At 45.5% G+C, this 260,088-nt stretch overlaps 4 protein-coding genes, 3 long non-coding RNA genes and 2 other non-coding genes across 31 annotated transcripts; 3 read left to right on the plus strand and 6 right to left on the minus strand.

The window, feature by feature from the left end:
* Positions 1 to 2,749: 2,749 nt before the first annotated feature.
* Positions 2,750 to 102,976, minus strand: SFMBT1 (Scm like with four mbt domains 1). 20 transcript variants are annotated; one of them, XM_072941474.1, is made up of 28 exons: positions 102,725 to 102,904; positions 81,442 to 81,622; positions 80,866 to 80,961; positions 76,638 to 76,736; positions 73,354 to 73,397; positions 68,510 to 68,584; positions 61,523 to 61,670; positions 58,089 to 58,241; positions 52,218 to 52,372; positions 45,385 to 45,479; positions 34,578 to 34,818; positions 27,444 to 27,532; positions 24,368 to 24,614; positions 23,608 to 23,702; positions 23,001 to 23,102; positions 21,600 to 21,750; positions 19,591 to 19,673; positions 17,146 to 17,272; positions 15,987 to 16,100; positions 14,161 to 14,204; positions 12,030 to 12,099; positions 9,727 to 9,866; positions 8,899 to 9,008; positions 7,987 to 8,162; positions 5,618 to 5,796; positions 5,191 to 5,436; positions 4,228 to 4,356; positions 2,750 to 3,417 (listed from the first exon to the last, which is right to left on the minus strand). In XM_072941474.1, the coding sequence occupies exons 9-28, from the start codon at positions 52,243 to 52,245 to the stop codon at positions 3,277 to 3,279; spliced, it is 2,607 nt and encodes an 868-aa protein (XP_072797575.1). In that variant the 5' UTR covers positions 52,246 to 52,372; positions 58,089 to 58,241; positions 61,523 to 61,670; positions 68,510 to 68,584; positions 73,354 to 73,397; positions 76,638 to 76,736; positions 80,866 to 80,961; positions 81,442 to 81,622; positions 102,725 to 102,904; the 3' UTR covers positions 2,750 to 3,276. The 20 variants fall into 20 exon arrangements, with proteins under 20 accessions (XP_072797575.1, XP_072797590.1, XP_072797591.1 ...); XM_072941489.1 differs by lacking the exon at positions 80,866 to 80,961 and having other exon boundaries at positions 9,727 to 9,806; positions 102,725 to 102,905; XM_072941490.1 differs by lacking the exon at positions 80,866 to 80,961 and having other exon boundaries at positions 9,727 to 9,806; positions 12,030 to 12,094; positions 14,162 to 14,204.
* LOC116284054 (U6 spliceosomal RNA) lies at positions 50,190 to 50,293 on the plus strand. Its single transcript, XR_004193840.1, has one exon. It is a non-coding gene; the product is annotated as a U6 spliceosomal RNA (small nuclear RNA).
* A 186-nt stretch (positions 102,977 to 103,162) lies between the features above and the next one.
* Positions 103,163 to 117,059, plus strand: LOC140686769 (uncharacterized). 2 transcript variants are annotated; one of them, XR_012060665.1, is made up of 4 exons: positions 103,163 to 103,501; positions 104,071 to 106,414; positions 109,787 to 110,077; positions 116,618 to 117,059. It is a non-coding gene; the product is annotated as an uncharacterized lncRNA (long non-coding RNA). The 2 variants fall into 2 exon arrangements; XR_012060666.1 differs by having other exon boundaries at positions 109,905 to 110,077.
* A 6,116-nt stretch (positions 117,060 to 123,175) lies between these two features.
* Positions 123,176 to 177,375, minus strand: RFT1 (RFT1 glycolipid translocator homolog). 2 transcript variants are annotated; one of them, XM_072941493.1, is made up of 14 exons: positions 177,236 to 177,375; positions 170,006 to 170,173; positions 157,286 to 157,559; positions 153,644 to 153,729; positions 151,824 to 151,940; positions 149,838 to 149,939; positions 146,075 to 146,212; positions 139,722 to 139,800; positions 136,454 to 136,504; positions 135,625 to 135,755; positions 134,405 to 134,549; positions 129,667 to 129,772; positions 124,560 to 124,809; positions 123,176 to 124,225 (listed from the first exon to the last, which is right to left on the minus strand). In XM_072941493.1, the coding sequence occupies exons 3-14, from the start codon at positions 157,470 to 157,472 to the stop codon at positions 124,058 to 124,060; spliced, it is 1,560 nt and encodes a 519-aa protein (XP_072797594.1). In that variant the 5' UTR covers positions 157,473 to 157,559; positions 170,006 to 170,173; positions 177,236 to 177,375; the 3' UTR covers positions 123,176 to 124,057. The 2 variants fall into 2 exon arrangements, with proteins under 2 accessions (XP_072797594.1, XP_006196607.1); XM_006196545.4 differs by lacking the exons at positions 170,006 to 170,173; positions 177,236 to 177,375 and adding an exon at positions 150,518 to 150,707 and having other exon boundaries at positions 157,286 to 157,424.
* Positions 155,585 to 155,711, minus strand: LOC116284070 (small nucleolar RNA SNORA21). The gene has a single exon (XR_004193854.1). It is a non-coding gene; the product is annotated as a small nucleolar RNA SNORA21 (small nucleolar RNA).
* A 4,780-nt stretch (positions 177,376 to 182,155) lies between the features above and the next one.
* PRKCD (protein kinase C delta) lies at positions 182,156 to 210,828 on the plus strand. 2 transcript variants are annotated; one of them, XM_072941495.1, is made up of 19 exons: positions 182,255 to 182,391; positions 185,644 to 185,749; positions 198,217 to 198,350; positions 199,516 to 199,715; positions 200,944 to 201,004; positions 201,178 to 201,340; positions 201,470 to 201,501; positions 202,709 to 202,794; positions 203,043 to 203,172; positions 203,810 to 203,910; positions 204,553 to 204,649; positions 204,819 to 204,916; positions 205,081 to 205,254; positions 205,556 to 205,647; positions 206,179 to 206,241; positions 207,236 to 207,374; positions 207,530 to 207,718; positions 208,323 to 208,451; positions 210,321 to 210,828. In XM_072941495.1, exons 3-19 carry the CDS (start codon positions 198,236 to 198,238, stop codon positions 210,477 to 210,479), a joined length of 2,028 nt encoding a protein of 675 aa, XP_072797596.1. In that variant the 5' UTR covers positions 182,255 to 182,391; positions 185,644 to 185,749; positions 198,217 to 198,235; the 3' UTR covers positions 210,480 to 210,828. The 2 variants fall into 2 exon arrangements, with proteins under 2 accessions (XP_072797597.1, XP_072797596.1); XM_072941496.1 differs by lacking the exon at positions 185,644 to 185,749 and having other exon boundaries at positions 182,156 to 182,391.
* Positions 197,430 to 200,102, minus strand: LOC140686770 (uncharacterized). The gene is made up of 3 exons (XR_012060667.1): positions 199,879 to 200,102; positions 199,557 to 199,681; positions 197,430 to 197,697 (listed from the first exon to the last, which is right to left on the minus strand). It is a non-coding gene; the product is annotated as an uncharacterized lncRNA (long non-coding RNA).
* A 1,286-nt stretch (positions 210,829 to 212,114) lies between the features above and the next one.
* LOC140686771 (uncharacterized) lies at positions 212,115 to 214,083 on the minus strand. The gene is made up of 3 exons (XR_012060668.1): positions 213,994 to 214,083; positions 213,730 to 213,863; positions 212,115 to 212,445 (listed from the first exon to the last, which is right to left on the minus strand). It is a non-coding gene; the product is annotated as an uncharacterized lncRNA (long non-coding RNA).
* A 16,158-nt stretch (positions 214,084 to 230,241) lies between these two features.
* TKT (transketolase) lies at positions 230,242 to 252,541 on the minus strand. Its single transcript, XM_072941497.1, has 14 exons — positions 252,297 to 252,541; positions 243,611 to 243,728; positions 242,918 to 243,031; positions 242,082 to 242,179; positions 238,406 to 238,597; positions 237,413 to 237,531; positions 235,878 to 236,071; positions 235,027 to 235,191; positions 233,515 to 233,671; positions 233,257 to 233,387; positions 232,632 to 232,715; positions 232,429 to 232,522; positions 231,226 to 231,348; positions 230,242 to 230,539 (listed from the first exon to the last, which is right to left on the minus strand). Exons 1-14 carry the CDS (start codon positions 252,401 to 252,403, stop codon positions 230,364 to 230,366), a joined length of 1,872 nt encoding a protein of 623 aa, XP_072797598.1. The 5' UTR covers positions 252,404 to 252,541; the 3' UTR covers positions 230,242 to 230,363.
* Between the last annotated feature and the right edge of the window lie 7,547 nt (positions 252,542 to 260,088).

Here is a 260,088-nt window from a genome sequence, read left to right on the forward strand (position 1 = left end):
GTATCAGTGACCGAATCAGTGTAAGAGAACAAGTAAAATGTATTCAAGTCCTCAGGAAGCTTTGGTCCAATGTCCTCTCTCTCACAGTGAGAATTTTACTTCCAGGAGAAGCAGCATGTACAGGCCAAGTTTTGAACTGTTCTATGTCTGCCTCTATCATAATTCAATACATTTACCCAAGAAGCCCATCTCTTCCAGAGGTTGGTAACTACCCTTCCCTGACCTCATATCTATAATGTAGATGCTAGGAGCCACCTACATCACTAAACAAAGGCATTTAGGATAAAAGCCCCCATTAACACATTCCCTGCATTAGCCTCCTCAACTCTTCTTCAAACAAGAGGGATGAAAGTAGTTTATAAAGGAAAACAGCATAATTCCCACAAGCCCACAAAATAGTCAAAATGTCATGGCAAATCTTCACGTACAATAAAAGGTTTCCTTAACACATTAACACTAAGCAGTAGGCTTATACTGGTCAGGCAACTTTAAGGTCCAGGAGGATGATATAACCCAGTCACCTGTTTCCAAGCTTGTCAATCCAGAATCAAAAATGGATTATGGAAAACTTTGACCTTAGGGGCCAGCTGAAGGTGAAATTTAGACAAAAGCAGTCCCTTACAATGTACCTCTTATAAATTTAAGAGGCTGATATCTTTGAAAAACAATCTCATGTACCTATGTGCAACATACAATTTTACCCCAACATGGTGAGCTATTATCAGGCTTAAAATCTGTTTCAGAATCACAAGATTCAGCCTGTCACTGCTGTGCAGTCCAGCCCCAGAAACATGATGAGGTGAATGGAGTCTAAATTTTATACTTAAAAAAAAAAATGCCTTATGCCAAACTCTCAATTATCCTCTTTTATGTGACATCTGGGAGTAGGAGCTGGGGGTATGTACTTCTTTAATGTAGTTACCTAATAAACTATTAGCTTGGTATGAGAATGCAGGAAATATTATTAAGGGAAACCCTAATCATCTGTCCAATTTAGAGTCATTCTCTCTAGGAGAAAGCTGAGCTTGAATAATCATAGTCGGGCCTGATTCTACCTGATCAGAGACTACTACTTAGGGCTGTGTGTTTCACCTTTCAGGGGCTTTGCCCCCCTCACCTGTGAAAGGAGGTGTTCTAAATTCTATGGTTTCTGAAGAAGTCAAGAGAGAGACAATGTATCATATTCATTGTTGCATTTGATAAATTCCCTCTTAGAAAAAAAATCTCATTTTCTTAAATAAGAAAACAATGTTAACTAATTCCCGGTGTTTTTCGTTCCACTGATCTTTAAGGAACTATTTGCCTTAGTGCCTTCACTGCTAAGCTCTCAGGAAATATTACTATGCAAGATCTGCCCCTCTGTCTACTTAGTGCTAACTGTTTCCAAGTATCTTATATATGCTTCTCTCCCATGGGCATAGATTCAATCAAAAATTTAAAACCTGGCTCTCTGATGAGTTCAAACATATTAACTTTTACTTAAATGAAGCTTATTTCCAGGTATATCTGGTAGTAATCTAGGCAAAGAGTTGATGTGTTAATACATGGTTTGGTTGGAGGGCTTGAGTTAAGATGGTTCATAAATTGTCGAATGAAGAGAGGATTCAGGCTACAGAATGTCTGACAAGGTCTAGAAAAACAGGTGGGGTGGGGGAGGGAAAAAAGGAAAGAAATCACCATCAGTTTAAATTTGTAATATTACCTTATATTTGTATAGCTGTTTAGCATTTACCCAGTTTGTGATTTTAAAACATTTTCAAATCTTGAAGAGGAATGACTGGTTAAATGACTAGGATAATTAAAAACAACAACAACAACAAAAAAAAAAAACAAAAAAAACCACCACTCAGCAAAGCAAACCATTTAAAGGAACCCCCTATGTATGTATCTTTCCTCATTCCCCATGGCTGGAACAGTACAGCAAATGCTGTCGCTCTATAGTAGCTAGCAGTGCAATCATAAGTGAAAATTCATCTGCAGTTTAATGTCAACTTGAGCTGGGTTAAAAGAAACACCTAAAAGAAAAGCAAGTTAGTAAGTGGGAATTGACTGTAGATTACATTCGATCTAAAGGTTTGACCAAAGAAAAGTGTCCACATGACTAGGCAAAGACATTTATAGAATCCTAACCACCTTTTAATCTTCACCCAGCCACTGAGGACACACCGTCACAGAAACCTGATGCTCTACATCACCCCCAAAATACATTTTCTCTGTTGTGCTTCTAAACTATCTGCCTGGAGACACCACGAAAGAAGGGGAAATGGGCTTTCCTGTGGGTCCAGGGAACACCTGCTGATTTTTAACCAGCATGAGGACTCTCAGAATGAAAGTAGACAAACAACTGTAGAAAAAAGCAAACAAAAAGAAAAGCGACCGAAGTCTCTCTGAGAACTAATGGGAAGAGAGCATTTCAACTGAAATAGCAACCATCTTTGTGATACTACTTGCAACAGGTAGCCCAAGCTGAGGTCAAGATGGAAAACAATGACAGAGTTCTTAGATCAGATCAGTTAAGGAACTGGTATAAGTGTCACACAATGCTTCTAAGAAAGCAGTGTTTTTTCCCCCCCTCCAACTTCTGTCATAGTTTTAGTGTTCATGTAGTTTAAAAATGGTATCATACAAAAAACCTCATATATGGCTATAAGCTCAATTATCAACAGAGGTAGTAAAACAAAGGAACTAAGAATAGATTTTAAAATGGATCAAAGTGTGACTGTACATTCAAAACCCTAGAGCCACATAATCATCCCCAAAATGAACTGTTTTAATTTTAAAAAGTTTAAAAACACAATGACAATGAAGCACTGATGTGCCTTAGGCTCAGTCCCCAATCAGTGCTGACTTAAAGCTATGTCCTCTCTTTCCAAGAAAGAGAAAGCAGAGAACAAAGTTCAATCTACAATGGGAAGGAACAGAAAGAACAAAAAGAAAACCAGAAGGGTGTTTTCCAGCAGCCTAGATTATTCATTTTTCAGGCCACACCAGTGGAAATGTGTATTCTTCTTATATGAGTCTCTTCTTCACAATCTTTATTTTTTTTAAACTGCAATCTGCTGAACAAGAGATGCCCACATTTTCACTGGCAGGAGAGCACTTCTGTGCAGTTTTTGCTTCCTCAGTGTGGGTCCTCCTTCCCTGAAAGTGCAAAGAGAGCAAGCCGACACCTGCAGGGCCCAGAGCCCCAGGACTATTTCAGCTCCACTTGTAATGCAGAGCAAAGGATACGCTGCATTTGTGCTTCAAAGATACAGCCCACTTTGGTTGTCTTTCTCAGTTGGCAAATTGTTCATAAAAAGCAAACTTGATCCTCTCTATGTGATGGCAAAGTTTGATGGCAGGGCCCAATTTTAAGTCCATGCACTCTTGAACAGTGGGAAGGGTAAGGAGCAACAGGGCCTGCCCATCAATTTCCTGTTAAAACATAAAATACAAATTATCTATGGTGTACACATTAGTGGCAGCTTGATCATGACAGCACCTGTTCACCTTGCTTTGTCAAAATCAGTCCCTGTGCTTTACCTTTCATTACTTTTCCCCTTCAAATAAATATCACACATTTCCTTTTAAATGCCTCTCATAATCCACCATACTAATCTTCAGAATTAGTAACAGAAGTTCTATCAAGGATAAGAATCCATTTTGCTCAGCAGAAATTTAGTAAATGTCTTGTAACCAGCAACTAAACGTGCCAAAAGAAACATGTTTTTCGAGGAGTCTTTCTAAATCTGAAAGAAAATATTGCAGATAAACTTTGTTTTCCTACTCTGTAACATTCACAAAAGCCTGACAAGCTCTTCAAAGATGTTCAGTTTTGAATCTCCTCAATTATCAAAACAAAATTTATTTCAGTATTAAAGCCAGAGACTATTTCCATTAGAGCCTAACATATTACAGATATTAATTATTTTTTAAAATAAGCAAATCATTAATTTTGGGAAAGAGGGGGACAATTAAGCATGGCATGCTTGATTTTAAGCCATTTAATGCTGGATGGAAACAAACTCTTTGGGAAAATGAGCATGCAATGATAATCTGCTTCAATTATGAAGGAAGTCAGATAAATAACTTTTTATTATATTTCTACTCCTAAAAAGGGAGATAATTTTTTCCTTTTTGATAGAAATATTTCTCCTATGACTTGTAAATAAATTGCTATTACATCCATAGGACAATGGATGCTAAAAAGACACATTACTAAAAAGTAAAGGTCTCTGTGATTACCTGGTCTAGGAATATTCTTGCTAACGGAGCACAGTCGGTGGATCTGATGAACCGCACAACATCTGCCACGCTCCACTTCAGGGGGTTACTGTCCAGGTGAAGCCTTTCAGCAACTTCAATCCTTATTTCCTTTATTCCCCACAACAAAAGCAAATCAAATGGTGGAAGAGCTATTCCATTCTAAGAAAATCTCTACATGAAGTCATAACCCTTTAAGGCAGGATTTAAAGTGGTTTAGGACATGACTTCTCCCAGTAAAGATGGCAAAGGCCCGTACACATTAGGTACTCAGGAAATGTTTGTCTTTTATAATAAATATCAGTGGACAAGAATTTATCTCAAAGTCTCAGCACAAATAATTTAAACACTTTAACAGAGAAACATTCTTTTTAAATCTCCCATTTGTTCCTTGGTGTAGTTCAGCACACTATCTGGTAGAGTGCAGAAGTGAATGGGATGGTATTTCCAATGAGAGAAGACAACTAAATTATCAGGAGAAATCATTTACTGCAATCCAATTTTAAAACACTAACTTAACTGCCATTCTTGTAATGTGTATATATAATACACATATATGAATATACTAAACATATTGGTTTAACCAGAACCAAAAGGATAAATAATTTATTTCTACAAAACCATATATATTATGAAAAATACAAAAAAAGGCAGTTTTTCCTAAACTAAATGACAGGCTATCAATAAACTACCAACGAAACTTTTTTTTCCTTAAACCAAGAAGCCATTCTGAGGGAGACCTTCCTCCTGGTAAGTAGCTGATCTCCAAATCATCCTTGAAACACAAATAAATCACTGAATTTGGAATCTTTTAAAAAGAGACCCAGGAAATTCAACTGAAGCCTGTGCTGAAATAAATGTAATGCCAACATCATTAACAATTAGATTCTAGAGGGCAATGATGTCAAGAGAGGAAAAAAGACACTGTTGTTTTAAAATGTCTACCTTTGGTGAAGGAGGTTTATTCTCATCATCAGAAAATGAAAAAGTGCGAAGCTCTCTTTTTCTTCTTTGTTTGTCTGGAGGCAGCGATGTGGAGATCTCACTTTGGGTAGGAGAGGAGGAGCATGACTTTTTTTCTGACATTTCTGACTCCTCCTGTAGCTCGTCCTGCTGCTCAGATGTACTGCCCTCACTTAGGGAATCATCATCTCCTTCATCTGGGTCATCCTCATCTTCACCCCCACTTCCCTACAGGACAAGGAGAGAAGTCTCATTGAAATTCAGGGCAAATCAGTTCCTGGACCACAAACCCATCTTCTATTGGCCAGAAATCCGAATCAGAAAGACCTGCAGGTATTATTTCTGTCTGTACTGTAAGGCAAGGATCTCCTGGCTTCTAGACATTACAGGTACACCACAGATCTCATACCTGGGGGGAGCCCGCTGGGGTATTATCAACAGACGCAGAGGAGCGTTTCTTCTTATGAACAAAAACATTTTTCCGCCTCTTTCTCCTCTTACTGGCTTTTTTCAGGGCACATGCTAAGTTACTATGCCCACCAGGTGGCCTCCCAATTCTTTTATTTTTCTTCTTTCCATAGTAGTGTGCTAAATGTGAATGACAAGGAAAAATGAAGCAGCTTCATTATTTTTATGCATCTCAAGCCACAAGAGATTCCACTACCATAGTGGAAAACGGGTACACTGTACCTAATTAGGGTTTAGATTCCATACAGTGGAAGAATCTTAACTGTATAGATTCTAAATGTACAGTCTGATTAGTAATGACAAATGCTAAACCTGAATAATCGTCCCCTATCAAGATACAGAGCATCCCTATCAAACTAGAAAGTCCCCAGGGTCACTTCCTAGTCAGGCCTCCTTACCTCCCAGGGTCACTTCCTAGTCAAGCCCCCTTACCAGAAGTGACCATTACTCTAATTTCCATCATTATAGATTAGTTTTACCTTATCTAAGGAAACATTCAGTAAACACTTTTTTCAACAAAGCTTCTTTCCCTCAGCATCATGTTTCTGAGTTTCATCTATGCTGTTGTGTTCTAAGCATGAACATCTAAGCAGTTCATTTCTCTATACAGATGAAGCGCATACCATTGTATGAATATACCAGTTTATCCGTTCTGTTGACGAGCACCTGGGCTGTTTCCAGGTTTCAGCTACTATTAAAGTTGCAATGAACATTCTTTCACAAGGCTTTTAGTAGGAATGTCTTCGTTTTCCTTGAGTAAATACTTAGGAACAGAATTGCTGGATCATATGATAGACATATGATTAACTTTTTAAAAAATTGCTAAGTTTTCCAAAAGGGTTATATAATTTTACATTCCTGTCAGTAATGTACAAGAGATCTAGCTGCTCTGTACATCTTTGCCAAGTGCGGGACTGTCAGTCTTTTTCACTTTAGCCAATTCAGTGGATGTGTAGAGATTTCTCACCATAGTTTAAATCTGCATTTTTCCGGACGACTGATGCTATTGAGCACACTTTCATGTGCTTATTGGCCATTTGCACATCTTTTCTGGGGGAAATGTCTATTCAAGTCTTTTATTCACTTTTTAAAATGGTTTTCCTCTTGTTTCTTTAATTTTTTATTGAAGTGCAGCTGATTTACAATGTTAGTTTCAGGTGCACAGCAAAATGATTTGGTTATACTTATATATTTTCAGATTCTTTCCCATATGTTATTATAAGAAATTGAATATAGTTCCCTGAGCTATACAGTAGATCCTTGTTATTTATCTATTTTATATACAGTAATGTGTATCTGTTAATCCCCAATCCCTATCTTACCCCTCTCCCCACCCTTTCTCCCTTGTAACCAGTTTGCTGTCTATGTCTGTGAGTCTGTTTTTGGTTTCCAAATAGAATTTGCATCATTTTTTTAAGATTCTACATATAAGTGATATCATATGATATTTATCTTTCTCTATCTGACTTACTGTACTTAGTATGATCATCTCTAGGTCCATCCATGTTGCTGCAAATGGCATTATTTCATTCTTTTGTACAGCTGAGTAATATTCCATTGTGTGTGTGTGTGTGTGTGTGTGTGTGTGGGTGTGTGTGCGCGCCAGTCATCTGTTGATGGACATTTGGCTTATTTGGCTTGTTTCCATGTCTTGGCTATTATAAATAGTGCTGCTGTTAACTGGTTGCTACTTGTCAGGAAGACTCCTTGGCCACCTGTATGAACAATATCCCACCTCCTGGCCTTCCTCACTCTCCTACTTTACTCACCTGGCTTCATTTTTCTCCACAGTATTTATCTCTATTTGTTCACTTGTTTATTATCTGTCTCCCACAACAAAATGTAAACTCAAAGAGGATAGGATTTTTTTTTTCTTTACTGTTGTATTTCAGTGCTATAACAATGGTGGCACATGGTGGACACATAATAAATACTTGAAGATTGTATAAATAAATTATATAACCTATGAGGTACAATAACTAATTTGTATATATGTTATATATAAAAGCTGGCAAACTACGGCCCATATGTCAAATGTGGCCCATGGCCTGTTTTGGTATGGCACTCAAGCTAAAAATGGTTTTTACATTTTTTAAAGTGTTCTTTTAAAAAATCAAAATAAAACAAAACAAAAAAGAATATGCAAAAGAGATTATTTGACCTGTTGCCTAAAATATAATTAATTATCCGGCCCTTTACAGGAAAAGTTTGTGTACCTCTGCTATATCTGAATATCTGCAAAATAAAAACTTTCCAGGATAGAAGGTATGATCGATCAGCTAGTTAACAAATTTGTAAAACTTGACTCACTATATTTGGTCTTTGTAAGTACAGAGCAGTTCTCAGAACATTTATCCAGAACCATCCGTGGACCAAAGAGATTAGGACAGCACTCCAGTTTGATACAGGTTTGCCGGCAGAATTCAGTCACCCGATCTGCTGTTTTTACTATCTCAACAGTAGCTCGATAACTCTTTCCTTTGTATCTGCCATTGGAAGACATCAGATACAAGTTTATTGGGCTAGTGATTACACAGAGAAAAATCAAGTATATTAACAGTCCCGAAAAATATTTTTACTTCTTGGAATAGTCTATGCCCCTTACAGTTTGAAGACTATAAAAAAAATTAAGAATTTATATTGTACTTGAGTCAAATTTATAATCTAGTAAGTTATGACAACTGAAAGCTGAGTTTTTTATATTAGCAAAATAAGGTTCCAGCTTTCTGTTCCTAAGTTTAAGGTTTTCAAGTAATAAATTCTACACTAACTACTAAAAGAAAAGTGACTTTCATTAAATCTGTCTTTCCCCTAGAGCAGTGATCAGCAGAGTGTGGTCCATGGACCAGTATAACCTGTCACCCGTCTATGACAAGATCAGGTCAGAAAACAAAAGTAAATGTTTATAATCTTTCACAAGAACTTGCATAAGTGATTTTATGGCTCTTAAATCTGATAACAAAAAACTTGTTCCTGTATTTTCTTTCAAATTCTTTATTTCTTATAACCCATTTTTACCGTATTTTATAACAGTATTAGCCACCAACAGGATGGCAATATAAAAAACAAAAACAAAAACAAAAACAAATCCGGTCCTTTACCACAAATAGTTGAAGCAGCACTGTCCAAGGGAACATAAATATCCTAATATTATCCATAAAAGAACCAATTCTGTTACCTGTTAAGGACAAATAAGAATAAAGAGCAGAGGGGCCCACTCACTTGGCCTTTAGGACTTCCCCACATCCATGCCACACAGAGTCTCTGTCCAGCTGCAGCTCCCGAAGGACACGACTGGGTTTATAGGCTGCGTTGATGAGTAAAGTGAGGACCTGTGCTCCATTATCAAAGCAGAAATATGGGTTGGGAAGGGGAAAAGCAGACCATTAGAACCTTGCCATCCCCTAGAATGTCACCTAGGTGGTTAATGCTAGTCATATTAATTAACAAATATTAATAAATAATAATACTGAAGCTATGACAGCTGACCAAAGCTGCAAGTAAGACAGTAATGAGACCCTCTTAAATATTCTAAACATTATGGTCAAGAGAAATAGGCACCACAAATTAAAAATTACTCTAGCATATGCTTCCAAATCCTTTCCCCTTCAAGGTACACACAGAAGCTCCGGCCTACCTAAGGCTTCTGAAAGGTTCAATAACCTCACATCTGTTACCCAGTGCGGCACCCGGTTGGGCAGCCCTGCAAGTTCAGCAGAAGCGTACACAGCTCTAGCGTGGTCCTGGGTTAATGCCACATAGCCTCTCAGGCTTAAGACTACTCTCACGTTCACTGCTGCACGGTCCTCATGAGGTCTCTGAAGGAACACCTTTCTACACTGACAGAGGGGAACCTGCTAGGTGAAGAACTGCCCTCTACAGAGCAGAAATAATTACGTGCCCAGTTCATTGTCCAATACATGAGGAAAGTGAGTCACATTTGATAACACCTAGAGCCGTCACATCCACGGCATATAGATCCTTATATGAATGAATCCACGAGACTGCTGTGAAATTCGCAAGTTCTTCTACTCTAGACAGGAACCTTACCTCTCTGAGGACCAGGACACAGTTTCCGGGTCCCACACATTGAGGCAGCTCCGCAATTCTTCCTTTGTTAAGATATGGCCCTGAGAAGCAACGGTGGTTGAAGTATATCTTTGGACAGCAATATTTTCCATTAATCATAACTAAGAAATGAAGAGAAACAAATACTCAGAACAGAATCATCTTCTACTCCATGTTTCCAAAGTTGGATTAGTGGGAGGAAAAACACACATATTCACCATTATATAAAGCTATGAACTACCTATTTTGAAGCTTAACATGTTGTCTGAACATGAAATACCTAATACTCACAACAAGTCTATTACAGAGCTATCTCTTTGCTGAAATCAAACAACATTCTTAATTACTGCAGATTAACTCTTGGTTAATGCAACATTGTTCCAGAGCCCCAGGCTTCTATCACTACAGGAAGTGGAGGATTTACTTCAAGAATTCATGATGATTCCTGAAGACCAACTATTCAACAATCTATTCTGGAGTATCTCTAGGGAGTAACGGTGAATATTGTCCAGAACAACAATTTGTCCTGTTAAAACTACCGAACTAGTGTGTTGGCAGCCTTTGATGATGTGGGAACCCTCTCACCTCTGGGGTTCCTCAGAGGGCTTAAAGTATGTTGTGACCACATCTTTAAATTCTTCAGCGATTGTGGGGTTTAACTGTGAACACTATACTCCAACAGAATGTTTTTTAAATCCTCCCATATAAGTAGCTGGCAATTCAGCTACTAAGTGTAAAGAACTAAAACATCTGTTTTAGTTTCAGAAACTAAAACATCTTCGTTTTCATTTTCCTACAAGCAAAGAGAAGCTCTTCTGATGGATACTGCCCTGTTAATCCAAAGGAAAGATGTGTTCACTGCCCACTGCTGTTAGGATCCCGCAGCACACACTGTTAACTCTCTAATTAAGAACTCAGTCTTAGCACAGCAGTCAGCATGTCAGCACCCACTTGTCCATTTTGAACTCTGAATCCAGATCCCCTTCTGGGGAGGCTCCCTGATACTGGAAATGTTGGCAGTTTACAGTTCTCAGTTTTAAATCTATCCCAGAATTACCCTTAGTCCAGAACTGCCCCTCTGTAGGAGACAGCCACTGTGCCCAAGGTCCCTTTGTGAGATGGGAAAGGAGCAGCAGCCCACTTCCAAGAACTAACACGTGAGGGAGTACAGGGGTGCGGCCACCACACCGCCACAGGACAACGGCTCTACACCAGTGCTAAGGCTCCCTGTGGGACTGGACAGGACTTCTGTTACAGCTGCATCATGGCTCATCTCCCTCTGCCCAATCCTGTGTCCTTTGCTCTTCCCAGGAGTGTTCCCCAAAGCTCCCCACCTCAATGAAACTCCTGCATGCATACATCAGAATCTCAGGTTCTATTTCCAAGGTAACCTGACCTATGACAAAACCCAAACCAAAAAGAATTTGGCTATGGTCACAAAAGATATTAATGTCTTAATTCTGTAGTTTCAGTAGGTATTAGAATGGTAATACATCAAAAATAGGGAGTCTTACAGCCCTGATCCTCTATATATGACATAAACAAAAGGCAGTGGGTATAGAAGAGATAAAATGATAGGTTTTGAACTTGAGAAAAATTTGAGTTCCCTTTTTGACTCTTCTACTCATAAGCTGTGTGACCTCTCCAAGCTTTGGTTTCTTTTCTTTTCTAGGCATTTACTAAATACCACCCCAATGCCTAATCCATGCTAAAATACATAACAGCCAAGATGCTAAGCATTATAAAACCAGCAAATGGTAGTCAAAAGCAGTTCCAATGAGAGACTCCTGGACAAAAGTCTCAGGCCTCCAGCAAGGATCCTTGTCTTATTTATCAGGCATTGTCTCTGGGACAATCTTTTTTTCCAGTGTTTTATTTTTTTCTTTAATTGTGAAATATATTTACAAAGTGTGTACAGCATACTAAGGTTTTAAAGAAGAATAAATGCCTACTTCTCAACCACCAAGCTTAAAAAAAGAGCATGACCTGGAAAGCCCCTTTACTTAAACACAGGGATGATAACATTGGCCTCCAGAGCCTTTAACACTGAAAAGTGATCAGTAAATAATAGCTAAATTATTATAAATGGACACAAAAAACAGCCTAAAGGTAATTATTAAGCTAAACACATCTTGGACAGTTATAATTCTTTAAAATCACAATTAAGAGACCCCTCTATAAAGCTATAGCCCATAAATCAAATATATTGTTTTATCTATTTTTAGAGATAGTCCATTAAAAGAAACTAAACGTCCTCTTTTCCATAAGATTACAAACAGTTATACCTGAGTCTGTGGAGTTCAGCTCCTGATTCTTCAGACCCTCATGGACAGTCCTTGAGGATGGTATTCTGGGCCAAGAAAATACAACAAAATAATCAGATAATCCTTAAAGTCGGTAAAATGTGAGGATTAGTTTCCTTCAAGTCTAAGAAGAAAGCAAATGTGGCAGATTGCAAAATCTATAACAAAAGGTGCTTCCTTGAATCACATTTAAAAAAAAAAAAACCAGCAACTGTCTTTAAAACTGTGTGCATATTATACAGGGACAAGTCTATAGACAGTGCTGTGGCAATGCATGTTCAAGTTAACTTTCATCCATGTGAGCAACAAATTATAGAATTCCTTGTGGGATTCTTAAACCACAAGTAAAATACAGATGGTCCCTGATTTACAGTAGTTCGACTTAATATTTCAACTTTATGATGGTGCAAGAGCAATATTCATTCTGTAGAAACCATACTTTGAATATTTTTTGTTTTTAAATTTTTATTGAAGTATAGTCTATTAGAATATGTCAATTTCTGGTGTACAGCACAATGTCCCAGTCATGCATATACATACATACATTCATGAAACTTGGATTTTAATCTTTCCCCTGGCTAGCGCTGTAGAGTACAATCCTCTCTCATGACGCTGGGCAGCAACCCAGTCAGCCAAAGACCGCACGTGTAAACAGCCAATACACTTACAACCATTCTGCTTTTCATTTTCAATACAGTGGTCAGTAAATTACATGAGTAGTCTTAGTACTATATGATTTTGTCTGACTACAGGCTAATGTAAGCGTTCCAACCATGTTTAAAGTAGGCTAAGCTATGATGTTTGGTAGGTTAGGTGTGTTAAACACATTCTCAACTTAAGATACTTTCAACTTAAGATGGATTTATCAGGACATAATCTCATCATAAGTTGAGGAAGATTTGTATTCATTTTTTTAAGATGAAGAACAGAAACTTCTCAGGCCTGCTTCCTTCTTCCAACAGTTTCAAAAGTAAATACAAATTAAGTTATAAAAATACAGAATTATTCCGTATGCAGCAATCACTGAAAATGGCTAATTCATCTTTAAAATACTTCCTGACTAAAACGTTGGATTAGTCTCAACAACTAAGTCAAGGAAAAACCCAAAGCCAGTTTTTTTTCACTATCTTCTCACTTCTCTACCTGGGACAGAATTGCGTAGCCTTTCTCTCCGCATCAGTTATCATATTTATTATTCACATAGTCACAAAAGCAGCTATAAATTCTACAGAATTTGCTGCAGACTGAACTGAGTCCCCTTAAACACATATGCTGCAGCCCTATACCCTGCCCTCCTCCTTGGCTGTGTCTGGAGATGGGGCTTTCAGGCAGTAAATAAGGGTAGGGCTCTAATCCAACAGAATGGTGGCCTTACAAGAAGAACAAGGAAGATCTCCTTCCTCCTCGCCACGCCACGTGAGGACACAGCAAGAAGACACCCATCGGCAAGGCAGGAAGAGAGCTCTGCCCAGGAACCAAATTGGGCTGATGCCTTGATCTTAGACTTCCAGACTCCAGAACTGTGAGAAATGTTTTTGTTGTTTAAACTACCAGCCTCTGGTATTTTGTTCTGGCAACCCGAGCTAAGATAGAATTGAAAACCCAGTTTTTAAAAACACACATGTACACACAGAACCATTGTATTTTTATGGCACCACTAATTCTTTGCTTCTCCAAAGCGTGGATGAAGGAAAGGGCTCCCTGATGGGACAGAGGCACTCCTCTGGGTGTGGCTTTTCTTGCAGAGTTGTTGTCTTCATCTTGTTTTTTCACTGTGACAAATCATATCCTGATTCACACTCTTTGCTCTTTCTTAACAAATACCAGCATAGAGACTGTCCTCTCTTACTCAAATATCTTCAGGGTCCAAAAGCCAAAGAAAACTCAATTTGGGGAATATCCTGAGAATGCACTTTACCCTTCTGTATATAACACTACCTTAGAAAATGCAATACTGTAAGGAGAAGTATGTAAACTACTAAAAGCTGAATTAAAGGATTTTGCTTCCATCTGAGAAAACAGATGAGGAGATACACTCTCTGAAATAGTTACTTCTTTTTCTAAAATCTAACTTTCAAATGTCAATTATTCAAACATACTATTATATTACTTACTGTTTTTCTGGTTGAACCACTGCAATTTTCCTCTGTTTGTTCACTGTAAAAAGAAAACAAAAATATAAACAACAAAATAAACAAAGGAAAAGTTTCTTACACATTAAGCTAACATTAGCATATAGTTGACCCTTGAATAACATGGGTTTGAACTGCATAGCTCTGCTTATACGTGGATTTTTTCTGCAGTAAATGCTGTAGTACTATGCAGTCTGCAGTTGGTTGAATCCACAGATGCAGAAACGCAGACAGAGACAGAGGGCCGGCTATGGCACTTGTGCATCTGCAGATTTTGGTATCTGTGCTGGGTCCTGGAACCAATCCCCCACATATATGGAGGGACGACTACACACAATTTACTGGTCTTTAGTATATTCAGAGTTGGGCAATTATCACCACAATCAATTTGAGAATATTTTCATCATCTCAAAAAGAAACCTGGTACCTGAAGCAATCACCTTCCACCTTCTTCCCACACCCGAGCCCTAGGCAACTACTCATCTACTTTTCCCCTCTCTAGGTGTGCCTGTTCCTATAAATGAAATCACACCACACAGGCTCTTTTGTGACCTGCTTCTTTCACTTAGCATATTGTTCTCAGTTTATCCATGTTGCAGTGTGTATTAATACCTCATTCCTTTAGATTTCTGAGGACTACTCCATTGTATAGACACCACATTTTGTCTATCCATGCATGAGTTAATGGACATTTGGACTGCTTCCACTATGAACGTTTGTGTACAGGTTTTTATGTGAACATACGTTTTCACTTCTCATAAGCCTGTAACTCTATGTTTAACACTTTGAGGAACTGCCAGATTGCTTTCCAAAGCAGCTGAACCATTTTATATCCCCACCAGAAAATGTTCATAAGAGTTGACTGACCCAGGGAGGCTTGAAAATATTATTTTGGGTTTTTGTATAAAGATATATCAATACTTATTTATAGTACTGGCTAGTTAAATATACACAGAACCAGGTTTTAAATACAGTTGACCCTTGAACAACACAGAGGTTAGGGGTGCTAACCCCTGTGCAGGAGAAAATTCATGAATAACTTCACAGTCCACCCTCTGCATGTGCGGTTCTCCATCTGTGAATTCAGCCAACTCAGGATTGTGTAGTACTGTCATACATATTTATTGAAAAAAATCCATGTTTAAGCAGACTCACACAGCTCAAACCCATACTGTCCAAGGGTCAACTGTACTTTAAAAGAGCAAATTTTATAGTATATAAATGATACCTCAATAAAGCTATTTTTAAAAGGGTGTGGTGGGGTGGTGGGATGTCACTTTAAGATTAGGTTACAAAACATGCTGACTTGCGTCTTGCTCTTACTCTCTGGCTTGCTGGCTCTGATTGAATACAACTGCCAGGCTGTGGGTTCCTCCTATGAAATGGCCCACACAGCAAGAAACTGAGGGGAGCCTCCAGCCAACAGCCAGCAAAGAACTGAGGCCCTTAGTCAAACAGCCCAAGAGGAAATGAATTCTTGCCAACAACCATCTGAATAAACGCAGGAATATACTTTCCCCCAGCTGGGCCTTAAGATGACTGGGATGACGACGGCCCTGGCGGACACCTGAATGCAGCCTCACTGGAAATTCAGACCCAGTGGACATAGCTAAGTTGTGTTCAGATTCCTGATCCACAGAAACTATAAGATAATAAATGTTTTGTTATAATAAATAATTTCCTATGTGGGAACAAATAACTAGATCATTTTATTTTTCTCTGAAATGTCGAGATTCATCCTATTTGGTACAGCCACACAACAGATTAATTTAGCAATCAATCCTTTGACCCAGAAATAGGCAGCTACCTCGTGCTCGGCGAGGAGTGCTGAGGGGATGGCCATTGGTTTCACACCAGCCCAAAGGAAATATATCCATGGATTCCACACTCACAATAAATTCAGGTATGGGTTTCTTAGAACCTGTTTAGTTTTAAAAAAAAAATTTAAGACCATTAAATAGCTTTCTTCATAAGCTACTTCCTAGACAATGTTCTATGGTTACAATAATACAGACACAAGTCTCTTAAGCTAGTTTCCTTTACACAGAAGTCATACTTCTTAATGTGTGACAAACACTAAGAAAAAAAAGACAACTGTCAACCATGCATATTTGTATAAAGACTAAAACGGGGAGTGAATATACAGGGTGACCCTTAGTGAGGGAATAGCAAACAAGCAATTGGAACTACCAGTAGTATCATTCAAATGGTTGACAAAATATGACAGTCAACTCCATGAAATAACTGGAAAATAAAAGGCAAAAGTGACAGTTTTACCCAACAAAAACATTAGTTCTGGTACTCAGGAACAACCTAGAAGGTAGATGGGTAAGCTCAATTCAGAGAGCAATGTAGACAAGTTGCTCAGCAGGTGCTGCATAAACATCTACATCCAACACTGTCCTTGATGTCGACGTTAAAGGCCAAGTCTACACACCACAAACAACAGTAGGTACCAAGTCTGACTATTTGGCAGCAGAATGAAAAAGAAACCCAGGCCAAATACAGTTAACTGTAGTCTGAGTACTCACATGGTGCTTTCTGTCCACAAATCCGTTCCACCACTGAATATTACTTTTAGTATAATGTATCTTTTTGATTTTACATACTTTTTGGTACTATTGGTACCAAAATATAATCTCTCAAATAAGCTAGGTATTAACGCTCACACTTGTATATTTTGGTCACATCAAAATATATGCTATTTGACATATACTTTCCCTTTCAAGAAAATAGGGGATCCTATAGTGAAAGCTATGTATTAACATTCATTTCCTAGAACTTGAAAGTCAAAGACAGAAAGATAAATCTTTAGCTTAGAGTCTTATATGACAAACTGGAAGTCTCAGAACAGGACCCCTATTTAGCTAACCAATTAATTTTATTAACAAGCCATATTACAGGGGTAAGCAGGAAAGCAAAGAACAGTTGTCAGAGGAAGGCTTTGCAGGGGTGTCAGCACTTACCCTCCAGCTGGAGCCATAGGTAGGCACCTCTCACTGCAGTAATGGTGGCAACGCACACTTCTTCAGGGAGAAGGGGGTTCACTGCCTCAAGCTTCATGTTCTCCTTAAATTCATGTTCAGAAATTGACTAGAAAATAAGTCAATCAAATCTAAATACATATTCAGTATTAACTCATGTGCTCAAATGAGAGAACTTTTCCAAGTAACATTTAACCCTAGAGTAACTCCTCCCTCCATTCCATACCCCAGGACAGTTGTCTCTTCCCTGTCCTACAGGAGATGGGATTTATCCTCCAAGGAGGAGGAAATACCCGGGCAGGAGGACACAGGAACTGCTGAGGGCATGCGTGCTGCTGAGAACAGGGGTTAGCATATGGAATGTTAAGAGGCCCAGTCCCTACCTCTGCCCTCCATGAAGGGCCTGGAAGAGACTTCATGTGGTGATATGACAGCACAAGGAGGAATACATAAATGTACAGATTAAGGCCTACCCAACAAATGGCCAGCCAGATCTTGCCCCACAGGGAAGTTCAAAGTTAACAAGTCCCACCCAAGTGCTCAAAGCCTTTTCTTGTAATCCCCTATTTCTTAAATATAAACAAACAAATTCCACCAAGGAACTACCAGACATCTAAAGATATGAAAACTAGAGATCAAAACAGACACAACAAGGAACTTAGGGAAAACAGATTATGTGAGGAGAAAAATCCTCAAAGGCAGGAGTAATTAACATGCTCTGAAAGGTGAAAAAACTATCGCATCCTTAAAACAAGAACAGTATGTTATTTAAAATATTCAGAGAACAGAAATAGTTTTAAAAAATTAAAAACATGATATCAAGAATTCAAAATTCAAAATAAGGGTTGTAAGATAAAGTTTAGGAAATCTTCCAGTAAGCAAACCAAAAAACCCTGAGAAACAAAAACAAAAGGGAAAAGAAAGAAAATTAGAAGTCTGATCTAGAGGGCCAACAAAATGAGAAATTCTAGAAAGAGAAAAGAGAAAGGAAAAGGAAGAAAACGAAAGATGAGATTCAAGAGACCCTCCCAGCATAGCGAGGCACGAGTGTCCAGAGAGAATGTGCTCGCCATGCACCCGCCCATGGGCCGTGCCACGGCTGGACACTGAAATGTAGTGACAAGAGAGACTCTAGGACCTTCCGGGGAGAGAGAAAAAAGGGCAGCTCATGTACGAAAGATCAAGAGTAAGAATGGCTTTCAACTGCTTGACAGCAATACTGGAAGGTAGAAAACAACTGATGTTTTCAAAATTCTAAAATGAAATAACTTCCAGCCTAAAACTCCACAATGAGTGAAACTATCAATCAAGTTGGTAGAATGAAGATATTTTCAAACACAAAAAGTCCACAAAAATTTACATTCCTTGTATCCCATTTCAGGAAGCTACTGAGAGACAGGCTCCATCAAAACAAGGGAGTAAACCAAAACAGAGGCCATGGAATATACAAAATTGGGATCCCCAAATCCTTAGGGAAAAATAATTCCTTGGGTGACACAGAAGGGAAGTTTCCAGAATTAAAACTACACAGCAAGCCAAGAGAGTATCCCATCTGGAAAGAAGGAATGGAGGTTGCTAAGAGGGCTGTCTCTAAATAAATATATTAGAAATCACAGATTTCCTAAAGTGCAAATAGTTTTTGAGTCTACTGGCAGCTGTAGGAAGAGCTAGCAATAGAAACAAAGAAAATCAAGCTATCAAAAACAAGGCAATTATTAACTTGAGGACAAACTAAAAAAGAAAACAATCATACAATACTGCAATGCTCACCTGTCAATAATATCTAAATGCACATAATATAAATACTCATATTCAGATTTAACCAAAAATTGTAGTATCATTCTAAAAGGAAAAGGAGATAGGTAAGATGGTGGAGAAAGGTAAGGTAAAATAGCTAGATTGCTCATTTACCGTAATACAGAATCAAGAGATAAGTCTAAAGTTAATGACTCAAAAGATAGCGTATTATTTTGAAAATGAGGAACTATAAGTATCAGAATAACAGTGTGGAGAATGGGACCTGAACACTTCTGGGAAGGGAAGCCATGGAAAGGGACAGAGCAGAAAACTGTTGTTTTTATTTTCTAAGCTTTTTGCTGCTGTTTGGCTTTGGTAAACCATAAGTAAGTTTAATAATTTTTCTCTCCTTAATATTTCAATTTTTTTCAGATTAATGAGCCATCAAAAATAATCATAAACCAAAATTTAAAATTCACATGATTTCAGCTAATAAGATGAAATAAACTGATAAAAAATTTTTAAACTAATTAACTTCCACAGTAAATGAAATTTTCCTGGTATCGTTTTATTACAATCAACAAGAGGCTTATTTGGGTTGCACGAGAGAACTGATTTCAGAGTAAAAATTATGAAAGCACAGCAGCCTGGAAGCCCCAAGCAGTGGTCTTGAGAGGACAGGACTCTCACCGGAGGGAAGCACCTCTGGGGAGCAGCTTCAGCACCACACTGTTTGAGGTAGTCGGCCCAATCAAAGTCCTGGCCCGGGTAGCCTGGGTAGGGACGAAAGAGCAATGATTCACACCACACGTGCTCATCTGGCTTTACCACCCTGCCAGGTATCCACCCACAACTTCTAATTTCACTAATTTGAGGACTTGGTCATTTTATAGGAGGGAAAAAACACCCTACAAATCTAAAGCGTTGTTAACTTTATAAAATAGAGCAACTCTAGATAAATTTTAAAACTTTAAAACTTCAAATCAAGCATTTATTTGAGCAATATTGTATATAATTAGTTGCTGATAATTTACAAAAAGAATTTAAGACAGTTATGAGTGGATTTGACTGTACTAATAAATCCAATTTTATTATCATTCTATTTTGACTTAGGCTCTAAAGGAAAAGAGACAGCAAATAATCTACAGCACTATTTAATCAATGAAGACTTCTTTCATAAAACTATTTTCTTAAGCATATGTTAACTACTACTGATACAATACTCCCAGCACAGTCTTCATGTTCTGCAGAATCTCAATGCTCTTATAATCTGAATCACGAATTCATTTCAGATAAAAAGTAGAGCTCAACTCCCCACTTACGTCTACAAAGTTCTTGATAGAAGCCCCACTAATCTGGTATCTTGACAGCACCGTCTGTGTGCCAGGAGCTGAACCGAGTCCAGCTGCCCCACTGTGTCTGAGCTCGTCCCTGCTCCCCAGAGCTCAATATTCCACAGGCGCACACTCAAGACCATTCTATCCCACAGACAAACAGCCTCTGTAATCACCTTGTCTTCCCACCTCAGACTGGCACCATGTTCTCTCTGCTTCCACCTCAATTCCTGATAGTAAATTATCTGCCATTTTCAATTATATAACCCACTATTTTCCTTCTGTTTTACCAAGATGGTTGAGTTGTCTATAACAATGCTGAAAGCTCCAATATCTTAAATAAAATTGTCGTTTCACATAAAGGCAGCAGGCAGGAAAAGGAACTTGGGATGTCCAGAGCATTCCTGCAAAGCAAGATCTTGCTCCTACAGATGTGTCCCCCACCACCATCAGCATCAGGTAGGCACTCCCACTTTGTTCATTGATGAAGAAGAACCTGGGGACTCTGTTACTGTTTTCCCCATTTGCTCATTAAAGGAACTGCCATTCTCACTTTTATTTCCCCAGTGACAGGCCCAATGCCTGGCTTGAAGCAAACATTCCACAAATGTTGGATGAATGAAGGCTGAATGGAAGACAAAGGTTCTGAGTCTGTGATTCTTGTTAACAGAAGAATACTTCCAGTTCCGTGTTCCAGCAGTCATCATTTAGAAACTGAAGCTATGCTTTACCAAAAGCCTACCAATAAAATGTACACATGCTGACAATCAAATAATCTGATTTGCTGACATAAAAATCAGATAAACACCTTATACTTACAGATAGCCTATGTTAAAAAATATTTACAATTTCAGCTCAGTGAAGTCATAGTTAACAGCCTTGATTAAAGGATCAAAGAATACATTTTTTGAAGTTGCAAACACAAGGAAAACGAGCTGCTTATTTTCCTACTTACAGGCTGAGTTCTACTCTTGACCATAAACCTTCCTCTGAAGTCCAAAGAGTCTCCCTCCAAAAGGAGGCCCAGAAACCTAAAAATTATCAACAATCTACCTCTTAGCCCTGCCACCTTTCAACAGACACAGATAGAACGGACTGAAAAGAGGCTGCATGGAACCCTGGGTTGTTATGAAGACACTTATCAAGGCAGTAGGACAGAACACACTTTATTTACTAGTTTCTAAGCTAAATTTATAACTTTTAAACATGCAGATATATGGAATCTAGGCCTTCGTTTATGTCCTGGGCCCCTAATACATTAAGGACAGGTTGGGGTGTGAGGAGAGAGGGGGACAAAACATCCAGGTAACGCCATCTGATAACTCTCATTTTGAAGCAAACAAATCGGAACAAACGAATACACACCAGGAGGGGGACTGATGTGTAAACCGTTCTTCAGACCCCACTGCACCGGGAAGATACCAGGACTGTCAGCGTGGCACACGAAGGATCGCTGGGCACGATTCTCTGGTCGCAAATCATCCATTTCCACCAGAAAATACTTTTCATCAAAAACCTATATGTACAATTTAACACATAATACAGACAAATGGTTTTGAGTATACATACACACATACACACGTCATTTCTTCGGCATAGCTGAGCGTGTTATAAAAACTCATAGCCACGTTAATAGTAACACTGAGTGTGTTTGAGTAATTCTACTAAGCATTCAATGAATGTTCTCTCTGTGTCAGGCAATGTTTTAATTAAATACTTCTCACGTATTAATTCAGTTTTAATCTTCCTAATAATTTAATGAGGTACCATTATCAAGCCTATCTTGCAGATAAGGAAACAAGAGTTTAAAAAGCAGTTAAATAACTTGCCCCATGTTATACAGCCAGGAAGAAACAGAACCTAGATTCAAATCCAAGTAGTTGAGCTCCAAACGAAATTTAGTTTATGCTGAGTGAGGAGTCAACTATACCAATTTATTAGATTTTCAGATTCTAGCCTAGTTTCAAATGCCAAAGAGGTTTTTACGAACTTCTCTGGCTCCTTACCACCCACCCTTCAGACTCCAGAAAGGACTTTCTGGCCCTGCTACAGGTTCAGAATCCCTCCTTCATCTAAGAATAATCTTCTAAGGCATGAAAAATTTAAATCTCAACAGGTCAGAAGATTCAGCCTCCAAGTAACTATCCCTCTTATCACACGTTTGGTTCTACTTTCAGTAAATGGGCTTCTGCTCTAGTCCTAAAACAAAATTTTCTCCCTTATGCCTCAGTTCTAAGTAACTGAGTAACTGGGCTTTGACAACTTGCCCAGTTCTTGCGGTCATTCCTAACAAGAGCCTTACTTTGGTCAGTGATCCAAAAGATTAAAGTCTGGATCTGGAATCCACAGCTACAACAACCCTACTGGCCAATCCTGGGACACTTATCAAATGCTTCCCACACATCTGCTCACTGAGTGAGCCCTGCTCCTGGGTGCACACTGATGATGCTGCCTGCCTCCACAGTTTCCAGATACCATGGGCTACCTGTCCATTAAATCTCCTCTAGTTATGTACAGCGAGGCTGCCCCAAAGAATGTGTGCCCCAGGCTTTGGCTGACTGGGGTGACCAATCTCTGAAAAAGGAATGGGCCACAGAGAACTGGACACTGAAAATGTAAAATGTGCACAGAACTAATTCTACCGTCACAGCCTGGGAAAAACAATGGGCTGAATTAGTAGTAGAGCCTCAAGATCAAAACACTACAAATTTCCTACACCAGTCATCCTGACAAGAATTCTTACCAAGAAAGTTGCCTCCATTTTACCTTAACAACTGTAGCAGGAGAGATCCCAAAAGGAGACCAGGGGTCTACAGCTTCCAATTTCATATTTATAGAGAATGAATGAGTGCCAATCACTTGTTTGTCCTAAAATGCAAATACCAAGAGGGAATAAAAATATACTAACTGCACATTACTTTTATACTCATATACAGCTGAATACTACTCAATTAAAACAATGGAACTGTCCAGCTTCTAGTAAATAATCTAATCCTAAAATTTTCTTCCTGGACTGGAAAAAACTATTCAGGAAAAAAAACCACAGGAAGTGCTCCTACTCTCCATATTGGACACAAGGACCATCTGGAGGAAAAATAAGTTTATTTTATTACAAGTCAGGGCTATGTAGTTAAGAGTAGAAAAGCCTCAAAATGCTTTAAGGGCAATTCAGGAGAAAACCCAGATTACTTTTAGGGAGAGAAAAGAAAAGGATGATCTTCACTCCGGCCTTCAAACCTCTTCCCTCCCTCAGACATTCAGACATGACAGGCTCTCACTGACGCCAGGGGTTGTTTTACACTCTGCACCTCCCCACGGTGTTCTACCCTGCTATGAGAAGAAGAGCACCCATCCATCACGTTTTTGTTCTTACCTTAAACAAGTAAGATGGTAATGGCTCTTCCTCCTCCTCTTTCACTTTGGCCAAGACCTTCTGCCACTCGGCTTCATTTTTCAGATGTCTGATGGCTTTAGTTAAAACAAGACAGGATGCTTTAAATGATGCAAGAACTTACGCAATTTATAACTTTTCTGAAAGCATTCACATAAACAAAAAAGTCACTTTCCACTGGGAAAAGGAAAGAATTCAAGCCCACTTTTATCATCTTTACTCAAAGAACCTGCACTTTAACTTCAGTACTTTGTCTCCTCTGTTCAGAGTCAGGGTAGTAAGTTTGGTGAAAACACCTAGAGTAAGATCACAGGGATTGCTGTAGTCCACAGAACAATGTAACATCCAAATTGGGGCACATAGTGAATGTAAGTTGATTTAAACAATAACTCCTGATTTAATGTTAGTGGAATTTCTTTTAATCAACAATTTGGTTTGAACTCAAGGCCTGTCCTACTCCTCTACCTGAATGTTACATAGAGAATTTTTCTTTAATTTTGGTAAGGGGTCAGTATGAATTGGGGCTGAAGGTATATCAATATGCGTGGCAAATGACAGTTAAAGTAACAAAACTGAAAGAAAAATAGGCATTTAACTACTCCATATACATTTTTACCAATCTATTATGCAAACTAACAAAGGCTTTTGTAATATATAGAATAATGTATTTTTCAGTCTCATAGATATTAATGAAAACATAATACAACAATTATGTAATACTAAAAGAAAAACTGCTCTTCACCTAATGGGGGCTGAAGCTCATATCCCTGTTGATCAGCCCAACCAACATGATGAAGAAACGGATCCAAGTAATACAACCAATGTTCAAAATTATCAGAATTTTCAAGTCCTTCGTAACGCAGCTTCAGCCTTCCCCCAATGTTGTCTACTACAGTAACAATCCAAGTGCTTAAAGAGTCCTGGAAAGCTTGACGTTCCAGCCTGGAACCTGGAGCAATGAGATCTAAAGGATTCCTCCCATTACGGAGCTATAGGTTTAAAAATAAAAAAAAGTGAAATGATTAAATAAGAGAGGAAACATATTTTTAAAACTCAAGTTTTAAATGAACTCAAACTAGCCTTTATATTTTTACTCATCCAAAGCCAGTGACAGTGAATCGCCTAATATTATACAAGTCTTTATTATTTCTGGTGATACAAAAATATTTACCTTAAAGAAAATTTACCTATAATGCAATAAAACTATTCTAACAGATCTCTATGATTATGTGATACAGTTTCACCTAGAAAGAATTTTCAAAATATCATTACTACTTAGTCTCTGTAAAACCAAATATGATCATCATTAAAAAAATCAAACACAACAAAAGTCACAATCCTCAACAATCTTACCTCCAAGAAAGAACCATAATAAACACTTTGGCATATGCTCTTTGAGAACACATTTTCTACATACAAGTCAACATCCACCAGTGTCTGTTTCTCTCATATGTTTTGAAAAATGTATATACTGTTTTTCAACGTGTGTCTGTCACTTAATACTTTATAGCTATCTGTCTATTATAGCAGATATAAATTCTTTTAATCTGTTTTATTGATATTCTATATTATAAATGGGCAGTAATTTATCTACTTATTACTCATGGCATTTCAGTTATTTCATTTCACAACGTTCTTATGAACACAGTAAGCATTTGATTACACTTATGGAAATGGTAAGTTTAATTCTCTCTCTAGATACATATTAAAAGCTACAAAAAAGAATAAAAATAAAAGCTGATTCCAATATCATCACTTAAATATTTAATATTCAAACTTATATTTTTTTCCTAGTAAAAACTACTCTATGACACTTACATGTTCATATCTATGCAAAAGAAGACATGAACAAATGAAGGAACACATTCACAGCTAAAGATTAGGATGGCAGAATCAAGGTCAATGTAGAGCAGAATATTTATTAATTCATTTTGATCATGATTTCATTCATTTCAAGTTACTGAGTGTTTAGCCAGGCCCTGATTAAACATAATGAAGTCAGAGTACAGGCATACCTCCAAGATACTGTAGTTTAGATTCCAGACTACCACAATAGAGTAAATATCTCAATAAAGTGAGTAATACTAGTTTCTTGGTTTCCCAGTGCATCTAAAAGTAAAGTTTACACTATATTGCAGTCTTTTAAGTGTGCAATATAGCATTATGTCTAAAAAAAAAAATGCAAACACCTTAATTTAAATATACAAAACAAAAAACAATTACAATAGTGGCATCAAAGATCACTGATTACAGATCACCATACAAATATAATGATAATGAAAAAGATTGAAATATAGCACAAATTACCAAAATTTACCACAAAGTGTAACAGAATATAACAGAAACACAAAGTGAGCAAATGCTCTTGGAAAAATAGCACCTACAGACTTGCTTATCGGGTTGCCACAAACCTTCAATTTGTAAAACAATGCAGTATTTGCAAAGTGCAATAATGCAAAGTGCAATAGAGGTATGCCTGTATAAAACGTAAAGATCACCTCGAAACAATGTTCACCAATCAAATTTTAAAGGGGAATAAACCATAGAATTAAACTGAAGAGCTAAAATGATAAACCATTTAGGAGAAAATACAGGGGCAAATCTTCAGGACTTGGATTAAGCAAAGCCTTCTTAAATAAAACCCAAAAAGTACAAGCAACAAAAGAAAAAAACACAGATAAATTGGATTACATCAAAATAAAAAACTTTTGTTCTGCAAACGGTATCATCAAGAAAGTAAAAAGACCATCTACAGAATTAGAGAAAATATGTGAAAATCATATATCTGATCTTGGATATGAACTCCTGCCACCGAGCCCTGAGGAAGGGTAGGGTGCAGCCTCTCTGTTGTAGCTAGTGTATGCCGGGCCCTGGCCCCCCGACGCTGGTTCACAGAGCTTTTTTTTATCCCTTGAATCATGAGCATTCAGTCTTCCCTATGGGTATGTCCTGTTCTGTAACACACGTGTACATATATGTGTCTGTCAATAAAGCTGACGCCCCATTCTAGACTTGTAACCAGAATTTTATAAGGAACTCTTACAACTCAGTAATAAAAAGACAAACCCAATCTTAAAATGGGCAAACATTTCTGCAAAAAAGATATACAAATGGAGAAGAAGCACACAGAAAGATGCTCAGCATCATTAGTCATTAGGGAAATACAAATCAAAGTGAGAGACTACTTCACACCCACCAGGATGCTATAACCAAAAAGAGAAAAAAAGCATTGGCAAAGATGTAAAGAAATTGGAACCTTCATAAACTGCATTTCACACATGCTACAAAAAATGTAGCTGGTATGACAGAAAGTAACAAAATAACTTAGAAATGTCATAATCAATAATCAACTTCACAAAACAAGAAATCTATATTCCCCAACAAGCTCAAAAGCTCTACTAATTTAAAAGAGCTTCTGAAAGCAGGTAGGTGGTGGTCCAGTATCTTCTGAGCAAAAGAAAAGGGGATCTCAAGTCACTTGGTGAGGGAGTTAAATATGCTCATCCTGAAGCTGAGTCAACATCTTGCTCAGTTCCAAGTGAGAGCTCAAAAAGGTTCACTGCATGAAAGAATCTGGAAAATTAAGTTTTTATGTGTTCGCAACTAATTCAAAAACATTTTGGCACTGAACAAGCCACCAGTTTGCAACCTCTGAGAGTAAGTTTAAACCTCCCAATACCCATGCCTATGTCTGTAGTGATAATGTTTATTTGCCTTGGAGTGGTAAACAATGAGAAATTTTAAGATTCCTCGGACAGGATATATCACTGAAGATTAGAAGGGTTTTCCACACTGATTGCAGAAGCAATAATACTCACGCCCTCTAGCAGCGGAACAGGAGGACTACATGCTCCCATCAGGGTCTGCTGCAGAAACGCATCCCAATCAGACACTTTATCTCTGATGCCTACAAGAAGAAATAAATGAGCTATTACTCATATTGTCAGTCACAAAATACAGAGAAACTAAATGAAACAGAATACAGAGAAACTAAACAAGTGAAAATGGTTTAGACATGCATTTGTCATTTTAATATTTAAATAAGAGTCCAACATATTGCTTCTTTGAAAGCTTAAAAAAACAAAAAAAAGAAATCCTTCTCCAGTTAGGGCTATTTCCTGGTTAGTTTAATAAGAATTGTATCCAAAACAAAGAGACTAATTCCAACTCCCTGTGAGTATAATTTTATCCAAAAGGTACCTACTTATTTTTCATTACAATTTCCAGCATTCAGAAAAGTAGAGAAAACAGTTTAATAAATCCTCACGTACACTAGCATCAACAACTGTCACTTCATAATCAATCCTTCCATCTAGATCAGGAGTTGTTAGTAAACTACAATCTGCTGTCTATGTTTGTAAACAAAGTTTTATTGGAACACAGCCATGGTCATTTGTTTACATACTGCTTTCACATTACAAAGGTAGAGTTGAGCAGCTGTGACAGAGACCACAGGGCCTGGGAAGCCTGAAATACTTTAATGCCTGGTCTTTTACAGCTATTTTTACCAACCTTGATCTATATCCTCACATATTTCACCCCCACTCAATCCAATAACTCAACTGGATTATTTAGAAACCAATTCCTGATACTGTGTTAATTTCATCTAATATAATCTCAGTATGTATTTCTAAAAGAAAATAACTTTTAACATAACCAGATTAACATCAACCTTAAAAAATTAACAATAATTCCTTAATATCAAATATCTAGTCCATGTTCAACTTTTCTAAATTTCTCAAAAATGATTTTTTCAATTTGTTTGGTCAAATCATGATTCAAATGAGATCTCTATATTGCAAATGGTTAAAATAGCAACTAAATCTCTTTTAATATGTACATTCTTTCTCCTCCACACGCTCCCTCTTTTTATCACAATATTTAAGAGGCTTAGCCTTCTGTCCCATATAGAACTTTTCAGTCTGGTTTTACTGCTCACTCCTTGTGGTAACCAGCTGCTCTACTGTCCTCTACATTTTTTATAACTCAGAATTTAGATCAAGAGGCTTGATCGAGTTCAGACTCAACTCTTTGGTGGGAGGGAGAAACCACAAGATTACTTCATAAGTAGAGTTGTATCTTTTCATTAAGAGGCACTTCAGTCCTGTTATCTCTTCTTCTGTGATGTTAGCAGCTTTTAATGGTCACTACATAGATACAATGATTAATTGCAGGCTAAAAACTGTGATAGTCTATCCCCCTTCTTCATTTACTAACTGAAATAGTTCCACAAAGAAAATTTTCTCTTCTTCAACTATTTGATCACAAAAAGAAGACAGGATATATGCTTGATTCTCTTTATTCTTTCTCTGTATTTACCAGCCTTCAAAATTATCAGTCAGTTCCCTAGCATCCTCCAAAGGTGATCAATGAGGGTTTTGCTTAGAAGTTTCACGATGAAGTTATAGATTAAATCACATATATGTTCCCGGCCACTGCAGCTATTGTCCTGTTGATGCTCAAATTGTCTTATCTTTGAGAGGGAGGGTATACCTCAGTGGTAGAGTGTGTGCTTAGCATGTACAAGGTCCTAGATTCAATCCTCAGTACCTCCATTAAAATAATAATAATTATAATAATAATAAATAAATAAACCTAATTGCCACTCCCTCTTTAAAAAACTTTTAAAAATACTGCATTCTATTAAAAAAAAAGTGTCTTATCTTTAAGAAGGAGACTCATCAGATTGGCTCCAGAGTCCTTTACATAACCCTAGCAAACAGTCATTGCTCTCTTTTTCACTTTTGGTATAAAAAGATATACCATCTTGTACATGTCCTGACCCAGTCCAGGAATCCACTCCTAGACTCCTCCAAGGAGTCCTAGTTGGTTTCAGTGAAAATGGTATTTAGAGATCATAATTGGGGTGCTGAGGGTGCTTAATGCTATTGAATTAGTGTTTTTAAGCCATTTCAGTGTCTAGAAACAATAAAATTTTAAAATTTTTATTTTATTTATTATTTTTTGTGGGGGGAGGCAGTTAGGTTTACTTACTTATTTTTAGAGGAGGTACTGGGGATTGAACCTGGGACTTTGTATATGCTAAGCACAGGCTCTAGCACTTGAGCTACACCATCCCTCTCTAAATTGTATCTTAAGATACTTTCAATACAATTTCAGGAAGAGAATGTTTTCACTTAACTTCATCTAAGTTTTGTTTCCTTTCTCTCATGCTGAAAATCCTAGTTCTCAATTATATACTGTATTATTAATATGCTCTATTCCATAATATACAAATAATAATTCCAAAATAACATCAACTCTACTATCAACAATATGATTACTAAAAACAGCTTGAGTTGTTGTTTTGGCATTTTTTTGGTTCCTTCCGGCGTATCTCTACTAGGGATGTATTTTTAAATAACTGCATTTGAAAGTCACTGAAATAGTTCTTCTCTGTGTAGTTACTTTACAAGCTCCATATACAGTTAGGCCTATCTGTTTTTTGTGTTTTAGAAAGTGCTTTTTTAAATTTAAATTTTATTTTTTAAGTTATATAAAATATGAGGTTCAAAATTAAAATCCACAAAATAAGGTACATTCAGGAAATCTGCCTTTTATCCTTGTCCCCTTCATTTTGTTCCCTTCTTTCCCCACAGGTTAACTTTTTTAAATGGTTTATTCCTTTATTTTTAAAAAATGAAGTTCACAAACACACACACACATTCATACGTTCTCCTCCTCCCTCATTCTATGCACATTTTCTTTATTCATACTGTTAAGACGTGTGGAGAACATTCCTTGGCTGTCTGTAGATGGATTGTCTTCTTTTTTTTAATCAGCAATGGCAACTTTTATCATTATAAAGTACCCTTCTTTGTCTCTTATAATGGTTTCTGATGTGAGTTCTACCTTTGTCAGATATCAAGACTGAGGCTCCTACTTTCTCTTCTATTTGCATTTGTCTATGTATCTTAGTCCTTCCTTTTATGTTTACTCTTTCAGAATCTCTCCATTTAGGTATGTCTACTGTACAAAGCAGAGAAGTGGGTTTTACTCTGTGAGACAACCTGGACTGTTTTTATACTTTTAATAGAAGAGTAAGCCCATTAACTTCTTTACATTATCAGAATGTCAGGCCTCAATTCTGTAATACTGTTAAATATTATATAAATTATTCGTGTGTGTGTACAGTCTTTCACTATATGATCTATTTTATTTTAATATATAATTTTTCTTTTTAAAAATCAATCTTCTGTCATTTACAAAGGTTTTATTCTTCTGGTTACCTTTACAGTAATATCTTTATATAACAATTTTAGTCTCTTCTACTTTTGGATTATTTTCTATTTCTTTTCTTTAATAAACAATACTAAAGTTAGCTATAACCTCTCCTCTTCTTCAGCACCTCATTTCAGGTAATAGCCTTTTATCCCAGTTAACACTTAAAAGGCAATTAGTTAAATTACTATGCAATAAACCTGTTCAAACAAAAGAAGGAGCAATGAGTAAGCTTATACCACTATTCACATGTTCTCCTTACTGTTGTCCCATATTTTTTATAGGCATACAGTGTTTATGTTGTCAGAGCAGGTAGCCATTACATACTATACTGTCTTCCTTAATAACCACCATTTAGTTCTAAGTTCTACAATGTATATAGATTTAGTGTTTCACTAACAGTTCTTATGCTAATACTTCTTTACTCCTTTGGTTTCCTGAAGCTCATTTTCTAGTGAATTTCTTATGAAGGGCTCATGGGAACAACACTCCCTCAATCCTGACATCTTCTTAACAATTTATATGTGTCCTTTACACCTGAAGTTTAGTTTGGCAAGACATAAAATCATGGCTTCATATTTTCTTCCACTGAATTTCTTACATGTGTTACCCTATTGTCTTCTGGCATAAAGCAGTGTTGTCAATTAGTCTGATGACAATCTTGTTTTCTTTCCTTTTCAAGAAACTTAGTATTTTTGCCTACATAACCAAGGGATTTTTTTTTTGCTTTAGAGTCCAACACACACCTTGATGCAGCTGTCCTCCTCTGATTTCCCCTGGTACATAATGAGCCCTTTCAATATGCATTTTAAGTACTATTTTATTTCAGTAGTTTTTTTGAATTTTAGTTTACAATATTTTATTGTTTTATTGCTTTCATTTTCATCTTCAGGGATTTTTATTTTATGAATCTTGAACCATTTTTGCCAACCTATGTTATTTTTTCCAAGTCCTTTTTATTTCTTTATTTCTTTCTGTATTTAAATTTTTTCCCCTTTTCACCTTTTTCTCTTCAGATATTATTCATGACTGATTCTTTCCTGTTTTCATTTTAAGTTAGTCTTTATTTCTAGTTTTTTTTTTAATATTTAGTTCTTGCCTACCTTCCACTTTTATTTCTTTTCAAATTTTCCTTTTCTCCAATTATCTCATTTTTAAATTTTTATATTTTACTTATGACTTTCTCACTGCTCTATCATTGTTACTACTTTATTTTACTTTGTTTTCAAATGTTTTTGTCTGACATATTGTTCACCTTTTTTGTGGTTATGTTTCCCTGGAAGGATTTTATTCTACACTTTTTTCCTCTTTTTTTGTTATAATAACTTAACCTACATTGTATAAGACTCAGCTGAAATCATTTTCAACATGTTTAAATGAGGTGAATTCTCCTACACTCTTAAAGTGAGATGAGAGGCCAGGCAGCATCCTGTCTCTAGAGCTTCCTCTTACATTGCTTCTTCACAAAATGTTGCCAGCTAGCTAGCTAGAAACCTACCGATGCCCCAGGACCCTAACTCCCAGATCTGCATTTCTAAATACGATTCTTCACCAAAAAACCCCCCAAGATTTCCTGGAGGAATGGCTGATTTCAGGGTTGAGGCAGGGAAAAGTTTCCTGAACCAGAAACTACTGAAGAATAACGGGAAGAGAACAAGGGACACATTTGCCAGCGTGAAGGGGTGCCCACTGGCCAAGTCTAGGACAGTATGAGCATCAAAATAAATAATGATACACTGGAATTTGACACAACATTGTAAAATGATTATAAATCAATAAAAAATGTTAAAGAAAAATAAATAAATAAATAGATACATAAATAAATAAATAATAGTAAAGGATTATAAATAATCTATATATTGAATAAAGTAAGACATGCGTCTACACTGACATACATACCTAAATACATACATGCATATGTAAATGTATGTGTGTAAATGGGGGAAAGGGAATGCTCTTTCTATAGTACAAAGCCAATTATGAAATGTAGAAGGAATTATAAAATACTATTTGGTAATCATTAGAGTAATAATTGTTTCAGATATAAATTATCAATGGATGCTAAAAAGAGTAGGTGAAGTTTGAAGAGCAATAATCTTAAAGTATCTTCCCACAAGATACTTAATTAAAAACCATAAAAGCAATTTTACAGTAGAAAAACTTGGCATATACCAACTTCAGTGATGAAAGTTAATATAACCAGCTAGTTACGGGACAAACCAACAGCATCTGTCTCCTGGTATGCTGCACTAGAAGGACACAGTATCACTCCATATTTTTCCTACCAAAAGTGCACAATCTGAATCTAAGGAAATAGACCAACCCAAATTGTGAGAGATTCTATAAAATAACTGGTCTATACTCTTCAAAAACATCAACACCAAGACAAAGAAAGGCTAAGAAAACCAAAAAGACGTGACAGTCAGATGCAATACATCATCCTGGACCAGGAAAAGAAATGGGAAATAATGAACAGTATTGGGCCCAGGACATAATGAATATTATTGGGAAAACTGGCCTTTTCAAAAATGTCAGTCATTAAAGACAAAGAAAGCCTGCAGAACTATCACAGATTAAAGGAATCTTATGAGACACAACAAATGACTGCAACACATGACCTGGGATTTTCTTTTACTGTAGCAACATTTTACTATAAAAACATTATTGATAAAACTGAACAAGGTCTATAGATTAGATAACAGTATTGTATCAAGTTAATTTCCTGATTTTGTTATTTTATTGTATTCATGAAGGTCCTTGGTTTTAGAAGTATATTTAAGTATTTAAGAGTAAAAGGGAATCATACCTACAACTGACTCTCAGTGCTTCATTAAAAAAGCATGTGTGTGGTGCGTGTGTGTAAGAGAGAGAAAAGGGAGTGAGGGAGAAGGATAAGGTAAATGTGGTAAATGTCAGTGTTTGGGGAAACTTGGCAATAAATCCCCAAGAATTTTCTATACTATTTTTGCAAATCTAAAATATTTCTGTAAATCTGAAATTATATCAAAATAAGAAGTTGAAAGGAAAATATGTAAGGTCCTGAGTTTTCTTAAATCTGCAGCCTCTATTCCCTTTCTCTGCATTTGTATCACTCTTCTTTCTTTTGTCCTATTGTCTCTGTCTTGCTTAATTTGGATTCTATTCCCAGTACTGCTCTTTCCCAAAAGGGAGCTTCAGCTGGTTTATTTTAATAGTTCATAGGTCCCAGATCACTTGTGAGTGATAGGAAGGAAGGATAATAAAACCAGAAAGAGACTCAATCTGGCCCAGTGTACTTAAAAGACAACCAGACCTGCAAGTCTCCAACTCAGAGAACCTCACAGTCCTATGGGGTAATTAGCAACTGATGCTCCCTATGATTGTCATAAAAGCCTGAGGCTTACATAGCGCAGAAAATAACTTTTTTTGAGTTTTTTGTTTTTTTGTTTTGCTTTGGGGGGAAGTAATTAGGCTTATTTATTTATTTAGGTGGAGGTAGTGGGGACTGAACCCAGGACCTTGTGCATGCTAGGCATGTGCTCCACCCCTGAGCTATACCCTCCCCCACGAAAATAATTTTTTAAAATAGGGAAACGTACATAATTCCTTATAAATATTTTCATTCAAAATGCTAACCCAAAGAAGTTAGGGAGACCTCTGTGCTTGGGAGACTAAAAACCTTAAGATTGTGGACAGTCCAAATTTTCCTACAGCAGTACCATATCACGTCTTCATGGGAAGTATCTCATTACCTTCTGGGGCTTCGAGGGTCTTCTTGTTCTGCTTACACCACCCAATGGGGTAGAGGTCAGCCTTCCTGATATCACACCAAAAGTCTGCTCTCCGGTCCTCCCCGTAGCCATCATAGCGGAGGAGGAGCAACTGCTCACAGGTGGTAATGATGGTGGCAACCCAGTAGGTTTCAGGATCTGTTTTCACAGCTACCTCCAGTTTCATCCCAGGAGCAAATCCATTTTGCAAACGTGTGTCCACCTGAACAGGAAAATGTTATTAACCACCATAAAAGCATCTCAAATGAGCATTTTTTTGATCAACATTCTTTAAGACTTACAATTCTGAAACACTAAATGCAAAAAAATCTTCTCAAGAGAAACTTGAGAAATTTCAATTTTAACTCATAGGAGTGATCCAAACAAAACAGGGGACAAACAGCAATAATGCTCTGTTCCATCTGACTCTGAAGGAGTTTTAACAGAAATCAATATTTTCACCAAAGCAGTCGATTATGATTATAGAAAATGTTTTCTATTAAGTATATAAATCACTGAATGTTTACCATTCTAACAACCTTCAACACATTAAGTTTTCAACAGTGACTTTTGGCTCATTAAAAAGAAAATTTATGAAGCTAGAAAAGGTAAAGGACAAAAATAAGTTATACTGGTAATAAATTAGTATAATATTTATTATTATACAAGGGAGCCATACTTCCCAGTTTCCCTCAAACAGCTTGTGTTTACACCTGTTATCCTTGAATAATATTAACACCTCTTATCTCTCTCAAAAGTGTCTTAATATACATGATAAATCATATGGTCACAAAAGTATGAGTCTTCAATTCTGAAACTACTGATGTGTATACTAAAACTAAATAAATGTATTATGGATAATGAGAGCCAAGTTTCTCACTATGGGAGGAAGAAGCAAAAATAAGAAAAGATGTGAATGAACCTTGTGGTGTTGCACTGAATAAGAGGTATGGATGCTGAAGTGACCATGATGACTTTGATACCTGCATAATCTCAAATATCCTCCCCACAAAATTCCTAGTAGTTGCAAAGCAGAAAACAATAACATTACAGTGAAGAAACCTGGCAGACACCACCTTAGCTAGCTGATCAAAGTTAACATCAACAGTCCTAAAACACCAATATCATATACCCTTGACATTAAATAAGAAAAGAACATCATTTCTATAACATTCTTGCCAAATACATAAACTCAAGCTAATCATGAGAAAAACCAAACCCAAAATGACAAACTTTATACAAATTAACTGGTATGTGACATGCACTTCAAAGTGTCAAGGCCGTGAAAAAGAACGAGAAACTGTCATGCATTGAGGAGACTATGGAGAAATGACAACTAAATGCACGTGGCCATCACAACCACTGGAAAGTGAGGGAACTTGGAAAGGAGAGGACAGAGAAGGACAGTCCCACATTCTGTGTAAAACCTCCTCACCATTCTAATCACTTACCTGCTCCTGAGAGGTAATCACTAACCTGAGTTACACCACTACAGTTTAATCTTGCCTCTGTTTTATCATTATGTTAGAATTATGCAGTATGATTGTTTTTCAGCATGAGGCTTTCTTGCCCAACACTGTTTTTGAGATTCATTCATGTTACTGAATGTAACAGTATTTTATCTCTTTTCACTCTTGTATATATTCCTGTATATTTCACTCCATTATACAAAATGCTATAATTTATCCATTCTAATGCTCCTAGTTGTAGGTACTTTGGGTAGTTCAGCTTTGGAAGACTACTAATAATACTGTCATGATTATATGAGTATTTTTGTGTCACCTGATGCATTGATTCCTGTAATAGAAATATACAGCCAAACTGTTTTCCAATGTGCTGCACCAGTTTACTCTTCCAGTAGTGTATGAGAAATCCTGTTGCTTCAACATCCTAACCAACATTACTGATTTTCAGCCTTTTTCTTTTTAACCATTTTGAAACATGTATTATCTCACTGTGATTTTAATTTGCACTTTCTGATTATTAATGGAGTTGAGAACCTTTTTATTTATTAGCCATTTAGATTTCTCCTTTTGGGAAATGCCTATGTTTATTGTCAATTTTTTATTGAGTCTATATTTTGGATTTCAGTTCATCAATTACTTGTAGTACAAATATCACTTTCTTGACAGTGATCAACAGAAGGCCTTAATTTTAATAGTCTGATTCACCGATATTTTTCCTTTAAAAAGTTAATGCTTTTTCTGTATTTTTAAAGAAATTTTCCCTACCCTAGAGGTCATAAGATATAATACTATATAATTTTCTAGAAGCCTTTCATACTGAGAACTAAAATCCATCTTGAGTTAATCTCTGTGTGTGTTATTAGGTAGGGGTCAGGTTTTACTTGTTTCAAGACCCAGCACCTTTCCTCACTACTGTAAATTGTTACCTTGTTAAATCAAGAGTCCCACAAAAGTGGATCTGTTTCTGATTTGCCCTTCCTTAGAGAAGCACAACACTGTCTTAAGTTTGGCATCTAGTATAGCAAGTCTGTTCCTTTTTTTTTTTTTTTAAGTCTTCTCATTCTGTCTTATTTGTTAGCTGTGTCTGGCTATCCTTGCTCTTTTTTCCACATAAACATTTAGAATCAGTTTGTCAATTTCTACCTAAAATTTTTTAGGCGTTTGACTTGGGTTGCAGAAAATCTACAAATCCATTTGGGGAGAACTGACATTTTTATAATAGTGAGTCTTTCATTACATGAAAAAGGTATATGCCTTTATTTTAACTTGTATCAATAAAGGTTTGAAGTTTCTTTGCAAATATTTGTTATATTTATTCCTAGTCATTTGATGTTTTTTCTGTTATTGTAAATCACATCTTTCAATTTCAATTTTTGTTTGTTGCTAGTATACAGAAGTATAGTGAGTTTTTTATATTGACCCTGTATCTAAAAATCTTGCTTAAATTACTTATTAATTCTAATAATATATCTGTAAATTATTTTATTCATCAAATAATGACTTTTCCTCCTTCCTTCTTAATTCTTATACATTTTCATTGTTTTCCTTACCTTATTGTGTTGGCTAGAGCCTCCAAAAAATATCAAACAGATCATGTCAAGCAGCATTTTTGTCTTGTTTCATATTAAAAAGATGTACCATTACCATTAATAAAGTCTGTTGTAGATTTTTTTATTGATATACTCCATCAAAATAAGGAAATTCCCATTCATAGTTTGCTAAGAGTTTTATCATAAGTGGATGTGGAATTTTATCAATAGTTTTCTTTATATATTGAGATGACAATGTGATTTTTCTCCTTTATTCTACTACTATGGTGAATTAGGCTGGTTGATTTTCAAATGTTAAACCACCTTGCATTCCTAGAAAAATCAACTTCTTATTGATGTATTATCCTTTTTAAATATAGCTACTTTCAGTTTGACATTATTCTGTATGAAACTACTTATGCATCAGTTGCCATGATTGACACTTCCCTGTAATCTCCCTTTTCTGAAATATTATCAGGTTTGTATCAAGGTTGTAGTGATCTCTAAACAAATGGATACCCAACAATCAATATCGGATAGAACGACCAGACAGAAAGGAAACAGACGTGCACAAGACTATAAACCAATTAGACCTAACAGATATAGAGAACACGCCATTCAACAAGAGAATACACATTCCTCTCAAGCGCACAAAGAACACTCCCCAGGATAGACCATAATGTTATGGCAAAAAACAAAAATCATACAAAATATCTTTTCTGATTACAATGGAATAAAACTGGAACTCAGTAACAGAAGGAAAACTAGGAAAGTCACAAATATGTAGACATTAAACACACTCAAACAGCCAACAGATTAAAAAAGAAATCACAAAGGAAATTAGAAAACACTGTGAGACAAATGATAACAAAAACCCATCAATATTTATGAGAGGCAGTAAAAGCAGCTAAGAGGGAGATTTATAGCTGTATACGACTACATTAAAAAAAAGGAAAAATCTCAAGTCAACAACCTAACTACTTCATAAGGAACTAGAAAAAGAGTAAATTAAACCCAAAGCTAGCAGAAGGAAGGAAATAATAAAGATTAAAAGTGTTGATACATGAAATAGAGAACAGAAAAGCAATATAGAACTTCTTTCTGGTTTTCGATTTGACACTTGAAGATTTTAGATGTTGGAACTCCTGTCCTAACAGGAAAAAACCTGAACTACATATCAACAACTCTTCTTAGATCTAGCAGAGAATTGAGGTCACAAGGCAAAACTGCTGTCCTCAAAATTGGAGACAGACAGACAGACAAATACAGAAAACTACACCATACCAGACCAAGTAGAAGACCAAAAGCAGAAACCCCCGCAGGACTAGGACCAAGGTAGGAAAACTCAAACTGTAATTAATGAATTGCTGGAGGCTCAGTATGGACAAGACTGAGAGGTGAAAACTCCATGGAAGCCTATTCTTAGGGGGCCCACACAATTTTGTGAGTTTTCCTCTGGGAGTCCTATCAGGTTTTCATAGTAAAGATCAGAGAAAAATCTCCTTGTACTTCTGGCAGAAAGAAGAGGAAGCAGCATTCTGAAATACACCCAAAGCATTCTTTTCTTCTTAACAAGACTAATCCACAAGAGAAACTATTTTACAAGACCCTAACCAACTATACTTTTACCAGAGCCTAACTGTTCTAGGGTAAAGGGAACTCCTAACTTCAGCCCCCACCTAGCCTCTGAAACAGGGGAAAGGCTATGTACAACTCAGGCTCACTAAAACACTAAGACCAAATCCTAGGACTAGAGAATGCTTTCCCTCCCCCTTATACCTTTACCACCACATCAAGAGGGTTCCTGTACAACAGAGGAGACAAAATAAAGGACACCAAAGTAAACTTCAGCCTCTGACACCTACAACAGTAACATGAGTCCAACTCCTAACCAGATGAACACAAAACTTACACTAAAGACCTATTTATTTCAATTCCTTTTACTCAGTATATTATGCCCAGCTTTCAACAAAAACCTACAGGGCTACTAAAAGACAAAAACACAGTTTAAAGAGATAGAGCAGACATTAGAACCAGACTCAGATATGGCAGAGATACGTTAAAGACTCTAAATGAAAAGAGTGGACAGATGGATAAGGCAAGAAGAGAGATGGAAACTCTGAGGAAAAATAACAATGAAACGCTGGACACTAAAAACACTGTAACAAAAATGAAGAATGCCTTGATGGTATACTGCGAGGAACTATATTCTGTACCTTGTAATAACTTATAATGAAATAGAATATGAATATATATATATGTATATATGAACTGAGTCACTATGCTGTATACCAGAAACTAACACAACATTGTAAATCAAATATACTTCAATTTTTTAAAAATGCCTCAGTGGGTTCAACAACAAGACTAGGCTCATCAAGCAAAGAATCAGTAAGCTAGAAAAAATGTCAACAGAAACTTTCAAAACTGAAAAGCAAACAGAAAAAAGAATGAAACAGAAAAGAATACCAAAGAACTGTGGGACAGTTATAAAAAGTGTGACATACAAGTAATGCAAATACTGAAAGAAGAAAGAAAGAAATAGAAGAAGTATTTGAAGCAATAATGACTGATAATTTCCCCAAATTAATGACAGATACCAAACCACACACCCAAGAAGCCCAGAGAATACCAAGTAGTATAAATATAAAAAATCTATACCAAGGCATATGATATTTAAACTGTCGAAAGACAAAGACTAAGGAAAAATTCTTGAAAGAAGACGGGAAAGAACACCTTACCAATAGGGAAGCAAGGATAAAAATTACATCAGACTTCTCTTTGGAAACCATACAAGCAAGGAAATAGTGGAATGAAATACTTAAATTACTTAAAGAAAAAAGACACCGCCTAGAATTCTGCATTCAGTAAAGTTAAGAAAGACCTTTCTCAAATAAAAATTGAGAAACTGTCACCAGTAGACCTGTCTTATAAGAAATTTAAAAATAAATTCTTCAGACAGGAGGATATAGGTCAGAAACTAGATCTACATAAAGGAAGAGCATTAGAATAAATATATAAAAGAATAAATGAAGACAAAATAAAATCTTAAATTTTTCTTATTCTTAATTGACCTAACAGATAACTGTTTGTTCAAAACAATAATGATAGCAACAAACTGTTTGGTGATTATAGCTTATGCATAAGTGAAATGAAAGCTAATGTTATAAAGGCCAGGAGGGAGTAACTGGGAATACTCCGCTGTAAGGCACTAGCACGATCATGAAGTGGAATATATTACTTGAAAGAGCACTTGGATTAGTTGTAAAATAATACTGCAAAGACAAGGGCAGCCACTAAAAAAAAGTCTTTACAAGTACAAAGATGTGCTAAATGGAAGAGGAAAGCCAGATATAAAAAGACAAATATTGTATGCTTCCACTTAAGTGCAACAGGCAAATTCATGGAGACAGAAAACATAACAGAGGTTACTAGGGGCAAGAGGAGGAAAGTAGGAGGAGAAACCCTGAATACGGGGTTTCTATTTGAGACGATGCAAAAGTTCTGGAAATGCAGAATGCTAGTAATACAACACTGAGGAAGCACTTAATTTTTAAAAAATCTTTAAAATTGAGGAGTTTTAATACACATCTTTAATTAATTGCAGTCCGCTTACAAATAATACCATACCACTTCATGTGCTGCATAGACATTATAACCATACACTCCCAAATCCTCCCTGCCATCCTTTGTGCTACTATAGTTACACATGCTATAAACATAATATATTGCTACCATTTTTGTTTCAAACTGGTAACTTTTAGAGACATAAAAAAAAAACGGAAAAAATAAACTTTATATCTAGTGTGTATGTATGCCATTTCCATTGTTCTTTATTTCTTTCTGTAGACCCAAGCTTCTGTCTTACATCAAATTCCTTCTGCCTTAAGAACTTCCTTTAATATTTTTTTAAGTAATAAAATCTTTCAATTTTTGTTTTCCTGAAAAGGTCTATATTTCTCCTTCACTTTTGGGAGAAACCTCTGCTGAGTATAGAATTCTGGGTTGATAGGTTTATTTTTTTCAACACTTTACTTTAAAGACCTTACTCTACTGTCTTCTAGTTTGCAGTTTTGAAAAGAATTTCACTATAATTCTTATATTTGTTCCTCTATATGTAACGTGCCTCTCTTTTTCTCCCTCTTGCTTCCTTCAAGATTTTCTGTTTCCCGTCGGATTTCAGTAAACTGAATATGATGCACCTGGAGGCATTCTGTTTGCTGTTTATTATTCATCCTGCTTCGCACTGCCTGAGCTTCTCTGGTCTGTGGTATAGTATATTTCCTTAGGAAAACTGTCTGCCACTATCTCTTCCTCATTTTCTCTCTTTTCTCCTTCTGAGATTCCAGTAACACTCAAATTAGACTTTTTTTTTATATTGTCCACAGCTGTTGGGTATTCTAGTCTAGTTTTTCCCCCCACTCTTTTTTTTCCTCTCTGTATTTCAGTGTGGGCAATTTCTACTGACTTGCCTTCAAGTATACTGATTCCTCCCTCATTTGTGTCAAGTCAACTGTCAACTGATAAGCCTGTCAAAGGCATTCAGCATCTCTGTTACCATGTTTCTCATTTCTTTATTTCTATTAGACTCTTTCTAATAGTTTCCATCTCTGCTGAAATTCCTTTTCTGTTCATGTGTGTTGTCCACCTATTCTGCTGAAACCTTTAACATATTAAATTAATCACAGTTATTTAAAACTCTCTCTGATAGTTTCACCATCTGAGTCATATGAGTGATTCTGTTGACTGCTTTGTCTCTTGACAGTTTGCTTCTTTGTGTCTCTCTTGCTTCTTTGTGTGTCCCACAATTTCTGGTTGAAAGCTAGACAACCTGTGTGGAACAATCAAGACGGAGGCAAATAGTATTTATGACTGGAAATTAGCATATTTCTTCTCAGGTCTTAAGTTCAAGAGAAAAGGTTAAAACAATCTAGTTAGGAGTGGAGCTGGGTTTGGATTTTGTTTTTGCTATGGTTATTCACAAAATACCAGAGTCTTCAAATTCCACTAGGATTTTCTAGTGGAATTCTAGTATTTAAAGTGTAGGCTCATACACCATAGGGTATTTTCTCTCAGTGTTTGATGCTCCACCCTCAGATTTAGATCTTCTCTTTGTGACTATACCTCTTTTGTGACTACACTTTTCTTAATGACGGTCTCTCCACTCTCCCCCACAAATAGACCTCTGTTACCCACAATTTTCTAATTCATTAGTGGGAGACAAGCATTCTGAGATTTAGCCTCAGTCTTAGCAAGACTCTGTGTCCCTTGGTCTTGAGGGTGGAAACTTCTCAGTGATCCTACCCTTCCCCCAACTGTAGGGGACCTCTGATGTTACAGCATGTATTCCTGCTCATCTGCCAGGGATGGTGGGATTTCTTCTGTTCTGTCCCCAGGCTGCAATGGGTCCTCATCTGTACCCTGAGGTTAATAGGGTTTACATCCCTTTCCCTATCAGCTTGAAGCTTTTGTTCTAGAAGCCCCAGGTAAAGCTTTATGCCTTTCCCATAGTGGGTACAGTTCTCTCCACTAGACATGCACTTTGAAGAAGGCTTTTTCACTATCTTAGACTCTTCTTTGCAAATGTGGTTTATATCTAATTCTTTCTTCAGCCTTGTCTTCCCTCCTTCCTTTATGCCAAATTTGGTCCTGTAAAACTTGCCAGTGGCTTGGACATCCATTTCCATTGTTCTGGAGATCTGAGTTCTACCAGTTTTGTCCATGCTCTGCTAGCCAGTCATCCCTTCTCAGTATCTTCCTATACCCATGCTTTATTTTTACTACGTTTGGCAGCCCTTCACCATATGCTGATTCAGGTTTATGGTTAGGCCAAATCCTAACCCAGAGCAAAGCCCTAACTCTCCTTAATTGTATGAAGGCTGAAAGAGGTAAAAAAGCTGTAGGAGAAAAGTCTGAAGCTAGCAGAAGCTGGTTCACGAGGTTGAAGGTAAGAGGCCATTTCTATAACATAAACGTACAAGGTGAAAGAGCAAGTGCTGGCCTAGAAGCCGCAGCAAGTTGTCTAGAAGAGCTGGCTAGGACACTTAATGGAGGTGCTACACTAAATAACAGATTGTCAGTGTAGATCAAACAGCCTTGTCTTGGAAGAAGATGTCATTTAGGACTTTCATAGTGAGAGAGGAGAAGTCAATGCTTGGCTTCAAAGCTTCAAAGGACAGGCTGACTCTCTTGTTAGGGGTTAATGCAACTAGTGACCTTAAGCTGAAGCAATGCTCATTTACTATTATGAAAATCCTAGGGCCCTTAAGAATTATACTAAATCTACCCTGCCTGTGCTCTATAAATGGAACGACAAAGCCTGGATAACAGCACATCTGTTTACAACATGGTTTACTGAGTATTTTAAGCCTGCTGTTGAGACCTACTGCTCAGAAAAAAAGACTCCTTTCAAAATAGTACTGCTCATTGACTATGCACCTGGTCACCTGAGAACTCTGACAGAATTGGGCAACAAGGTTAATGCTGTTTTCATGCCAGCTAACACAACACCCATCCTGCAGCCCACTGATCAAGGAGTCACTTCAACTTTCAAGTCTGATTACTCAAGAAATACATTCCATAAAGCTATAGCTGCCATAGATAGTGATTCCTCTGATGGATCTGAAAATTGAAAACCTCTTGGAATGGATTCACCATTCTAGATGCCTTTAAGAACATTTGTGATTCGTGGGAAGAGGTCAAAGAAGAAGAACAACAACTTTGAAGAAGTTGATTCCAACCCTCATGGGTGACTTTGAGGAGCTGAAGACTTCAGTGGAGGAAGTAACTGCCAAATGAGGTGGAACAGCAAGAGAACTAGAGTTAGAAGTGGAGCCTGAAGATGTGCCTGAATTGCTGCAACCTCAAGATAAAACTTTAGTGCGTGAAGAATTGCTTCCTATGGATGAGCAAAGAAAGTGGTTTCTTGAGATGGAAACTATTCCTGGTGAAGATGCTGTGAAGATTGCTGAAATGACAACGAAAGATTTAGAATATTACATAAACTTAGTTGATAAAGAGCATCAAGGTTGAGAGGACTGACTCCAACTTTGAAAGCAGTTCTCCTGTGGATAAAATGCTGTTAAACAGCATTGCATGCTACAGAGAAATCATTCATAAAAGGAAGAGTCAATCCATGTGGCAAATTTCACTGCTGTCACATTTTAAGAAACTGCTACAGTCACCTCACCCTTTAGCAACCACCACCTGATCAGTCGGCAGCCATCGACATCCAGGTAACATCCTTCACCAGCAAAAACATTACAATTTGCTGAAGGCTCAGATAATGGCTAGCATTTTTAAGCAATAAAATATTTTTAAATTAAGGTATGTATATTGTTTTTTTAAGACATAATGCTGCTGCACACTTAAAAGACTACAGTTTAGTTTAAACATATTTTTATATGTACTGGGAAGCCAAAAAAATTCATGTGACTCATGCTTTATTGAGATATTTGCCTTATTGTGGTGGTCTGGAACCAAATCCACAATGTCTTCAAGGCATGCCTGTACAAGAATATAAACCATTTTCTTCAAATTATGACTGGCCAAAAATAAAGGAATATTCATGACTGGCCAAAAAGACAAGTTCACTTTGAGTGGCAGAAAATACACAAAACCAAAAAGGGTTTTACAATAAGTCATTTTCTTAGTAAGAATGGCAAAAGGAAGAAAAAAGAAAAAGCACTCAAGTTCTTTTAAGTACTCGACCTTAAAATAACTCTAAACTAACGATGGTACAGTGAGTCAAAGAAAAGAGATATAGTCAGTAAAGCAAATAAAATTACTGCTCACGTGTTTAAAAGACCCGTAGGGAACTGCTGTGGACCCTGTCTCCTCTAGATAATCTTCCCAGCTTAATTCCACTTCTTCCACACTGGATCCAGCATCTGGAATTAAAAACAATACAAAACAAAAACAGATAAGATCTAATTAAAGAAAACTCAAGGTGTAACAGCATCAACTTAGTAAATTCAATGTACAATTTACTTCACAAGTTATTGATTTTACACACAAAATAATTGTCCTGTTTAAATGATACATTCCCTTTGTGCACTGATTATCAGTCAACCTCAACACTGCAGAAGTGTGACATGCTGTCTCCTGCTGGGATCCGCCTGGGATTCACCCTAATGGATCACATAAAGCTAGTGAGAGTATAACTATTACATCACTTTGGATTATAATTTAGTATATAATGCCAAATATTTGAGATACTTAATAGGCGTTTCAAACTTAAATTTTCAATCTGATTCTTCCTTAGTACTCTCCAACTGAGTAAAAGATACTTTGATACTTTGGTTCAATCCAAAAAATGTGGAGTTACCCTTTTTCTCTTCCCTTTCTTTCACATCTTACATCCAATCCATCAGAAAATTCTAGACCTATTACCTTTATCTAATGACTTCCCACCACTTCTCTGCTGTCTCTCGAGTCCAAGGCCTAACCACAGTATCACCTTACACATCTTGTTATCACACTTACAATAAAACCTAAAATCTCTGGGAGACTGCAAAGGCCCTATGTGATCTGACCCCAGCTGCGCACCCTGCTGCTGCACCCTCAACAGCCTCGTTTGCTCACTGCACTTGAGGGGCACTGAGGGACACTGCCCACTCTAACCACGTTCTTTCCTCAAAGCCTCTGCATTTGTTATTTCCTCAGCTTAAAGACTCATTATCTCTACACTGGAATTTGACATAACATTGTAAAATGACTATAACTCAATTAAAAAAATAAAAGACTCATTACCCAGTGTCATTCACAGCTTCACTTTTCAAGGCCCTACTCAAACACCTCTCCAGAAAGGCTACTAGAAAGGCCTCCATAAGTATGCATCTAAAGTAGAAACTCCCAGCGTCTGCTTTCATTATCTTCATAGCATTCACTCCTACCTGACAGTATACCACATGTCTTTTTATCTTCCCCATTAGATAATCTACTGGAATCCAACAATCCCAATTCACATAAGCTCCCTAAGAGCGGGGTTTTGTTCACTGATGTATTCCCACTGCCCAAAACAATGCCTGGCGCTAGCAAGTCTGCAATAAACAGTTGCTGAATGAGTATACCCTTGGGGAACCCATGCTTCACACAAACACAAGGAGGCAAATACAAGGATGCTCATCACAGCACTGTTTCTAACAGCAACAGACAGAAGCAATCAGTAGGAGAAAAGATAAAGTATGGCAACCCTACTGTGGAGTACTACTATATAGCAGCTGAAATGAATGAACTATATTGACTCAGATAAATCTCAAAAAAAAAAAAATCACATCGAGTGAAAATGGTAGGTGCAGAATGAAAAGCACAAGATACAATTTAGGCTTCAAGATGAAACTTTACAGTATAATATTTATAAATACATGCATATCAATAACAGTATAAAAACAAGGATGGGAAGAATATACATCAACCTTAACAATGCTACCTTTGCGGACAGAGAGAAGAGAAATTAGAAGGAAAGTACAAAAGAGGCTTAAACTGTATTATGTTTTATTTCTTTTCAAAAATGAAACAACACATGAAAACATGTTTAACCTCATTAGGGAAATGCAAATCGAAACCACAATGAGATACCACCTCACACTCATTAGGATGGCTATAATCAAAAAAAGCAGAAAAATACATTATCATTAGAAATACAACAAGCCAACAAAGACTACTGGGAGCATCCCTGAGGTGTGAGCCAGCAGGAAGTCAATTATCCCTTCACTAAAACATAACAGGGCTGGACAGTCATGGTCCTTAGCAAGAACCCTATTCCATCAAACAGCATACTAATTTAAAAATAAAAAAACAATGACAATAAAAACAGTAAGTTAAAGGACTAAAATCTCTCATACATCAAAAATTACCTAAACCTGAGAACAAGACTAATTATGAGAGAAAAATGAGCATGAAATGATAATTTATTTAAAAAAATACAAACAGCCCTTAAACATATGAAAAGATGTACAGATTTATTCATTTTAGAAGAATGCAAATGAAAACTACACTGAGATATCAGATTGGGAAAAATCCCAAAGTTTGGCAACATACTCCATGGTGAGGCTGTAATTAAGCAGGTAAAGCATAAGGATACAACCCTAGTGAAAGAACTTGGTAATATCTAGAAAAATTACATAAGCATTTACCTTTTGATTCAGCAATCCCACTTCTAGCAATCTACCCCAAAGGTATGCTGGCAAAAATACAAAAAGACACATGTACAGAACTATTCACTGTAGCACTATTTGTAATACCAAGACTGGAAACAATCCAGAGGTACTTCAGTAAGGAACTGGCTACCACACAGCTGTAAAAAGGAATGAGATTTCCACATACTGATGTGGAATAGTCTCCAGTATATATTAAGTGAAACAGCAAAATACAGAGCAGTTTCCATTATAGCTTCTGTTTTTCGTATAAGGTGAGAAAGAGATCAATATGAACATATTTTTACACTTTAAAAAATGAATAGAAGCATAAAAAGTAATAAAACTAGTTATATATATGGAGAAGAATAAAAAGGATGAATACTATCAGGCTGAAAGTAGGAATGTTGTTATGTCACTTTGACTTTGTACTATGGATATACTTTACACAATTTAAATCAAATATTTAAATCAAATAAATTCTAAAAATTGAAAATGAACTTAAACAAATATCCTTAACAGTTGGTGGCAAAACCACAAAGAAAAGCTGTCATATTTAAAACACAAAATTGTGACTGCAAACCCCAGTGGGATATATTTAAAGGCAAAAATCATAAAGAAACCTTAAACTGCACACTATTATTCTATTGATATTTGTAATGTTAGTATCATTATTGTGAAAAAACTATAGGAATTTTATAGGATAAAAGCAAGTAAGTAATGATATTAACATAATTACAAAACAACACGTTTCCAAAAGAAAAGAGACACAAGTATAATTATCAAAGAAATAAAAACCCTGTAATTTTAAATTAAAATTGTAAAGGTTAGATGAAACCATCCGATCTTCTTTGCTCTTCAAAAGATGTGTTACTTTCCAGCTATGGTTATGGATAAGGCATAGAAGAAATGGCAATCTGCTATCAACGGGCACCCCACAACCTGGGTTGTAGTCTCTAAATATCATATGAACTTTTGGGGGTTAAAAAAAAGAGCTCCTCAGAGAAATGGCAGCTTGCAAGTTTGGGGGCAGGAAACATGCAGGAGGAACCTCGAAATCTCATTACACCGGAAGGCAAGGACTAGAGCTATCAAAGATACATGGCATCACATCAAAAGAACACAGGAACCAATCTAAAAGAACTCTCACTGCTCTAGACTGGGGCATTTGATCATCAAATAAACAATGACAGCAATGGATTCAAACTCATATACTTATATTACAGATATACATCTATATAAATAATATATGAGTTAATAATACCATTTAAAACAAAGGAAAACAAATCAACTTCCTAAATGGCAGAGTACTTCAGTGAACCTACTCTTCCAGAAAAGCAGCCAAAATACTAGCTTAACAATGAAAACTGACCATTTCAAAGTTCTGAAATTAACTGAAGGCACAGAACAAACTGAAAAGCATCCACCCAAGACAAGTTATTAAACCTCTGTTAGAAAAGTGAGATTGTGGCACTTTAAGTTGGAGCTATCCCCATCTTTCATTCCTTCCCAGCATAAAATAGAAACTTTGGAACTGGTAATACATAACCAGAACAACAACAACAAAACCCTCCATGGATAAGCTCTACAGGAGAATGGGGAGGACAGAGAAAAGAACTACTAAAATTAAAGAGCAACAGAAAACACCCAATCTAAACAACAAAGAGAAAATACTAAAAAAAAAAAAATGAAAAGAGCTTCACAAAGCTGTTGGAACAATAACAAAAGATCTAACAAAACTGTCAACCAAAAAAACTCCCTAATGAAGAGAAAGAGAACAGGGTATTAAAAAGTACTAGAAGTAATAACGGTTGAAAATGTTCCAAACTTGTCAAAAGACATAACCTTATATAGTTTAAGAAGCTAAGAAAACTGCAAAGGTAAACCCAAAAGGGAACCCAAAAGGAAATCTGTGCAAAGTTACACCAGTGTCAAACTTCTGAAAACTAAAAAAATCTTGAAAGCAGGAAGAGAAACAATACCTCTCTTAAGGGGAGTAGCAGGAGACAGGATTTTCACCAGAAACAGAGACCAGAAGGCACAATATTTTTCAAGAGATGAAAGAAAAGAACTTTCAACTCAGAATTCTATATTTAGCAAAAACATCCCTCCATAATGAGTGGTGAAATAAAGATATTCTCAGATGAAGGGAAACTAATAAATTTTACTACCAACAGATCTACTCTAAAAAAAAATGGCTAGCGGAAATTCTATAAACAAAAATGAAATGACAGAAGAGGGAATCGTGGAAAATCAGGAGGGGAGAAAGAACAAAGGAAAGAGTAAAAATACTGGAAACTATGACACATTTTCCTTCTCCTCTTAAATTTTCTAAGTTATACTTGACAGTTGAAACAAAAATTTTAACAATGTTTGATGTTCTCAAAGCATGCAGAGGAATATTCAAGACAATTGTATTATAAATAAGAGAAAGTAAAGAGATATAAAAGTAGGTAAAGTTTTGTGCTCACTTCGGCAGCACATATACTAAAATTGGAACACTATACAGATTAGCACGGCCCCTGTGTAAGGATGACGTGCAAATTCGTGAAGCATTCCATATTTTTGTACACCAGAAATTAACACAACATTGTACACTGACTATATTTCAATAAAAATTTTTTTTAAATTAGGTAAAGTTTCTACACTACACTCTAATAAAATGACACCAGCAGACTGTGACAAGCTAGGTATATATAATGTAATACCTAGAGCAACTACTAAAAAGCTATACCAAGAGATACATTCAAGAACACTACAGACAAATCAAAATGGAATTCTAAAAAAAATTTTCAAGTAACCCATAGGAAGGCAGGAAAAGAGAGAAACAAAAAACAGAGAAAACAAATGAACAAAAATGGCAGACTTGAGCCCAAACATATCATTAATTACATTAAGTGTTAAGGGTCTAAATGCACCAATTACAAGATGGGAAAGAAAAAAATTTTAACGACTATATGCTGCTATAAGAAACTTAATTCAAATACAGTGATTTAGACAGGTTGAAAGCAGAAGGATGAAAAAGATGTACCACATAAACATAAATAAAAAGAAAGTAGGAATAGGTAAATCTACATAGCAAGAAAGTAGAGATGGTTGCCAGAGACTGGATTAGTAAGAAATGACTGCTAATGGTTTCTTTTGAGGAGTGATGAAAATATTCTGGAATTAGATAGTAGTGTTGGTCACACAACTTTGTGAATAGACTAAAAACCACTGAACTGGTACTCTAAAAGGGTGAATTTTATAGTATGTGAATTATATCTCAAAAAAAGTACTTCAAAAAGCTGTTTTGGAAGAAACTTCAATAGTTTAAAAACTCATTACTAATTAAAAAGCCAACAATATAATTAATGAAGGAGCCAAAGATATGAAGACATTGTACTGAAGAGGATATAGGGATGGCAAGTAAACACCCCTTCAACATCACTAGCCATTAGGGAGAAACAAAGTAAGACCAGGATAAGCTGTCATTACACATCTATCAGCATGACTTAAATAAAATAGTGACAATACCAGAGGGCTGTGAGAGTGTGAAGAAATTGTATCTCATACATTGCTGGTAAGATTGTAAAATGGAACAGCCACTCTGGAAAGTAGTTCGGCAGTTTCTTTACTAAACATATGATCCAGTAATTGTGTTCCTGGGCATTTATCCCAGAAAAATGAAATCTTACATATAGGATTTTTCATAGAACCTTTATTTATAAAAGCCAAAAACTGGAAGCAACCAAAATGTACTGCAGTAGATGAGTGGTTAACCAAAACACAGTATATCCACAGAATACTGCCATGCACTAAAAGGGAACAGACTACTGATACAGGCAAGAATTTGGATGGATCTCGGGCCATTATTTTAAGTGAAAAAAAAGTCCACCTCAAAAAGTCACATACTGTGTGGTTCTATTTATGTAACATTCTGGAAATGACAAAATTATAGAGATGAAGAACATTTTAACGGTTACCTGGGTTTGGGGAACACTGGGGAAGAGGAGTAAGTTTAACTATGAAGGAGCAGTACAAAGGAGCTCTGTGTGGTGATGGAACAGTTCTGTGTCTTGACTGAGGTGGTGGGTACAGGAATCTACACATGTAATAACACGACAGAGAACTACACACACTATACTTAAGTCAACTTCCTGGCTTTTATATTGTACTATACTTAGGTAAGATGTAACTTATGGTAGAAACTCGGTGAAGGGTACATAAGGACTGTCAGTATCTTTGCAAGCTCTAATGGATCAATAATTATTTCAAAATAAATTAACATTTGTAATTTTTTTTAAACAAAGCCTGTTCATAAAAGTTATTTACTTTTTCAGCAAACATTTTGAGAACCTAGTGCCAGGTTCTCTACCAGGTTCAAAGAAAGACAACTCTTGTTTTCAAAGAGTTCCCTGTTTAGTGGCAGAAAAGACAAGCCAGACAACATAACACAGGTAAGTAATGTAATTCTGCATCTGAATGGATTTTGCTCAGCAAAGCCTATACCTGCATCAATCTGCTGCTCCCCGTTCATTTCCACAGCACATGGGCTATCTCCTCCCCACACAAAGGACAGGCCTTATGGTTCCGATACAATCTGAAGATTACTTGCAGGTCTCAAGCATCTGTTCAATGGGCATCCAAGGGTCCAAATGAAAGCGCTGAAAAATCAAAAAAAAAAACACATAAAACAGGCTGCAGCCCAATGTTTATATATTGGGTTATATAGTGGGTTAAGAGGGTAGATGAAACAAAAACATACTGGCAGAATAGATGGAATTAAGAGAAAAAAATTTGACACCTTTTCTAATTTTAAACACTCAGTGTGTGGTGGGGGGCAGGTGTGGAGAGAGGGAGAGAGAGAGAGACCAAGAGAGACAGAGGCAGAAAGAAAGGGCTATCAAGATCTTGATAAGTTATCCAAAAATCACAACAAATAAAGATATATGAACCACTACCCTTTCAACTTAGATTCTAATACTGACTACCACAATTCCTATCCACAAAAACTCCAATTTCTAATGAATTCTGGTTGGGGGAGAAGTTAGTTTTCAATGATCTGTCTTACCCAGTGAAAAAGATTCAGGATACAGCATACTACTTTATCTAGTTTTCCATTCCATTTACCAAGAATATTATGCAGAACCAAAAAGTATCAACTACATTTGTCTAAAATTACACTTATAAAGAGAGCCCAAACCCTTCATAATAAGCTCTGAAACCAATTATTCTTTTTTTAAACAGCTTTATTGGGATATAATTCATGTGTCAAAATTTCCCATCTTAAGTGTACAATTCAGTAATTTTTAGTAAATTAAGAGAGTTGTATAACCACCACTATAATCCCATTTTAGAAGATTCCCATCACCCTGGGAAGAAACTTCATTCCTACTTCCCCATTCCATCCCTAGCCTCAGGCAACCACTAATCTGCTTTCCTTCTCTAAAGATTTTGCCTCTTCTGGATATTTCATATAAATGGAATCATACAATATGTGGTCTTTTGCATCTGATTTCTTTCACTTAGCATGTTTTGAAGTTTATCCATGCTCCAGCATGGATGAATCTATTTATTTTTGCTTTACATACATGTGAAACAATCTAAGGCCTATACATATGCCTCCTAGATGAGAATGAGTAAATGAAAGGGGGGAAGGAACTGCTGCAGGAAGGGTGACATGAACTAACTGCAAGGGGGACAGTGCAGAAAACTGTCAAGGTGGGACAGGAACTCAACAGCCACAGCTGCAAGGGTGATACCTACAGGAGCAAACACCACTGAACATCTCAAAAAGATTCTAAGCGTGTATTAGACCTCTAGTAAGAGTCTCATAAAAATCTTTTAAATAGTAAGAAAATTAGTTTAAATTTTAATATACCCTTTGAAAAGGTATAAGCTACCTAAAGTACAACAGAGTGAGCTGGGTAACAGGAAAATCCAGGTTCTAGTTCCAGCTCTACTGCTAACTAACTGCAATCTTATATAAACCCTATTATGTCCATTTTTAAAATCCGTAAAATGAGTGTAAGATCATTTTCAGCTTTTAAAATTACATTTCATAATGAGCATAGGGAATATTTTAATAACTTAAATTATGGATATCCCATCTGAGGTAACTGCCAGTTATTCCAAATCTTTTCATGTAACACAAGCACTGAAACTCACATTTGCACAGATAGTAACAATTGAATAGAAACTTGGTAATGAGATTTAAAGCCTCTAAGTATGCTCTCTTCTCTCAGTTTACTTTTCTACAAGCCCAAGACATTCAAACTGACCATTCCATCTACTAACTCACTCACCCCTCCTTGTTTACCAAATAAATACCATTACCATCCACTATTCTAGAAGATAAAAGTAAAGCAATCAAGAGAGACATGGTTCCCGCACTCATGATGCTTATTTTTTTTAACTTCTCAAATATTTTACTTAAAATGCATACTGTGTATTTAGGCCACTTCCCACTAGCGTGGGAAACCTTTGTTGAAAAGATATTTACAAATATACTATGAATATATAGTTCCTACACAAAACTATACACTTTACCAAAATTTGAATTCCTGATATGCAGCACACTCACGATCGTCAAGACAAACATGGAGGAAAGTGATGGGTAACAGTGATCCATGAATAACATAAATTAACCTGAACAAAATTTATGTCATGCATCATCAAAGAAAGATACACCTGATCTTGTATCAGTTTCAAACATTCTTGGCTCAGTAATATTCAAGAAAATATACACATTTAATTGTTTCAGGTTGATTCCTAATGCTCAAACTATTTATACCAAAATTTACAGAAAATAAGATAATCTCTGCATCAACACCTCAAAATAAATGACTTGCCTAACATCCACTTCTCAACTGCATTAACTCCTATAAAAGTGCAACTTTGTATCTTCAGTTATCACTAAGAGCAACCTAAATCAAATTGGCTTAAAAATAAATTTAGTCTTTCACAAAAGAAGCAGTGCAGAGACAGCTAGCTGGCTCAGTGGCTCAACAGCATCACCCAGGTCCCAGACTCTTCCCATCTTTCTGCTCTGCCACACGCAAATCATAATTCACTGTTGAAAGACAGAGCCAGGAATCACATCTAGATAAAGAAATGTTCAGGAAGATTCCACTTCACCCTGCAGGACTCCTTGAATCTCTGAAGAAAACTTTTCCAGTAGTAACCCATTAGTTATTCCTTTATCTCTCTAGAATTGAGTCCTCCAATGACCACTCCAAACCAATTGCTGGCGATGAGAAAGGGATTATCGTTAGTGGCTGAACCTAATCAGGATTTGTCCCCTCTTCTGTGAAAAGGAATGATACCCAAACTTGGCCAGCCAACAGAAAACGACTAGCATGGTCACTATACAATGCCAGCTACAAACCCCTACGAACGTGCTCTTAATCCATTCAGGAAGGAGGGAAGCACAGTGTTTAAAAACACCATCGTATCTGGGTTTCTATTTCCGTGTATAAGTGTTTTAATTCTTGCTTGTTTCAAGTGTAATTCCATTTCCATTTGCTTTTAAGGCAAATAAATTGAGTTAAAATTTAAAAAAAAAACCGTATCAAATGAAAATGCAGTTAATTCCAAGGTTACATAGTTTGTGTGCTCACCACACTTACACTTATGTAGGCATCAAAATAAAAAACAGTAGATTAAAAAATTAGATTAAAATGGGACTATTTACAGGGAAGGGTGTAGCTCAGTGGTAGAGTGCCTGCTTAGCATGCATGAGGACCTGAGTTCAAGCCCCAGTACCTCTTCCAGACATACATAAATAAATAAACCTCATTACTTCCCCCTCATAAAACAAACAAAAAAAATTTTAAAAGGGAAATAAGAGTCAAATTATGAGGCATTATTTTAAAAGGGTTACTTTGGACTAGCAATGAGAAATTTTTAAATAAAATAGCCATTGAAATTGTTAGAGAAATATTCTCCTTCCCAATCAAAATCCTAACAGAGGATTTCATTCACTTAGATGAGCTAATTTTAAAACAAAGAGAAAAATGTACAATCCAGCTCCATTTTTGTAAAAGATGACAGATGATGAAGCTAGTTTCTTCTATCAAAATATTAAAATGGTGTGGTATTAGTGCAAGAAAAGACAAACACATTAATAAAATAGAATGAAGTTAATAGATCCATATATATGAGAGTATAGTTTGTGATAAAATGGCATCCCATATCATACGTGGAAGGATGAACACATAAATAATGTTAAAGAATTGGCTATCCATTCTGGGAAGAAAAAAATTAGATCCTTACTTCATGCTGCAAAATAAATAAATTCCAGATGAATTAAAAGAGCAAAACATGAAAAACAGGACTCCAAATAAATTAAAAGAAAACATAAGAGAATATGGTTATAACTTTTGTATAGTAGAGACTTTCTTAAAAAAGCTATAAATGGATGCATTTGACTACTTAAATATTTAGAACTCTAGAAAAAGACACCATTAACAACTTTCAAAGCCAAGTTATAGACTAGAAGAAAACATTTCCATCATAGATAATATACAAATAGCCATAATCACAGAAAGCACTTATAAATCAATAAAGAAAAAGACCAAATCTAGTAGGAGAAAGTCAGATATGAACAAAAATTTTACAGAAGAAATGCAAATAACTTACAAACATATGAAAATGTTTAACATCAACAGCCAAAATTAAGTTATTGGCAAAAAAATCAGTAACATCCAATATGGGTAAAGATATGGAGATATGAATGTTGTCATCACCAGTTGAAGACCACAAATAGACACAGACCTTTCAGAGAGAAATTTTAACTTGCATTGTCTACAACCAGAACAGGAACAGGAGAAATGCTGAGAAGAGGAGAAGAGACACTGGATGTGGGGTATGAGAGAAAGCAGCATCTGGGCTGACTCTTTAAGTTTTTGATCTAAGCAATAGAAAGGATGTAATCGTTACTTAGGGGAAAAGGGAGATCTGAAGGAGAGGTAGTCTGAGGAAGAAAAATCAGGGTTCTCAGTGCGAAACGGCAATATGATTGCTTTCTTCATTATTAAAGGATTGCTCTTTCTGTTTTCAGGGAAGTTTTTTTTCAATCAACAAAAGTATAATTATTACTATGTACAGTGTTTCCAATTTATAAGCTATTTTCATATGCTATCCTTCATCTGACCAAAATAACAACTCTTTATGACACCTAGAAGAGGTTCAATCCTTACTTCACACCTTGGGAACTTTCTTAGCAGCTTCAGTCCCACTCTTACACTTCACCTGTCTTACTAGGTTCACTAATCCTCCATGAACGCATTTCCTCATACCAGTTTAGTAATTTACGCTCTCTTATTGTCTTATTTTAAAACCCCAATTTCAACACCCACAAATCTTCCATTAAAAGTACTTAAATGTCTATTTTTCTAAACCTTTTTAAATATGCATCTTTCAAAAATTTCAGACATAAATAATTTTTAAAACTGAATCAATCATACTATGAGGTTGGAAATTTCATGTCAACCAATTTATAAATCCCTGGTTCACAGCTGTTAAGTAAGGCCACTTCACAGTCCTGTTTCCTCAGCAACTGAGGAAATGCTAAACCAAGGTTTTGAAATTATTTTTCACTGTATCAAAATATGGCAGAGGCATTTATTTATCCTTATATTATCCTGTAAGCTGGAGAAATAGCAGGTCTTCTAGAGTTCAAATATTATCACGTTTTTCATTGATTTACAGGCTTTACTTACAGGAGCCAGTAACATAAGCACATGTTGAAACAGTCAATATGTCTTTATTCTGATTAAATAAAGAGGTAACTGATTCACCAACACAAACACTGTCAAATTTACCAATTTCATTAATTTTATAAAAGGATTACAGGAACAGACAATACGTTTGGTTATGAAAAGCCTTGAAACTATAATTTCATGGTTGCTATTTCTCAGCCTTCTCATGTCAAATGACAGACCAGAAACTTCATTCTAACTCAACAAATGTTTGTTAACCATTTATTCAAAAAAAAAAAAAAAAGGAAAGAAGTAATGTCTGAATACCTACTATGTGTGTGCCTGGCACTTTTTTGTGTTCTACGGTAAATAAAACTGCCCAACGATACATGGTAAGCATAATATAAGTGTTAACCGTTTTTAAATTATATTTTATTTAACCCTAACCACCTACTTACCCCACAGATGATAACCCCATTCTACAGATGAGGAAACTGAGGTTCAGAGAAATTAAATATAGCTAGAAAAACACCAGGGGCAGTGTTTAAACCCTAGTCTTGATTCCTGAGTCTGAACTCCTTTAGTTTTCCTGGTTTTTCTTGGGGCTGAGGATGACTGTAAGGATGACTGTGAGGTGTCTGTCTCCTGTACCACAATGTGATGGCCATAAATAACTTACACTCTTTCTTGGTTCTTTGGTTACTCATTTATTTAACTTCAAGGTTCTACACTGTTGTATTAGAATTTTGAGTAACCAGGAGTCTGGATGGTATCTTGATAGGTGCTGCCATTAATGAACTTCTTCCAAAACATTATTCTAGTAGGCTCTTACCTAGGTTAAGTCGTATGAAAGAATAAAAGTCTAATTAAAACAAAAACTCTAAATTAATGAACACATGTAAAAAGAAATATCATGTTCTTAATCTTTAAATCAATGATAAACTTATTTAAATGAATGATAAACTGAGACTTCTGCTTAAAGTGTTAAGATTAAAGTTTTTTCTCAAACAGGTTTAAATTCCCACTTTACACCTTTATACACTTAGAAACTACTTTTTTCACAGCAATGCACAAAGTTATGCCCAGTCCAGATTCGACTCTCTCCGATTCTGTAATGGTCACTACTTATACAGCCTAATATGCTTTTCCTTCTTCCTCGCCACCAAACCCACATTTGTTCAGGGTGGAAAAGTCCCCTGTTCCACATAATACATCACGCTTAGGCAGTCTCATTCCTCTCTGTCAGACAACTATTTTGTTCTGAGCCTTCCTCATGGCTATGTGACCCAGTCCTGGCTAAAAAAAAAAAAAAAAAAAGAGAAAGTTTACTAGGAAGCTTCTGGGAAATATATTTTCATTCCTAATTAAGAGAAGCAAGATAATTTCAAAAGCTGTAGTCTTTAATATCTCCCAGTGTTCACCTTGCCACAGCTCTGGTCAGCAAACATATCCCATTACAATGATTACAGACTATGTATTCTACTTTTTAGGGTCCCTGCAATGCTATATATAAACATACACTAGAAAGTAAACTCCATAAGAATATGCATTGTTCCATTCAACTAACACTTACTGAATGTCTAGTATGTACCAGGTTCTGTGCTGGGCATCAGAGCAGAGTATGAATGAATCAGACAAAAATCTCTGCTCCTAAGACATAGTTGGTACTCAATCAATACTTACATTAATTATGAACTGCAATGAATAACATTAATGAATTACAAAATCAAATGATTAATCACTGAACTAAAACTCTGATAGAATAAATTATTTTTAAACTGTAAAAGAATAAATTTAACTTAAACTAATATTCAGATAATTTCATATATTATACCTCTACAGCAAGCAGTTTTTGTTATATAGCTAATAAATTATATATTTTGATCCCAAAGAATATTTAAGTAAAAAGACCTGGCAGGCAATCATAATTTTAAGCAAACTGGAGAATTTCCAATTTCTCAAGAAAAAGATATATGTGTGTAAACTGAAAGAGAAAGTGTTCCTTCAGTATAAATTTTGCTATACCTCTAAGGAATAAGTTTAAAGAGTACACTAAACACAGAGAAGTACTCAATGAAGATTTAAGTCAAAATTCAAAATCTGATTTCTGGCCCCCCAAAAGCAAAAAATTAACAAAAACTACTGTGAGAGATAAAAAGGGAAAATGGAGCTGGGAACAAAATAATGAATATTTTAAATTATTTATGGATTCTGATATCCTTATTCCCCTATTCTCCCTCCAATTACCAGGATCAAGAAGAATGGGTCATATAACTATAATCTAGGCATCTGGTAAAGGTGGCCTAAAACTCCCAGACACTTGATCAAATTTACATTGAGACCCAGCTTAAATTCCACAGGCTACCCACTCACTAGCTCAGTTTCCTCACCTGTTAAAATAGAGAATATACATACGGCAAAGGGCTGTTGTGAAGATTAAATGATAATTTACATTTCCAACAGGTACCTAATAAATCCCATCCATCAGAGTATTAGAAATATGTTTACACCCTCATGTTTCCATACAACCACATCTTCCCAGTTAAGGAAGTTAGGGGTTGTAAATTTTAGAGGCTAATGAACCTACACTACAACTTTCAAAAGTACAGTAAGTTTAACAAAATATTTTAAGAGGTTAATTTAGGCCTCTAAAAGAAAGAAAATCAAGATGTATGAAAGATCAATGCCATATCAAAAGTAATTGGGCAGTCCTGGTGAGGAAGCATGTGGCCTCAGGAGCCAGACTGCTACGGCTTGAGTCCCAGGTACACAGCTGCTTGCTGTGTGGCCTTGGGCAAGTTACAGAAGCAATTTATGCCTCAGGATCCTCATCTGTAAAATGCAGTTGTTAACAAGAGTACCCAGCCCGTAAAGCTACTTTGGTTATTCAATCAATTAATGCATGTAAAGTTTATAGCACAGTAAGCCCCCAAAGAACATTAGTTATTACTGCTTTAACAAGCCTCTTACTAGAATGAAGATACGTTTTGTTTCTAAGATAACTCCCAGTCCATAAGTAGTTGAAATACCCTCTTCATTTTTCTTATCAAATATCGTAACTCCTCCTAGCAAAGTTATATGTAGTATATATTTTAAAAATTATATTCCTTTATTAATTCTTTGATGGAATGGAATGACACTTAATTCAGAGAACAGTCAAAAGGCTAAAAAAGAATTAGTGATCAACAGGCAACACCAAAAACCTTAGAATCAGCAGGTAAGCACACAAACAAAACCTTTGTCCCAAGAGAGTAACAGGCTTTGACCTTACCCCAGAGGCCTCAAGAAGAGAACCAAGAGCAAGCTGTAATGACTGATGTCTGCAGACTTTTTGGAGGCTGTCTTCTGTCCAATCGGTCAACAAACTTCAACTTTCAATTTTTGCCCTCAAAGCTTTGGACAGAGGGCGTGATTAAAAGGCAGGGTGCTTTGGGAGTTTTGTTGCTTTGCTTGTTATATTAAGCTCACAGGTATTTTTAAAAGCTTTATGTCAGATTTGCAGTGTCCTGGACTATAATCATATGTGCTGTGCAATTAATTCACTGGAATTTTTAAAAAGAATTTAAGGCCCTAAAAAAAGATTATCAGTTGTAAATGCCAAGGAACTCTGGATAGGCTACAACTCCTCAAAATCACTATATGCACCTACATAGCATGATCAGAAAAAAAAACAGTCTCTCAAGAATGCCTCCCAACTCCAGGGCAGTGCTGCTGCCCCCTGGGGCATCCCCAGGAAACAGCGTGATGGCGACAGTCTACTGCAAAGCACTGGGCGGTTATGTCGCGGTCTATAAACCAAAGAAGCATGCTGCACATTTAATAAGAATGATACAAGGAACAAGTATAAGTTATTTAGAAAAAGCATAAATTATTTAGAAAACAAAATAACTTTTCAGTAGCTTTTAAAATAAGTGCTTCCAGAAAGGAGCAAATCTCTGGTTACTATGGGAGATATGCTGCAAACACGTGAAATCTATAAAATAATTCAGTGCAAAATATTAATTAGACATAAGAAAAACAGCCGAAATTATGCTAATTAATTAGGAATCCAACAATTAAACTCATTTGCAAGATGTAAAACCAACACCCTAACTGGCAGAACAGTCTACTTACCTGTTGTTCGGGAGTTCAGCAGGAGGCCTGGCAGCCTTTTGTTTGGTCAGTACTAGAAATCAGTTGCACCTTGTTATTTGCTTTTGTAGACTTCATTACCCACAAATATTAATCTATGCAGTGAACATCCTCTAAAAACTAGAAGTGCCTGTGTTAAATATACAGAAATTCTTGGTTAAGTATCTAAATATTTTAAACATAAATAATGACTCCTCTCCTTTTCTGTTCTTTCCCTAAAAATGTTATTTTTCCTACCATTCAACTATTGGTTGCCAGTTTTCTAAGATTAGCACTTACAAATTCCACTTTCTAGTGTGTAGTACAAAATTATCTACATAATATTAAATCCTTAAAAACACTGATTATGCTACACTAATTTCCATATTTTAAAAGAAAAAATAGTTTTTATAAAATATAAAACTTCTTTCAGTTTGAAACAGAAACAAGTACCTGAAGTCATCAAAACAAACTGACAAGAAATCAAAACTTTGCTATTTGCAAATTAACAAAAGGTAGGTTTGAGGCAAATAATTGGTTATTAGTATCTCTTTTTGAGGGAAAAAATTTCCAGCACCATCTCCGAAAACTGTTCTTACTTACATTCCAAAGGCCAGTTGTTTTTCAGAATGGGGGGTGGGTAGGTGGTAGACAAGGTTATTATTTTAACTGTATTTAAACTGTTCAGAAAATAAATGAGCTAGTTAGTCAAAACGCAGCCACTTAACTCCAGAAAAACATCATCACAAAGATAACAACTCAAAGAACCTACCCTATGTATCATTAACATGTTTTCCTCAGTATTTTCTTACAGGATATGAGCTTACAAATACAGTATTATTCTCTATTAAAGTATAAAAGAGAACTCAATTCAGTTGTTTCTCACATTGGATTCCTCCAAAACAACAATCTGAAGATTATCCCAGGCTTAGCGATATCAAGTTGGAATTTCATGTCCACTAGTCAGATGACAGACAGGACACTCAATCAGTCCTTGCTGACTTGGAAACCAAAATCTAATGCTTGAAGAGGCTTACTGTTATATCTAACTACCAAAAAGTCATTAGCTTACTTCAAATTCCTCTTAAAGCGATCTTTTAAGGGGGAAAAGAAATCAGTAAGTCATTCAAATACCAGAGTACTACTCTGGCCTGAATCTTTAACTAAATGTCAAACAAATTCAGATTGGCAGTTAGACTTCAAAGAGTCACTTTCATGAAAAAGTCTTGTCAAGAAAAGGAAGGAGGGAAAGTTTTCCCTATTTTAACAAATACTATGATGGTGGGTATGAAATTCCTACTTGGTATGTCTATGATGAGAACTAAACATCATGGAATTCTGGCCTTGAGAATTTAGACATCAGCACACCTTGCAAAACAAGTGAATAAAACTAATAAATAAAAATTATTACTATGGGGTTGCCCAGTCAACCTTGCAATTTTGGAGGGATATTGATGGAGTGGGGTAAAATAAGAAAAGAATAAAATAGTTTTCCCACTCTACTCAAATGATGAAGTTCAACATACAAATCTTTTTCCCTTTATCCCTTGGTTTTCTCCCCAAATAATTAAATACCTTATGCTCACATGACTACCTCATTTTCAAACATCTCCTTAGTGCCATCAAGAACTATACCCAGCACTACACTTTTATAATACATTAAGTCAACATCCTGGGTGATCTTTTTAAAATTTTTCTTTGTTTCACTAAATGAGATGGGTGAATCCAAAAATTAGAAAAAACTTTAATAGGTCACATCTAGTCCAACAGTCCTCATCGTTTTGTAGCTATACACCATTCTCATGCCCCAACATTTCCACAAATAACTCACCATTAACCTATGGTCCTTCTCTAGCAAGTTCTTCCCCACCCATCTCTGAGGAGGAAGTTGTCCATTCTGTGTTCCAATACCATCAATGATACAGTATAGAAAATCCCCATGAATATCCATTCCCGTGACAATCCATTCTACTTCTGAGCAGCTCCACAACACAGTCTGTCCTGGAACTGCCCCCAAGTCCCAATGGTTTGTACTCATAGGTGTGTCCACTCAGAATGAGTTTGTGCCTTTGTTCACGAGAGCCCTTCACATAGCTGTCTTGGGAGGCTGACTTCTGTCCAATCATTCATTAAACACAAAACACTTCAAACTTACTGTGACATAAGATTAGTATTTAAAACAGATACACTGATAGCCAAAAAAATCCTATTTGGGAAGAATTCTGAAAACAGAGTTAATAACTAAGATACAATGAAAAAAATAGTAAAAGTTCAACAGGATTTATGTCAACTTTGTTACTTTTCTTATTTATACTCAGGATCAAGGAAAGAACAGAAAATCTTTTCATAACCATAAAGCGGCATAAGAGACAGCAGCAGCATCAAAAATCAAGGTTATAAAGAAAGCAAGCAATTACTATATACTCATTACAAAATGCTATCCTGGAAAAAGATAAGGTCAAGATTGCAATTTGCTCTTATAAAGCAATAATTTAGTATACACACAATCTTTACCTACAAAGAAGCCAAGGAGGACAGTTTTATACAGAGCTTCCAACAGAAGAGTTTGTTCATAAGCCATTAATGCAGACAGAAAACAAAAAGAACCCTCAACTTGCTAATCAGTTGAAACTCTTTGTCTGCCAAGTCAACTGGGAAATGGTACATTACGAAAAATACCTACCCCAAATGACTTGTTAATAAGTCACTGCATTTGTAACCAGAGAGATCATACACAACTATACCACTGAAGCAAAACAGATGATAAGGAGTTCTTTTAATAAAAGTAATCCAGCTAACAAATGAAGGAATGGCAGAATCTCTAATACAATCATTTAATGGATCTAAGTGTTGACCATCAATAAACAGCTCACATCAATCGGAAAACAAAAGATAACCTGAAAGGTTATATGCCTCCTGATGGAAAAACACACCACCAACTATGAAACAGTCTTAACAACAACAACAAAAAAGTAATCAAACCTGAATTGGGTTGAGCTTCTGGATCCAACAGAGAAGTCAAAGGAACATGGTAAACAGAATCATGGTGACCCTGACCTTTACCTCACACCATGCATAAAAACTTAAAACAAACCATAAAGCTAAATGTAGGAGCTAAAATTATAAAACATCTAGGAAAAACAGGAGAAAATATTTTTGATCTAGTTGGCAAAAATTTTTTAGATGTGACTCCCCAAAAAGCACAAACAATAAAAGAAAAATCAATAAATTGGGACTGAATCAAAGTTTACAATTTCTTGTTGTTCAAAGATTCCATTAAGAAAAAGAAAAGCCACAAACTGGGAAAAATATTTGCAAAATGTACATCTAATAAAGGATTTGTATATAAAAACTTAAAATCCAATAAACAATCCAATTTTTTAAAATAGGCGAAAGATGTGACGAGATTCTTCAACAAAGATACATGAATGGCAAGTAAGCACATGAAAAGATACTCAATCTCTGTAGTCATTAAGGAAATGTAAATTAAAACCTCAATGAAATATCATTACATACCAAAGAAGATGGTTAAAGTGAAAGACTAACAATACAACAAGTGAAGAAGGATGTGGAGAACCTGCAGATCTCACACAGTACTGGTCTGAATATAAAAGAATGTAAAATGGTACAACCAGCTTGAAAACAGCGTGGTGGTTTCTATAAAACGTTAGATCCAGCAATTCCACTCCTGAATATCCACAAAAGAGAAATGAAAACATACTCATACAAAGACTTTACACAAGCATGCACTGCTATAAGCTGGAAAGAACCCAGAAGTCCATCAGTTAGTGAATAGATAAACAAAATATGGTATATCTATAAAGTGGAATATGTCTCAGCAAAATAAAAAGGAACTACTGATACAAGCGATAGTAAGGATGACTCTCAGAAACATCTCACTGAATGAATATGCCAGACACAAAAGACTACATACTGAATGACCCTATTTACATGAAATGTATAGAAAAGGAGAAACTGCAGAGAAAAAGGCAGATCAGTGGTTGCATGGGGCCAGCACAGAGGCAGGGATTATCAGTAAATGGTCATAAGGTCACTTCTTTGGGTGATGGAAGTGATCTAAAACTAAATTGTGGTGATGGTTGTACAATTAATTGTATAAACTTACTAAAATGTATCAAGGTGCTCACTTAAAGTATAAAATATGTCCGAATAAAACTTAATTTTTTAAAAGAAGAGAAAATTAAGAGACCAACTGCCAATGCCTTTGGCATCCTGCAAACAATATTTAAAAAATTATTTATTGTGGTAAAATATGCATAACATAAAATTTACCATTTTAATCACTTTTAAGTGTATAGTTCTGCAGCATTAAGTACATTCACATTGTTGTGCAACACATTAAAAAAAACCCAGCATATTGATACAATGGGAATTGAGCTCTACATGGACTTTGATGTCATGAGACTGTGAAAAAAAAGTAGGTCAATAATAGTATTGTGTTTATATATTAACAACAAAAAGTCCTTCACTTTTAGACGTACATACAGAAATACTTATCAATGAACTGACTTGATATCTGGAATTAGTTTTGAAATAATATTGGGAGTGCATGACAACCGAATGTAATGCACAATCCTTCACTAGGTAATGGATAGAAGAAAAAAAAAAACTATGAAGGACAGTATTAGGACACTTAGAAAAATGTTAACATGGACAAAAGAGATAACAGTATTATATCAATGTTAAATTCCCCACGTATGATGAATGTATTACGGGTTATGTAGGAAAATCTTATTCTTAAGAGATCCAAGCTGAAGTATTAGAAGTGTCATGATGTCTGCAATGAATTCTTAAATGTTTCCTAAAAAAAAAAAAAGCCTCTATACACGTCACACCAGTCAGAACGGCTATCATTTAAAAAGTTTACAAATAATACACACTGGAGAGGGTGTTTTCTACGTCTGTGAATCTGTTTCTATTTTGCAAATGAGTTCATTTGTGTCGCATTTTAGATTCCACATATAAGTGATATCATATGATGTCTGACTTTCTCTGACTTATTTCACTTAGCATAATGCCCTCCAAGTCCACCCATGTTGCTATAAATGGTAAAATCTCACTTACATAGCTTAGTATTCAACTGTATATATAGGCAGCTTCTTTATCCAATCATCTGTTGATGGACACTAAAGTTGCCTCCATACCTTGGCAATTATAAATAATACTGCTATGAACACTGGGGTGCATACATCTTTTCAAGTTAGTGTTTTTTTTTCAGCTATATACTCAGGAGTGGAATTGCTGGGTCATATGGTAGTTTTATTTTCAGTTTTTAAAAAACCTCCGTAATGTTTTCCACAGTGGCTGGACCAATTTACACTCCCCAACAGTGTACAAGGGTTCCCTTTTCTCTATATTCTCACTAACATTTGTTATTTGTATTCTTTTCGATGATGGCCATTCTGATGGGTGTGAGGTAATAACTGCCAAGGACAGAATTCTTTACAAGTGATCCTCTACCTCCTTTCTTTCCTAAATTAATAGTATCAGCATGGAGTGAGGGGTTTAATACTACACGAATGAGTTAATATAAATAGTAAGGTTCCAGAAAGCTTAATTTTTCTTAAATCATCAAGGTCATCCTGAGCAGAAAAATCTCTCATTTTCAAACATCCAATACAAAGTGGATGGCAGCTCACACTATGCTCTCACCAGCAAGCAGTTCTTCATTTCTAATATAGGAACAACACTGCTCTAGGTAAGGAAAGAAACAAGCACAGAAAAGATCATTTACTATTTTAAAATTTGTTTTCTATGGAGCAGTCACTTACTCTTTAAAAGGTTCAAATATTATCTGCACTATGTATTGTGTTATTTCTGAACTACAACAGAAAGAGAATTATTTCAAAGTAACTCAACATTCAGGAGTTAGGAGGTATTGTCCTCAGTTTAATTTGCACAGACTCATTTAAGCTAAAGTGAACTGTACTGAATAACTGGATGCCTGTCTTGAGCCCTCTAAATCCCACAGTACAAGACCAGTGACTGCCACCCAGAACCAACAGGCTCGAGAGCTCACAAACTTATCACCTAGTCAGCACCAGCTTGCTAAACCTGGAGCACAAATTTTCAAAACAGCCTCCTCTTTTTTCCAACAAGGTATAGGGTATTAATGAAGTACCAAAGCAACGGGAAAATACAATGGTTTAATCAAGATTTTTATTTATACATAGATTTCTGATGGCTGACTGTTCTTTGTTTTTTTGGTCTTAGCCCAAAATATTTTACAAAATTATGGCATTCAAATTTTCATTTCAGAAACAGAGCTATTCTTTTTATATCTCAATTTCAAAAGGAAAAAACCTCTTAGAGGTTCTGCATAACAGCCAATACCACAAATCAAATCCCAAACTTCACATGGAGAACTTAAAATAGTGATACCAACCAGATACTTAATAATATTTAGGAATTAACTGATTTTTACATGTGATAAATATATTATGGTTTAAAAAGTTATCATTTTAAAGATAAATACTGAATTTCTTATGAAGGGATATAACACCCAAGTAAGTTTTGCTGTAAAACAATACAGGAGGCAAAATTGTGTATGTATCAGAGAGAAAAGTACACCTGAAACAAGCTAGCTACATGTTGATAACTGTAGAAACCAAGTAATGGGTCTTTCTGTGTAATACTATCATAATAAAAAGTAAATCATAAAATAAAATTATAGTGATAAATCGCCTTCTTAAGAGGCTATAACGAAGAAGCAGAAGCAGCTGCACTGACTGTTTCAAACACAAATAAAAGTTGTGCACAGTAACATCCTGATATTCATGGATACTACCACTGTGAAAAAGCTTGCTGTATTTTCGGCAGTGTAAGGTGATTCCCATAACTAATATCCCAAATTACATGACATCACCTCCAAACACAATACATATCCACAATATATTTTGCATTTTAGAGATCTTTCTGGAAAATCAGTGATATTTAACAAGTATGTATTGACTAAAAGATCATTGTTACCTGGATATTATCAGCTTCTGATAATAGCCCATTCTTTTCTTCAACAACCAATTCTTTAAACAGTGACTGTTGAAGCTAGAGCAGTAAGGGGGAAAAAACAGTCTAACATTGAAAAATCATCTTATGAAGTTACAGATATAACATGGAATTTTAACTCAAAAAGAAGCAATATCAACCACTGTTAGCTCACATTTGGTTACTGAAACTTAAATTCATGGTCTCTCCTGTTTCATGTGCTCATAGCATGAGATACTTTCCTTCATAGCACTCTCAGGGGCATTTCTTTTTCTTTTTCTTTTTAAATAGAAAGAATTGCTTTTAATCACTTCAGTAGTTTTAGTCTGAATTTCATTTAATTATGGTAGATAATCAGATGGCAGATTTCTGAGATTTTGAGACACAACTTCTTTATCATTCATGTACAAAAGAGAAATGCTGGTCTTGTCTTGAGCTCCTTTCAGCAGCACCATCAGTCACCTATGTCACCTTGGGCAGCCAGCTAGATCCCAGCCAACATATCTACTGCTAAGCTGAAGCAGTGCATCCCTGGTACCAAAATGGGTCAAAAGAGAGGGACAAAAATTTGAAGCTTCCTTCTTGACTACAGTGTACTCACAGCACAAAGGTGTTCATCTTTTGTGGAGGAATGGGACAAGTTAAGTCAGATGCGCAATAATTTTTAACAAAATGCAAAGTTGGTAAGAGTGGTAACTTTTTTTCAATGTAAATTCAGTCTGTGTTTTTGAAAACTCAGGCTTTTTTTGGTTTTAAATTCTTGGGAGTTGAGTTGAATTAGTCACTTTTCTATTAGAAAAAATTTACTGAACACTACATAAACATGGGAAATGTAAACACATGCTAACTATGGTCCCTATACATTGAGAGCATGTAATGCCAGCTGGTAAAACCTAATAGCAACCTAACAGAGCAAATCATAACTACCAAATGCTCTGGACAGACCACACACCATGGGAGTAAAGTGGAGGAACGCCTGGGTTTGAGAGAGGTCCAGAATGAGGAAGTAACTGTGAAAAACAGAGAAGATGGAGATAATTCCAGGCAGAAGGTGAAGAGCAAAAGCAAAGAGATGGAAAAGTGCGATGTGTGTCTAAGACACAGCAACTAGACAAATTTGGTTTGGGTTGAGGGCTTCAACACAAGTGACAAGACAAGACTGGAAAAAGGTTGAGGCTAACCTGGAGGCCTTATTTATCAAAGGTCTACATTTCAACCTGAAGGAAATATGGGAACACTCAGAATTTCTGAATAGGGTTAAGTGCCATGAAAGTAAACAGCAGTGTACATACAGAGATGGGCAATGATGCTCAGGATGGAGTGGGGAGGAACAGCCTGGAAGCAAGTTCAGGGGATGTTTGCTTTAGTCATTCTAAAAGGAACACCAGAAACACAAGAAGATGAGTGACAGGAAAGGAATACTTCATTTATAAAAGATGTCTACAGTTTACAAAAGAGTTTCGCTTAAATGATCTGATTTTACCCTCAGAACAATTTGTAACGTAGAGTATCTGTCACATTTCATAAGCAAGGAACTGCTGCTCAGGGCATTCCCTTGTATGACTGTCAGTCCATGTCTCCTTTCAGGAGCTAAACTGTTAGCTCCTCAAGAGCATGCAGGGACCACTGATTCCTGTTTGCCCTGGAATCGCAGGTGCCTTGCAAAGAGGCCTGCTCAGTGCCTGATCCCAGGAGATATTCATTAAATATGTGATTGATGAGCAATGAAATAACTGAAGAGCACATTTCCTCTTCCACTCTTGTGCCAATGATACTGAAATGTTTTTTGTTTTGCTTTGTTTAATGATTGTTCTGACAATAGAAAACCTTAGACAATCATAATACCTCTTTTTGGCAGTCCCTCAACAAGAAGACCTCTTTTTACCCCTAAGTAGGAGAAAGGAAAAATGCACAAAAGCGAGTATCAAGTTCTCTAACACCTTCACAGTAGTATCAGAAAGTCACATTAAATGATACATTACTAAGGACACAAAAAAGTTGACATTTAGTAGAAATTTTTGAAAAAGTTTCAAAAATGTTCTATTTTCTTCCAGAATGGAATGGATACTAAAATTAATAGCCATGCACATGAGCACTTACAGGGCCAAAACTGAGAAATCTTGGCCTAGAACATTTGGTGCCAGTAAGTGAGAAAATGCTCCAAAGAATGATGGAGACATGATGACAATATATCAAAAGGACAAAAGCCAGCTAGACAGGGCTCCCACTGGCCAAATCTTGAACATTTTAAACATGAATAAAATTAATAAAAGTAACAAGACTATAGCTCATTGAATAAAATTGGAAACCATGAGTCCATATTGATATAAATTAATGAATCAATAAACTGAAAGTCTGATGAAGAATGGGATAGTTACATAGTTTCAAAGTACTCATCCACAAAATACTAATTAATTACAAATGGAAAAAGAGTAACTTAACAGTGGGGAAGCCTAGCAGACATCACCATAAGCAGCAGATCATCAGAAACAGGACAAACTGATCTATGCCACCAGACACGGTAGAATGAGAAACAGCATCATTTCTGTGATGTTCCTGAATTTGATCTTGAGAAAACATCAGATAAATCCAAACTGAGGAACATTCTACAAAACAGCAGGACTATAATCTCCAAACACATCAAGACCATGAAAATGAGAAGAAAGGCAGAAGAAGACTTGGCAACTATTTGCAAAGCATGATTCTCAACTGGATCCTCTTGCTCTTACCAAAAAATGGGCAGTGGGAAGGTGGGAGACATTACCGAAGCAACTGGTCATACCTGAATGGGGTCTGAGGCATATATGATGGTCATAATGTGCCAGTGTTTATTTCCTGATTTTGATGATTATATTCTACTTATGTTAAAAAAAAAAAAAGTCCTTACCACAGAACAAGGGTAACCACACTAGGGTATTCTGGAGTGATGGAGCATCAGATGGACAACTTACTGCCAAGGGTTCTAGGGTTCTGGGGGGAAAAAAGGCTTTCTCTATTGTACTTATAATTGTTCTCTGGTTTTGGCTTTTTTTCAAATTTTAAAAAATATTTTTAAATGATTAGTTCTCTCTCCAAAATTAAAGTAATGAATATAATCTTAATACTTACCAAATGTATTCCTTCTAGCAAGAGTATTGTCTTTGCAGGAAAAGTACTAAATGAGCCTTGCATTTGATCACTAGGAAAGTAGTGTGTAATAGTATTGCATAACAAAAAACAAAAGCAAAAAACAAGCTTTCCATGTTGTAACCTTGACTTCAAACTCGAGTTCATCACATACAATTCCATGGCTTTGGAAGATTTTTCACTCTTTGGGTCTCAATATCCTAATCTATAAAGTGGGAATACCACCTTTACAGAGTGGCTCTGAGGATGAAATAAGATGGTGCTTTTGAGAATGGCTTCTAAATTATACTCAAAACCAACTCTCTTCCACTTCCAAGCAATCTACTTACAGCCTGCATCCACTTAATATGTTTACATCTTAGTAAGCCTAAGAAGTAAGCTTCCTAACCTAAATGTCCATCGACAGATGATTGGATAAAGAAGTTGTGGTATATTTATACAATGGAATAATACTCAGCCACAAAAAAGAATAAAATAATACCATTTGCAGCAACATGAATGGACCTGGAGATTATCATTCTAAGTGAAGTTAGCCAGAAAGAAAAAGAAAAATAGCATGATATCACTCGTACGTGATACAGAAAGAAAGAAAGAAAGAAAGAAAGAAAGAAAGAAAGAAAGAAAGAAAGAAAGAAAGAAAGAAAGAAAGAAAGAAAGAAAGAAAAGAAAGAAAGAAAAGAAAGAAAAAGAAAAGAAAGAAAGAAAAAGAAGAGAAAAAAAGAGGACAATAACAAACGCATCTGCAAAAGAAACAGACTCACAGACATAGTAAACAATCATGGCTACCAGGGAAAGGGGATGGGAAGGGATAAATTTGGGAGTTTGAGATTTGCAAATGTTAACCACTATATGTAAAAACAGATAAAAAACAAATTTCTTCTGTATAACATAGAGAACTATATTCAATATCTTGTAATAACCTTTAATGAAAAAGAACATGAAAACGAATATATGTATATATATTCATGACTGGGACATTATGCTATATACCAGAAATTGACATAACATTGTAACTGACTATACTTCAATTAAAAAAGATTACATGAATGCATTTAAAAAATAAAAAAAGAAAGCTTCCTAATATCAAGCAACTTTTCAAGCTAAAGGGATATTAAGGTTCATTTACTCCAATACCCTTGCTTTACAGATAAAGAAATGAGACCCTGGATTTAAGAGGCAAGGCAATGGTGAACCACCCCTATCACAGAGAAACCAGCACTGGTTGGGAGCTCCAAGCACTAGGACAGGCTCTCATCTCATCTTCATAGAACTTGGAAGCAGACATCATAATAATTTTACACATGAGAAAACCAAGGCTCAAGTAAGATTAAGAAACTTACTCAGAATTCACATTTCTGACTCCAAAATTCATGAATTTCCCACTAAATGCTATCCCTATTATTTCCAAACATGATTAAGAAAGACACCACATGCATGTTTAAAGGTTCTTCTGTACCTTATGCACTCAAGAAGTTACTCCCTTACTCCCACAGTTCCCCGTTTGTTACGTTATCACTGTAAAACAGATATTATTTAACCCCTAAGTCTTTGTCCATCAACATCCTCAGCAATTTACAATAATCTCATCCACTCTTCTATCATAGACTTCTTCACTAAAAATCAGCATGTGCCAAACTTCTTACAATGTCTTCCTACTTTAAGTAGTTTCTCTTACTCCTACTGTTTAGAGCAAGGTTCTTCACCTGGAGCCCTGGGGTCCATGAAGAGAATTCAGGGATGGGTGCATCTGAAAGAGAGAAAGTTTTTACATCCGTTTTCATAAACCTCAAATTGAAATTTAAGATTTCCGTCAAATATGAGTTTAGGCAACAAATCACAGCAATATTAACAGTGCCGTATCTTTGTCACGACAGAAAGAACATATTTTCTTATCACATTATAGTTGATACACACATATATGACTGATTTCTTTTTTAATCTTATGTATTTCATTTCTTTAAAACCAGTAATGGTTTTAAATGGTCTACAGACTTCAATGGCTTACCAAAGGGGTACATGGGGGAAAAAAGCTCAAGAACCCCTGGTTTTGAACAACAAAGCTGTTAATCTGCTAAGAATTTGAGAGAATACGGGGTGAGGGGGTTGGGGGGAAGTATGGCTTTTAAATACAGGAATCACTTATTCATGCAACAAATATTTACTTAGTTCTTGTACTGTGCTGTACTGTGAAGCAGCAACAAAGATACAACATTATCCCTTTGCCTCAAACTAGTGTGAAAGGAGACAAGCAAGTAACAAGGTTAGAATGTCTTAAGGACTAAAGGAGGACAAAAGAAACTTTTGAACTCAAACAAGGAAGAGATTCTGTCTTTTTGCTTTAAAGAAACAAGGCTCATCTGGGTAAAGGAAGAAGAATCAGGCAACTATTCTAGCTCTCAGTTGCTCTTACAGCCTTGGGGTGGGGGCACGTGGGGATGTGTGTGTGGAAGCCCCTCCCTAGCCCAGGGGAAAGCAAAGGGAGACAGATATCAAGAGGGAGCAGATTGGCAGTGACTGGACAGCGCTGCCCAGCCAGGGGAAAGTAGCTCATGGATCCAGATTTAACCCTCTGTAGAGCAGGTAAGCCCTTTCTAGTCCAGAGATAGCTTTGGGAGAAGAAATTAAGCAAGAAATTTTTATTTTCTTTACATAATGTAGATAGGAAAATACACAAGGGGGTAAAGTCAAGCCATGTTTCAAAGATAACATTCACTTGATTTGTACAAGCAAAATACAGTATGTCTGGCTAAATACACTTTACTTATAGCATAGTATTTGTTTTACAGTAGCTGACTTGAGAAAGTGGCAAATGTCTCTTTGTATATAGAACTTAACTTATAAAACAAGATGTCTAAATAAAATAATCTGCTCAAAGTTTCCCCCACTGAATTTTAATTCCACAATATTTGCTATACCATATCAACAAAATGACACCAGGTGAAAGATAAAAACGTCCTAGGGAAAGACCACTAACCTTACAAACATCATTTTATATCTTTATCTTTAGAACTGTCTTCCAATATTTACCATTACAATTGGAAGCCCACATGTCTACCATGTTTTCTTGATCATTCTCAAAACTGACCTCCATTCACTACTGAGCACCTCCTTCATTCCCAGCAATACACTAGGGATGGAAGATCATGATACAAAAAGTCAGCCTTGCCCTTAAGGATTTTACAGTTAGGGACAGAGCCACTGGAGGAATTTCTGAAATGCAAGGCATTAGAAAATTAGCTGCACAGAGAAGGGAGAGTTAACTGTAGGTCAAGATAGCTGCCAAACAAATAAACAAACAAACAAAAAACAAACAAACAAAAACCCTGCATGCAAAAGTAAAGGAACTTCTTGAAGGATGGACAGACCTTGGAGAGGTAGAGGAAAGAGTGGAAGATATTCCTAGCAGGGTAAGCAGCATGCAAAAAGGCAGCAAGGCAGGCATGAGGTTGGCATAAGCCAGTGGAGGGGTGGGGGTGGGGGGTTGCACATAAGGTGACAGGAGAGATCAGTCTGCTGGTGCACAGGAGAACAAGGACCACACAGAAGGGTGTACATAACACACAGAAGTTATATACTACACAAAAGGCACCAAATGGGAAAGACTTAGGAATACAACATTTTAAAGTTTATCTGTCAGCTGACACATACACAGTCAAAGGATAATTAGGACTAGAGGCAAACCAGCAAAAAGGAGCTGGACTAGCCCAGGGATGAAAGGCTGAGGGCTTGGCACAGAGAAGTAGTGGTCAGAATGGTGAGGAAAGACTAAACCTAAGAGACATTTCAAAGTAGGAAATAACAGAGAAAAATCAAAGATGATTCCAAATTCTATCACATGAAAGGCCAAACAGCAGTGATGAAGAACTGAGGTTTGGGGGTAGGGGACATGTCAAAGACTGGTATATCCATTGTGACTGAGATGGACCTCTGGGCCATCTGGTGAAGAGTCCCAAAGTAGGTGAAAATCAGGCTGCTCTCAGATGACAGTATTAGACAGGCTGGGCTGTAGATACAAGTCAACTGGCAAGTACAGGAAGCTACTTAACAAAAAAAACAAAACCAAGGAGAAGAAAAGGAGGCAACATTGAGGAGGAAAGGTTAATGCTTTTTGCTATCCACTGCTTAAGTCACTTTGTATATATTAAATCTAAAGGCAGGAAGTCAAGAAAATGTCCTCTCACAAAGAGTGCATCATCAACAAAGCCAAATATGAAAGGAAGTTCAATGGAGGATGAAGACAGAAAGGGGCACGGGACCTGCCAATGCAAAAACCACTGGCAATGCCTAGGAGAGCCAACCAGTCATGTGATAGAAGCAGAGGCTGTGATATGGGTGACTGAGAAGAGAACGAGGAGGTGTAATGAATGAAAAGTAAGCATACATTTAGATATAATATGAACAAGCAGCAAGTGAACAAAATTTAATGGCCACTTAAAAAGGGCAGCAATGTCGAGCGGTTCTCACAATCCTTCATTCACTGTAGTAATTAGGAAAACACTGACCAAGAAATTCAAAAGTCAAAGGTTACGAACCATACTTCTTATCATTTAGTGCTAGAATTAAAGGAAAATGACAGACACATTTTAGTCTTTGGAGGCTCAATTCCATGACCAACAAATAGAGTTCAGCTACAAATATGGCAAATTAACATATACTGATTGGAGTATATTCCACCTGCTTTACAGTTGAAAAGCCTTCAGTGTTAGAGACTAATAAAAAAAATACAAAGAGATTAAGCTATAAAAAATTACAGATATTTCATACTACCTTTCCCAAATCCTAAGCCATGTTTTTATAAATAAAACATCTGAAAGACCAATCACAATCATCCAGAAACTTGTTATAGGAATTGTAGTGCTATAGGATTACAGTGTCGGCAAAAATACTCACTGGTTCAATGGAAAATATTTTTCCATCTGCTTCCAGTGCTTGGCCTTAAATGGAGATAGTCCAACCCAATCATAAAACTTGCTAAGTTACAACTTACATGTTAGGTTGTACTCGAAATAATAAAAGCATTCATTCTTCAATCCTTCCTCTGAAGAATAAACTCTTCTACACTGGGGACCATAAGTAACAGATAAACCTAAAATGGGGAGAATATGTCATCTTGAATACAATTCTTGGTGGAATATATGGTTGAGTTCAAAGCTGACCAGAGGCAAGTGTTTTGCTAAAATCCTCTCTTTTAGAATTTAATAATACTGAACACAATGCAAGAACTATGCTTCCAGATAAAAGAATTCTGGACAACAGGTTCCTTTTGGATTCTTAAATTAATTCACAATGTAACAGTACTACACTTAACTAAGCCATTAAATCTGGATGCAAACTTCACCTTTTACAAAGCATGACCTGATACCATCTCCATATACCATTTATACCTTATATAAAAAAAAGTTTTTTCAGTTAAGGATATACGACTTTCAACAAAAGATGGAAGATAAAACATTGCATTTATAATCATTTCCCTCTGCCTTATATTACAAACATTCTTACAAATTACTATTGCAAAAAAAAAGTACATTTTGTTTTAGGATGTAATCATGACTTCTAAAAATCTTCTCCTTTGAAGAATTAATTACTTATACCTTGAAATAGCAGAAGAATCTAGAATTGATTTAAAAACAGTGTAACGTCTAAGAATTAAGAGTGATTTAAAATTGTATCAACTTTGTTACATTCTAGGAAATGATTATAACTAAGTATATATATATATATATATATATATATATGTGTGTGTTCACTCTTATTTTTTTCTTTTGCCAAAATGCTCTCATAGTTTTGTTACTATTAGATAATAATCAGTTAATTGAGAGCTTTAATTACTTCAAGAAGGACCATGGTTTATTAATGAAGGATCATTTTCCTCAAAAACAGTCTTGTGGTCACGGAGGAGAGGGCTGACATGTGAGTGCTTGTCATGCCAGGCACTCTGTGATGTGATATCATCCTTCCAAACAGTCCCATTTTAAAGGCCAGGAAACGATCAGAGAAGGCATTTAAGTTGCCCAAGGCTACAAAACTAATAAAGACAGCCAAACCCAAAACCCATGTTGTGTCTCCCCAATACTGAGCTCCATTCAAAAACAAAATCTTTACATATAAGGTTTTACCAAAATAGACTTCCTCATCTTCTATCATTTCCTGTTAGACATTTTACTGCATATTCTAAAGCCTCAATTCAGGAAAGAAAACAGACCACTTCTTAGAAAGTTTTTAGAATCACCACCCAATGAACCAGCTAACAATAAATAAAATCTCTGAGAGCTATTGCTGGTAACAGGTATTCCTTTGTAAAAAGCTCTGGGGAACAACAGCATATCTAGTCTACCTTACAATTGTACAGTTATTTTACAATATTCTTTACTCTCATCACAAAATCAGGTGTCCTAGGTTTTCTCAGGACTGGATCCTTGAAAACAGACAGGCCACGTCAATGAGTGCTGATGGAGTGAGTGAATAATGACAGCTAGCCTAAACTTCAATATAGCAGAGAGAAATTATGAAGCTGGAGGACCCTCAAAATGAGAGCATAAAGCAACCTCATCTCTACAAAGGTCATTCAGAAAGCCAAAACCATCTTTGAGTCATATAAAAAGTAACAGATGTCCAAATACTCATTTCCTACAGTTGGATTTTTAAATATCTGCATATCTGATTAGTGTATAATGGCATCTCACTGTATTTTAATTTCCATTACCCTAATTAAAGCCAAAAGAATGACTATAAAGGGGTGGGGGGAAGAACAGCAAATGTTGGCAAGGATTGCTGGTGGGAATGTAAAATGGTGCAACCACTTTGGAAAGCAATTTGGCAGTTTCTCAAAAAGTAAAACATAGAGTTACCATATGACCCAGCAATTCCACTCTTAGGTATAGAAACCCAAGAGAAATAAAAATATTACACACAAAAACTTGTACATGAACATTCACAGCAGTATTATTTAAAACAGCCAAAATATGGAAACAACTAAAATGTTCATCAACTGACAAATGGATAAATAAAATGTGATATACCATACAGTAGAATATTATCTAGTGATAAAAAGAAATGAAACACTAACGCATGCTACAATATGGATGTACCTCAAAAACTTTATACTAAGTTAAGGAAGCCAATCACAAAAGATCATGTATTATGTATCATTTATGTAAAATACCCAGAATTGGAAAATCTAGAGACAGAAAGTAGATTCACGGTTGCCTTAGGATGAAGAGGCAGGGAAATAGGGATAAGGAATAATTGCTAATGGGCATAAAATTTCTTTTTGGAATAATGAAACTGTTCTAAAATTATAATGATGGTTGCGCAACTATGCAAATATACTAAAAATCACTAAATTGTATACTTTTGAGTGCGTGAACTTTGATATGTAAATCATATCTCAATAAAGCTATTTTTTTTTATTGATTCATAATCATTTTACAGTGTTGTGTCAAATTCCAGTGTTCAGCACAATTTTTCAGTCATTCATGGACATATACACACTCATTGTCACATTTTTTTCTCTGTGATTTATCATAACATTTTGTGTATATTTCCCTGTGCTATACAGTGTAATCTTGTTTATCTATTCTACAATTTTGAAATCCCAGTCTATCCCTTCCCACCCTCTACCCCCCCACCCGGGTAACCACAAGTCTGTATTCTCTGTCCATGAGTCTATTTCTGTCCTGTATTTATGCTTTGTTTTTGTTTGTTTGTTTTTGTTTTTTAGATTCCACATATGAGCGATCTCATATGGTATTTTTCTTTCTCTTTCTGGCTTACTTCACTTAGAATGACATTCTCTTCAATAAAGCTATTTTTAAAATGAGAGGGGGGAGTGTATAGCTCAGGGGCAGAGTGCATGCTTAGCATGCATGAAGTCCTGGGTTCAATCCCCAGTACCTCCATCGTAAATAAATAAAACCTAATTATCTCCTCCCCCCCAAATTTTTAAAATTTAAAAATAAAAGTATCTTTTAAAAAATAAAATAAGAGAATAAGTAAGGCCTACAATTGTTGTTTTTCAATTTTCTCCCTCAGATGGTGAGATATGTGGTGAGGGAAGACTTACTACATCAAAAATATTTGATGAAAATATAATCATTTTTCTTTTATTTAGACTGCTGTCTGTTTAGCACCCTACTTTCAGCAGTGAAAAAGAAAATACAGGGCTTTCTCTGATCCAGAACACAGTCATTAATAATTAAAGGACAAAGGAAGAACAACCATTAGAACTGTAAGTTCACACTCCTACCTCCAAAGTAGGAGCAATTTGCTCACTATCAGGCACCAAGGCCCACTCTGAGCTCCAGTAACCATACAGTCACAGCCTTGATCTTGATCATCGCAGTACCAACTGCAGGCCACAGACTTGGCAGTCTAGCTGAGGTCAGGATGAGCTTATATCCAATTTAAAGCAATGTCCAACCTTCCCAAAGTGGTTGTCGCATCTCAACCCCACCAGCAGTGAACAGAGCTCCCAGGGCTCCAAAAACACACTTCCCACAGTGAGATTTTTTAATTTTTGCAAACCTAGTGAGTGTGTGATGGTATCTGACTGTGTTCTAATTTGCATTTTCCCAGTTAAAATAAGGCTGAACATCTTTATGTCTACTGATCACTTGGATTTCCTCTTCTGGGAAGTGCCTGTTGAAGTTGTTTTTCTAGTGGGCTGTCTTTTTTACCAATTGATTTGAAAGAGCTCTTTCTTTATTCTGGCAACTATATGTGATTAAAATGTATGCTCCTACTCTGTGGCTCATTTTTTCACTCTTTTTATGGTATCTGTTGATAATAGTTTTAATTTTAATATAGTCACATTTATCAATCTTTTCATTGTAGTTAATGCTTTTTGCACATAGTTTTTTTTAAAAAAACACCTGAGGTCCCACCCTGAGGTCACAAAGATCTCTTATCGCCTAATTTTTTTTTTAATTACGTCTTTTACATTCAGTTCTTTAATCCATCTGATGTGAGGGAAAGATTCAATTTCATTTTTTTCCCCACATGGAAAACTGATTATGGGGAACCAGATCTGACTCTAGTACCTAGATTCAATCATTGAGCAAAACAGGAAATTAACAAGATCCTCTTTTTGCTGAGGACCTACTATGCCAGACAGGAATATTTTATATATCTTACACAAATATGCAATAATTCTGCACAAGTACATTATTACTATTCCCATTTTACAAATGAAGAAACTGAAGTTAAGAAATACGTACAAGGCATTCAAACACAAAGATGGAATCCACATCTGTGTACTCTAATGCCTGTGTTCCTTCTACCATACCACACTGTTTTAGGTAAGAATTTAAACTCTGCATAAAAGAGAAAACATTTTCATTTTGAGGATGCTATAGCCACTTTACTCTCCAGGTCCACTAATACAATGATGCTTACTTTAACAGTTTCCTCATTCATGGAATACATATTTATGGAGTGCCTGTTACCTGCCAGGCATTGTTCCATGCTCTAGGGATCAAATGATGAACAAAACAAAGTCCCTAACCTCTTGGGGGCTTACAGTCTAACCTGATCATAAGTAGCCGCCCATGCTCCTTCTACATGACTCAGTCTTACACATTTAATAAAGAAAACCATCTCAAATAGCAGAGTGACAGGATTGCAACATGCTGCACTATCAAGTTTAGGGGTGAACTTAAATAGCAACTTGGGGAAATTTTAGCATTTCATACTGACAGAATCCCACGAAATAAAGCATCCCCATGCCTCTTCCCTTCCTGCAGCTTATACCTTCACTTTTCAAAAAATATTAGTAATATTTCAAAAGTAATTACCTTAGCAAAGTGTGACTTCTTGTAAGCATCCATATACATCTTGTGCTATTTCTACACCCTTTTCCTTCTCTCTTTAAGAAGATGCATTTCAATGTACAATAAGTAGTAATAAACTTCTGCTTCATTTCTTTAATACAAATTGGATGTCTGTGCATATTCAGAAAATTGAAGAATACAAGAACTAGGAGAGAAATAAAGGTAATTATGTAGAACAATGTGAGGGGCCAAGACTTTTCTTTATTTTCCCACCACCTGTCCCCATTTGCTCCCATCCTTCAGGCAAAGGAAACTCCCTCCCACCCCTTCCACCACCCACTTAATAACATAACACCATCAGTTATTCCTTCTGTACAACATCTCTCCCCAACAGGGTTAGTCCCATCAGAGCATACAATATGCTCCAATGCTTCCATCTCAATAATAAAAAATAACCTCTCTTGACCCCTGCATGCCCTCCAAGAACTTGTCCATTTCTCTACTCTCCCTTCACAGTAAGAAGTCTCGTCTCATGCCATTTCCTCTCTTCCTACCCAACCTGGCTACCATCTATTCTAACACAGTGACATTGCTTTTGGCCAGGTCACCAACGACCTTCCAATCACCAAATACAAGGGTCTCTTCTCTGATCTTACCAGGTCCCCCATCTACACAGTAAAATCCTCCTTTTCAAAGTATTTTCTCCTCTCAGCTACTGTGACACTACTGTCCTGGTTTTCCTTCTTCCCCTCTGGCCAATCCATATCAGTCTCTTTTGCTGGCTCCTCCAGAATCACACAAACTCTAAATTTTGGAATTCCTCAGTGCTGAGTGTTGAGCTCTCTTTTCCCCATACACAATCAACATTCTCTTCAAAGATGATAGCATGAAAATCCATGGCTATAAATATGACTGATATTACAAGGACTTACTCCCTGAGCTCCAGACACACATGTCCAACTACTTATTTGGAATCTTCTTTTTAATGCCACACAGGCAGCCAAAACTGAACTCTATATTTGCTTCCAAATCCAACTCTCCTCAGGCTTCCCCATCTCAGTACTGCACAACCAACCAAGACAAAAACCTGGAAACCACACTGATGGCCCACTCACCTTTACTCTATCCATTAGCAAATCCTACTGAGGGTACTGTGACCATATATCTTGAAATCAATCACTTCTCTCCATCTTCACTGCTACCATCCTAATCCAAGCCACCTCGATTAATGCAGTAGCCTCCAAATTGCCTCCCCTTTCACACTTGGAAGTCTAGACTCTACACAGCAGATAGACATCTTTTTAAAAGGCAAAGCAGATCCTGTCACAATCCTACTTAAAGACTTTCAGTAGCTTCCTAAATAATAAAACTCCAAACTCCTTACCAGGAGTTTAATAAACTCCTAACTCCTTACAAAGCCCTGGAGGATGTGATCCCTACTTATCACTCCATCTTTCTTCCATTCATACTCCCTCTATTACCTAACTCATCACAGATTCTTTCCTACCTCAGGGCCTTTGCAAATACTATCCCCTTGCCCAAAGTGCTCTTCACACAGCTGCTTCCTACCCCTCACCTCTTAAGTCTAAAGTCACTAGCACAAAAAGATTTTTTTCTCATCACCCTATTGAGCATATCTTCATCTCACTCGCTAACATATCACTCAGTCACCAGTCAGGTACTTATCACAAATACTAGGTTCTATTTATTTCCTTAATAGTTTATTATCTCTCTACTTTCCCACTATACAAGCTTCCCTCTGTTTAGGTTGTATATGCAGGGCCAATAAATATTTGTAGAATGAATGGCAGAAAAGAAGTTGTAAATCAAGGATGGAGGAAGGAGGAGAAGGGAAGAAAAGAAAACATTTCTAATCTATACCCAGGTTTCCACCAGAGTTTTGTAATACAGATTTTTCCACATTGTAAGTGAAAGTAGAGGTTCGCCATTGGCTAAGTTGAGCCTAACAGTAATACTCAGTATAGAACTTAACCTATTCGTAAAGCACAGGCCTAGCAGCAATCTGTTTATTTTATACTCAGTGCATTTCTATCAAAAGATCAAATTCAGTTACTGCTTCTCTACAACTAGTCTCAGGAGTTACCAGGCACACTTTAATTTGCCAATGTAAATGAGGAGAAAAATTTGCTTGGGGGGAGGGTAACAGCTCAGTGATAGAGCACACGCTTAGCATGCACAAGGTCCTGGGTTCTATCCCCAGGTAATTTCATTAAAAAAAAAAAAGGAAAGAAAAAGGAAAAAAATTTTCTTAGAACATAATGCCAAAAAGAGGAAAAGATAATCATAAAATTTAAGTGCTTTATGCCTAAATTCATTAGAAAATGCCTCTAAAAAAGCAAAATGTTAAAAAGGAGTGATCAGTAAATGGAGTTATGTTATTATCTCTGTATACGTTTAAAATTTCTCATAATGAAAAGTTAAATAAATAAAAGTACATCCCTCTAAGAAGTCAAAAGCAAATAAGTATCTCTGGGTCACAGATATTTTCCTGGCTCAAGTGTACTCTGTTGCCATCTGGAGACTTAATTTAAATGAATTGATAACCATTGTTTTCATAAGACATCAGCTCCTTGGGAGTATCTGGGGGCCCTCCTACCTGCTTGGTGTGTCAGCCCTCCAGTCCAGAATCTTTTGGTGAGAATCTCCAATAATCACAGCTCAAAAACAGAGCAACTTTAGGGGAGAAATAAAATCGTTTAAAAGGGGAAAGTAGTGGAAGCACAAAGAAGTGGAAAATAAACGATTTTTGCTTAAATTCAAACATTTTTCTCCTAGAATTTTAATGACGTAATATTTCTCTCTAAAGTAGCACGTCAGATTCTGAAAGAGAATTACAGAAGACTAAATACAAATACGCCAGAAGCCAGCATCCCCACTGAAAGCAACCCTTCTCCCCAGGACTCCTTCTCTATGGCATTAGATAAAATGTTGCTGCCATCAGTGTTGGAGACGCCAATATGAAGGCTTCATTTATTAGGTGGCACACAGAAAAGAATCTAAGCTGCTCCGGTGGTTGTTAATTTTTTTAATTTTTTTTGCTACAGAAATACTTTAGTCTATGGGGGAAAAAATAGAAGTTTATTTTCAGTTTATTTGGACTGAAGAAAATAATCCTATCAAAAAAGTAAGGGACTGCAGCTAGGTACAATTTAACAAATTGATTATATCCTTACATGTGGATCCAAACCAGCACATGAAAGATCCATTTATTTATGTTTCCATGTAGCACAGGATTATCCTTTAAGAAAAATAATTAACATTACAGAAATTCAAAATAACCTGATGAATGAAATAAGCTGGTACTTGAATATAAATTATTTAACTCATCAAAAACATGCTAAATTACTCCCTGAAGATAACTTTTAACATTAAAAGCCCTTACAATTTCAGTTTTTAAGGAAAAAAGCAAGGATGTGAATTTCATAAATAAATAAATTACAGCAGAATTCTAAATCCATAAATGTAATCACTGCACAGGATTTCATTTTGCCTTTTTTGGGGGGATGAGGGGGGGGGTGGAGGAAGTATTTTTTGGTCTATCAATGACAGACCCCATATCCAAGAAAGAGACATTCAATCTAAATCCCTAGTCCAATTTTAATTGGGGCTTGGGGAAACAGAGAAAAGGGCAAGGCAAACAGAAGTCCCACTAATTCCTACCATTTCCACTATGATCTCCCTCCCTATCTTGAGAGATTAAAATGTTGCCATCCCTAATCAAAAATAAGCTTATCGATAATGGATTCATGTCACAAATACTGATGAGCACTGAACAAAAATACAGTTTGAAATCAAGTATATGTAGACTTTGGTGTCCTTGTTCATAACGGAGAGGAGGAGCAACAAGGTGCTGCTGGCAATGCGTCCTGGGGGAGAGGAGAGATAGGGATGATCTGAGTAGCAAAGGGAAGAGCATTTAGTCAGAGGTACCATAAATACAAGCCTGTCACATCTTAGACCCATAACGGACAGCGGGGCCCTGAGCAATGACTCTGTAATCAGATTAGGAGAGGCCAGTATGATCCTTTAGGTGACAGAGATCTAATCTGGGACACAACTGGGCCTAAACACAGATTTACTGAACTCACGGAAATGATCACTTAATCACAATAAGAGATCACAGCCACTATGAAGATATGTTTCCTGTCATGTTCCATTTCTAGAGGCTGAGTTCACGTTTGTGGTTCAACACATGGATATGACTAACCTACGCTGGGATTTGATTCTTAGCTTTCTAATGTTTCACTCATGATCTCAGATCTTACCCTGTGCTATTAATTTGGTTTGTCCTACATCTAAGTTTGTCTCTACACATGAGTTAAATAAGTACCACCTGTGCTAGATGGTTCGTGTTGGTGCTCAGCCCCACTCTCACCCTTCCAGACGCTCCCTGAATCACCAGGAGTGAAATGTGCATTCTCAGCCCCCAAGTCAGCCGTGCTCTAAGCCGCCTCTGGCAGCACCCCTGACAAGCATACTGGTTCCTGCCTGGCTATAGTGAACTCCAGCAGCATAGATGGAAAAAGAGGGCTTGTGGGCTCTGGGTAATACCATCTTCCCCCTTTGCTCCTCCAGCCCTTCCTTTTGTATCCAGTTCCTAGAATTATATTCCCTTTTGACTGGAGCACTTGGGAATGGTTTCCTGACTAGACACTGACTGATAGCCTACCAAATTCAGAATTTACATAATTCACAAACCATGGTGGGGAACTATGCAATAAAATATTCATTCATCCATTCAGTCAACAAGTTTTTACTGAGCACCTACTATATGCCAGACCCTGTTCTAGGTGCTGGAGATATACGAGTAAACAACACAGACAAAAATTCCTATCCTCAAAGAGATAAGATTCAAGTAGGAGAGAGAGATAATACAAAGTGTTAGATAATAAATGCCAAGGAGAAAAAAAATAAGCAATGGACAGGGTCATGAAATGTTGGAGGAAGGCTGACATTTTCTTTCTTTTCTTTTAATTGAGGTATGGTTGATTTACAACATTAAATAAGTTTCAGGTACATAACATATTATAAAATATTATAACATATAAACATAAACATATTATAAAATATTGACTATATTCCCTATGCTATACAATACATCCTTGTAACTAATTTATTTTATACATAGTTGTTTGAACCTTTTAATCTTGTCTGTCCCCACTTCCTTCTCCCTATTGGTAACCATTAGTCTGTTCTCTGTATCTGTGAGTCTGTTTCTTTTTTGTTATACTCACTAGTTTGTTTTATTTTGTAGATTCCACATAGAAGTGATATCATACAGTATTTGCCTCTCTTGTCTGACTTACTCCACTAAGCATGATACCAGGAGGGTTGAAATTTTAAGTACATGGGTCACTGAGGTAATGCGGGGGAAAAGACCCCAAGGAAGTGAGGGAGCTCGTCACGCACATACTACAGGAAGGCATTCCAGGCAGAGCAAACAACATGTGCAAAAATCCTCAGGAGGGAGCCCCCTTGGCTTGCTGGAGAGCAGATGGTAGGAGGAAGTCTGAGAGGTGGGGAGACCAGGCCATAGGTAGCCTTGCAGGACACAACAAAGGCTTGAGTGACAGCAGGAGATTCTGAGCATAAGAGTGATATTATCCAACTTACCTGTTAACAGGATCTCACTACATCAAGGGTAGACTGCAGGGGGCAAGGGCAGAAGGAGGGGAATCAGTTAGGAGGCTACTGCAATAATCTAGATGAGACTGGATGATAGCTAAGACCAAAGCAATGACAGTGAGGATGCTGAGCAAATCCTGAATATATCTTCAACTCCTAAATGATCCTTAAAAACTCAGGAACTGGTCCCTGAATCTTGCTGAAACTCACACCAATAGAAATTTCTATAGGACTCCTACCAGGTGAGCATACAATTAGCCAAAGAAAATGTTATAATTGCAAATCAACATTCTGCAATAGTCAATGTAAAAGTCAATGAAAAATAATCTATAACATAGTAAGGGTTATAAAAATTTTAATAAATCAAAATACCAAATGACTCACATATAAGCACTCAGCATAACAACCTCCCTCAGCAATTACTGAGCTAACAAGGAAGCTGAACAGATAATATAAAGTAAAAAGTTTGAGGCCCATTTAGGATATACCATAATTCTTGCCAAGCTGCATGCTTATGACTACAAGATAACAGTTTCCCCTCCATCCCCTACATCCTGACTGCTGCTCACTCCAGTTCTAGGTGGGTCCCAATGGGACTGCCTACAGTTCCAGATATAAGAGCCCACAGATCACTGTAGCTAGTTCTTTGCTTCTACTACTCTCAAAGAAGAGTTAGCAGGAGCCTTACCAAAGGTTTTGGATGAAGTACTGAAGATAAAGGCTTGGAAAGGGATTTGAAAAGGAAAAGTTCAGGGTTATTTTCTTATTTTACACTGGGTCTTTTCTGCATTAAAAAATTAATGTTTTTGTTTTAGAAAGTCTTACACTAACAATATGGTACATGAATAATTATTCAGAGATCATTCACTCTCTGACCTTTACTCCCATAAAAACCACTTCAAAAAATAATACCCTACAAAAATGTTAGCCCCTTCTCCCATCCCTGTCAAAACATCTTCCATAGGAGGCACTCTGTGCCTTTTTGATGGTACCTAAACACTAGCTGTTCTGTATCTCATCCTATCCCAGTACTATAAGCTTCTCAAGAGCAGAAAACTTACTCAAATTTGCATTCCCTAAACTCCTAGCACCACTGCTTTATAAAGTTTGCTAAATAAATTTCTCTGGTATCAGATCACGGTACCTCCAATTCACTAAAGAGGGAAAAAACCCACAGACAGCTTTATAACGCAGCAATAACATTCCTGCCTCTAGAGAGGGGTACTGTCATTTTCAGCAGAGAAGGAAATTCCACGCCCCCCATCTGCCTTGAGGTCAGTTTCTCTGACTAGCCCTTGTGTGCACACTGCTAATCAGGAGTGTTTTTTTCACTTGAGAGGTCATTAGAGCAGAACTCCTGTGTAAATTTACTAGGCATTATCCATAGGCAATTTGCTTGCTCCGTAGGCCTCTTCAAATCCTCTGAAGTTAAAATACGCCTTCAAATCACTGTTTCTTCCACCTGTTCTTTAAGCACTGAACGGTCCAACTTGCCAGGATGCCCTGCTGTTTCTAACACACCACACAATACAAGGAACTCGACTCACCCTAACTGCCTGAGATTTCTATACTTCTTTTTCTCAGATTACTTTCTGAAAGCACCTTATCAACCCATAAAACTTGCTTTTTGACATACCATGTGACACTGTTCCTTTGCCACAAGTCCAAGTCTACAAGTTGCATCCTTTTATCTGCCTTCATGGGTCACAACTACTCACTAGGGGAAAAAAAAAAACCTACTCACTAGAACACAACATAAATGGCAGAAAGAAGGCCACAGCAGAGTAAACACACTTGACTCAGGAAAGCCCAGTAGTGCACTCAGTGGCTGTGAGCCCCTGCAAGGAGTGCACAAGTGCTCCCCAAGCGGCAGCACCCCGGCTGCTGGCGCAGTGTGCGTGCTCTCTGAGCAACCACAACAGCCTGGGTTAGAAATATGTTACCATGAATTGTTATATATTTTCTGAGGAAAGTATTTTACAGGCAATGGCAATATGCAGAGGATATAATGACGTGCGTATGAATGTGTGCTCTTAGGAGTGTTCTGAAGTTCTTCCAATAAAGGGTAAGAACTAAGAACCTGGATTACTGAAATATATAACACTGTAGGATTCAACTACAGAATGCATCAAGATTCCAAATACAGTTTCTTCAGAAATTACTGCACTGGAACCAGAGCACTGTGTTTAAAATTCCTTATCAAGATTTTTATCCAATCTTTTAAAAACTTTAGCAGTATTAATTGCCAGTAAACAAAATACAAAAAAATTCCATAAAGTGATATAATTTGTTAGCCAATCTATGCTGCTGCGATTTTCTCAAAACCAAAACACAAACACAAACACAAATTACTGAAATTGATAACAAGCAGCAGGCCTCGAGCTTTAAAGGCATGGTTAACACCTCACAGTCTATCACGCTGGGTGGGAATTCTGCCCCCTCCCACTCCTGCCACATAGGAAGGGGAAGGAGTGGTGGGATGTGTGGAAGGCCCCTGCGTACCTTTACCTCCAACTCCTCTTATTCTACTGCAGCCAGTGACAGAGGATGGTCTACTTACAGAAATATATTAACTTATTAAAAATATTTTTTTAATTTAAGTATTAGAAAGCTTGTCTTAATCCAAGCAAGTTCAGTTATCACTAGCCCATGATACTGTTTATAGCATAAAAAATTGAAAATAACCCAAAATGTATACATATAGGGAACCAACTCAATAAATTATGGTGCATCCATATAACAGAGTACTAGGCAATCATTAAAAGAATGAGGCAGATCTCTGGGTACCGGGTATATCCAAGGTATATTTGTTTTTTAATTGAAGTACAGTCAGTTACAATGTGTCAATTTCTGGTGTACAGCACAATGTCCCAATCATACATATGCATATATATATATATTCATTTTCATATTCTTTTTATCCAAGACATTTTAAATGAAAAGAGCACTACCAATTGTTTTTTTTTAAGTGGGTGGGGAAATACATATCTTTATTCAAACAGAATTTTTCTGGAAGAAAACAAAAGAAACTAGGAATAACAGCAGCCTGCAGAAGGGACTGAGGGACTAGGAGTCTCAGTAAAGGAGTATACTCTTTTTCACTATTCAAAAAATATTTTACTAGGTACATGTATCCCTGTCTTAAAAAAATAAATTAAGAAGTACTTGAGTCTGTGATTATCATAAATATAAAGCAATGCATGAAAAAGTGTTGCCTATTAATAGCAATCTCATCTTTCTTACCTATCTCTAAATTCTTTGTGGAAGAAATTGAATTCAGTGAAACAGGGGTGGGTGGAGGGGTGAGATATGAAGAGGTCCATTCTACTCACAGTAACTTTCAATTTTCCGCCATAACAGTTAAAAAAAAAAAAGTGTATCTGCTCCTCAAAGCAAGATGGAAAAAATCTCTTAAATGTTTGGCTCCATTGTAACCAAAATTTGAATGATTCAACCATATTAATAAGTATGCAACTAAAAGTTCAATTACATTTTATATGTTAATATCATATACTAATCATATTATGAGTAAAAAAATTTACATAATTATCTTTTTGTTTCTAAACTAACAAAGAACTTTAGAATTACTGAAGAGCCCAAATTTCCTAAACTTCCTCCAGCCAAAAATCAGTTAGGTAAAAAACCAGAGAGTTTTTTCCCCCATAGCTTCAAAATTTCCAAAGTTTTTCCATTTCCAAGCAAACATGGGTTGGAGGGTGAGAGGGGTTAAGTCTAGGCCTAGTTCACCCTCTTCCACCTCTGTGGATGCCTACCCTGGTCTCAGGGACCCCAGGTCCTTACCCAGATACAACATCATCTTACTTCAACTGGGGTTAAAAATATTTTTAATACCAACTATTTTCGCAGCTTTTTTTTACAGCCGTTTTTAACTTGTGCCAAAAGAAGCTTTTATCAAAATTTCCAAATATAAAGATTTGGAAAAAACTCCAAATATTCTCCACTTAAGATCTGAAAGTTATTAAAAATTTTTCTGATTTGCTTTCTCTTTCTATATATATGTGCATATATGTATACTTTACGAGCAATTTGAAAGTGAAGATATCACAGCTCACCTCTAAACTCTTCAGCCTACTTCTCCCAAAAATAAGGGCATTCTCATATATAATCACAATGCTACTATCACACCTTAAAAAAAAATCAATTCCTTAATATCACCTATTATAAGGTACATAGTTTTTAAAAATTTTAAGCACGAAAGATTTCGTCAAGAACCTTACTGAAGGAATGTATTTTAATAAACTGATTAAATTTATTATTACTTGTATTTCACCATTTTTATTTTTAAAATATAATAATACTTTATAAAAATTAAGTTAAAAAATCAAATTTTAAAAATAAAATTTTAGGGGGAGTATAGCTCAGTGGTAGAGCACATGCATATCATGCACAAGGTCCTAGGTTCAAGTCCCAGTACCTCCATTTAAAAAAAAAAACTTAAAAAAAGGTAACTTTTAAAAATAGTAAAAGAATAATTATGGTAATCAAATGAGGCAAAAAGTATGAAAGTGGCACATGCAAGACTGACATCAGAGGAGCCGTGAGATAGTGGAGGACCCGCAGGACTGCGCATGAGAGGATATACAGAAGGGCAGGGTCTCAGCATGGCTGGAGGGAGGGTACCTGTGAGAGAGAGATGAGCGGGGCAAGTGATGGCACAAGCTCTTCAAGGATTCTGTGCACATTCCTGTAGAGCCGGACTTTACCCTGCTGGCAGCAGGATGTTTTGTGATAAAATCAAGTTTGTTTAGAAAGATCTATCTGGCCACAGTGCGTTGGATGGTTTGGAGGGGGAGGGCAGGGGGTGGAGGGGCTGGGCAACCATTTGGAGGCAACAGAACATACTTTTCACTGCAAATACTTAACATTTAAGTTACATTATGGGTTGAACAAACCTGCTATACTGGTAAGTGAACAAAACAAAAACAGTAAAACTAAGTTTACTTGACTGTTCATGTTGTAGAAGAGTACTTTTAAAGAAAGATAAGACTCAATAAAAACTTCTGTAAAAAAGGAACCCTTGGGCACTTTTGAAGGTTTCTGCATTTAATGGAGCTGGCTCTTTTTAATATCTAGTTTGACTTCCAAAAGTGGCTCTCCTTTTCCCTGGCAAGACTCATCATGGCACTAATTTTATATTTATCAGTCACAATTAAAATAAAACCCTAAAATCTGGGACAAGACAAGGATGCCCACTATCACCACTCCTATTCAACATAGTCCTGGAAGCCCTAGCCACAGTAGTCAGGCAAGAGAAAGAAATAAAAGGGATCCAAATTGGAAAAGAAGAGGTAAAAGTGTCATTATATGCTGACGACATGTTACTATATATAGAAAACCCTAAAAGGTCCACACAAAAGCTACTAGAGTTGATTGAAGAATTCAGCAAGGTAGCAGGTTACAAAATTAACGTTCAAAAATCAGTTGCATTTCTTTACACTAACGATAAATCAACAGAAAAAGAAAGTAAAGAAACAATCCCCTTTAAAATAGCACCCAAAGTAATAAAATATCTGGGAATAAATCTAACCAAGGAGGTGAAAGAATTATACACAGAAAACTATAAACCATTGATGAAGGAAATTAAAGAAGACTTTAAAAAATGGAAAGATATTCCATGCTCTTGGATTGGAAGAATCAATATTGTTAAAATGGTCACACTGCCCAAGGCAATCTACAGATTTAATGCAATCCCTATCCAATTACCCAGGACATATTTCACAGAACTAGAACAAATCATAATAAAATTTATATGGAACCATCAAAGACCTAGAATTGCTAAAGCATTACTGAAGAGAAAGAAAGAGGCTGGAGGAATAACTCTCCCAGACTTCAGACAATACTATAGAGTTACAGTCATCAAGACAGCATGGTATTGGTACCAAAACAGACATATGGACCAATGGAACAGAATAGAGAGCCCAGAAATGAACCCACAAACCTTTGGTCAACTCATCTTCGACAAAGGAGGCAAGAATATACAATGGAATAAAGACAGTCTCTTCAGCAAATGGTGTTGGGAAAACTGGACAGCAGCATGTAAAACAATGAAGCTAGAACACTCCTTTACACCATATACAAAAATCAACTCAAAATGGATTAAAGGCTTAAACATAAGACAAGATACAATAAACCTCCTAGAGGAAAACATAGGCAAAACATTATCTGACATACATTTCAAAAATTTTCTCCTAGAAGAAATAAAAGCAAGAATAAACAAATGGGACCTAATGAAACTTACAAGCTTCTGCAGAGCAAAGGAAACCAGAAATAAAACAAGAAGAAAACCTACGGAATGGGAGAAAATTTTTGCAAGTGAAACCGACAAAGGCTTGATCTCCAAAATACATAAGCAGCTCATACGACTCAATAAGAAAAAAATAAACAACCCAATCCAAAAATGGGCAGAAGACCTAAACAAGCAATTCTCCAAGGAAGACATACAAATGATCAAAAAGCACATGAAAAATTGTTCAATATCACTAATTATCAGAGAAATGCAAATCAAAACTACAATGAGGTATCACCTCACACCAGTCAGAATGGCCGTCATTCAAAAATCCACAAATGACAAATGCTGGAGAGGCTGTGGAGAAAGGGGAACCCTCCTACACTGCTGGTGGGAATGCAGTTTGGTGCAGCCACTATGGAAAACAGTGTGGAGATTCCTCAAAAGACTAGGAATAGACTTACCATATGACCCAGGAATCCCACTCCTGGGCTTGTATCCAGAAGGAAATCTACTTCAGGATGACACCTGCACCCCAATGTTCATAGCAGCACTATTTGCAATAGCCAAAACATGGAAACAGCCTAAATGTCCATCAACAGGTGACTGGATAAAGAAGATGTGGTATATTTATACAATGGAATACTACTCAGCTATAAAAACCAACAACATAATGCCATTTGCAGCAACATGGATGCTCCTGGAGAATGTCATTCTAAGTGAAGTAAGCCAGAAAGAGAAAGAAAAATACCATATGAGATCGCTCATATGTGGAATCTAAAAAACAAAAACAAAAACAAACAAACAAACAAAAACAAAGCATAAATACAGGACAGAAATAGACTCACAGACAGAGAATACAGACTTGTGGTTACCAGGGGGGTGGAGGGTGGGGAGGGATAGACTGGGATTTCAAAATTTTAGAATAGATAGACGAGATTACGCTGTATAGCACAGGGAAATATACACACAGAGAAATATAACTCACAGAGAAAAAAATGTGACAATGAGTGTGTATATGTCCATGAATGACTGAAAGATTGTGCTGAACACTGGAATTTGACACAACATTGTAAAATGATTATAAATCAGTAAAAAAGGTTTAAAAAAAAAACCAATGGGAGAGAGGTGGGGTGCAGAAAAGACCAAGTGGTTTTCAGAAATGCAGAGTTCGAGTGTCTTGGGACAGTACTGACAGCAACTCCAGGGAACTCCACTTATAGCCTAAGGACCAGATGCCAGCTCTGCCTCAGAGGAGGAAGATAGCAGCACCGGGAGGTCTAAGTGGCAGGAAAGGATGCCAGCCCTTCACTCCCCCTCCACCAGGATGCTACTTTCACTTATTTTATATATTGGGCTTCCCAGAAAGATTTTACTTAACAAAGGGCTCCACAGCTTTAAAAATGTTTGAAAACCAAGGAGTCAGAACTGTATATTTTATGGTCAGAGGCTGGTAATTGAAAAATAAGACTGTGTTCCAGAGGAAAGTTGCCGGGGACAAAATGGACATCATCACTGAGGAGGAACATAAAAAAAAAAAGTGCCCTAGGCAGATGGGCTGGCGAGAGAAGTAGCAGCTTTCGGGTAGACTGTGAGGGTCTGTTTGGGACTTGTGGATTTTGAGGGGCCAGTGAGGCAACCAAACTGGACAGGTCCAGACAGCAGAGGATATACGGATCTGAAGCTCAGCAGAAAAGTTTAGGGGGACACAAGAGCTAAATGAAGTCTAAATGTGGGTGAATCCACCAGGAAAGGATTCAACAAGAAAGGTACAAACAACAGAGGGTCGGAAACGGTCCCAGAAGGCAAAAAGAAAAGGGTCTGCATCAAGACAGGACCATGTGGAGCCAGACCCACACACAGCCACTTCAGGAGGAGACCTTGAATTTGGGGTAGTCTGTCCACAGCAGAGAGGGCACAGGCTGGACTGGTGGAGGCAGTGCTCTACAGAGCAGAGGCTGTAGAAGGGCAAAGGGACCAGAGTAAAGTGTACTGGCCAAAAAGCAAATGAAAGACTGAACAATGAATGGGTCCGGGCCTAAAGGGGGTGAAACTCTCTGAGTGGGAAAGGTCGCAATGAGGTCAGAAGATGAGACACAGAGAGTAGGGAAGCCTCTTAATAAGGCTGTGGAAAAAGAAAACCACACCAGAACCTCAGATTTCACTAGCAGAATGTTCTGGAAAGAGCTCCTCTCAAAGTTAATAGGAAGCCAAAATCAGGGTAAAGGTCAAGGGGTGAGTAGGGAGAAGAGGCAGCGTTTTCAGAATTCCATTGTGCCTTAAGGCCCTGGATCTGGCTGCCGGAGCCACAGAGCCCTCCTCAAGAACTCACTGCAGAGAAGGGAGGTCCACTCTAGAAGGCGAAGTCAGAAGAGCCCACTCAGCCCTCTCCAGTGGGGTCTAGCAACAGTCACTTAGAGTTTCTCTCACTTCACCCAGGAGCTCCTCTGTGTCCTTAAGGAAAACCAGTCGCAGATAATCCCTAAGAGCAGATTAAGTCTGTTTCCCAATTTGTGTAGTGTTACTCATATTAACAATAAAAAAACTTTAGTATATTTTAAATGCAAATACAATGCAAAATTGAGGACTAGAAAATCAACTTCCAAAGGGAAACAAAATTAAAATAATAAACATTAACTATATTAAAAAGGTCAAAGGGTTCAGATATCATAAATGACCATAACAGCAACCAAATACCCAAAGTTTTTCTAGCTTTAGCTACTAGACCACTTACCCCTGTACATTTTGCTCAATAATAAAAATGAAAACTAACCAAAAGGAAACCATACTCCTGAAAAGAACAGCTACCTTTTTTTTTTTCCGAAAAGAATATCTCTTCTAACAGTTTACTTAAAACCATCAATTCTTACATTAAAAATTAACAAACTGACTCTGGTATATAAACTGAAATTTTCAGAATGTTTAACTGGCAATTCAGGAATTTCAATGATACACAATGGGGACAGGATTGTGTAAAATAGGTGCTCCCTAGTGCCCAAGGGACAATATCTTGGCAAAGAAACTGATACTTTCAGTAAAGCCTTACTAACTCTAGGGAACAACTAACTACTCTGATTTTCTTAAGAACTGAGCAGTAATTTAAGGCATACACACACACACACACACACACACACACACACACACAAAATCTGGCTTCATGACACTCACTGTCATGAAGATAGTGAAAAGCACCCTTGCAAGAAGGCACGGGGGGAGGGGATGATAAAGAGATTTCTAAGGTGTCCTCTACCATTATGGGAACAAACAGTCCAGTATTCAGGAAACTCACCACATGTCTACTAACCAAAACAGGCAAAAATAATAGTAAAAAAAACAATAATGATTTTTTTAAGCCTTCCACCTCTTCAGCTATTCTGAAAGTGCTAACTGCTCAACCCATACTCCATAGTTCTGTCAAACCTGCTTTCTCTCTATGACTGGATATTTCCCAAATACAGAGTTAAAGTAATATAATAATAAAGCTAAAATACAAAGCACTAATTATGTGGCGATATTATTATGTAAGCTATTAAGCTGCTGTATATACTCATTAGTTTTCCATTAATACAGAAACAAAAGTGATATATGGCAAAACCTCAGCTAACCAGAACAGCTGGGAATGAGTCACTGTATAACCATGACTGAAGGCTTATTTACAACTTTCGAACAGAAACTTTTTTGGTTAATTATTCTGGGTAGAATGCTTTGACTCAGACCAATAACTGTTAACATCAGTGACTACACAATAAGGTGGTATCCTAAGACCCACACGGCTCTCTGTCCCAATCCAAATGGGATCCTAGACTGTAGGAACCTTTGTTTTTACACTTTCCCTGTCTTCTACCCTGCTGTGACATCCTGCTTCCATCTCTCTCTTTCGTTCCAATAACCACGTGTGTCAGAACTACCTCTGAGGAAAAGGTACCTCGTTGTCACAGCTCTGCTGGCACCTACAGACTTCTTCCAAAGGAGGTAAATGAGTCCTAGTGTACAGGGTTCCATGACCTATTTTACCTGCTGTGGAAATGCATTTCCTCAAAAAGAAATTCTGACACACATGCTGTAATATGGATGACCCTCGAGGACATCATGTCAAGTGAATAAACCACTCACAAGAGGACAAATACTGTACAATTCCACTTACATGAGGTAGCCAGAATGGTCAAATTCACAGAGGCGAAGTGGTCTGCCGGGGGCTATGGGGAAGCGGGAATGGGGAATTACTGTCAATAGTACAGAATTTCAGTCTGGGAAGACGAAAAAGTTCTGGAAATGGATAGTGGTGATAACTGCACAACACTGTGAATGTTCTTAACGTCACTGAATTGTCTACCTTAAAGTGGTAAATTTTACGTTACGTATATTTTACAACAGAAAAAATCAAAATTTTTCAAAATAATGAAAATTTACTTTCTCATTATTTACCATGTTCTAGAAGATATATTAAGTACATCTGTGTTATCATTATCACTCCAAGAAGGTTATTTTATAATGACATAAGTAAAAATAAGCCAAAGTGGTTTAAAACTACAATTCACAATTATCATATATTATCTTTAACATGGAAAAAAAACATGTTTTATAGGAACTGACTGATAAGAAAGAACCCTAGCAAAAATTCAGAGACAAGAAAGCACTCTAGTCTGGGTAGTAAATTAACTGAAATTAATGTAAAAAACTAGTGACAACTCACAGGTAGCCTTACCACTGAGCAAGTATTACATAGTAGCCACCTCAAATACTTAAAACCATTCTGGGTAAAAAAAACTATAATAATTTGGAATTCAAATCAAAGGACTTGTTGGTTAACACTTTTAACAGAATTTCAGCAGGGAAAACTCTTGAGGTATTTTAATGATTGCTAAAGTTCTCATTCCATCTCATGTTGTCATTCCAAATACAACTGTCCTGGACTTGAAGCTGCCAACAAACCAGCCTCCATCTCTCATCTAAGACCCCACTCTCCAAATGTCATCTCAGCCCATGATCAACTTTCCCAGACCAAGCAAGTACTCTCAACTGCCCTATCTACCCTAAATCAGTCTAGTGATTAACCTTTCTCTAGATTAAGCAACATCAGAAAGGAACTTGTATGCAGCACTTTACATCATGTTAGAAATGCCACTGAATAGCCTTTCCCCGCACAGTCCAGTGCTTGGCTCTCAAGTTTTGACTATCAAACCATAAAGTTCGGTAGGGACTCAATACTTTTAGCACAATATATAGACATTATTTTTTTTTTAGTTATGTCCTTGAGTGACGATCTAATGACAGCTGAATAAATTTATAAACATCCTCTTGAATAAAAGTGACTAGAAAATAATTACAAATCCTTAGGTACCTTTGAGCAAGAGGCAAAGGTTTAGAATCAAACTTGTTAAAACTTCAGCAGTGAAGTCATAATTTTTCTATTAATAACTTGTCTTTGTTCTTATCCTGTCTCCCACTTTTGAAAAGTTTAAAAATGAACTTGTAACAACCTGACCACATCCTATTTTAAACGTATTCCAATGGGGCCAGTACCACTTGAAATCCAGTCATAGCAAAGTCCCAATCCCTGAAGTCTAATGGTTCAAAATCTCCCAGGTAACCAAAATCCCCAGAGACTTTCATCCAACTTAACAACTATGTACAAGAAGAAACATTTTTTTCAATTACAAAATATTCCAGTTACAAAACAAATGTTATTTACTGAAAGAAAAATACCCTGCCATAATATTTACTGATTACATGTTCTTTTATTCTCATTTAAATTGTTCTGAAATATTAACAGCCAAATAATTCCAGAAAGAACAGCTTCAAAAAATTATAATCTAGAAAAACTTTAATATAAAAATATTTAGCATTCAAAATACCTGCCTTATGGTCTTCTGCTTTTTGGATTGTTTTCATTTATTTAATGTGCACATGACATGAAGTCACAATAAAAAGGCCAATGAGGTTTGGCAGTTCACACTGTCCACAGACTTCAGAGTTAAAAGACAGCAGCTTCTACACCATCATTCTATAACTACACCCAGTCTAATTACCACTGTGAAAGCAAAATTACTCTACAGAAGCAGCAAGATTACAGATAAGAAAAGCATTTTTAAAGAGAAATATCAGGGTTTATTTAAAAAAAAAACAGCAAAAGAGGGAATTTCCTTTCATATATATTTTGTTTCTCATTTGGCATCTCTTCAGTTGTACCTCTCAAAAATTTAACAAATTTTAAGTTAAAATTTGATAATACAAAAGCTAAGATATCTAAAAAGAGCCAGAAAGAAAGAAAGAAAGAAAGAAAGAAAGAAAGAAAGAAAGAAAGAAAGAAAGGAAGAAAAAGTGGAGGATCGATAATAACTAAGTGATCAATTACTTTCTTTGCTAATAATGCTATGAAACTTGAGGTAGAACGACCAAATTCAGCTTAGTTTTTGGCCAACTGACTGATTTAGTCACAGAAAAACAGAATTTTTCAGCAGAATCATTTCACAAAACCTTTGAACTTTGTGGACTATGCTCCATACATTCCTACCACAGGCCCTAGACAGTTCCCAACCCATCCCACACAGATGGCCTGGCAGTAAAAACACAGGTCTTTGTGAGAAGAAGAATTCGCTTATAACCTCTAACTCCTCGCCTTAAGCAACAGAAACAAGAAAAAGTACAAGAATATCTCAAAGGGCATTTGGGAAAGATAAACAAATTGCTGAAGTACTTACTTCAGTGGGAAATACAAAAAACCCAATTTCCTAGCGGTCTAACACAAAAAGACACCTTAAACATGTTGAAATCTAAAGAAAACAAAAAAAAACCACACTTAACATAATTTTTAGTTACCTTTTGTTTCTTTTCATCACTAGAGTTTTAATGATATGATAAACTACGAAGAATATCTTGCATATATAAATCATTTGCTGTCATTTAAAAGGTTGTTAAAGCCTTATGCCCACATTCTTTAATTCACTGAACTTCAAAAATAAACTTTTATTTAACTTTGTCAGCAAATTCTAGGCTTTAAAGAACTGATTCAACTGACACCTTAAACTCGACTTATTGGGAAAGTGCATGATTCATTCTTCAAACCTACTGACTGGAAATATACTTATATTCCAAAAAGGGGAAGTAACAGATTAGTATCAGGCCTATGTTCACAAGGACTCCCAAGAACGACAGATCCAAACCTGCAAAGTACTGCCTCAGCTAAAAAATGACCTTCTGACTAAGAAGTCTCTCAAGTCACAATGTTCAGTTTTTCTAGACAGTAAAAATCCTAAGAATTGTTATAAAAGCATTAAGATCAAGCCGAAAATGACTGTAACTCCAGGTTTTAACATCTGTTGTCCTTCAGCTTAATTATTAATATTGCCCCCTTTCACCCTCAAAAGGGTATTCTTGAGAAGCAAAACTCACAAGCAGTCCTGATGGAAGTCAGAACAGTGGTCACCTTAGTAGAGGGAAGGTGTTTCCTGAACAGGAGGAATGTAAAGAGAACCCTTTGAGAGGCTGAAAATGTTCTATTTCTATCTTGACCTGAGTGTAGCCATCAGGGCATATATGTATGTAAAAAGTCAGTGAACTCCATGTACTTAAGATCTTACTGTAAGTTAGGCCTCAATAAACAAATAAATACATATAGAAAATTTCAAAAACACTGCAATAAATTTGTAACTATCTCTCCAGATAATAAATTACTTAAAATCATCCTAGATGGAGCTCCCAAAATATTTTTTCCAAATGTATTTTAATAAAGATGCACATTGCAAGCACTTTTACATAGAACCTTTTAAAGTCCAGACCAAGATTTTTCTTAATCTTTCACTTTAAAAACTCATGGAATTTTAGAACTGAAAGCACGAAGAATGATGATCTATTCATCCTCTTACTTTGCAAACAAGGAAAACCAAATCTATAAAGGGGAAGAAACATACCCAAGATAAGACAGCTAGTCAATGACAACAGTAGTCATAGAACTGTTTCCTGATCTCGGGCCACTCCCGTTTCCACCAGGCCGTTACTTTTCTGACACTGTAAGCAAATATCAACTCTGAATCTACCTGTGGCCTAGAAAGATTCAACATGTCCCTCAAAACACCAGGCCCCAAAGTGTACCCAAGAAGACACTCATTTTCCTCCTCTCAAGACAGTTGACAAGTGAACAATTATATTTTCAGGCATTTTACCTGCGATGCAATAAAGTGTGACATCTTAAAAATGTGGTTCAAGAGGAGAAGGCATATGCAGGGATTGACAAAAACCCATCTTATTTTTTTTCAAATCTCTGACGGTGTTTCGGTTCTTAAGACCATATCACTGCTAAGGAGGACTCACGAAACCTCGCTCGAAACCTCGCTCGGGGCAGTCCACCCGCAAGGCTTTGACTGACCGGCTGGGAACAACCCCCCTAAATAAAAAGCCTGTCCCTGGCGAGTGTGTCCTACCCAACTCCCGCCGCATAGCAAGGCGTGCAGGTGACCTGTGCTTTACGGCTCAGTTTTAGACCCCAAGGAACAGCTGACATCTTGTGAAAAACTTAACATAACACACATCCTCTCCGCCGGAATCTGTGTTCTCACAAGGCGTTTCTGCTCCCCACAGAGCAGGCCTGGCTTCTCAGGACACTGCTCGCCTCTCCACAGCTTCCTTCTCAGGGTTCAAAACGAGACTTTTAAGAAAAGAAATCGAAACGGTCACAGACCTCCCGAGCGGCAGGTCCGGCCGGGGTCGGGCGGCGGGTTCCCGGCGAGCCCACGGCCCGTTCGCGCGGCGCTAGGGAGGGCCGGAGCACTCCACCTCGCCGGCCCGAAGCAACCGGTTGCGCGGCCGCTAGACGCTCCGCCACCGCGCAGCGGCAGCCTTGGCCCTGCGAAGTTCGGACCGCCGCGCGGGCGGCGCGCCCCCGGGTCCTGATGCGGGTTCGCGCCCCGGCCCCGGAGCGAGCCCGGGGGGCGGGTCCGCGGGGGCTCGGCGGGCGGGAGCGCTGGACGCGCGGGGAGGGGCGCGCGGCGTGCCCAGCGCGCCGAGGAACTTGGACGCCCGCGGTGCCGCCGCCCCGCCACTTTCCTTTCACGCCCTGGGGCTGCCGCGCGCCGTGCTGCCCACCCCAAGCAGCAGGCCGCCGCTCGCCGCCGCGGCGAGGCACCCAGGCTCGCTCCTGCTGCCCGGCCGGCCGGCGCGCGGGGCCGCGGGGGCGCGCCAGGCCGCGCGCGGGCGCCGCGCTCCCCCCTCCCGCCCCGCCCCCGCCCCAACGTGCCGCCGCCGCCCGTTGGCGCCTCAGCCCGGGAGCCCGCCGCCCGCCCGCTCCTGGCGGATTTTCGCTGGCAAAGTTGCGCGGCCACCTCGAGGGAGCCGCTGTGCAGTCCCCTGCCCCGGCGCCGCCGCCGCCCCTTCAGGCCGCCGCGCGGGAAGGCCCAGCTGGCGGCCCCGCTTTTTTACCTGCCGGGAGTTTTCGCGCGCGCGCGCTCCCTCGATCGCTCTCTTTTCCCTTCTCGCGCTCGTTTTCTTTCTTTCTTTCCTTCTTTTCGCTCCTCCGAGCTGGCGCTTTTTCCGCTCTCGCCGCCCGCGCTCGCCCGCTCGCGCCCTCCTTCCTGCTGGGCTCGGCGGAGCGGGGCGGCCGGCAGCTCTCCCCGCCCCCCTCCACCCGCGCTCCGGCGGAGGCGGCGGTGGCGGCGCTCCGCGCTCCGACTCATTCCAATATGGCACGGGCACAGAGCGCATGCGCCCGCGCCCCCCCCCATCCGCGCTCCTCCCGGCAACCCGCGCCCCTCGCGCGGCGCGCGTGGCGCCCCTCGGCAGGGCCTCCCTGGGCTCACCCGCTAGTCTGCGCGCCCCGCTGGGTCCGTGCCGGAGGCAAGGGAGACGCAAGACTGAGGTGCTGGGGGTCTAGCGCCTCCAACCGCCCCCTCCCCTTGTGTCCCCAGCCCACAACTTGCCGAGGATTCCCCCAGAGGCCGTGGCGCAGGGCACGCGGCTGCGCCTCCGGCACCCGACGGCGCTGCGGCCCGGCGCGGACCGGCCCCGACGGGAAGAAGCGCCGCCAGGGACCCAGCGCCGACCTTGTCCCTGCTCCGACCCACGACGGAAGGGCCCCCGCGCCTCACCTCGGATTGTGGACGGAGCCAAGGGAACCAGGTGGCGTCCTTGGGTCGGTTTTGGCTTCCCGGTCGGAGCCAAGCGCACTGCTGTCGTCCGCACGTGACAGCCTCCGGCAAGGTAGCGTTAACTGGGGAGCCGACGGAGCGGCGGCTCCATCCCAGATCCGCGCGTGTCGCCGCGGGAGAGGGCTGCGTCCGCCCGCCTCGCCCACATCGGGGATCTGGCGCGACCCTTGAGACCTAGAAAGGCACCCAAATGCCCTCTGTATACGAAGTCAGACCCGGACCCCCCCTTCCCCCTACCCACCCGGCACACCCGATGTCTCCAGGCTTCCGCAAGAGGCGCCCTGTAAATCCGAGTTTTCCTGCAGCTCGGGGCCCCGGCGAGGGGGCACAAGACGGCTGCCGAATTCCGGCAGGAGAGCAGGGGAGGAGGTTAGAAGGGAGAGGGCGGGTCGAGACAGAAGCTCGAAGGTGGCTACAAGCCGGCCCAACAACCCGAGGTGCTGTTTCCTCGAGGTCGCCCCTTCCCCAGCGAACGCAGGTGCCGATGGGACACCCCACCTCCCCATCTGCTCTGGAGAGTTCCCTGCAGAAGGGAGTCCCCGACCTGCGAAGACCAGGAGTGCCCGGACTCCGGGCCGAGAGGAGGTCTCCGACAGGGCACTGATGCCTCCTGCCTTTCAGGGAGAAGAAGGCGCTTCCACCTCAAGAAGGAGGTCTCGGGTGCCAGATACGACCCCATTCACTTCCCTCACTGACCTCACCACCGCTCTGGGAGCTATCATCCCACTTTACAAAGTTGCTTTAAGTCACGCTGCTGGCTGGATTTGAATCCAGATACATACATTTTTAAACTGCCGCTGAAAAGACAATGTAGCAACCAGAGAGAGAAAGAAAAATAGAAAACGAATAAACTACTATCCGTGATACTACTACCGAATGCAACTTTCCTCCGGTGAAACCATTCGCCTATATACACGTCTTTACATAGTTGCAAACACACAACTCTTGTGTTTGCTAACATTTTTCTTTTGTTCACATGAGTCATTTTTTAATGTGTACTGGTATCCTCATCCATTCGCTCAGTATCCTAAGATGGCATATTTTGTTCCCATAAAATTGCTAACATATTTCTTAGTTCTGCACTTGGGACAAATAACTGGCAGTTAAATAACCAGGCAGAAGGCTAAGAAACAGGATGGTCTTGCCCCACTCTGCCATAGGACTTCCCAAAGAGCTGACCCACTCATTCCACGCTTCCCAGGAACAAGTGTAAAGAGTTCAATACACATTTCTAAGAGTTGGGTGCCATCTTTTTTTCTCCCCTATATTAGTAGTATCTATTAGTAGTTCAAGGTTACTTTAGTATTTCTTAGATGACTTTAAATGTTTTCCGTTGCATTTACTATGTGTATTTCCCTTTCTGTGAATGATCTGTTCATATCAATTATCTGTTGGGGACCTGCACCTCTTCTAACTTTGAATAAGCATTTTTTATATTACAGATATTGTTCCTGCGTCGTCACTGATCCAAATATTTCCCAGTCCATTGTTCTTTTTTGTTTTATTCAATCTGTCATTCTAGTCCTTTGTGATTTTTTTATATTCCTTCAGTGATGACAAAGTGAACTTTCTTCCACCCATCTGATACTCTGTTTTCTGCTTGTTTCCTAAAGTTTCATTTAAATTTAATTCTTCGATGATTATCCATGGCAAGTTGATTTTGCTGTGTAGGGTAAAATATGAATTTAACTTACCACAACCCTCACCATTTTTATTGCTTATGCAGTCATCATTTATTAAATAGTTCTTCCCCTTTGTTTAGTAAAATCTACTCTTATGCTTTTGATTTTGGTTGGTCTATTTCTGAATTCTCCATTTCCTCTCATAGACTTTGAGAAAATACCACGTGGCTCTAAATATTGGCTTTTTAAAATAGATTCTCACATCTGGTGAGGATAGAATCCCCTTATGAGGTCTTCTTTAGTTCAGAGTATCACTTAATATCCAAACTGGTTTAAGAGCAGACACATTCTAGGAACATCATACAGGGGTTAAGAGTGCTGGCTTTGGAAATAGGAACCATCCAGGTTCAACACTCACCAGCCGTGTGAACTTGCCAAGCTGCTTATTCCCTCAAGGCCTTAAAGTCTTGGTCTATAAAATGGGGTAAGAGTAACACCTGCCTCACAAGTTCAATGTAAACTCAGTAAATGTCAGCTGTTTTTACTGATACTTTAATTTCAAAAAAAATAAAGATTTTGCATGGAGTTATATGAAACCTATGAATTAATTTAAACAGATCAAATATTCTATAATATTTTATTTTCCCAACCAGGGCATGTGCTATCTTTCAATTTACTCAAATATTTTAAATCTCAGACAGAAGCTAGGTCCTTCATTGACTGCAGCCTGTCTCCACTGCTCACCTTCGTGACCCTTGAGGAAGAAGAAGAGCAGAGAGCCACAAGGAACAGTTGAAAACTACCATTTAAGAGTCTGCCTTGTGCAGGGCCCTGTGTGGGTGTGGGCATGTATGCACAGGCAGGAAATCTTTACCCCTTGCAACATCCCCCAGGATAGGTCATCACATTCTCTATGGACAAAGAGCAAACTGGTAGCTTCCAGGTCACTCAGTGAGAGGCAGAGCTAGACCACAAACAAGGTGTGCTAACTCCTTGACACCTCTGCTGCTTAGAAATTCAGGTAGTAGTTACAGAAGATGCAGCCCCCTGAAGAGCACGGAGAGAACTGATTTCTGGTCTCAGAACACATCTGCCTAAAAGCCTCCCAGGGCTTCCTGTTGCACTTTGAAAAAGGCAAAAGACTTACTTTGGCCTGTAAAACTGGCCCTGGCCACCCTACAAACTCAATAGGCACTCGCCCACTTTACTTGCTGCAGTTTACCTGTCCCTGTCTCCTTTCCACCCCATAATTATGTCACAATCCTTCCCACCTCAGGACCCTTGCACATGCTGTTCCCACTGCCCGGCACTCTCTCCATCCCACCGCGGGCACTGACCTTCAGGTAGGTGGTACCACCTCATTATTCCAGTATCTGTTGAAGGAGGTTGTCTCCTCAGAGAACTCTTCCCTGCCCACTCCATCTGAACAGGTTCTCTCTCTCCTGCAGTTGTTTCCTTCATGATTGGTATTTATAATTTATATTAGTATTTGTTGGTCATTTTGGGGGGTTCTGTCACCCTAATCTAACTCCACAGACATCAGTCGCCCTGTGGGCCTGTCTCAGTCACCATGGGGCTAGCCCTTTCCCTGAGAGGCAGTGGGTTGACCAGAGGGTAGCTAGTGGGTCAGCTGGCAACATCCAAGACCAGAGGTTGGCACACCCATGAGGTATCCCAGCCATTCCCAACTCACTTTTTACTGGCTCTGGAGGGTGGAGGTTATGACCCCCTGTCCTCGCTGACCAAGGGGTCAGAGTTACATGCTGTTGCATGTAACAGTAGCTTATTCCTTTTTCTTGCTGAATAGTGTTCCACTTTGTGGATATGCCACATTCATTTATCCATTCTCTTGATGGGCATTTGGGTTCTTTCCAATTTAGAGCTATTATGAAGAATGCTGCTATGAACATTTAGGCACAGATCTTTCTGAGGACATGTGTTTTCATTCCTCTTAACAGCATATGTATTATATAATATATTAAATATTAAATGTTTTAGAAATTTTCAAATGAATTAGTAATATAACATGATCTATGAAAATATACATAATAAAACATAATATGAAATAGTAAATGTATGATATGAAATGTGTAACATGTAAGTAAACATAATTTTCAATATATAATAAAATAATTAATATGACATGTATTAAATATTTTGAATATGTATTTGAACATATGTAATAAATGACCCATCAACAGTCATACACATTAAAAAGTGTATATGTACATATATATATCACACATTGACATATATATGTAAATAGATAAATACACATACACACCTTTATCTAATGTGTATGCCTTTGATGGGACATTTAGTCCCCATTCCCTGTGGTCCTCTATCCATCTGTTCTAGACACCACACTGAAAAAAAGCAGTCAGCCAGGCTTTACCCCTGAGTGAAGTAACCTGAAGAGAGGCCAATTTCAAGACCTGGGGATCAGGTTGGGGCTGAAGGGCTGACATTTAGAACCAAGACACCAAGGATTACTATTCTGGCCAAAGGCTCCTATCTTTGGCCACTTGCAGCCCAGAAGCCAGGAGGGAGGAGGGAGGAGGAAGGAGGGCCAGCTCAGGTATAGAACATTCTCCAAGCCCACTGTGCTCCTCCTGGAGGGTCAGGGGTAGGAGGTTCATGAAGAGAGCTGGCCATTGGGCTCTTGGAAGGGAATTGGCAGGGCAAGCCCTGCAGGAAAGGAAAGGGTAGAGGGAGAAATGACCTTGGACCCTCTCAGTCTCTCTCCAAAGCCACCTGCTGGGCTTGGGCAAGCACAGCCTTTATCTCTCTGATGCTCAGAGTCCTCCCTCCATACCCTGCCTGCTTGCCATGACTGGACACCACAGTCCCTGCCTGTCCCGTGCCCTCAGTTGCACTCCCTGCCTCTTCCCAGGCTGCCATTTTTCCTTTTTTTTTATTAAGATATAGTTTATATTCAATAACTATTGGGATATTTGTATGAATCTATAAAATGTTAGCAAGGACATTTAATACGTTTGTTTGATGCTGTTATAGCAACAGGGAAGCTTAATCTCCTTGATAAACAAGAGCCTCAGAGTTACCTGGCTGGGCTTCTAGCCAAATGTGCGGTGCCACCTCTAGGCCCCCAGGTTGGTCCCTGCTTGTCAGCACTGGGTGGACTTGGCAGGAAAGAGATTTCTGAATAGTACAGACAAAATCAGGGAAAATGCCAGTGGACCTTGCTTTACCCAGTGGCTTTGTACAAAATGAAGTGTGGCCAATTGAATTCTAATTTTCTCATTACTTACTTTATAATTCCTGAGATGTGTGATCTTCATTCCTGTCAAGTGTTGCTCCTAAGGGCCTCCAATTTCCATTCTTCACTGTCTTCAGACAGGTCTGAAGCACAAAACCTGGGATAGTTACTTAACTTCCTGATAGCAATTATTTTATCCTTAAAATTTGGCTAGTAGCATTTGGCTGTTGAAAGCACAGCAATGCATCCAAAGATGGCTAGAGGTTTTTTCAGCTCTAAGATGTGGGATTGGGCTGTGAACACAGTTGTGAATATTTTAGAGGAGTTTTCTAGCATTTTTCCAAGCATCAGAGCCAGATGAAATCACTCACGCATGCTTCCTCTTGCTGATGCGGGCTGTGTGCCTACACAGGTGGGCATGAGGCTCACAGATAGCACAGTTATATGGCCAGCCCAGAAATGCTCCCAGCTGACTGAAGCTCTCCGTAGGGTGGGTTCCGTGAAAGGGGGTCATAGAAAGGACCTCTCTCCAAGAAAGGAGGCCTGATTTCCTCTCCTGAGCTGGGAGCAGGAAACCTAAGTCTAGCCCAACTTGCTTATAACTGTAGGGGTGGAGTCCCTTCTCTTCCAGGGCTTGGTTCTTCCTCTGTGCAGTTGGGGATGGGGAAATGGCTCTACAGACCTTCCCAAGTGCCTTTGTGCTGGGTCCTGTGATAGATTCAATATGGCAGCCGGGGAGGCGCTGCTGGGGACTGGCAGCCTTGGCAGGTGGGGGCAGGCTCTCTGCAGACAGCAAATGCCTTGTGTGCTGTTCCTGGCAGGACCCCAGCACCCAGAGGATTAAGTAAGAACATGCATGTAAAGGCCTTAGTGTGATGCCCGAGTTGTAGTTGGGGCTCACCAAATGTGAGTTCCCTTCTCCCCAGCTGGCTCCCAGGGGGTAGAACCCACTCCTGTCCACATCAGCCAGACTCTTGCAGCTTTCTTAGATTAAGAAACTGAGGCTTAGAGAACATTTGTTTGCCTGAGGCCTACTAGCAAGGATGGTACTGGGACTCTAGCCTGGGCAGGGTGACAACAGAGCCTGTGTTTGAGCTACCACACAGTGTAGCCATCACTTGTGCAGAGAAACCTCCCATAACCCTCCTGACATGAATGTGTGTGTGCCCATGGGGCCCTTGGTAGCTGCAGGGTGTCTCTCTGCACCCTGCCTCTCCCAGCCAGAGACTTCTGCCTCATCCGGACCTGGCCAGCAGAGAAGCCCAGGAGTGGCTGCCTCTGGGGTACATGCTCCGTGAGGATGCCCACTCCACTCCTGTGTAAGAAGCTGTCCATGTTGTGACCACACCTCCTTTAGGGCCACTTGACACAACTGGGGAAGTGGGTGCCAATTAAGGGGACTAATGGCGGCCCTGCCCTCCTCTTGAGGCTGTGCCTGCAGCCAAAGGAGTTAAGGGCCCGCTTTTGAGCCCTTGCCTGGCCTCACTCCTCCAAGCAGGCTTGGAGTAATCCCAACCGTTCTTCTGCCGCTGCTGTTCTAAGAAGGGGAGGCGCTGGGCAAGCTTGGAACCGGGCTGTCGGGAAGTGAAAGGCTCAGCGAGGGCTGGTGGGTCTAGGCCCACGTGGACTTCTGCTCAGTGTTCCAGCCTCCGCTGGACCCGACTGGCAGCTGCTCGGAATTCGGCCACCAAGTCCAGGACCCGCCACCCCATTGTCTCCCGGCCGCCCTGCTCACCTGCCCTTTGGAGAAAACACACGGGATGATCCTGCCCTCTAGTGGCTGCTGGCGGTAAGGCCTCTCCTCTCTGATCCCAGGCCTCAGAGGATCCTGGTGCCCCCCACTCTGTTGCGCAAGAACAAGCCAAAACTGAGGCTACTTCTAGGAACTGGCACCAAGCAGTCTTCACCTCTGAGCACCTTTGAGCCCTGAGGGCCTCGTTTCCAGATGTGAGCCCCCAAGCCCGAGGCTCTGAGTGGTCTCAGGATCCTAGGGTCACCAGGTCTGAGTCCACTAAGAAGGAGGCCTAACTGTGCCCAGGATGAGGGCCCTCAGGGACCATGGTCAACACAAGCACCACAGGAGGTGGGGAGAGCCTTAACCCAGGCTCCCCAAATGCTCACACCCCATGCTTCCCCCCATTACAGCCTCTGTATCAGGCTGTGACCAGTGCCTGTGGGTGGGGGGAGCACCACAGGACTTGAAAACTTGGCTTAGGGCTTGACACGAAAGGTGCTTTGCCTCTGGACACCGCCATCTGTGCTCCAAGTGAAAAGAGGTGGGGACATGGGGGAGGAGGGGAAACTAAGGGGAAATTCCACCTGTCTATCCAGGGCCTCTGCACCCTCTGTCCCTCAAGGGAGGCCCAAGTGTGAACCCATCAGATAAGCAAGTCTTTCCTCGCCTTTACTGAACCATGGGCTGGGGCTGGGGCCAGGTCAGTCCCCAGCCCCTTTATGCCTCTCCTGCCAAGCCCTGAGGCCTTCTTCCCTTCATTTCTGGAGGCTGAAACTGTGAAGAGTCGTGGCTCTGTGCCAGGCACTGGGGATTCAGCATGAACAAGATGGGCCTGACTGGCCCTGGGGCAGTTGGTGCCTGGGGGAGGAGGTGGCCTGTGACAGCACAAGTCCCTAGAGAGAAGGACTCAGTGCCCAGTCAGTCCCACCCATCCCACAAAGACCCCGCGGCCCTGGGCAAGAGCCCATCCCAGGAAGTCTCTAGGTTCTGACAAGGACATCGGAACTCCAGGCCTAACCTTACACATGCACACACTTCCTGCTCCCAATTAGCACTAATTGGACAGCGGGAGAACTCAGAGACCATGTAGCAAAAGCAGTCAGGTCTACAGGGTCCCCAGGAGGCAGCCCCCAGCAGGGACCAGGTGAGCTAGGTTTTGGGGGTGGGCCCTGGGGTCCCTGTCTCTCTGAGGGGAGATCAAGTGACAGGGCCACATCTGCCAGGGACCTCAGTGGTCCCTCTGGAAGACGAGGCTTCCCCAGGGCTGAGGCCGAATGGGGGATGGGGCCCCTGACAAACACGTCCCTTTGAGGTCTTCCCACCAGCTCCTCACCCCAACCTGGCCTCTCCATTTCCTCTGCTTCAAGTCCTCACTCTAACTGTCATCCACTCACTCGTTCATTCATGCATTAAGTGTCCATGGAGCCTCCTCTGGCCAGGCCCTGGGACCACAGAGATGGACATGCAGCTGGTCAGCAGGGTCTTGGAGGCCTGCTGAGGAGGCCAGACCTTGTCCTGGGGGGACTGGTTGGTCAGAGGCAGGCCAGTGAGAAGGGGGGTCGGTGGGTCTGAGGGTAGGTGGGGTTCCTAGGGCTTAACCCCTCCACTTGAGCAGTCTCCTCCTCTACTGCTCACCCCTACCTAGGCCTGGGCCCAGGTTGGCATGGACCACGGGGGGCAACCTATTGGGCTGGCTTCATTCCATTCCTGGTGGAGAGGAGAGGGCCAGGCTTGCAGCATGGTGTGCTCACGCACAGAAGGGTCAGCCCTATATCCTCCTCCCTGCGGCACCTCCCCTCCCTGGCTGGCACCTCCCCTCCCTGGCTGGCACTCTCTGGGTGAGGCTGTTGTTTCCTCAGCCATTCAGACTGGACTCAGGATAGGCCAGCTGTGCCAATGTCCATAATCAGGACTGTGGGCCCAGCACTGCTAGGAAGTTCTAGGATTCAGGGGCAGCTGGAACAGGGGGCTCCAAGTTCAAGCTGCTCTGAGGTGGGGCTGGAACACACATGCCTGAGCCACCAGGGCCCTAGACCCCAGGGTGCAGGCCCCGAGCCCAGCAGCCCCCTTTACACCACACCACATGGCTCAGGCCCTCAACCCCAGGCTTGGGTGGTGGGAAGAAAGCAGGTATGTCTAGCCTGGCTCCCACGCCCCAGAACATCCCAGCAGGGGGCAGAGGCTTGGCTCTGCTCCCCTCCCATCTCCACCTGAGAGACCAACAGTCCTGGGCAATTTGGTGTTGCCATGACAACCACACACTTTCTTCCCTACTTAGCAGATTGAATCTGAGTTGCAGATTAAATCCTGGTTAGATGTCTGTTTGGAAGAGATGTGGCTGCTTGTAGAGAGCTATGCATCCTATGTTTCCCAAGTGCCTCTGATACCCACTGCTTGTTTTCTGATGGCTGAGCCAGGGAGATGTGTCCTGCACCAGTGCCTGTGCCCCTGGGGTGGTCTCAACCCAGTGGCAGAACCCCCAGCTGGCCTGGCCTCCAGCTTGCAGGACTGTGTGGACAACACTCCATTGTGCAGCCACAGGGGCAAGCTAGATGTTGGTCATTGGAGGCCCCAGATGATGCTCAGACCTCTTCTATGTAAGGCAAAAGGGTTTCCAGCAAGAGTTCTGGATGCAGGAGGTTCTCTGTCCCCTTCAGGGGTGTGTGTTGCCTTTAGGGACTTGGGCGGCCACAGCCAGGAGTTTCCTGTGTGTGAACAACTGGATGACAGGCCCCCAGGCCCTGGGTTCCTCAGAACCACCATAACCTCCTCGCTTTCCCTGAAGCTGACCTTAGCTGACTCTGATCAGTGAAGGCAAGGAGTAGTCTCCAGTGCAGAGAGTAGAAGCTGGGGTCAGAACTCAGCACCCTGGCTGCCCTCTGGTGACGGAGGCCTGGGGAGGTGGGAGAGTGTCTTGTCTGCGATAAGGGGGTGGCTGGTGGTCCTAGGAGGCACGTGTCCACCTGGCCGTTGGGTAGGGACCGTTAGCATGTTTAATGGGAGGTAGCCATGGGTGGTCAAAGCAAAGCTGTCTGTCAGGCAGACTTACTGCCTAGCCTGTTCTCAGATCTGCCCAGGACAAGGATGGATGTGGGTATGAGGGAACATTTCAGGAAGGGTCACCCAGGATGAGCAGGGAGACCAGCTTCTGCCCTCTGCAGTCAGGGCTGAGGTCTCTGTACAATGTGCAATCCTGCTGCAGGTTAAACCCATGGCATGGTCCTGTTTATGTTGTCTCCACCCCCACTGGACTACAACAAGCTCAAGCGAGGGGATGGTGGCTCTTGATCACAACTGCATCTCCTTGGCTAGATCTGCATCTCTGCCCCCATCCTACTACTGCTATGATGCTGGGCAAAGTTCTTTAATTTCTCTGAGCCTTTTCCTTCTGAGGAAGGGAGGGGCCTGCAGATGGGATGGTGGGAGTGAAGGAGGTGGGTGAGGGGCTCCTGGAGCAAGGTCTCCAGGGAAAACCCAGAATCCATGATACCTGCTGAGGTTAGTCATCTTGATAAGAGCTTTATAGTGTTGACTCAGAGTTTTATGATAAAGTATCAAAAAAAGCAAATAAAATAATGAGACAATAGCTTGAGGAAAAACAACAGATTGTAGTAGAAAGGAAATAGGGTACTACTTGGTTTAGCAGAGAACAATGTTTCTATAGTTTGAAACATGTAAACACTGAGTATCAACTTACTCCAGATCATAACACTGGAAGAATGGGGGAGGGAAGTGTGTGGAGAGGTGGCTGTTTGAGCTCATTTCTCCATACCAGGAGGTCAATGTTCTAAAGGTGGTGGTGGCAGGGGATCAAGAAACAGCAATATAAGCAAATCATTTAGAAATATGAAGAGAAATGGAAGAATAAATGACCAAAAAACTAAAACGATGGGCGAGGGAGAGGGGAAGCTTGGTACGTGGACAGAACCTGCCGTTTAGGGGTCATTCAGTTTTTAAAACTAGGTACCTGTATTCTTTTGATCAAAAGAAAATCTGAAAATAAAAATAAGTCGAGTTTAGACAGAGAGCAGGCTGAGGATTGAGAGGTGGAGTAACTCATCCAGGGTTGCGGGGTCAGGAGACAGCCTGGGGGGTTCCACAGTCAGCTCTGTGGCCGAAGGCACAAGAGCTTAGAGTGACCTTGTCAAGACCACGGGACTCCACCTACAGGCTGGCAGCTCACCAAACGTCCACCAAGATTGCACAAATGGGCCTTGAACCTAGTGGGCTGCACACCAGGCCTCCAGGCAAGGGAACAAAGTCCAAAGCCACTTCCCAGAGGAGGCCATATCACCCCAAAGGAGGAGCAGGAGCAGCGGGTGGAGATGCCTGCCCAGGTTGTGTCACTTCCTGTTTACTGGTAGCTTTTGTTTCCAGTGCCCCAACCAGGCTGATGAATCAGATTCTTCAGGGCAAGGCCTGGGGCATCAATGTCTTTCCTGATACTTCTTGGGAAGCAGGTCCTTGTGTCAGACACACCCTCAGCACTGAGATGGGCGCATCCTTCAGCCTGCAGCCAAGGAGGCATTGGAGCCTGGAGGGTCAGGTCCTCACTGCCAGCTTGTGTCCACCAGGGACACCAAGGTCCATGGCTCCCCCAGGACCTTCCCAGCATCTGCAGTGGGAAGACAGTCAACTGAATGACCCAGTAACAGGCTGCCGTGACCTCACAGTGAATGTTGACCATTGCCCGGGTGCCTGGCATTTTGCAAAGCCCTTTTCAGATGTGGAACCCATGTGAAAGGAGGAGTTTGGCCCACTGGCCAGCAGGTCCTGAGTCAGGGCTCCGGGCCAGCTGGTCATTAACATGGTGTAACCCGGGCAGGCTTCCTTCCACCCTGAGCTCCTTCTGGGGTGAAGTTGGGTCCAGAGGCAGTGCCCTGCTCTGACACAGCAGGAGCGCTCTCAGGCGTCACAGGCGGGCAAAATGCAGAAGCAGGACTGCGCTTAGAGGTCTCGGTATCAGGATATTCTCTTCCTCACTATTCAACATAGCAAAAAACTGGACACAACTTGAACTGGGACAAAGTGTAGTAAAAAAAGAACAATATAGAGGGCAGTGTAAGCACAGGAGGATGTGTGTACCACATACAAAGGGGAAAAAAAGGCCAGTTAGAAATGCCCATTCACAGGGTACTGGCTGCCCTAGAACACTTCATGATTCACAATTTATAAGTTAATATAAGAAATACATAAGATACATAATACCATCAGAAGAGAAGATCATTTGTTATCAGGCAGAACAATACATGGAGATATTTTAGACTCCGTGATGACTTCTGCTGTAGCCTAACTCCCCAGCCTGAGCGCAGGCCCAGTCTCCAGGCTTCAGGCTCCAGGGTCCAGCCTTGAAGTGCACAGGCCCACCACTTTCCCACTCTCCACTGCAGCAAAGAGTGTTGCACAGTGAATTTCCTTGGGTCCCTGCCATGGCCCCCGAGTCACAGTGGGCAAGGTCAGTACCTTGTGTAGATGAAGAGGATCTTATGAAGAAACAGGGGCAGGGCTGGAATTAGAACATGATATTCAGGCTCTCTGGCTCTCTTGCTTTATCTGGATCCCATCTCCCAATTTGGGAAAGCAACCGGAGCCCTGGCAGAGTCAGGGAAGTGGTCCACAGAGGCTGATGGGAGTTGGGTGGCCTGGAGCAACAGGCTCTGTGGATCAGAATCAGGCACACCCAGGTCACAGCCTTTTGAGGAGGAGCAAGAAGAGAAAAGGAAACAAGAGGAAAACCTGATGGACTCCCCCACCACTCAGATATGACCCAGACACCAAAGGTCAACAGCCTTTCTCCTTCCCCAAGGATGGGTGCCAGATCCAGATGCATCTGGTGTCCCCCTGCTGTCCATGAGTCCTAATTGTGGGCAGAACACACTTTCCTTCTTAGAAAAATCCTACCTTAACAGTAGCACTCCAGACAGCACCCTCTGGGCACCCTAGGTTCTGGCCTTTCTCTTCCTCCCAGCTGCTTCTGGAAGCGGAAAGCCAGTTGACCTGAACCTCGTGTCCTTCATCCCAGTCCAGAGAAGGAAAAACAATGAACAAAACTGTAATTAGAGGAGTTGATAGATGCTACCTGGTCTGGGAGGCCAGTTGCAGAGACAATGATGGGGTTTTGTTGGTTTTTTTTGAGGGTGAGGAGGAAGAACTCAACAAGTTTCAGATTAGCTATGATGAGTGGGTTCAAGGTGAAGACACTGGCAAATTGGAGCATGAGTGACCTTGTGCCTACCACAGGCCAGGCTGAAAAGCTGAGGCCAGGAGAGCCAGCTCTTGCAGCCGCCCACCCGCAAGGCAGGACCAACTCAAACCTTTCCCTTTTCTTCAGAAGCTGCTGACAATAGCTGGCCCTCTTTGGACAAAGCCACACTGTCTTCTATCACCAGGGGCCTTTTTCCTTTCTGCTTTAATCTAAGGCTACAGGGAAATCTAAACTACCAGCTGAGGCAATTTCTGAAATTGCTGAAAATCATTTAATAAGCTTTGGAAGCATCATTTCCTGATCTGGGGAGCCACTCAGACTGAGCCTGAAAGAGGGCATGGGCAGGCCGCTAGTGGCTCTCCCGGTAAAGTGCAGCTTTACTTCCCCAGGCTCGGCTCCCCGTGTTTGCCAGGAGTCAGAAGGCCTTGACAGTCTCCCTGACCCAGGACCTCACCATCCAAGCTCCTCCAGGCAAGCTAGGCTGAAAAGGAACTTTCGTTTTCTCTTCACCTGCAGTTTTGCCTTCAAGGAAAGGGGAAAGAAGTGTTTCCACTGAAGGAAAAAAGACTTAACCACTAGCATGTCTGTGGACTGGGGTTAGGTGGGGAGGAGGGAGCAGGTAGGGGTGAAACAAATGTTCCCAGGGGCCACCGTTCCTCTCTGCTTGGCAGATTTATAATTCTACTCACTACTTACGGAGAGAACACTGGGATGGTGCGAGGCACCCCTGCTCATGCCCCTACATCCTCTCACATATTCCTTTCACAGCCTATGAGGCAAGTGCTCTTATGCCCATTTTTGGACAAGTAAACTGAGGCTCAAAAGGATTAATCACCTTGTTCAAGGCCACACCATTTGACGTGGGGCTGTGTCTGCTCCAAGACCCTCTCTGGAACCCTCCTCACCACCTGCCTTCCTAATTCTCAGGGGAGAAGGAAGATTGAGCTGTTGGAAGAAAGGGAAGGACACGTGATGGGGTCAAGAGCTTAGGCACCTGAGTCTGAGAGGGCCCAGGGCCCAGGGAAGAGGTGGTGAGGAGAGAGATGAGTTTGGAGACTCCACAGCAGGTGGTGCCGGGCTCCTGATGGCACCCTTAGAACCAGACTGGGCAGAAGCCAAGGAAAGGGACGAGGACCTGTGTTTACAAAGGCCATGTGTTCTGGGTTAGTGCATTCTGTGGGGGACAGGGCTAAAGAAGAGTGGTTAAATTACCAGTAGTTCTAACGTCTGCGCTTCTCTCTCCTTCCCCAGCCCAGCCATAAAAAGGCCTAGAGTTGGGTCAGTAGGGGTGGGGGTGGGGAGAGCAGAGCCTGGGCCAGGGAGGGCTGGGTGGACGGCGTCAGGAGGACTGGCTGAGGGGGAGAAGCAGGAGAGAAAGCTGGCAGGGAGGCAGGTACACAGGACCTTTAGGAAGCCTTGCTATGGGTTGTGTTGAGCTGTGTTTGCCTGTCCTACCTCTGTTCTCCTTCCATCCTCCCTGGGCCATGTCAGGTGAGCTGGAAGCAGATGAGGAAACCGAGGCACAGGGAGGCAAGATCTCCTGCCTCTGGTTACAGCGATGGAGTGGTGTGAGAAGCCAGTTTGCGGCTTTCCCACTCCTTGGTGAGGTCACCTGGGGTCAAGGCCACCCACAGACTGTGCTGCCAAGCTGCACAGATCACTTTTTTTTTGTAATGCAACATGATTTTTGGCTGGATTTGTTTCTCCCAAATATTTATTTGTGCTAATACCAGTGCAAAACTATTACCTTAAATTCTTTAAGATGGGATGAAGACTGAGGCAGGGGAGAGATTGTGGGAGAAAAAGTCATGGAAGGACAGGAAGGAGGTTTAAAACATTCAAATCCTGTGGATTTCAAATTTGGTGGTTTTTAACAAAAACAACCCTTCTTTCAAGCAAACTCTTAAACTGACCCCCAATTTTGAGAACAACTGGAGTAGGAGCAGGATGGCCCCTCTGTCCTCTCAGGCTCAATGTTAATACCACAGATCAAATCCAGCCCCTTGTTAATGAGGGAGGAACGGAGCCCAGAGGTAGATGGTGCCTGGCACATGCTCAGTGCTCTGTAATTGGTAGACCGAGGGAGACTTGTTTAAGGTCACCCAGGAGTCAGAAAAGAGCAGGCAGGCTGGGGCATAACCACGTATGCAACACCATGGGCCACTTAGAAAGCAAAACCTGGCTCGTGTACTCCAGAAGGCAGACACGGACGCAAGCGGATTTCCGCAGTAGTGGTGCAGATGGAAGAAACATGGCCGGCAGGACTCCTCTGGGGTCCTTCCATCCAGAGCCTGGCTGTCAGCCCTGCATTTGCAGGTTTGCTACAGGGAAGGCTGAGAGGAGGCAAGGACAAGTAGCCATCGAAGCTTGGGCATCATGCCATCAGCCCTGCACGATGTCACTCATGGTTACAAAAGATATAAGGGAAAAAAATGCAAGTAGCTCCATCCCTTCTCTTGCCCTGCAAGCCTGACATCTGCACACCTGCAAGAACGTTCTCCTGCCATTGGAGAGATGCCACTTGGGGGTCTCACAAGCCATGTTAGGAAGAAAAGAATCTTCAGCTCTAGCCTGGGAACATTAAAATCATACTACACTAATCTGGCTTTTCATAAAATTGTTGTGTTAATGCCCTGGGAAGACAAAAAGAAAAGCTATTTTAGCAATGTTCCCTAGTTGGGTTGGGCTTCTGTGTGGAGGAGAACATTCCTGTTTTTCTCATGGCTACAGTGTTTTGGTCCTCCTGGGTCTTCATGGCCCTCCCTGCCTGGCCCACGCAACCAACACAGGGCAGGCTGGAGCTCATCCATGCCGGGGTTTGCAACAGGCACCTATTAAAAGGACTGAGGCTTTTGTGTCCCCTGTTCTCCGGGGAACAGTCAGAAACCATAAGATCTTCTGAAGGATGCCCTCTGGTACCCCTGATGCCATTCTCCCTGGGGTCTCCTTTCATGATCTTCAAAAGGAAGCTCCAAAGACTGAGTAAGGAGCCACCGTGAGTCATGTTTTCATTTCAGACTCCCCCTTTCTCTCCTGCCTGACGAGGCCGCATGGAAGCCACACACTATTAGTTCCACATAATTGAAAAGTGTGTCAGGATCTCCCAGACGCGAACCAGAAACATGCTGCTCAGTTGTCACCTCCAACGTGACTGATGCAGTCGTGTCTTAATTAGTCACTGCTCACTGCACTGACAGCATCAGAGCCCCCTTTCAAGGCCCCAGTCTGTGGTGCAGGTGAGATAAAAGGGCCGAGAGTTGCCAGATTTTCACTACTCTGAACCCAGGTGGCCTCTGTCAAATGCCATCAGTCAGGTAAGGGCCGCATTTTGACAGCAGAGTCAACAGGGTTGTAAATTTGGGACATATTTTTCGGAGGGAGGGAGGTAATGAGACCAGTAAATCGTGGACTAGAAGATTCCTTCACAAGTCAGCTGTTACATCACAGGCCCTCATGCAGCTCTTCCAAGGCTGAAGGGGCAACTCTGGATGAACCATGCCACTCTGCCCAGCTCCTGCCCAGCGAGAGCTGATTGAACGGGGTGCTCACCTGCCCCGAGAGGGTGGCCCATCCACTGGCTCACGTCTGACCCTCCATCCACAGCAGCAGCCCTGTGACAGTAACCTGGGCCAGTTCCGTTTCCTCTCAGGGGCTTTGCATTCAGAACGGAGCTTAAAGCTGAGAGGAGAGATTGGGGCAGGGGATAAAAGTGGTGAAAGAGGCTGTCTCATCAGTGGAAGAACCTGGGCCTCTATCCAGAGCAGCACCTGGCTCGGGGAACTCCTCTCACTGCCCACCAGCCAGACTGCCCACTGTCTTCCCAAGCCCCCAGGACACTTGTTCATTCGGCCTCACAGGCACGGCATTCAGGACCCTTCAGCTCTCCCAGAACCTACAGAAATGACTGAAATGGAAATGAAATTTACCGGTTCCAAAACACAAAGCTTCAAAATTGATGCCCAAATGTCTACAGAACATAACACCACACCAACTAGCCAAACATGACTCTGGTATACTCACATACTTGCTGTGTTCAGTGTGGGACATGGGATAGGTTTGACAAGGCTTGGGGATGGGTCTCCATGGGGGACAGAGTTCTGGGTGCACCTTCTCTCGTGAGGACCTATTTCATGAGGGGAAAGACCCAAATCCCCACTGCTCACCTTGCACACTTTCTCTCTAAGCCACACTGCCCCAGAAGGATGGAGAAGCTGACAAGACAAGAGCGACTGCACTTTGGGATGGGGGTACCCACCAACTTCTGCTAATTAACCTGGAGGATAATTAAGAATTATTTATAAGACTTCCTTTATTAGGCCCTTAAAGGAGGCTGAACTACATTAGGAGCCCATTTTCCCAATTTCATTCTGATATACCAGACAGTTCTGGTTAAGAAAGACTGACACTGAGTTGTAGGGTGAATTCTGCCAAGGTAACTGGAGCCAGACTGATGAGGTGACCTTCCCCACAAAGTCTTCAGATAAAACATCTTCCTTGCTGCCCTTGAAAGTTATTTAACAAATGAAATAATTACAACATTAAGGGCTAATTCACTTAGGTGGAGTAAATAACAGTAAAACAAATCATTTTCCACCTGCATGTGATTGGTTCAGAAGTCTCATTTCCAAATTGAACATGAGTCAAGTACCTGATTGAGGAAGATATGAAAGTGAAGCAAGACACCCTGCACTCCCTAAAACCCACATGCCTAAAGTCACACACCTGCTCTCCTTGCCCTGATACTAGTCCTGACCCACCAAAGAATGGCTGCTTATTTTATAAACAGGCCAAGACAAAGACCAGGTGGGGTGGAGAAGACAGGAGAGAGAACAGTGCAATTGACAATGGGAAACGCTGCTTCAGGCAGAAGGAAGAGCAGTGGATGACCCACCGGCCTGTCAGGACCGGACACAGATGGCTCCATCACAGGCGCTAGGAAGCCAGCCCCCTTTCAAAGTCAGAATCACAGTCCAGTTATGCCAGCATGGGCAGAAACATTCTGATGAGGACTAAAAATGGATCACACAACTCAAGGCACCTGCCCACCTTCCTTTTGAAATGTAAGAATTTTTCTTTTTTGGAAGGAGAAGGGGTACGAAAGAAAGCACTTTACAAAGATGTGAAGAAAATAATCTATTAATTTTAAAACCAGGGAATTGACATGAAACTAGCAATATGAATACATGATTTTTTTTAAAAGACAGGAGGAAGAAGGCTCCCTGCTGAATTAGGCTGGTAAGTGGCAGGGAGCAGGGCAGAGTAGGGAGCACCTCCAAGGCCAGGAGGCACCACTGAGGAAGCACTAGATAGCACAGCAGCCTCAAGGGGGGCCCTGACAGGCCAGCTCCAAAGTCACAACACACGTGTGGCCAGAGCAGCACAGAAAGAAGAAATGCTGTTATTCTCAGCACCAAAAGTGTCTTCGTATCATCAGTGGATGTGCTTTAGAGACTCATTTCCATGAAGTAGCCACACTATGTTTTAAGTGGTCTGAAAGCTCAAAGTGTGATTCCCCCTTAAAATGGGTAACATGGGGCAGCTCAGCACCCATGGATGGAAGCACCCTGAGGCACAGGTGTGGCTCTGGGGGGCCTTTGGGGAAATCCCCAGAGGCAGTGGTTGGGCTCAGGGAGCAGCCAGGGGCAGTGGCAGAGGCCGTGGGTAGCAAAGGGCTTCCTGCCCACATGCTAGAGTCCAGGAGGCAGGTGTTAGTAAGGGGAAAACACCTTCTTTTCTTCCCCAAACCCTGGGCCATGGGAACTCCTCTTCCTAGAAATGGGGAAGCAGGCCACAGGAGGGAGCCCTGGGCTGCCATCCCAGCTGGCTGTCTCTCGAGAGGCTGGCCCTGACTGCGGCAGCCTGGTGCCCACAGCAGCGCCCGAGATGAGCCTGAGCCCTCGCTGTCAGACAGAGCCTCTCCAGGCTGCAGAGCATGAGCCGCAACAGACACCATGAACGTCAGCACAACTGGGCCTGGGCCCTAAAGCCGGTTAAGGGCCGCGGGGTGCACCAATCTTGGTTTGCTGAAAAAGTTGGTCCCAGAGCCCGGCACCTGAGGTCAGGAGTGGGTCCTGGAAACCCACATTTCTAACTTGCAATCCAGGTGATGCTGAAACAGGTAGTCCCAGGACCACAGTTTAAGTCTGGGGTCAAGTGGGCAGGGGGTGGGTGACAAGGTTCTAGGGGAGGGAGGAGTGGTCAAGGGCAGTAGAGAGGGAACTTGTGAGGGCTGGAAGCCCATTTCTGTGCATTCAAGAAACAAAAAAAGTACTTGGGAGGGAGCACTGCCTCCTGTGGGTACCACCTACCTTAACCCACAAGGAGATCAGTTCTTCTGAGCTAGGCTGGCCCTGCCTTACAAAACATGATCAAGGTCATGCTTCTGGAGGGCCTCTGAGGGCTCAGTGACATCTTGTATTTAACTACTTTTCCCTCAATTAATACAAAGCATTCTCTCTCTGACAACAAAAAAAGGTGTCAAGGTGACTGGGTCCTAGTCTCGGTTTGCTGGTGGGTCTTTATCTTTGGACTTCTGGCTCTGGGCCAGTGGGTTTAAACACATACATTTTAGCCAAACCACCATCTGATACAAGTTGCTCTGCTCTCTGGGTTTAAACATAGGAAGTTCAGGGACATTGGGGCCAGATGATTTTACTATTACCATCCAAGATACAGTTTGTGCACATAGCTCCAAAGGTCAATCATCCAATTAATTAATACATTAATGAGGAGAAAAATGCTTTGCTGCCTTAGAACAATGCCTCGTGATCTCACCTGCTGGGTGCAGGGCAGGGACATAAACACCTTAGCCGGGGCTCACATCATGGCCCAGAGGACCAGACCCACAGGCCTGTGACTCTTGTTCTGGGGCTGGAATTCAGGTATACTGACCAGTGCTAGAAGTGATGGGCCAGTGGGAGGGGTGTGACTCAGTGACACTTGCCAGATAGAATTCACTCTATTTTATTCTGAGGAAAAAAAGATATCTCTCTTCAACTTCAGCTGTCATCTGTGCAATTTCCGCATGAGAAGTTGACAGCCAGATGCAAAGCAGTGTTCCCTTCAGGGGACAAGGCAGCTCAAACTAGATCACAGAGTCCTTCAAAGCCCCACTCTTTCAGGTGGCCAGGCTACAAGTCTTGAGCCAGCTCACACCTGCTCTGGGAAGGCACGTGCTGGCCTGGGGGTCACAGCACTGAGATGAGAGGTGTGGCCCTCAGGGCTAACTGTGGGAAATGCGACCTTATGCTTTCATTGCTTGGATTTCTCACTGAGCAACATTTCTCCTTCTCTAAAAACCCAGGCCACAGTGCTGATGTGGGGAAAGTTACACCACCAGGGCCAACTTTGTTCTTGTTTGGTGCATGACATCACGTAACACCAAGTCTCCTTCCTGCTTTCACAGGATCCATGAAATATTCCTGTGAAGGGTAAAATGGCTACATCTCTTCTTCTGGTCCAGATGATTATTAACTATGAACATCCAAGATATAGTTTGTTGGAGGACATAGCTCATAAGGTCAATGACATCCAAAAGGATTTAACATATGACTCAAAAGAAAAATGCTGATTACAACAAAATGGTGGAAAAAATAATTACATCTATTTTAAAAGAGCTTTTTTGGTCTTCCCTTGAAAATGGAACTCCTCCTTCTGTCTAAAACCTCAAATGGATGTAAGTGTCTGGTCTGGTGGTTTGCTGACGTCTCACCTTCCTGGGCAGGTCTCATTCCACTGCAGACCCCTCAGCTTGGCTCTTCTGCATAGAAAATGTGTTCCACCCACAAAACGGCCCCACAGCTGCTCCAAGTGCCAATGCTGCCCCGAGGTCACGTTGTTTTGTCAGCGAGTCTGGACATACCTAATTGAGTCCTAAGAAAGTGGATCAGCTTGGTCTCTGTGAGGAATGCCATCCCAAGAGTGGCTCCCAAACAGAGGGCCCCCATAGCAACGTGCGCCAGCCTGGCCAGCCAGCCCAGCTCACAGCAGAGGAATACCTGCAGAAAGAAACCACTGTCACTGTCCCAGCCCCTCCAGCTGTACCTCCTTCCTCCGGGGCAAGCCAGGGAGAGCAGAGGGCCTACTGTTCCAGCTTCAAGTCAGATAAAGGCAAAGGCATGCCAGCTGCCACGTACTAGGGTTCACTCTGCTCCCATGAGTAACACTGCTCAGCCATGTCTATCATAAGGTGATGTCCCAGAGCTTAGTGGGAGGGGGAAGAGGTAGCAAGTACTTGTCTGGCTGGTTCAGGCAGAGCAGGAAGGGGACACCTAGAATGAGGGACAGTGGGCAGGCTGCAAAAGCACGTGGTGTGACAGCTGGGAGTCTCACCTCTGAAAGACTGGTAACGCCACCACTGAGGGCAAATGTCCCGAGGAGGACTGGCGACAGGCACAGGCCAGCCAGGGGCCTGTGGGGGCTCTTCTGGTAGTAGCGGTGGATGAAGCAGAGGCTCTGTGTGATTCGAATGCCCATGTTGAAGCAGTTGGCCAAGATGAAGCCCACGCTGCCACACCACCGGGTCAGGAGATAGGATAACACCAGGAACGAAGAGGACAGGGCCAGCATCGTGAAATTGTACCTGGCGAGGGGGAGGCAAGTGACACAGGGCAGTGTCAAGTGCTTCAAGACAGGGCTGCTGCCAAGAAAGTGGCCATGAACACAAATTCACAGAAAGCACCTTTGCATTCCCACGACCTAGCTGATTTTTCACAATAAAGGATGCTAAAGGGATAACGGAATTGTCACTGTTTCCCTCACCCCTACAGAAGAGAAAGAAAATGAACAACTCAAGATATTTATCGTGTCTAAGGTAAGTCTAATAACTGGCCAGTTTAAGTGACGCTTTGTGATCAGAACACATGAAAATCCCGTTCAGCCCAAGACTTCAACGTGAGGCACAAGAATATGACTCGGGTAACAATCACAGGTGAACGCTCACTCACTGTAAGGGGTGCTGAGGATGCCCTGGTGGATGAACACATGTGGCCCTTGCCCCGTGGAGCTTGGATTTGTTTTATGGATGAGGAGACCAGGACAGAGAGGTGAGTGATTTGCCTAAGGAGTGCGCTGACACCCCAACCTGACCCCTGACCCCTAAACTTTAACACCTCACATCGCTTCCCCTGGAAAAGGAAGAAGCCCTGTAACCCTGGCCAGTGGACCTCACTCAAAGCAAGTGGCCAGCTTCCAAGATGAAATGGAAACAGGCAGCGAGGTCAGGCCCCACTTCAGTGCTTCCCAGACTCTTACACGTCCCTTTTTCTGCTCTCTGCTCTCCAGAGCTCTCTGGAGTCTATGACTGGTTGGCTTATTCTGCTCCCTTCATTTCCCTATTTCAGAGCAGCATGCCTCTTGGTTATCTTCAGTTCTTAGCAAGGGAAACTGAGTCTCAGCAAAGATAAAATAGCTGCCACAGTCCTCCAAAAGGCTTGTGGTACAGCCACAAACAAAATTCCCCAGTATCTGCCTAGCACACAGCAAGCATTCTAAGTATATAGCTGTAGAGGGAACCAAACCCCTTAGGTCCTCAAGCTGTGTCAGCTGGGTTAGGAAACCTCAGAGGCCATCACTAAGGTTCTGTGCTTGAGGGAGAGGTGGTAAGAAAGCTCCTGTGTCCCCCAAATGCCCAGGTTCTGGTCCGGGGGCTGAGCAAGGCCAAGGTGTAATAGAGATACAATTCATCAGAGTGGGTGGTAAGAATAACACACGCATACAACTGTACTCCAACAACGGACGTGTGCTTTCATGCAGAATTCCAGAGAGAGAATTTATTTGTTTCTTTTAATAAGTAATGGAAATATAAGAGCCCACATCTTCACAGGGGAAGTCTCCTCACTAACTACTATCAATGATCAGAATGTCCAACTTCATAAAAAAAATCACCGAGGGTGGGACCCATTATACGCCAGTGCTCTGACCTCTTTTCCAAAAAGAAGCAGAGATGTGTAATCTGGTTTGTTTGTGTTTTTTTCAGAAACTATCTCAGAAAGATCTACCAAGACCATGGTTTAGAGCCATAGGCTCACAAACTTTCAAAGTCATCCTCTCCCAACTCCAAGTAGAATGGAAACAATGAATGAAACCAGCAGATAATTTATGCTCATTTAAGCAGGGACAAGTTCCACTGAAGTTTCTTTGGTGTGGCCATTTGGGAGGAGCTGATGATGACCAAGTCCATTGTTTTTTACTTGAAGAGGGGTCTGCAGCTGTTGAACTTCCCAGAACTCACAAATCTATACCCTTAAAGGCATAATCTACTTTAGGAAAAAATGAGAATTTTAAAGATAAAATTAAAATACCACTTTTTAAAATCAATGTAAAATTAGTCAGTGACAATGACTATTCTCCAAGGTTTGGTTGACATAAACAGTAAGTCATTTGATCAGGCTTATCTAAAGATGGATGGTCAAGGATGTTGACTGCAGCAGCAACAGAAGCGTCCCCCAGAGAGTGCTGGCTGAATATATCAAGACAAAGCCATATCATGCAGCCTCTGCAGCCATGGAGAGGATGGCACACGTCTCTAATCTGCCAACATGAGAAGATCACGCTCACCCTTCATTTAACAGTTACAGAGTCCGACTCCGTGTTGGGCACTTAAGGGTCAACAAAGCAGACAAAGGAGCTTTCAGTTGTGGGCCTCAGCATCACTGTCCCCTCTGCTCGGAAGGCTCTGCAGCATCTCTGCACGACAGACTCTTCTTGGTCATCCAGGCCTCAGCCTAAATGCCACCTCCTCAGAGGGGCCCCCCGAACTTAAAAGGCCCTGACTCTCATGACATAGCCCTTTTAGTTCTCTGCAAAGTACAATATTTTCTTATTTACTTGTTTGCTATCTGCCCCCTGCACTGTCAGCTCTAGAAGAGCAGAGATCTTTTTTGTTCATTGCTGTTTTCCTAGAGCTTAAAGCAAAGCCCATTAGAGAGTAAATGCTCAAAAAGCATCTGTCAAATGAACAAAAGAAAATGAGATACCCTTAACAAAACAGTACGAAAATTCTTCAATAGGACATAATGTAAAATCCATCAATCTTATCCTATATATATTATGAGGTTATTAACAAAAAGGCCACTTGCAGTTCAAAGGACATTCTAATATTTCACATCCAACCAAATGCACTATTTTTATTTAGAAAAGCACCAACTAACCTGAAATTGGTTAAGGAAAAACCCATGAGTTTATAAATATTTTTCTTCAATTCAGAATCTAAAACATCCAATGCAAATAAATCATAACATTTCACTAAGCTGTTCAAATCTACTATAAGAAGCCCTACTAGAGGTTTCTATCTGGCTAAACTCATAAAGATGAAAAAAACGCTGGGGTCTATGATGAGCCCATGGGCTCAGAGAGGCCAGGGGTTGGGGCCAAGGGCCCAGACAGAAAGGGGGCTGGTATATGTTTAATATAGATCTGAAGAGCATGCTTAAAGTCACATTTTACTCTTAGGGGGAGTGAGTTACTCCAGATGAGAAAGTGTCTCTGTCTCTTCTCTACGTTAACTACTAATACCACGAAAATAATTTTTCAGATTTTAATATACTGCCAAAATTCCATTACAACTAACTGAGAAAGTTGTTTCCTTCGGTTCAATGCAATAAGAGGAACCAAAGCAACCAGCCACTGCCTGTTTTCCCTCATGAGTTGGTTGTAAGACATGTTTTTAATGTTTTAAACAGGCCTAGTGTTGACTCTCCCCCTCAACACTAATGCTGAAATTATAACAAAATTCCCTTCAAAGAGAAAGATTCCTAGTCCAGAGCTCTTTCCACTAGGCCTCAGTACCTCATTTAGTAGGCTTCAAATTATAGTTTTAAATTAATTCATGTTAGAAGCATCTTTCAAGTAAAAACACAGTATTTTCAAAATTAAAGAGACCTTTTCATCCATTAAAAAAAAAAAAGGATGAACTCAAAGCAGTTTATAGCTATAAATTTAACTGTCTGAAGCAAAAACCATTGTCTAGACCACTATTTGAAAACTATGGGTTGTGACCTGAAAGTAGGCTGGGAAATCAATTTAGTGGGTCATGACATGGCAGTTTAAAAAATGAAACAGAACAGAATTAAAAACCATCAGTGTGTCCTGCACGTAACTAGGGTATTGTTGCTTTGTGAAAGCTTCGTTTCAGCCACAGCTAAGTATGCCCTGGGTCACGGTGCTCAGTGTAGTTTTTACTCTGAAAACTGGTCTGGACCAGTGGTTCCTGAGGCCCCAGCTATCCTTAGCAATCTCCTGGAACTGTGTGAGAAAAGATTCCTTGGCACACACCCCTAAAATTCTAGTTCAGTTGGAAGGGGAGGGGGCCAGGACCCCCTCGGGGAGTCTCATCAGTCCGGGCTGGCACTGCTGCTCTAGACTCTAGGTCTCACCTGTGGTGTCGCACACACAGTCACCAAGCCTGTGAGACAAGCCTGTGAGGAGGCAGACAGAGGCTGTTCTGAATGAGAGGAAGGCGTCCCCAGCTCTCTGAGCTCCCCTTTTTATATCCACCACCACCAGGCCTCTGAGTGGTTTCAACAGCACTCGAAGAACTGCCGAGGCAGCGTGAAACCCCCTGGAGGCCCAGGCCTCAGGGGCAAAGAGAAAACAAGGGCTGCTCACCTCATTATCTACACTCACTCCTCTTCCTCTCTCCTCCTTCCTCTCTCTCCTTTGCCCCTATCAGTTTAATTCTTCTCCTCAAACGCTCACTGCAGTGGTGCCTTCAGTTACTGCCTTACTACCTTCTGGCATTTGAGACACGAGAAATGAGTGATCCTGGGTGTGGGTCAGAGGCTTTTATCAGAAGTTCACAACAGAGTCATTGAGGAGCTTTGAAGACATTTCCGTGCTTAAGGCCTGCTGATTCTGCAGGTGCAGCGGGAGAGAGAGTGGGGGAAGCAGGGTGGACAGGAATCTGCATTTCTAACAAAGTCTATGGGGCATTTTGATTCATAACCAGTGTTAAGAACTACTCCTTGAAGTTCTAGGGCAGAGGTCCTGATCTGGGTCAATGGATGGAAAAAAATGTGGCAAAACTTGTATGTGCACTTGGGCCTTTCTCTGAGGAGAGATGTCACAGATCCCTGAGATTCTCGAACACCTTCACATCAGAGTCTATAGCTGTGCAGCTTGGAGAAGCTGTCTGGTAACCCGCTGAGGCACTGGGCAAGGAGTGCAGGAGTGGAGTTTGCCTCGTGTCTGCCTCTGCCACCTGGACCAACACAACCCTTCAGGGCCCAGATTTCGTCTTTCACAGGGGGAGGTGAGGAGCAGTTGCTGCCCCCAACTCCCAGCCCTACCGTGAGGAGGACTCACTGAATGGTGCCTGAGGAAAGCCACACTCCTAGCTCTAAAAGAGCCTTCTGAAAATGCATGTTCAGGATGAAAAGAAAGAAGTTTTTTCATTTTGACTGAAGGCCATGATTAAAGGTGTGCCTTTACGATTACCCACCTGTCAACCTCCTCTTTGCTCATGGCAGCAAATGTGAAACACTCAGTCACTCCGTTGATGGCAAGCAGGAGGACGTAGAGACAATAGGCACGCAGCAGAATGGGACCTACAAGGAAACAACCACTGAGACTCCAGAGCCCAAACGGGAGGCCCCCGTGCACCCTGACTTGGGCTGAGTGGTCACAGAACACTGGGACTGGGTCATGAGCCCTGCTGGTGTTGTCACTGGGCAGATGCATGCTCGAGCCTATGGTCTTAACTATCTGGAAGGACTCTCAATGTGCCAGGCACTGACTGAAAAAAAGCAGCTACAAACAAAAGGACAATTACGAATAAATGTACAGATCTCTGGCTTAACAACTAAAAGCTGATCTGGCCAGAAAGGAAATTTCTTGCTTTTTAAATTAGCTTGAAGAAGTCTGCTAATTTGAGCACTTAGGGACACAGGTGGCCCTGCATGTTCAGAGAAACTCATCTGAAGAGGCCCTGAAGAAAAGACCTCGGGGAGAAGCCCAGGGCTCAGGAGCAGCAGGAAACTACGGAGACAGAACACCCACAACCCTGCAGGGAGGATCAGAGCCCACAAGGTTATTTTCTTCTAAAACAAAATGATGTGGTTCCACAACTAACAAGCTTTGGGAAGATCTGCTAATAAAAGATCGGGAGCCTCAAAATGGAATTGATCCTCTTTTTTAAGAAGGACCATTACTAAGAGGCAGCCAAGCAGTTGCTAATAAAATAACCATATACTCAACCTATGATCCAGCAATTCCACTCCGAGGTATCTATCCAAGAGAAATAAACATGTGTTCACAAAAACACCCACAGCAGTTTTATTCATTATAGCCCACAGTGATCACTGACAGGGGAAAGGATAAACCAACTGTGGGCCAACCATACAGAGAAATACTGAGAAGCAATCAAAGAGAGAAAAGTACCAATCCATGTAAAAACATGGATGAATCTCAAAAACTTTATATTGAGGGAAAGAAGCTAAACAGGAAAGTGCCCATGCTGTATGATTTCATTTATAGGAAATCCTTTTTAAAAGCAATATTAAGAAATGAGAGCAGTGGTTACCTCTGAGGTGAGGGTGGGGGGCACTTGACTGGAAAGGTCCTAGGAAAACTTTCTGGGGTAATGGAGATGTTCTGTATCTTAATCGGGATTTTGGTTACATGAGTGTATATGTACTTGTCAAAACTCATCAAACTGTACTCTTCAGAGAACAGCATTTCATTTTATGTAAACTAGATCTCAATAAAGAAAAAACTAAACCACAAAAAGAGAACGGTGGGGAGGGCTGAAGTTCCAGAGTCTCAGAATGTGAAACTTATTCATGGTTTATGAAAGCTGCTTCCTCTGAAAGATCTCCATGCCACGTGATCCCTGAACAGTTTTATGGCAGTCAAAAGTTACAGAAGGAATACTAACAGGGCAGCCCTAATGCCCAACAAAAAACTATTTTCCACAGATAGCCCTCTCCTGGGTTCCACATTCCATCATGTCATGTGCATCTCATTCCCCAAGCTGCTACAGAAAGTAGCCTGGCCCCCACTGCAGCTGGGGGATGACAGCAGCCGAGGAGGCAGGGCCACACTCTGCTTTGGGGTGGCTGGAGGCTCGGCTCAGCGTGCTTCCTGCCTCTCTCCATCCTCCTCTCCCCGGCAGGGAGGAATGCTCCCCTCATCACCTGCACCTCTCATCTGGTAACTGAAAGCTGATGGCACGTGTGGGTCTACCTGAAGGTTGATAGTGAGCTGCTCTGTGACATGGAAAACACAAATTCTCGCAGGAAACAATGATTCAAGGATAAGGGCTTTGAGTTAATTTGGGGGAAAAAGGTTGAAACTGAGGAATTCGTGGATAGAACCTTCAACTATGGATTGAACTGAGTGGCAGTATGGGTTGAATTATATCCCCCAAAAAGTAATTTGAGGGAGATGGTATAACTCCGTGGTAGAGTGCATGCCTAGCATGAACAAGGTCCTGGGTTCAACCCCCAATACCTCTATTAAGAAAATAAGTAAATAAATAAACCTAATTATCTCCTGCTCCCCCCACCAAATAAATAAGTAAATAAACTTTAAAAAGTAATTTGAAGTCCTAACCCCTAATAACTTAGAGTATGAACTATTTGGAAACAGGTTCTTTATAGATGTAATCAAGTAAAAGGAGGCCCTTAGGGTGGGCTCTTATCCATTATGACTGGTGTCCTTATAAAAAGGGGAAATTTGGACACAGACACCCACAGAGGGAAGACGAGGTGGAGACACACAGGGAGAAGACAGCCAAGTGACTGGGGCAGTGTATCTACAAGTCAAGAGTTGATGGCAAACACCAGAAGCTAGAAGAGGGAAAGGATTCCTCCTCTAGAGCCTTCAGAGGGAGCACGGCCCTGGGGCACCGGGAGTCTGGACTTTTGACCTCTAGAACTGTGAGACAAACTTGTGGTACACTGTTACTGCACCCCTAGGAAACTAATGTAAGGGGATAGAGGAGAAAAAGAGCTCTTAAAAAGCAAAAGAAAGAGCAAAAGACAAGCATGCAGGAGATAAGTGTAACAAATCTCAGAGAAGTTCATCCAATGTTTCTCTTTCTCTTCAGCGTGGAAAAGCGAGGTTTGAGGAAGACTTCTGAGAAAAGTCTAAGCTCTCACAAAGCCCCTAATTACATACAGTGCTAAGTCCAAGTAATGCAAGCAAAACCACAGTGCCCCACGGAAGGCTGCCTCTGCTGCGTCCAAGTCCCACGTCTGGAGACAGCAGCATAGAGAGTGGAGGCTCTAAGAGGCCACTTCAGGGCACAGGTGAGCCCCTTCACGGGTGAGGACAAAAACCAACATGCAACGGGGGCAACTGAGGACAGCAGTGTTGCAAGTTCCACTTTCAAAATGAAGTAGTTGGGCTAAGCCATGGAAAGTTCCCATTCTTTTCTGATTCGTAAGACTTTCTGGAGAAAGTCAAGTTTTGGGAGGTATTTCAGCAAACAAAAAAGACTGTGGTGGGGATGTGGGGCGGAGAGCAGCAGTGCTAATATTTTCTGGCACACGAAAGGCTTCAGGTACATAGCACTAGTCTGAAGAGCCAGGAGCAGGGCAAGGAGAAGACGGCTAGTGTGGAGGTGAGGGAAGGAGAGCTGGCGGGCACCCTGGGGAGACACTCTGACCCTCCCAGAAGCCACTGTGAGCTTTCCAGAGTGCTGGAAGTTAGGTCAAAATGAGAGACAGCTGCAATGAGGAGACAAATGCTGAAGACCCTGCTGGGACAGGGGACGTGAAAGGGGGCCCGGCCAGGTGAGAGGCCACAACGGTTCGAAAGATCCTTCAGCGGCACACCAACCGCACATCCTTTCCAGAGACCGAGAAACCAGATCATTCTCAAGACTCCGCTCTCTCTGAAGATGATACCAAGAGACTATCTTTCTGAGTCTAAAATTATTAATGGTTCTGGACACAAACCATTAGAGATAGAATTTATTACCTTAGAAGTCAACTAACACTGACCTTTTTAAGCAACAAATCTATCAATGCTCAGGTTTGGCACCAGCATCTCACTTGAGTAAGAAGACCACATGGTGACAGTGGTTTGCTTATATATCTTCTATGATTAATAACTCCAGCAAGTGAACATTTTATCGATGGGACAGCTCTCTGCCTATGGCATTGTCCTGTGACTGTGTTCCAAAGGCTGTTCCTTGGTGATTACCTTTCCAAAGGTGCAGAGCTGCTGTGAAGTAGTCTGTCCCCTACTGCCACCAATCTCTGCACCCTAACTTGCTGATGGCCTTCTAATGAGGTCTCCCTGCAGTTGCCTGATGGAGATGTACTTCTCATGGCACAAGCCCCAGGGAGCCACAAGCCACACCACTGGTTTCACGGCAGGTGTTTCTCCAAACTTAATGACCTAGTGTTTGCTCTAGTGTAGAAACCTGGCCCTTCTTCTCCTAATACCAAAAGTTTGAGCCCACTATAGTTGAGATTAAAACATGTAAAATGGCATTTGACAAGGCCCTTTACATTTGAGATAGGGCAGCAGAAAAAAGTCTTCAGGGTTCTTGTCTAGTGACCTGACGAATTAAAAACATCTTTGCTTTACCCAAGATGAAACACTACATATGGACTGCCAGCCCACAATCCAGTGCATTTTGAAACTAGTGAAGTCCATAGGGCCCAGTAATGTCGTAAGATGCTCAGTGTCCCGGGCATCAGGTGTTTCAAAGTTAGACACATTCAATACTTTTCTCTTTCAAAACCCAAGAGTCACTGGATTAAATATACCATTTTATTTGCCGAGATCAATTTCATTCTCTGCAAATGGCTCTGGGTTACCCTTCAGAGGCTTTTATGCATCAGGCCGTGAGATTTATGTGGCACTGACTATCTTTGGATGTGTTTAGTACCAAGCAGAGACTCATTAGAGCCTGCCCTCTGCCTTCCTCGCTTGCCCCAGAGGGAGCACAGGGAAACATTTGGCAAAACATTTTAGGCCTGAGAGGAAAGCCAAAGATTCCCAACAATTTCTCCAAGTGAGGTTGGGGGATTGATCCACCTGGTGCCAAAGACCCAACTGTGCCCTGAGCTGGTTTGATCTCAGGTGAGGGGAACTGTCCCACAGCTGCAGCCACTGGCAATTTTCCCTACACTGACACAGATGTCAACCATGTGTTTGAGTTTCATAAGACTCTTCTATTTCAGTTTGGAACTTAGAACAAATCTGAAAAAACCTCTTGTGCATACCTGATCCTGAGCTAAGCATGGCCCCTCCATAGATGTCCAAAGCCAGTTGAGAATAGGCAAAGCCGAAAACAGTGATGGTCAGACCAGCCAGCAGGGCCAACTTCAGCAGGGACTCCAAAACCGCAGCGGCCACAGCAACATCCTCCTGGGGCCGGGGCAGAGGGAAGGAAGTGGGATGAATCATGAGCTAAAGAAAAACTTCACATGAGGCCTTCTCCCTTTGCTGTTTTACTGGTCACACTTTCAACTGACGAGGGCCATCACTGCTTTTCTGTAGCCTGGATTTGTTTCCATGTCAATTAGCAAATGGGGGAGAAAAGACAATGTGTGCCTCCTCAGGCAGTGCAGGGGAGGGTTAGCTTTTAAGTCGTGTAGGATAAACTATTTCAAATGTTGCCTAAGAAACACTCACTCTCCTCTCTGACATTTATTCTTATGTGGACAAGTTTTTACATTGCTAGCCAGCTCTGTCAGCCTGCTCTTCTTGACAAATGACGCCAAATGCCGATGTTCCTGTCCATCTACACTTAGGAAAACATTCCGAAATCAGACTGAAAACCAGATTAGCTCATTTGAGATACTGTGCATAAACTATATTTAAAATGTTTTCTAAGACATGTAAGAGGCTGACTCAGCTTGCTTTTAATTCTAAGATAAGTCAGACATTTTCAATGGTTTTAGAAAAAAGGAAGTTTCTACAACCAAATACTCCTGGATTAAAATCTCTTCTGTATTATCAGCTGGAGTATGTAGATTCTCATGGTCAGGATGTAAACAACTGGTGTGGAGAGTGGGACCAAATAAGAGCTTTCCTCCCACGCCCTCGGTGAGCTCTGCTCCAGTCTCTGCATCCTTGGACTCACCTTTGGTTCTTGAGAATCTAAGCATGGGAGAGGCAATCTCATTCTTATACCTAAGACTAGACCAAGGGAGGGGGTTTGCGCTGCACTGGGGACAGCCGTAGAGAGTTCAGAGAGGGCTGGGACAAGAATAATGTCACATAGAAAGACAAAGGGTGAGAAGGAAGAGCCAGTCCAGGGGAAAGGGAGAAGGTGCTAAAGAAGAAGTGACTCAGGGTCCTGCTATCATTCAGAATGTGATAGAAGAATGAAAACAGAAGAAAATTTCAGATCAAACAGAAGGGAAACATCTCCACATTTTTGTCTGTCTATCCTGCACATAGAGAGAGAATTCACTTGAGAGATGAGAACCAGGACTACCTGCTTCTGAAGTGTGGCGTCTTTTTCTCTCTCTAGCACCTTAGCAAAGAATATATAAAAACTCTCCTCTATTGGCTGGAAAATTAATCTGGCCACAAGGGAGCCAAGATTATTCACTATATCATATACACCTACAAAACAAAAAGGAAGAAATAACAATTTCAATGGTTTTTTAACTTGAATTTTCACAGCACTATTAAAATTTTTTCTAATTTAATTTTTAAATTAAACTTTTTGAGATAATTATAGATTCAGGTGTAGTTGTAAGACATAAGAGAGAGACCCATGTACACTTTACCCAGTTTCCCCAAATAAAAAGTTCTTGCAAAACTATTGCACAGTGTGACAACTAGGATACTGATATGGATACAGTCAAATACAGAACATTTCCTTCACCAGAACTTCATAAAAGTCATTAATGTCGAGTTGATTTTTTTCTATTTTTATTTCCACTACTTTGGGATTATATTAAAAAAAAATCTGAAAAGAGTATTAAGACCTATTGAACCACACAAACATGGGGCAAATCTCTGTGACTTGGGATGAGCTCCCTTTCCTCTTAGCGACCTTTGACCCCCAAAATGACCAGAGCTCTGGAGAAAGCAGGGTAAGAGCAGGGGATCTCAAGAGAGAAATCTGCCACGCAAGACACATGAGGCGGGATAGTCAGATATATATTTACAAAGATCTATAATTTTCAATCTTCAGGATTCATTTCTTACAACCTTCAGGTTCATTTTTTCATTGAATCTGTCAAACTATGGAGAAAAAAATTAGAAAGTGTCTACTAATAGTTCTTTAATTAAAACACTACAGAATTTCATCTTACCCTGATCGCCAAAATTTAACACATTCAGAAATGTCATCACATATCGCTCGCCTAAGAATGGAAAAGCAAAATAATTAGCACTTCAAATGCACATTATTTTCTCATTTCCTTTTCTCTTATTGTCTATCAACTTCCAGTTGGCAAATGCTCTTAAAGGAGAAAAATTAGATAATCAGTTAAAGACATGTTTCTTGTCCTAATATTGATTTCAAATAATCTCAAAATGACAATTTGGAAAGTGCTGGGGACTTTATTGACAGCAAATCTCCAAACTAGTTAAATTAAAAACAAAACAAAAATCAGTAAAACCAGTCTAATAAGTGTTTTTAAAAGTATGGATTGTTTCTAAAATGTTAATAATGAAAATGATTATCTTAAGTTTTCAGGGAAGTCAGATAATCTGAGTGTAAATTCTGCGAAATGACAGGTCCATGATTAAGTGCACAGTCATCAAAACTCTCCTCTCGGGTGGAGAAAGGTCTGTGGAGCCTGGCAAGGTTCTGGAGCCCAAATTCAAGATTCAAGTCTAAGACAGTCTAGTGTCTTCAAGGTGAAGACATTGGCCCAGAGTCCTACTGTCCACCCCTAGCTTCCATGAATGCACTTACCCGTGAGTGGAAAACACTGACCACTATGGAGGTGAAGCACTGAAGAGTGCCCACAGCCCTGAGGGGCCACTCTCACCTCCTAGCACCTTGCTCAAAGAGGAAAGCAGTATTAAGAGAAGCAGTGGTGGTCTTCTCTCAAGTCTCTCTTCCATCCTTGCCTCCCTACAACCTCCCAGCCAACTGCATTTGTGACAGGGACCTCTGCAGCTTGTCCCAGGCACGGACCCACAGGACTTCACTAGCTCCCATCTGTGTCTCTGCTCTGCTCCATCCTCACTGATAACAGTTCTAGATTTTGCAAATATATATCTTAAGTCAATACATGTTTTCATATCTTTAAATGGCTCTGCAGTGTTTGCAAAAAGTTCAAGTGCCTTGATTCTGCATTTGAGGCCTTTTAGAAACTGATTCCAAGCTATCTTTTTGCGTCCCTTCACCAAACTCACCCTCATCTCCCACCTTCGATCATCATCCTCTGCTACACCCTACAGGGAGCCTTTTAGTCCCACCACTTACAAAGGCTTTTCTACAGGGGCTGCCCTAGGTTCTGGCACACCAGGCCTCTCCCTCTCAAGTTCTGTGAGCTCCCTGAGGGCAGGAACCATGTCTCGGTCATCTCTCTATCCTTGGTTGCCCAGCAGAGCTCTGAGAAATGAGAATACACTCAAGAGATGTCTAGCGATGGGGGGAGGGTATAGCTCAGTGATAGAGCACATGCCTAGTATGCACAAGGTCCTGGGTTCAATCCCTGGTACCTCCACCAAAAGATAAATAAAAACCTAATTACCCCTCCCCCCTAAAAAAGAGAGATGTCTGGCAAATCAGCTGATGTTCCAAGTACAGGTCTCACAGCCCTGTATCAGAGGTAACCACACAAATGCCTGCGTCTCTAGGGAAAGAATGACGCCGTGGCCTGTTCCTCATTCAACGGTGTATTCTCAGCACCTGGTACAGTGTTCAGGAAATGTGGGGGCAGAAGGTAACGGTATACACACACACACACACACACACATTTTTGCCATAACAATGACTGATTTCAACTTTTTTAGAATTATAGTTTTTAGATAAAAAGAATCTAGGGGTCCCTGTCAAGCCCCATCCTTATTTCACAGCCATGGAGATGGAGGACTTGGGAAGTTCCTAAGGGTCCTGTGAGAGCCAGGCTAGGATGGCCCAACACTGGAGCAGACCCAGCTCGGGAGCTCGAGTGGCTGGGTGTGGCTGACACCTGCTGCTGCAAACACACATTGAGCCATTGCAATCCTGACAACTAACTTAGGACCACTGCTTGGACTGAATCCATTCCTCAACTCATCCAAATTGCCCTTTAAACTCTGAGAGGGAAAAAAGTGCATTTAAGCAACTACTCTCCCTACAAACTGCCTACACTGATTTGTCTGTCCTGACAATAATATGAACTATCACGATATACGGTTTCATTACAGTTACCTTTCTTTATCAACAAATACTTGCTGAAAATCTATCACGTGCCAGGCCCAGCAGGGTGCTGGGGAGACAGTGGTGAACATTTTCCCTGCTCTCAAGAAAGTTAAAGCAGCTTCACTCAGCTCTCCGAAGGCTTCTGACCCTTACTTCCTCCAGAAGTCCTGTGAACAGTTTCATTTTTATAAGGGCTCAGGCTAGAAACATGCATTCTCAAAGCTCAGAGAGCCCTCAGACGCCTCCTGGTCCTTTCCTTTAACTCACAGATGAGGAAAGTGAGTCTTAGGGGGAGTTACTTCTCTTTGGAAGTACAATATAAAAATAAAGAAGATGGAAAAAAGAAAAATAACAAGATAATAATGCCGGGTGTATTAGAAAGCTAGAAACACAGGAAACTTTTCTATTTTCCAAAATTTTTGCAATGGGATTGTATCATTTTTATAATTAAAAGATAATTTTTTTTAATATTTTAAAATATGTTCAGTAATATATATAGATGTATAGACATGTGAAATTTATATATAGAGAGAAACTACCACCTTCAGCAGCTTATAGTTGCCTCCAATTTCATTTTTTGAAACAGTGCTGGGTATAAATAAACCAATACAGACGTATAGAAAAACTAGATATACTTTCAGCTCCTCTGCAACGAGAGCTGTCACTGTCAAAGTGAAACTGGAAAGCCTTGAGAAGTCAGAAGGCTGACCAAACTGTCCCACAGGTGAATCTTACTGCTTAAGAAAATAAGATGAAAATCTGGTTCTTTAAAAAGTTCAAAAAAGGGAAGAAAGTGTATAAAAAGTTAGGATAATGAGATTACAGATAATTTTCTGTATTTTCCAAACTTTCAGTAATTGATAGAATACTTAAATGACATAATATGGGACTCTGGAGTGAGACTTGGATTCAGATTAAGTTGTGCCTCATCCCTATAGGACCCTGCAGAAGTTATGTAAACTCACTGACCCTCAGTGTCCTCATCCATAATAAATCTCTCTCTTACAAGGCTGTGGAGAAATTCAAACTAGACAACTTAAGTATCAAACTAAACAAATGTTACTTTTCCTCCCCTTATTTAAGAAGCTCCCATTTCTGAGGGTCCTCTGACCCGGGGGCTCTAGAGAGCCAGGTGGCCTAGATGGAGGCATTCCATCTTAGATGGAATCCCCTCACTTATCCTATGACTTCCTGACTGCTCAGAGCAACCTTTTACTTACCTTCTGTCAGAATCTGTTTCAAGAAAGACTGTTTGAAAAAACTCCAAGTCAGTTTAGCCTCTTCCCAATTTACAAAAGCCTAGAAGAAAAAACAGAACAAAACAAAACCTCCCAGGTGGTGCCAGTCTCAGAATACAATAACACTACATGAGAGGCAAACTTAGTTTGGTCTCCAAATCCCAAGTTAAATAGTTCCCACTAATTTTTCATTTACTGCTAAGCATGCAGAAGACATCAACACATGCTGGCAAAGAATTTACATTCCTAAACATGAAGGCAAAGTCTCTAGGTAGAAGAGCCTCCCTGGAAGGGTCTGCTCAAGATTCGTTCCCTGAGACCCCTAAAGAACTGTGCTGTCTACTTGCTGCTGTGCAGAGAGTAAGTGGACCACACTGAACACACACAGCTCACAGTCACTTCTTTCCTTAAAAGAGGTCTAAAGCATGCCAAGTTTACAGGACAAATTCTGCTCTAGGTACTCTACATCTTAATGCTCTATTTAGCTATCCAGGGTCCCTTTACACAAAGTATATGAGTTTTGCTTGTAGATTTCAAAAGAAAGCTAGGCCTTCCAGGTCAGTTAAACCACTCAGAATTGGTAAGACAGAGGAAAGAAAAAAACAAACCCCAAACTTCTGATACAGCTTTTTCAGAACTCTTGGGGTGGCACCAAATTGATCATTTCCTAAGGACAAGGAGGGTAAGAAGGAATTAAACACTTAGGAAGGACAGAGGTCAACCTGTAAGACGCAGGCAGCCTCAAAGCCAGAGAGCTGGCCACAAAATGCAGGAGTAGGGCAGCTAGCTGCATGTGCCTTCTTTTTTTCTACCTCCTCCTAGTTTCCTCGATGGGCCCTTCCTCTCTTATGAAGGTATCCTTGGATTCCAGAAAATTCCCTTTACGTGTTAGGTTCTTAATCTCAGGGTACCTGCATTTTGAAAAGTTCTTATTAACCAAAGTGACGACTTTTGAAAGGTGGGATTGCAGGCGGTTCTTTAGGAGGAAAGGGGTGACTTACAAGGCCAAGCCCATCCCACCTCTCCAAAAGGTCAGCTTTAGGAATGAAAGCTGGCCCAAGGGCAGGCTTGAAACCTGTCCCAGGCACATAGGCCCCAGCTCTTGGCTCAAAGCCTATCTGTGTAGAGCAATGCACTTCAGTAGAAATACAATGCAGGCCACATACATAATTTTAAACTTCCTAGCAGCCTACAGTGAACAGTAAAAAGAAACACGTAAAATTAATTTTAACAGGGAGAGGGTATAGCTTAAGTGGTAGAGTGTCATGCTTACCATGCAGAGGGTCTTGGGTTCAATCCCCAGTACTACCTCTTAAAAAAGTAAGTAAATAAATAAACCTGACTATCCCCCCCACAAAAAAGCCCTAAAATTAATTGTAACATTTTAATTTTGATTTAAAATTAATTAATTTGATTTAATCTAAAATATCACCTCAACATGAAAAGAAAGAAGCATTTCACATTATTTTTTTAATACTAAGTATTTGAAATCCAGTGTGTATTTTGTACTTGTAGCTCATCCCAATTCCAAATGCTCCACAGACACATGTGGCTGGTGCTCACCACTTAGAACAGGGCAAGTCTAGAGTACCCCTTGAAAGCATAGGTCATTTCCGGTCCTCAATCTCCTCACCTCTTTCTTCCAGATTTGGAGGACAGGTCTGAATCCTCCCAAACTACGCTGCCTTCAGTCATCACTGGATCTGGAGCAGATGCCAGGGGTAGCTCTAGTACAGGAGTAAATTTTCCCCAATGGGAAAGGAAATTGGGCATCTCCTTTTCCCGGAGCACACACCACTAGGGGGCACTGTAGCCCATGTCGCCCTCGTTCACTGAGCCCACCCATAGTCAGCTTCAGGGAGCCACCTCATAGCACATTCTCTCACTCTTTTCCTCTGTGCAAGGTGGTCCTCTGGAGGAGGAAGGGGTCTGCAAAGCAGTAACTGTGCTCTTTTCAAAGAAAATGAACAGTTATGGCTGGCCCACAGGCTTCTGTGAAGTATACTTGCCAGTAGGTTGTGAATGGGTTTGGGAAGGTGAGCTCTTAAAAAAAAAAAAAAGTTCTTTAGGAGGGTGAAATCATGACAGTGTATCTGATCTGAAAGCTCATACTTGAGCATTCCTTTCTCCTAATGGCTTCAATTTCAATGGATTCATGGTTTGGAAGGAATGGCCACACCACTTACTAACTCCAAATGCTCATTAAGGACACAGAGGCAGGAAGTCTGATTAGAGACTGAGCTTCTTCTCAGAGGTGACTGCTAAGTGAGAGGAAAAAGAAGCACATTCTCTGGGCTTTTACCATTCTGTTCTGAAAGGACTTGTCCCTTGGGAAGGTCAAAAGAGGCATCTTCACAAGAGCTAGGCTGGTACTGCTGAGCTGGTCTACACGGTTATGAATTTTTCCAGAATCCCCTGACCAACAAGCCACTCACTCCACTGCCTCCCTGTGATGGGGAAACTGAGGCATGGATAGGGAAAGGTGACAGGCAGTACCTCAGGAGAAGGTCTGGAATCAGAACTCGGGGCTCACTATGCTTTAATCTGAGTCACTCTTCCACTTCCCAAACTCTTATGACTCAGAATGGTCCAACCAGCTGTACTTTTGCCACATCAAGAGTCACAGGGGCCATGGTCCTGTCGCCTGCCCTCCCATCACCTCCACACCCCATACAGCACTCCTCCCTCTCCCTCTTGTTCCAGGGCTATAGACTGCCCCGGCTCTGTCCACACTCCCGTTTCCACCCACCTCCCACTTTCCTCATCACTTCTCATCTGGATGACTGCCCCACCGCTTCTCAATCTCCTTCACTTCCAACCGTTTCTCTAGCCCATCCTCCTCCTGGTAGGGTTCAGGCTTTGGAGTTAAGCTCAGAGACCAGGGTTCAAACTGCAGCTTCTGACTTATGGAGTGTGGAGGCCATGGGCAAGATACTTATCTTTGCTAGGCCTCAGTTTTCTCAACTGCAAAATGGCATAAGTCCTATCTCCTGGAGCTGGTATGAGGACTGAATGAGAGAAAACAAGACACAATAAATCTCTAACAGATGATAAGCTCCTCAACACAAGCAATTAGATCATGGTACTGGTCAAAAACCTTCAGAAGGCTCCAATGCCCTTGAATTACGCCCCGCAGCACTGAGGCCATATTCCCTGGCTTGAGCCCAGAACCTCCTTCCCCCTTTTGCTTCTTCTCCTCTCCCCTCCCCAACTATCCAGCCAACCTAAGAACCCAGTCCTTTCTGCAATCCCAACTCCAGCACAGTGGTGGGCATATAACAGGCCCCGAGCAAATGTTCTTCCTCCCCACAGCCACGAATGCTCATTTCCACCACACATGCACATTCACCTCTGCCCACCCAAGCAGTTTCCTCCATGAAGCCTCCCTTGACACCTGCAGATGGAATTCATAGTTCTTTCTCTGTGCTTCTATTATATTAACTGGACATATACACTCCAGTGTAGTTAGCAGAGTCCACATCTTATCTCCCCATCACAATTCAAGTTCTAAGGGCAGGGATCCCACCCAGGGCACCTGGTACAGCGGTACAGGATACTGCTTAATACATGTTTGCTGTGTTAAATTCCTCAGTTGTACTTGAATACTAGCCGATCTCTCATACTATATCACTCAGAAGTGTTGAAGAGTAGAAAAGACGTAAAAGGAAACCAATATTTCAGGTATCATTTTAAGGCTAAATAAGTATTTTTAAAGAAGATGGAATTCTACAAGAGGAGGAAAGAAATCTCCCAATTTGGTCAAGGTAATTTTGAATGTAATTGTTTGACTAGTTTCATAGGAGGAGCCCCCAGGGCAGAAAGCTGTCCCGCAGACTCAAGTCAAGCACGTGCAGTGTCGTCATCCACTGCATTCAGAGTCATCTCATTTCTTTCTTATTTTTTAAAAAATAAACTTGAATAATTAATTGCTCTACCTTGAACCTCCCAATCTTCAAGTAAATAAAGAATTACTTTGGGCAATAAGCCCATTTCTTTTGGAAGACTTCACAGCATAGAAGTTAGACACATAGACTAAGGTTAGTTCACAGACAAAAGTTAGAGGGAAGGGAGTCCAAAGCCAGCTGTGTGATTTGGAGTTAGTCACTTAACTCCTCTGAACCTCAGTTTTCTCATCTGTAAAATGGGAGACAATAGTATTTATCTCACAGGGTTATTCTGAGGATTAAGGACAGAAGTCCAAGTAAAGTGCTTAGCCTAGTGCCAAGCACCAAGTCATCTGGCCGTCAATGGCAGTTATTATCAACGGTTCTTTGTCAAAGTTCAAATACTTTCACAAAATTCCCTAAGTCTTCAGAGGGACCTCAAGGGTCATGTGGACTAACAATCTCACCTTAAAAATGAGGACCCTGGGGTCTGGAGAGAGTCCGTACCACCTCCCAAATGCACAGGAAGCTCCCTGAGGCTTGGCAGTCACCTATGTGTCTGTATCCCACAAAGCACCTAGGGGACAGAGGGGCTGTGCTCTGTCAGCAGGACTGGTGCCACTGCATGTGACAGGTATACCCAGCCTTTTCATGGTCAAGGCTTATGTCCCAGCAGAATGCACACAGGCACTTTTGGGACAGATTGCCAAACTAAACCACTGAGCTCTCCTACCAATGAGTCAGTGTCCTCCTGGCTAGGAGGCTCCAGTGGAGCTACTCCTACTCTCAAAGCAGCAGTGAGGTGGTGGTGATGATATGAGCTGTCACTTACGGATGCCCACTTACGCCAGGCCACACTGTTAAGCACCTTACATACCCCATTTCATCTCACTCTCACCACCACCTTAGGAGGGAGGTACTCTTACGCCCATTTGACAGATAAGGAAACTGAAGGTCGGAGTTCTGAGCCCATCATAGGGTTAAATACACTCTCGACAGACTTTTCCTTATCCTCTCTCTTTGACTGAATTAATGGTCCAAATGCTCCTTTCCAAAACACTGCTGGGGCACAGATTCTGGCCCAGTATGAAAAGGTGGCCAGGTCTGACACAGGTGGGCTCTGCCGAGAACTCAGGGAAGGGGACTCTTCTGCATTTTCAGACCCACTCTGTGGGCAGGGGCAGAAGCTCCAGGCAAGAGAAGTGATCTGGAGTTCTGAACTATCTAAACCTGCAGATAAGGTATCAGGGTATCCAAAAACTGTCATGCTGATTTAGGTTAAAAGTAAGATCTAATTGATCAGAATGCAGAACTCTCATCTAACAAATGAGAACATATCTGGCTTTGTTATGTAACGTCTGGTTTTTCTTGAAAAGTTGTATAACAGGATTCCTTACGTTCTGAGAATTAAGGCCCAAATATTCTCTTACATTTTCAAGTAATCACAAAAAAGTAGTAAGAAGTCCAGTCAAAGCCTTACCTCAACTAAGTGCACCTCATCCAGCAAGCAAATGAGAACAAAAGAAAGGGAAACTGGGTCAGCCCAGATGGAGCAGGGCACAGAGCATCTGTGCAGAGGTGATGTGGTAAAACATCACGTGTGCACGCCCTGGGCCAGAGGCACCAGCCCTGACCCCACAAGAGTCAGGAGATAAAAGTCAAATGTACCGAGAGTTGAAGGATTAAGTAGAAAGAGCTCATGGCTCACTCCTACACATCAGCCTCTGGAATCCTCACTGGTCTATGTGAGGAAGGGGATCATCTGAGAGACTGGCCAGATAGAAAGGAACCACACAGGGGCCATCTCTGCTTTGTCAGCCCTCTGGGCTGTCTGTGCTGAAGGTCAGTCCTGGGAAAAACCAAGAGACACAGCAGAACAGAAAGAGTGAGCACAGTGGTTACAGCCTATGCTCTGCTGGGATTCACACCACTCCAGGCTCCTGTCCTCACTCTGACCCTCGTCTTGGGCAGGTATTTAGTTTCTAAACCTCAGTTCCTCAACCCTAAAATAGAAATAATAATGCCAGCCCCACAGAGTTGTTATAAGTGTTAAATAAGGCATGTAAATCATCCCACACAAGGCCTAGCAGAGTGGTTCTCAACTGGGGGCAATTTTGTCCCCTAGGGGACACTTGACAGTGTCTGGAGATATTTTTGGTCGTTACAACTGGGGGGTGGTAGCTACTGGCATCTAGTGGGTAAAGACCAAGAATGTTGCTAAATACTCTATGACGCACAGGACAGCCCCCGTAACAAAATCTTTCCGGCCCAAACTGTCAATAGTGCCAAGATTTAGAAACCCTGGCTGAGCACACAGCAAGCACTCAATAAACATGAGCCATCAAATTATCTTTAGTATTATAACAATAAACAGTAAAGCTGTCGTTTCTTTCCTTTGGGGGTAACCAGCATCTGTGATTAAAATGAAAAGAGACAAAATGCATTACTTACTCTACTTCTTGTAATTCTGGGTAACATATCTGTCATTCTGGAGACAGGAAGAGCTTGTTGCTTGGTTGATTCTGGGGAGCCCAGTAACTTTGTGAAATAAATAACATAGCAGAGCACCAGAACTGTGGTATAGAAAAGCTGAAAAAAGAAAATAATGGGTTTAAATTACACTGTTTTAATAGAGGCATAATTAAGACATGCCTATAAATTTGACCTCAAAGTCCAGTCAAGAAACAGAACTGTCTTGACAGAGAAAGACAAATATCATATGATATCACTTATATGTGGAATCTAAAAACAGGTACAAATTTTATTTGCAAACCAGAAATACACTCATGGACATTGAAAACAAACTATGGTTACCAAAGGGGAAAGGGAGGGACAGATAAATTAGGACTTTGGGATTAACAGACACACATTACTATATATAAAATAGCTAAACAACAAGGACCTACTGTATGACACGGGGAACTATATTCCATTTCTTGTAATAATCTATAATGGAAAAGAATCTGAAAATATATGTGTACACATTTGTATGTACATGTATAACTGAATTGCTTTGCTGTACACCTGAAACTAACATTATAAATCAACCACACTTCAGTAAAAAATCAAGAAATATAACTGTCTTAATTAGCTGTACTTTCTACCAAGCAATGCCTCACCCTCTGGAAAACAGCACTACTCACTAAGACCCGGCTCCACTGCAGCATCTCTGGGGAAGGTATTCCAAATTCACCTGACGGGGAGAACAGAAATTCTTCCAGGCAGGCAGAACATAACTTCCATGACAGACATTCACTCATGCAACCACTGTAGCAATGTCAGATACATTCTCAAAAGATCTGTATTTGGCTAAAGGAATGGCTCTCCCGCCTAGACAGCGTGCAGTGAGGATCCATGGGTCCAGCTGTGCTAGTATGCAGGGACTTGCCATCATCTGGGGCCAGAGATTTTCCATGAACCCTGGAAACCTGTGACATTATGATTTAAAAAGCAGAACTGAGCTGCTGGCTCTCCTCTGCCCAGTACACTGGCAGGACAAGAGCTACTACAGGATGGGGAGGGAAGGAGTGATAAGAAGCCCTATCCCTCTCTTCTCCCACGTGGGACCAAAGGTGGCTTCTGGCCAGGAGAAGCAGCGTGGCGTTTTGTCTGCAGGTTGAGGAGGAGTAGCCAAAGAGCCCTTTTGCATGAGCTCCCTTCTCTCCTCTCCCCTAAGACCAGTATACACTAGCTTAAGAAGGAGTGGGACCTCCAGGCCCCGCTTTCAGTGTGGAAACACCAAGGCTACCCTGCAGTAAGGCACAGAGCAGGGACAGAGAGGAGTCTCAGGTTGGCAGGTGCAGGCTCCTCTGCTCTCCACACCCAGCCACACCTGAGGACAGACCCACCATCCACCCTACTTCTTCCTCCTTCATTCCTCAAGCCCTTTAAGACACAGCAGCACTGTAGCAAGCCACACCACCTGATGCCAACGTCCTCTGTAACAAGTACACTTTTCTAGCTCCGTTCTCTGCCTCTCTCCACCTTCCCGCTGACCAGAGCCTGGGGAATAACAACCACCTCTTCATGCAGAGTCTCCTAACTAGATGATTCCTCTTGATTTTTTTAATTGAGGAAAAACTTACATAATATAACATTGACCATTTTAAGCATTTTGAAGCATATAATGTAGTGGCTTTTAGAACAGTCACAATATTGTACAACCACTAAATAATTCCAGAGCATTTTCTATCACTCCAAAAGGAAACTCCATACCCATTAAGCCCTCATTCTCCCTTCCCTCATTCCCTGGCAACCACTAACCTGTTTTTAGCCTCTATGGACTTGCCTATTCTTGACATTACATATGGATGGAATTGTATAATGGGTGGCCTTCTGTGTCTGGCTTCTTTCAGTCAGAATGTTTTCAAGGTTCATCCATGTTGTAGCATGTATCAGTATTTCATTTTTATGGCTCAGTAATATTCTGTTGTATAGATACACCACATTTTTGTTTATCCACTCTTCAACTGATGAACACTTGAATTGTTTCTACTTTTTGGCCATTGTGAATAGTACTACTATGCACATCCATGTACAAATTTTTGTTTGAACACCTGTCCTCAGTTCTTTTGGGTACATACTCTGGACTGGAATTGCTGGATCATATGGCAGTTCTACATTTAACTTTTTGAGGAACTGTCACATTGTTTTGCACCATATTATATTCCCACCAGCAATGTATGAATGTTTCAATTAGTCCCTGTCTCCACCAACACCTGTTATTTTCTATCTTTTTGATAACAGCCATCCTAATGGGTGTAAAGTGATATCTCACTAAGGTTCTGATTTACATTTGCCTAATGACTAATGATGTTGAGCATCTTTTCACGTGCTTATTGGCCATTTATTTGTACACCTTCTTTGGAGAAATGTCCATTCAAATCCTTTACCCAGTTTTTAGGTGGTTTGTCTTTTGTTGTTCAGATGGAAGAGTTCTTTATATATCTAGAGTGACTCTTTTATTTGAGATATGATGCAATGGGGCAGGAGGCCAATTCAAGGAGGAACCTGGAGGGAGACTGGACAAAGGGGAATCCCAGGGCTGTAGGTGTGGCTCACCTGCTGATATGGAGTGCTGTTGGCTCTTAGACCTCTCCCACAGACACAGACAGAGAAAGTACCAGAGAAGAGCTCCCAGAAGTCTTATGATAAGGATGCAAACACACTCAGAATTGGCCAAGCCGACCTATGATCTATGACTTATCCTGGGTGGGAGCTATGACAGAAAGTCATAATGCAAGTATCTTTCTCAATAAGAATCAACCAATGACTGGGCATCTTCATGGCCCTCCTATATTATTCGGATCAAAAACAATGATGAATGCTGAGAACTGTAGTTCTAGATCTAATAAAACATGGCAAAAATAGTCACAGGTAACTTCTCTAAAATATGCAATTGTAGGAAATGGCTTTTAGGAAGCAAGTCTCATTCTTTATAATTTTAAATTTAGCTCTTCTGTGTTTCACAAAAATATCTGTAGTTTTTGCCTAGGACACGGGAAATATTTTCACATAAATCATCACCAAGAGTTTTAACTTGTCTTCCTATACATTAAGAAAAATTACAAATTATATTCTACTATAAGATGGTCTGACAACTATCTGATCTTAGGTTTTGTTTTTAAAATTAGCACTTGTACTCTAGTTATATTTTAATAGAACTAGAAACATGAACTAAAAGTAGAAAATTAAAAGATAAATTGAAGTCAAAACTGCTACAACCGAAAATGTATCTGCTATGACATGATTCATGCCCTCTGAATTACAAGAGATTTCAATCTCAGTTTGAAACAGGGTTAGCAGAATTTCCTGCTATTCTGAAAAGAACTGATTGAAATCCAGGGAAAATAACACACATGCAATTTGATTCCCACCCCACCCCATTACTGCTTTTTGTGTCGTCCACAAGATTGTTGTCAGACAATCAAAGATCAGTTTGAGTCAGGCTTGCCCACTGAATGTCTAAAGGAGCTTTTATGTTTGACAATGAGCCCAAGATGTGATCCTAACAAGGTCCCCAGGGTACACCAGTGGTGTTAGTGCATGCAGCAGGATGGACATGGCGGCCAGAGGAGAAGCAGTGCCAAGAACATCTCTCTAGAGCTTCCAGATTCTCCACATGCATATACAAACTGTGAAGTAATAGGAGCAAGAAGTGAAAAACAGACAGAGGAACACAGATTATACAAAAGTTAAAAGCTGTAACTCTTACCTGGGCCAGAGAGAAAATGTACAGTCCCCAGTAAGGCAACCACAGCACAAGAAAAGCTGTTAGGATGCTCTTGAGTATAACTGACAGGCTCTCAGCAATCACCTGCAAACACACGGTAGAGGGTGTATTTTATAAACATTATTAAAAACTAAAGATGGAAAGGAATCCCAGAAAACCTAGGATAGTGGATACCCTGGTGGAGGAGGGGGGCATACATTCAGACATACTATCAATAATGTTCTGCTTCTTGGGTGGGGTGGTAGGTTCATGGACCTTCAGCACATTATCATGCTTTAAGATTTACATATATGTTAGATAATATATTCTTTTGTACATATCAGATAATATATCTTAAAAGATGAAAATATTAGTATACAACTAAATAGAATCACTATAAAAATCTAAAAAAACCTTTATAGTCCTCTTAAATTCTTATTTAATCTAATAATTTTCCTATTAGCAAACCCGTTCTTCCTTAATAGCATAGCATTAGGTGAACTTCAACCAAGCTCATCTGTCAAATTTCAAGTGAATGAACTGAACTGATCATGCTACATTTTTCCAAATATCTTTTTAGATGCAAATCTGAAAAGACCATTCCCTCCTATAAAAGCATTTTTAAAAAACCACTCTTCGTCTTACTCTTCACATTTCTCGTTCACAGCAGAAGGCACACTGACCTTGAGCTTGACAAACATATGTGCTTGTGCCAACACCCAGAAGGGCTCTCCCAGAAGTTCCACCACTGCTGAGAGACCAAACACCAGCACTCCGGTTCCATAGTGGGGGATGACATTAGGATCAGGCACCTCGAGCAACTGTAACCAGACCCAGCCCAGGAACAAGGACCAAAACACACCCAAAGGGACTCTAGAAGAGGGGAAAAATGCTTCTTGATATGCTAAATATAACAATAAAAATAAATATGTATTAAAATAGTAACACTATTAGAACAGAAAATACAGACATAATAAAAACAGCTACCACTTATTAAGGCATTTGCTACATGCTGGGCACTATGATTCACCTCCTTTATCTCACTGACTCATCACAGTGATCCTCTGGCATTGCCGCCATTTAAAAGATGAGGAAACTAAGGCTGATTGGCCCTGGGGAATCTGGCCAAGGTCATGAACAGCTAGTCAAGGAGAGAAGCAGGACCCAATCTGGATCTAACTCCAAAGTCTGCACTCACATCTACTGTGTTACACTGACTTGTAAGTAAAACTCCCAGAAGGTACCTGTTGTTTGCACTTAGAATGACTGAAGGACAGTATACAGCTGGCTCTTGTACCTCAACTATCTGAGTCCAGGACACAGTATTCTTTCACATGTGACCAGAGAGCACTTAAATATGACCAGGTACTTAACAGTCATTCCTCTAATAAAATGAACACCTACCAGCCCTTATGACAGTCATTTCTGTGAGGTAATGAGGAGTTATGTAAGGGCAGGACCAGGAATCACCTCAACCACCAGCCCTCCAGGAGGGGATCTAACTGAAGAAAAGCCATTACAATTTTTAGCTGATATACTTGGTCTTCAAGAAAATTCTAAAAGGCTCAGAACTGAAATCAACATAACAAAATTGAAGAAAGATGTGAAGAAAAGCTTTCAAAAATAGTAAGTGGCTGTTAAAAGTGCAGAAAACACTGCAAGAGAAAAGATCAGGAATAAAAAAGATGGTTCAGACCCAGTGGGGATCAAAACAGCAGAAACAACCTCCAGAGGGGGTAGAAGTGGGGCTAGAAACCTGGCACAGAAACCGCTGCCCAGCACCTCCTCCTGGCTCCTGGCCATCCAGAGGGAAATGGCCAAGAAGCTCCTTCACAGACACTCTCCCCTTCCGCCCCACGCCAAGGGCCCAGAAACCCACCGATAACCAAAGTGTAGAGACTATTCAGCTTTAGGTAAGTGCTGCCGTTTAGCTTGTCACACTCATCACACTTGGCTCTGTGAAACTGTCTCTGCCAAAGCACAACTCACGTTAGCCACAGGAGGTTGAGGGTCTGGCTCCAGTCCCGCTGGGCGCCCCCACTCAGACATGCTCTGCGGAAGGCCTCTCTGGCCAGGAAGATGGTGGTTGAGTAAAGCAGTGTTAGCCTGTAAGGGAAAAACGGAAATCAATATGATGTCTAATTTTTTCACAGAGAGAACTTCTGGGGTTTTGCCAGCAACGAGGAAGAGAAAAAGTCTTGGTCATAAAGCACTGTGGTGATGTGGGAGGCAATGGTTTCTTATAGGACTCCCCCCGCCACTAATCCAATCCACGTGAACAACAAAGTTAGGAATAAAACAAAAGACATATAAGTGTGTGCCTACAGTGTTATGTCCAGAACAGAACTGTCACAGTTGCCCCCAAAGCCTGCAGCCTTTGCGGCCACAGGCAGAGGTGTGGCTCTGAGTATAAAGAGGAAAAAAGGACAAGCTATGACTCTACACAGCAAGGGGGCCTCTTGGTCACCCTGAGACTGGTGACCCAATGGCCCTTCTGAGAGAAGCTGAGACTCTACTGAGTGGAGAATCTTGGCACAGACAATGAGGCTGGCAGTCGCTTCAGAGGCTGCTGCAGCCCAGATGGGCAAGGCTTGCCTGTGTTCCTCCTAGGTGAACCCCCCTGCACCTCAGCAAAGAGTAGCTAAGGTTCCCCCTCCTCAACAGGCAGTGGCATGGATGAAGCCAGAATGGGGATGGTCCAGGGCTAAGGTATCTGAGGTTGTCAAGAATCATCTTGCAACCCAGTGCCTCTGTCCAAATGAGGAGACTGAACTGTACCTTAAGCAGGTGGGCAGGCCAGACAAGGGCTGTCAGCGCAGGGACCGGCCAGTCTGGGGGAGGCCAGCTGGAGAGACCCAAACTGCTTTCAAGTCTAAGTACCTAAGGGGACTTGGCCCTCTTCCTTCCTGCTTTTGTAACAGCATTTCTCAAAGTATGGTCCCTACTTCAAAATCACATGAAAAACTTATCAAAATGCATATTCCTGGGCGCCTCCTCAGCCCAACCTTGTGCAAAGCTCCTCAGATGATTTCTTTGTTCACCAAAGTTCGAGAACCTTCACTAAGCTCCAAGAATAGAGTCAAGAGCATCTGTTTGGTAAGCATTAGATGTGAAATGCTATCTGGATCATACTGTCTTTGTTTACCAGGACATGAAGGTACACTTGAGAAGATGAGCTATACTGAAGACTCACATCACTTCATATATTTTTGTGTCATTTGTGAAGACAGAATATGTGTGGGTGTCCTTTAACAGAGAGGAGAGTCGAATAAACAAACTGAATCTAAAAGACAAAGCAAGTTGGCTTTCTAAGAGCCTCCAAGGAACTAATGACAAGGACTCGAGCTCTCATCCCACGACCACCTTCCAATTATAAAATTCACTGAGGAGGGAAGGAAGGTGGCTGGCCCAGCCCTGCAATTATGAAGCACATCCTCACGAACCACAGAATTCTTGCTTCCTTTGCTGTCAGCAGGACAAGAACACACGATTATACCTGAGAGGGATTTTGCAGTGAATTACTCCCACTCCTCTCCTGGGTGCTAAGAGCAGGCACACCGGAACAGCTGGCAGAGAAATGTGCCTTTGGAGGTTATTAATGGAAAACACTCCATGGGTCCATTAAAAGCACCATTGCCCGCTCATCCCCCATCCCCAGCCCGCTCCTCCTCAGCCCACTGATAAAACACTCAGCTTCCGTTAAAGGTCCATGCTTCTAAAATCCAAGGGTGACACAAAGGTACAGAGTTTGAAGAAAACCCGATTAGGGGAGTGAGTGGTGGACAATGCCAGGGTACGTAGCTTCTTACCGGACATTCACAATGCCAACAATTTCCTTTGACAGGAAGCGAAGAATAAATGCATTCAAGACAAAGGTGATCAATCGAAACACCACCTACAGAACAAGAAAATACATAGGAATAAATTATGTTGGGAGGGTTTACTTTGTTAAAATGAACACAAGGTGGTTGCTGTTTTTAATGTAACAACATACAGCAGCTTTGCCAGGGAGATTCTCTCTCAAATGCTTAACCTGTCTGCACTGTTTCTGAAATTTCATTTCTTGGGGTCTCTCGGCACCCTTGTGCAATGGTCAGGGAACCCTGGAGGGCACTTGGAAGTCTCCCTAATTTACTGATGAGAAGAGGAAGGCCCTGAGAGATTCACCCATTTTTTCAGGTTAAAAGTTAGGCACTCCAGGAAACAGAAAGGGAACTCTGGTGAGTGCTTCACGTCGGCCCTCCCTCCAGCCTGTTTAGAGATAGCACACACTTAGCAAGTGGGAGCCTGCAGGATAGAGCAGACTTACTAGGAATCATGGAATCTAATTTCTCCTTCTTCTCTGCCTAGTAATAGCTAAGGATCCAACAATGACATTTCATCTCTTTGAACTTCAGTTTTCTCGATTAAAAAAAAGAAGAGGCTATTTGCTGAATATTTGTCACTTTCCAGAGAGTTGAAATACCTTTTAAATGACAACTGCAATAATAAGACAATATAAAACAGGGGAGAAGGGAAGACAGAAGCTAACTAATGCCATTTGAAAAGGGTATATCCTGAGACTTTCAAGCCTGCCAATTCAAGAACACCACCTGAGCAAAGAATTCTTCCCATTAGACAGAGAAAAACAGGCTGCCATTAAGTGAGGTTGCCAAATGGGGCTACTGGCTAGGGCGCAAGCTTCACTCACCAAGTGACTCCCCCTTGCATCCTGGAAGCACCACAGGTGTAACTCAGGGTCACTCCAGAGTAAATGACAGATCACTTCTGTGTCAAACACCCGCAGAGTTACACGTGAACAGCTGCAATCTGGAAGACTCAATCTAGGTACATCAACGGATCACAGCAGTCTGCAAATCTCTGGGGCAAGGTATGACCAAAAAGGAGACTGCCGTCTAACACTGCTCCAGAAGCATAACAGAGCAGCAAGGTCTCCAAAGCCAATGTATCACAGCACTAACCTTTATGGAGTCAAAGGTGACTTTCCGTAAGTCTGATCAAAGTCCTGCAGCCTCTCCTTAGAAACACGCAGGTACGTACATACACACCAAATTCTGCACTCAATTTTAGAGATCTGAAAACTATTTGCACAGTTCTTAATGGAAAAAATACTCAGCTGAGAGTCTCATTTCACCATTTATCTAAACCCATCATCTTCTAATATTTAAAAGCCTCAATTTTCATCCCAGTCAAGTGAGGCTACCGTCATAGTTGATAACAAGGTCAAACATAGAGTTGATAACAAGGTCAAACATCACAGAAGTGAAAGCAGTTTTGAAGGCATTAATGCTTTCACTATGGCTGGCTCAGAGTTTAGAGAATAAGCTCTCAAATCCGTGCAGGACACAATGTAATTGCAAAGCAACCTTAAATGTCTGCACTGTAATCTAAGAAAACACACAAGACTGAATTAAAACACTCCAAGAAATCTAAAGATTGTGGCTATTTTTAAAAACCCACATACACATATTTATGTTAACTCCAAAGTTATCATTGCCTAAGAGACTTAATGTCTCAGGCCATAACCCTATCTGCTAATTGGTTTGAATAAAGGTTTGAACTAATGAAGCTATGAGGTTGCTCACACTCCCAGTATTTCCTCCATAGAGTGGCCCTTATTAGTAAGTCTTTTTTTTAAGGATGTAAACAAAAATGGATTTTTTTGAGGGCCTATGAGGCAGTTCTGCATTTCCCCAACACTTACAAAGCCTTCCCCTTCACTCACACTCCCCAACAGTTAGTCCTCCCCCAGATCAGACACCACCAAATGAAGCGAAACAACACAACATGCTGCCACTTCAGCCAAAAGCGGTGTTTTCACTCTGCCGTTTCTTGATGGCTCAGTGCAAAAGGCCCACTGACTGTTTTTAAGAGGCGAGTAACAATCCCACTGACTGTTTTTAAAAGGTAAGTAACAGTCTTCATTTTACTCTGTAAAGGATTTGACAGTTAAAAAAAAAAAGCGCTCTTTGACATCTGTTAATTATTTGACCCCTAAAAACAATTGGGTAAATGCATGGGAAGCAAGGTAAGACTCAGAGAAAAATGATTTGCCCCACAGCAAGCAAATGACCCGGCTTGACCTTACAGGTAAGGCCACCTGCCTCCTAGTATAGTGTGTTTTCTGCTATTACTTGTTTTCTTTTCATGAAGCCAATCTCAGTACTAAGGTGTAGTCAAAGGTTGAACAATCAACATTGTGGATAAAGCACTGAATTCAAACAGTTATGTTGTGAAATAGAAAAACAACACAACTAGGTAACTTGGGGTTCACCTAATTTAGGGTTAGATGAATGGCTAATGTTTATTAAGTACATATCTTGTGCAAGGAACTCTTCTACAGCTCCATATAGACTGCCTCATTTCATCCCTACTATGACCACTTTAAAAATTCGTATTTTTATGCCAGGCACTCAGACATTTCATCTAATCTCCCTAATGACATTATGAGGTTGCACTATTGTTCCCATTTAAGATGAGAAAATTGATGCTTGGAGAAGTTAAGAGATTTTCCCAAGGGCAGGCATCTAGCAAGTGACAAGCCCCAAACTTGAGCCCTAGTCAGCCTGATTCTTTCTCATAACTCCCATGTGAAATGCTGCCTCTCTAAAATAAGGGGTGGAGGTGGATTCAGGACTTGTGAGGAAGGGCTGAACAGCTCAAGAGTGAGAGGTCCTAGGATTAAAAGAATCTTTATGATACCTTTTGGACCACGTGGCATGTACATCTCACAAATGATTAAAATTAGGGCCAAGAAGGGGAAGTGACTTGTCTAAGGTCACATAGCCAGAAGGAAGATGCAGCCAACATGTACTAAGTGTACACTAAGAGCCAGAGGATACTACTGTGTTAAATGCAACTATCCAACAACCCCAACTTGGCCTCACAGCAACTTCTGTGAGCTAGGTACTATTATTACCCCCATTTTCCAATGAGGAGCTGAGGCCTAGCAGGTGAACTTGCTTGTCTTGGGTCTCTCAGCAAGCATGGGGTAGAACCAGGATTCCAATTCAAGCCTGAGCCCAGGTCCCTGTTGTTAGCTATGCCATATTATGTCTCTGAACTCAGTGGGAGTCAGAATTTGAGTTAAGTGTTTGAGGGTAGGGGTAGAACACAGAGAAAATAAACCCTCTGACTCAGAGTATGAGATTCTAGAGTGCGAGGCACCCCTGCGACCTGACCTAACCCCTTCCTACTGCCATATGGGAAATACAATGCTCAAAAGGAGAATGGCTTGTTTGCAATCTCCCAGTCATGGCTCTGAACGTAGGCTCTCAACTTCAGGCCCAGGTGTCCCCTCTCCGCCGCCAGCCCCTCCTGCCGAAACCCTCCGTATTTGCGGAGTCCCCGCCGTGACTGGATCTGCCCCAAGGTGGGTTCTCAAAGGCCCCAGGGCCGCCTCCCCGTGAAACCCGATTGTGGGACGGGTTGGAATCGGCCGGGCAGAGTACCTGGAGGAGCAGACCGGAGGAGGCCAAGCGGGCCGCTTGGCCCAGCACCTCCTGACTCCTCATAGCCTCGGCGTCCGGGATCCGTCCCCAAGAAATGCAGTCGCCATCCGGCGTGGTCGCGAGAAGATAGCGTCACCGAGCGACTCGTTCGCTGATTGGCTATGTTAGTACGGCAGAGGCGTGGCATGAGGCGTTCTGGCCTTTAAAGCGGGCGGGGTTCGGGTACGTCATTGTAACTGCGCGTCGTCTCGTCTCACTTTGTGGTTCTGTCTTCCTATGCCAAATAAGCCAAATACTGTGACCACACTAAAAGACACTGTTAAAGTAGCCAAAGCCCCTTCCCTGAGGCTCCCAGTCTACCAACCAAGAAACACTAACTTTCCTGGCCACATCTGCCAAAGGGAACAAACTATTCACTGGCCTCTGTAATACGATTCTTGCCATTCGGTCTTCGCTTACAAAATCGCAGTCACGGCCGCCTAAATCAGGATTGTATCAATTTTATAAAGAAAGAATTCAGGACCAGAAGTTAAATACACCATTTTCACATGTGTAGTTTTGTGTAATCCTTTCTAAAGTACTGAAAACTGGACCCTGCTGTCAGAGATAAGTAAGGTGAGACTTGGAGACGTGAAGTGTCTTGTTTGTACCTACACAACTTGTACCTGGGTGGAGCAGACCCCAGGCTCCTGATCCTAAACTTGCCTCTCTTGTCTTCATGCTACCCATTGTGAGGACAGAGCAGAAAAATAGTAGGGAAGTACTTAATAAAATGTAAACCGCCCAGCACAATCAGCAGTTGTTCTGTACACGTTCTTAGCATCTGCTCTACAGGCCATAGGAAGCCCATCTATCTCTTTTAAGCCTTCAGTGATTTGACCCCCAACCTACCTTCTCAACCACTTTTCACATTATCACTGCCCTTTCCCAATACATTTTAGGCTCTAGCCATTCGGAGCCCTTACTGTTCTTCAAACAACCCCTAACTGGCCTTTGCTCTGCTGCCATTTCTTCCCAAAGTGCCTTCCCTGATAACATTGCCTATCCTGCCAGACCTTAGTGTCCTGACTTTTGCGAGTACAAAAGCACCTGCTATGGACTAAATATTAGTGTCCTCCCCAAATTCATGTGTTGAAGCCCTAGTTTCCAATGAGATGGTTAACTGGAAGTGAGGCCTTTGGGAGGTAATTAGTCATGAGAGTGGAGCCCTCATGAATGGGGTTAACGCCCTTCTAAGAAGAGACAAGAGAGAGAGATGAACTCTCTCCTGGACATGTGAGGCTAAGGCAAGAAGGAAGAGGGCTCTCACTAGGAACCAAATTGGCCAGCACTTTATCTTGGACTTCCCAGCCTTCAGTATTGCAAGAAATAAATTCCTGTTGTTTAAGCTGCCCATCTATGGTATTCTGTTACAGCAGCTTAAGTAGACAAAGACAGAACCTGTAAAGCACTTTGTAACCCTTTAAATCTCTTAGCACAGTCTGCTTTACAGTGAAGAGACTAGAATATGTCTCTGCCTAAGCAGCCCATGAACTCCAAGAAGGCAGAAATGAAGCCCACTTGGCTTTGTCTCCTGCAGCAGTGACAGAGAAGATCCTAGGACTCCCCATAAATGCTTCCTGACCTGTTATATTACTGCTGCTGCTGCTGCTGGAAACAGACTTGGGCTCAAGGCCTATGCACTAACCCCAGCCCCAACTTGCCAGCTTAATAAAGCTCTGTCTTATGGCAGAGCTTCAGAATGTAAGCTTTCGACTGTCAGACAGACCTGGCCCTGAATCCTCATTCTGCTACTTACTAACCAGGTGGCCTCAATATGCTAAACTAGTAAATAGGGGATATTATCTGTCCTGTGATGGCAATCATAAGGATTAAGGTAAGCAAAAGTCTGGCTCTTCAGGAGCTTAAATTCTAATGGGAGACTGAAAAAAAAAAGAACCCTAGTAAACAAATATTAAAATCTCACATAATGATAAGTGCTATGCAAAAATTAAGCCAGATAAGATAATAGAGGCTCTTAGAAGGGGAAGAGGGGTTGCTGTTCTGGAAGGTAGAGCAAACTAGGCAACCACCTGAGAGAGAAGAGCAAAATGCTAGAGGGTCCAGGTATTTGGCCTACGGGCTGGGATGCCCAAGGCCGTGACCTAGGCTGCCGGCCCGCCCCCATGGATCTTGGGCTGGCAGGCAAGGCAGGCTTTGGCCCACTTTATCCCCAGCAAAGCAGCTGCCTCCTCCACAGCTCCTCTCTGGAGCGTAACCAGTCAAAAGAACTTCATATCAACACACTCTAACCCTAGGCATCTAGGTGGGCTGGCCTGGGAGGGAAAAGGGAATCATTTCACTGGGGGCAAAGAAGCCAAAAGGGAAATGCTCCAACCTAAGTCCAAAAGGCAAAGCCTCCCAGGAGTCCAGGGTATAGACCCCCAAGGGGCTCCTGGGCAGGGAGTCAAGGATCTTTTCCTCTTATTCTGGAGGGGAGGATTTAGCAGGGAGAGACAGGGCAAGCACTTTGTGCCCAGAGCCATGCTGGGTGCAGGAGTGGATGGAAGAGAAGGAACTGTGATGAAAATCAAGGAGCAGTGACCACTGACTCCACATCAGGCATTTGTGTGAGCACTGCACATTCATGTCCCAACTCCTCTGTCCTCTCAGAAACCCATGAGGTAGGTACTACAGGTGAGAACAGCGAGGAGATGTTAGGTAGCTCACTCACAGCCATTCGGCAGGGAGTGGTCAAGCTGGAATTCAAACTGAGGTGCTTTCTGACTCTAGATTGGTGAAGAGCGATGTCCTGCCCTCAAAGAGCTTCTGTTCCCCAAGGAGACCTAAGAGTTCCCATATCTGACCCCAGAGGACCTATGAGGGAGTGGACTCTGGGAGGGCTGCTGTGATTGAGCTGCAGTGGAGACGTCCCTCACCTGTGCACTGAGCCTCTCCAAAGGCTTTGTCTCTGTTAGAGGTATTGGCACCAACAGGGCCTGGCACACTTCGTGGTCTTGGTGTGGAGGGCTGGTGAGTTGTGGCCCGCTGGCTGTTGCCTGTTTTATACCACCTTTAAGCTAAGAATAACTTTTACAATTTTAAATGGTTGGGAAAAAATCAAAAGGACTATTTCATGACACATGAAAATTATATGAAATTCAAATTTCAGTGTCTGCAAATAAAGGGTCTTTTAAATTAGAAAATTGGGATCATATGTATTTTTTTCTACTGTATTTTCACATTCTTGTTTTTTTAAATTAAGGTATAGTTGAGGTACAATATTAGATGTTTCAGGTGAACAACATAGTGATTCACAATTTTAAAAGGTTATATTCCACTTATAATAATTCTAAAATATTGGCTCTATCCCCTGTGTTGTATGATCTATCCTGGTAGCTTATTTATTTCATACATAGTAGTTTGTACTTCTTAATGTCCTACCCCTATCTTGCTCCTCCCCACAAATAAAGTTTTATTAGAACACAGCCACATCCACCTATTTGTTTACTTATTGGTTCTACAGCTACTGTCTTAGCTACAACAGCAGAGTAGTTTGGCCTAAAAAACTGAAACTATTTACTATCTGGCCTTTTAAAGAAAAGCTGGCCAATCCTGGTGATCACCACTGAGCCCTAGTGCCTGACATTTCGATATTGAATGAATGCATGCATGCATAAATGAATTTTTTAATTAATTTTAAATTCAGTTAAAAATTTTTTTAAGAGTTGAAGAGGTTTACTAGCCCATGACAGGAAACAAAATGATTAATGATGATGAGAAGAGTTCTTTCCTGGGGGTCACTGGTTTGGGGAGCAAGTGACCCCTAGAGAACACTGGACTGTGACTGGTGGTCAGTGAAAGAGCCATTTCCTCAGGCGTTCCTCCTCTCCCTCCTGCTCTTTGTGCCAGGTAGCCTCCCTGCCAGGGAAAGCCGACCTGAGCTGGCTATTTTATTACAAAGCTAGAGGGAGTGCCAGGGCTGACGCCAAGCCAGTTAGACTCCTGGGGCATCAAGAGAGGGAGGGAGTCTGCTGGTGGGCAGGGAGGCAGGGTAGAAACAATGGTAAGCAGGACCTTGGACCTCAGCTGGCTCCTCAGGGCATCAGTCAGTGCAGAGATAAGAAAGTAACCTGCAATGCCCATTCATCAGCCTGGTTCCTTTCAACGCCATGTCTATTCCAGAGTCACCACCCTTGCTGAGCATCGGGAGGGAGCACAAGGGTGAAAAAGCCACAATCACTGCCCTCTCAAAGCTCACGGTCCCTCTTGGACAACATGAGAGTGATCCCAGGAAGGCAAGGGAAGCTCAGGGTGGGGGTTGGAGTTCTCTGGCTGGGGCATCAGGGAAGCTTTTGAGCTACACCTTGAAGGGCGAGAGGGTGTGGTCAAACAGAGGGACTTGCAGGCAGAGAGAACACAGAGGAGGAAACTTACCTAGCCTGAGCCTTTTGGAAGACCCAGGAATTGGCTTTGACAGCTGAAGAGTGCAGGAGTTCTTTCCTCACTGGTCTGTGGCCAGTGCCAGACTAATGGTCCTGAGAACAGCAAATTCATGGGTGGGGACATGCATATGTGAATGAACACAAATTCAGGAACATGTGTTCATATGCGTGGAGAGAGACAAGTGTGCATTTGTACGTGTGGGCAGGCCTGTCTGCCAGGGCCTGCCTTCAGACACATAAAGTCTGGGTGTGGGTGCAGGTGCACATGCACATGAACACATGCATGCTTGTGAGTTTACATGTGCGTATGGATGTGAAAGCGTGAATGTAAGGTCATGGGCAGTGCCTGAAGCATGTGAACGTGTGGGGACACAAAAGTGTGCAGACATACATTTTCAGTTCTCCTGGTATGTACCCAGGAGCAGGATTGCTGGGGTCTTGTGGTAACTCTGTGTTAAGCCATTTGAGGAATTGCCACAGTGTCCTCCACGGTGGCTGTAACATTTTACATTCCCATCGGCAGTCTATGAGGATTCCAATTTCTCCACATTCTCACCAAGATGTATTATTGTCCATATTTTTGATCACAGCCATCCTAACGGTGTGAAGAGATACTGTGGTTTTGATTTGCATTTCCCTAATGACTGATGATGTTGAGCATCTTTTCATGTGCTTGTTAGCATTTGTGTATCTTTTTTTGAGGCATGTGTCTTCAAATCTTTTGCTCATTTAAAAATTGTTTTTATTTTAGCCAACATTTACTGGGCACCTCCTGCGTGCTGATGTTCTGGAATTGGGAGGGGTACACAGAGCCATGGACTCTGCTTGGGGTATGAAAGCTGCCTTGCTCTGCCTCCCAGGGCTGTCACACTGGAGCATGTGTATGATAGAAGGGATACTGGTCCAAAAGGGGAGGAGGCACAGACTGGACAAGGACCTTGAGTTTCAGAGGCTCTGTCTGTGCAATGCACCCTCCCAGGGGCCTGCCTTGCCCATTGGCTGCCCTGCCACACCTGACACCAGTGTGATTGATACCATAACTGGCAGCCAGAAGGTGACTGGGCGTGGCAGCCACCCAGGTCACCAATAGAGGAGGCACCCCTGGGTAAGCACCCTCAGAGAGTCCCAATTTAAACCCACAACCACCCAACTAGGACCAGCCACACAATCCCTAGCTATCTCCAAATAGCTCTGCAGGGTAACTGCTGGAGACAGCGAGGCTGCTGGAGCCTAAGCAATAGGAAGACAGATGGACCTTGCTTGGTTCCCCATTGCTGTGTGCCTTATGCTTATCCCTTGACCTCTCTAGCCTCAGTTTTCTCATCGGTGAAATGAGAGACTTACAGCACAATCTCTTGAGACGGTTATGAAGCTGAAATGAAATGATGCATGCAAAGAGGTTTACACAAGTTGGAACAGAGGAAATGTTCACTAAATATAATTCATGTTACTTTTCTGTCATCTGAAAACTGAGAGGGACAAGATGATCTTTAAAGGCTCCACTCTTTCCTAGAAAAGAGAAGTGACAAGGAGTCAGGAGCACCCTGTCAGATAAAAGGAGCAAAGAGGGGGTCCAGACACTCCCGGCCACAGCTACCTCTATAGGGAACAGTTGCCCTGAGTTCAGGGTTACTCAGAAAGAATTTCAGAGGCAGTGGCCCAGGTTGGGGCAGCCAGACCATCCTAGGAAGCCCTCTGGCCTCTGGGGCTCTTTGATCTCCATCGTGGCTCCATCCTCAGCCCTCCCCACCCATCCCAGCCCATGGCAGCCAGGCGCCTGCTCGCTGATCTGCCAAGCTCAGGGCTGAGGGGAAGTATGTTTCCAGATAGGGTGAAAATAGAGCCTTCTCCAAATATGCTCATTGTGGCCACGAAAAATAAATAGAACCACGAGGGAAAAGAGCATAGAGAGCACCCATCATTGGAGGCCAAGCTGCAGATGGGTGGGGTTGGGCTTGTGCAACAGAAGGGGTGTGTGCATGTGTGTGTGACTGAGTTTAAGAGTGACTGCACAACAGAGCCTGTGTGATAGTAAATGTGAGTATGTGTGAGTATGTTTGAATGTGCGTGAGTGTATGTATAAGTGTGTGTATGCAGATTAAGTGTGTGAGTGCATTTGTGTGTAAGGTGTAGTCTGTGAGCCCCTGCAAGCATGCATGTGTGAGTGTGTAAGCACTGTGTGAGTCCACGTGTGAGCATGAGTGGGTGCAAATGAGTGCACATGACAGTGTGCAAATGAGCTTGAGCCTCTGTGAGTGCAAATATGTGTGACTGTGTGCATGTGTTCATGCCAGTGCATATGTGTGAATGTGTGAGTAAGCATCTGTGTGTGTGTGAGAGTGTATGTGAGTGTGTCTGAGTACATGTGTGTGTGTTTGCCTGTGTTGTGTGGTGTGCACATGTGAGCAAGTGTACCTGAGTGTATATGAGGAGGTGTGACAGTGTGTAAGTGTTGGGGGAAGGGTATGTGTGCATGAGCTCCTGTGGGGGCGGTGCCCCAAGTCACGGACTAGTGGAGGTGATCCCGAGGGAAAGGATAATTCTCTGGGCTTAGTCACTCTCAGCCAATCCAAGCACAAATTTCAAAATAGACCCAGCTGCATTTGTCACGGAGACTTCCTGCTACCCGGAAGGGCAATAAGGCTTCTTAGAATTGCTGCTTGGCAGGGACCTCTCGGAGGCACAGAGTGTTGGAAACTGAAGGGAATTGGAGCCCCTGTCCCTGAAGACTTCATGGTACCTGTGAGGAGACTGAGGCCCACAGCTGCTGGGGGACAGAACTGGGCTTTTGCCTCTCTGTCCAGTTCTTCTTGTGCCTCCCACCAAAATACCCCTTCTGCCTCCCTGGTCACCACCATTCATTCATTTATCCAGCAAATGTTTACTGAGTACCTATTAAGAACTAGGTGCCAAACTGAGCTCTAAAATACAGACCGGGACCCTACCTCGAGGAGCTCTCCTCTCAGTGTAGAAAGGTAGACTGTAAACCAATAACCAAGTTGGTAAGATAATTCCAGATCCCGATAAGCGCCTTGAAGTCAGAGAGGCAGCGTGATGTGATCCCTAGGCCTACTTCAGCAGGGTGGTCAGGGAGGGCCTCTGAGGAGCAACACTGGAGCTGAGGCGAGGGTCGGGGAGCCAGCTCCTCACAGCTGGGGCTCCAGAACTATTTTCTAAGTGACCTTAGGGGCAGGTGGAGCTGTCAGAAGTGCCACAGGCTGGGAGGCCTTGACCACTCCCCCAGTCCAACTCTGACAGTAAGTGATGGAGAAAAACCTCCTCCCCATGGGAAGTAGAGAAATCCTCCCTCAGTGAAGGCCAGGGCTGGGAAGCAAGGGGCCCAAGGTTGCTGGGGCCTGGGAATCACCGTCAGGGCCATGGGGGAACCATGAACTCCATTCATACCCTGAAGCACTGGGCCAACCCTCATGAAGCTAATAGTCACCACTGATGTTACAGTAACTTCTGACATTTGTTAAGGTCTTAGAATGAGCCAGGCACATACCAAGTGCTTCAGGTGTATTGCTGCATTTAGCCTCCTTGACACACCTTCGGAAGTGGGCACTGATGTTGCCCCCAGATTACAGGTGAAGAAAGTGGGTCCCTGGTGAGGTAACTTGCACAAGGCCACACCACCAGCAAGGGGCAGAGCTGCCACTTGCACCCAGGCCTTTGGCCACTTGCCCAAAGGCCGAGCCCCTGAGCACACACCCCAACCCCGCCTGCCACATCTCACTGACGTGGACCCTCCTGGCCACCCTGCCCCCCGAGGTTACCCTGCCTGCCTCTGAAGCTCCTACCAATTCAGGCCTCACTACCTACCACACAGCCCTGAATTATGCCACCATCTGCAAAGGCCACGATCAACATCACTGTCCTAACAGCCCCTACTAAGTGTCAGGAGTCCTGGAAACTTTACATGATTGCATTCTTCACCAGAACTCTTCAGGGTCAGGATTATGTATCTCATCTTCCAGCTGGGGCTGAAGATCAGGCAGCTATGGAGATGGGTGGGTAACCTGATCCCAGAGCCTGATGGACCCCATGCCTTTACCCAGGGTGCTGGTGGAATGTTTAGCCTGCTTCACTCTGTTTAAGCCTCAAAATCAGTGATTTCTTCCCACCACCAGTGTTGACCTATGCAGGGTTCAAATTCATGCCTCAGCAATGCTACAAATGATAGAAAATCCCCAACTTTAGGGGTCACTCTCAAACACTTGAAACTTCTATGCTGAAATGGTGAATGCCAAGGGTTCTCCACATCTATAACTCAGGGCTCTGAAGGACAGGTGTAAAATAGTACAGTCCCATCTTAGTGGAGGGACCTTGGGCAAATGACTTAACCCTTCAGAATCTTGATTTCCCCATCTGTAAAATGGAGTTATATAATAATAGCCACCTCATAGGTTTGGATTCAGATAAAACCAAGGTGACACAACGGTGCCTGGCAAACAGTAGGTGTTCAGTAAAGATTTGTGGGTCCACTGGTTGGCATTGGCCTTGAGATCCTGAGGGCAGTGGGGGTGCTGTTTGGAGTCTAGATGGTGGGGTCGAGATTTCAGCTTCCTGGGTTTCCAGGGCCTTGCTCAGAGGGCCTCAGTCCTGAGCTCTCTCCCGCAGTCCCTGATTTGGGCCCAGCAGCTCCCAAGCTCTCCCACCAGGCACTGTGGGGGTGATATACAGGCCCAGCCTCTCCAGTTCAGACAAGCTGGGCAGAAGAAGCCACAGGTTTTCCTGAGAGCTGTGCCCCAGAGCTGCAGCTGAGGGAGGGAAATGTGTGCTCAATGGGGAAGTTGTTGCTGCAAACACCCGGTTGAGTAACATGGTGGGGGAAATCCAACAGGCTGCTGGGCCCCAGGGAGGAGGGCCTCCGGGGATGGCACAGGGACACACTCCCTCCTCCTTTGTCCCTTTATTCTGGAGGCAGTGGTGGCTTCCTGCTGGTGCAACTCTCTAGGCTGCCTTTCCCTTCCCTGATAGCTGTAATGGATTCCCTGTATCAATTCCCTCTATTTGACATATGTAGAGGGGCTTCTCTTTTCCTGTTGGACCCTGAAGTCTAGAGAGGTAAAACCACTTGTCCAGAATCAAAGGGCTTGCCTGTGTCACCCATCCTCCGCTTCCTCAGCCCCCTCTCCTTTTGGAGATCTGCCTTCCTCACCCTAGGCCTGGGTCAGCTTCCCTCTCCTTTGTGGAGGGCTGCCTGGGATTGCAGTGAACTTCAGGAACCTCATCAGTTGATTCTCATTAAAACATTACTGACTGATACTTGGGTCATCCAGAAGAAGCTAGAACCTCACTGGGCCTGTCCAGGGGAATCTGAGTCCACAGAAGAGAGGCAGTCACCCTGGAAACATTGCCTAGGGCATCTGTCTTCCCATCTCTCTTCACCTTTCCCCCTGTGCTCCCCAAGGGCTAAACCAAGCCCCAGAAGTATGAGGAATGCAGCCTGAAGAGGATGACCCCTCTGCTGTAGACAAAGATCAGAGCAGGGGAAGGGTGAGGAATGATTTGAGGCAAACAGTCCCAGGATGGGCATGTTTCCCCTCTGTCTGCTGTGGCAGGGGTCAGACCCGATGGTTCCTGGGGATACCTCCTCTCCGAAATTCCATGGATCTGTGACTCTCAGAACAAGGGCATGGATTTCCCTGGGTTCTGGTCCCAGTTCAGATCCTGTGTGATATTCTGATCCCTCCTCCCTCTGGCCTTAGTGTGGCCACCTGCTCAATGCAGGGGTGGGTCAGGCTGGTCCAGGAGGGCCCTGGAAGAAGACCCTGGATGTGTGGGCTAATTTTTCATCCACATCCAGGCTGTAAGTCTCCAGAAGCCCCTCTCAGGAATATGCTGGCATCACCTTCCCTGCCCATCTGATGTCCTGTCCATCCTGCCATTCCATGCTGGAGGCCCCCAGTCCTGCGCTCACTTTCCCCTGTAGTCCAGTCTTTATGAGCCTGCCAGTCCATCAGCCATGGGCCAGACCTCCCACTCCCGCTGTCAGGGCTCCACATTCGCCTGGCCGAGGGCTGCTCCCCCTCAGAGCAGTAGGAGGCACCAACTGGACTGGGTAGAGGTTCACTTGAGCCCTCCACCCTTCCCTCTATCCGGGGATTTTCCTTTGTTCCATTCCAGAAATGAACAGGAAACCAGGGCAGTTTCTAGAAAGATTGTAAGAAAGATTTCTAGAAAGACTCCAAGAAAGGCACCGAGCAGAGGGGATGACGGGTCTCCCTCCGCTGGAGGCTGAGGTCAGGCCCTTCTAAGGTTTCCACAGACTGTTAGTTCTCAACCCGAGCAAGTTAAAACACACCTACTTCCCACATAAAACACTTTTGAATCACTTTATGAGTTGTGCTCACCTCTGAGGTGTGCTGCCGTTGACACATTGTCCTAATATTACCCTCTGCAGATGTTTAGTGAAACATGTAAGAATTTCAAGCTTCCTGTCACTGAGCTCACACCCTGTGCTGTGTGATCTCAATCTGTCCCTGAAAACACCGCACTACAGTGAACCTCATTTTACAGGGGAGAAAACAGGATGAGAGCGGTCTAGTACCTTGTCTAAAAACCACACAGACAGGGATCACTGCGCCATCCTCTCCCCACAGCCTGGACCTCTGTCATCCTGGATTCCTAGCTCTGCCCTGGGGACTCTGGGGCAGGAACTTCAGGCCGTGTGGGGCTCATGCCTCATTAGAAGAGCTCAGAGCTGCTAAATGGCCTGGCCGGCTGGACCTGAGCCCTCCTCCTGGACCACTTAGGTGCTGGGCGCTGGCACCACGGGTCTCCTCCCAAGGGTGAGCTGCAAAGCGCATGGCTTACTTGCCAGGAGCCCCGAGGTAGGAAAACAACACCATAAATCATCAGGAAGACCGCGTAAATATTTTATAGCTGGGACAGTAAATAATGCAGCTCCCTAGATACACCCAATCCAGTTCATCTGCCCCACATCGAGTACCCAGGCAAGTCTGTCCGGGCCTCTCTACTGCTTTGTATTTTTTAAACAAATGCTGAGGCCCAGTGCTGGGCACTTTTGTATGTACCATCTTCACTGCCTAGTCCTTGCTCAGGCTGCTCCCTCTGCCTGCAACACCTTTCTCCCCAAGCCTGGCTAATTCATCCTCCTCCTTCAGGAGTCACCTCCTCTAGGAAGCCTTCTTTGATTTCCTGGGTGGAGTCAGGAGTCCTGGCTCTCATAGTGCCTAGGCTTCCCCCATGTGCTCACTCAGTGTGGTTACTTCCTAGTGACTTGTCTGCTCTCCATCTGTCTGTCAGCTCTGAAGGAACAATCATATCCCTGGAGCTGAAAGTAAAACTTGGCACATAGTAGGTGCTCAAAAAATAATGTTGAAGGGTAAAATAAATTGTCTTGTTTAATCTTTAAATAAGTCTGTGGAGCAGGCGTTATTGTGTTTCTTACTACTATTATCCTTATTTTACAGGCAGGAAAACTGAGGCCCAGTGGCAGTGCTGGGACTGACCTCCCGCCTGTCTGATCCTGAGTCTAACACTCTCTCAATAACCCATCTGGGGGCATATCTCTCTCCCCTGCAGACCTCAAGCTCCTTGAATCAGGGACCCTCTGTTTCTGCTCAGGGAGGCCCTTGACCCCTGCCATAGGCTCTGGCACGCGGTGGATGCTAATCCACATGAATGTGTGGCTACAAAAGGCAAAGCAGCAGCCAGGATCTCGCCTCGACTTGGGAAGGAATGCACAGTGAGCAACTTGGGAGCAGGAGGCCAGGCGAGGCGACTTATGATCCCTGGGCCCCAGAGAAGCTCTAAGAAGATGCGTGTCTGGGGAGGGTCTCAGGTCCCAGATGGAGGCAGCTTTAGAAGGTGCTTAGATGCAGCAACTCAGATAGATGCCTTCCATCCAAAGGCACCACACCACTTTGGGGCCAAGTCCCTAACCAGGCCATCGCAGCCTTGGAGGAACCTGAGACGCAAAGACAGATGATCCTGTCTGCCCTCGCCCCATCCTGTGTCAGGCACTGAGAATGAGGACAAAGAAATCAGGACACAGGCAGTGTGAGGTGGGACAGGACAAGGACAGCTTTGCACAAGAAGCCCTGGCCTGACCCTGGCCTCAATTCTCGGCAGGAGGTGGGCTGCAGAAGGGAGGGTAAATGGGTTTGGACTGATGTGTCAATTCCAGCTGGTGGCAATGGCTCCCTGAAGCTGCGTGAAGGATACTGAGCTGTATCCCTCTGGGCTCTGTTAGAAGCACTGTGATCAATTAGCAATACTGGCTATAGGCACAAAGCGGGGCATAGAATTTGTCAGTCCCCCCTTTTACCTCTCCTCAGCTCTCAGCACAGAGTAGGGACCAAATACAGGTCTGCAGGTTCATCACTGATTCATCATTGACGAGGGTTCATCATTGACAATGTCAGTGCAGAAGTCATCTGGAGTTAATCATTCTTGGAGCTGGACATGGGAACACAGGGCCTCTTTACTATCGTGTCTGCAAGAACCAGACAGGGAACAGTGAGACAGGAGTGGGAAAGAATGACAGACTGACAGACAGTAAGGGAGAAGACAGATGCCCTTGAGAACTTCCTGGCAGTGTGGACGGGGATCCCTGAACCCCGGCACAGCTCTGCCCTCACCAGTCAGCAGCAACTAGGAGATTTCCAAGGCAAATTTCAGAGATAAATCTTGGCAAGGACCCAGGTAGTGAGGCTTTGTGCTGAGGAGGCCAGGCCCAAGTCTCCTATACCTGGCAGATGCAGGCATTCTCACTGGGCCTTGGGTGGTTCTTATTATGATTCTAATCTGAGACCAAGTTCACATTCACCACATCCTCTGCAGAGACCTAGTTCTACCTGGACTCCCAGGGGACGTCTTCTAAGATTGTGGACAAGTAGGTTGGTGGAGGGCCCTGGAACTGGGGACTTGAGATGCTGTGAACCTGAGGGCCTGGGGCAAAGCAAGATGGGACAGGCAGGGGTTCCCTGTTGCCCCTGGGCCTGAAGAGTTCTGGGCTGTGGGCAGAGTCTGCCATCTCAGGCCACCTTCCGGCAGAGCTCTGTGGCACTGGGTGGAGGCAGCAACTGTCAAGTTTTATTTTGATGGCCAGTCAGTCCCCTTGGGCAGCCCCATGTCGAGGGGCCATTGCTAGACACAGATAAAGACAGCTTTTTGGGAAGGAAGTCCATCCAAGGAAGTTGACCTCTGAGTGCAGTATACAAGACTTCAGGATCCCACGGTCATCACGGACCCACATCTGCCTAGGCCCTGGGGGCAAACGCTGCTCTGGGGAGCCAGGGGCTGCCAGGAGAGTAGATGATGGGCACTCCAGGACCTCTGGGACACAGCGTGAAGCCAGAGTGTGGAGGATCCAGAGGACCCACAGTGGACTCTCCATCCTTGTCCTCCTCCCCACTGTCCCCCTTCCCTCCTCCTCTCAGGCGCCCAGGCCTTGGCTTTTGAGGGAAGGTGCCGGCCATGGGGGTGGCTGGGAATGAGGATGCCACAAGGGCAAACCCTGAGCCGGAGCCATCTCTGGAGGTCATGCACCCTTGCTGGCTGGAGCCAGGTCTTCCTCTCACTGCCCCTGTGCACTTGTACTCTCATGCCCTCCCGCCCTGCTGCTGCCACTCCAGGCCTCTCATATACAAGAATTTATGTGCATACACAGTATACTCAAGCATGTCAGCAACTGCCAGGCTGATGATGGAGGAAGTAATGGTGACTTCTCACCCAAACTTCCCCATTTTGAAGCAGCAAGAGTTGGAGACTCCACAAGTCACGCTTCAGGTGGGAGAAGGATCCTGTGTCTGAGCGCTTATTGGCACTCGGGTGCAAGTACAGGCAGGCCTGCCTGGAGCTGCTTTATTATGCGCTGCTGCTCCTGATTCTTCTAGGTACATCCCCGCCTACTGCATCTTTCTCCCCAGGGCAGGGCTCAGGTGTCTCTCAGGGGCTTCCAGGGCAGGGCCTGCCAGCAGTGCAGTGCCATACGGTCCAGGGGGCCCCAGAGACTCAGGCCAACCCTGCAGCCTGACTTCCCGGGTGCTGGTGCTCCCTGGCCCTTTGCTACGTAGAGGCTCAGGGCACAGAGGAAACCAACAAACATGCAATGAACAGATGGCGCTGAGCACTGCCATTGAGCACGGGGTGCCACCCTGGGAAGGCTGATCTTCACTAAGTGCCTATGGTGTACCTGACCCTCACAAAGTGCTGGCTATGTGTGTGGTGGCATGGCAGGGGTGGGTATTGGGAGGAGGGGACATGGCCTTCAAGGAGGTGTGACCCTGCAGCTGGGGAAGGAACAAAGACATACAGCGTCTAAAGCTCATTCCTACCGGCCCCAAGAAGGTCACATGCCAGAATGATTGCACCAGGGAGCCTAGAGACCCACAGGCAAAGGGTCTAGAACTGATGCTGAAGGAAAGGAAGGGTGCTCCAGGTGGCCTAGGAGCCCCCTACACTAACACCTACACCCTCCTCCCCGAGTCTGCTGGTTGGAGTCCTAGCAGCTCACCCTTCAGTGCTGTGCCGCTGAGCTCACAGAGCAAAAGTCAGAAGGGCAAAGATTGGAGAAATGTCTCTAGATTCACACCCATGTATGCCCTTCCATGTGGACAAACCCTGTGCTCAGGGAGCAGGCTGTAATCAGCCTTGGGCACTGAAAAGGGGGAGGGAAGCTGAAGCTGGGCATGCGGGCAGGTGGAGGTCTCCCTCAGCTCGGTGTCTCCACCCTTGCACCTGCATCACCAGCCCCGGGCAGGGCACTCCTGTCTCCGCCCTACCTGCCCCACAGAGCCAGGCGTCACTAACACGAATGACGAAGGCCATACTGCACTCCTCCACTCATTTTAAGGTGCCTGTTGCCGTCATGCCTGCCTCCAGGTCTTTGCCCTGTCCTCTGCCTAGAAGGCCAGTCCTCCCAACCTTCTCGCTCCAGTTTCTGCCTGGAAAACCCCTTTTCCAAGGTGTCATTTCCTATGATCTTCAGCACAGGCCCAAATGCAGGCCCAGGCCTCTGCACAGCGTCCAAGGCCACTGAGAATGTAGGTCTCCCACTGACCCCTGGGGTACTCTGTGCACCCCATGCTCCAGCCCCACAGGCCACAAAAGTGTTGGAGGAGACTGAGGTAGAAGCCCAAGGCCTGGCTGGTCTACATGTCCTGCAGAGGACCCCTGGCCCCTTCCCTAGACAAAGGATGGATGCTGTGGTGGGGGCTGGCTCTGTTGCCCTCCAGTTGATTCTGACAGAGCATCAGTTTCCTCATCTGTGGGATGGGATCAGAATGCTTGCTCTACCCAGGTGTAGGCAATCAGACAGTAATTGGGCAGCTCACCACTGGTGCCTGAGGGAGGCTCCTAGCCAAGGGGTAAAGAGGAGTGTGTCTGGGTGGAACTTCAGGACCTGCTCCCTGCCTCCCTCAGAGTGGTCCATGCCCATCCATGCTCCCACCAGGTCCTCATGCATACTGGGAAGGAGGGGAGATGGAATAGGGAAGGCAGGGGTCCTTCTCCTTACTCTCACTGGGTCAGTTAATCCTTGTGGCCACTGAGAGCTGGGTCTCTTTTCATCCTTCATCGTGTTTCTGAGAAGCTGAGCTACCTGGCTGAGGTCACACACCAGTGAGGGCTGAGCTGTGAGGCAAAACCAGCAGCCCGGGGCCCAGGCATAACTACTAGATGCCCCCGCCTCTGAAGCAGCAGGTCGTCCTCCTGAAGGTCCAGAGGCTGCGGCCTCACACAGACCTGGGGGCCTGCCTGCCTCCTGACCTGCCGAGTGGCTGTTGGGCAGCGATCTCACCTCTTTGGGCCTCAGTTTCCTCGCCTGTAAACTGGAGCTGTCTGGAGCACTAAACGAGAGGCTGTTTTTAACTGCTCAGCCTGTCCCTGGCAGGGGCCAACATCACCCTAGTGTTTACTTAATAAGGCCCATCCTGTCGCCTCTCTTGTATCACTGGAGCTGTCGAGGCCTGCAGGGATGGGCAGGGGCCTGCTCGGATCCTGCAGGAAGTCAGAACCACCACAGGCCAATCACCCTGCCTGGTGGGGCTCGCCCAGGCATCTACTCCGGCATGCCCACTAGGAGCCCACCTCCATTCTGCCACAACCCCCACCCTGACACAAACTCTCTCCCTTGTGTGCCCACCCAGCCCTGTGGTTCGTCCTCCAGAAGCATCATCTCATACCTACCTTCCAGCAGACAGACCCAGGATGCTGGGCCCACCGGGTTCCTACAAGGGTTCCCTCTGAGCTGGAGCTCAGCTCAGGGACCTGATCAGTGGGGGAGCCTGAGGGTCCAGGCACCTCAAGTCCTAGAAGTCCTGAGGGAGGCAGATTGGGGGACAGTTGGAGGTACCAGCTCCCAGGTAAGGCCTTGTAGGGCAGGTGGGACAGAGCTGCAGGAGTCATCCTGAAACCCCCTGGTTGTCCTCTACTCTCACTTCCTCCTGGTCACCCTGTTCTCTCTTCCTTGGAGACCTGAGGGCTGAGGTGGACAATTGGGCTGGGGCATGTAGGCTGCGCAGGGATGGGTGAGGTGGTGGGAGGACTATCCCCCCATCCCTGGGTGCTGATGTTCCCCAGGGATAGAGGGCACGCTCTGCTCTGATCTCTGAGCTCTACCTAACCTGCTACAAGGGGTTAGGAGAGGCTTCCTGGAGGAGGTGGTAACTAAGCTAGGACCCACCTGAAGACTGAGAAGGAGTTAGCCAGGCATGATACATCAAGCAAAGGGAAGAGCATAGGCAAAGGCCCAGAGGTGAGAAAGTGCAGGAAGTTGTCTGGTAGGAAGTAAAAGAAGTTTTTCTCACAGGAGCTGGAGGGTTGGCAGTGGCCGGGGAGGCAGGGCTAGACCATGCTGGGCCTGATCACCATGTTCAGATTTTACCTTTCATCCTGTGAGCTCCATGGTCACTTTGGGGCTGGGAGCGAGCAGTCCCTGACACTTTAGGAGGATTGTGTGGCTACTGTGAGAAGAAAGAATTGTTGGGGGGTGGGGAGGCGGGGTCCTGAGTAAATAGGACTGCAGGTGGCCAGACAAGAGACGCTGGCGGCCCAGGCCAGGATGGTAGCAGTGGGGACAGATGAATGGAGAAATCAGAATGGGGAGACTGAGGCACCAAGGGGACAAAGACCTGTACAAGCTTCCACAGTGACCTGGGGCCTGGCCAGGGTGGTGACATTGTGTAGTGGGGAGGGTGAGCAGCAAGGGAAGGGCAGGAAGCTAACAGTGCAGGCCCACTTGGATCCAGCCCAGGGGCTGGGGAGCCTTTCTTCCCTCCTCTTCTCTTAGAGCAAAGCTTCTGCCTGAGGAAAGAAAGTCCATTTCTCTTCCCTGTAGCACAGCTGTGCCATGCACACCCACACAACACCCCCCACGGTGGCTGTGGTTTGGCCACCCCAGCCTTCTCCAAAGCCTGGGGGACAGTGGAGGCTTCCTTGGGGCTTTCTCTAGATTCCAGTGGCTTCATGTGGGTGGTGTGGAGGGAGGGAGCTTGAGGAACAGGAGGGAAGACTGGACATCTCTGCTACTCCATTCCCTGTCCCCCCCCCCCCCGCCCCTCCTCCGGCACATACACCAGCCGGCTCCTGGATGCACACACAAGAACCCAAAGGCAGATTCCACAGAACACTCCCACCACAGCCCCTTCTGCCCAGCTCTCAAACTCACTAACACTTCCCCCAAGTTCCCTCCTCAATGTTCTTGCTTTCCCTCTAGAGACATGCCCAAGGCAAAGAGTGGCCCCCACAGAAGGAAGCTACCCTTCCACCCCACAGGACAGAGCAGCATGTTGCTCTACAACATGATGGAGCTAGAGCAGACATCAGCATGAACTTCCCAGGCTTCCAGGTTGTGAAACCTGAGGCCAAGTTGAAACTAGTTCATCTTCTTTGCAAGGCCCCCAGGTAGGGTCCCAGGTCTCCCTGCTGGCAGCTCCTGTGATCCCAGGCCTGGTGCCCAAAGCTGAGGCTCCAGTTCCCATGCCCACCTGGGGAAACTTGGTACAGCTGGATTCAGCTGGCCTGAGTCCTCGCCCCACTGGCCTACCGTGAGGGTGTAAAGGGCCCCATGTGGGCCCCACCTGCGGGCTTAGATTATAGCCCAAACTTTGACCCAAATGCCATCTCCATCCAGAAATTTCAGCCTTCTTCCACCCCTCCTTCTATTGCCCTAGGATGACTACTTGGTGCCCACAGGCCCTGAGGGGCTGGCCTGGGAACTGGCTGTGTTTCTGGCCCCGAGGGCTCACCATTCCTGCTGCCCAGGCCTGCCCAGCAGCCTGGCCACCTGCCTAGCTGCTGTGGCCAACATGGTCACAGCCCGTGCCTGCATAATCCTGTGGGCAGAGGCAAGGCCCAGGCATGTGAAGGTGGTGGGGTGGGCAAGTAGCCTGAGGGTGAGACTCAGCTCCCTGGGGAGGCTCCTCTCCTGCCAACTTCTGTCTCTGCCCGCTGCAGGCTGCTGGGCCCTCAGGAGGAGGCGTGTCTCTGCCACGGGAGCTCACAGTCTGGGGGAGATGGACCTGAACAGCCCAGCTGCCTGCTTCCAGTGCTGGGCACAAGGCTGGAACCTCTGAATTCAGCATTTTAATCCACCCTCAGAGCAGCCCCAAGGGCTGGGGATTTTACAAATGAGGAAACTGAAGCTCAGAGAGGGCTGAGCTGAAGCTCAAGGTCATGCAGCCAATTAGTGTGGAAGCTGCATGATAGTTCTTCCTACTCTGGAGCCTCTGCACATGTGTTTAGTGCCTCAGGAGAGGCACTGGACACTGGGGGTGGGGGTAGATTAGAATTGAGGAGAGGGCTCATAGGAAGCAGAGGACCTCCTTAGTTAGAGGCAGGTACCTGGAAGGCTCCCTGGAGGAGGACTTTTTGCATGGGGCCTTGTTAGACGGCCAAGAGCTTGATGGGGCTGCACTCTAAGAGCAAAGCATGACCTAAACAGAGATAGGGGCTCTGAGGAGCACCATGTGGAGGGATGGTGGGTGGGTTGGCAAGGGTGTCCTGGTGCCCCAGGGCCTCTCACACCCCTGGAGGACCTGAGATGGAGAGTGCTGGCTGTGCAGGCACCTTGCTCTGCTGGTCTAACTGGCCCAACCACTTCTCCTGGGGGCACTTCTCACTGCCCATGCTCAGCCAAGAGTTGTCGGTAAACCCTGTTTGAGGTCTGGGTCAGGAGCCTAGGAAACCTTAACCTGGTCCCAAGGTAAAATGATTAAAGGGTCCTGAGCCCCGAATGCTCTGCCACCTCCTTACACCTCCTCAGACAGCCTGACCTGATTGTGCCTTCCAACAGGACAACTTCTAAAATACAATGAGTGTGGAGGATAGGTCTCTCTGAGGAGATGAAATCATCCGTGCAGTTAGGAGAGGTTTCTACTTTTCTCCGTAAACTTGTCTTTATTTTCCTTATTTGCCCTGTTTTTCATCAGAACAGCCAATGTATGTCATTACTTTTCCAGGTTTCTCTGACTCTCCCTCCCCATCTCTCATCCCCTATCCCTCCCCCTATCCTCCCAGCTAGGGGGCAGGTTGAGGTGCTGTGGACGACACTCACACACAGGCACTCCGTTGCGCCATCCATGAAATGGGCGTGCTCAAGTCTCCCAGACTTTCCTGGCTGGTGCCAGCAGCGAAGGGCGAGAAGGCGCCGCCCAAAGCCCCGGCCCAGGTGGCAGCGTCACTCCAACCTCCAGGTGGCGGCCCGACCCGGGAATAGAGCCGGATCTTTTATAGTCGGGCCTGAGTCACGTGGCTGGGCGGACGCCTCCGGCCCGGGCTGGGAAAGGCTTCCCGGGGGCCCGAGGGGCGGGCCCCGGCGCGCGGGAGACGTGCCTGCGGGGGCGTGTGCGAGACGGCGGATGCGGAGTGAGACCGTCCGGTGGGGTGGGGGTGTGCCTGGCAATCCTTCCCGACCCTCTTCAGCTCCGGGCCACCCCTACCCGCCTTTCTCCCCGCCCCCCTCCATTTCCCACGAGCCTAGGTGAACTCTGAGCTGCCAGCTGTGGAGGGAGACTGAGGCAGGCGAGGAGGCGAGGGAGCTGGTGAGGTCCGCAGCCCTCCCCGCCCTGTGAGTGACTGAGCCCCTCCGACTCCCCAGGTGTCAGAGCCTAGCGTGGGACCTGGCAGATCTTCGCAGAGGGGGTGCTGCTGAGGGCGGGTAATGGAGGAGGTAGAGGTGGTGTTGGAGAGCTAGGGGGTCCCCTGGGTCTCTGTGCAAGGGGATCCTTGTTACTCTGTGACTGCCTCTGACAACACCAGTGCCCATCCGTGCCCTTTGAGGGACCAAGGTGTAGAGGAGCTGGAAAAGGGGACTCAGAAGGACAAGGGCTGTGCGGTGGTCAGTGCAGAACTGGGGCAGTCCAGGGGCTGCCTGCCTTGTGAGAGCCCCAGGAAAGCCCTATGCCGTGAACTCCCAGAAAGCACCTTCCCCTTGTCTACCCCAAGCATTTCTCGTTTCACCCAAACACAAAGGTATTGAGGGCAGAACTTGTGGACTGTTAGACCCGTTTCACTAACTCTTTGGCAATTAACACCAACATTGATTGAATCTGAGACACGGTTAAGTCACAGGTCCAGCGGGGAGCCAGGATATAAACCCGGACCCTCTAGTTTCCTGGGCCAGCTCTTCCCCACCATGTGGCCCCAAGGCCACTGCCCATACTTGCCCCTAACCAGTGCCTGAGGCTGAAATCTCTGCCTATGATCATCTTGGTGACCTGACGCATGGCGGAAGGTTGGATAATGTTCCAAGTGCCCTTCCCACCTGTACCGCCCCCAACAGGACTCTCCTAGACACTGCCATCCTCAGCAGTTACCCAGGAGTACCATCTCTGCTGGCCGGGGCCTCCTGCTCCAGAAACATGAGCCCGCTCTCCATTGGCCAGGCCAGTGCTCTAGGTGTGATGGGGATGGTACTGGCAGCCAAAGCTTCAGGGACAGGGATGATAATACAGAGAAGCAGAAACAGAGAGGGAGCAAGAGGTAAAGAAGCCAGAACAGGGATGAACTCTTGGCAGGGATCAAGTATAGGAACCAATCCTGTCCCCTCAACAGGCGGCCCCAGAGACAGGGAGGTCCAGGCCTTTTCCAGGGTACTTGGCTGAGTCCTGGATTTCCTGTGGAGGGGTCTGAGGGCCCCCAGAGTTCATGGACTCTGGGTAGGGTAGGGGCTGCAGGGGTCAGGCTGGACCAACCCTCCAGGGAGCCTGCAGGGGGACAGCCCTGGGTGGCTGCTGAGGGTAGGAGTCTGGACACTGCTCAGCATTACCTCTGATGGACCTGTTTCCTTGGCTAAAAACCTTGAAAGGGAAGAAGGGAAGGTATCACTTCTGGTGGCTGCTGTGGACACAGCCCTGCCTAGGGATTTATGAGCCATGCTATGAGATGCTATGGAAGGCTCTTCCAAGGCTGCAGCCTGTGACTTAGCAAAGTAACTTTACCTGTGCCCCTGGCTAATGTGAACTGAGGCTTGCCAGGTGTCCATCCTGGCTGAGGCGCCACACACATCATCTCACCCAACACTTAGCTCCTGGCATGGGTCTGTCATCAGCCCATTTCACAGGTGAGAACTCAGGATCAGAGTGGTGTGGTCACCTGCCCAGGGTCATACTGTTAGCACGTGACATAGCCAAGGCTTACTGCCATGCCTCAGCAGGCCCTTCTAAGGTCAGTACCAGTCAGGTTGTGGGTGCACAGAAGCAAGCTTATCTGGCCCATGGCCTGGCCCACACAATGTGGCACCAAAGGGCAATTCCAACACTCAGAGTGACTCCAGCCAAGCTTGGCCTGGATTCCCTGGACCCTACATAAGCCTGTTCTCCCTGAAGCCCCTGGTCCCCAGGCCTGTCTCTGGAGGGAAGCCCACCCGCATCCCTTCTCTTCTTTTGCCACAGTGTGGCCTGCACAGCCTCAGCCTCTCTGCTTCTCTCTGAGTACATCTTGCTCCCCTTTGGAGTCTCCAGAGGAGAAAAATTGGTTGAGGCCAGTGTGCACTTGTAGCTCTTGAGTTCATGAGTCTACATAATCCTGGGGGCCAGGAAGATGCTTCTTGGTGTCTACTTTAAGTTCTTCTTCCTCCTGCAACACCAGCCCCCTCTAAAGCAAATGGTTCTCAACAAGGTGTAATTTTGCCCCTCAGGTGACATTTGGCAGTGTCTGGAGATATTTTTATCTGTCACAACTTGAGGAAGGGGAGTACTACTGGCCTGCCAGGGATGCTGCACAGAACAGCCCCCACAACAAAGAATTATCTGACCCAAAGGTCAGTAGTTCTGAGAATCAGAACCCCTGATGTAAAACATGGGCTTTGGAGCCAGGCTGACCTTGGTTTGAATCCCACCTCTGCTGTTTACTAGCTGTGTCTCCTTGGGCACCTCTCTTTAAGACTCAGTTTGCTCATCACCAAAAGTGGCACTAACAGTGGCCTTCACCTTAAGGGGTCTTGAGGACTGATCAGATTGCACACATCAACTATTCAGCACAGGGCCTGGCACTGAGGAAGCTCTATCAGTGACAGCCATTATTGTTTTCCATTTTTCAAGGTGAACCTCAGGGTGTGGGAGCAAAGTTCTGGTGGCTGGACTTGGAGCTCGCAAAGGGGCAGCCCTCCCTCTGGTGGTCCCTGGCACAAGCTGGGCGTATTGTGAATGTAGAAGGAGAGGATGGGTTGGCCACTATGGTCCTGGATAGAGAAGCCAGAAAGGAAATTTGATTGCAGGTAAGCAAAGGTCACTTGAAGTTTATCTTGCTCACCCTTCCCTCCAGCCCAACCCCAGGGAAGCCATGGGGACTAGGACACAAAACACACTAATGAATAGAGTCCCACAGCTCAGGGAAGTGCCAGGGATTCACAGCTGGGCATCAGGGAGGACAGGCATTTGAATGGACACAACCAAGACAGGTAGAGATATAGGGGTGGGTGGGAGATGGCATTCAAGACCAGGGAACAGTGTGTACAAAAGCCTGGTTGTAAGGAGTAAGGCATAAGACCTATTTCCCAAATGGTAGTCCAGTGTGACCAGAAGGGTCCATCTTGGTGGAAAGAGCCTACCCCAATGGGGTAGGGGACAGGCATCAGGGCTGGGAACCTAGACATTAGCCAATTTTCAAATTAGATCCTCCTTCTGAAATGTAGGATAGCAGGCCACTCCCCCTCCCCTCCATGTGCTGGGAAGAATGATCGTCATTTTTTTTTTTTATTTTTCCAGCCCAGACACCTACCACTCCACACACAAACATTTAAAACAATTTCAGAATCCATATCTCAACCAAGGCTCTCCAACCCTGGAGGTCTCATTGGACACCCTGTCCCCGGACTCCTGCAGCCCTGTAACCCACCTGGTCTGGCCCCTTCTCCCCACCCATCTTCCCCAACCTAGGGTCCTCCCACCTGGACAACATGAGAGCCCCTCTGCCCCTATCCAGCCCCTCCCTTCTGCAGCCACTCTTTCCCATCCATTCCTCTCAGGAGCCCACTCCATCGTAACAGCTGTCACCACCTGCTCCTTGAGAAGAATGAAATCCTGGCCATGGCCCCCTTTATCAGCTCAGGCCTCCTTGAGGATTGCCCCCCATTTTCATCAAGCAGGTCTCAGCTGGGAAGAGCTATCCAGACAGTCCTCATCACCTGTAGGTGGTCCCCCTGGAGGCTAGGGACCTGGAACCCTCTTCTTTGCCTCCGGAAAGTGACATTTTTTGAAGTATGGAGTCATTGGCTTGATTTTTCTGAGCTTGGGGGCAAGGGAGTGTACTCCCTGGGCCTTACTCTATCCCCAGATTTGAAGTCCAGAGGCTACTTGGTGAATAAATGAATGAATCAATTAATGAGTTATACCAGACAACCCAGTTCTAAGTCTGGAAAGGAAGCTCAGGAGCCTCCCAGGGGCGATGGGGAACTCTGAAAAGCGGGGCAGGAGAGAGGAATACTGGCGGATCTGGGTAGGGGCTACTCCCAGAATCGTTTGACCAGCAGCGGTGGGCCAGCTAGAGCATCTCGCCCTGGAGTGTTCCCACTTGTCTCTCTGGGCGGGCCGGGACCAGCTGGCCTGGCTGCGGGCACCAAGCCGGGCCGCGTCCGCACTCCAGCCAACAGGAAGAGAAGAGCGAGGGCCGGGCGAGGCGGGAGGGCCAGCTGGCGGGCGGGGAGTCCCGGGCGCCAGCGCTGGGAGCTGGGGAACCCCCGCCGACGTCTCTCCGGCTCGGTGTGCGGGGCGTGGGGTTGGGAGAGAGCCTCCCGGGTCCCAGCGTCCTCTGTAAACTGAGGCCCCTTCCGAGGGCTTCTGTGTGCCCTAATGGCGGGCGGGGGCGAGGAGTGCCGGGGCGGGCGAAGAGGCCCAGACTCTAAGTCGCCTGCCAGGAGAAGCAGAGCCTCGGGACCCCGGGGGAGCGGCTGGCGGAGGCGGGGCCTCAGAGGGGGCGGGCCCAGGACGGGGCGGGGCGGCGGTCGGGCCGGCACCTGGGTGAGGTCGCGCCGCCCCGCCCCCTTGCACTTCCGTGTGCCTCTGCGCGGGAGCGGGAGGCGGTGGCTCGGGAATCCCTTGAGCGACCCTCGGCGTCTGCCCGCCGCGCCGAGGCTCGGGTGGTAACTCGCCGACCTCCGGGCCCGTCCCGATCGGGCGCGCATCGACCCCCATCCGCGCCCGCTCCCGGGAGCCGCGCAGGGAGCCGGACCTCAGCCGCCGCGACCCCTGGCGCCTGGCCCGGCGCCCGGAGGTGAGTGAGGGCCGGGCCCAGACGTGGGATCGGGCAGTCCCGAGGGAGCGCCACCCCTCCCTTCCCCTCCCCGCTCCGGTTCCCGTTTCCAAAACTGAGAAGCTGATCCGCGGCCGGCGAAAGTCCCGCTGCGCTCCGAGACCCGCCGGTGCCTCGGTGCCCCGCGTCGGTCTGACCGTCTCTCTGTCCAGCGGTAGGGGCCTAGGGCCTCTCTCCCGTCTGTCCCCGGCCCATCTCCACCCGCCTATGTCCTCAGCGCTCCGAGGGTCCGCCTGTCCTTTCCGAACCTCTGGGGCCCTCCGTCCCCACCCCCTCAGTGTTCCCCCGTCCGCCTCTCCTTAGTCCCCATCCGTCTGTCTTTCGCCCCGCTAGCGCCCCATCACCCTACCCCCATCTCCTGCCGTCCCTTAGATCCCGTCCCCCTGGAGCGGCACTCCGGGCCCACGCTCGTCGCCCCCTGCCTGTCCTGCCGCCTCTCCTTTTCTACCGCGGGATTGAGGCCAGGCTTCCCGCCGGGCCTCGCCTCCCGCCCCTGGGACCCTGCCTGGCCCAGCCGGCGCGGCGCCTCCTCCTCGCTCCCTCTTTTCTTTCAGCCTCGTAGTCTTTTCCCCCATCTATCTCCGGGCTGGGCGTGGCTCTAGTCTCCACCATCCCCCTCTTCCCGTCCCGCCCCTATGCCTGTTTGAGCCCCCTCCTCCGGTAGCCCCTTCCCAATCCAGATGCCACCCCTGTGGGGGCCCAGCCAGGAGAGGGGAGGGGGTGGAGGAAAGCAGGGTTGAAGAGGCAGGAGGTAGGCACCGTCAGAACTGCCTCACTTCCCCACCCCCCTGTTTGTCCTTGTCAGGGAGGGGAGAGCCTTACTGAGCCCCTGACTTAAACTTGGTCAGAAAGATTTGGTATAAGTTGGGGGACGTCCCTTTCTCCTCTGGCCCCTACCCTATATCCGTGGACCCTGTCTTGTGCTGAGTTGCCCCATGTAGATACGTTGTGTATCTATCTCCCTGTGTGTTCTTTGTCATTGTTTCTGGGATTTGCCCCTGTGTGTCTTTTTAAATATGTGTGAGTTGCCTCTTTGTGTGTGTGTGTGTATATCTCTGTGTGGGTGTCCTGAGTCTCTTTGTGCCCTTTGGAGCTATGTGTGTACTGTGTTCTTTGTCACCAGACTCCCCTCTATGTGTTGAGGGGTGTATGTGTGTCCCTGTGTGTCTGGAGGGTCCTGTGTTGCACACTGGGTATGTAATGGTGACCCGCTGGCCATGAGTACATTTAGGCTGTTAATTGTAGGAGCTCCACAGTATTAGTGTCAGCCCACTAGGCTCATGTGTGTCTGTATGAGTGTGCATTTGTGTGTGGACTTACATATTCTTCCTCTCTTTCTACCACTGAGCTGCTGTGACCAGGCTGACCTGGTCACTGAGGGAGGGCACTGGTCCCTTGGGCTTCCTCCTTCCTGCTGTGGACTGAACTGGGGTGTGGTGGGCTGGCCGGTAGAGGGCAGTTGTTTGTGTGTGTGTGTGTGTGTGTGTGTGTGTGTGTGTGTGTGTGTGATGTGGATGTATTTGGACAGCTGTACCTGGCTGAAGGGTAGTATGAGGGATCTGGCATGTGACAAGTGTGTGACTGGGGGCAAGGCTAAGGGTATGACTGGTGGGAGAATCACGGTCTGACTGTATGAAACTGTGAGGTTGTGTGCTTGGGGAATCATTGTGATTGTGGGGAACCGAGAGTGCTTGGGCGTGGGTGTCGGTAGCAGGAGGAGATGCAGCAAGGTGTGTGGTGCCTGCGCCCTGGGGTGGCAGTGCTGGGAGGGAAGGTGATGGCCCAGTGTGTGTGTGTGTGTGTGTGTGTGTGGCACACAGCATGCTCAAGCCCATCCTTGACTCCTGGGGAGACTGGAAAGGCCTCATCTCTGACCTTCCTCCACTCCCCCAAGTTCACAAACACCTGAGGGCAAGTCTTGGGCTTTGCAGTGTTGTGACCAAGACCTAGAGCTCTGGGCTGATGAAGAATTTGGGCTCAAATACTCCCTGTGCCTTTTAAGAGCAAAAGACGGGAGCTAGCTTCTCTATGGCTGTTTCCTTATCTGTAAAATGGAAAAAGCTGTGAGTCCTGTGTCAAAGGTCCTTTAGCATAGCCTAGGCCCATAGTGAATGCTCAGCACATGATAAGTCTCATTTGGTGACCACTCACCTCCCCCCAAACTGTATAGTCCCCATCCTCCTGGGAGCTGGAGCTAATAAAAGGCCAGATAGTCCCAACCCAGTTTCCTGCCTGAAAGGGAAGGCAGCTGACAGAGACCCCCGCCAACGTCCAGCTTTGTTGAGCCCACATGACATGCTCCCCGCCCAATCTCAGCAGCAGAGATGGGGAGAGAGTGGTGGGGGTAATTTGGAGTTGTGACTACAGGGCACTGACACCATTTTGCTGGTGCAGCTAATTGAAATTTAAATTAAAATGAGAATAACTTAAAGTGCAGACAAAAAGATAAAGCTTAAGGATGCCTCAGCCTCCAGAGAGTGGTGATGGGGGTCTTCAGCTGAGGAGGGCCTCACATTTGGGGATGAGAATCTTTTTGTGGAGGCCCGGCCTGGCCTGCAAAGAAAGTGCTCAGGAGACCCAAGGCACCTTGCTACCTTTGCTGTTCTTTCCTTTTAGGACTTGTCTGGGCCTCTGGTGTTTTAGCTGTAAAATGGGCAGTGATGTGTGAATCACCTGAACTAGAAGGTGCAAAACAAGAAGTAAAAAAGTGTCATTATTTATTTGGCACTCCCAGTGGGATTTCAGCACAGCAACTGCCACACCTCCTCACTGGAGCCTCTGAACCACCTGGGGAGTTGTATTCTCCCCAATTTAAGGATGAGATGTTTGTCTCAACTGAGGCTCAGGGGAATTGCCCTGGGGCAGAAAGTGGTGGTACCTCATTGCACCCTCGGTCTCCAAGCCCACAGGGCAGGCTCTTAAAGACAGAAGGATTAGGGACAGCTCTCTTGCTGTGTCTGTAGTGCAGAAATGCTCCCAGGGCTAAGACATAGTGTTCTGACCCCTAACATGGAGTGGACACATAGCTGGTGCCCTGGAAAAGTTAGGCCCAACACTTCATTTCACAAAAGAGAAAGCCATATCCAAAGAGATCAAGGTCCCAGAGCCAGGTGAGGCTGAGCCTGGCCTGTGTCGGCCATGCTGGGGCTGACTGATGGGGAGAGCCTGTTTGGTGGTGCCTCCTGGCTCAGCTGTTTTCTCTTGTTCCTGCAGGTGTGCTGGGAACCTGCCCGAGTGAGGCCTGCTTCTCCTGTTGGTTGTGAGGCTGTGGCAGCAGCAGGAGCCAGGATTAAAGGCAAGGGGGAGCTGGGAGCCCCAGGTAAGACAGGGTCCCCTTAGGCAGATGGACAGATGTTCTCTGTACAGGGATGGTCTTCCTCTTTGGGCTCCTTCCCTTCCACCTTGGGACTGGAGTAGGGGCGGCACACAGAGCCCTTGGTTTAGGTGTGGGGCCTGGGCGCCCAGAGAGGATAGCAGTTTACCCTGCCCCTGAGAGCTCCTTGCCTGGACCTGGCCTCTGGCCCAGGGAAGGCTTTGGCCTTGGAGCTCAGAGGCCTGGGGCCCACCAGTGGTTTGGTGCCAGGAGTGATGACATGGAGTTGGTCAGTTGGAGAGGAGGTGGTGTCTGAGCCAAGGGTGAGGGTGGATGTATCAGCTTTTCCCTTATGGCCCCTTATCTCTGCCTCAGGCTGTCCTCATCATCACGCAGGGAAACTGAGGCTTGCCCTAGGCCCTGTAGGGGTTGGACACTGAACGGGAAATGGAACAAGGTCTCTCAGCTTCTGGCACAATGAAGCTCTCTTCCGCACCCCAGTTTTCCCATTTCCCCAACCTCTTTGGGGCCAGAGGAGAGACTCTAAATCTGCCTCTCCAGCCCAGGTTCAGGGTGAGCTGGGGAGTCTCTAAGGAATTCTGGGGAAGGCTGCACCCTCTCAGGCCCCTTATAAAGCTGAAAATTTCTTCCTTTGGGGCCAGACTTGCCTCCTTCCGCCCTCATTATGATAGGTAGGTAAGAGTTAGCCAGTGAATATCTGAAGTCCAGTGAACAGGATTCTGGGGGCCCTGGGGGGATGCTGAGGGTGAAAAAAGTGTTCTTCCCCCCAGGAGTCCTCTCAAATCAACCCCTCACTCCCACCCCTACGGTCAGGCACCTACAGGTCTTGAGAGTGAATAGACAGTGGAGCTGGCGTCCTGGAGCCTAACTCTGGGGAGGGGAGTGGAGGCAAGGGGTCAGGGCCCTCAGTCCTGGAGTGGGAGTTGGGGCTGAACAAGGGCAGGGTCTACACTGGATCAGCCTACCCCCGAACCTGGTGGGGAGGAGGTATGTATCCTTGACTGGCTGCGGGCCTCTGCTAGGTGAGGTCATGGGGCCTTACCCTCCCACCACAGAGCCTCATTCCCTGAGAAGTTCAATTAATTAGCCTTGGAGCCAGCCTACTTTCAGCTCTCAAACATCGCCTACCTTTCCAGCATAGATGTATGTACGCTCACACAGAGATACAGAAACAGAGCTACACTCAGCACCCATAGCCACAGACCCGTGACTGCCTGCAGACGCATCACACATGCGCACACACACACAGGTGTTCACATACACTCACCCGCAGGCACGCTCAAACACGCACACAGACGCTCACCCAGTCATCCATGCACTCAGACGCCTGCCCACACATACCACACTGTGCCCATTCTGGGTCAGAAAGGGGGGGTCCTTGGTCAGGGTCACAGCCCAGCCTGCATCTGGCACTGAGGGTGAGGTTTGAGTTGTGGCTGTGACCACAGGCACTCCAGGGGACTGGATCACACTGGGAGGTGGGCTCTGCCTAGGCATTCACCAGCTATCCTGCTCATCTTGGCCAGGCCCCTGGGCTGACCAGGGCTTAGCATTGGAGGGGAGAGGAGGGCATGAGTATGGGGGAGGGACCCTGTCAGCTGTGCCAGCACCGTTTGTGGCTGCGAAAGAGGAGGAAGTGGGCTGCCTGTGGGCATGGGGCCAAGGTGCGCACAGGTGGGTGCGGGGGTCTTGTCAGCTCCTCTGTCCCCTGCAGTGTCCATGCCTGGTGCAAGTGGAGTTGCTGGGCTCTGGGGTCTGGGAGGCAGCCAGGGTACTTCTCCTGGGGTGGTCTGTGCACTTTCCAAGGCCTGGGCCCAAGGAGAGACCGTCCGAGGTGTTTCCGGAGGCTCACTTCCTCTGGGCTGCCCAGGAAGTGGTTTTAGAGTGGAACTGACCAGCTCTACATCTGTGGCTTGCTCTGCCTGAGCCTTGCCTCCGAGGGGAGCAGTGTCTGGCCAGTGGATTAGGCCGACTGAACAGGCTTTCCACAGTCAGGGCTGGCCAGGCCTTGACAGAGGCTCAAGGAGAGGGGTGGGGACGCTGAGGCCACAAAGTCCCCTGCAGCCCCCATGACCGGAGCTCCTCCCTTCCTCCAAGCTGTAAGCCAAGGCTCAGAACATGAGCTCTGGCAAGGATGGCCCGTTGTGTGTGAGTGGTTCTGGGATTTGGCAGCTCCAAGCAGCCATATGAATGAACCTGGGCAAGTGGCTTTGACACCTAGTGCCTCAGTGTTCCCCTCTGACAAATGAGACCATGACAGCATCCATCTTTACAGGGTTGTGCTGGAAACGACAGATAACGTGTGCAAAGTAGCTAACACAGTGCCTGGCATGCTGCTCGTGTTTAGGGAGTAGAAACTGTAGTTACATAAAGCACTTAGCACCGGGTTCATGGTAACTGTTCGAAGAACAGCAAGTGGTGCTGATGATGGGGTTATTATCGTCTGACGGCCTGGCCACAGGCCCAGTGTCACAGGGCCAAGTGGCTGCGGAGCCCAGCTGAGAAGCCAGGTCTCGATTCTGCCTCCAGCAGCGACGCTGCAGGATGGAGAGGGTTCCGTATTTTCAGTATGTTCTGCATGCTCCGAGGAGAGGAGCTACACAGTGGAGCAGCTGTGCCCACTCAGCAGCCCAGCCCCTCCTGCTCTTCTCCCCCTCACTCCCTTTCAAAGGGAGAAAAATAGATCTGACAAATGGATGCAGGAAAGGGAAAGGCAGGCTGCAGCTGCCTGCTGCCCTGCTAGGCCTCCCCTGGGCCCCTCCCCCGCTCTGGCCCCCTGTGGGACGTTGGGCTTGGAGAAGCTGAGGCTGGCGGTAAGGGGGTGGCTGGTGATCCCTCCTGCTAGCCTGTCTACCCTTCAGACCCCTGGAGTCAGCCTTTATGCTGGGGAAGGGGCAGACATCTGGGGCTGTGGAGGCTGGAGGAGTGGGGAGAGCTAGAAATCCCCCTTAAACACACCCCACATCCATACATACATTCTTGACATGTGGCAGCTGGTGGCAAGGACCTGCCTGTCCTGGGAACACACAGAAGGTCAGCCCAATGAGGTGGAGCAGAACTTTGGCTTTCATTATCCAGGGCCAAGAGGCTTGGGGCCTCAGGTGGTGAGTAATAGTGATGGCAGTGTAATGGGTAGGGGCCAGGAGGCTGGAGATTGGCAGAGCCCTGGGCTAGCAGTGTGAGTGAGGGCATCCTGAAGGGTTAGGAGCAAGATCTCTGTGGACATGAGATGGATCTGGCTTCAAATCCTTCAAATTTACTGTATACTCCTGAGCCAGGGAATGGACTGCTTTGAGCCTCAGTTGCCTCATCTGTGAAGTGGGCAGATCAGGGTGTCCATCAAGACCTGAAAGATGAGAAAGAGCCAGTATGTGTTTTGGGAGAGGAGCAAGAGGACAGAACATTAAGCTCAGAGCCTCCTGAGCAGAAGGGAACTCGGCTGTTCATGGAACTGAAAGGAGTCACTGTGGCAGGGCCAAGGAGCAGGGTGGGGTGCAGTCAGAAGACTGGGGAGAGGGGTCTGGGCTCATCAGAAGGGAGTGGGAACCACTGGGGACTTGAGCAGAGGTTGACAAGATCTGTCTAGTTACTGGGGCTGAGGGACCGTGGGGGCCAGAGCAGAGGCTGGAGGGCAGTGAGCAGGCTGGTGCAGGCCTGGGGAAGGTGATGGTGCCGGGATGGGGCAGTGATGGAGAGAAGAGAGGACTTCAGGATAGACAGGAGGCAGAAATGTTAGCATTGCTGTGTGGGGAAGACGGGGGGAGGATGAAGACAACCCCCAGGTGTCTGGCCTGAGTGCTGGGGCAGCTAGGAGGCGAGGGGCACTTGTGTGGGGAACATCAGTAGGCCTGGTTTGGACATGTTAGAGCACCTCCAGAGCATGGTGAGGTTGGGGTGGCAGGTGGGTTCATGAGCCTGGAGTTCAGGAGGCTCTGGAGAAAGTGGAGACCTGAGAGGCAAGAAGTAGCATGTAAAGCCCAGACTGGGGACAAGAGGGTTCAGCAGGCCTTTGGTGGGGAGTTTGAGAGGCCCTGGGGTATAGGGCTGGGTTGGCTGTCCCTCAGAGGTCCCTGCCAAGGTGCCTGGGAGGGCAGGCTTGTGGTGGCTGAGCTGCTGTTTTCACAATAACCCTGGAAGCTTTGGATCATGTCTTTGGCTATTTTGGGTAAACAGTCTGAGTGGAGTAGGCAGTCACCAAGACCTGAGGCCAGAGTAGGTGTCCACTTGGTGTGAGCTATGGAGACTAGGGGCTGTGGTTGGGGGAGATAGGTAGAGAATTGCAAAGTCTGTAAGTATCAGGGCTGGAGAAAGCTGAGAGGCCTCCACTGTCAAGACAGGGAAACTGAGGCCCCAAGAGAGACAGTAGTTGGCCTGGGGTCTGTCAGTGAACCTGGGCTGCCTTTGCCCAGCCCAGTTTCTTCCTGCAGCAGCAGACCAGAGCAGGGCACCACAGGGCTGTGCAGCTTGAGAGAGCCCTTGGAACCACTGATCCAAGGAAGGAGGCCCCTATGACTGTAGGACAGCTGGAAATGGGCAGTGGGCAGGTGGGGAGAGGGTCAGGGGTGAGGATGACAGTGATAATAAGGACGATGGGGCCAGGTCCTGCACTCAGCACTGCCTCCTAGACAGGGCAAGATCATCCCTTTTATAGATGACACTGGATGTCCTTGGCCAAGCTCACAGGGCACCCTGGACAGGCCAGACCTGAACTAGACCTGTCCAGCCCACACCCAGGCCTCTGCTCTCCAGATCCTCTGTTCACTGCCCACTGTGGGCTGGCACACCACGGTCCTGCCTCTCTACAGCTCTCTCCTGATCCTAAAGTGGGGAGGCATCATCTGGGCCTCAGGTGACCATCTCTCCTCTTCCCAAACACAAAGGCTGTTGTTGGCAATCGGGAAAGTCACAGGGACTCTAGGATGTGAGGCCCAGAGAGAGGGCTGAGGAGTGGACTTGGGACTCATTTCTGTGGGGATTGGTGGAGGAGCCGTCCCCTCCCCCTAGCACATGCCCTTGTCGTACTGGAGGCCAGAGGAGCAGTTCTGGGGCTGGAACTGGAGTGTCCCTTTCTGCCCCTCTGGGGGCTGCCCCACTGGCTTGATGGCTTTGGGTGAATTACCCATCCTCTTTGTCAGGTTCTGCCCAATAAGTCTGGAGCTAAGTGGATGTCCTGTGTGGGGTGCGCCTGTGGCTGCTCCACCTGCACAGGTGTGAGCCCTCCCCTCCTCGTGTGTGCCTCCTGTGACTGCACCTGTGACCCCCGGCCTCAGCCTCAGCCTCAGCCTCCGCTGACTTCCGTGCAGACGGGGAGGCTGCCCAACGGTGAGCCTGACTGGCCCACTCCTTCCCTTGTGCACTTTGGACTTTGCCCTGGGCCAGGAGGGACTTGTTCCACCTGCCTCAGTGAGGAGGCCCAGCTGCCCGATGCCCAGCTGCCCTTCCCTCCTCTGCCATTGTGCCCCAGGGGTTGCAGTAGAAAAAGCTACATTTGGACTTTCTGGTGCCAGACCCTAGTCAGGCACGTGTGGGTTCTTCCAGGCTTGTGAGTTTATCTCGGTGCCTGCCTGGAGTTTCTCTGCGCCTGTTCATACATTATGTGCTCGCAGCTCCCTGTATGCACACATATCTCTCTGTGCTGGTGAATGCATGTGGGTGTGGATGTCTTGTGTGATCTGTGTGGGCCTGGATATCTGTCAACAGGCAAGAGCCAGTGAGCAGGGGTGTGTTTCTCAGTGTATGTCTCTGAGTTGTTACAGGAGTGTGTGTGTGCCTGTGGTTACAGCTGTGTGTTTGTCTCCAACTGCAAGCAGGGCTCCCCCACATGTCACTGTGTGTTTGGGTTGGTGGGTGTGCCCATGTGTGCACACATGTGTGGTTATTCTGGGGAAGGCCTTGAAGTACCCCCGCCCCATGCTTCTCACAGAGGCCCCCTTGTCCTCAGTTTTGCCATGAAGGGGCTCTTGTTCCTCCCTTTGGGGTACCTGGAGTCTTCCTTCTGGCTGAGCCCAGGGCTTCCCCCATCCTAGGGCCAGCTGAATGACTCAAGCCTGTGCCTGGTATGGACTGTGTCCCCAGGGAAGTTCTACACCACACATGTGCTAGCAGAGATGAGCGTGAGCCAGTGACAGCCAAGGTCCCAACCTGCCCCTCAGACCCTTCCAGACCTTCTGGCCCAGTGGGACCGTGGCACTCCTGGACATCTCTCAGATTGAAGCCCTTTCTGACACCCCCAGCCGACAGGCCCTTCCAGCCCCCATTCTGCTCATGCCCAAATGGTGGTCATGTCCTCCTTTGTAATTACGTGTTTAGTGACTGTCCCCCATTGGGCTGTGAGTTCCATGGACCTGGTATGTCTTGTAACTGTGATGCCTACTGGCTGGGCTGGATGAGGCTAGGGGCCACTTGAGGCCAGGCTGGGCCTTTGAGACCTACAGCCCCCACCCTATCATGTGCGGAATCATGTCATCACAGGCATGGATTTTCCTGGGGGAGGGGCTAGGTCTTTTATTGGTTCTGAGCGTATGGCAAAAGCAAAAGTTTCAATTTTGCTGCCCGGGCCTCACGTCTGATGCTCATTGGATTCCAGTGGAATTCCAGATCGGCCAGCAGTGGAATGTTTGAATGTCCCCAGGACAGTCAGATGTGTGGCCGAGGCTGAGAAGGCTGAGCTACAAGCAGAGATACCCAGGTCCTCGGTGTGAGCATGATCCCAGACACCTGCACAGATTACTGGCAGAGGCATGTGAATTGGAGGAGCATCTGGCTTTCTGGCAAGTGGGGAAGGATTCCCTCTGGCTGGACTTTAGAGCCATCTGTAAGGATATGCAGGAGCTCAGGAGGACATTCTGGCTGAGGGACCAGCATGTGCAAAAGCAGGGAGCCTGGAAAGTGAGGCACGTGTTCTCAGGGTAGCCAGGGGTGAGATCTGAAGTAGTGTGCAGGCCAGGGCCAGGCTAACATATGGGCTTTCTCCAAGGGCAGTGGGAGCCCAGGAGGTTCCAAGCTATGAGAAGACTGGAAGGAGAATGGAGGGGGAGAGACCAAGAGTGGTGATGGGTAGAAGGGGTCACTGGGGAAGGGGAGGGTCTGTGTGTGGCAAAGGAGAGGGTGAGAAGGCAGTCTCAGCTAGGGGAAAGCAGGTGTGGGGAGCATCCCCTGTGCTGAGACTTGGTCATGACGTGAGACAGTGGTTGGTCCTCCTCCCAGGACACGAGGGCTGTGGCACAGGCCCTGGGGGAAGGCCTTGGAAGGGTCTTTCTAGCCCTTCCCCTCCCCCACCTCCTGCTTTTCTTGCTGAGCCTATTTCTTGGGTTGTGAAACCCCTGTGGCCTCGCTGACTTGCTTCTGTCTGGCAAGGCCATCTGGGGAAGCCATCCTTGCAGCTGAGCTGCCGCCCGCTTGCCTGCCCAGCCCGGCAGCTTCTGCCATGCCCAGCCCCCTTGCCCTGTTGCAACCCTGCCAGGGCTAGTCCTGCTCCCTCCTGCTGGTCACGCTGCCTCTCACTGTCCTTCCCTCCCACTGCCTGGGCCTCCGTGTTTCCTCATCCTTCCGTTCATCTCTGAAGACCGATATGGGCTGGACCTTGAGCTCTCTCTAGGCAGGGTCTGCATCCCTAGAGGGCCTAGGCCCACACGGCCCCACTTTGCTCTGCTGCCACCACCACCAGCCTTGACTGGCAGCAGGTGGCACCTTCTGTGGGCAGAAGGCAGAGGCCAGCCCGGGGCTGGGCAGGTGTGTGTGGGAGAGGGTTGCATGGGAGGGGTGCGTCCCCCACTCTTCAGTGGTCTGTTTAAGGGAGCCAGACCCCAGACCCTGAGGGCCTCGGCTAATCCTACTCACCCTTGCTTTGCTTGACCTCAGCTTGCTGCCTCTTGTTTTACAGGCAGACCTGGCAGGCTTTCTGAGGGAGCCTCCCTCCCCATTCTCACGCTCTCCCCAAGAGCCTGGCCAAGGCCTCTCTTCTTGGGCCCCACTTTACTCCTGTGTCCAGCAGTCATCCCCCAGTGGCCTGTGAGACAGAATCAAATACCAGGGAAGGGCTGGGGTTCAGGGGACCAGGCTGGATAAGGGGGCCAGGGGACCCTCATTGCAGGGCCCTGGTTTCCCCTGTGTACAGAGAGGGGCTGGGCATGTCCATTTCTGAAGGTCTACCTTTTGGGAGCTATTTTGGCTTGATGGGTTTTATTTTTACCTCTAACAAAACTGTTATCAAACAAGTTACATGTGATTGTTGTAGAAAAATGAGAAAATGCATTCTTATTCCTGATGGTGCCCCCCAGGCCATGCCTCCCCACCCTCCTTTACTGGAACACACTCACACACACATGGATGTGTCACGTGCACACTTGTCCTCTGTACACCATGAGCTTCAACTGGTGCAGTCATTCTGGTCACCTCGAGATCGGCCTTGCCCACTACCCTGGACTGGCTAGGAGCAGGTTTCTACTGCCCGGAGGAAGAAGCCCGCCTGATCCCACCTGGCCTAGCCCTGCCTTTCCTTTTCCCTGGGCTGCTGTTCTTGGGCGCAGTGGGTAACAGGGCCAGCGAGTCCTCATCCCCAAGGGTTGGGATCCAGCCAGATGTTCCCCAGGTTTTGAGAACTGTAGTCTGGCCCAAACGGCTGGGACAGGAGGGAAAGTAGCAGTTCAGGGGTCTGTACCACCCTCTTTGTACAGTAGTTGGGAGGAGGGGAGTCCCCAAGGTCAGGTCTAGGACCAGCCTGAAGGAGGTTGGTGGGGATGGACTCTGGTCAAGCACAGGGAAACTGTCTCCTGGTCCCTTCACTCCTTTCCTTGTTTTCTCTGTTCTCCTGGTTGTGTTTGTGTGTATTGCTCCTGGCACATTTATCTATCTCTGCCTCTGCCCCCTCTTGCCCTTCGTCTCTTCTTCCTGACATGGTAAACCAGAAAGAACGTGGGCTGCCACATCAGGCAGGCCCAGATTCAGGTCCTTCTACCACTTACTGGCTGTGTGATCCTTGGGCAAGTCATTTAGCCTCTCTGAGCCTGTTTCTTCATCAGTAAAACACTCACCTCTGGGGCCTGCACAGGAATAAAGTGAGTTAATGCCATAACAAGCTTAGTCTGGTGCGTGTTGGCGTCAGAGAAGGACAACCCTTCTTATAAGTGAGGGCACTGAGATTCACACTCAGGCCCTTTGACTTTAAGTCTGGTGCTCTCTGCTTCATGGGGCTGCCTCTGCTATAGGCTGGAGAAGCAAGGGAGTAGAGACCAGAAGCCCACAGGCAGCTGGGAAAGGCCTGGCTGGCCTCAGCTGGTTCCAAGGAGCTGGTCCCCTGGAGGCCTGTGTGGGGTCCAGCCCCTGCCACCTCCATGGCCCTGAAGAGTGGTGACGAGGTTGAGCCAGTGGCCTTCCTTTGTGGCCTATGGGCCTGAGCCAATTTGCATGGGGGCTATAAATAGTTGGCCCACCACACTTTTGTGCCGTCACTCCACCCCCTGGCCTTCCCGCCGGTGTTTAGATGCTCTACAAGGTAGGTGGGTGACTCTGGCTCCTCTGTGCAGGGGGGACCTAGTGTGCAGGGTCCCAGGACCTCCCCCAGGGTCATGTGGCGAGGGATGAAGATGCCTCACAGTGTCTTTTTCCCTCCGGGGGTCTGGGCAATGCAGTTGGTGTGGAGGAGGTGGTAGAATCTGGCCAGGGCCTGTGCTCTAGGCTTAGGCCTGGGTAGTTGGGGCTAGTGACCTAACCCTAGTGTTTTGTCAAGTAGCCCCAGAGCCGCCCATGTGTCCCCTTCCTCATGGCGCTGTGGCCTGTCTGTGCAGGTTTGGGGCCAGGGCTGGGCCTGCTGTGGTTGTGGTTTTCCCTCTGGTGGCTTCTAACCGACTGTGAGCAGCAGCTGTTCTGAGTGTGTCTATAGAGAGCTGGAGGGCAGGTTGGTGACCCTGTCTCCACCGTGCAGCCCTGGGCGGTCCCATGGACACCTTCTGGGTGACCTGGAGCCTGTGGGTCACCTGGACTGAGCCCCAGCGGGAGGTGGTGAGGAAGAGCTGGCCGGCAGGCATTGAGCACACCCGCTGCTCCAGGATGAGCAGCTCTGTTCCTGGGAACCTGGTTTCCCTATCTGAGGCATGGGGTCAGTTATCAGCACCGCCTCCCCAGGCTCTTGGGACATGGAGTGGATGTGATGGGGATGTGAGTGTACTTTGTAAACTGTGAAGGGAGGTGTATGGGTGAAAGAGGGGTGCTGCTAGCAAGAAGGGGTGATAGCTGTAAGAAGACCCCCCACCGAGGCCTGTGGGGTTGGTGTTGGTTCTTGTCCTACACAAGTTCCATCATCATGACAGCCCTGCACCAAGGGACCATTCCTCATCTGGAAGATGGAGGTGACCGAGGCTCAAGCCAAGTGACCTGCAGAGTCCCACAGCCAAGGCGGTGTGGGTATCAGAGTCTTGCACCCAGGAAGCTTGACCATCATTTTGTTACTTGGGGCTGCCCTGACCCCATCTCCCCAAGGAGCCCAGACCCCTGAAGCACAGCTGCTCCACCTTTGTCCCTGCCTGCCTGCCTGCTCGACCTCTTCCTTTGAGATACTCAGGAAGTCCATCATTGCCCCACCTGGGTCTCGAGGTTATCTTGTTGGGAAGCATGAGGCTGAGCCACATCTGTTGGGAACAGGCCCTTGGAATGTGGGTGCAGACATGTGGCAAGTGTGTGCTCGTGCAGGGGCCCTGCTGATCATTCTAGACCCCCAGGTCAGGCAGAGTGGTAGGAAAGACATGATGCCCTTTTGCTGGGTGTATGGCACATACCCCCATACTCCAATGCACACTCCCGGCCAGGCCCATGCAGCTCCCTCTCCACTTTAACGCTGACTGAGTGCCCACTACCTGCCACCCATCTGCACGTCCTCACAGGCACATATCTCCATTGCTGTGCAGACACATCCACATGCATCTGCACCACACGCACCAGCTTCCACACTCATGGCTGCTTGGGCCCACGGACGAGACAGCAGCTGCCCACAGGTGGCTTTCCCTCCCTGTCCTGGCTGGTCTCCTGCTGAAGGCTTGGGGGCCTGGGCCCAGACGTGAGCTCACACATCCGCTCTCACTCCCTCCGAGTAAGAGCCAGGCCCGGGCAGGGGTCATGGTGGAGTCTGTCCCGCCTGATCCCTCCCCTCTACTCTGGCTGTTGGCCTCAGAGGACTGGCCAGGCTATTAGGCTGGGCTTCAGGCTGAGGTCAGTGTTTCCTGTGAGCTCATCTGGGTTGGGAGCTCCCGGCAGAGCTGGCTGCTGCTCTGGCAGCCTTATGGGGGAGCTGGGGGGAGCTGTCCCAGGGGCAGGGGGGCTGTTGCATGTGCACACAGACATGTGTGGGGGTGGGTAGGTAGGGGTGCATGTCTGAGTTTGCCTCTGTGCCAGTTTATGTTCAGGATGGAGAGAGTACATATGTGCATGTACGTGAGTGAGCATTCCTGCGGCCACAGCTTTGGAGCTCCCTGCTGTGGGGCCTAGACCTGGAGCCAGTGTCTGTGTAGTTGTATGATTGTGTGCCTGTGGGCTTGCACTGGTGAGCGTCCTGCATGATAACCCAAAAGACCCTTGGGGTCACCTCCCATAGTGACCCTTGATTTGAGGAACTGTGAGTAACGGGGGTGTGTGGGGCCAACCTGTGTGGTTTTAGAAGCAAATTCAGCATGCATTCAACATTAAAATAGTTTTCTATTTGGAAAAAATTAGTTTGAAAGTACAGGCAGCCTTCCAAGTAGGCGAGAGGTACCTGACCCCAAGGGGATTGGGGTTCAGAAGAGTAAGGCACACTGATCTGGGTGGGGTCTTTTACCATGCTGGTCCCCGGATGGAGTGGGTGCTTAATTAGTAGAATCCCAGCTTTAGGTTCTGGTTCAGCCTCAGGCTTTCAGTCTCTCCATTTGAAAAATGGGGTGGTCCTCTTGGCCCTGCTTGTCTGCCTGGGTAGTTATGAGAAAAAACCAAACTGTGGAAACCAAGGAGGGCTGCACAGGGCAGGGTATGGGGAGGTAGGGGTGCTGTCCCATCCATCTTGGCCAGCATTAAAGTTCTGGAGCCCAGCACACACTAGGTACCTGCACGAAGTAGGTGCCCAGCCATTGGGTATTAAAGAGGCATTGAATAACTCAGGGGTCATAAACTCAAATACCTCCAGGGCTCAGGTAGTGTTTGGAGAGGAGTGAAAGGGGGCCCCTGGCCTGGAGTGGACTGGCAGAGTTGTCCCACAAGGCGGGTAGTGCCAGCCAGATGTTGCCTGGTGGGCCTGATGTCACATTTTCCAGTTTTACCAGGGATACCACAAATCCAGACTTAAATAAAACTTCTCAGTTTTAACAGCAACTAGGACTAGTGCATTTTAAGCACCAACTCAATGCTGTGAGAGCCCTGGGGGGAGCGGATACCTGACCACCTCCCAGGGCTGTCCCTGCTGCCCCACCTCAAGCCTTCTGTCTACACAGCCCTGTTGCAGGTCCCAACATGGCACCATTCCTGCGCATTGCATTCAACTCCTATGAGCTGGGCTCCCTGCAGACCGAGGACGAGGCAAGCCAGCCCTTTTGTGCTGTGAAGATGAAGGAAGCGCTCAGCACAGGTAGGGCTGGAGGCTAGATCCTACCTGTGCTGCAGCAGCCAGTGGGGCTGGAAATTCAAAGCCAGGAGGAGACAGTGGAGGAAGCTGTGCCCTGTTCCTCTAGAACCTCTGAGGGGTTCTTCTTTTCCTTATCTCCCTGCCCAGCCCAGCTGGTGATGGAGGACAGCAGAAGTCACCCAATGCCCATAGGGCCTCCTTCATTGGCTACATGGAACCTTCTCTGAGGCTCAGGGCTCCTGGCTCCTCTGCCTTTGGTTGTTTCACCCAACAGTGGGCTCCCTGTGGGAGCTCCATGTGTCCATCTGTGGCAGGCCCTATGCTGGCATTGAGGACACTGCCTTGCTTCAGGGCTGACCTGGCCCTGCCCTCATGAGGCTCACAGTCAGGCAGGAGAGCCAGACAATGAAGCCTGTGATAGGGAAGTCCAGAGGAGGTACCATCCCAGGCCACAGTCAGGGAGGTCTTCCTGGAAGAAGTAAACATCTCACACCAGTCCTTGCTCCTACCCTCACCTGGTGAACTACTGGCTCATCCTAGGTCTTAGCTGAGCTGTCCCTTTCTCCAGGAAGCCTCCCCCAAACATTAGGCTGGGGCAGGCCACCTGACCATAGGCAGTTCTAGAACCACTGGCCTTGCCCTTTCCAATTTCATCACTGCTGTGATTTAATGTTCACTTGAGGATGAACTGGTTCATGTCTCCACCTGGGACTGGGGCTCTATCTAGGAAGACAGATACTGGGTTTAATTTTTCTTTCTGCCGTGTTCCTCACCTCCAGTATGGTGGCTGGCCCGTGGGAGCCTGCAGCAGCATTCACTGAGTGAATGAATAAGGGAAGGTGACATCTAAGAGGGGCTGGAGGAAGAAGATCACAGGAAGAGGGAACAGCAAGAGCAAAGGCCCGGGGGTGGGACCTAGCAGAGTGCCCTGGGGGCACTGCTGGCAGGTCTGTGTTCTAGAGCATGTTGTGGGATGGGTTGGGGAGGTGAGCAGAGCTTGGTCGTGAGGGCTAAGGACTGAAGACTTGGGCCCGAGGACACTGGGAGGCCACAGCGGGCCCTCAGGTAGAGAGCCAGGTAGATTCCATGGAGCAGAAGGCTGTGGGAAGACCGGGGAGGGAGGGGCAGAGGGGCCCTAGCCCAACCTTGCCTGCCTGGCCTGTCACAGAGCGCGGGAAGACGCTGGTACAGAAGAAGCCCACTATGTACCCGGAGTGGAAGTCCACCTTTGATGCCCACATCTACGAGGGCCGAGTCATCCAGATCGTGCTGATGCGAGCCGCGGAGGAGCCCATGTCCGAGGTGACAGTGGGTGTGTCGGTGCTGGCCGAACGCTGCAAGAAGAACAACGGCAGGGCCGAGTTCTGGGTGAGGGCACAGCCGTGGTCGTGCGCATGCGTGTGTGTGGGCACCGGTGCAGCTCTGCAGCCGACGGCCTGGCTTTGTGTCCTGGTTCTGTGATCCATCAGATCCCCAGCCCCTCTGAGCCTGTTTCTGAATCTGTAAAAGGAGAAGCTACTAAAAGTCCTACCTCAGGGTCAGGTGTTCCAATGAAATGAGCAGCTGGATGTGAAGGGCTCACTGCAGAACCTGGCACATAGGAGGCACTAAAGAGAGCCCTCCGTGGGACTGTGGCTACTTTTTCCCCTTTTAATTTTGAAAAGGGAGGATTTGCATATAGTAGAACATCTCCAGCTGTATGAAAGGGTGGGTCCTGGCCCCAACACCCGGCCCCAGGCCCCCTTCTCAGGGGCTCCCATTGTTCTCAGTTCTGTTTGGAATCTGCAGATATTCTAGGCCCAGGCAGACACTGGGGACAACAGTTACGGTCTTCCACAGTGAGGAGGGGAGGAAGGGGAAGCCTCATGGCCTGCCACTCACCTGCCGAAACCAGGACTGCACACGCTCGTGGCCATGAGCCCCTTGTGTCCACAGGAGTCCAGCGCTAGCAGAGCAGCCCCTGCTTCCTGGGGTTACATGTGGCCTCCCACAGCCAAAATATCCGCGCCGAAAAAGACCCTTTGGCCACAGGAACTGTGCTCAGCCTCTAATGAGTGCTGAAGGGGCTGGGCCAAGAGAGAAGTTGCTGTCCTAATCCTCAGCCAGTCAGGCAGAGACACTTGCTGTGCTCTGTGTCCACTATCCCAAGGGGCAGTGTCAGTCACCAGGCCCCGGTCCTGGGGAAGCTGAGGATCCTCCCCTCAGACCCAGCCAGTCTGTGTGAGGGGACTGGACGTACAGAGCCCCCGACAGAGAGAACCAGCGTGGCGGTGTCAGTCTGTCTGCATGTGCAGGGGTGCCTCTATTCTAAGATCCTCGTGAAGGGGCAGCTGGGGTTGGGGGTGGGGAGTTTCCTTTCCCACTCTCTTCCCGGGGCCATGTGGCTGAGCTGGGTGTGGGCTGGATCCTTTCACTTCCCCAAATGTAATAATACCCCTGGGTGAGGGGTGGGGGTGGGGCTCAGGGGTGGGGCCCTGCCCACTCTGGGCAGACAGGTGTCCAGCTAGGGCCTTGAGGAACCAACCATGGGGGCGGGTTCTGAGTCTGGCTTGGCCCAGGCCCGCCCTCATTGACTCCCCCACCCTCACCCCTGCAGCTGGACCTGCAACCCCAGGCCAAGGTGTTGATGTCTGTGCAGTATTTCCTGGAAGACATAGGTAAGCCCCTCCCTACCTGAGCTGGGGACGGAGGTTCCGAGGCCAGAGTCAGAATGGAGGTTTTAGGGAAGCAACCCCCGTTGGCCATCTGCTCAGGGCCACCATGGAAGGGACTGCAGGGGTGTGGCCTCTTCCAGGGGCTGGGGCTGACTTCACTGCTCCCTGGCCCTCAGATTGCAAGCAGTCTTTGCGGGGTGAAGACGAGGCCAAGTTCCCAACGATGAACCGCCGTGGAGCCATCAAACAGGCCAAAATCCACTACATCAAGAACCACGAGTTTATCGCTACCTTCTTTGGGCAGCCCACCTTCTGCTCTGTGTGCAAAGACTTTGTTTGGTGAGGCTGGCTGTGCCCACTGCTGTGGGGGAGAGGGGTGGTGGGGTGGATAGGGGGAGCGGAGGGGAAGGGGAGGCCCCCACCCTGGTGCTTCCCCCCACTCACCCTGCCTGGGCACTTGCCTTTCAGGGGTCTCAACAAGCAAGGCTACAAGTGCAGGCGTAAGTGTCCCCACAGCCCGGTTTGTACGCACACATGTGTGCGCCTGCCAGGGCCTATGTGCATTTACAGCAAAGCCTATGTCCCTGTGTTGGGACGGCATGTCTGGAGGAAGCCTGTGTGTGCCTGAGTGTGCACGTGAGGTTTTCCACGTTGCAGTGCATGTGTGTGCGGTGGCTACGTTTGTTGAGCACTGGAGCTGGCTGGCTTCTGCTCACAAAAGCCAGGTGTATGTGTTTCTTCCCAACTTTTCATGTTCAGCGACATCACACTGTCAGCCTGAAATAGGCTTCAGTGGAATATTTACACAGAAACCCACCCAGTGCTACCCATCAGGGCTCTTCCCCCACAGAGAGGCTGTTAGACCTTTACCAGGCCACCCCTGGCTGTGTGCGTGCTTCTGTTCAGATGTATGTGTATCTGGGTACACACATCTGAGCACACCCTTCTCCACGGCGGTGCATGCACAAGGCAGCATGGACCGGTGGGGATGAGCACAGGCCCTGGAGCCAGCCTGCCTGAGTGTGAATCCCAGCTCTGCCGTTTCCTCGCTATAGGGCCTTAGGCAAAGTTACTCAACCTCTCTGGGCCTCAGTTTCCTCATTTATAGAATAGGGATGATAGAGTCATTATAAAGATCAAATGGGATAAAACACATAAAGCTGTATTTTAAGTGTGGCTGGTGCAAGGTAAACATTCTATGTAAGAAGCCTTGTCACTATCACATATGCTGTGTATGTGTGTCTAGGGGTCTTTGTGTTGGAGTGTGTCTGTCAGTGTGTGTGTGTGTGTGTGTGTTTGTGTGTGTTTGCGCACATGAAGGTGAGAGAGAGCTCAGGAGCTGTTTGCTGCCTGGACCACAAAGGGAAAGGGGGGCTCCCCTGCCTCCAGTTCTCTCACTACCATACCCCCTGCCCCTCTCTTCTGCCCTGCTTCATGCCCACTGAGACTCCTTGAGCCTTCCCTCATCTCCGAGAGCCCCTAGATCAGCCTGTTCACCCTGCCCTATCCTTCCCAGGCCCCTCCCTGGGGACTGGCTGGAGGAGGGAAAACTCAGGCTCCAGGCCGAGGCCTGTGTCAGATGAGGGTGTGGGCGTCGGGGAGAACGGTGGCTTTGTGTAGAGGGCTGGACTGGCCGGCAGGCGCCAGCTCACAGACTCTGCTCCTCTGGGCCTTCCCTTCCCCCTCCCGGGCCTGCGCCTCCTCAAGAATGCAACGCTGCCATCCACAAGAAATGTATCGACAAGATCATCGGTCGGTGCACGGGCACTGCAGCCAACAGCCGGGATACCATAGTGAGGCCTGGGGCAGGGTGGGAGGGATTCTGGCTCTCCCTACCCCTTCCCTGGGGTGATTCACCCTTCTCCCCTTTTTCTTTGTCCGTCCTTCCCCTGGCTTGGCCCTGGGACCCTTGGATTTCCCAGTCCGTGGAGCCCTCTTGGGCATCTTGCCACACATGCGGTTGGGTGGGGGAGGGTTAGGGGGTGAGAAAGAGGCTGGAGCTGGCATGTGATCCTTGCCCTATGACCACCCCCTACCCCAGTTCCAGAAAGAACGTTTCAATATCGACATGCCGCACCGGTTCAAGATTTACAACTACATGAGCCCTACCTTCTGTGACCACTGTGGCAGCCTGCTCTGGGGGCTGGTGAAGCAGGGATTAAAGTGTGAAGGTGCGTGCCCCCAGCCCGGGGGCCAGGGTTGGGGCAGGGGTGGGACTATGGAAACTCCTGCTTGGCCCCCTTGCTCAGGGATCTCACGTGGGTGAGGCCTCATGGCCCCTCTCCACTGGCCCAACTGACTCTACCATTTACCTGCTATGTGACTATTGGAAGGTGGCCCCACTGCTCCATCCTCAAGTGTGAAACAGGGGGTCAGTGTAGAGTAGACCCCAGAGAGTCACTGAGGGGCAGGCGGGCAGAAGGTGCTCAGTCAAGGCCTGTCTCATGCCGGCTCAGCAAATGCTCCTCACAGGCCATCTACCACCCTAGGCCTCACTGAATCAAGAGACCTCTTGATGCAGGAGGAAAAGTGACTTGTCATCATTGTCCCAGACTTCTTTGCCTTTTCTTTTTCTTTAAATAATGAAAGATTTGAGGTGCTTATGATGGCTTCAGATACCTTTTTTTTCTAAAGGCAAGAAACCCAGCAGACCCTCCAGAAGCCCTCCCTTCTCTCCTCTCTCCTGCATGCCTCCCTGCCCTTGGCTGGGCCCAAGGCAAGGGGCACAGTTCTCTTGGAGCCTCCTGACTGCATGTCTGGCCCTGCCTGGGCAGGGGTCCTAATGGCCCTGCTTCTCCCCCACCCCAGATTGTGGCATGAACGTGCACCATAAGTGCCAGTTGAAGGTGGCCAACCTCTGCGGCATCAACCAGAAGCTCCTGGCCGAGGCGTTGAACCAAGTTACTCAGGTGGGAAGGTGCTGTGGGAACCCTAGATTGACTGTGGTGAGGTGGGGGCCAGTCAGGGCTCACCTCCAACTCCTGGGGAACAGCAGTGAAGGGTGTTTATACAAGATGGCACTTTGGAAGATCTTGTTCAAGAATTAGGCATTAGAGAGTGGTAGGCTTGTTCTCCTGAGAAATTAATTATTCAAGCAGTTCTTAAGGGTGAACCTGGAGGACTGCAAGGTTGAAACACTTGGAACTAAAAGCCTTTATGTGTACATATATTTGTGTGTGTGTGTGTGTGTGTGTGTGTGTTTGGGTATGGGTGGGGCTCGAGGGATGCCACAGAACTTTAAAATTCTAGAATTGATCACAAGTGAAGGCAACATGAATAAAAATCTATCGAGTAAGTGGTTGAGAAGGTGGGGTTCAATTTGCAAAACTTGTATTTAATCAGTGCCTTCCAGACCACCGAGGTGTCCCCATGCTGCTGGAACTGTGTGTGTGTGTGTGTGCGCTTGTACACATGCATGCACATGCTCTGAGAGTCCCAGGCTCTGCCCCTACTATGCCCCTTTGGTGTTGAGGGCAGGGTGATGGATGGTTGGGCTGGGAGTTCTGACCATGGAATGACCTCTGGACCCCCAACCTCCACCCCTCCTCCAGAGACCTTCCCGCAAGTCAGAATCAGAGCCTCCAGAGGCTGTTGGGATCTACCAGAATTTTGAGAAGAAACCAGGAGTTTCTGGAGATGATGTACCAGGTAAGCTATGCCCATTCCTTCCAGGAGAGCCCCTACTCCCCACACCAGCATGGGGCCCGGCCTCCCTGTGCAGTCGAGTGAGACCTGGTGGGGTGGGACTAGGGAGAGGAGAACCACCCTCTGGGCTCCAGGGCAGAGACCTGAGCCTGAAGGGCCATCTCTCGGGCAGGAACTGGGACCTACGGCAAGATCTGGGAGAGCAGCACCAAGTGCAGGATTGAGGACTTCACCTTCGTCAAGGTCCTGGGCAAAGGCAGCTTCGGAAAGGTAAGGGGCCCCCCACCCTCAGGGTAGCCCCCAAGAACCCAGGCCCAGGGAGCCCAGGGGTACCTGCTTCCCACCCTCCCTGGCTGCTTCTTGGTTGGGTGGGGCTGTGCGACCTGGCCTTTGGTCTGGCCCTTCCCGGCTCAGCACCCCCGCCCACCCATCAGGTGCTGCTTGCAGAGCTGAAGGGCAAAAAGGAGTTCTTCGCCATCAAGGCCCTTAAGAAGGATGTGGTTCTGATCGATGACGACGTGGAGTGCACCATGGTGGAGAAGCGGGTGCTGGCGCTCGCCGGGGAGAATCCCTTCCTCACCCATCTCTTCTGTACCTTCCAGACCAAGGTGCCTGGCCCTCCCACTGTCCTTGCCACAGCCCCTACCCCCACCTCCTCCTTCAGGGCCAAGTTTCCCACTCAGACTCACAAGGTCAGGGCCCGTCTGCCCTCTCTGATCATTTACAGCACGGCTGTGTCCCCTTCCTCAGACTCCTCAAGGCAGGGCCATTCTTCCTCCTTCACATCCCCCAGGACAGAGTTGCCCTGCTTTTTGTTGGACAACTCCTCCCTGCCCATCCCTCTGTGGCCCTCAGTGAGGGAGCCTCCCTCCAGCTTCTGTGCCTCTGCTCACCTTCCTTCCCCCACAGGACCACCTGTTCTTCGTCATGGAGTTCCTCAATGGGGGCGACCTGATGTATCACATCCAGGACAAGGGCCGCTTCGAGCTCTACCGTGCCACGTACGTGAGGCCCTGTGGGGAAAGGGCCTTCTGCTGGTCTGCCTTCCATTTCTTCCCTCCCTGGAGAAGCCAGGGCTCTCACCTGCCCTGGGTGGGAATCTAGGGGTGGTGGGTGAGCTGTGGCTGGGAACACCGCCCAGACATGCTGGGTCCTGTCCCCTCCTTGGGCCTCAGCCAGTGCAGCCTTGCAGATGGTGGTCCTGCACAATGCAGGACCCTGGTGTGTGGTCCCCAGACTAGCATACACCCCCAAACCGCGTGTGTGTATACATGTACATCTATATGGATGCGTATATACTGCTATGACAGAGAATTGCCTCATTTAGAGCTTTATCTTCATAATTTTCTTTTCCGCCTTGGCTGCTAGCCTCTACTTTCCTGATATAAGATGTTCCTTCATCAGGCCCAGGTTATCTGTGGAGTTGTTTGTAGCATTTCCTGCCCCTAGGAGTGGGGATGAGAACCCAGAGAGAAGCTGAGGCCCCTCACAGAAATCTCAGAGCTCTTTGTCTGTGTCTTTCTCTAATCTAGGTTTTATGCGGCTGAGATAGTCTGTGGACTGCAGTTTCTACACCAGAAAGGGATCATATACAGGTGCGGGGGTCTGGAGGTCGGGGGTGCTTAGGAGGAGGGGCCCCACCCCATCATCTCTGAAATGCTCTGAGTGGGGCCCGGTCCAGCTATGGCTCCATCTCTGCTTGGAATTGGTCTTCAGTTCGGTATTTGCCTAAACCACCTACTCTACCACTAGAATTCCTTGTGGCCCCTCGGCTGAGGTTGACACAGCTCTGGGGCCTGGGGTCTCCCTGCCCATATTTGATGCCTTTGGTGGGAGCACAGCACAGACCGGTATGGTGTCTCCTTCCCTTGGAGCCATTGAGCTCCCTCTGAAGCCCCATCCAAGTGCAGAGTTTCCACCAATAGGGCTTGGTTCCATAAACTCTCACCCAATAAATGACAGCCCCTTCCTGCAGTGGATTAATATATACCCATCAAAAAGCTGAGGCCGTGTTCTATGTACTGAAGTGGGGTGATGCCAGGGTATGTTGTCAGGTGGGAAACCAATCCATGGGACAATGTGTACTGAATATTAGGCTCCAGGCCTTAAAAGGTGGAGTGATGCACATCATAATGTGCCGTCCCCGCCTGGACTCACTCTAGGGAGGGCCTGGTGAGCGAGGTTAGTGGAAGATGGGCCTTGTGCTATTTTCCTTTTCTGGTACTTGTTACCACGTTCTAAGTTATCTACTCAAACAACTAACTCCATAAAAGATAGGCTCCCTGCCCTTCTGGAATCAGACAAACCTGAACCTGGGGCACTTCCACTGCTGACCAGCTGGGTGACCCTGGACAAGGGACGCCACCTCTCTGATTCTCATTTTGGGCTTCGGGAAGTAGGACAGTGTGTCCAACAGATGGCATGCGGTAGGCAGCTCATGTTTTTAGCACCTCTTTCCCCTTCTCTTCCTCATTCCCTCGTCCCCGTGGAGGAGTCCTAGGCCTACAGGACTGAAAATGGGGCATGGGGGGCTGAGGGCAGGAGTGTAATTGGCCCCTGCTGACTCCATTTCGTGTCCCCTCCCTGCAGGGACCTCAAGCTGGACAATGTGATGCTGGACCAAGATGGCCACATCAAGATCGCCGACTTTGGGATGTGCAAGGAGAACATGTTAGGGGACAAACAGGCCAGCACTTTCTGTGGCACCCCTGACTACATAGCCCCCGAGGTGAGCGGGCACCCTCCCGGCCACCAGCTCAGTCAGACACCTTATCTCAACGGGGTGGGGACAGAGATGTCTGAGCCACAGCCAGGAGGCTGAGGAGGCCTGGCCAGGGCTTGTGCTCCTGGCCCCCCTCAGCTCCGGCACCCTCTCTGCCCCAGATCCTGCAGGGCCTGAAGTACTCGTTCTCCGTGGACTGGTGGTCCTTTGGAGTCCTTCTCTACGAGATGCTAATTGGTCAGTCCCCCTTCCATGGTGATGATGAAGACGAACTCTTCGAGTCCATCCGTATGGACACACCGTATTATCCCCGCTGGATCACCAGGGAGTCCAAGGACATCCTGGAGAAGGTGCAAGGCCCCAGGCAGGGCTGGCTGGGGCAGGGGCTGGCAGACACCAGGTCATGGGAATGCCAGAAGCCTCCTGTCTGAGGGAGGGGGCCTCACTAATGCTCCAATCCTAACACACTGGGGGATCACTCTCCTGCCATGTTCTTGGGACCTCCTGTCTGGGTTCCCTGTACTGAATCAATCTGGCCCAGCAGTGACAAGCTTGGAGTCAGGAGATAGCTGGACCTGAGGCTAAACTCTGAGTCTGTCTCTTATCTACAAAGTGAGACTAGGAGAGAACCTATCTCACAGAGTTTTTGGGAAAAAACATAAACACATGATGCTCAGATCTGTGCCAGGCAAATAGTAAGTAAACACCCAACAAATGGCCACTGCTTTTACTCATGAGTCCCAGCAGCCAAGAGTCCCGGCAGCCCAGTCCATGCCTTGTTTCTCCAGTGGGAGCACAGAGGCCAGAGAGAATCCCTCAGCCCCAGAGGCCCCGGGCTGTGATGCTAGGCTGGGCCAGACCAGCCTGGGCAACCCTGGGCCTGCTTAGGGGTTTTCTGAGGCTCCGATTTCCTACAGCCCTCGGGTGCTAACTGGGGCCCCTGCTGGGTTGCAGCTGCTTGAAAGGGACACAACCAGGAGGCTGGGAGTGACAGGGAACATCAAAATCCACCCCTTCTTCAAGACCATCAACTGGACTCTGCTGGAGAAACGTGGTGTGGAGCCGCCCTTCAAGCCCAGAGTGGTATGTGATCCCGCTCGGTGGGGGCCGCCCACCTGATGTTGCCTTCCAGGGTGGCTCCTCCTCCTTGTCCTACCTCTCTCCTACATCATTTAATGTTCTTCTCCTCTCCCCTCTTCTAGCAAACCTGCTTCCCCAGCCACCCTGGCACAGTCACAGCCTGTATCCTTATATTTTCACTTTCTCTCTTCACTCAGTCATTCAGCAAAACGGGGGGACTGTGGATCCACTCACCCTTTGATACATGTTCTTTTGCACCCACTGTGCAGGAGACTATGATTTGGAAACTAGAGTTAAGACTTTCCTCCTTCCATCCATCCATCCAATCAATTTTCCCATAAACATTGAACATGCTGAGTGCCTTTTGGGTGCAGAGCACTGTTCCAAGCTGCACAGCAAAGTAGGAGGCCCAGTCTCAGAGCTGGAGGAGCCCCGGCTCCTCAGAGAGATAAGAAACTTGCACACTGATGATCATTTGTGATAAATGACAGCAGTACAAGAGATGTCACAAGGCCACACATGATCATGCCCCTGGGAAGGTCTCTTGGCAGGAGCCCCAGATACAGAGATTTGGCCGGTAGAGGGGCAGGGTTCTGAGGGAAAGTGGATATAGGCAGGGCTGGGGAGACTTGGCCAGGCATAAGGCAGATGGGAGGCATTCAAGGTAGAAGAGGGATGGTTTGCACAAAGGCCCAGAATCTAGAGAGGCCACCAAGAAGCCAGCAGGAAAGTAGATACAGGTCGGGGCCAGAATTCAGGGCACCCCAAACACCTCAGAAGCTGGACTCTGTGGCCCTTCTCTGAACACAGCTCTTCCCTCCCACTCCCTTTCTCTCCTCTGCTTCCCGTCCTCTGTCCGGACACGCTGTTCCTGCTGAGCTGCCCCCATGTTCGAGTCCTGAGGCTACAGAGCATCCCCCACCCTACTCCAGGGGTTTCAGCTTGGGTACCTCATGCACTGGGTGTGTGACTACCATGCCAGACTGGCTGTAGGAAAAATCAGTCTGCCGCTTTTGATAGAAGGAGGGATAGATTTATTTTATCAAGATTGCAGACCAGCCTGAGGTGAGCTGGCCAAGGGGGTCTCAGCACCAAGAATGGATGGGCATGTCAGGAAACAGGCCCAAGGCTGCTGTGCTCTACCAGCCTGAAAGAAGCCAGAAATCTGGATTTGTATGTTAAATTGTCCAATTTAAAAATGTTGGCTCAATGCTGTTAAAACCCACTGGTAGTCAAAATGGTCATACCTGCATCTGGGTTTGGCCTGAGGGCCACCAGCTTGAGACCTCTTTCTGTCACCCTTTCATTGTACCCTCAGAAGCAGAGAGTTGGCAAACTTCTGTGAACAGCCTGACAGTAAATATTTCAGGCTTTGCAGGCCAGATAGTCTCAAAGCAGCCATAGCTCGTATGTCAATGAGTGGGTGTGGTTGTGCACTAATAAAATTTTTAACTGTGGTCGCCGAAATTTGAATTTCATTTAGTCTTTACATGTCCTGAAATGTTACTCTTTTTGATTTTTTTTCTTGAACATTTAAAAATATAAAAGCCAGTCTCAGCTTGTGGAACCTACACAAACAGGTGACAGGTGGGCTTCCGCCCAGGGCCATAGGCTGCCCGAACCTGGTTCTGGAGGGTACTCACCTCTCCTCCTCCAGACCCAGACCCCCCAGCCCACATCCCTCAGCCCCCTGGGAAAACAGCATCTACTTTCCAAAGGAGAGACTCCCTTTTCTGTTCCCAATAAAGATAGTTCTGTTTTGGCCCAGCCCAGCAGGGATTCTGACCCCGGGGGCAGGTCCCCACAACCTCAGGAACCCTCAGAAGGTTGCCCCTTGGGTCCTGCTAATGCATCCTTGCTCTCTGCTTGCAGAAGTCCCCTGGAGACTACACCAACTTCGACCAGGAGTTCCTGAAAGAGAAGCCACACCTTTCCTACAGCGACAAGAACCTCATTGACTCCATGGACCAAACAGCATTTGCTGGCTTCTCCTTTGTGAACCCCAAATTCGAGAGGCTCCTGGAAAATTGAGGTTCCCAGACATGCCGCTCCCCCCGCCCCACCCACCCCAGCCAGGGAGCCTGGGTTAAGCCTGCCGACCCAGCCCAGGCAGAGCAGGCTGAACCCCCCACGTCATCGGCACCCATCTGCCCACCACGATACGCAACAGCGTGATGGTTGTGATTTCTGCTACGGCCCGTGCCCCTCGTCCCCCAGGGAGGCCTCGGCTCCTGTCTGGCTGGGCTTTTGTGGTACTTCCTCTGTGAATTGTGTGTGAATTTGCTTTTCCTCTGCTCTCAGAGGGAAATTGTAAATCCTGTGTTTCATTACTTGAATGTAGTTATCTATTGAAAAAATATATATTTTATATATATACTCACACACATATATATATAATAGGCTGTATATATTGCTCAGTAGAGAAAAGCATGTGGAAGACTGGTGGTATGTTGATCTTTTAAAGATATATATATATTATATATATGACGTGTCACCCCTCCCTGCACTCCTCCCCCGTCAAAAAAAAGGAGCACAAGCTGTTTGAACTACCAGGTTCTTTTATTTGTGTGTCTGAATAAACACCAGTTGGTACCAACCTGGCTGTTGGGACGTTTTGCCCCAGGAAGCTGGTGGCAGCTGTTCCCACCCCTGGTAACTGTCCTGGAAACTCACTGAGCTGTTAGTGGCAGATGCAGACCCCTGGGCTTTCATGCAAATGTGTTTGTATTTATGGGTTTCCTCTGGCTCCAGGGCCCTCGGCCTAAAGTAGAAACCTTTGGGTGGCTGAGGGAGCCCCAGATGTCTCTGTGGGGTAATAGAAGGAGATGGGACCAGCTTCAGAGAGTATGTCTCCAAAGAGTGAGGGTCCGGTGCGCAAGGGAAGGCCGCTGGGAGGCCTGGCCGGAAGACCTGCACCAAGGCGTGGAGGCGGCCCAGCCTGGGGAGGAGGACGGAAATACAGCTCAGGCATAAGGCAGATCTAGATTCAAATCGCAGAGTAGCCAGAAGATGTGGCATTTAAAGATGTCACTTAATCATTTGAAACTTCCGTTTCATCTGTAAAATGGGGATGAGGCCACATGGTACTCGGTGTAACTCTATCTCTCATCTCTTGTTTATCCCCCTCCTTGCCAGAGTCTGTGTCTGAGTTCTAGAATGTATTTCTCAGGAGCCCTTGCCTACTTGGGAAGGGGAAGGAGCAGGGTAGGAGGAGAAATGGAGAAGATGCCACCTGGCTGGGTGAGGCTGGGAGCCGAGCTCCCCGTGTGCCCTCCTGCAGCGAGGAGACTGCTGGTGTCCCCCTGAGCTCATGCAGCTCTCTGTCCCCACCTCCTCAATGTCCCATTCTCAGCTTCCTGTTTCTTTCTCTTCGCCTCTCTCTGGGCACAGGCCTCAGGCGGGCCCATCCTCCAGCCCCTCTGGTCCAGCCCTCCGCCCTGGTCCCTGGTGGTAGGTGAGGTGCCCCAGTGCCTGATTGGCTGGCTCTGGCAGCCAAGCAGCTGACTTCCAGCAAGTTCATTTTTCTGGGCTGAGGTACAAGTTTCCACAGCTGGAGAGGAGTCTGGTGAGGTGGGGTGGGGCTGGTGCTGGCCAGGGGAGGGGGCTGTGGGGATGGGGGCCGAACCCTCCCCAGAGAGAACAAGTGTCCCCCTCCCCTCTCCACTGCCACCCGCTCGGGAAATGTTTGAATCCGTGCTGTGCATGCAGCAGTGAAAATCCCAGAAGTGGGGTTTTGTCCCCTTGGGCTCACAGTCTGATGAGGTGTAGACACAGCATGGCGTGGGCTGTGCTGGGGGGCACTGGGGCTGTGGGAGCCCACAGGAGGTGCCTGGGGATCCCTGTCCCGTACCTCTGCTGCAACACACAGGCCCCAGAACCCCCTGGGCTGTCCAGTGTGAGTTTAGAAGAGAAATATGGTTGGTGTTTGAATCAGAGCCTCTCACCATCGTCCTGCAGCTCCAAAGCAGAGCCTTGCACCCAGAGCCCCAGTTTCCTCCTGTGTGGAGAGGGAATAAACAGTTTATTAGCCAGAGGCAGTGGAGGATGGTGGGAAGAACACAGTGCCTAGAACTGAGGGCCTGGAGTGTGAGTTCCACTCTGCCACCCACACATTGTCACCATGGTTTCTTCATCGGGCCTCAGTTCCCTCATCTGTAAAACGGGACCATTATTCCCTGCTGCCTTGAGTTCCCAGCTCCAGGGAGCCCCTCGGGGACTAATGCTGGGTACCCCGTGGTGCTGGGCAAACCCTGGGGGACGGGGAAGCAGCTGCCGGGGACACTGCCAAACTGCCTGGGAGGTTGTGCAGCTCCAGGCCTGTTCCCAGAGTTGGGTTGGTGCCGGGCTTGAGTGGTGGCCTCAGGAAATGCCTATCATACCTGGGCTGGGCCCAGAGCCACCCTTGCACTGGGATCTGGGGGTCTGGAAGCAGGCAAATAGCCCTCCACCAAGTAAATGTGCCAGCAGAGCAATGAGCTTGGTCCCTGCTCCCCGAGATGTGTGCCAGGCCTCACTCAGTGCCAGGCAGACTAATACAGATGCAGGAGGGCCTAGGGGGCAGGAGCAGGACACTGCTGTCAAATGGCCCTGGGTTCAAACCCTGCATGTCCCTAGTTGTGTGACCTCAGTGACAAGCTCCTGCGGCTCGTTTCCTTTACGGTAAAATGGGGATGCAGGCTGCCCTCACTTTGTTGTGTTTTGCTTTATTGCACTTTGCAGACATCGTATTATTTACAAATTGAAGGTGTGTGGCAACCCTGCATCGAGCAAGTCTATCAGCATCATCTTTCTAACAGCACTTGCTCACTTCGTGTCTCTGTGTTGCATCTTGGTAATTCTTGCAGTATTTCAAACTTTACCATCATTATTCTATTTCTTATGGTGAACTGTGATCAGTGATCTCTGATGTTGTAATTGTTCTGTGGCACCACAAACCACGCCCATATAAGGTGGCAACCTTAATCGATAAACGTGTAAGTGTTGTGACTATTCCACTGACTGGCCGTTCCCCCATCTCTCTGGCTCTCCTCTCAGCCTCCCTATTTCCTGAGACAACAATTTTGAAATTTGGCCAATTAATAACCCTTCAATGGCCGCTAAGTGAGTGAAAGGAAAAATTGTGTGTTTTAATTCAAAGCTAGAAATGATTAAGCCCAGTGGGAAAGGTGTGTCAAAAGCTGAGACAGGCGGAAAGCTAGGCCTCTTGTGCCAGTTAGCCAAGCTGTGAATGCAGAGGAAAAGTTCTTGAAGGAAATTAAATGTGCTATTCCCATGATCATACCAATGATAAGAATGGTAACAGCCGAAGGAGACTGGATTCACGCTCGTCTGAGAAGAAACCGCATCCTTACAGAAGAAAGGAGTTAGTCTCAGGAGGGATAAAGGACAACATCTGGAGACGCAGTCAGTTCTTCCCTTCAAAAAAGATCAGAATTGATTTCCAGTAAGGGGAATTACTTTTCCCAAAAGAGCGGCCTGAATCCCGCGATAAATGGGCAAATCTCGCGAGATTTGGCTCCACCTGCAGAGGATTAGTAGTGATCACCTGAGAGAGGCTGGGCTAGTGCTCGTCTGAGACGGGAAGACAAATACACTGTTTAAAAAAAAAAAAGTTTTGTTTCCAGGACTGCCAAAGGGATTCCTCTCCCCCGAACAGGGGACTTAATCTCGCGAGAAAAGATGCAAATCTCGGGAGAGTTCGGAGGCTCTATGAGAAGTTTTGTGTTTATGAAGCCGAGGGAAACTGGATCCATGCTCTTTTCAGAAGAAAAAGCATCCACAGAGGAAAGGAATTAGTCTCTGGAGTGATAAAGGACACCACTCAGAAATGGAGTCAGTTCTTACCTTGCAAAAAGATCAGAATTGATTTCCAATGATGGGAATTAATTTTCCCAGAAGAGCAGCCTGAATCCTGCGAGAAAAGGGCAACTCTCGTGAGATCTGGTCACCCAGAGAGGATTAATGGTGATCACCTGCGAGTCTTGGCTACTCTTGGCCTGAGTATGGAAGCCATACATACAGTGAAAACATTTATTCTCAGGAGTGCAAAAGGGATTCCTCTCTCCTGAACAGGGGACTTAGTCTGTACCTTTTTTTTTTTTTTTTTAGAGCTAATGCTATTGCAAACTTAACAGGCTACAGTATAGTGTAAACATAACTTTTACGTGCACCGGGAAACCAAAATTTCATGTGAAATCATGCTGTATTTCAGTGGTCTGGAACCAAACCTGCAAAATCTCCTAGACGTGCCTTAACCATGCTGCTGCTTGTGGACTAGGATGATTTCTGTAAGCACACCCCGCCGGCTCAGGACACAGTAGACGTTTAGTAAACAGCAGCCACTGTGACTGCATGTCCTCAATGGGATGAAAATGTTCAGGGTAGTGGGCCTGTCAACTGTACATTGAACTGTATTGCAGGAGGGCACCTTGGCAGTTTCAGTTAAAACCTAAAATGCACCCACCCCATGGCCCAGCAATCCCCCTTCCCAGGCGGAGCTACCCAGAGGACCCTCCCCTACAGGCCCCAGAAGGCTGGCCGAGGATATCCACCACCGCACGGATTAATTGAGAAAAACTGGAAGCAAGAACATCCAGCAGTTGCAGAGGTGATTAATTTTCCTGTTGTAGAAAGTGGTCCAGGGCCAAGAGATCAAGAAGAGCAGGTTAGAGACCCAAAGTTCAGAGTGGTTTCACCCTGTGCTTCCATGTGTCAGCTTTTGAGGGCACCCAAAGGTCTGGGAGCACAGGGCAGGGCTGCTGAGATGAAGGATGAATGAGTGAATGAATGAATGAATGGGCTGCCCAGACCACAATCCCTTTAAGGCAGTGACTGGCAGTCCGTGTGCTAAGCATACTGATAAGGTTCACTATGCCAAGTTCTACCAGCAAGTCTCAGCCCTGACGCTGCATTGGAACCCAATGCCCATGCTGCTTAGGTCTATTTCTAAGATCTCTGGAGGAGGCCTCACATCAGTACTGTTAAAGCTCGCCACAGTACAACATGCGTGCACCAGGATTGAAAGCCAGATGGTTGAGGTCCAGAAAACTGCATTTTGCCCAGTCTTGGTGGAGCAGGGAGATGCTGCTCTGAGCGGCTCACACCCTGGAAGGCGAAGCAGCCAGTATCGCCCAGCTCATGGAAGGCCCCACCGTGGGCTCGCGGGAACCCTGCCGGAGCGCGGACCACAGGCGGAAGGAGCCCGCGGCCCGGGTGATTACAGCGCCCTCTGGTGGGCACCGGGTGCAGACCCAGGGAGGACCACTTTGTGCTAGGTATGGTGCTGGGTTCTTAACCAACCTACCCCCTGTCATTAGTCCCTGGGGAAATATTCCCGCAAGATGCCTGAAGACTACTTTGCAGAGACTCAGAGATGTGGAGGTTACACATCTATACGGCTCCCTTGTCATTAGAGAGTCTCTGGGCTGCCCCAAATTTCAACCCCTTTCCCTAGCATCATCACACTACTAGAGTCACATTTCCCCAATTTATTCCTTATTAAGGTGTGAATGACTGATATGAACTGGGAGGTCTCCGTTTACCACAGGTGTTAATAGTAGGAGGGGGTGTGCCACATTTATTTGCCAGAGTGGGAGGGGCTTTGGGCTCCAGCACATCCTCCCCACTACTGCCCTTGGCTTCATTCCAGCAGGTTGGGGTTTGCACCACTGCAGCCCACTGTGCACCTGCCTCCTCTTTGGGCCCCTCCAAACTTATGGGGCCTCCAGCTCGTTCCTGCACTCTGACTGTGCCCAGCAGGTTACCTCAGACTGCCCTCTGTGAGCTTAGAGGCTGGAGAGCTGGTTTGGGGGGCTGGGGCACTCCCTGGGTCTCTCATATGATTGAATGCAACCCTCACCAACTGTAGCCTCCGTGATTTGTGTTTGAAACTTTTAACACCAGTCCCCAAATCAGGCTTCTTAGAGGGGCCTTAGAAGACCCCTCTGCTGTGAAACACATACTCTGAAGGCCCTGACACTTGCTGCTCAGCCCACATGAAGCACTGTACAAAGCCCAAGGCCTCTTGGGGAAGCTGTTTTTCTTTTTTCTTCTTCCAAGAGGGACATTTAGCCTTCTATTGATTTCACCTGGGCTGAGAGGCGCATGCACTGCGGGAGGGGCAGCAGTGTCGGGCTGTTTCCAAATTCGTACATTCCTTGGTAGATCAGGTGCCTGCTGTGCCAGGAGCCTGGTGGGCATCACTTGGAACTGTCACTCAACAGGCATGATCACTGTGTGTGGCTCAACGGATCATGACAGTGACCCTCTGGGTCCACACTGTGCTTGATGCCACCCCTGTGGTGTGGACTGCTGTTAATTCTCATGACAACCCTGTGAGGAAAAGAAATGCTAGTTAGTCTCCCTGTTTTACCAGTCAGGGAGCTGAGGCTCTGAGAGGTTAAGGAAGGTGCCCAGCGGCTCTGGGCTGGAGGTTCCCCTGTGATGCTCCTCCAGAGATGAGCACCTTCTACAGTTCCCCAGGCTTGTTCAGGCGCTCTCAGGGAGAGAGCAAACGGGCCCCAGGAAGAGGTACGCTGAGCCTGGTGGAAGGCATGGATGGCAGAGGGCAGCTTGGATGAGGTGCAGGTAGGCCAACTTGGAGCTGGAAGGGCCTTTGGGGATCTCTGTGAATTCACAGGGAAAAACAGGCTATTGAGGGGGAGAGGCTGGGACAGGTCGCACAGGGAGACCCTCAGAGGACGCAGCGAGGTCCACCCTCCGCATCCTCTCTGCCATAAGGCACAAGCCTGGCTCCCTCTCCTCTCGGCCCACTACAGGCTCACGGTGGGTGATCATTAAACGCTGATGAATGAGCACAGGTGAGTGACAGACAGGATACGTCCACTGAGAGCTTACTGAGCTCCCAGCACCCCCAGTGCTTACTCCTGCCCCTTGCTACCTGCCTGCCTCCCCTCGCTCTGGCAATGGTAAGGAGTAGGTAAAAACAGGGGTGGCTGCCAATCCCACCTTGTGGCTTTAGCAGTAGCAGGTGACTAAACTCAAGGAACTCAGAAGTCCATGTCCTCCAGCTGGTGGGTGGCATTGGCCCACTGCCCCAGCTGAGGGTTGGGACCTGGTTCCAGAGCAAGACAGCTTGTTAGAAACCCGCCATTAGTAGTATCAGCTAGACCTCTCTGAGCCACTTCCTGGGTTTTAAATCAGGAGTTCAGAAACAATTAAGCCAATTAGACCCACTTTGCATCAATAATAAATCAAAATTAACTCACTTCACAGAAGGCGTGCACTCCATGAAAAGTGGATCTTGTTAGCTTTTTTTTTAACATTTTTTATTGATTTGTAATCATTTTACAATGTGTCAAATTCCAGTGTAGAGCACAATTTTTCAGTTATACGTGAACATATATATATTCATTGTCACATTTTTTTCTCTGTGAGCTACCATAAAATCTCGTATATATTTCCCTGTGCTATACAGTAGAATCTTGTTTATCTATTCTACATTTTGAAATCCCAGTCTATCCCTTTCCAGCCCCAGATCTTGTTATCTTAATTGTTCTTGTGTGCCCTGTTTGGAAACAAGGTATGTTAAAAAAAAGATTGTCTTTAAACCCTGGCTCAGGTTTGCAATAGCTGGGTATCACAAGTGCATAGTGCACCCACACTCAGACTCACCCCAGCTTAGGTCAGGAGATGGCAGCACTGATGACAAACTGTGGGATGCAGGCTTGGAGTTGGATGTGGGGCTAAACCTGCCCGCCGCATCCCAGGCTGTCACTCCATCTCTTTGAGCCTAGTGTCCTCACCTGCAGCTTGTGCATAATTGTACCCTCTTTACAGGATGGTTATGAGGCTAAGGCTCACAGTAAGTACTCATGAAATCGACGATTGTTCTCATTCTTAACTCTCTGAACACCTTACCTGTCTTCACGCACGTTTGCCGCATCACTGTGCTGTAAGTACAAGGCATGGCGGGGCCCAGGCTAGTGCCCGGAATCTTGTAGAAAGAGGACACAGTTTTCCTGGGTGGGAGTGGAGTGGATTCCAGACCCAGCAGCAGGGTGTGTCCTGCCCTCCCTCGCCATGGGCTTGGGGCCACCAGCCAGAGCCACAGCAGGAAAGTTAAGTGTAGAAGGCTGATATGAATGGCAGGTGGGCCTTGTATGGTTTTAGATTATAGAAAAGAATATTTGAATGTCAGATGCCTCAGTTCTTGGCACAAACTAAAAACAAATGATATGAAAGGCAATAATTCCCACTGTCACAAAGTTTCACTGGAAGTTGCCACAACAGCAGACAGAGCGACAGATGCCTGGAGTGGGGCCCCTCCTATGCTCCCTCTTGTTTGCTCTTCTGGCCACACTGAAATCTCTCCCTCGACCCCCAGAACCTTCCCCAGCATGTTCCAGAGGCAGAGCTGGAGGACCCTCTGGGGGCTCCCCAAATGTATCCCCTACTGGTAGCATCTGGGGCACAGACACGTGGGTTGTAATGATGTTTCTTGGGCAGCTACTAAGGTTACATACTGCATTGGAGGCTTTTCTGGTACATCTGTGGTGGTGACTCTGAAGTGAAGGCTAGACTCGTCAGTTCACTTTGTGGGCATTTAGCAAGCTCTGCGTGCCTGGAGCTCTGCAGGATGGTGGGGAACTGTGCAAACAGGGAACAGACTTGCGGTCTCCTGGAGGAGGCAGATCGGTCAGCAGACAGTTACAGCACAGGGGATGGGGAGGCCTGTCCTGCGGGTGGTCGGGCGGCCTGCCCCCCGCCCCGCGCCTGGTACAGGAAGGTGGGGGTGGGGGGGGAGGCCTGATTCAGTCCTGAGGGAGGCTCTGTAGAAAGTGAGCTCTCAGGGTAGGGGAGCCCGCTGGAGGTGAGGCAATGGGCTTGATGGAGTGGCTTAACCCCCTCCAGGGGTGGTAAGAAGCGGGCGTGCGGCCTGCAGGTGGGGATGATATGAGCCTGGCAGGCGGCCGCGGCGCTGATGGGGCGCGTGGCCGCGTGGCCGCGCGGCGGGGAGGGGGCTGAGCGTCCCGGGCGGAGGCGCCGAGGAGCAGCTGCCGCGGAGCCCCCGAGGTTCCGCTGAGGCCGCCAGCACCAGCTCGGTAGGCTTCTCCGGGGCTTTGGGAAGGTTAGGGGAGACGCAACGCGAGCAAGGGTGGTGGGACTGTCACGTTTTCCCAGCGGAAGCAAAAAACAAGCTTCAAGGGGTAAAGTTATTTCTTAAACTCTCCCGCGTTCCTTTTGCATCAGCGATGGGAAGTCAGACCCCGTGGAGTTGCTCAGGGAAGGAGGGGCACTGGCATCGCGGGAAATGTAGGGGATTTATCTGACAAGTCATCTTACTAAGAACACTCTTAAAGAACAGTGTAGAGAATGATCCTGCCCCAGACTAAGAAATGAAGCATTAGAGATAAAAGTGCTGCCCCTTGTGCCTCCCTCCCCGACACCCCCTCCTTTCCTCTGCATCCTTCCAGAGGGAACCAGCACCTGCTTTTAGTGTGTGGACCATTTCTGTGCCGTAGGCATCCCTGAACATTGTCTAGAGAATTGTTTTGCACGTTTTTAAACTTCTTTATAAACAGTGTTGATGCAGAGGATTCTTCTGCTGCCCGATTCCCTCCTCCCAACCCCGCCCCACATGCTTTTGAAACTGACCTTTACTAACCCTGTAGCTCAAGTGTATTTTCTTTCTTTTTGTGAGGGCTTTCAGATGTAATTCATATTACCATACAATTCACCCATTTAAAGTGTACAATTGAATTGTTTTCAGTATGTGCATAGAGTCATATAATCATTACCACAGTCAATTTTAGAACAGTTTTATCACCCCAAAAGGAAACCCCATATCCTTTAGCCATCAGCATCCCACTTCTCCCAGACCTGTAGCTCTTAGCAGCCACTAATCTACTTTCTGACTGCATAGATTTGCCTACTCAGGACACATCATATAAATAGACTCATTTGATATGTAGTCTTTTGTGACTGGTTACACCATTCCTTTTTATGGGCATATGATATTCCATCACATAAATTTACCGCACTTTATTTATCCAAATAATTGATGCAGAATCCTGCTTTCATCCTGCGAAGATGGAGTAAAAGGGACTATTTACTTTCCTACCTGAAAAAAAAATTTTTTTAAGATAAAATTAATGAAACAACAGTTCTGCAGATGCTGGACATGAGGCAACAAAGGGCAATGCTCTCTGAGAGAGGGGAACATGGAGGTGAGCCCTGTGATTGCCCAGCTTCACTGCCTGGAGACAGCCTCCAGGCTGAGGCTCTGGGAGGGGAACCCAGGTGGTGCCCAAAGGGCTCCTCAAGTTGAGAAGACAAAGCTGGGAGTTCAGTGAAACCAAGGTGGCCGGAATTCACAGTGCAGCCTATTGGAGATGAGAGAGAAAAGCCCAGAGATCTGCAGAGAATCCTTCTGGAGTACTCAGCGAAGTACTCTTTCGTGCATATGTGTAAGGAAACACACCAAGGCAGGGGAAAGGATCATCTGAGTGGATGAAATGGAGAAATTCTCAGAACTCACACAAGCTTGGGAACAATGCCTGTTCCCAGCAGCCAGACTGGAAAACCTCATGATCAGCCCCTCAGAGTCACTATGTAGAGTACCCAGAGGGTACCACACCCTAGGAAAAAAAAAAAAAAGAATACTCATGGAAATATAAAAAGTATCCAGCACCCAATCAGGTAAAATCCAGTGTGTGGTATCCGATCAAATATTATCAGGCATGAAAAGAAACAGGAGAAACATCAACCAATTGAAACTTACCCAGAACCAACACAAACATTAGAATTTGTAGACAAGGACATTAAAACAGTTATTATAACTGTATTACATATGTTCAAAAAATTAAGTAGAGGATGAACAGGTGAAGCACAGAGGATTTTAGGGCAGTGAGTAAAACTGTTCTGTATGATACTGTAATGGTGGATGCATGCCATTACACATTGTCCAAACCCATTGAATGTATGACACCAAGAGTGAACCCTAATGTAAATATGGACTGTGGGCAATAATGTGTCAATATAGGGTCACCAATTGTGACAAATGTGCCACTCTGGTGGGGGATGTCAGTAGTGGCAGAGGCTATGCATGTGTGGAGCAGGGAGTATATGGGAAGTCTACCTTCCACTCAATTTTGCTGTGAACATAAAACTTTTTTTTTAAGGCCTATTTTTTAAAAAAAAAAAAGCAGAGATACGGAAGATACAGAAAAACACCCCAGTCACACAATGATGTCTGAGATTAAAAAAATATGCTGACTGGAATTCATAGCAGATTAGACAATAAAGATAAACAGATGAGTAAACTTGAAGAGACGGCAATAGAAAGTATCCAAAATGAAACCCAGGGGGGAAAAAAAGAATTTAAAAAATTACCACCACAGGTGATTCATGGTATAATTTCAAGGAATCTAATATATATATAAGTGGAATCTCTGAGGGAGGAGGGGGTGATGGTACAGGAAAAAATATTGGAAGAAATGATGGCAGGGAATTTTCTGGATTTGAAGAAAACTATAAATCCATGGCTCTGAGAAGCTCAGTGAACTTAAAGCACAGTAGACACAGGGAAAATTACGCCAAAGCACATCATAATTAAACTGCTCAAATCCAATGATAAAGAGAAAGTCTTAAAAGTATGCAAAGGAAAAACGCATGTTATAGGCAGAGAAACAAAAAAAATAAGGATGACAACAAATTTCTCTTTGGAAATAATGCAAGTGAGGAGACAATGGGGCAAGTCTTTAAAATAATGAAAGACACACATACAGAATTCTATGGCCAGCAATGGTGTCAGGAGTTTTTCAGACATCCAAACCTAAAGTAATTCATCTCCAGCACTTATAGAAAATATTAGAAGACTCCATCAATCAATCAGAAGGAAAGTTATTCCAGCTGGAACACAAAGGAACAATGACAAGCAGAAATACTACCATTACAGGCAGCCTAGTAGAGTAATGAAGTTTAGGGGAACTGTTATCTGGAATTGCAAAGGCCGGCCAGTTAGTTTCAGAGATCACATGATTTAACATTTCTTTATAAAAACATCATTACTGCTCTTAGGGGTGGACACAAGGCAGGAAAACTGTTTTTGCAGATGATGAAGGGCAGGTACTTAGCCACGCATCTGTATGTGCACCTTCCTTGACCACCGCGATGAAGTTTCTCAGATTCATTAATACTCTTTTGCTACTCGTTTGTCTTTCAAAGATGAACCAGAAAATTACCCAGGCTTACAGATTTCACAATCTAGAACAAATTGCCGTAAGAGAAGGTAACAAATACAACTCCCTTATGAAAGGAAGAAATACAGAAGAGGGCAGGCAGGGATTTCTCCCACCCAAAGAGCTAAGGAAAGCCATTTCCTAGGTCACCCTCCAAAGCATGAGATTTTAGAAATACTTAGTTAAGAAAGGTTGCCTCTTATGTGTCATTTGTTGGCAACTTCTGATTAAAACATTAAACTTACGGTTAAAATAGAAAATTTCTCCTCCTGCTTCATCCTCTTGCCTTCTGTTACTCTAGTAGGTTTTAAACTGGAGAGGGGAGGGGGTGAGGAGGGGAAGAGAGAACAGATAATGAATGGAGAGCCCGCAAAGTGGAGGAAGATTGTTTGCACCACCAGAATGTCTCAGTTATCTCCAGAGGTGGCTGGTAAGAGGGTAAGTGGCCTTGGAAATTATGACTGCAATTTGGGCTGGCAGATTTCTCAGATGTGCAGGGGATGTGAATAGAGACATGATCTTTTAGTTTGGGAGGTTTGGAACCTGTGGAAAATTCTGATTCATTTTATACTTCAAGTATTCTGAGTTTATTTCCCTTTGTTTTCTCTTGATTTAATGAACCCTCTTTTGAGAATGTCAGCCTGTCTTGTCTTTGCTCAGGAAAGCCACAGAAAGGTGATGATTTGGACCTGGGGCTTGATGTGTGTGGAAATCTCCCATTCTGTTCATTAGCCAGGTTTGGGGAATCACTGGCCTGGAGCACAGGAATTAGGGCTGGTCCATCTTTGGGTTCCTCTTTGCACAGGACCGGGTCAGTGGAAAGCATTCAGTAAAATGTTGGTTGGAGACGTAAAAAGAAATTCCTCTTCCTACAAAGGTAAAATTGGAAGTCTTTTCAGGCATCGTTGAGATCTAAATCAGTGAAGTCAGCATTCAAGGCTGCATCCTTCCACCCTCTCCATGTGCCCTCTAGTCACACTAGACGTGGACTGTCACCCGAGTAGCCTGCACTGTCCTCCTGGGAGGCCCTCACCACTGCCCCCCCCAGCTCACTTGCAGTCAAAGCCCAATCTGCCCCCGATGCCTGGCTTAGGCATCATCTCCTCCCGGAAGTCTTCTCTGATTCCCACCTTTCCCCAAGCTTTTTCTTCCTCCTCTTCAGTCAGCATTTTCTTCTTCTTGCCAAACTGCCTTATTTTCCTTGGTGTTAAGGGTTCAATCACCCACCCGGACTGGGGAGGGTTGGGAGGCAGAAGAGGAAGTGGGAGAGACCACGGAGGAAGCGACAAAGTGGGGCGCCAGGGCCTGGAAGCCAGGGGGAGCGGGTGTGGGGTGAGGCTGAAGCTGGGCAGGAGGAGGCCGTTGGGGCCAGAGACTGGGCTTCATCCAGGTGGAGTCATGGGGGAGAGGATGTGCTTGTGTCAAGTTCTAGAAGGTTCCCTTCGAGAGAGGGGTGGAGGTCGGGCGACATCTGGAAGCCACTGACTGTTGCTCCGTGCAGGGAGAGGTGGAGGTCTGGGCCGGGATGAGGGCAGAAGCTGGCATATTTGGGATCATTTAGGAAGCTAAACCAATGGGGCCTGGACGTACTGGGGCAGAGTCTGTCCAGGCCCATGAGAGTGAGTAATTGCCCCAAAGCTCTCTCTGCGCCCCAGCTTGCATCTTGCAATGTCAGTGTGGTGTGACTACTGGGAGGCATTGCTGCAGCCAGGGTCTCTGGTCCATAAGTTAACCCCTCCCTGGCTCTACAGGTAGGGGTGCAGGCTCCTCTCCCACCTGGGCCACTGCTTCCCACAGTGATGTGACTTGGGGCTCTGTGAGGTGATGAAGAGACAGCCTAGTTGCTGAGGTCTGTGTCCCTGGGATCAGCTCAGATGAAATTCCTGGTGGTTCTAAACTTCAGTCCCACCCACCACCCCCAGCCTGGTGGACCCGGGCTTAAGCAGGTGCAGAGCCTCTGGCTTGTCTCCAAATACCTCTTGTAGAACGTCTCATCCAGTTCTGAATTGTGAGGTGGTTTCCCCAATCATTTTTCCCCCCAGACTGTTCAGCCTTGTGGAGTAGAGATGGAAACTTCCTGAATTTAAGGTGCAGCATGTGGATAGGAAGTTTTTGGTAAAACTCTGGTCAGCTGCCCCCTCCCCCATGAAGATATGTGAAAAACATATTTATTGCATGTTCAGCTCTGAAGTCACTGATGGCAACATAAAAATGCACCATGCACAATTTATTAGTATAATTTATGTACTAATTATGTACTAATAAATTTATCCTTGTTACTTCAATGAGGACTGAGGCAGAAAGAGACTTTTTTTTTCCCCAGAAAAGCATTTACTTATGTTGGAAACTGCTGCTCTTTTTTGCAACAGTTGAGTGAGTCCTGGATGAAGGATGGGGCCTCTGGGCTTCCTCGCCCTGGGCCCAGGTGTGTGTTGGGGGTGATCAGTGACCTGTCGATGAATTTCTTCCTTTTTAAAGAACATTCCTTCTTCCCCTATTTATTTATCCCAAATATTTTCCTTTTTCTCTTAAACATCAAGTTCTAATGTCCAGATGAGTGTGCCCTTGGGAGATGATGGGTGAACCGTGAACTTGGCAGATTTGGAGGATGCTATGCTCTGAATTGTGTTGTTCCCAAAGTCATAGGTTGAAGCCCTAACCCCCAGTGGGATTGTATTTAGAGATGGAGGTATTTAAGGTTAAATGATGGCATAAGGGTGCAGCTCTGACCAACAGGATTAGCATCCTCTTACTTAGAAACACCAGAGTGCTCTGTCTCCACTGGCACACTGAGGAAAGGCCACATGAAGACCACGTCTACAAGCCAGAATGCAGGCCCTCGCCAGAAACTGAATTGGTCGGCACCTTGATCTTGGACTTGTAGCCTTCAGAACAGGGAGAACTGAGTGTCTTGTTTAAGCCGCCCAGCCTGAGGTATTTTTTTTTTTAATGGCAGCCCGAGCTTAGACTCAGGTGTCAGCAGCTCTTGGGGCCCTCCTTACTGACATTGTCCCTCCCTGTTCCCAGGGAGCTGGGGACAGGACACCTCCTGTCTCAGGCTCAGGTTGTACGGCCAGTAGCAGAACCCCTGACCCCGTGAGCCCTTACCTGCCTTGCCAGCTGGACCAAAGCCTCACTCTGCCGAGGCTGTGCCTGACCTAGAGGGAGGCAGCACCAGCCCGGCACAGCTGCAGACCCTGCGCCTCCATCCAGGACTAGACTCGAAGGAGACACGTCCCTCCTCTTGCCCTTAGGGCCACATCTGCATGACCTCCTTTCTCTGGAGGACAGTGGGGACATGAAACCTGGCTTGGGGGTCCCACTAAGCCACCATATGTGGGGGAAGGAGCCTTGTCGTTCACCCTTTTATTGCCTCATCCTTTGCTACTTTTTGCATTTACGCATTTTCCCAGATTCATATTTGAAATCCACACGTCTGTAACACCTAGATCCCCGAGGATCAGTGATTTCTGGAATCCTGTCCAGGGCACTTGCCATTCAGTGTCCCCTTTTTCTCCTGTTACCTTCCCCCTTCCCAGAGAGGGACTGAAGGGCACAGGGGAGCCCCAGGCAGGGCCTTGTCTTGGGGGGGAGGGCTGGAACCTGCCTTTGAAATGCTATAATTATTAATACCCTCTAACCCCCTGGGGATGCAGGTGTTGGCTTTCTTTGTGGCAGAACCTGGATCCCCCTCTACGCACACGATGGGCAAAGGGGGGGGTCTTTGGTGGGATGAGGGCACAGTTGTGACCCCAGCTCTGCAGCAAGAGGACCCCAGCCCCCTGGAATCATAAGGGTCCTCACGGGGTTCAGGGGGAAGGAGTGCTTGACCTCCTGGCTGCAGTGAGGCACCCCACACTCTGCCGCCGTGTCCTCATCACAGAAAGGACAAGACGGGAAGACAGGAACTGGTGCAATCTGAGTGAGGTCTGTGGTCATCTGAGATGCTGTGCAAATGCACATGTCCTGGTCTTGGTAATGCACAAGGGTGCATGTAAGTCGCCATCCTTGAGGGAAGCTGGGTGAGAGCTTTTTTTTTTGCAGCTTCTTCTGAGTCTACAATTATTTCAAATGAGAAAGACTTTTTAAAATGGCAGACCCCTGGAATGGGAGAAAATATTTACAAATCATAAATCTGATAGGGATGTGTCTCTGGAATATATAAAGAGCTCTTAAAATTTGCCTTAGTCAGTTTGGACTACTGTAATCAATTACCGTACACTGGGTGGTTTAGACCAACAATCGTTCATTTCTCACAGTTCAGGAAAGTCCGAGATCAAGGTGCCCTCAGATTTGGTGTCTGGTAAAAGCCTTCTTCCTTGTTTGCAGATGGCTTTTTAGTGATACCCTCACGTAACCTTCCTTTGTGCACACAGGAGAGACAGATTTCTTTCTCTTTGAAAAGGGCATTAATTACATCATAAGAGCCCTACCCTCATGACCTCATCTAACCCTAATTGTTTTCCAGAAGCCCCACCTCCAAATTCCAGCACACTGGGGACTAGAATTTCAACATATGGATGCTTCCTAAGCATCGCAGCCACACAGCCCAGTGCCAAATGCCACTCACTCACCCTGCCAGGCACCCTTGCTGTGACTTGTTGAAATCACAACTGTCCTCTGAGCCCTTGATTCCCAGCATCATGCTGCCCTTCTTTCATACAGCAGCCTTATGAGGTGCCGCCGTTATTCCCACTTAACAGATGAGAAAACTGAGGCTTGGGGAGATGGTACAGAGCTGAGAGCGGTGGAAGTGGGATCAGAACCCAGACCTGTTAGGCCAGAGCATTTTGGCCTGTGGAGCTTTGTGCGGCACCTCCTGCCCCTTTGTCAGGCTCAGCCTCACTTGAATGGCGGGAGGACTGAGAAGTCCCCAGGGCACCCTCATCCCCAGAGCCCACACACATGCATGGCTGTGGTGTGGTGTGAAGACACATGGTCTCTGGCCTCCCCTCCTACCAGCTGGGCTGGGGGGCCCTTCACTGGTACCAGAAATTTGTCCTGAGGATGTTGGGGGGCCCTGCTGACTTGCCTCCTTGGCCCTTTTTAGGCCATGCTGACCTCCCACTCTGACACCTAAGCCATGAGTCCTGGCCAGGGCTTTCTGGCTGAGAGTTTGGGCCAAAGAGACTTGGGCACTGTCCTGGCTTCTCATACCCCAGGCCAAGGGCTGAGGGGGAAATGGTTCCTCTGACTCCCAAGAGGGCCCAGGTGCCTGGGCTTCCTGCATGATCGTTACCAACCACATCTTTTACTAAGTCTTCTTAGTGAAAGAGAGGAAGCAGGGTTCCAGGGGCTCATCATGGCCCCTGGATCCCTAAATGTCCCAGTTTCCTCTGTCCTTGATGTCCCAGGACTGGGTCTGAGGCCTTGGGAATATTGTCACTCCCTCCGTATCCTGCCCAACCTGGCCTTTGTCTTCTCCTTCACAAGATGTGTGGGCTTTTGAGAGGCTGGGCAGGCTGGGCTGAGGTCAGCCACTCTCCTGTCCCTCTGTGTGGATGAGCCAGGGCTGCCCAGGTCCCTGAGGCCACGGCTGATGCAGTCAGGCCTAGCAGGCCTACCCCAGCCTCTCTGCAGACCTGGACCTGTGCCCATGGCTCAGGTGTCCTTGTACCACCATTTGCTTCTAGAAACCTCTCTGCATTGGCCTGTAGGCCCCTAGGACCACAGGTGGCTTCGTTGACAGTTGTGTAGAATCCGAGCTCCAAGCTGCTTCCTGTACACTCCCCATGGCCACTGTCCTGCAGGACCCAAGGCCCTTCTCCAGGGGACTGCGGTGCAGTAGGGTGCAGAGGCTGGAGTCTGAGAGACCCAGGTTCCAATCCTAGCTCTGCGTTTTACTCACTGTGTTGGGGTAACTGGTGTCTCCTCTGAGCCTCAGTTCTCCCTCATTTATGAGGATAATCCTGTTGGGAGGGCTAAATAGACGTGTTCACATAAAGCACTGGCTTGCAGGTGTTCAGCAGTGTCACCTTCACCTCCCTCTCCTCACCGTCCCTGGCTGGCTCCTCAGTCCTCAGACAAGCGCCCGCCTCACTCCCAGGCTCAGCTCCACATAGAGGCTCAGTTCTAGGCATCACAGTACCAGTGATGGCCACCAGGTGGCGCCCACCCCAGCTCCCCATCCCCAGGCTGCTGCTTGCAGAACTTCAGGGATTTTTTTTACTTTCCTTTTAGTTTACTGTTTTTATTTTGTTTTGGTTTTTGTATGTATGTATTTTTATTGAAGTACAGCTTACAATGTTGTATCAATTTCTGGTGCACAGCATAATGCTTCAGTCATACATGAATATACATATATGCATTTTCATATTTTCACCATAGTTTACTACAAGATATTGAATATAGTTCCCTGTGCTACACAGTATGAACTTCTTATTTATCTATTTTATATATAGTAGTTAGTATCTGCAAATCTCAGAACTCCCAATTTATCCCTTCTCACCCCCTTACCCTCTGGTAACCATAAGTTTGTTTTCTTTGAGTGTTTCTGTTTTGTAAATAAGTTTATCTTTTTTTAGATTCCTGTTTTTATTTTGGATTATACAAGGAGCATCACAGTTGTGTCAGGACCCAGGGCTCTGGCTGAGAACTATCCTCTTACCCCCACCTCACTGGTCCCAGGCAGGAAGAGAGGGCCTGCCTGCTCTCCTCTCTTCCCCCACCCACTTGGGCTTCCTACAGTGCCTGGTGCCCCCAGCCTTCCTGGTGTTTGCCTGGACCTCAGCTTCTAGTGCTGAGGTCGCCTCCAGCTGGTGCCAGTAGGCTGAGCAGCCCTGGCCCAGGCTTCCTCCCCAGCCCTGGTCTTTCTGGCACCCTCTGGAAATGGTGCGGACGAATGCAGAGGACAGCCAAACCTGGCTGAGTAGCTGTGTGAGCAGCGGTTTGCTGGCTGTGGGTGTGACTGGTTCACTGTCCAGCTTGTTGGGTGGACAAATAGACATGTCTGTGAATATGCCTCATCCTCCCCAAGGACTCTGAGGATTTCCTGGGAACCCCACCAGTGGCTGAGAGCACCTAGCCCTCTTTCCCCAGTGTTATTCTGTCCTAAGCCAGGACAAAGTTCTATGCATCTGGCTCCAAGCAAGGCCCACCCCAACTGATCCCAGGCAGCAGGGGTGAAATAAGCTGTAGTCACAGGAGTGAGGGAACCAGTGGAGTGAGCCAGCAGTGGGTAGGGGCTGGAGCTTAGGCCTGCACGGCTTTCTAGGTGTGGCCAGAAGTTCCTGGAAGAGCTGCATTGGACACGTTGAGGGGAGGCAGTTCTGTACATTTGGGATTGAAGACTCCTGGCCTGTGGTGCTGGGAAGAGCTGGACCTTCTTGGTTTTCCTGCCGCTGTGCAGCTCTGATGCCAACCTGAGAGCCACCTTCTTCCCCAGGATGGGGCTTCCTCTTTTCCTCTGCTTCTCCCAGGTCACTGGTTAAGAGGGCATGGGGAGGAGCTGGGATAATAAGCAACTGCCCTCCTTCCCCCAGGAGACTTCTGACCACTGGGCCGAGGGGCCTTGGGGAAGGTGAGGCCGCTCCCCAGCCCCTGGGGCCAGGCCAGCTGAGGGTGAGGGTTTCAATGAATGAAAATGAAAAACATTTCAGGGGTCAATTCATTTTACTGAAAACATATGTTTACCACTCCTCTCAGTACATCTTTGAGCACCTTTGCCAGGATCTTAGGAATGTGTCGAACTCCTTTGCTGCACCCCACGCCCTCTCTAGGCCTTGGCAACCAGGCCCCGCACGGCTTGTGCAATTGCATCCCTGTCAATACCGAACATCTTCAGCAGCTCTGCTGGCTTCCCGCTTCTTGGCACCTGGCTGACAGCCAGGCGAGCGACAGTGACACCAGGCTCGCCCACTACTGCAGAGGCCACTGCCTCACCTATGCCACCTGTGCAGGGGAAAGAAGGTGAGTGAGGTGATACGGCCTCAGGGTGAGCGGTGGGTGGGTGCCCCCTGGAGCCCCCAGCTGGCCCCGCAGCCCTAAATGAGTCTGAGTTTATTTCCTTTCTCAAGGACGGAGGGACAGCATATATTCCAACCTGCCCGTGCCTGGGGCCAGAGCAGACACCACCACCAATCACAGTACTTATACTTTTCATAAGCTCAAATGTGGCCTCTGATCATTTTTAACAGTACCCTCCAGGCAGCTGTTGTTAACCAATGAGCATCTGCACATGACATCAGGGTCTAAGCCCATCTCTTCCCCTGGGGCCTGCCTTGGAGGAAGTGGTGTGTGCCGGGGGATGGCGGCTTTGTGAAGAACTCATAAAGACGGGAGTTTAGGTTGCTTTCCCAGTTTGATTCTGGGCAACAGCCTTAATTTTCACCTACTTCAGGGACACAGCCACCTTGCACTCTTAGCAAGGTCAGAAGCCTCATAGGCTTCCTGGGTGGCAGGGGCTGCAAGGAGCCATTCCAGCAACTGAGTTCTGAGGCCAAGCCTGAGGTCAATTAAGAGGCCAAGTCCCAGCTGCTCTGGGTTTCCTGGGCTGCAGGGTCCTCCTGGGGCTGGGATAAAGGGAGCATGTCTAGCCTGTAGACTCCAGCCCCATACCCTGGCTCTCTGGCCATTACCTTCATAGTAGTGGTCCTCCACAGTGAGAATCCTGCCCTTGGTGGCACGGGCACTGTCAAGAATGAGTTTCTTGTCCAGAGGCTTGATGGTGAAGGGGTCCAACACACGAATGTTGATCTTCTCTGTGAGGGGAGGAGATGCACTGTGGGTCTGCCCTTTGATGTGCCCGGGGTGGGGGGGGCCTGCACAGCTACAAGCTCAGCCCGCAGCCTGTCCCCGTCCTCAGGCTCATGGTCACCCACCCTGATGGCTCACCCCGTTCCCTGCTGACCTGGGATGCCCACGTCCTCTGGGATTCCGCACCCACCCCTCCACCTGGAAGCCTGCCCTGGCTCGATTTAGGAGCAGCTCGTCTCAGGGAAGAGAGGAGAGCCCCTCTCTCCCCGACGCCCTGGGCTGCGGGATCTCAGACTTCAGATTGTCAGAGAACATCCCTCCATCCTCCTAGGTGCCTTTGAAGATAAAGGGGAAGTCACAGGGAAGGCTCCAAGGCTCTGGCCCAAGGTAAGGCTGGTGGGGTGATGGGGAGGGGAGCTGCGGCTGAAGGCACGAAGGGTTCAGGTCAGGGGGACACGTCAAACGGCCACGCCTGCTTCAGACTCTCAGCCTGGATCTCCACCTGGCCCTCCCCCAGCTCCTCAGAGCTCTGTATGCACCAGTTCTCTGGCCCGGGCATCAGTTCCCTCCCACACTGAGGACACCCACGTCTGCCCTCTCCTGTGTACTCAGCATGGCTGAAACATGGCATCTGTTGTGATTCTTCTGCAGGGGAGGCAAATGCCTGTCACTAGCTACCACATGAAGCTTGAAATGATGGTAACAATGCCAGTCATATTTATTAAGTCCTCAGGGCAGCCCCATGGCAAAGGTGATAGTACCTCCATTGTGGATGGGGAAACTGAGGCACCGCAGTGCTGAAAAGCACACTTAACCAGTGGCCTGCCAAGTGGTGATTTGAGCCCTACTGGCCCCAGGGCCTTTGATCTGGCCAGGTGCCGGGCGTGTCAACCCCAGGCCGTGGGGCAGGGGCTGTGCCACTGCAGCCCCAGCACTGAGCGCCACGCCGGGCACCTGGGAAGGGCTCCCAGCCTAGCTCTTATTAATATCGTCATCATTTAGTTACACGAGATTCTTTCTCACCCCCAAGACCTGGTCCACAGCCAGTGCACCATCTAAGACTTCTTGGGTCCCACCCTCCTTACCTTTCTTTAGCAGGTCAGCCGCAGCTAAGGCCTCATGCAGGGTCACCCCTGCCCCGATCACAGTCACGTGGTCATCCTTGCTCTTCAGGACCACCTGGGGGTGACATGGGGGGGATCAGTGAGGCTTAGGAACTGATGGCCTGGGGTGAGCACGGACCTTGGGCTCGCTCTAAGGGGCTCACTGGGGCATCAGCCACGCTAACCTTGGCTTGTCCGATTTGGAAATCCTCGTTGTTGTTATAGATAATGGCGTTTTCCGGGCGGCTGGTCCGGATAAAGCAGATGCCCTGGAATGAAACAGAATAACAGGATCCAGGATGTAGCACGTCCAGCCTCGAAGACTGAAGTGTTTCCTTCTCCAAACACTCATCCTCAGACAGAAGCCCCAGACAGAAGACGATGTCTCTAAGAGGGCCCACCGCTTGCCCTCAGGCTGGGGAGTGGGAGGAGCCCACACAGGGCACTCTGGTCTACAGCAGCCCAGCCCTGTCAGGACCACATAGCCCTGCGTGTTCTGTCTTGGAGAAACCGACTGTCAGGTATGGCAGAGAGGCGTCAACCCCCAGCTTGGCAGGGGCTGCCAGGCTAAGATGTTCAGAGGGGAAAGAGTGAGCTGATCAGTTAGCATGTCTGCCGAGCAGCAGGAAGGGTGGTGTGTATTCCATTTTTCCTGGTCTAACTTCTGCAGGTGAACACCAGGGGCCAGGTCAGGGGATACCACTTTGAGGCAGCAAGTGACCAGCTCTGGGCCTTCCTGTTGGCCTCCCCTCCTGTTCCTCTAGGGGAGCGCTAGCTGCCAGCAGAAGAAAGAACAGCCATGTGACCCACCTTCGTGTTGGCTGCTAATTCCACTGCCTTCTCCGTAGACACCCCATCGCTTGGGTAAAAGACAGTTGACATGGGGATGGATCGAAACATGGCCAGGTCTTCCAGGGCCATCTGAGAGGGCCCGTCTTCCCCTGGGGTGTGTGTGGGAAAGGACATGGTGAGATTAAGACTCCATCCATGGAATGGACTCCTGGCCCTACCCCCCAGCTCCTCCAAAGTTCAGGACATTACGGGTGTAAGTGCCCCGGCCCCACTCACCGATGGACACGCCACAGTGGGAGCCGCACAGGTTGATGTTGCTCTCGGAGATGGCCGCCATGCGGATCTGGTCGAAGGCCCGCGTGAAGAAGGCTGCAAAAGTGCTACAGAAGGGCACGGTCCTGCCGCGTGTGGCACAGCCCACGGCGATGCTCACCTGGGGGCAGAGTGGGTGGTGTCAGCCCCGGTGCAGGAGAGGGTGGCCGGTGAGCCCAGGGCCACTTCTCAAGGGTGGGGGTTCAGTCATCCTGGGAGCTTCATTCTCCTCTTCCCATGCAAGCGTCCTGTGTGCCCACAGACTTCACGGTCTGTTTTCAAAGTCCTCTGACTTGAAATAGCCATTTCAAAAGTTCTTGTAACTATTCTATGTATTTTATTTTTATATTTATAGCTAGTAGTTAAGAGAACTTTTGAAATGGCTATTTCAAGGTGAAGGACTTTGGAAACAGACTATGGAAAATAAAAAAAAAAGTCTTCTTAAGATCCTTTCCCTTGGGGGAGGGTACACCTCAAGTGGTAGAACGCACGCTTAGCATGCAGGAGGTCCTGGGTTCAATCTCCAGTACCTCCTCTAAAAATAAATAAACAAACCTAATTACTACCCCACCCAAAAGGCCATTTCCCTGGGGAACACTTCTAGCAACTTGCAAAGCCTTTGACAGAGTGGGCTAAGCTTGGGCACAGATGGTCATCCTTCCCAGGTCCCTCTACCATCTCCCTCACCACCCCAAGTATACGTGAGGAGGCCCCAAATCCCTGGCCCAGAAGCACTGGGCTCTGAACCCTGCCACTTGACATAAGGCCTCCTTCCCCAGGCCCCACATCCCACCAGTTTGGCTGGACCCTCCAGCTGCCAAGGCTAGAAGCCAGACACCTTCAGGTTCAGCTGGAGGAAGAACCTTGGATGCAGTAGAGCCTGGTGGCCTCCCAGAGTCCCTGGGGCCTGCAGGCCAGGCTGGGCTCCTTGGCCAGAAGGGACAGATATTTTGAAAAACAGGACAAAACATCCTTCATTATTTCACAATCTCAGTTCCTGACACAGGACTGCTAACCCAACTGTGTGCATGGCAGGGGCCCACAGAGTCTCTTATCTCTGCACCCCGCAGGGTAGCAGGGCCAGAGCCTTGTGCATGAAAGGGCTCAGCAGACTCTGGCTTAGACCCATGTGTTCCAGCCTCCTGCCTGTGCCTGCCCTTCCACCTGCAGGGCCCTTTATCCCTCAAAAAAGCCCGTCCACCATGTCTGGCCCGTGTGCAGCATCCCCTGCGTGCCCCCGCAGCTCCATTCAGCTCCCCTATTTGCATTCACCCAGCGCTTGGGTATCACACACACATTGCCCTCACCACGGGGGGTTACTTGAGGTCGAGAGTCAGTGCCGGATCCTAGCTGTTCCTGGGATCGAACAGGCACCTAGCACTGCCACCACAACCCCTCAAAGAAGCAGGAGGGCTGAAGCCCTGCCCCTGCACCCCTCAGACCTCAGCCGCAAGCTGTTACTGGCCCCGCACCCACCATGTTCTGCTCGGCAATGTAGCACTCGATGAAGCGGTCCGGGTGCTCCTTTTTGAAGAGCTCTGAGAAGGTGGAATTCTTGGTGTCCCCATCCAGGGCGATGATGCGGTCACTGGCGTGGCCCAGCTTGGCCAGGGCCTGCCCGTAGGCCTTGCGGGTGGCTATCTGAGGAGGAAAGTGGGAAGGCTGAGCACCTCTGAGGGCCTGTGGCCTGCAGCCCTGCTTAGCCCCCTGGGCCATAGTTTTCAGGGAGGAAAAGAATAAATTAGGGAAAGAAAAAGGAAGGCCAGCAGCCTATGACCCTGTAGAAACTTCTGTGAGGATGCCAAGGAGAACTGGTACAATGACTGTCTGGGGAGTCTCCAGGCCCTTGTCCCCAGCTGGGCTGTGAACCATCTGAGCTTCAAAAGATGTCCTAACTCCCCTTTTCCCCAGCTCCAAGACAGAGGCCTGTGGTCTCGCCCCACTCTGCACTGAGGGCCTGGGAGTCAGAAAGCCTGACTAAGGTGGCATCGGGTCCACACGGGGAAGGGCCTGGAACCGGGCAGCCCTGCTGAGCCTTTGCCAGATGTGGGAAGGTACTGAGCTCAGGTCCAGGCCAGGAAGGACCAGGGCCGTGGGGAAGCAGGACCTGTGGGCTGTGATCCCAGTGCTGCCAGAGGTTTCTTGTGTGACTGTGGGCAAGTCTCTTGCCCTCTCTGAGCCTCTTCAGGTCAATAATCCCAGAGATAACGAGGCAGCAGGAACACCCTGAACTAACCCCTCTCTTCCCTTTCCCAGCCCTTGAGGAGCTGGAGAACCACTGCCACCCCAGCCCAGCCAGTCCAGAAATGTGAGGGCCAACTGGGTACCTTGTCCCCAACTTTATAGCTGGGTGGGGTGGGCATGCGGATGTTAGTGAGGTCCACTGAGGGGGCGTCCTCCTGTGGGGGAGTCGCCAGGATCTTCTTTTTGCTCTGGATCTGGCTGTAGATTTCTTGGATGATATGATCAGCCATGTTCTGGGGGAGGGGCTTCCCATGCCAAGACTCCTTATCTTCTATCCCTGTGGGTACAAGGCAGGAGGGCAGGTAGGATAAAAGTTCCCAGAAGGCAGGCCATGACGGGGTCAGGAAAGGAGGACCACGGTGACAGCACCCAACTGCAGGTGCCCACTGAGTAGCTGCCCAGTCCTCCAGGCACTCCCAGTGGGGAGGGGGCATGCCACCCCATCCCATTCTCCCCCACGTCGCCTCCTCACCCCAACCTAAATGGTCTGTCTGCTATAGAAATCACAGTTTGTTGAACTGGTCGGGAGGGGAAGCCCTGAGGCCCAGGGCAGGGCGAGCAGCAGATGGGGCTCTGTGAGCCTCTAGGTGCATCCCTGCCCTGGTGTCTTGCTATGTGGGGACCAGCGAGGCTTAACATTCCTCTCCTCCAAGGTCACCTCAGATGTCATCACAGCCCAGGGAGAACCAAGGACTAACCGTCCCAGGCAGCCCCTAGAGGTGGCAGTGGTTAACACGTGAGGGGTCAGTGTTAGACAGAAGCGCTGAGGCTGTGACAGTATCCCAGAGTCCTCTTCCAGAAGGCTCCCAGATAGCAGAGAATGTCCCTAAGCCCACACAGGCAGAGGGAGATGTGCCCCCCTGGTGGGCAAGGGACAGCCAGGGCAAGGAGTGCGACGGAGCCGGCCCGGAGCCTGCAGCTAGCCCCTTCCAGTGCCAGACTCCCTATATCTCTGGGCAAGTTCCTGGCCACTCTTAGCCCATTTCCCCATCTTTACAACGGGCAAGGGCCATCCCGGTCCTGAGGTCTGGAGCACGTGTTTGGGTACTAGGGAGGGACTTATCCCTGCATGGCTCTCAGGCCAGGTGCAGGAACCAACTTTCAGACTCTCCTAGGTTCCCCACCCACACAGGCCTCTGGAATCACTTTTCTATTGCATGAGGTGGTACCCTGTTCACCTCCCAGGGGAGGATCGAGGTCTCCCCAGGCTCTCTGGGACTCTCTGCATCAACCCTTAGGCTCAGGGTAGACAGCTGGCACTGTCAAGGATGCTCCGCAAATGCCAGCTGGGGAAAGTGTCCTCTTGCCTTATCCACAGGCCTCACCAAGTCCCTCCTCTTCTCCTGCCTATGCACGCCCCCTAGTCCAGGCTAGCCAACCAGGGTCTAAATCCCAGCTCAGCCACGCTGCCCAGTCATTGCAGGCAGCACAGGGTCTCCTCCCCCCCACCCCTGTTCCTTGGCCTGGGTGCACTCTGCAGAAGAAACAAAGGGCTGGTGCTACCTAGACACAGGCTCTCAGAGGCACCCCCAGCCCACCATTGGAAGCCCCCACCTCTTCAGTCAGCGCAGGGCCCAGTCCTGGGAGGGGGGTGGGAAGGGAGGTCGTACAAACGGACCTGAGATGCCTCTGCCCTTGAAGGTCTTGGCAATGATGGCTGTTGGCTGGTTCTTCACCTGCCCAAAGGCCTTGCACAGCTCCTCCACGCTGTGTCCATCCACGATGACGGCATGCCAGCTGGGGAGAGAGGGGGCGTGAGGGGTAAGAGCTGAGGGGAGGCCTAGGGAAAGTCTTGCCCTTGCTCCACGGCACGGCTGTGATCGGGTGAAGAGCTGGAGGGGCTGGGAAGCCTCAAAAGTGCCTGTTTCAAATTTGGGTTTAATTTTCTCTTTTCACATTGTTTCACTTCCTCTTGTTTGCCTTTGAACAGACTTTCCTTCTCTCTCTTAAGTAATGCAAAGCTTACTTCACTTATTGTTTTTCATTCCTGAGCTATTCATTTCCTTCTGAAAGCTGCTTTGGGGACAATGAACTGGGTTTGGAATCTGCTATTAGATTCTTGATGATTTTTTTGTCCAATTTTTATTTAAGGGACACAACTGATCACTCCATAGAAGCTGGGCATGGTGCTGGAAACTTGTATAAAATGAGCCATGTTGTCAAATATCCAGAGGAAGGAGCATTTCTTTTTTTAACTTTTTTTTTTTCAGGTGGTTGAGCAGGGGGATTAGGTTTATTTATTTGTTTTTAAAAGAGATATTGGGGATTGAACCCAGGACCTCATGCATGCTAAGCATGCATTATACCTCTGAGCTACACCTTACCCCCCACCAGAAGGAGCCTTTTGCTTTAAGGCAATCCCTTTTTGGACTCTTTTTGGCATATTAATAGTAACAGAAGTAACAGCTCATACTCTGTGTGGGTACAGGGCTGAACACTGCACATATTAACCCATTTAAGCCTGTTGTTGCCCCCATTTTATAGACAAGTAAACTGAGACACTGAGGGTGGAAAGCAAGTTAGCGATGGCTTCAGCCCCTGCACTTGCAAGGCCTCTAGCGCAGAGGTCTTCCGTGCCATGTGAGTGCTCAGGCCACAGCCTCGTACATACCCAAAGGCCTCGCAGCGCTTCTGGTAGACGTCCATCTGGTGCTGCAGTGGGGTGGGGTCGCTCTGGCCCAGGCGGTTGATGTCAAGAATGGCAACGAGGTTGTCCAGCTTGTAGATGCCTGCGAAGGCCATGGCCTCCCACACGGAGCCCTCTGACAGCTCCCCATCTCCCAGCAAGCAGTAGACGCGGTAGCTGCAGACAGAGGGTGGGTTAGAGCCCAGCCCCCTCCCCTGGCCCACATGCCCCTGGCCTTTCCCTCTTGGAAAAGGAGCAGACACACACATGCAACAGCATCAGCTGTGCCCACCCGAGGTCCACACCCCGTGAGAAAATGGCTGTGAAGAAAGCTGTCAGGAGCTCCAGGAAGAAGTACTGGCTGCCAAGAAACAGAGCTCCAAGACAACGGACCCAGAAAACTGGGGGTTGTCAGGACGTGAAGAAAATGGTGATCGTTCACGGAAACTAACTACTCACGATGGGCAGGAGGGTAGAGGGAACCTGGAGCTGCCTGCTGCAGGGGTGCACCCGTATCCCTTTGCCCTACCATGAACCAGGAGTGTTGGGGGAGCCCTGGGACCCCTCTGCTCAGAGGAGCTGGGCGGGGGAGGCCCAGCAGCACCCAAAGCTTCAGGTGAAAAATGGGCTGGGACCAGGGTGGGGGAAGGTCCTCAAGGTCCCAAGGCTGGTTCTTGACCAGGAATGGAGCTGGGCCTGGGCTTTCTCTACCTCAGGGGCCATCTCCTGCATTCAACACAGCCATGATGGTTCCAAGGCAGTGTGACATGGTAGAAATAACAAGGAAGTTGGGATAAATTATCTAGCAGAACAGAACCTTCCCTGGCTGGAGACTAGGAGACCAGTTCAGGGACTCTGACCCCCCACCCCCTCTCCCCTCCACCTCTGCTTAGCGCTGAGTAATCCCTTCAGGAAGGTGAGTGCAGTTGTTATTCCCCAAAACCACAGACAAGGAAACAGGCTCAAAGGTCAAGGGACTTGTCTGAAGGCCACGCAGCTGGGGAGCAGCTGAGCTAGGATTCAAACACAGGCCTGACTGCCCAGCCCAGACTCCACTCCCTGCTGCCTAGGATCGCACATGGTGGGGTGGGGGGAGTGAGGCTGGTGCCTGGACAGCTCAGAGGGGACACAGGAGCCGTGCAGCTGAGCGGGCTGGGCCACCAGGCTAAGGCAGGAGGAGCTGGAGAAGAGGCGGGGACAGCCAGGGCGCCGTCAGCATGACTCAGCACCCCCGCAGGCCTCCAGTCAGGGAGGGCTCCGGCCTCCGCCCCCTGCCGTGCCAGTGCTGTGCCTTCCCTTCTGTGGCCTCCAGCACCCAGGCCAGGAGCAGAAGGTCCCAGCACCCACACTCACAGAGGCTAATCTGACGCTGGGCCTTGCAGGCTGCAAGGGGGGCCCAGAGATGCTGCAGGGGGTGGGAAGATTCTGGCACAGGAGCTCCCAGAAGTGACCAACTTGATGGGGCTGAGCCAGAAAGGCCTATAGGGAACTCCGACTTCCCCAGAAAGGGATTCTTGGGAAGCAGACTGGCTGCTTTCCCAACCCTACGCCCACTTCCAAGGAAGTTGAAGTGGGGCCAAGAGCAGAGTCCGGGCATAGCCTCAGACTCAGGTCTGGAGGGCGGCCTGGGATCCTGAGGAGACCCTGGGGGAGCTTGAGAACAGGAAAGGGGGCCCCACAGAAGCCGCATTGCCTGAAGCTATTGTTAGATTTGGGGTTGGAGGCTGCAAATACCCAGAGTCCTGAACCACCAGGAAAAGAGACTCTAACGAGACGGCCAACATTTGCTGCCTATGAGTTTGTAAACCACCTCAAATATCCAACAACAGAGGACGGTCTAAATGTGTGGAAGAAGCCCCGTAAAATGTAATAGCATGCAGTAGTTCAAACTAGTTTGACAGCTGACGACGCAAGAAAGTGTTCACATTTAGATTTTTCTAAAAAGCATACAGTAAAATCATACAAATACTAGGATTACAAATCCATAAATTTCTCTTCACAATAATATGGATGAAATATGATATACACTGTTAAGTGAGAATGAAATGGGGGGAAATGGTTAAGAATAAGAAAAATATTTGTTTCTTTGTAATGCATTTCTGTATTACAAATGAGTAGATATTTTACAATAAAAAAAAAAAAAAGAAAAGAGAAATGGAAGAGAGCAATCTGACGGGTGCTGCCTGGGAGACGTGACTGGACGTCTCTGCTCTATCAGGACGCCAGCTCTGGCAGCAGGCACGGCCTGATAATTCCCTTGACCCCAAGGTACAGTCTGAGGGCCTGAGCCTTAGCCAACCCTAGCCGCTGGGAACCCAGCTGAACCCCCTCTCCCTACACTGGTTTGTTCCATCGCGTTACGGTCAGGAAATGACTCTTCACGAGGAATTATTTCAAGCAACTGTAGGGAATAATTAACTCACAGCTCTGGTTCTGTGCCAAATAAAATACTCTTAAACATACATCCCATTCTTTGTGACTTTCTTTCACTTCGTAGTGAATCACTGCTGGGTGTAGCAGAGCCCGGCCCCAAAGCCCAGCCCGGGAGGAAGGCAAACGCTGTGCTGCCAGTGACACTGGCCGGAGAGCCTGGAAGGCCTCCCAGCCCCAGCTCACCTGGAAAGCAGTCTCAGGAGCCACGTACCCTGCACTCAGTAGGTGCTCACTGGGGTGGAGCATCCAGTCAGGCTCCCCGTGACCATCTGTCCTCGGTGGGCCCCTGTGACTGCCTTGGCCGTGGCCCTTCCCGCTGCCTGCAGGCCAGGCTCCCTCTATCTCTCTAGGAAGCTTCCCACCCACTGGGCTCCCTGGCCTCCTGTGCTTCCCTTGGGCCCCTGAGAGCAGCATGGGGACTCTGAACGTGGACTCTGGATGGACACCCTGGATTCAGATCCTGCCTCCACCACCAAGCAAGCATCTTACCTCAGTTTCCCCACCTGTGGGAGGGATAATTAACACCACTCAGCCCACAGGGCACTGAGCAGTGTGAGTATAACATCCCAAACAGTAAAGGAATGAGGAAACCATCTGCTTTCCTTAACAGCCTGAAGCCAACACTTCTCCCTCCCCAACAGAGACCTGTCTGCAGGCCGTGGGGGACAGCCTTGTGGCTGAGATCTGCCTCCACGGGGTCTTGTCCAGACTGCCTGATGCTGGAGCAGCAAACCTTCCTGATCAGGCTGCTCACCCACCCCCCACAGGCCACGTTCTCCAGCGTTTGTTTCTTCCCTAGCTGATAGGTGGGGCTCAGGGAGGCCCAGAACCCTCCAGAACACGCCATCTTCTCCTTTCCCAAGGTAAAGGCGAGGGGCTCAGGCCTGGGCTCACGGTGCTTCATCAGGCATTGGGGGTGGGGCCTTCTGAGACTTCAGGGTCCGGGCGCCAGGCAGGGGTAACTCAAGCTAAAGCACTCTGGTTGAAGAGCACAGACTCTGGATGCAAACTTGGCCCTGCCAGTCACTATCAAGGGACTCTGGGCAAGTCCCTTCACTCCTTTGAGCCCATTTCCTCATCTGAAAACAGGGCTGGTCCTGGCACCAGCCTCAGGCCACACCTTAGTTACTCAGCCCCTACTCAGAGGAGGTGCCTGCAGGCGGTGGGTAAGGCTGAGCCTTCAGGACCCCTTCCAGGGTAGGCTGGGGGTGGGGAGTGGGAGTGTTACCTGGCTTTGTCGAAGTATTTGCCTGTGTAGGCCATTCCGCAAGCAGCCCCAAGACCCTGGCCCAGGGAGCCAGTGGCCACATCGGTGAAAGCTTGTTTCTGTCACGACAGAGGACCCCAGTTAACTCATGGGCAGGAGGAAGCAGTGTTTCCCAGAGGCCCCTCCCAAGATCCTGGTCCTGTGGGAGCCACACAGCCATACCCGACCCAGGCCTAGGGGTGCAGGCGAGGTCTGCAGAAGGCAGAGTGTGACTTCCCCATTCTCCCACTGCAGTAATTGTGGGTGCGTTTCAGATAGCAGCTCTGCCCACCAGGGAGCTGTGCGACCTCTGGCTGGGGACTGAAACTCAGTTCCCTCCTCTGTAAACAGAGTACATATAATCCACCTCACACAGTGGCTGGGAGAATTCATGACAAAACTCAATAATTGGCCCTAGTGGGTGCTCCGATGGGGGTTGACAGGTGAGTTTTCATGGTGACACATGAACTCCAGACAACTGCAGGGATTAGTGCCCTGAGGAGCACACTGGACCCCTTCCCTGGGGCGTCACCAGCAACCTGCTGTGACCTCATTAGACATTCCCTGATAAACTCCCCTCCCAGGCTGTGTCAGTGGCCAGGGAGGCCCAGTGTGGAAGAGAACTTGGGTCTTTGGTGCTTGGGGTGAATAGAGTATGCCCCCCAACCACCCACTTCTTCTTTCCTCACATCAGCGCCCTCCTCCAACTCCCAGCACCCTTGATTCCTTGGTGGGTACCCTGCCCTCCTTCCCGCATGCCTCAAGAAACAGGAAGTGGAGGCAGAGGCCCGGAGGGGCTCCTGGTGAGGCACACTTACCGGGACAGGGTGCCCGTCCAAGTCGGAGCTGATCTTCCTCAGGTTCAGCAGCTCTGTCTCGGGCAGAAAGCCGGCTTCAGCCCAGACGGCATACAGGATGGGCGCTGCGTGGCCCTGCCAGGGACAGACAGCGGCGGGGGGTGGGGGGCAGTCAGATGAGGAGCTGCACAGAGACCCAGAGCCTGGCTGAGCCTGCCGGCCAGGGTATCCCTTTCAAGGAAGGAAGCAAGAGAAGGCCACTTCCCCAGTTTTGATCCCCCTCCAGCCCGAGGTTCCCACAGCCAAGGCTGAGCCCTAGGACAGGTGCAGGGGGAGCACAGCTGTGAGGCTGCTGAGGCCAAAACCCCAGCAGGCAGCCGGCTGCCCTAATCCCTGGTTTCTGACATGTAAGCAGACTTGGATAGACTTCTAAGTGCTCATGCCCGCTTCAAGAAACCAGAGGCCATGGAGCCAGGCCTGGGGACAGGTGGATTCCGGGGGTTTGTGGCCATGGTTCTTGTGCAGGAGGGGCGGGACAGGGCACCAGCACTCCTGAGGAAGCGAGCCTCGGCCCAGGGTACCGGCTCAGCACAGACAGACGCGTGCAGAGCTGTCAAGCTGTACCCACTCCTGCCTGTCAACACCAAAAGTGGGTGGAAAACCCAGAGCATTCCCACTGTCCCCTACGTGAAGGGTGGCAGGCTGGCCTCCTACCTTGGAGAGCACAAAGCGGTCATTGTGAGGGTTCCGGGGGTCCTGGGCCTTGTAGCGCATGGTGTGAAAGAAGAGGACAGCCATGATCTCGGCGGCGCTGCAGCATGACGTGGGGTGGCTGTGGCCCAGGAGAGAGAAAGACACGTGCGTCACAGCTCTGGGCCCCTGACCGACAGGGCTCACCCCAGACCTGCGGACAGGGACCTAGGAGTGCACGTCCCAAGGAGTCATGGGCCTGGCTTGTCAGAGAGCCATGTGCTCTGGCCCCCTGACAGGGTTGCATGGGGTCTCAAGGCCACTGCTGGCAGCATGGGGGCTGTGCCCTCCCAGGGGCCAACAGTCTGGACCCTCAGAGTCATGGCAATGGAACAATTCTGGGGTTGGACTAGAGGAAGAAAGGAGGAGGGGTCCCCTCGTGACCAGTGAGCTAAGTCCCAATGGGACTGCCCAGGACTCAGCCCACTTGTTGGGGTAACTTGCCCTCCCATGCCCCCAGGGGCACTGGGCCTCAAGGCCACAGGCAGGGGCTGTAAGGGGCTGAGGCTCCCAGCAGCCTCCGCACACAGGGTTGGTGGTCTGAAAACTGGGGCTTCGGGCTCTCCCAGAGCACCACTGGGCCACACGGCAGCTTTCCAGTGGGCATTCTGAGGGCTGGTATAGCCACTAGAAACCATGCGTTTGCACAGAATTTAAAAGGCAAAGCAACCTCTTATCTTCGACAAAGGCTACAATTATGAAAAAAATAAAAATGCCTTCTGCCAGAGACCAGGGCTGGGATAGGGCTGACAAGAGCAAGGGCCTGCCCTTCCAGCTCCAGAGCAGGTGGGGTCAAGGGGTCTCCCCTTATTAGGCTCTTGTTCTAGTCACTACAAGGTTATCTGAAAGGCTAATGGGCAAAGGACTTAACCATAGAATAAAGATTACGTCTTACAGGTGAGACTTGTTCAGGTTTCTTAGGACCCACTTGATTAATCCGGTCCCAGCCCCCAAGAGTGGGGCTAGAGACTGGGGTTCCTGGAATGACATTCCTGTAGCCCTCTGGCCCACAGTTTGGTTCAGCCTCAGGGCACGTGCCTCCCAGCCGCCCCCTCCATGCAGCTCAGCGCAGCCCTCTGACGCTGCTGAGGTCCTTCACACTAAAACATGCCCACTGCCAAACCCAAGGGCACATGCACCACGTGGAGTTCACGCGGGCCTCCCTCCTCCCTGCCAGCCGGCTCCCCGCACGGGTTAGGGGTGAGTCACTTCCAGAGCAGACACATTAGTAGAGAAATCCAGAACTGTCCATGCTGGTTTAGTATCCACGTCCCAAGCACACAATTGTCTTATACTTAACCATTTCTATGAACTCCTGGTCATGGGGAAAGACACTAGACCTGAAAAAGGGAGGTGAGGAAACGTAAACAAGAAACCTTTCCCTGCCTGGCAGGGACCCAACTCCCTGGTCCCTAGGGCCAAACCTCAGCTGGGGGACATCCAACACTGGCCAGGCTGACCTCCTCCCCTTTCCCTCCCAGAGCAGCCCCATCCCGGAGGAATCCTGTTACAAAAGCCACGACCCTGTTAGGAGAAGAGCAGGGGAAGGATGTGGGTGGAGAGCGGGCCAAAATGCTAGAAGGAAGGCAGGCAGGCCCAGGTCAGAGGCTTCAGGGAGAAAGCGCAGCGGCACAAGTACTTTCTGCAGGTGGCAGGAGCACATCCCAGCCTGGGCAAGGTGGAGGGAGGGAGGTCAGCCAGGAAGAGACCCCAGAAGTTGAAAAGCAGTTGATTTTAACCCTTCCTTGCTAGGCCTTCCTTGCTGGGCAGGGAAGCCTACAATATTTGATTCCCTTCAAAGCCTGCATCCTAGACATACTGCTGGCCCTACCTTCATACCCACCAAATAAAAACAGACAGAATAAGGGTTCCTTAGAAGCCAGTTGTTGCCCCACCCCAGAGGTTTCAGGGAACCTCTGTGAGGTACCCCAGGGTGGGAATAGGGGCCACATGGGCTTTGTCACTTTGGCAAGTGCTTCACCTCCCTGAGGCCCAGCTTCCTTACTGGTAAATGGGGTGCCATGTAGGACTGCCCAGGAGTCCCTAAAACAATGCCAAGTGCCCAGGTCCACCAGTCACCATCATCTGCTGGAAGACCATATACTACCCCTCTCAGTGCCTCCAACTCCTCAACTGCACGCTGGGACCATGACCCCCTGCTGACCACATGGCCAGCAAGAAGGAAGAAATGAGCTGAGGCTTGAGACAGGGCTCTGCAAACTCCAAGTGCTGAACACACAGGAGACAGTTACTTTTAAGCTCAGCCTACTAGAGGGACTTCATCACAAAGGGCCTGAGCTTCTCCTGTAGCCCTAGCCCGCCCCGGGGAGAAAACTGCAGGTGGGGGCCCCACCCCAAGGTGCTGCATAAGGACAGAAGGACATACCCTAGAGCAGGGAGGGGTGGGGCCAGGGAGGGAGGCTGTGGGGAACTTTATCTGCAACTCTTTGTGATGCACGGGGGCTACAAATTTGTTCCAAAACCCTGCCTTACTTACTCCCAATTAGTTCAATCTATGAACGTGGTGCTGAGGGCTTACAGCTGGGCCAAGTCTCCCAAAGGCCCCCCACCCAGGGGAGAACACAACTCTTCCAGATGTTCGCCCTCTTCCCTTCAGCACTCACTCCACCTGCTCACGGGCTGCCCCACAGAAAAAAATGCAGATCCCTCACCCCTCTGGCTGGACTCCTCTACATTATCAAAAAATAGCAGAGAGATAATAATCACAAGGAGTCTCAAGGCCTCAACAAATGAACAAACCTGGGAGGTGAGCACCTACAACAGCCTCCAATAAAATGCTTAAAAATACAAAGACAAATAATGTTATGAAAAAGAAATAAGTACCCAAAAGAAAAAGTAAGGAACACAAGAGTTGAAAACCAATAGCTGAGGTCCAACTTAAAAAGTTAGGAAAATACAGTGAGCTCAAAGATAGTAGAAAGATAATAAAGAATAGAAATTGATGAAATAGAAAGCAAATAAACAATTTTTAAAAATTGAAGCTCTTAAAAAAAAAGACTAAAAATTTAGCAAACTTCTGATAAGGCAGGATCCAGAAAAAGGATAGTATTAGAAATGGAAGGAGGAATATAAGAATAGATGACAAAATATTCCAAACAACCTGATGCAAACAGATTTGAAAACAGGAAAATGTCTAGGAAAAAACAATGTACCAAAATCAGCTTAAGAAGTAGGAAACTTGAAAAATCTTGTAACTGCTAAAAAGAAACCAAACCAATGACTGCAAATGAGCATTCCCTAAGTCCCAGCAACTTGACCCCTGGGTGGGTTCACACCCACAGTGAAACCACAAGAGAATATTTGATGACAGTATACTCCTAGAGTGGAATACTATGCAGCAGTGAGAATGAGTGAGCTGCAAAGACCCATCCTCAACAAGATCTCACAAATGTGACATGTGGACAAAGCACATCACAGAAGGATCTGTATGGCAGTTCGGAAGATCATACTGATGATGAATATATACAAACAATATAAAACTATAAGGAAAACAATAAAATGCAAAATTCAGGGTATAGTTCTTTCTGGAAGAAACCCTCCTTCTATGAGGAGGGAGAGGAGGTTATAAAGTGCAATAATGTCCTAGCTCTTAAACCTGGTGGTAGATACACCCAGGTTCATTATTTATAACATGAACATCATTCATATTCTTTTTAAGGCATATATCTACCATAAAAAGAAATATTCAGGGGAGAATCCCAGGATGCCAGGGAGTAACCTCAGAAGCAGTCCTTGTTCTTTCTTCCTGTTCCTGGAACCACCTGTGCTAGCTAGCACCTAGGATGATAGTCTCCACACCTCAGATTGTGAAGAAACAGGTCCCAAGCTACCTCCTCCGAGAAGGCCTCCCTGATTATACTATCTAAAATGCCTCTTCTTTCCCTCACTCACTTACCACCTAACATTATATGGCGATTTGTTGCCTGTCTATCTGAGGTGCCAACTCTAGCTCCATCTAGGATAGGAGGACAAGGAGTTTGAGCCTCTCCACTGTTGTAGCCTCGAGTCTGAACAGCTCCTGGCACAAACAAGAGTGCACCAATGAATAAACGATGTAACCTGGCTCCAAGAGCCTAGGGATGTGTCCTCTCTGAGCCTCAGTTTCCTCAGTGTAAAATGGAGATAGTAGCAGAAGCAGACTGACTGAGGTAGTGTTTGTGTAAAACAGAGATGGGCACAGTACACAGAAAAATGGCAATTACTCAGTAAGTGTTAGCTTTTAAAATATCAGCTATGAAGTCTAACTTCCTCCTCATCTGAGAATGTGACCACCTAGGTCCACAGAAGGAAGTGCCTCTCCTAGGGTCACAAGTCTGCCACCAGCTAGGATAAAAGCAAAACGCTTGGAGAAAGTAAAGAATGGCTAAACAAAATGCAGCACTATCCAAACAATGGAATGTTCAGCAACAAGAAGAAATGAAGCACTAATTCATGCTACATGACCTTCCAAACACTGTGCTAAGTGAAAGAAGCCAGACCCCAAAGACCTCATTTTGTAGGATTCTATTAACATGAAATAGCCAGAAGAGTTAAAATGGGATGTAGCAAATTCACTAAAACTTACTGTAAATCACCATCAATATACATTTACTAAAAACCACTGAACATACATGTAGAATGTTATGATACGCAAATCAGACCTCACTAGAGCTGTTAAAAGATTTGTTTTTAAAAGGAGGAAAAAGGTGCCGAAAGCCCAGTAGAGGGTGCTCTTTACTGTCCACACTCCCCTGCCCAGGTGTGCAGCCCTCAGAGGTTACGTCCAGGCCATGGGTGCAGCTGACTTCTGAGCAAGAAAGCCAAACAGCGCAGGCCCTGGTTGGCCAGATCCACCTGCTGGTAGAATCATCAGCTCCCACAACCCACCCCACTAAGTGGGCTTTGCCTCACTGTTCAGGGCAAGAAGCTGTGTGTGGTCTGCAGCAATAAAAGGAGTTCCTGATTTTGTGGGACTGGGACTAGTGACAACCGGCCTGCCTAAATGGGCAAAGTGCAGGGGGTCAGAGCTGCGACAGGGGCCACAGTGTGGTCAGCTCATGGGAATGTCTCTGCCAGACCCTAACCAGGCGGTGGCACCAGGATCCCAGCTTCAGGAAACACTGCTCATCATCGGGCCTGCTGCGATCAGAGGTAAAGAACTGGGTCATTCAGGACAGTCAGATATCTTCACGAGTTGGGAAAGGCTGCTGTTTGGGGTAATCTCAACGGGCTTGCTCTTGCCTCAGTTGGGGCTGGGCTGGGGTGAAGAAAGCCTAAATGGAGAAGCAGGCTGAGGTGGCGGTTTTCTGTCCAGAGAGGCTGGCCTACATGGGCCAGAGACCCAAAGGGGCCCTCTGAGCTCTCAGACAAAGCCTCCCTGCACCCAGAGCTGGGCAGCACAGATGCACGTCCAGCCACTTCAAAGTTACGTGGACTCCCAGGATGTGAAACCCACAATAGCAGGTGGCAGGACCCCAGAACTTGCTCATTCTGATCCCCAGCCCCACTTCCAAGGGACCCAGTTTGAAAACCACATATGTATGAACCTCTTCTTTAAAGATGGGGAAACTATGGTGCTGGGATAGGAAGGGCCTTTCTGACAAGGGCACAGCCACTTGGAACAGAGCCGGAGTTAGATCTCTTTTCCTGTGCCCACCAGTCAGGTCTGGCCAGACCTTATGTCTCTAACCCCAACACTGTGGGTCAGAGCCCTGGAGACCTATAAGCACAGCTGGCACCTCCAGATTTAGGCCTGATTCTGATGGCGTCCTCAGATGACACTTAGTACTGTTTGGATAATGCCACAGTCTAGCCCTGGAATCTTCACCACGAGCCCCAGGAGTCAGGCCCCCTCTGACAAGGCCATCAGGGCTCATCTTTTTAAAGCCTGGATGAGCTGGACCCTTGCCAAGCTTCCCCAGCACGCAGAGGGAGGTGACCTGCAGCAGCTCTGGCTGCTGTGGGTGCTGCCTCCACAATGAGCCCTCTGTACGGGCTCTGTCCCTCAGCTCTGTGACACAGAGGCCAGTGTCTTCACTTCCTGGGGCCTGGTGAGGCCCACTGACACTCAGTCAGCGATGGCACAGGAAGGGGAAAGCTACCGAGAAATCCCGAACCCTACGGCCTGGTCCTCACTGATCCAGTGTCTGAGTCCAGCCTCGGCAGTGACTGTGAAAAGACTTTGGCCAAAGTGCTGTATCACCACTAGGACTGTAAGTGCCCCCAGAACGGGGACATCCTGACAGGGTGGTCACTTTGGCTATGACTGTACAGCACCATGGCCTCAAGACAAACATCTGGCAATGGGAGCACTGCCCTGTTCTCAAGTCTTCCTTTACTGTTTTTTGTGCACACAGAGCTCTTGGCACATACCTTTCAAAATCCCTCTTGTGACAGGGATTGCACAGCAATGTTACTTCCTTCTGAAAAAATTAAGGTTTTTTTCTAAGTATTTCTTTTCTGCATCTTTGACACATGCTCACAACACACAGAAATCACTGTATTTTACACATTTTCTTTTTGCAAATGGACACTTTTTTGAGTTCAGTGAGTTCTTTCCCAAGGCATTACAATGTAAATCTGAGTGAAACTCTCATAGAAATCTGAGTTTAATGAACAAAAGTACAGTGAACCCACTGGACAACCTCTCCCTTTGGAGGCCCTCCCTATAGTTATTTTATTTCTTACCAAGTGACTTCAAACTGGCTCCACCTGGAGCTGCCCACCTACCCAAGAAGTCTTCCATGATGTGAACTGGACAGCATGGAATAGCCACCAATGACCAGCCTGGGCGAGTCACTTAACCCACTAGCCTCAGTTTCCTTATCTATAAAATGGGATATAATAGCCTCTGTCTTATAGGGTTATTCTCAAAATGCACTAGACAATATTAGCAACAAAGGATGTTCTATGTCACCCCAGGGATTCCTATTTGGTCACTCAGTGACCCTGTAATTGTCTACAGGTTGTATCTAGCCCTGTAAGATACTCAAACGTGTAACACTATTTAGTTGGGTAACTGCTGTGTCTCTCTAGCTAGATCCTCAGGAATCTGGCCAGACAGCTCCTAGCACACAGTAGGGCTCAACAAGGCTCTGCAGTGCGAAGGATCCCCTGAAACAGTCAAGGGGACCAAGGAGTACTTATCAAGCAATACAGGTGTGCAGACCTCTGTGTGCCAGGCTGGGGGACAGGGCACAGAGAGTAAGCCACGTCCCCAACTGGACAGGGTATTCCTCACACAATGGGTAGGACTACATAAACCCAATGGAGATAAAGGTTCCCAAGTGTGCATGGGGGGGGTGCTGGGGGGGATGAGAGGGCAATGATCTGCTAGGAGAGTCTAATCCCTTCTGAGAATGGGTGTCTTAAAGGCACACAGAGTGAGTGGCTACTTACTCTGAAGGTCAAAGGAGGTTTACTTATTAATAACATATCCTGTATGAAATTAGCCAGAGGCTAGAATCTTGTCTTTGTTAAGGAAAAGACTTGGTTAGGAAGGTTCCTGGAAACCATCCCCCACCCAGAACTCAACCATTTCATGAATCCAGCACATCACTGTCTTGGCAGCCTCATGCCAGGCCCCAAAGGAGGGGCTGGATCCTTGAAACCACTCAGTGTGTAGGAGCTATTGTTGTTCCCATTTTACAGAAAGGGAAACAAGTTCCGAAGTAACTCAGTGGCTCACGCTCTAAACTACCCCCATTGCATGGTGGCCGGTTATTATCACTTTCCCTGCCACCAGCCACCTTCAGAGGAGGCTCCCAGGATCTATAACAGCCTTTCTCTACTTTCTGAGCCAGAAAGGCTGGCTTGGAGCTGGGCTCCTGTATTGGGGAAAGCTGTATTGGAAGCACGCCCTGCATTTTCACCCCAGAACCCTGGGACTCGTTCCTCGGTTCTCTTGGCCTCGCAAGTCTCCCATCCTCCACCCCTTGCCCACCTCCTGCCCCGCCCTAAAGATCTTAGACCTTTCTTTCACACCAGGTGCCAGAGTTCTGAAACCACGTGGTCACCTTCCTCCCCACGACTACTCCCCCTCGCCTGTCTTCTCAGCACCCCTGCTCCAAACTCGGCCCCAAATCCAAGGGTGGCAGGAGTGTGCAGTGGCGAAGGGGAGGGGTAGTTTGAAGTAGGGAGAAGGCCGGGCCCCAGGCTCCCTCCAAGATGAGACGTTAAAACAGGCAATCTCGAGTTGGGCAGGACGAGTTCAAATTCCAGATCTCAACGCGTGCAACCTCGGGCAAATAACCAACTCTGGGCCTCGGTTTCCCCACGTGTGGGTGGAACGGGTCTTGGGGCCGCGTGTACAGAGCGCACGGCACTGGGCCGGGCTTTTGGCGAGAGCGAGCGCACTCATGGTGACCTTCCCGGCACGGCCGGCGAGGGGACTCTGCGATGCCCTAGCCGCGTACCCCTCGCCTTACAGCAGCGGGGAACGGGGGCGAGCCGGCCTGAGGCGGCCCAGGAGCCGGGCGGAAGCCGGGCCGAGAGCCGGCGCGGCGGAAGGCGCCTCCTGCCCGGGCCTGCGAGGCGCGTGCTCCGCCATCTGACCGCGCCCCCGGCAGCCTCCCTCGTGGTAGCACCGTGCAGCGCGACACGGAGCCGGGGAGCCCGCGGCCCTGGAGCCCCCGCCCCGCGCCCCCCTCACCCGGAGCCGGCCGCCGTGGTGGCCTGGATGGAGCTGATGCGCAGGCGGTTGGCCGTGTCCTTCAGGGCCTGCAGCTTCTGCTGGTCAGGCTTGTGATAGGCCTCCATGGCGCGGCCGGGCGAGCAGGCGTGTGGAGAGGCCGAGGACCGGGACGAAGACGTGGAGACGCAGAGCCGCGCGGCGGCTTCAGCAGCAAAGGACAGCGCCGGAGGGCCGGCGACGCGCGGAGGCGCGTTAAGACACTCCCCCGAGCCGCCCGCCGGGGCGGGGTGTTCGCATCACCCCAGATTGCTCCGCCCCTCCCGCCCCGCCCCCGGGCCCGCGGGGCACACCCGCCCCGCCCCAGCCCTCCCGCGCTGATAAGGGAACTGTGAGTTTAGGCGTCTTCGGACTCAGCCTGTCCTAATCTCTTTCTCCCTCCCCCGAAACCTGCGGGGCAGCTGCGGGCTGCGAGGCTTCTGTGAGTGACTGTCCTGCCGGGATTAACCTCACGCACAAATAATGTGACCGTAATTCCAGGTTCTAGGCTTGGCTCAGGGTTTGCCTGTTGACTCGCATCTTCATTGCAGACCACTCGCCTTCCTCCACACAGGTCTGGGTGGAACTGAGAGCGGAGGCTTCACTGACAATTCTTTTTTATGGACGAGCAAATTGAGGCTGGCTAGGTCAATTAAGATCACGGGGCTGGTGGGTGCGAGGCTCTGCCCTAGCAGACGCACCCATCCGCAAGTCCCAGCCCCAAGAGAAGGAACCCAGGGCTCGAGAGGCCTGTAAGGATGATGGAGATAACGAAAATGAGAATACAGAATAATAGTAATAGTGATACCAGCTCGTGTTAACTAAGAAATTACTAGAGGCAGGCCCTTTGAAAGTTACTAGGGCTTAATAGCACTGCTGACTCTTAGGGAGATTACTGGGTTTGGTTCCATGTCTGGTTTCAGGAGCACCTACCTCTGCTCTTACCAGATCTGGCCTCTAAGGGATGAAGGTCCCCAGAGTAGGGGTAGGGAGGGCACGGTCATCACAGACACTTTGGTGGAGTCCACCCACCCCACAGGCCCCATGAGGTTGATACCATTTATCACATACAGGAAGAAGCTCCATTTTACAGAGAAAGACAGCCTGTCAAGTCAGTGGCTGAGCAGGGCCTGCATCAGAGAGAGCCCCTGAGGGAGCACTAAGAGAACCAAGGGAGGCAAGTGGCCACACGCTGCCTGTGCTCCCTCTACGTCCTTTGCATCACCCACACTCTGAGCCATGGGTCATGAGGGACAATGGACTGAATATGAGTCCCTCACCCCAACTCCGGGTGCTCCTCAGCTGTTCCTCTGATGGCCTGGCTTCCAGATGCCCAGCCAGACCCTAAGCCAAGTGCATCCCTGCATCCCATAGCACTTGGCTCCTGCTGGCCCAGCCCACGGAAACCTGCCTACCTGGCCTTTAGAGCAGTAGCTTCCTATTCCAAAATTCAATTCTTCCATCTGCCCAGTGGGACTAATCCTTGCCACTCTGCACCCACCCTGGTCTCTAATGGTGGTACAGGTCTCTCCATGGTGCTGAGGACCCAGCAGTGGTGAAAGAAGATGCCCCACCACCTGCCCTACTTTGGGGCTCTAGGAACCCCTGAGGCAGCTTATTCTCATCCTGGAGTTCCAGGTGAATGAGTCCCAGTTTGGTGTCACCACAAAGCCTGGGTACCTCAGCTAAGGCACAGGGCAGAGCTTAGGTCCAGCTCCTCCTGTTGCTCAGCCCTGGGAACCTGTCGGACCCTCGGACACAAAGGTTCCCACCATGCTTGTGTACTTCCACTGGGAACCCTGTGCCTGGGAGATGATGCTGAGGGAAGCTCCGCCTGCAAGCACGTCTGGGATGGCAGAAGGCAGGGGACGGTGGCCACCTGCCTGGTCATTTCACCCAATCAGTGTGAAGAACATACCTCCTGAGACATGGGTATATTCTGAAGTATATGGGAAGGATCTGCGGGGAACCGTAGCTCCTAGTGTCCTTAATCACCAGACATGACAGTCCCCTAGCTGGCTGGGTCATAAGAATTGCCTGCAGCAGTTATTCCACACACAGATCCCGGGGCACCACATCTAACCTTCTGAATCAGAATCTCGGTGCAGGGCCTGGGACTCTGCATTTCTAAGAAGATCCTCAGGCAATTCTGTTTGGGGTTCTGAGAACTCTCCAGAGGAAAACACTAGAAGACCATTAGGACTTGGATTCTGGAGCTGGACAGACCTGAGTTCAGTGCCTTGCTGGGTGCCCCGTGGGCTGAATGAAGAGCTGAAAGTTCAGCATGTGGTAGGGAGATGTCTGTGATGTTAATGAGTTAAAAGCAAGGAATAGAACAGCAGGTAGAGTGTGATATCCTATTTCTGTTAAAAATAAATAAAAGCGTGTGCGTGTGCACCCATGCATGTGCATGTCTGTAAGTGTGCCTGGGCTAAACAGAGGCTGCAAGACAAGCTCCAAGCCATGGGGGACTCGCAGGGTTGGGCTGAGGGGCACTTTTAGTTTCTACTTCACAAATTTCTCTTTTGTTTGAATTTAGTGCTACTGAACATTGTTGACTCTTATAATCCCAAAAAAAGCAAAATGAAATTCCATCTTGAAAAAAGTACTGTTGAGATTGGGAGGTGCACTTTTATGAATGTGCTTTTTTCTTGTAATTTCTCATGATTATGTAAGGATGCCCCTGTGTTTCATAAGCCAGGCTGCTGCCTGTCCTGGGTGTTTTCGGGTTGTGAGCAAACCCCCAGGCGGTGGGCGCTCACCAGTGAGGGTGAGCTTTGCTAACGGCATGAAATTCAGGGCAAAGCCATCCCAATGTGCCCCGGCACGTTCCCTGAGTGGACACCGATGAGGCGTGAACGGGTCCTAAGCAGCTGTGTCCCTGAGTGACAGCACTGGGCATCACTTTGGCAGGTCAGGCCTATTTGTGTGCTGCTGAGGCACGCCTGGGCTGGCACTGGGGGCCCAAGCCAGCACTGGGCTTGCAGTGGAGCCAACATCCCAGTCTGGGTCCTCAACACACTTTTCTTAACTTATATCCAAGGCTTAAGGCCTGCAGGGGCCTGTTCTTGGACACTCTGTATAGGCTTGTAGGTTGATTAATTGAGTTTAAATTTTATTTTGTTCTTTTGTTTTTCGTTTGTTGTTGTTGTTTATTTTGGGGGGAAGGTAATTTTACTTATTTATTTAATTTTTAGAGGAGGTACTGGGGATCGAACCCAGGACCTTATACATGCTACCACTTGAGCTGTACCCTCCCATGATTGAATTTTAATGAACCCATTTCTCCTCTCAACGCCCGAAATTTCCTTCCAGAGGCATTTTGGGGGAGATGTTTCTTTTGATAACGTTGTCTCCAGGAAAGTGAGATCACACACAGTTCATCTCACAGAACCTCCTGTTTTTCTTGATTTGACTTTTGTTTTTGTTCTTGTTTTTTAAAAAACACTTTTCCCCCTTAAACATAAAAGTAAAATATGCTCATTGTAAAAACCTGGAAGGTATAGAAAATTTAAAAGTAAACTCAAATTGGGGGATGGGGGTATAGCTCAGTGGCAGAGTGCATGCTTAGCATGCATTAGGTCCTAGGTTCAAGCCCCAGTTCTTCCACTAAAAAAAAAAAAGTAAATTCAAATTGTACCTAATCCCAAATCCTACCCAAAGAGGACCACTGTTAAAGTTATTTGTTCACTTGACAAAGATTGACTTACTATAATTGTTATGAAACAATAAAACAAGGTCAAAGGCCAGGGGCTGAGAGATGTGGGGTGATTCTCAATGTGTTTGCTATTGTGGGATTTTTGGGGGCGCATTGTCAGGATCAGATACAATTTATAATTTTTCTCTTCCATTTTCCCATTAGCATGCCAAAATTTTTCAAAGATGTCATTTTTACTAGCCGTTTATTGTTCCATCATGGAACTGTGTCTTCATTTCCTAACCATCCCTTAGTGAGGGCTTCCAGTTTTTTCCCCAGGATATATTATCCTGCAGTTAACATGTGGTACCTAAATCCTTGTCCTCCTGGCAGGTCATCTCCTAATCAGAGTTCTACTGGGTCAGCGGGTGGCAACCCTTCTAATGCCCTTGATCCATCTTTGGCAATGAGCTCTCTAGAAAGTCTGGTTCTGTGACCTTTGCCTTAGTAGAGAGGTCCCAGCATGTGCTGGGGGAGAGGGGAGGCCTTGGGTGGATCCCTTCATGTCTTTGGGCCGCTGTTTCATCATATCTGTAAAATGTTCTCAAAAACACACAGAGGTGTTTTCTCATTTTCCCTTCTCTGCCTGAGGGAACCAAATTCAAGGGTGGAAGGCTGCCATCATTTTCACAGAACAGGAAGCTCTTCCCAGCAGTGGTATGTAGGCAGCGGAAGGTATTGGAACCCCCGTGGCCAGTGAGCAAAGGGAAAATCAATGAGAAGAGAGTATTCTGGGATGAGTTTTGTAGATGGTTTTCTTCAGGACAGCTGCAGACTCTGGGGTCCTGGGCCCTGGGCAAGAGCTCCATGACAGGGAGGTAAGGGTGAGAAAAGGAACCGGGAGACAGAATAATTCAACAGCAACTCGACTTTGCTGGGAAGCAACTCACCCAGGTACACGCGGTGCTCTCTCCTCCTTCCTTTCTCATTTATTGCTTAAAAAAAAAATAAAAATCACAGCTTTATTGAGATATAATTAACATATGAAATTCACCCTTTTAAAGGGTACAATTCAGTGATTTTTTGGTATATTCATAGGCTTGTGCACTTATTAGCATGATCTAATTTTAAAACACTTTCGTAACTCCAAAATGAAACTCATACCCGTTAGTGGTAGTTCCTTATTTCCCCCTCCCTCACAGGCCCAGCCACCTCTAACCTGCTTTCTGTCTTCATGGCTTTGCCTATTCTGGACATTTCATCTATGATGTGTGGTCTTCGTGAGTGATTCCTTTCACTTGGTTTTCAAGGCTCATCCATATTGTAGCTTGTATCAGTACTTCTTTTTATTGATGAATAACTTTCCATCCTATGGATAACATCCATTTTGTTTATCCATTCATGGGTTGCTGGACATTTGTGTTGTTTCTACCTTTTTGCTATTGTGAATGATGCTGCTTCGAATGTTGACACAAACATTTTTGTGCGGATATACTTTCAGTTCTCTTGGGTATATACCTAGGAGTGAAATTGTTGGATCATATGACGGTTCCATGTTTAACTGTTTGAGAAACAATCAAACTGTCTTCTAAAGTGGCTGCACCATTATACAATTTCACCAGCAATGGATAAGATTCTGATTTCTTGGCTGTCAATATTTGTTAACATTCATCTTTTTTATTTTAGCCAGCCTTGTAGGTGCAAATTGGTATCTCATGGTGGTTTTGTCATTTACTGCTATTTTTTTAAAAAAAAATTATATAAGTAACACATGTTCCTTGTAGAAAATTTGAGAATTTAACAAAAATAATGTGATAGTCTTTCTTATGTGTCTATTCGGCTGGGCTACAGACACAGTTTGATCAAACACTAACCTAAATGTTGCTGTGCAGGTATCTCTTGTAGGTGTGATTAAAGTTTGTAATCAGTTGATTTTAAGTAAAAGAGATTATCCTAGATAACCTGGGTGGATCTGATTCAGTTAGCTGAAAGACTGAAGAAGAAAAGGTATTCTGCCTGTGGCAGCTCACCTGAGGGTCCAGCCTGCCCTGCAGCCCCCCCCCCCCCCCCGGAGCAATCCAATTCCTTGCCACAAATCTCTTAACTGAGGTCTGCAGGTTCTACTTCTTTGGTTGGACCCTGACTGATACACAAAGAAGACAACTTCATTCTCCATAATCTCACCATCCAGGGGTCATCACGGACATCTTGGTTATTTTCCTTCTAGTCTTTTTTCCCCCTTTCTATCCATGAACATTAATGTTTCAAATAAAGTCATGACCCTTCTGTACGTCTTGCCAGTTTACATTGCTGGGCATTTTAAATCCTTCGTTACAGAGTCCATGCGCTTTTCTCTCCCAGGAATATGACTGGTGAAGAGGAAGGTCACCCAGTGTCCCACCTTGGGTGGACATTTGTGTTGCTATCGTGTTTGTATGGTAACAAATAACACTCATGCTTTCACTCCAGCAAGCATTGTGCTTCCGGAAAAGAGGACTTTTTTCTGGTCACACACCACTGTGTGTCCCTTGGCCAGTCCCAGGACTGGCTGACCTTCTGAGTCATCGCAGAGGGCCAAGGCTGGAGACACCTGGCATTCCTGAAAGGTGAGCACCAGCATGGAGCCTGGCCAAGCTATGCTGGGCCTGCTTTCCTGGCTCACATAGAAAAAGTGCCTAGTCACTGTAGCTTGTAACTTGAGGAGTGGAGCCTGGGCACCTCCCCGGGTAGGGAGCAGGAAGCAGCCTCAACAGCCCCCATTAGCTGCTGTCTAGGGGCGCCGAGCCAGGCTGGCTAGGGCAACGCTGTTGGCACTTCTAGGCCAGCTGGGTCCCACTTGCACCACCTGCGGGATGGAGTGCAGAGAGATCATCATCCTGTTCCCTCTCCTGACAGCTCCTGGTTTCCCTGGGCAAGCTAGCGTGGTGGAGGTGGTCTTTGTTCCCCTGGATATTAAAGATGAACGTTTTTGCTTTGCTGTGGGGAGATGAAGTGGATTTTCTCCTACACAGTTGTTGAATAGCTGAGGTGATGGTTACTGAGGGTAGGGCTAGAGCATTCTGGAGAAGGGCATGGTTGTTTCCCTGTTCGGAGCCACATAGCTCCTCCTGGGAAATGTGAAGCCATACCAGCGCCTCCCTCATAGGTTGGCTGGGAGGAGGAGGAGCTTTGGGAAGGCCCAAGCTCAGGAGGGTAACCCTCCAAACACAATGGCTTTTACTATCTCTCAGCCCACCCCCACCTTCAGAATTAGCAATGACATCTAGCCAGCCATCCTGTTCTTGTGACTTAGAGACTCCAAGGCCTCCAAAAAGCGTTTGCTCTATGCTACTGAGGCCAGACAGAAATGTACTGCTGGTGCTGGTCACCCAGGCAAGACAGTGACATGGTTTTGCCATCACTGACCCTTTGATTCACTCATTAATTCACTTGTTCATTCCATTTACCAAGGCCTGTGTGCTGGCGCTGTGCTAGATGCTCGGGGAAGATGACCCTCTCTCGGTTTTTGGTTCATAGGTCACAGGTCACAGGTCAGCAGGGGCCGTGTGTCCTGCGGCCCTGTCCTGTGATCTGTACAAAGAATTGCCTGCTAAGGCTGCAGATCAGGGAAGGCTTCAAGGAGGACGTGACCATCAAAAGCACATTTTGAAATAACAGTATTCCTTGTCACAAAACTGTACCTGTGTCAGGCTGGGATGGGACAGGATGAGACAATAAACTTGCTTCAAATCTTAAAACCCTGATTTGGAAAGCAGCAATGGTGGTGGAGGAGGAGAAGGGAGTGCTGGATTTGCACCCACCTTCTGCCCTGGGCCTCGGCTTCCTCACTCCACCGGTGTCCTGGCAGGATGCCTCTGAGCCCCGCTGGCCCTCCTGCTCTTATGAAGCAGGATCCATAAACAGTGAGTGAAAACATCACCAGAAACAACCAGGAAGCCTAAAATCCCAACCCCTACAGCTCTTGTTTAGGACCCGGTCACCTTAGTTTTTCATGAAATCCTGATGAACATGATTCCCTGGTTTCCTAGCTCATGACAGCTGAAAAGTAGCAGGTGAGCAAGTCACTCTAGCTTTGAATAAACAGTGGTAACGAGTGACCTAAGGAACTATAAAAAGCAATCTAGAATATCTGTCATG

This window comes from Vicugna pacos, chromosome 17 (assembly GCF_048564905.1).
Source record: "Vicugna pacos chromosome 17, VicPac4, whole genome shotgun sequence".
Lineage (NCBI taxonomy): Eukaryota > Metazoa > Chordata > Mammalia > Artiodactyla > Camelidae > Vicugna > Vicugna pacos.

Excerpts from the sequence above, each read along its gene's own strand:
- TKT (XM_072941497.1), bottom strand. The coding sequence starts at position 252,403 with ATGGAGGCCTATCACAAGCCTGACCAGCAGAAGCTGCAGGCCCTGAAG. Across the intron at positions 243,729-252,296 it reads ACCACGGCGGCCGGCTCCGG|CCACCCCACGTCATGCTGCA; the intron begins GTGAGGGGGGCG and ends CCTGGGCCACAG. Across the intron at positions 236,072-237,412 it reads CAAGGGCAGAGGCATCTCAG|GGATAGAAGATAAGGAGTCT; the intron begins GTCCGTTTGTAC and ends TTGTACCCACAG.
- PRKCD (XM_072941496.1), top strand. The coding sequence starts at position 198,236 with ATGGCACCATTCCTGCGCATTGCATTCAACTCCTATGAGCTGGGCTCC. Across the intron at positions 205,255-205,555 it reads TCTGTACCTTCCAGACCAAG|GACCACCTGTTCTTCGTCAT; the intron begins GTGCCTGGCCCT and ends CTTCCCCCACAG. Across the intron at positions 205,648-206,178 it reads TTCGAGCTCTACCGTGCCAC|GTTTTATGCGGCTGAGATAG; the intron begins GTACGTGAGGCC and ends TCTCTAATCTAG.
- RFT1 (XM_006196545.4), bottom strand. The coding sequence starts at position 157,348 with ATGAGGAGTCAGGAGGTGCTGGGCCAAGCGGCCCGCTTGGCCTCCTCC. Across the intron at positions 135,756-136,453 it reads GTTAAATTTTGGCGATCAGG|GTGTATATGATATAGTGAAT; the intron begins GTAAGATGAAAT and ends TTTGTTTTGTAG. Across the intron at positions 124,226-124,559 it reads GCGTTACCAGTCTTTCAGAG|GTATTCCTCTGCTGTGAGCT; the intron begins GTGAGACTCCCA and ends TTCTTTCTGCAG.
- SFMBT1 (XM_072941484.1), bottom strand. The coding sequence starts at position 52,245 with ATGAACGGGGAGCAGCAGATTGATGCAG. Across the intron at positions 16,101-17,145 it reads CCTATGGCTCCAGCTGGAGG|GTTCTAAGAAACCCATACCT; the intron begins GTAAGTGCTGAC and ends AAAACTAAACAG. Across the intron at positions 5,437-5,617 it reads CCCCAGCGGGCTCCCCCCAG|GGAAGTGGGGGTGAAGATGA; the intron begins GTATGAGATCTG and ends CTTGTCCTGTAG.